The sequence below is a fragment of the Camelus ferus genome, chromosome 8 (assembly GCF_009834535.1).
Source record: "Camelus ferus isolate YT-003-E chromosome 8, BCGSAC_Cfer_1.0, whole genome shotgun sequence".
In the NCBI taxonomy this organism is placed as follows: Eukaryota; Metazoa; Chordata; class Mammalia; order Artiodactyla; family Camelidae; genus Camelus; species Camelus ferus.
In genome coordinates, this window is record NC_045703.1 from 66,169,164 (window position 1) to 66,415,357 (window position 246,194).

The following is a 246,194-nucleotide window of genomic DNA, read 5'->3' on the forward strand; positions in this document are numbered from 1 at the left end:
TTCATTCTCATTGCTGTACAGTAGGCATTCCATTATTTGCCTTAATCATTCTAGAGATATTTTGGTTACTAAGTAAGTCCTAAAAATTAATAAATAATTATACGTGCATTAAACCTCAGTTTGAACTTGATAAACATCAAGAAATTTTACCACTGTCAACCTGTCATTACTAATAAATTTTTTCTCCAGTGGCAGAATGCATACAACTCTCTTTGTTTGAGAGAAGAAATGGAAGTATAGAATCTAATTGCCAAATATACTGGCATTAATGACACTGATATTTTATGGTTATAACAGCTTCTTCATTCAGTTCTTCACTTATTCATTTTAAAAAAAAATGTGTACTATGTCCTAGATGCGGAGGATGGCTATAGTTGGTTAAAAAAAAAAAAAAGATGAGGCACCCATATCAATTGGGAATGTTTTTTTTTAAACTTTTTTAAAAATTGAAGTATAGTTAATTCACAACGTTTTGTTAGTTTCAGGTGTACAGCAGAGTGATTCAGTTGTATATACATATTTTTTCAGATTACTTTCCATTACAGGTTATCACAAGATATTGAATATAGTTCCCTGTACTATACAATAGGTCCTTATTGTTTATCTGTTTCATACATAGTAGTGTGTATATGTTAACCCCAAACTCCTAATTTATCCTGCACCTGTATCAGTCGGGAATGCTTTTGACTCTCAAGTAACAGAACACCAACTAAGAGTGGCATGAACAATAAAGAAGTTCAGTTGTCCCTTATAACAAGAAGTCTGGAGGCAGATAATTTCAAGGGGTTCAGCCCTCTGCTCTGCCATCCTAATAACATTGGCTTTTCATCCCTGGTTTGTTGCCTCGTGGTCACAAGATAGTCGCTGCCACTCCAAGGGTTACAGGCTCACAGCAACAGTCCAAACAAGGAAAGGAAGGCTCTACTTGCCTGCAGAGAAAGTAAGGAAAAGCTTCCTCCTAGTATGTGTGTTTCTTTTTCTCAGGGAGAAAAATCTTTACTAGAATCTTCCCACATGTCCATCCCTGGACCACACTGGCAAAGAGGACTAGAATAATCAGAATGGGCTTAGATCAGTGATTCTCAATTTTAAAATCACCTGGGGTCCTTCTTACAGAAGAATTCCAAATTTATTTAGGTACTGTCCAGGTGGAGCTGAGTCCACTATCATGAGTGTAGCTTGCTTAGTGACTTGCTTCCAAAGAACAGATTTGGACAGGGTGAAAAAGTAACTGTACAGTGGTTAAACCTGGAGAATACTGCCTTCCCCGGGTAATCAGCATTAAGAGAAATAAATCAATTTGAGACCATGTACCCCTATGTGTGATGAGAAGGGCACTTCACCTCTGTGGTTTTCTTCCTTAAAGACAATAACAACAATCTTACCATGAGAAAAGCATCAGACAAACACAAATTTAAGGAAGTTCTGCAAAATACCCAACCAGCACTCCTCAAAACCATCAAAGCCAAGAAAAACGAAGTGAGACTGAGAAACTTACAGACCAGAAGAGACTAAGGAGACACTATTACAAAATGTGAAGCAATATCCCAGATGGGATCTGAAAAGAAGAGAGAGACATTAGGTAAAAACTAAGAAAAACTGTGTGAAGCCTGCAGTTTAGTTAATAAAATGTACCAGTCTTGATTTTTCAGTTGTGACAAATGGACAATGTTAACATAAGACTGTAAGATGTTAACCATAGTTAGAAAGTGGGGGTGGGGTAGGTGAGCCAAGACTGGCAAAATGTTGATAAATGTTGAAGCCGGGCCATGGGTCAGTGGGCTAATTACACTGTTCTGTCTACTTTGGTATATTCTTGAAGATTTCCATTAAAAGTTTTTAAATGTGAATATTTTGTTCTAGTACATAATATGCCTATATTTGTTTCAATAAAGTAGAGCATAATGGTTATTAGCCTAGATCTTTGTATCAGGAATTCTGTGTTTGAATCTCAGCTTTGCCATTTAATAGTTGGTGATTTGGGGCAAATGACTAAACTCTTCTAAATCTTGGGGGTGGTTGGTTATCCATAAAATGCAGGTAGAATAATCACGATAATACCTCCCTCATGGGGTTGTGTTAAGGATTAAATAAGATAAAGCATGCGTTGCTGCAGGGCATGACACATACTAAACACTGAACAGCTTGAAAGCTTCCTCACCAGCATATAAATTTAGTCTCTGTTCTCATTAACAGAAATACACTTCAGTTAGATTAAGCAAAAAAAGGAATTTGTTATCAAGGTGAGTCTCACAAAGATCAAGGTGAGTCTCACAAAAATCAAGGTGAGTCTCACAAAGATCAAGCAGCTGAGCTTCACAAATAAGCTAAAACCAGAGGCCTTCCAGCCCTTCTCCAAGCACATCTTCCTTCCAGGTGAGGACCGACTTCCTCCGCTTCTGACTCTTGAATTCAAAAGGGAACGTGGTTCCATGACTATAAGATTCCTATCTGTCCATTCAAGATTCTTGCTAGATGATGTAAAGAGCTCTTTGTTGCACTGCCTAATTCCCTAGGAAGGGCCCAGTGATCCAGCCAGCTGTGGCCAGGAAGACAGTCGCATTGTACAAGCATAACTGGGGCAACCATGTGGATGGACACAGCCAATAGAAGAGGTATTCACTAAAACCAATTAATTTACAATCACAGGCTTTGAAAGCAGAATATCTTCATCAAATTCTTTATATAAAAATATTAGAAAGCAATAAAATCTTATAATATCCACGCTTTTTTCATAGACTCATTCAACAAATATTTATTGCATACCTACGGAATGCCAGACACTGCAAAACAGGCTCAGAGTACATAGAACAAGGTCCTCTTTGACAACACAGAGGTGCCAAATTCAAACATTTACTTGCATGTGCAAACCTTCAAAACTCTATTCTAAACTTTTGAGAAAAATTCATGCTTTAAGGAAGATGTGCTTTGTTCCTCTTGTGACTTCCACGTATTCTCTAGCATCTTACAGTGTACTTCCAGGGGGGCATGTGCCCTAATTTCAGAATCATAGAGTCAGGCTATGAGTATAAAAATAAAGTGAAGGCCATCATATTGCTGTCTTCCTGTAGAGGTTCCTTGGGAGCATTCACTTACTCTGTTCTAATCGTGTTCTGGTCAGGCAACCCTCTGACGTGGGATTTGGTCACCTTGAGACCAGTCTCTGCACCTGTTTGTCGTGATTGTTGTTCGTGGTCGTCCTCTTGTCAGCCGTATGCTACAGCCAGAGAACATATGCTTGGGCACTGTGGGTAGTATATAATGAGAAAAATTCATGCTCTTAAGTTTTGAAGATTTCTGTGTCTTTAAATAGATTTATAAATGTCTAATTTCTGGGGAAAGTACAGCCTCACATCTTTTTTGAATGAAAAATAACTACCAAGTTGTATCATTCCATGATCATACCCTGTTTTATGTGTCACATCACAGCTCACATTCACTTGACATTTTGTGACTGAGAAGCCCATGGAGTCTGGTATCAGAGTGTGGTGGCGTCAGCATCCATGGTAGTGTCCTATCAGGCAAGGTGCTTAAACTTTGTTAAAATTTTAGACAAATTTTCAATGGCATGCAATCCATTTCAGTGGCGTGCAATCAAATATATTGAAATGACTTCTCTCACTCAAAGTCTCATTTCCCTGTATTGTCAGACTGATCAGTTAAATCTAAGGAAAACTGCAGGTTCCCAGTTCTTGATTACAAGAGTGATTAACATTCCATTAAGACAAATACTTTTGACTCAGACCAAAGAGTTTGAATATACATATGTAATGTAAAGAAAACGTGGAGTTATAAACAATGGAACCAAAATCCTACCTGGATGAGGTTACAGGTGATTTATTGTTTATCTGTATTTCCAACAATTAACATATCTAACTAGTATAATGGAGAAATAATAAAAATTAAAGGAAAAAGGACTGTGACCATGTGGATAGTTTATGAATATCATATATTTGCTATATGTATTTGTCCTCAACATTGAAATGGAACAAAACTGCAGTTTCCTTTTCAAAGATAAAAATTCATTATCATCTTTCTCATCATTATAAAGTATTCTATTCTTATGTTTCTTGAATTGATTTCTTTATGGCATGTATATACCCTCTCCAAACCCAAAACAGTTTTTTTTTTCAATTGTATTATAGACTATGCATAATTATACTAATTGACCTATCATTTGATCATTTGATTGTTTGGCGTTAGTCAGGAAGAAAATCTAATATATTCTCTTGGCATGCTTGTTCCTGCAAGAGTCATAAGTATTAAGTCTTAAAGTCACAAAAACTTGAATTTACTCCCCAAATTTAATTTAATCCCCAGTATTTGGCAAAATTAACTGTCCTTAATAAAGAACAAATATTTACACAGTTTATTTTAGAACTTTATATTTAATAAAAAATATTCTAACATTCTATGAGCAAGACCAGATACTACAAAATTCCTAGAAGAAAACATAGGCAGAACACTCTTTGACATAAATTACAGTAATATTTTTTTGGATATGTCTCTGAAAGTAAAGGAAACAAAAGCAAAAATAAACACACGGTACCTAAATAAACTTAAAAGCTTTTGCACAGCAAAGGAAACCATCCACAAAATGAAAAGACAACCTACTGAATGGGAGAAGATATTTGCAAATGATATGACCAGTAAAAGGTTAAAATCCAGCATAAATATACAGTTCATACAACTCAATATCAAAAAAAAAAAAAAAAAGATTTAAAAATGGGCAGAAAAACTAAACATTTTTCCAAAGAGGATATGCAGGTGGCCAACAGGCATATGAAAAGATGCTCAACATTGCTAATCATGAGGGAAATGCAAATTAAAACCACAATGAGATGTCACCTCATACCTGTCAGAATGGATATGGAGAAAAGGGAACCTTTGTTGGTGTTGACGGGAATGTAAATTGATACAGCCACTGTGGAAAACAGTATGGAGATGTTTCAAAAAAGTAAAAAGAGAACTACCATATGACCCAGCAATTCCACTTCTGAGTAAAAATCAAAAAAAAAAAAAACCAGTAATGCTAATTGGGAAAGATAAATGCACCCCAATGTTTATAGCAGCATTATTTATAATTGCCAAGGTAGGGAAGTAACCTAAGTATCCATCAACAGATGAATGGATAAAAATGTAGTATATAGATACAATGGAATATACTCAGCCATAAAAAAGAATGAAATTTTGCCATTTTCAACAACATGGATGGATTTGGAGGGTGTTATGCTAAGTGAAATAAGTCAGAGAAAGACAAATACTATATGATATCACATATGTGGAATCTAAATACAACAAATAGTGATTAAAACAATAAAGAAGCAGACTCACAGATACAGAAAAAAAACTTGTGGTTACCAGTGGGGAGAGCGCTGAAGGGAGGGGCAAAATGGGGAAGGCGGGAAAGGATTATTACAGGATTATATGAAATCATGTGCATGAAACTTTTGAAAATTATAAAACACTATGGAATTTAAAGACTCATTCAATTTCAAAAAATCAATTAAGTGAGGGGTACTCACTCTTCCTCTGTTAAAATTGATATTTTGGTTTATATATCAGTACTGGAAATTCTAAAATGAAAATAGGGGGAGGGTATAGTTCAGTGGTAGAGAGTGAGCTTAGCATGCATGAGGTCCTGGGTTCAATCCCCAGTACCTCCGTTAATAAACAGATAAATAAATAAACCTAATTACCTCTCCCCAACCAAAATAATAATAATAATAATAATAATAATAATAATAATAATAATAATAATAATAATAATAATAATAAGCAGCTTATCTTTAAAAAAGAATTAAATCAATGAAATGAAATGAAAATAGAAGGCTGGCAGAAAGGAACAATATTCAATGATGATTAAAGAGGTCTAGCCAAAAATATTAACACAACAAAGTAAACAGTTTTAGGATTCTAATTCTGATGAAATGAACAGGTCAGATTTTCTAAACTGTATCCTCGATAAAGGAAAATGGGGCAAGAGAGGATGGTCACGTCCCAGGTCTCAGACGAGTCCCTGGGATGTACCCACCAAGCGAGGGTCTTTGGCTTTATACAGAAAATAATTCAAGAGCAAGCCATAGTTGAATAAAAGTAGATTTATTCAGAGATGCACACTCCACAGACAGAGTGTGGGCCGTCTCAGAAGGTCAGAGAGGGCGACCACGAGGTGCAGAGTGGTTAGTTTTCATAGTCTTAGTAACTTCATATGCTAACAAGTGGGAGGCTTATTCCAACTACTTTGAGGAAGGGGCAGGGATTCTCAGGAACTGGGCCACTGCCCACTTTTTGGCCTTTTATGGTCAGCCTCGGAACTGTCATGGCACCTGTGGGAGTGCCATTTACCATGCTCATATGTTACAGTGAGCAGATAATGAAGCTCAAGGTGTACTGGAAGTCAAATCTCCTGCCATCTGGGGCCTCAAGGTCTACCAGGAGTCAAATGTTCAACTGCTGTATCATTCTTTTGATGGTTGTGTCCTGCCCCCTTCTCTCCTGCTTCATTCTTAGGAAGGATTAATGCAGAGAGAATGATATAAGGAAGGGGGAATGTAGGAAAATGACTCCTTCGTAGATCTTAATGATTTTTTTTCTTAAACCCAGATTAGGTCCAATTAGGTACTTAACAAATTTGGTTAAAAAAACAAAAGTTTATTCTGTTTGGTGATTTTTTAATCCTGCCATCCCAAAATAATAGAGTGTGTTATTTATTCATATGACACTTCTATTTGGGAAGAACAAAAACAGCTTAACACATTAGCTCTTCAAACAAGCTTAACATTAATTCTAGCAGCTGATCTTGAGATGCACACACTGTCAGGGTGGAAAGCCCTGTAGAAGGGCTTCCAAATGCACAAGAAGTTAGGCAGTTGGGGTTATTTTTAAATCATTCTTCCTCAGGGACAGGAAGCAAGTATTGGGTCTTTTTCTCTCTTGTGGTCTCCAGGCAGGCAAGCACCCCTTCTTAGGAATGCTCAGTGCTTCCAAAGCCCCCAAGCCCCATGGCCTCCATCTGGTGAGCAGACTGCTTTCTCTCCCCCTCCCCTTCTGCACCTTCCTCCCTCCCTGTGAAGCCAGGAGCCTCAGATTCACCACAGCAGAGGCCTCTTCCTCCCTAGAAAGACAAGTTTGGGTGGCTACTGGTAACACTAGTGTTCTTGGATGCGTCAAACATGAGTCCACACTCCACTCTGATACAGACGCCCCCATGGAGGAAGTAACCAGAGTTTGGGGAGCCCCGAGTGCCTTTCCAGTGCCACAAGCATGTAGACGGCCCCAGAGTCTCGATAAACCACGGTGGTGCGCAGACCAGCTGCATCGACCTCACCTGGGAACCCTCTCCAAACCTGCTGAATCAGAGTCACACTTTAATGAGTTTCCCAGATGATTCTTATGCACATTCAAGATGGAGAAGAACCGCCAGGAAGAAGCCACCCTGGGGCCAGGGAGAGAGGATTTGAACACCGCCTTGGGGAGCCAGAGGGGTAACAGATTAAGGGGTCAGAGGAGGGTCTTCCCAGCGCTCATTATGTGGCCGTGAACCAAGCCTGGCGCCTTACAAGCTGCGGCCTGACGCTCTCCCTTCTGCTCCCCTTCTAGTTCCGGGGAGAAAGCTGGGGATTAGAGTCAAGGGATATGGCTATGGTTATTGTGAAGGAGCTTCGTAATCTCACCCAGTCCAGAAAGGGGCAGAGACACCTTCACCAAACTAAAACCAGGCTCTTTACTTCACAAGAAGCAGAGTCAAATTTCTGTGAGTAAATGAAATACAAATTCTAAGACATCCCACCTTGCCAACAGGAGGCACAGAGCCGCCCCGTCCAGTGCTTTTGTGCGGTTCAGAAGAAGGTGGCAGGTACCTGGCTTTGCTGCTGGTCAGGGTGAAGAAAAAGACGCCTCTCCTTCCACAGGGCTCCGGCCCTTGCTCACCCTGTCAGCAGGATGCCCTTACATACGACAGGAAGCAGTGACTGGGATGATGAGACAGGTGGCGGGGCGCTGCGTCCTGCCCACCAGATCACTCGAGTTCCCGCAGCCCGTGCCAGTCAAGTAAACTGCTTCGTTTGCTGATCTTACGCTAGCCTGTGACAGGATTTAGCCTGGTACTGCATCTAGGATCGTTAGATGTCCAGTTCTTACGTTTAAATGTTAATTTTGTCCTTTTAGAAGCTACATATCATACCGCAGAACAATTTTAAAAAGTATCAGCCACCACCTCACCATCCTCACCCAACCAAAATGAGCATTTTGGTGTATTTTGGGCAAACCTTCTCTGGTGTGCTCTATGGCTCTGTGGACATCCCCTGCCCCAGAGAAACATCCCAGGCGGTCACCAATGTAGGCTCCTGTCCCAGTTGGTGACTCCCTCTCCCCCACCTCCTGGTTGCCAACTTGCTCCCCCGTAGCCCAGCGCCTCTTCAGGCAGTTAAGCTGGAGAGAGCTGCTTATCACTTGGCCCAATCCAGAACTCAGCTCACCACGAACTCTGCTTTCTCTAAATGGTATAGTCCAAGACCATTCCCTCCCTGCCTTGAACCCAGAGGGTAAACTTTGGGTCCCTTTGCCCTTATGCGTGCATTACCTTACTTGATTGTTTGCTTTGACTCTGTGCTTTAAGTCATTTCAACTTGGGGGCCTCAGAAGACTTGACAGTGTTCACAGCAAGTGCCCGAACTCTCCTTTCTGTTTTTTCCCACTCTGCCTTCATTGCAGTCACTGATCCTCTTCTTCAAGGTTGCACTGTGGCCTTTTGAACTTGGCAATTGTGCCTGGGTCTCTAGCTTCCGACTTGCAGCTCCCTTTGAAGGATTTTGTTTGGACTCAAGTACTCAGGTGCTAGTTCTGCCTATTGCAGACAGTCCCAGAAGTCTCAGCTCGGTCCTGGGGCAACTGTAACTGTAGTACCCAGTAGTCTTGTAATACAAGTAGTTTGTATGCTGCCCAGTATCTCCTTAAACATCGCAAATTTTAATGACTGCAGGGTATCTTAATATCATGTCATAATTTACTTAGCCATTTTCCTACTGCTGGAATTTAGGTAGTTTCCAGTATCTTGAGTGTCTAATTCAGTATGAATAACTTCTGCAAAAAATGTTGGATTATTTCCTTAAGAAAGATTCCTAGATGTAGAGTCACTGGGTTAAAGAATATCAATATTTTTATAGTCCTTGCTATATGTTTCTAAAATTGCTTTCTAATGGTGGTACCAACTGAATGTGCCACAGCAATGGTCCAGTGTACCGGTTCCACAGTACATGGACCAGAATGTCTTCATTTCATTATTCCACAAACAGGTACTGTATTAGGCACTGGCTAGGGTTTGGGGAGATAAAAACAAAATCCTTGCCATAGGGCTCAGATTCCAGTGCAGGAAAGAGATGTCAACGTAATGAATACCATAAACCTAAGTATTTATAGCATGTTATATGAAAGAGGTGGGGAAAATCTAATTCTGCCTGAAACTTCACAGAGGAAGTGACATTCATACTGAAACTTAAGGATGAGTAGTTTACCAGGCAACAGGGATTTCAAGCAGAAACGACAACATGGGCAAACCAATGAGGTGTGTCACAGTGCCACATTTGAAGAGCTGCAAGTGTCACAGGGTGTGTTTGGGAGAGTGGCAGGAGAGGAGATCCTGTAGGACCTTGTAGTTTTGTGATGATGTATCTGAATTTCACCCTAAAGGCAACGGAAAGCCACAGAAAAGTTTTAAACAAGATCATTTCATGATTTGCCTTCATTTATTCTGATCAATGAATATCTGGTATCTATTTAGAAGGCTCAAAGGGGCTGTTGGCAGGAGTTTGAACTGGAGTCGGGGTGGACCAAAGGCAGAGGATCTGGGTAAGATGTTATATCAACATACCAGGTGAAAAATCAGGGGGGAGGTCTCAACAATTTTTTACCTTTGGTTTCAGCATTTTGACTATATTGTGAATAAGTATGACTTTTTTTGCACTTATCCTGCTTGGAGTTCTATGAACTTCTTAGATCTGTTGAGCTGATGTCTCTCAACAATGTTTGAAAATTCTCAGCCATTGTGTCTTCAAATATTTCCCCCTCCTCTCCTTCTCACTTCTCCTTTACACATCTGATAAACCATTTGATAATGTTTTGCAGCTCTTATGCGACTCTGTTCCTTTTTTAATTCCTTTTCTCTTCATATTTCAACCTAGAAACATTCTATTAACCTATATTCATGTTAACTGATCTTTTCCTCTCTTGTATTCAGTTTTCTGTTAAACCCATTGAATTTTACAATATTTTTTAAAATTTATTTTTAGCATTTCCACTTTTGTAGTTACCATCTCTTTACTGAATATCCTCATTTGCTCATGCACTTTGTCTACCTTTTTTAACCTGCTCTTTTAACATATTTATGATATGTTTCTCTATCTGATAATTCTAATATTCAGGCATCTCTATGTCTACTTCTATTAATCACCTCCTCTCTTGACAATGAGCCGCATTTTCTTGCTTCTTTACATATGTCATAACCTGTGTCATATTATCATTTACATGTGTCATACTGTCATTGCTTATTCTAGAGTTGGAGCAGAGAAAGTATAAGATGAGTAAGGCTATAAAAGATTTGAATAACACTCTCAATCTGTTTGATATTTACAGAACACTTCACCCAATAAGAGCAAAATATAAATTCTTTTCAAGTGCATTCAACATTCACCAAGATAGAGCATATTCTGGCTCATAAAACAAGTCTTAATAAATTTCAAAGGATAAAAAAAAAGAAAACAAATCAGAAATATCAGGAATGAAAGAGAGAAAATCACTACAGATCCCACAAACACTAAAAGCCTAATAAAGAAAATTACAAAGAACATTATGCCAATCGATTTGAAAACTTAGGTGAAAGGCACAAACTCCTTGAAAAAAATACGTGTCAAAACCAACACAAAATGTGAAAGCTAAACCACTCTATACTATTAAAGAAATTGAATGTTTAATGAAAAGTCATCCCACGAGTAAAACTCTAGGTCCAGTTAAAGTTCTATTAAACATTTAGGGAAGAAATAATACCCTTCTAACACAAACTCTTTGAGAAAATAGTAGAGGAGAGAACATTTCCCAGTGCATTTTATGAGGCCAACATAACCCGGACACCCAACCTGGACAAATATTACAAGAAAAATCATCCACTAAAATCTCTTACGAGAATAGACACAAAAATTCTTTAAAAATATTACCCAATGGAATCTAGCAATATATAACAAGGATATATATATGACATAATATAAAATAAATGTATATATTAAATCAGTAATATATAACAAGGATAATGCATCATGACCAACTGACCAAGGTTAGTTTAACATTTGAAAACTGATCAACGTAACTCATAGCTCACTACATCTACAGAATACAGGAGAAAAACCGTGTGATCATCAAATATATGCCAAAAAAGTATTTGACAAAATTAAACACTCATTTTTTTTTCAGGATGTTCACAGTTTTTTTTTTTTAATTTTTTAATTGAAGTATAGTTGATTTACAATATTACGTTAGTTTCAGGTGTACAGCATAGTGATTCAATATTTTTAAAGATTATACTCCATTTAAAGTTATTATACAATATTGGCTATATTCCCTGTGCTGTATAATATATCCTTGTAACATTTATTTTATACATAATATACATAATAGTACCTCTTAATCCCTTACCTCTATCTTGCCCCTCCCATCTTCGCTTTCCCCACTGGTAACCACTAGTTTGTTTTTCATATCTGTGAGTCTGTTTCTTTTTTGTCATATTCATTTGTTTGTTTTATTTTTTAGATTGCACATATAAGTGATAACAAACAGTATTTGTCTTTCTCTGTCTGACTTATTTCACTAAGCTTAACATCTTCCAGGTTCATTCATATTGTTGCTTGTTAACAATCATTATTGATAAAAACTATCCACAAATTAGGAAAATATGGGAACATCCTCAATCTGATAAATGCATCTATTGAAATGACTACAATTAACAACATATAAGAGCAAAAGACTGAATGATTCCCCCCGAAAACCTGGGAACAATCAAGACTATCCACTTTTATCATTTCTACTCAACATTAGAAAGGAAGTCCTAGCCTGTGCAATTAGTCAAGAAAAAGAAAACAGTCATGTAGATTGTAAAGGAAGAAGTAAACCTGTTATATTTACAGACTACATGATTGTGTGTGCTGAAAACCTTAGGAAATCTTAAAAAAGAAAACAACTAATAATTTGATTTAGCAAAGTCATAGAATGCTAGATCAATAAACAAAAAAACTTTTCTACATACTAGCAATGAAAAATTGAGAAATGAAATGTCAGAAATATCATTTCCAATAGCGTGGGAAAATATGACATACCTAGGAAATAGCTCCATACAGGTATCCCAGTTTCCTGACCTGTGAAATGAAGATGACAGTGGCCCCTCCTTCATATAGTTGTTGTGATGGTTAAATGAATAGCTATAGTTAAGCGCTTAGAATACTGCCAGACAGGTCATAAATCCTTTGTAAATGTTAAGCAAATCTCAGTGTAAACATTAATTATAAGGTAAATGGAAGTTGTGATATGGACTTTTTAAATCAGCACTTAATGAGAAATCTTTATTTTGCCATGAAAAAGGAATTTTTGACTTACTGAATGTGCGACACTGTTATATTTGTTAGAAATGGAATCTTGACCGGGAGTCCGATATCATGGTACCAAATAAGTTATTCCAGTAGGAGGAGCCCTGACCAAGAGTTTTAAAAGCATAGAGACAAACTATTGCCTCTGCTTTGGGGAGCCAGGCCTTCCATTACCTGGAATTTGTCCTTCTTTGCTCCCTGTGTCATGTTAATGAAATAAAATGCTGCTACAAGCTGTATTTTTCTTCTCCTTAGAAGCAGTACATTGGAATAAATGAAATTGATTTGGATTTCAGATTTAATTTCTACCAGAGAAATAATGCAATTAACTTGTATTGGCAAAAAGCACACTTTTCTACTTTAATAAACATCCACATTTGGGGATTACAAATAGTATCTTTACACATATATTTTTCCTGCTTTTGAGACCACTATATAGAAGGCTTTACAAAGGCTTTCTTGGCCTCAGACCTCAACTTTACCCTTGTGCTTCCACACTCCCTTTACTATTAAAAAAAATAATAAAAGCCCCACACAGAGACTCTAGACAGCCATGTCTTCATCAGCAAGAGCTATTTTTTGTTGTTGTTGTGTTTTAACTTTTATTAAATTAAAAATAGTTTTCCTATTTTTATTTTGACTTGCTTTTAATCTTTGTAGTCTTTAGCAGTGTGATATTTTTGTTTTTATTGAGCTATGTTTGACAATTAAGAATTATATATATTTAAGGTCTACAATTTGATGATTTGATATACATATACACTGAGAAATAATCAACACATTTGAGCTAATTAACAAATCCAACTCTTCAGATAGTTACCACTTTAGCAAGAGCCATTTTTTTATGAGCCAATTTACAACGTTGTGTCAATTGCAAGAGCTATTTTAAACAAGTGTAATCACTACAGGGAAAAGATTGAGTATTCCAGACTAAAATTAATATTTTCCAAACTAACCTCAATATCCTAATATGTGGACAACATATGTAGCTTTGTTCTGAGAGCTCACTGCATGGTGCTAGCATTATGAGTCCTTACATTTTTGTCATTTATCTCATAGTTGTCCTTGGAGAGCTGGATTTAAAATCAAGTCAAGGAAAGGGGATATGTCTCACTAATTTCAGGTTGCTAGGCAACTAGTCTACTTCACCACAGCATTTCTTCTTTTGTTCAGGAGATGCTGGAAGGTTAGCAGAAAGTATGTACCATTTAAAACAAATATACATTTGTCTATATATAATACTGAGTTATGATAATTATCATATTGAATGTATATTATATTGATTATATTTATATATCACAAATATATATGTGTATATTAGTAGAATAATTTCTAGGAAAACTATACAATCTGTGGACTTTATGTTGTCTTTTTATATATGTATCTATTTTTTTCTTTATGTTCTCTTATTTCTCCAAGCCAACTACCTATTCCATCTTTCAATCTTATTAAGACAAATAGAATTAATATTTAGAATTCTTCTTTGGAGAAATGAGTGAGTGTCAAGGTATATATTTTCTCTCATCCTCTGATTTTCATATAAGATTTAAGTTTTTCTTAAAACTAACATCAAAACAACTATTTTTCTTACTGTTATGTTAATTGATACTCATTATTATCATTGTATGCGTTGACGGTTGAAAGGTCAGAACTCCAGAATCATTTCCTGTAGGGTAACTTGCCTATACTTAGTTTATAATGATTACTTCGGTATATGATTTGAAAGCCATTTAAAGCTATGGATTTCTCATCTCGTATACTTTTACTTCTGAAAAGAATAATTAAAAGACCTAAAATAGTACTCATTATTAAAATAGGTAAATATAGAACACTTAACTAGTATACTAGTCACTTATTTAAACATTTAAATATCAAAACAAAACCAGTCCAACCACCTTTCCAAGCTGAACCCTGTTTATTACATCTCACACCCCTGCTATGTAGTTGCTCAGTCTATTTATTCTTTAAAACCTCCAGTTAATCCCTTACTTAAAGTATACAGAAATAAATACTAGTTAACATGGGAACCCTTCCCACAAATACGTAGTGTCATTTTATTCCAAACTATTATAGCTTTCACATGAACACCTAATTTATTCATGCGTCATCCATCCCTCCATTGATTTGTTTATCTATTCATGCATGCAATTAGTCATCACATATTTAATCATTACCTGCCACTGTTCTAGGCACTGGAGATGGGGATACAATAGTGAACATGAAACTTGCTCTTTTTTTCTCCTAAAGTAAAAACCTTTTCTGCTGCCTGCTTAGAGCTTCGACACTTCAAGATAGCCTGACATCTATTTTAACATTAGCTGCAGTTTTTACAGGCTTACCAAAATGAAATTTATTTTGTACTCCTTTGGCAGTTCCATGTAGGTGTTTCTTGTTGGTGGTCAGCCCTCCATCATGAGTGAGTCAGAAATCCAGGCCCTTTCCATCTGCTGGCTTTGTTCCCTGTATTTTGGGAGAATAGGTGCTTGCCTCACACAGGAAAGAATTCAAGGGCAAGGCATGGTAAAGTGAAAACAAGTTTATTTAGAGAGACACACTACACAGAGAGTGGCGATCTGTCTCACTCAGAAGGGAAAATGGCTTAGGAGATAACACACTCCAGAAGCAGAATGTGGGCCGTCTCAGAAAGGTGACAGGAAGAGAAGCTGAGAGGTGTGGGGTGTTTAGTTTGAAGTAAAAGTAGATACACACTCCGTAGACAGAGTGCAGGCCATCTCAGAAGGCAAGAGAGAGAGCGACCACAAGATGTGGAATTGTTAGGTTTTATGGGCTCAGTAATTTTATATGCTAATAAGTAGGAGGATTATTCCAACTACTTTGGGGCAGGGGCGAGGATTTCCAGGGAATGCCTCCTCCCACCTACTTTTTGACTTTTTATGGTCAGCCTAGGAACTGTCATGGTGCCTGTGGGTGAGCTATGAGGCTCAAGGTCTACTGGAAGTCGAATTGTCTGCCATCTTGGTTCTAGCTAGTTTGTCCTGTCCTCAGTTGCTGTCATTCCTTCAATGGTTGTGCCCTGCCCCCTTTCCTCCCTCTTCACACCAGGCTTCAAGTTCTTTGCCTCAAGCTGGCAGCCAGGGAAAGAAATAGGGTGAAGAAACACACCCATTTCTTAACTGCCTTGGCCAGAAGTGACACGTGACTTCTTCTCACATTCCATTGGCGAGCATCAGTTACATGATCCCACTTAGGGAGAGCGGGTGCTCGGCAGAGACTTCCTAGTTACAGCCCTTTTATATGGAAAGGCTTTTGAGGGACAACTAGTCATCTCTGCTATAACATCCCAAACTCCTGCATTATTTTGCAGGTGTGCGCAAGGTTACTTTAATGTAATCATTAGGTGTCACTTGCCTATTTCAATATAATGTAATGTAATGCTTGGACACATCTCTTCTGTAGTCTGGTACTTAAACAGTACTTAAATCATTCAGAAATTATCTTTCTCTATCTAGTTTTTTAAAGAATGAAGGTTATTGAGTATCCAATAAATGATTCTCTTTGGAGAAATGCTTAATTATATAGGTATGACTCAACATTTGTATTCATTGGTCCTATTGGTAAACAACACTGTCATCAGTCTGATTCTCAGAATTTGTAGTTACAAAATCTAAGCTTTTTACTGGCTACCATTTACATAAAAGTTAACGCTTTTCCAAAATAGAGATTATAATGGTCCAAGTCCATTGTCAATCAGGAGGTCTACTTTCTAAGTGTGTGTAAGCTCTAGCATATTTTCACTATGCTTTGCTGCTTTTTGACATCTGCTTTTTTAAAATGCTGATGATTTCTGTTAACTTCATAAATGACAACTTTATCACATTTTATTCTCTATTCCTTTTTAAGTTTTCTCTTGGGGCTTCAGTGTCTTCATTTGATAAATAATGTCACTGATCTTGTGTATAGAAACATAAGCAAAATGGATGTAAAAATCATTGACATCCTCAGAACTGAATGTAAATGACAATGGTTGGGAAGATTTTGCAGCTAGTAAGAGGAAACCCAACCTAAAACTGCTTAAGCAAGAGGGGATTTATCATCTCAGAGAATAAGAAGTTCAAGATAGTGAAAGTCTGTAGAATACATACTGGGATTGGATCTTCAGAAGGTCAATGCAGCCTCACATACCAGTTCTCTCAGCTCTGCCATCCTAGCTGTTGTGGGATGACTCCTTTTGTGGTCACAAGATGGCAGCAGCCGCCCCAGTCACTGCATCCTTACCCCAAGGAGCAGTCCTCAGACTTTCTAAGGACTTCATCCCTTTACATTCTTAAAAATGAAGAAACTCGAGATTTTTTTTAAAGTTGATTATGTCTATTGATATTTACCATTTTACAAATTAAAACTGAGAATTTTTAACATTCATTTCCTAATTAATGTTTAACAATAATGCATCTTTGTATGTTAATATAAATCACACATTTTGATTAAAAAAAAACAAAACTATGTTTTCCAAGACAACAAAATCTAGTGGAAAGAGAGTCACTGTTTTATGTTTGTTTCAAATCTCTGTGATGTCTTTCTTAATAGGGAACAAGTGGGTTCTCATATTTTGCTTCTGCACCCAATCTGTTGTGATATCACACATCATATAACCTCTGGACAAAACTGGTGTGCATTCATGAGAGAATGAGAGTGAAAATACTTCTTAGTATTACTATGAAAACAGACCCATAAATTCCCTAGAAAGAATGTCCTTATATTTCTTTTTAAGAGTTAAGAAGCTGTTTCTAAAAGGCTTCCCTCGCAGACTACTGCTCAGGTTTAATTGACCAGAACGGGATCACTTGCCTATTTCTAAGGAAAGAGAATAGAATTGTCAAGATTGACTTGTACCAGTGATTACTCTGTGTGCATCAGAATCACCCGTGGAGTGTGTTAAAACACAGATTGCTCAGCCCCCAAAGCCAGGGCCTCTGTAAGGAAGTTTGAGGTGGAGCCCAAGAATGTGCATTTCTAACAATTCTCAGGTGTTGCTGCTGCTGCCTGGGGGTCCACTGTTTAGTACCAGTGGCTGGGACCCAGGCAGGGGGTGGGCAGTGGCCAGGCTTCTGGGGGCACACTGGTCAGCGGAGGACAAGGACAGCTTAACACACTGGGTAGGGTTCACTAGTAAGCAAGAGGGGAGAATGGCGGTTGGTCCAACTGTGATTGCTGTACTTATATCTTCAGAAAATTGATGGTAGATGCCTGCAAAATAAAGAAATACTTGAACATTGGTCCTGTTGGTGACTTTACTGGTGACCAAGTATGTTTTGGATTTATGGTCACGGGGAGAAAAAGGGTGAGGGAGGAGGAACAGAAGAGGAAAGGATGGCATCGAGACAGAAATTTAATTTTAAAATGCTCTTTCTTCTCTATAGCCCTCCTGTTGCTGAAACTCGGCCTCCATACCCCGCTTACTGAATTGAGACTCTAGGTCAGAGTTTTGGATGAAGTAGAAAAGGCAGCTTCACTTCTTTGCCAGGCAAAGGAGATCACAGTGGGCTAATGCCTCCAAGACTGTGAGCCTGTCTGGGAGAGAAGGCAGAGGGTTTTATAGTAAAAGTTCAAGAGTTCAAGGCGGGGAGCTAGTTTCCATAGAGATCACATACAGGGTAACAAGTTATTGCAAAGCTGTTCTTGTTTTTGCAGATGCAGAGGTCGGTCCCCTTCCGTCCGCTGGATATGAAGTTCACTTCTGGCTTTGGGACCCTTCTAATGTTATTGTACCTAGAACAAAGGATGTATAGGAAGGGGGTCGGTGGAAAAAAGCTCTAGAGAAAAACTTGTGCAGTTTAAAATCAGGCTGATAAATGCTTTTAGCCTTTTAAGCAGGCTGAGGCCTGGGAACTCCTGCTACAGGCTGAGGCCTGCAGCTCAAATAACAGAAGAGAAGGAAACCACAAGGGGTCAAAAACAACTGCAGACGTGTGCAGCTAGGCCAAGTTATGAACAAAAAGATGCACATGCACCCGAGAGCCCTTTCTGAGGTGTCAGGGTCAAGAGCAGGGCAGTGAGCATGATCCCTGCACACAGCACCGTGACGGGGCTGGGCCGAGCACCCAAGCCTCCCTCTTCTCCAGCCCAACCCTAGTCAGCAAGAGCATGAGAAAAACCCTTTAAGCCGTTATACAGTTAAGCAGTTACAAACACCACTACAGATATCAGATGGTCATGGATGACAATAGGGTCCTGCTTGGTTACATCTCTAGCTTATGAAACTGTAAATCAGGTGAATTTGATGTGGAGAAACTAAATGTAGCTGGGAGATCTACCCTTTGCAAACTCACTGGGGCACTTTATACTTTAGCAAGTCCACTGAGGTCTCAAACTGCATGCAGCCAAGCCCCCGCCCCTTGCAGCTCACCTTGTCCTTCACTTTCACACAGCCTAGTCAAATGAAATATTCCTGACGGTAGGTTGGTATGAATATTCCAAACTGTAGAGAAGCCACGGGTTAGGAAAGGGCCCCATTTATTTCTATCCATTTACAAATCTCACTGAAAGAGCTGCAGAATTTTAGAGTTCAAAACGATCAGGGACCAACACTCCCTCCGCCTTTTACAGCCTGAGGAATGAAGGCCGGAGAGCTGGAGGGTGTGTCCAAGCTCACCCAGTCCCCATGTGCTGGTACAGATGATACACCTGTGACCTTGGCCTTGTGACCATGTCTGTTCTTCACAAGTTCTGACTAGTCCTTCCATGTGGTGGCTAAAGCAGAAACAAAACCAAGATATAACAAACAGAGCAATAGTGAAGACCCACGGCTTTAAGGTATTTGATACTTGAGTCAAGTCATTCCTACTGTATTATGTTTTGGCTACAAGTTTTACACCCTGATCAGCTTCAGTCCCAGCTCCCAGCTCCACAGCTGTCACCCCCAGAAGCTTCCCAGAGGGCAGCCAGCATCCTGAGGTTTGAGCCAAAACTGGCTCCAGCACCACCCTGGACGTCCAAGCGGCTGCCCTGCCCAGCCCAGGTGTGGCCATGAGTCCATCTTCTTTGCTCTCTCAGCGCCTTCACTTCAGAGGCCTCCCAGCCTTGAAGCTGAGCCTCTAAGGAAGTTGTCAGGGTCACTGATCTCAAATCACTCTTCCTCCTTCCCAGAGACCAAGTCTGCACATCAAGAGGTGAGGCAGTTTGAGGACATTGCCAGAAAAAAAAAAAAAGAAAAGTTTGCTCGAAACAACGACGCCTGCCTACCTTAACAATTCCTTAACTGAGGCTACTTTGGTGCCTTTTGGAAGACTGTTGACTACTCTGCTTAATGAAAAAAACTGTACCCAACTCTGCTCAGCTACTCAGACAGGGTCTGGTCAGAATTCAGGGCTGTATGGATTGGGAGGGAGAGAATGAAGCGTCAACCGCAGGTACAGTACCTCAGCCTGCTCACCTCCTCTCTTGGAGGCTGGGAAGGAGGTGATGATAAAAATTCTTTTTTTAAAGCCATTTTCTCCTGTTTCCCATCTTTTTCCTTTCCAGAGTGAGCTGAGCAGTACTGTTGGTCCTGGACATCAGGTCAGGCGTGACCTTTGCTCCGGGGCCCTCCGCAGGATGCGGAGAGGAAGTGGCCAGGCAGAGGCTCCAGGCTGTTTGGCTCAGAGAGGAGGATCTGGCAGGGGCGCCTGCAGTGTCCAGCCCAGCTGGCCAGAGTGAAAGGAGAGGCGTGGGCAGGCTCAGGGCTACCTGACCTGGCTGCTACTTCTCTCGTGGACCACCCTACTAGAAGGCTCCTCCGGCCCCCATAAACCCACACACACTGGGTCTTGATCTTGAAGATCAAAGAAGCTAGCTTGGTCCAAAGAAGCTAGCTCCTCAATACATGATGAAAAAAGGAATAGTCCTCCCACGTGAGCATATTCACCAGCATGGTCTTTGTTTCTTTTCGGGTTAAACACTCCTGTTTTCCTCAACAGCTACTTATAAAACTATAACATTGTAATACAGCTTCTAGAGCCTTTATCACCCCGGCCACCCTTCATAGGTGATGCTGCAGCTTATCAATGTGCTTCTCTAAACGTGACACATAGGATCCAGAACTAAGGGAAACAGTCTGGACGGGGCTGGTTACACAGAATACCACGTACCACGGGAATAGCCTCCCTTCTTCTAAATGCTGTATTTCCGTAGTGAAGCCTAAGCTGGCACTGGCATCTTTGGCTCTGAGGATGTACTGAACAATAAAAAGCTTTCATCTTACTCTCCCAGAGCACCAGCTCCTTTGCCGTGAACATTTTCTGTCTCCCTCTATCCAGGATCCAGTTTCCCATTCCTTGTGCTGAATGTCTTGGTGGCTGAAGATCTGGAGTCAGCAGAAACTTTAGGCTCTGAATTACGTTGTGGCCAGGAGAGAGAGGAGATGTGACTAGGCACGCTGGGTGATAGGGAGGCAGGAGAGGTACCGAGAGAAGAGCTTCTGGGTCTTCAGTTTCTGGATGTCTAAGAGTGATGTGATGGGGAGGGAGGGGTGTAGAAAAGTGAGAGAGAAGAGCACAGAGGCCAACCAAGGCACCCAGCTGTGATTTCTGATCCTTGTGTCTTCAGGCCCTGCCTTGAAGTAGCACAGTGCTGCTGGCCCCACCTCCTTCATGGGTGCACAGCCCAATACTGATGGTGTGAAGTATTGATGTCACCACATAGTTGTTATAGTGGTACCAAGATGCCTATCAGATTCAGTTTGAGCTCTGAGCTCATTGTGTGACCCAAGGCAGGTATAAAGATAGTATAACTTTCAAAGAAAGGTCACCTATCTGTCAGAACTTTGGGGAACTTGGTCCAGGTAGTAAAAAGTTTGTCTCAAACTTAAACCTAGAGCTAAAGGACAGCCAGTTAATAGAGCCACAATCATGAATGTCACATGAGAGAGACTCTCTTCTAGTAATTATCATTCAATAATAACTGAGGATTGCTTTCATTTCTTCAAATGTGTTGCCAAATTTTCTAATATTTAGAAGTATTTTAAACACACCAAAATGAGAATTGTTGGACCAGTGAGATTTCGAAGGCCAGTAGTAGAGTCCCTATTGCCAAATACCCCCTCGACGGTCCCCCAGTTGCTTCAGATTTCTAAATAATAGGCAATCATCTTTATCTCATAATTAGACTTTTTTAAAGCTTAAAATGCCAATTCATAACTGACTTGATTTCTGTAAGTGAGCCTTCAAGTTACACTGTCTTAAGGAAAATATTTTCATCCTGAAAAGGCAGAGAGAGGGAACAGATCCCTAAAGGTGTGGGATCCCTATCACTTGCTGTAAGAGGTAGAAGCAGGACTTCAGTGAAGATGCTGGCTTGGAAGACCATTCACAGCACCACCAACACTGTGGGAAAGCACAGAGGTGGAAGACAAACTCGAGAGCCTTTGCGGTTCTGCTGAGGTTTGGTTGTATGTGTGCCCAACAGCGTTCGAGAAAAAAAGAGAATTTGTGCATGGGAGCCATGAGGAAAACTATGGTATTAGCAGAAGAGTGGTTTCAGGGTTAGTAGTTTTTCATTTTGCAGAAGAAAAACACCTATGTTGATCAGTCTCGATGGTATTTGTTAAATCATTTTTATGCTTTTATAGCCATTGCATTTGTTAGGTCAAGCAAGTTCTTCACCTGCATACTTGCATCTTTCATCCTTTTATGAACTCTTTGTTTTTCTTTTACTAACTCTTTAAGGTCTAACAGCTCAGGGTCAGATTTTTCAAAATTTGCTCCAGATCCCGATTGCTGATCCCAGTTATTATGTGTGTGTGTGTGAGAAAGAGAGACTTTAAAAAAATGTTATGTATATATTTTAAAGTAATTCTGTTTAGAGGTTGTACATTTTGAAGGCAAGGGCCATACTGTATACTTCCTTTGGTTCTTCACAGTCTTTAGCAAAATATTGAGCCCTTAGTTGAAGCATAATACTCATTACATTGAACTGAGTGTGGATTACCATTGAGGTTTAAGGCACTCTAATACTTAAATGTAGTTGTACTTCTGAAAATTTTCAAAATTAATTTTAGGGATGTTATTAAATATTGTTATCAAATAAGGCTCATATTAATATTTCTATCAAACACATTATACTTATGTGCATATGTGCAAGGGACAAATATCATCGTTTAAAAATTAACTTTTTAAAAATTAAAAAATCTAGGCAGCACTTGCCAACATTTGTGAAATCGTAGGCATGGCATTTCAGAATTTAGACTCTAGTCCAACTCTTTTATTTTTTTCCCAACAACTAGAAATGCACAGAAGCAGGAATTATATATGAAGCTGAAGCTGATTTGAAAAATTTGGCAAACAGGCAAAATGGAAAAAAGTGTGGGACGCTTGCAAAGAGTGGCTGCTTTACTTTATATAGGGCACGTTATGCCTCAAATCAAGGAAAGAAAGGATGCTGCTCTTGCCTACTTTAAAAAAACTACACATCTATGAACAGTGTCACAGAATCAGCAATGCTATTTCTGTGTACATGATGGAAAATGAAGGACGGATGAAGTTTCCGCTCCTAGCAGGACATCAATTTAATAGGTGGAAAAAGGCTGTGAATGCTTTTCTCTCCCGCGTGAGTTAAAATGACGCTCTCCGGTCTTTCCCCATTAGACCAACTGAAAAAGAGATACTATATCTGAGATCATACCATCAAAGACACTTCCATGACTGTCCTCATGGAGAGAAACGGTGGTTCATAGCACAAGCAAACATGTGCTTTCTTGTGGCTTTCAACTTAGCACACTATTGTGATTTCCACTTCCGGCTCAAATTAAGTTTGGACCGCATACAAATCGTTACATTACCGGGTGGGGAGGATTCCTCAAGGGAGCGGGGTTCAAACTGGACTAGTTACTAATTGTTTTCATTGTTGTCCACTGTGTATCTGCCCCGAGGCACGAGGACTGCCGGGTGTGCGTCTGGGCACACGTGTGTGAGAGTGCGTGAGCGCTTCTGTGAGTGTGTGCGCGTGCGAGTGTGTTCGTGGGTGCGAGTGTGCGGTGAGTGTGTGCTCGTGAGTGTGCAGGGACTGGAGGGTCTGCTGAGTTGGGGGTTGCGCGCGTGGAAGCAGGCAGGTGGCGAGCTGGGCAGCAACTCCGGCCGGGGCCGAGCGCGAGCTGAGGGCGGCGGGGCCGCGACTCCAGCCCAGAGCCGGTGGGCGTCAACGGCCGGGGCGCGGGTCCCCGGGGGCGCGAGGGCGCGAGGCCGGCCGGGGAGGCGCCTGCCAGCCGCGCCGGGTCACGTGGCGCGGTCACGTGGCGCGGAGCCGGGCCCAGCGGCGGCGGCGGCGGCGGCTGAGGGAGGCGGAGACTCGGCCGAGACGCGGGGGGAGGCGGCGGCGGCGGCGGGGGCTGCTGGAGGCGGAGGCGGAGAGGCGCGGAGAGGCGCGGAGGAGCGCGGGGCCGCCGCCACCGGCGCCCGGAGGTGAGACGGGCGCTGGGCCGTTGTCACCGCCGCCCTGGCCAGGGCGCTGCCGTCCTCCCGCGGGAGGAGGCGGCGGGCCCAAACGCCGCCCGGAGCGCCCCCCGGAGCCGGGCCGGGAGCCTGTCCCTCGGGGCGGGCGCTCGGCCCCCAGCCCCGGCCGGGCCCCTCTGCGGGGCGCTGGCGGGGACGCGTCGGGCGGCCCCGGCCCGGGACGGGGGGCGTGCGCCGCGGGCCAGGCGGGAGGGCCGGTGCTCGGGCGGGGGGCGGCGGGCGGGCCGCCTGGGTGGGCTCTCCCAAGGGCGCGGTGGGAAGACGGTGGCCGACACCCGGGCTCCGGGCGGCGCTTGCTGCCGTTCAGCTGCTTTAGCCTTTTGTTTCAATGTCTAAGAAAATGGGGCGAAAGAGGAGCTCGGTGTGCGTGTGTGTGTAGATCAGGAGGCGTTTGGCTTGGAGCCATTTTTTCCCCTTAATTGTGGAGACAGAAAATCCCTTAAAACGGTTTCCCCAGAGAGACTGTGCTCCTCCTCTTCCTCCCCGGCGTCTGGACGGAGTGGATTTCCCTCCCGGCCTCTGCCCACCTTCTCGTCCTCCAGTCTGTCCCCCGCCCTCCTTCCCTTTCCTGCTGCCCCACCTCCGTGAAGCCCCCGAGCGAGCGGGGTGTCTGCAAAGCGGCCCGGTCACCTGTCGTGGCAGCTGCATGGAAATGCTGGCGCTTCTGCTGTCTGGTCTGAGCTGTTTCCTTGGGCAAATCACGGAGATTCCGCTCAGATTACCAGCCCTTCCTATTTTCTCTGAGCTTAAAAACAAAAGTGCATGATGCTGGTTCTAAAGTTTGACCTGCTCGGGCAATTAGTAGGGAGAGGGTCTACTTTTTCCTGTCACACCACTTCAAGGTTGGAAGGGTGAGGGCCATCTGGCTTTGTGGGAGGAAATGAGGGTGACACAGTCCAATCGGGGATGGATGTGACTTACCTGCTGAATTGCCATGGTGATCGAAAAGTCTTCTAACACTTTTCTGCTTGTGGACAGTCAGCTCCCCTTACAGGGAGCTGTCCCCTGGATTTCTCTGTTTGGGGGCTCTCCTCCTCTTTGTATTTTGCAGTGGTTCAGCAGCACCTTAAGGATACCCAGTAGGCAGGTTCTTAAAAAAGCACAGAGAACATCGTTTGTAAGGTTTTGAAGAATGTAAAAATTCATTTGGGGGTCCCTTTCTTTGTGCCTTTCCGTCTGTGTCCCAGGTTTCCATTTCTTGGAGTTTAGTTCTTGCAGGCAAGGCCACTAGGAATGGTGCTGTGGTCCCCAGGCCCCGCAGCAGCCGTGGCTGGGGTTTGGGCTTGTGATGGATGTGAAGTGACAGGGCATCTCGCACATAGCCACGCTGCAATCCAGAGACAGCCACCAAGAGTCCAGGTGGTCTGGTGGGGCAGTTTGGAAGCTCATCTCAAACTGCACAGTGATAGCTGCACTCAGTCTGGGAGGACCTCAGGCACCTTCCTTTATTTCTGGATAGTTTACTTTTGTGGAAATGAGTATATGAATAAATTGTGAATAGCTAAATCTAGTGTTTAGCTCCTCAATTTAAAGCATAATAATTTGTATGAGAGTTGTTAGAGGATGTGAATTTCCTTTGAGAATTTTAAGTGCTCTATTTTAGGAAGGGCTGTGAAAGTAGCAGTGTTGATTGGGGAGGTGGTGTTGACCTCTAGACTTAGAGGTATGTAGTACTGAGTTAGAGGGATCATATAGGGGAGATTTTTTTTTTTTAATAACACGGTGGAACTTTCTTTCTTTTATCGAGCATTTTATTTTATTTGGGTTTTTTTTTTTCCGTTTCTTTTTGGTGTGTCTGTGGGGAGGTAATTAAGTTTATTTATTTTTAGAGGCGGTACTGGGAATTGAACTGAGGACCCTGTGCGTGCTAAGCATGCACTCTACCTCTTGAGCTATACCCTCTCCCCCACAGTGGAGCTTTCTGACGTGGGAGAAGAGTAGAAAGCCAGGATTACTTACTGTGCCTGAGAAATAGTAACGTACTTACTACTGTATATTTTAAAACTGACTTGTTCATTTAGAAAAGATGTGCGTATCATATTGAACTTTCTAGTTTTCATATGGAGCTATGAGAATGGCAGGTTGATTATTCATACTTTTTCCCACCAAAACTCTGAATGGTAAAACATTTTTTTTTAACCCATAAAAGGATACGTGGTACATGAAACCTATTTTACATTGAACCACCACACGTTGCTGCAGAGATCCCCAGTAATGAAAGAACAATAAAGAGACAGCAGCCTTCCTTCAGGCTGTGTTTCAGCCCTCTTGCTGGAGAGTGTGGAGGACAGAATGTAAGCCCAGGTTGTCTTTGGTCTTACTGCAGATTCACTGAGTATCTCAATTTCAGAAATGTTTGTTGAGTGCCTTCTATGCGCAGGGCTCAGTGAGGACATTGTTCTTCATCTGTTTCACTGCATTTACAGTATCAATTACAGTCTCTTTCCTGTTCTTTTTTGTGGGTGGAGAAAGATTGAAGATAGATTAAGTGGACCAACTATGCATGTGATTCATCAGATGCATTAAAAAACTGAGTAAAACTTTTGCTATGAAATGCTTTGATTTCGTTATTGCGTTGGTTCCTGTTCAGCACTCTATGAAGTGTTTTCAGTATTACCAAAAGGCTTCCCCAAATTGTACATTTGCCCTTAGACTGCTGAGATTGCAGGGAATATGTGAGTGAAATTTCAAATTTCTTTTAATTTGTCTGGGATGTTAATTTAGTTGAGTAAATTTTAACATATTAAACATACTAAGTTTTTTATGATAAAATATACATAACAAAATGTACCGTATTAACCATTTTAAACTGTATAGTTCAGTGACGTTAAGTACATTCACATTGTTATGCAACTGTCACCACTGTCCATCTCCACAACTTTTTCATCTTCCTAAACTGAAACTTTGCATTTTATTTTATTAAACAGGAGCTTCTTATCCGCCCCCCCAATCTCTATGAGTTTAACTACTTTAGGTCCCTCATATAAGTGGAATCATATAGTATTTGTCCTATTTTGACTAGTTTATTTCACTTAGCGTAATGTTTTCAACGTTCATCCATATTGTAGCATGTATCAGAATTTTCTTTTTAAGGCTGAATAATATTCCATGTATGTACATACTACGTTTTGTTTATAAACCTTCTAAATTTTTACATACTAGTAGTGTTACCAGCTGAGGTAACTTCATGATGATCAAGTTCTGTCACTGGAAATCATAGATACCTTTATTTAATTAAAGTAGAAAATCAAATTAGTTATTATTTAATGCATAGTACCTTTTAAAAATATAGGACCCATGGGGGATAAAACTAATATGTATGTTATATCCTTAACTGTGTCCTGTAATTTCCTTTTCACATGGATGGTACATCTTTCTGAAATTTGCAGCTGATGATGTTTTTGTTCCCCAGCTAATGTTACAGTGGTGGTGTATTTTGCTCTATGAAAGAGCATACAGGGCTCACCCTGATAGAGGAATGTTTGATTATTTCCCTTTATTTTCTACTTTCCAAAACATGAGTTGGCTAGTCAGCATTCTCTAGTGGTGATGGAGAAGGGGTCTTTTCTTTCCTTTTTTTCTTTTGAGTATCTTTATGAACTCCTCTATTTTAGCATATATGATGTGTTTTAGTCCATTTCAATATTGCCCTTTTGTTGCTTAAGTTGTTCTATCTCACACAGATAGAAGGTTGGCTCCAAGTCCTTATATGACATGCCTCTAGTTATCTATAGTAGCTTCCTCCCTTTCTGGTGTGACAAGATGTTCCGGGATCATCCTGTACCCTTCCTGTTCCAGGTTTGGAATCAGGGCAGATCATTTTTAAAAGGAAAAAAAAAGGAAAAATAAATGACCGATAAACAAAAACAAAATACTCAGTTTTACTAGTAATTAAACAAATGAAGTTAAAAGCAAAAATAAGATAACCATTTGCTATGAACTGAATGTTTCTCCCCCAAATTCTTATGTTGAAGCCCCAACCCCCAATGTGATGGGGTTTGGAGATCAAGTCTGTAGGAGGTAATTAGGGTTAGGGTGCAGCCCTCATGAAGGGATTGGTACCCTTATAAGAAGAGGCACCAGAGAACTTACCCACTTTCTTCTGCAGCACCCCATCCCCTGCCATGCACAAGGAAGAGGTCATGTGAGCACACAGTCAGATGGCAGCCCCTTATAAGTGAAGAGGAGAGGTCTCAAATGAAACCTACCTTGTTGGCATCTTAATCTTGGAGTTCTCAGCCTCCAGCACTGTGAGAAATAAATTCTTTTGTTTAAGTCACCACAGTTCATGATATTTTTATTGTGGCAGCCTGAGCCAAGACAATGGTGTCAGCCAACTAAGACACCATGTTTCAATTATTATATTGGCAATATAATTTAGACTCATTTCAGACCTTACTGGATGTGAAATACTTTGGTAAAGTTTAATATAAAGTATCATATTATTATGTTTACTTCTGGTATTCCTTCTCTTGGTAGTCTTAATATTTGGACATTTCCCAGTTTGGAATAGGAATAAGGATGGTGGTAATTCCAATGCTGGTGAGGATGAAGGGGAATGTGTACTCTTGGTCTTTGTAGAGGTATGAATTGGTGCACTTATTCTAAATAGCTACTATTAGTATCAAATGTAAAATTTGTGTAGCCTTTAACCCAGCATGTCCACATTTAGGAATTTATCCTAAAGAAATAATAGGAAAAATTAGCAAAAATACGTGTACATAGAAAAGAACTAGTTCCTGCATGCAATTGTAAAGTAAATAACCTTAAGTAAGAAATTGGTTAAATAGATTATGGTACCTTCATTGCATGCGGCCACTGAAAATAATGACATGGATCTATATTAAACCACCTGTATAGATGCCCATTATACATTACTGAGTGAAAAAGAGAGATTTCGGAACTGTAGGCATAGCACTTAACATAAGCATAGAAAACGCTGAACACCTAGGCTTTGGAGGCCAAGAATCAGACCTTTGAGTATCTGGGCTTCAGGAACCACCTATCGGGTAGTCTGTTTCGGTGGTCTCAGAGAGCACGAACTGATTTCATTCTCATGTCATTAGATTCGGTTTTCCTGGAGAGAGAAGATGACTGGCCTCGTTAGGTAATTTGTCCACCCTTTGGTTGTGTGTGTGTGTGGTGTGTGTGTGTAGGATTGCCCTCATATGGAATGGAGGAATCACGAGGTGAATTGGGGTGCTTTTAGCTAAAGAAAGGGAAGTCATTCCATGAAGACAAAGAGATAGTTGCCTGCTATACATTCAGTTAAAATTAAATAAATTTTTTGCTCAAAAACATTGAATTAACTACTGCACCTCTAATAAATTACTGAAAACTCTGATAACTGATAAACTTGGGTTTTCTTTTCCCTTTAACTTCTGTTTTTGGCATGTTAGCACCTACACCAGTGAATCAACTTTATTTGATTTCTTACTTTCATAGAAAATGATGGGACAAAACTAAAATTTTGGGTTATTCATGGATTTAAAAATTAAGCTATTTTCCCTTTAAATGTGGTTAATTCAGAATCAAATATATTTCTCTGATGTGAGTGAGTAGAAATAGAAGTCTTTGTACTTATGTCAAGGATACCCTCCTTTGAGAGAAAGTATTTTAAGAATAGAATTAAAAAGTAGTGTTTATGGAAAGCCTCCAATAGTAATGGTGTCGTAGGTTGTAGAATGTAGAAGTGATTCCATAGGTATGCAGAGGTACAGGCTTGTTTGAACATCTTTCTCCCTGTTATTATTTTTAATCAAAAGCACAATTAGAGTCAAAATGGATGTGAAAGAGCTTTGAGAAAGGTAACACACATTACAATTTAAAATGGATGCTCATTTCTCAACTTTTTAAAGATTAAAGACTCAATTTAGACCTTAATGAATGTGAAGGATTTGGAAATGCATAGTGTAAGGTATTATGTTGTTATGATTACTTCTGCTATTCTTCTTTTTTGGGGTAGTCTTAATACTTGGACTTTTTCTCCTAGTTTGGAATGGGCAGGGTAGAGCCGTGGAGTTACAATTTTTGTTGTATCTGATCTGTTTGTGTCTGGTTAAGGCTAAAAAGGCCTTTTTAATGAATAATTTTTATGACAGAGTCTCAACCTTTACTTTTAAGTCTTAGCTGTTGATCCAACTAGTTACTGGTTAGGACACTAGGTTCTAAAGTCTCTTTGTATCTGCTTTCTAAGACTGTTGCTCAGTGTTTTCAAATTCCACTTAGATATAGACATGCCACTGGGTTCAGAATTTTTTCATCCAAACGACTTTTTCTTTGACCAGTTTCTTGCAAACAACAAAAGGAAGATTAGTTTAAACTTCTGAGGCAGTTACATCTGGTGTGTGTGTGTATGTGTAAGTAATTTTCAGGCAAGGGAAATTGTCTTTGTGTAGAACATATTTGTCCCCCTGCATAGCTTTCCTTCATCCTTGGCTGTTAGGAGTATATGGTACCATCCTGGGGAAACACATGGCATTGTTAATGACCGCTGTGATAAAATAGTGTCAGAGGTCCTCCATGAGAACAGGCTGGTTAGTACTGGGGCAGTTTTAACATTTAATACAAAAGTTGATCAGTAGTGATGTGCCATGTGCTGAGAATATACAGGATTATCTTCACACATAATCAGTTTCTCAAGCTTCAGACAACCCTCTTAGCCATAAGACCAGATGGGCAAATTCAGCTCCAGTGGTTAGAATATCAAAAGGTGCATCATAAGAAGTTAGGCTTATGCTGTGTATGAAAACGCTGGACAGCCGAAGCTGACATTTCAGGTGGCCATGGTTACTGTACAGAATTGTTAAATCATCAGAAAGTTATGTGTTAGCATCTGTCATGCTAGAGAAGGATGCCTTCAGAAAGTTGTATCTGGATTTAACTGTTCTGAGAGGGAGAAGTTTGAGGAGGTTGGATCATGGGAACAACCAGGTGGATGGCTGGTTAAACTCAGGTCACGTTTTCCAGCGCCTGCATGAGTTTGAACCCTTTTCGTTTTTGTGCTTTTTGTGCTTGCTGTCTTTTTACATTAAATGAGAAACCCGGTCTGTGTTTCCTCATAGGAAGTTAACTTTTCAGAATTTTCTGATACCTGAATGATGAAATAAATTCTTTATTATTTGAAATGCTTGGAATAAAACATAGAACTCTTAGTAAGACACAGAAAGCTCGCAGTCTGCTTGTTCCAGTAGTAATAACTTTTAATACCGTGACAGAGTGAGACTGAAAGTGGCACTCACACTGTTTTGCCTTTTTACCCAGCTTTGATTCTAAGGGACTCGGGAATAAACTAAGCAGTGTGGGATTGGGGTGCTGCCCAGAATCTATCCATTATAGCTTACTAGAGCAGCAGTTCTCAACCTTTTTGGATTTATGGCATCCTGTTTGTGTTTGATTTTGCATCTCCCTCCTCCTGACCATTCTTACGGCTGTGAGAGCCAGGTGTCTGTTATCAGTGGAGAGCAAAGTGCTGATATATGAAGTCCACAAATTATCACCATAATTCAGTTTTATCTAATTTTGTCAACCTTTAATTTTAACTAATCACTACCAAGCTTTTCTGGACCATTAACAGGCTGCATGATTACATTGCTGCATAGAATAGATTTATTTATGTTTTTGATCAATTAAATTAATGTTATTTTGAAAATTTTTGTGACACAGTACAGTGAATAGGATTTGTATCTTATGTGTATTTATGAGCAAGAAATGTGATAGAAAAACATTAAGTGCCATCAGAGGTCCCTCCTAGGCTAAAAATACTTTTCTTTACAGAGGCATATATAGAAGTAATAATGTTTATAAGGTACTCTGAAATCAGCCTTGTGTGAATTTAATGTAATAAGTTTATTGTAAATAAGTAGGGCAGCCCCAAGATTGACCCACGGCTCATAAATGGTGTGTTGTCTTTAGTTCTCAGAGCCTTGGGATATCACGTTGTCTTCTTCCCTTCCTTGGTTTTCTGTGATTTGCAAGTGTCATTGATCTCCTTCGCTGATTAACGATCATGGAAATGGAATCTCCTTGGCGGTTCACCCGTGTTCAGATGGTGAAGTTTTTCTCTTATGCTTGATGCAGAAAAATGTGTAGATGCTTGGGTGTGGGTAATTGACCTGTTTCTCTGGTATATGCAAGACAGCCAAACTTTTTGTGGGAGTACTGTCATGTGAAAGATAACATTGATCACTGGAAGTCAATTTAAGCCAATTACTTCACTCTTAATTTCAGCTATCCTCAAACCTTTCACTAGATGGTTAATGACTAGCACAGTTGGTTCAGTTGAATATCCTTTGGTGCTAATGAGCAGTAAAGTGGACCCAAGGTGAGATATTTGAAGAAGGAGGTGTGCTGGGGAGTCTGGACTCATTCACAAATTAGATCATGAATGAGCTTTGAGAAGTTAAGACTCGATTTAATTCTTCTCTTCATTTTGTCTTTACCTGGCCTTAAGTACTGTCTTAAGTAGTTAATGTTATTTTGAGAAGTGAACTATCTTACAGCATAGGAAACTCCAGGTAAGCAGGGCAGCAGAAATCTGCCTGAGGTTTTTGGAAGAAGATAATCTACTGAGATGCAAACTTTTAGCTCCTGAATTTTCAGTCCCATGGTTTTAATCATGGTCACACTACTCTGTGAAAAATATTTTGTTTCTTGACCTCTAGGTATTGTTCTATGTATGGAACTTGAATGTTCTTTTTGCTTCTTAATTTTAATATGATAGCATGACCAATATTAATTCTTGATGTGATTCTAACTCTGATATAATATAAACTGTATGTTTTGATATGTATGTGCTTGAAGTATATTCTCTTCAGATTCTCTGGTCCTCTTCTAAATTTAAAAGCACAGAAATAACAACCAAAAAATTACTAAGATAGGTTAGTTCTAATATAAACTGCTGAATTAGTTGTAATTGTAATTTATTTTAAGAAGATGCTTTTTTTTGAATTTGAGAGTCTTTCTAGAAATCAGGTAAGTGGGGCTCCAGGTGGGAGGTGACTGCCCACCTGTGGAATGCTTTTCTGCTTCCTTTTTTTCTGATTGGCTGGTGCTAAAATTTGAGTCTGGTTTTTACCTGCAAGGTCTTTGACACTCTAGTCGTTTCTCAGGACTCCCACTTCTGGTTATGGTTTGACCCGTTTTCACTATGGTGGGCACCAAGTAGGTAAGCTTGACATGCTGGGCTCATAAAGAAGAAGAGTCCTGGATTCTAGAAGGAGATTTTGGCTAGGAGTAGCCCAGCAAATTAAACAGAAGTTAGCTCCTTGTGGAGAAGGCTGCACTGAAGCTCTGCTTTCTCTAGCAGAGCCCCCGGTGTGGGGGATCAGAGGCAGTGGCTGAAATGAGAAAAAAACATGTGGTTCAAGAAGACTGAATTCAGGTTTGGACCTACTGATTTGAAATGTATGAAAACAGTTGTAGCAGATGAAGCACTTAGGCATGTGGAAACTTTTTAAATTTCAAAACTATAAAAAATTTACTGTGTTATGTATATCAAACCCTTTTCTTGTGTGTATGGTATAAATATTTTCCCAGTTTGTGGGTTGCTGGTCAACTCCAGCTCTGTTCATGACGTATTTTGAAGTATAAGGTTTAAATTTTCTGAGTCAAGTCTATCAATCTTTTTTCCATAGTTTCTACTTTGATGGTTTGCTCAGAAAGTCTTTTCACATGAAGTGCTTTTTTTTCTTTTCTTTTTCTCTTTTTTTAAGCAGACAAGTGTTTTAAACTTTTTAAAATAAGCTTTTATCTTGGGATAATTTTGAATTTACAGAAAAGGTATGAAGATAACTTTGTACAGAGAGTTCCCATAGACCCTTCACCCAGCTTCCTCTAATGTTAACATTCTAGTAACTAGAACATTTGTCAAAACTTAAAAGCTAACATTGGTGCCTTGTTATTAACTAAACTCTAGACTTCCTTCTGATTGCACCAGTTTTTTCAGTAATTTCCTTTCCCAGGGCACTGCACTGCATTAAATGGGTTTGGTTTTGAAGAGAGAGGACCATGCGTGGCAGCGTGCCCTGTAGAGTACCCTGCTTGAAACCTCGCACTTGTGTGGAATGTGGCAGCTTTGTGGTTTACAGAATCCTTTTACACACGTGTAATTTAGATGGAAAATATTCTTGCGCATCGGTCTCATTAGGCACACCTGCCCCTAGGAAGCATGTGTCTCAGCAGTGGCACTGTTCCACGTACGTGTGACCACAAGGAGCTTGGGCACAGAAGTGCCTCCCACATTGTCCAGCTGCCAGTTGCTGCCTCTGTTTTTCCTGCGTTGTGATTACTTAAGATGTCCTTACTCTTGCAGTGTTGCCTCCTTCTTCTTTTGCCTGGACCGGAGTGGAAAATCATATGTTGTTGATTTTTAAGTCTTGGAGGGAAGGGCACCCTCACTGTGAGGAAGCGTTTTAAGTTCCTCGACTTCAGAGTAAGCACAGCATATGACTGCTTTCTCCCTCCAGAATCTTGGTGTTAGGCACGGGCAGTCTTCTAACTTGATTGCCCAAATGAAGCATGTTGTATCTAATAAGAGAAAATGTGGTTGGCGTAGATAAGTGCGTGTCCTACTCTTTGGGTGGGTTTGAGAATCTCTGTGGCACGTTCCCCATCTCCACCCCCACCTCCACTGTAAGCAGAGACAGATGAATGAAGAAAGAAGTGGGGAAGGCAGACAGGAGATTAGGTAGAACACAAGCCATTTTGAGTGTCTTCAAGGCCACATTGCCAATAAAAACAGCACCAGCAGGGAGGCCGAAGATGCCTCTGCATAGACTGTCTACGGGCGTCGCGACGCACATGTGTTCGTTGGGCTGAGCGTTCTCACAAGGAACCACTAGCTTTTACTTGTGCATTTAAATCAGTCTTCCCTCTCCTCACTGAAAACACTTACATTTTCTTAACCTTTTCTGACTTGTAAAGCACCACCATCCTGCCTTTCGGGAGAGCAGTGAGATTGTGATAGCTGTGCCTGCCCGAGGGTGCGGGAGCAGCGGACGAGCCAGGACCCTGGGTTTGGTGTTGGGCCGGCCCGCAAGGCAGCGTCTGTAGGGTTGTTGCACCCACCGCAGCTCTCAGAGTCGGTAGGTCATATGGGAAAGCCGCCCACCAGGTCACAAGGAAATCAATAGAAATACAATTTTAAAAGCAGATGCCCATTAGTAGATTATACGTGCTTCATTTTGGCCAAACAGGAGTCATCCTTTTTCTTTTTTTGGAGATGTCTTTCTCAGTGGCTTTTTCCACTGCAAGTTGCAGCTGTGATCATTACTTTTACAAAGCCTCTTTCCGCATCTGCCGTTTTATTAATGGTCTTCACAGCAACCTTGCACATTATGTCAAGCATATTTTTTTTTGTTTTATGAAAAAACTGAGGTCAAGGGTTTGTACATAGTCACATAACTGAGCAGAAGCTTTGGGATTTGAGTCCACACCTGCTGATTGAGAGTCCCGCATTCCTTCTCTTACCCCCTTGTTTGCGTTGTAGCCTCCCCTGCGGGCTGGGGCTGCCAGTTTTATAGATGCACCATAGGCAAGGCTAGTGGAGGTTTGTTCTTATACGGTGTTGACAACCAGAGCATATACCCCAGATTGGTAACCATCTGACCCTATTGAGTGCATATCTAACATCTAACATATCTAACATCCTTTCTTCCCTTCTTAATGGAATTCGGGCTTTGTTTAGGTATCTTCCCCTTCTCCATGTACTGTGGGAAGGTGATCCAAGCCCAGCACAGGCTAAGTCCTGATTTGTCTCTGCCAGTCATACTGGTGCCGCTCACCATCGTGACTGTTAGTAGTAAGCAGGTGACCTAGTTCTGGTCTGCCAAGAGGTTCTGGAAAACTTCTCAACCTTAAAATCACAATACTAGGAAAGAGAATCCTTTTCCTCAAGTATTGCCATGTTGGATGTGCTGTCTGGAACTGTTAACAGCTGCATTGCTACAGTCTGAACATGAAGCCCATGCAGGGAAGAGGACAGAGCCAGGAAAATAGCAGAAAAAACTCCTCAGAGCCTAGCACTCATCAAAGCCTTTGGACTTGTGGTGTGAAATAAATTTCCTTATTGTTTAAGGCGACCTGAGTTGAGATTATCTGTTACTTGCACCCAAAGACATGCTGATTCATTCATTCATTCATTCATTCATTCATTCCAGGAGGGAGCAGTACAGGGTATAAAGGTGGGATCTGAGGGTCAGAGATGGCACCCTGAGGGACTGCAAAGGCCTTAGTGAAAGAGGCTCTTTTTGTTCTGGGCCTTGTGTCTCATGTTTAAGGATTTTGGTCTTTATTGCAAGAGCAGGGCCATTGAAGTGTTCATTGCTGGACAGTGGCAGGAGCACAGTGAGCTGTAGTTAATTTAAGCTGCCCCTGCTAAAGAAAACTTTGGCTTTACATTCCAGAGAGTCACATTTGATCTGCTGAGCAGGCAAGGAGCAGTCAGTGGTTAAGGCCCTGGTGGTTAGCAGGCATGTCCACAGAGCACAAAGGAGCATCTCTGCTTGGAATCTGATGAAATAAAAAATCTATTTTTCCTTTTCTTCCTTCTTGACAGTATATAAATATGTGTGTGTGTGTGTGAACATATATACACACATACATATACTCATACATACACGCTCACAGAGGCAGCTTTCAGGTTTTCTGATTTAGGCATAATTTGTGAACAGTCATTTTCTTAGTGTTTGATCATTTAACTTAAAAACTGCAGCAAAGAAATCTGTGTTGGGGTTGTAAAGACAGGATAGAAGGCTTCAGTATAAATAAAGTTTTAAGGATGCTTTAATGTATCGGAAATTGAACTTTTAGCATCTCCAGAGGTTTTTCGCCAGGTTTGATGTAATAAGATCTGCTCTGATTCTCATACATATGGATGTATTAGAAAACTGGATTACATCCCAGTGTAATCAGGCGGGGAACCAGCCTGAACTGCAGAGTGGAGCTGCAACGAAAGCTGCAGTGTTCCTGTAATCATATTAGGATACGATGTGGTCCCTCCCTATGTTTATTAATTAGTGGAGTTGTAATGAGACTTCCCCCCCATGCTTTTAAGGATGACGATCAGTGGGCATCTGGGCGGGATTTTAGTTGTGTTTGGGAGCCTTCTGCGTGCAGGTGGGAGGGATCAGTGTTTCAGGTGGTGGCAGGTGAGTCTCCCGCCAAGTTGGCATAATGGGAACAGGACTCTTCTGGGCTGCCATCTGTTTGTGGCTGATAGGAAACCAGCAGTGAGTTCTGAGGAGTTTATGTTGAAATACTTAGGAATTAGTAATGTTAAGACCGTGCTGATCCGGTATTAGGAGGTGGGGGAAAATGGACTGTGTGGACTGAGCTTTCGTCACTACTAATTTTAGGAGATGACTGCCTGGGTTCAGCAGTCCCCACTCCCACCTCCTCAAAACCACAGCTCTTTTCTGCCCACTGAAACTTCCACTCAAGTCACGCAGTTCTGTACTGAGTTGCCTATGGCAAGGGGACATGTTATTTACAGGACTGTCACAGGTAACACCGTGCATGGTGTTTGTCATTGAGTGAGGGGGTTTAGTTTGTCTCTGTGACTCTTGATTCATAATTTTTTTTGTTGTTTTACATTGCGGTAAAATATACATAACAAAATTTATCATTGTAGCTGTTTATAAAGTGTGTAGTTCAGTAGCATTAAGTACATTGATGTGTGACTATCATGATGGGTCATATTTTAACCAGGTACTTTGGCATACTTAATAGTGGTTGCTTCTTATCTCTTTACCATATATATATATATATATATATATATATAAATAAAATGAGCATGCTCTGTCTAACTGATGTCCTTTTGCTTTTTAAGCTGGGATTTACTTCCCTTTTGTACGGGAGTTGACTCGGTGGAGGTGCTGCGCCCCTCCTTCTCTGGGTCTGGTTTGTTGTTCTTGCACCTGGGAAGCTCTGCTCTCCAGGCACCATGCTTTTTGATGGTATCCTGAAAACTGTTCTGCCTTTCCTGTATTATACTTTAAAGCAAGGATGTGGAATAGAAAATAGCTCACTTCCCTTTTAACCTACCATTAGTTGGTAGGTTAACTAGAGGAGTTGACCTCTGGTGGCCTGGTGAGATGCATGAGGTTGGAGTTACCCCGCTGAACCCCTGCCACTGAAGCAGGTTCTCTTTCTGACTTGCAGACCGTGCTGGGTTCCATCTACCACCTGCAGGCTTCTGTCTTGCCTCTTTCAAGACAATCAACAGAAAAGACTGTAGAGCCCTCTTTTAGTTAGGGGACTCTGGATTACAAGTAAAAGAGACCTAACTGAACTCACTTACACACAAAAGGCACTTTATTGGAAGGATTCTAGGCTCCCTCCTGGAATCTCTGCTGGGACATAGCTGAGCTTCAGGCTGGGACCCAGACACGGAAACACTCTAAGGATTGGCCTGGGAAGCTGTTTTCTCTCTATGTCCTGTCTCTTAGCTTCCGTCAGTGCTTCTGAGTTCTTCTTCTCTGTTTTGGACCAGCACCCTCTACTCCTCGATCCAGGTGGCAGAACATGGCTGCCAACACCCTTGTTTTTCAGGTTATGATCTGAGTGTCCAGAGACTTATTTTCTCCATTCCAGAATATTCTGGGAAGGACTGATGAGCAGTCGTAGATGATGGTGACTCCATGGTAGCTGAGGGGAGGATGGAGCAGTTAAAGAGGTCTGTTGAGATTGAGCAGAATGGACATCTCTGCTACCGGGACACCCCTAATTGTTAACAGTTATGCACGGATCCAGGCTGTGAAAGCACCTAATAGACTTTGCATTAGAATTTAAATCAAAACAATAAAACCCAAAACGAAACCAAAACCAAATGCTTCCACTCAACAGAATACCTAGCAAAAAATCCAGTAAGTTGAGGAGATGAACCTGCTAAACAAATTCTGGAATTACCTTTTTTAAGATTAAATTTCCTTTTTAGTGAAATAAATTATAGCCTATTTTTATGTCAGCATTGTTTGAACTCAGAGAAATTTTTGCCGAAGTTTAATTAAGCAGGGTAGCTTGCTGTGGGAGATATATTCCTGAAAACCTGAGTATAAATAAAATATTTAAAATTATATTTTAAATGCACAGGGAGAGCTTGCTATCATAAGGAATCCTTCTGTAAATGTTTTTCTAAAATCCAGTCATTCAGCTTTGTAAATTTGAATCTTCCTGTGTCATATTCACCCAAATCAGGGTGTACCAGGGGCTTGTCTTTCCTTGCTGTTATTATCTCTTCAGGGTCACTGGTTTACTGGCACATTGCACACTCCACTCATTTCTGAGGTTGTGAACAATAGCATTTCCTCTTTTAGTTGTTTGGTTACTCACATAGATCCTCTGTATGAATTTGAGAGCCCTCTATGAATTGGAATTAAATTGGGATTGAATGCTCTCTCTGAATTGTGAAGCTATATGCAGTAATCCAGGGAGATTTGAAAGCATCACTTAGAGATTGCAAGATTAAGATAGAACAAGTCTGATAATTCTGGGAATTAGTGCCATTTGAGAACTTGGGAATTTGTCATTTTCTCAAATGCACAGGATCTATTGTGTTTGCCCATCAGTTGTAAAGGTGATTTATTACCCATTTGACTTATTACTGCATTAAAATTAAGTCTCAAACTGGTTTCCCTCTTCAGAAAGTGTGGACTGTGTCGAGGTATGAGACATTACTGGCCTTAGGGGAGGGGAGGAATCTTGCCCCAATGGAAGACACACTCTGGAAGGCTGCTCTACCTAAGATGCTCCTCACTCTGCTAAGTTTCCTGCCTTCAGAAGGACAGGAAGCATTTATTACTGCTTTAAAGGATGTAAGAGCCACTGGTATTCTAAGATAGTGCTGAAGAGCCCTGCTGGTGAGTGAATGAAAATGGAGGGGGTGCTGCGTGTAGGTTATGGGAAACCTTTTGTTCCCTGTGATCTTTCTCCTCTTCTCGGGCCTCTTTCCACACACCACGGGGATGCCCTGAAATGTCATGCCTTAAATAGAATGCCTCGAACCGTACCTTTCTCTCAAAAATGCAGATCTGGGGAGCTCTGAGGACTGAGGAGACTTGGTGCCTTCAAAGTGACAAGTTAGAAGTAATAGTGTAAAATCAGAAAAGCATATATGAGGGGGCTAATTTCATGTGGTGCCTTATGACAGCCCAGAAAAAAATCGAATTAGTATTGTAAATTTGACAAGGCAAAACCTTTTAGTTTATAAAGTACGTTACATTCTTCAGAGCATATTTATAAACGTCACCTTGGGTCTTTCTATTGTTGTCAGTAAAGGTGACAAAGACTGGGGCAGTAGTGTCCCCGTTTCTAGATGGGAAGCATTCTGGGAGAAGCTGTGCCCCCTGCTGTCTCCCCACCACCAGCCGGAAGGGACCACAGGAGCTTTCTTCTGAGTCCTGGTCAGACTCTTTCCCTAGTTCACTTTTTCTGACCCTCCTTTTAAAAAAAACTATTTGATGATAACTTTATTTAGAGCCCAGGCTTCCCCCACAAGAGTTGAGGTGGCTTAAAAGTAACAACTGAGAAGGATTATGTTGACAGAAAATTTTGGCTCAAGTAAGGCAAATACTTGTTTTCTTCTTATACTTTGAAAATAAGGATAAGAGGAAAACTGAGTAAAATTAAATCCACTCTGTGAGCTCCCCACCAGTTGTTAGGTGACTGCACAGCCCTCAACCGTTAAGCATATAAAAACCTTTTCCTTGCCCCAAATTTAGGCTTGTACGAATGGAGAAAGGAGTAACACATGAGGGAGCTCTGCGGTACAGACACCTTAGCTTTGCTCTTTTGGTATCATACTTAGTGTGTCAATTTTTGATGTCTTTATAAGTTTAAGCACATAAAACAGCAGTGTGTTACAATACATTGATAAAACGGTAGAAAATCACCTTTGGTCTCCACCATTATGGTAACTCTTAAGCATAGCATTCTTTTGAATTCTTTTCTCAGATACAGTTTTTTCATAGTTACAATCAAGACTACAAACACCTTTGTATATTTTTGAAAATTTAACATAGCATAAGCATTTTTCATGTTTCTATAAGGTCTTTATAATTATACTTTTTTATTGCAACAAAATATATATAACATATAATTTACTGTTTTAACCATTTTAAAGTGTATAATTGAGTGGCATTAAGGACAGTCACCTTATTGTGCAACCATTACCACCATCCATCTCTAGAACTTTCTGTCTTCCTGGACTGAAACTCTGCACCCAGTAGACAATAATTCCCTGTTCCCTGCCCCGGCAGCTACGCTTTTTCTTTCTATTTCTGAGTTTGACCACTCAAAGTACCTCATTATATTCACTTATAGTGAGCAAATCATATAGTGATATAAGTGGATATAAGAGGTACCTTCAGTAGTCAAACTCACAGAGATTTTGTCAAGCTATAGCATTTGTCCTTTTGTGACTGGTTTATTTCATTTAGTGTGATGTCTTCAAGGTTCATCCATGTTGTAGCATGAGTTAGAATTTCTTTCCTTTCTTAGGTGAGTAATGTCCCATTGCATGTATATGCCACATTTTCTTTATCCGTTCGTCTGTCAATGGACACATGGGTAATTATATTTTTTGGAGATTGTATAATATTCCATCAGGTAGATGAGTCATAATTTTTTTTGTGTTTGACTTTTACTGGGCCTTTGGGTTGCTTCTGTTTAAGGGCTATTTTAAGATAAAGATGTAATAAATATTGTTTTTGGCTTTAAAAATCTTTTTATTTATTTTTACTATTTTTGGGGGAGGTAATTAGGTTTGTTTATTTATGTTTAGAGGGAGTACTGGGGACTGAACCCAGGACCTCGTACATGCTAAGCATGTGCTGTACCACTTGAGCTATACCCTCCCCCTTCTTTTTTTTTTAATCCTTCTGGGTTATTTCTTTTGAATGGATTATACAAATACTGATGTTCAGTTTTGTTTGCTATTTACTGCGTTAGGATTTAGGCTGAACTTTTGGGTGAAAATAATTGAGATGTATGCTAAAAACAAAAAGCATTGCTCTGTGTTTTGAGTATGACTTAATTGTAATGAGAAAGGGCCAGCTAAAGTATTCTTACTCCCTCATCAGCAGAGTGCCTCCTCGTGAGAGAGCACGGTGCAGTGGTTTACAGATGTCAGAAGTGACTGATGTTTCAGCAGTTGAAGAACTGATTTCAGGACAGTATTCAAGAAGAGTCTGTAGGCTGATTAAAAGAGTATCACATCTTCAAAAATTAGTCCAATGCTGAGACTATGATCTTTACAAGACCTAGTGGCCACACTGGGGGAAAATTGGTATTTCTGTTCCTGTGTTAATTATTATGGATCGTTGGTAGTCTATAAATACAGAGCTGGAGTGAAACATGTGATTTGTGCCCTCAGAGATGTTGCATCCAAGTTGTCATGCCAACATGTCCAACAAAACCAAAAGAACTCAGTGATAAGAGAAGTCGGCCTGGGATCCTACAGAGTAAGCAGGGGCAGACTTCACTTGCTTTTTAAATAGTTGTCAGACTGAGAGGAGGGCAGGCCTTATGAGGATTCCAGAAGAGGGTGTTCAGTTTGATTTTCTGCCCTCGCTCCTGCTTCTGCTGTTCTGTCAGGCCTCTGTGTGCAGTTCGTGGCCATCTAACAGTAAGTCTTTCGGTCGCTGGGCAGCTTCACTCCTTTGCCAGGCTCATCTGCACCCATTTCCAGGCAGCTCATTGCTCCGGCATCCCGCGTGGACTAGAGTGTTGTTCCCCTGCCCATGGATGCGTGCATGGAGGCCACTGTGGTCTCACTGCCCCAGTGTAGATGGCTGTTCTTTGGCCGGACGTTACCTAAAGCCCTACAGTTGAGGGTTATGTGCTTGCCTTTGCCAGGCTGAATTTAAGGCTCTTTGGTACTTTTCTATCAGTCTAACCCCATCTGCTTTATGTCTTTTACAAATTCCTCACGGCCCTGTCAGTGGTGCCCACTGTCTGCTTTCTGCAGTTTTTTTTTAATGTTACTTTAACTATTTGATCATTTTTAGGGAGCTTGGAAGAGGGATTAGGTAAACACATAAGCTTATTCATCATCTTGAATTTATTCTTGTGTATTTTGTTTTCCCATTTTGCTGAACTCTCGTAGTACTAATTTCCTTCAATTCTGTTGTTTTCCAGGTGGAAAATTATATTATTTATAAATAAGGATGATTTTTGACTCTTTCCATTTTATATGACTTTTTTTTCCCTGTCATAATGTACTTCCTGGAATTTTTAGAGTGATGTTGAATAACACTGATGGTGGGAATCTTTGGCTTAATCCTCACGTTAGTCAAGCTGCCTTTAGTACTGTTGGTTTTGGTCGCTTTTTGCATATTGCCCAATTGCTGTCTGGAAAGATAGGCTGGTCTTGAAGTGTGCATGTCAACTACATGCTCACCAATGATGTGACCACAGTCTTGACAAGGCTCTTCCTAATCTATGGTTCTGTCATTTTAACATTAAATTTGGGTTTGGTCATTGGTTATTTCCTCCAGAAATACTGGAATCCATGAGGATGGTCAGAGTTGGCCTAGATTCATACATCGTTTTGTTCTCGTAAGTACTTACACACAGCTTTCCCTCCCTATTCCAAAGCAGCGTGGGTGTGGAGTGGAAATTGCTGTTGTTAATCCTGGCATCACAGTTTGGTGAAAGAAGTTATGGGCCTTGGAGTCAGATATCAAATCTTAGCCCTATCACTAATAAACTAGCCTGGTGATTTTTGATAAGCTTAACTTAAACTCTTTGAGCCTTGGTTTAATCATATGTGAAGTATGGATTTTGCTATATCACAGGGAGACTGTGGGTGTGGAATAAGATGCAAAGGGAGCCCTGAGTGCAGGAATCATTATTTCTTGCTCCTTGCCTCATCTCTCTAGTGAGTTATTAACATACTAAGGCCATTCAGCAAGAATTGTCCAGGATTTTGGTAGACTTTAATTTTAATCAGAGATACTTTTCCCCTCTGTGATTTTGTCCCTAATTTTCCAGTTGAATCAGGTTGAATGATTCTTGTTTTTACATATCTTTTCAATAATTTATTTCAGATTTTTAAATTGCTTAATGGGTGTAATATGAATAAAATTACAGCAATGTCTAGCATTTATTGAGCAATTATAACTATGTGGCAGGCAGGTAATTAAAGTACTTCACATATATTTATTTAATCTTCCCAGCAGTCGTACTTCATAGGAAACTGAGGCTCAGAAAGGTCACCCATCTTGGGAGTGTGACCCAGGCTGCGCATCCTGGCAGTCTGACTCTGGAGCTGCTGCCAGCTGCTGCCACCACAGGACTGCCATCCTGGTCTTGAAGGGTTTGTTCCTTTATTCTGTGTTTCCAAAGCCCATTCTAGTGTTTGTATGTATACATAATATAGAAAAAAATCTTAGTTTTTGAAAAGGCTGATTATTATGAAGTTAGATAGCAAGTGTGAAATATAGAGCATTCATATATATTGAATATGTTAATTAAAATCTGTGACGTTAAGACTTTTTCCTTACCTAGGCAGTATAATTTGCTTTATCTCCCTGGAAATTGCCACTCAGAACTGAACCCCTCTACTATATCTCTAGAACCTTGGTTTAATTTTGTCCTAAATTATTAAAAAATAAAGTCTTCAATATTGGGATATTCTTAATTTTTTATTATAAAATATACATAACATAAAATTTATCATCTTAACCATTTTTAAGTTGCAGTTCAGTGGTGTTAAATACATTTATAATGTTGTGTAACTGTGACCACCATCCATCTTTATAACTTTTCATTTTGTAAAGTTGAAACTCTGTACCCATTAAACAGTACCCTCTGCCAAGCTTCTGTCAACCACCGTTCTACTTTCTCTCTCTTGATTAAACTAAATAGCTCATATATGTGGAGTCATTGAGTGTTTGTCTTGTTGAGACTGGCTTACGTCACTTAGCACAGTGTCCTTGAGGCTCATCCATGTCATAGTGTGTGTCAGAATTTCCTCCCTTTTTTAAGACTGAATAACATTCCATCATGTGTACATACCACATTTTGCTTATCCATTTATCTGTTGATAGGCACTTGGTTTGCTTCCCTGTCATTATTTGGACAGTTTTTTTTTTTTTTTTACAATGATGAGTATTTAATATCGTTGTTTATAAATCGTGGAATGTAGATCATTCACATCATTAAATTTAAAATAAACCTACATATATATGTATGTATATATGTCATTATATGCATGAATTGTGTGTTTACACATTTCTCCCCTAGAGACCTGTTGTTAAACATTTACCAGCCTTACTCTGCACCGGCCTCCCACCACAGCAGGTATAATTCTCAGCACTTTTCCGTATGTTCCCTGATCTCTCTCACTTCCTTGCTATTTTATTTGGACAAGTATAGCACTTGTCAGTATAGTGCTTGACAGTAAATTCTCCTTCCTTTGGCTATGGTTTAGCTCTCTTAGTTTTGCTCTGCTATTGCACCATTTTCGTAGGATCCTGAACTGGCTTTACATTGCCAGGGATCAGTCATTCAATTAAGATTCTCTCAGCCCTGCCCCAGTATACTTTGTTGGCCCTTGGTAATAGCATATATCTTGTTATGTTGAAGTTTCTCTGTTTGGCCCATCTTCTCCCACTATGCAGGGAGCTCCTCAGGGCAGGGACTGGATTTCACTGAACTCAGTGCTAGCCCCCAGCTGAATGCCTAGGCCTGGGTGCTGGGTAGCCAGTGGACATTTCTTATTTGAGTGTCCATTGGCTGCTTTCCTCTTTTCATATCTCACTTTAGACTCTTGCAGCTAAAATTAACACACATCATCTATTGATTTGATGCTTACCTTTTTTTAAGCCTTCCTAAGCTTTCAAAATTTCTTCCTGAAATTCTGGATTCTTCATGGATGAATTAGAGGTAATTTTTTACCCCAGTCTCCATTCTGCTTAAATGTGGCATCTTTTGAATTTGCCTTCACTTTTGTCTTAGAGTTTGTATGCCAGCCTGTTGTAAACATAAATGTAATTGATTTATTTAATAAAAGCAGTAGTCTCTGCTCTGTCTTAGTTTCTTTATTTTTGTATTCAGTTGTTGTTTTTCATGTAATCAAGAAAAAATTTGAATCCTCATCAGGTGGGTAGCTATTTTGGTCCAGCTTCCTCAGGGTGGTGTCACAAGGTATTGATGAGGAAGGAAGGGCAGAGAAACATGTCACTCACATATACTTTGTCTCTTTTAGCTCAGAGAGATTTTTTAAAATTGTATTGCCCTTTAGAAATTTTGAAGGGGTAGCTTTGATCCAGGTAACTATCCTCCCAAAGTAAAATAAAATGTTCTGAAAACTTGGATTTGAAAGTTAGAAAGCACTGAGAATGAATCTGTGCTCAGGAAAACTTACTGGAAGGCTGCATTTGGGAATCTGTAGGATTGTGCTGAAGGCGAGACAGGGTGTGTATAAAGGACTGGTTGAGGGGAAGGTCCTTGAAAAGATTTATTGGGGCACCTGAGCAGTGGAGACTTTAAATTATTTGCAGAAGAAATGTTAGAATCCTTAATTTTTAAACTGGAAACTTAGGAGTGGAATTTAAAGGGGTTACTGACTCACCATTTTTTGTAGTTAATTTGCCTTGGTATGGATGACTCTTAAGTTAATACCTCTGGTCCAGACTTCCCCTCTGAGTTTCAGATTCATATTTCCAGCTACTTACTTGAACTTGACATTTGGATGTTTCACAGACACTGCAAACTTAACATGCCAGATGAACCTCTTCATAGGCCTTCTGGACCTATTCACAGCAACCCTCTCCCCCACATCCTGCTCTTCACTTTGGTTATTGCCACCATCAACTGGGAATCATCCATGATGATAACCATAAGAGCTGACATTTATTGAGAATTTATTATGTGCCAAGCACTTTCTTAAAGACATTCCATGAATTAACTCAAATCTATTTCTAACAACAGGACCATGAGGTAGGTGATAATAGTAATAGTAATGAGAATAGATTATTTAGCTCCTAGTATGTATCAGGCACTGTGTTAAGCATGTTATAAATACTGACTCATTGGAGTCTAACAACAAATCGTAATGTTAGAAACTGACACACAGGAGATTACGTAACTTCCCATGGTACTGCAGGTCCCCCGGCTGGTGAGTGGTGGAGCTGGGAATACAGTCCCCCAGAGACCGAGTGTGTGCACAGTGCCAGTACTGCCTACTGTGATTATCCCCATTTCACAGACGGAGAGGCACTTCCTCCATGTTCTCTCCTGCGTCCAGTTCATCAGAAGTTCTGTTGGTTCTGACTTTGCACGTCTCCAGGCTGTGCTCCTTCTGTCTCGTGTGCGTTTTAGTGCAGCCACTGTGGGCTTGCCCTGTTCCACTGCCCCGGCCACTGTGGGCTCACCCTGTTCCACCGCCCCAGCCTCCTGCCCCTGCCGTTTGCTTTCACTCTGTCCCCTCGCACAGCAGCAGCACTGGGCCTGAACTGAGAACCGGCACATTTCAGTCCACCGTGTGAAGCTCTTCAGTGGCCCCCGCTACACTCAGAATTAGATGTGAGCTCCTTTCTGTGGCCTCCACGGCCCCTCCTACACCTTATGTGCATCCTTGTTCTCCACTCTGCCCCCCTCCCCGGTCTTTCTCATGTCCTCAGTGTGCCAGTCTTTCCTGCCTCCTGGCCCTGGCACAGCCATCCCCCTGGCTGGGCAGCCCCCACCTGGCTGTTTGCCCTTCTCTGGCCTTGGTTGCCGTCCCTTCCCACAGGCCCTCCCTCGCCACCCTCAGCACAGCACTCATCATCAGTGGCAGTAACTTAATTATCGCTTCCCTTTTGCTGTCGTTCCCCCGTTAGGATGTAAGCTTCCTGATGACCTAGGGCTCAGTAAGTATTTGTTGAAAGAAAGAAATTCAGGTTAAACTTCGGCTGCTTTAGAATCCTGACTTTTTCCGCTTGAAAGTGTGTCCTGAGTTCCAGCAGGGCTGAATCTCACGTCGCCGGGGGGCCCAGCCCGCCTCTGAGCTGCAGCTGCCTGTGTGCTTCCGCCTCCATGGCAGCCACAGGCCACTGGGTTCGACATTCACACTGGCGGTGTTCAGGGCTCTGCTCGTCATCCACCCATCTCACCTACGTGCCACAGGATTCGGACCTTGTAGGACCACTGCTGCCAAACCACAGAAATGCTGGCATTTTTGTGGATGGTGGAAGGAAGCTGGGCAGGGGCTTCCACCTATGATGTGAAGGCCAAGGGCGTGGCCCGGCCCCAGTCTGACTCTCAGCAGCTTGGGTTTACAGATCAACTACCGAATGCAGGCATCTGGGCGGGCACCGTCACTACCGACCTCCTTTCGCTCTGTCTGGATGCCCGTTCTGTTCCTCTGCAGCTCTGTGTCACTGCCGTGTCCCTGGGGTTCTTCTGGAACCACCTTAGAAGTGCATGTAATGTTAATGCTAAGTTCTTTGACTTTCTTTTGTACCTAATTCTCCCAGGATGGGGTCCAATGAAATGTACTTTATGAGAATTCTGATCGTAAACAAAAAGATGGAATTCGGGCTAATTTTAGGAAGCAGGCAATAAATAACTTAGTGAATTAACTAATATCTTGCTTGTAGTTCTGTTGTGGAGGACAATAAATTATCAGCTTACTAAAGACTCCATGACTTCCAGAGAACCGTGATTGTGTAAATATCGAATGAGGTGAGCCCCTGCCTTGAGAGGTAGGAGTGTGCATTCATGTAGCCTTCCCGGATTGGAGCACTTATCTCTTTCCAAGCAGGACAGTGACTGTAATGAACTAGGGAGACCTTTCTTCTAAAGCCACAAAAACAGCATGTTCTTAGTTGCCGGTGGAAGGGTAGACATGACCCTGATTAATGACTGCTTCAGCTGTTGTCTGGTCCTGAGCTCACAAGTCTGCATGGGTAGCAGCCAGTGTAGGTGGTTCCGACTTGAGACACTCATGCTGTAGGATCGCTCCCCACTGCACTCTCTTGTTTTTAATCTACACTAACTGGGAAGTTATGTGGGTGAAGCAGCACTTTCTCTGCAGAAGTAGCAAGGTGCATCCTTTGTGCAAATAGAGGTGGCCTGCGTTATTAGAATCTGCACACGTTCTTCTGCCTGGCTCTCTCTGGTCCTGAGTGTCGCCTTTATCAGTCCCTCTGCCAGAGAGGTCAGGGAAATGAGATTACTTTGTAGACATTGAAGAGTGTTAGGGGGAGCACTGGTGTTTGCCTGAGGACACTGTGGGGTAGACAACGTTTATGGACCAGCCTGTGTGGCAGTGATGATGCTTGACATCATTTCATTATAATATTTGCTCAGTTTGCAACAACCCATTTACTAAGACTTCAACCACACAGTCAGTGTGTGGATTAATGGGGAAGTTTGTAGTAGGGCCACCAGGTGCAGGGACTGGTCTTGACCACAGTGGCAAGAGCAGCTCCTCCTCCTCCCTGTCCTCTGTTGCCTTTCTGGCTGCAGGAAAGCTCAGGGTGGGCTGTGTAGGACCTCGTTTCTAGTGTCACACTAGGCTTGGTGACTCTTGATTTTCTGGTCTGTGGAAGCTATTGCTCTACACCTTGAACGTTAGATCTGATACCAGGACACCTGGGGGTGAGTCTCAGCTGGAGAGTTCACATCAGTGATAGAGATATTCTGAAACCACTCACTCCCTTCTGCAAGTCCCAGGTGTGTGGGTACCAGAAACATCCCTCTTTTCTTTGTCTGGCAGCAGTAATCTCTGTGCACTTTCCAGGCCATCTCAGGCTAGGCTTGAGGCAGCTCTGCTTTCTTCACGCAGAGACCATCCACTCAGCCCCTGTCATCTCATTGTTGCCAGTCTCTCCACTTCCTTTGATACTGGGCCCCAGTTTTATGCTGGGTCTTCTCAGCAAGAGGCTGAGGCAGGTGTGGCTCCCTCCCTCTCGTGCTGGATTCATCATGACAGGCGTGGAGTGACAGAACTTCAGGGGGTCTCACATCTGTTGATTGTCAGTCGAGTGCACCGCACTGTGAAGTACTGGGGAGGGGGTAGGTCTGTTTTCGCAGCGCCTTGGAGACTCTTCAAGGCGTCCGGTCCTGGTGGGGAGTAGAGTGGTTGTATTGACAGTGCAGCTTCCTAAAGAAAGAGCCAAGTCCAGCAGCCGCTCTCTGCCTCCAGTTGTTTTGATGTGGTGTATTTTGGAGTGTTTAGAGGGGAAGTGTAGAATAAAGTATTAGTTCTTTTTTTTGGCCTCTTGCTTTAGATATAAAATGATCCAGCACTTTCCAACGTATGTTTTTATTATTAGAGCGAAGAGGTGGTGTTTATATTTGTGTTGATTGAATTGATTGAAATGCTTGATTTTAAGGATATGCTTTCCTAGGATGTTACTTTGATAGTAGTTTTTGTCTGATTGGAGAAAATTTTTATATCAAGGATTTAGAAGAACAGTTGCTCTGACAGGAGTGAAAACTTTTTCTTGATCATTTCACACATTTTATTACTTTATTTTTTTTAATAGATTCTAGCAACTATTTATTCGATCCTGATTTTTTTCCCTTTAAACATCTAATTGAACAAATACTTCTGGAGGGTCTACTCTCTGCAGGGCACTGTTAGGTGGTACAGAGCTGAGTCACAGCCTCTGTGTTAGGGAGTCTGGTGGGTGAGGTTAGCCTGCCTTTACACAGACTCTGGTGGCGGGAGGGGGCAGAAGACTGGGCATAGTGTGTAATAATGACTAGCAGTTAATAGTTGTTCAGAATTTCTCTTGTATATGTTTCCTGCCATCTTGTTAAGACTTTTTAAGATACTTTTAAATTTACACATAAACTGCTTTAGTATTTATCCATGATTTAGCTCAGGTGTGATAGAAAGATGTGTTCTTTTCCTTTCGATCTTAATGTCATGGGAAGATAATAATACAGAGTTTGGTACTAATGTGTTTGGAAAATACTTCCTAGCCTAAGTATATGATACGCTGTATGCCTCTGTGAGGAAAGGCTTTAGTTCACACATGACTTAACTATGCAAAAATTAGTTTCAAATGCCTTCACCAGTGTTTAACTTCAGATGACTATGTTAAAAAAGGAAAGAAACCACGAGTGTCCCTCTCCTAGCCTTGTCATTTGATACCAGCATAACTGGGGCAGTATCCTTGGCCTGTCTCCTTCCCCCGAAGTAGAATGGTAGGGGTACCCTTGTGTCCTTACTGAGTCAGACCTCTTCATTCGCTTCCAAAAGGTTCTCGGATGCGGCAGGCAGCTGTGAACACTGGATGCTTGCTTGGCTCGGAATTCAGAGTGTAAACATCTCCACCTAGAAGTCATCCCCTAGACCATAGGGCTGTTATTTCATAACGGCGTTGTGAAATTAGGTGATGCCTCCTTATGACCAGGTGAAATGTGAGGCATTAACCGTATGGATAGACAGGAGGTGCATCATGGTAGATGTCAGGATTTGGCTTTCTCAGTAACTGGGGAGTCAGAATTGACACTTCAGTAAGTGAGAAATGGCATCTTTTTCTTATATATTCTCTCTTCATTTCCTTTTATTGATCAACTTGAATATTTGTTGTTAAGAGGTAGATCTCGGTGTGAATTTTAATTAGAACTGTGGTACAGCACAAATCTTGTGGTAATATGATATGTAATGTAATATGAATGCATTTAAAGAAAGGAATCCTTATACACTGTAAAACAAGTAAGTGACACTGTGCCCAGTGCACCGTTCTGTGCTTTTATGCCACTGTATCTTTTTTCTTTTTTGTATTGCTTTTTCTGTTTTTGATACTTTCCATTGGTCACTTATTACCTTATCCTCCCTGGTTATTTAAAATCACTTTTGCTCTTTTTTTTTTTTCACCAGGAATCCATTTTCTTAGCTTTTTGGAATAGTGGCTGCCTGAATGTAGATCTTATTTTTATTGTGAAGATTAGTTTCTTATAGAAATTTTTCAGTGAAATTAAAAACTGCTTCATACCAAAGGATAAAACCAGTCAAGAGTCCTTGTATGATTTGATTTCCTCCTTAAATGGCTGCCTCAGTGCCTCTTAGCTACAAAATCTGTTGGCACAGTCCCTGCTGGCTGTGGGGACAGAGCTGAAAGCCCATCTGTCCTTAGGGAGGTGGCCACAGTTGGGTAGTTAAGTGAAGATATGATTTTGTATTTGAGGCCCTGAGCCATCATTGGGTTTACAGGAGACAATCTTACATTCTAATTTTTTTTTAAATTGAAGTATCAATTTCTGGTGTACAGCACAATGTCCCAGTCATGCATATACATATATATATATATTCATTTTCATATTTTTTATTAAAGGTTATTGTAAGATATTGAACATAGTTCCCTGTGCTATACAGCAGAAACTTTAAAAAAAATCTATTTTTATATATATAGTGGCTAACATTTGTAAATCTAAAACTCCCAAATTTATCCCTTCCCACCCCCTTTCCCTGGTAGCCATAGATTGTTTACCATGTCTGCAAGTCTGTTTTATAGGTAAGTTTATAGTTTCCTTTTTTTTCTTTTTTTTTAGATTTTACATATGAGTGATATATGGTATTTTTCTTTCTCTTTCTGGCTTACTTCACTTAGAATGATGATCTCTAGGTCCATCCATGTTGCTGCAAATTGTATTAATTATTCTTTTTTATGGCAGAGTAGTATTCCATTGTATAAATATACCACAACTTATTTATCCAGTCATCTGTTGATGGGCAGTTAGGCTGTTTCAATGTATTGGCTGTTGTAAATAGTGCTGCTGTGAACATTGATGTGCATGTATCTTTTCGAATTAGAGTTCCCTCTGGCTATATGCTCAGAAGTGGGATTGGTGGATCATAAGGTAAGTCTATTTTTAGTCTTTTTGAGGAATCTCCACACTGTTTTCCATAATGGCTGCACCGAACTACATTCTCACCAGCAGTGTAGGAGGGTTCCCTTTTCTCCACAGCCTCTCCAGCATTTATCGTTCATGGATTTTTGAATGATGGCCATTTCAACTGGTGTGAGGTGGTACCTCATTATAGTTTTGATTTGCATTTCTCTGATAATTAGTGATATTGAGCATTTTTCCTGTGCCTATTGGCCATTTGTATATCTTCATTGGAACATTGCTTGGGAAATGGAAAGATATCCTTTGCTCTTGGATTGGAAGAATCAATATCGTTAAAATGACCATACTGCCCAAGGCAATCTACAGATTTAATGCGATCCCTATCAAATTACCCAGGACATTTTTTGCAGAACTAGAACGACAATCCTAAAATTCATATGAAATCACAAAAGACCCAGAATTGCCAATGCAATACTGAAGAAAAAGAAGGAAGCTGGAGGAATAACCCTCACAGACTTCAGACAATACTACAGTGCTACAGTAATCAAAACAGGGTGTTATCGGCATGAAAACAGACATATGGATCAATGGAGCAGAATAGAGAGCCCAGAAATAAACCCACAGACCTGTGGTCGATTAATCTTCAATAAAGAAGGCAAGAATATACAGTAGAGAAAAGACAGTATCTTTAGCAAGTGGTGTTGGGAAAACTGGATAGCAGCATGTAAATCAATGAAGTTAGAATACTTCCTTACTCCATACACAAAAATAAACTCAAAATGGCTTAAAGACTTAAAAGATAAGACATGATAAATCTCCTAGAAGAGAACATAGGCAAAATATTCTCTGACATAAATTTTAGCAATATTCAACTAGGGCAGAACACCCAGGCAACAGAAATAAGAGCAAAAATAAACAAATGGGACCTAATTAAACTTAGAAGCTTTTGTACAACAAAAGAAACCATAAGCAGAGGAAAACAACAACTTATGGAATGGGAGAAAATGTTTGCAAATGGTGCCACTGACAAAGGTTTAATTTCCAGAATATATAAACAGCTCATACAACTTAATAATAATAATAAAAAACCCCCAACCCAATCCAAAAATAGGCAGAAAACCTAAACATTCTAATGGTTTTTGGAAGTTTGAAAGGTACATTCATAAGGTGTGGTACACATTTTAACCGTTTAAATTGAGAGAGGGAAACTGTCATTTGTCACCTAAATTAGAAAGTCAAAGGTAGGTTTTATTCATAGTTTCTTCACTGCTTATCATACAGGCTGGGACGTAAGGCACTCAAGTGTTTGTTCAGAGAACTACTAGGGGCACAGATGTATGGATAAATGATTTAGTTCGTTCTTTTAAAAAAATTTATTTATAAAGAAACAGCAGATATGTTAAATCTGAGAAAAAATAGCCACTTTGAATCCTTTGTGCTCCCAGTTGTTCGAGTAAGTGCCTGGGAGGGAATGGGTCATCACATGGGGCCAGGTAGAGCTGCGTCAGCTTGGGGGTGGTCTGGGAAGGGTATTCAAAAAGGCCGAAGGAGAAAGAGGCGGAATCTCATTTGTTTTCATGCATTTTATTGGTATCTCAGAGCATTAATTCAGACCTTGGATGCCCTAGGTTGAAGTCCCTGCCTTAATTTCCTTATTTACAGAACCAGCCTAAATAGTGAGGTCTTTTTCCCCCACCCTGGTTTTTATCCTCCCATCCGCCCAAGAGGATGGCAGGATCTGGTGGCAACACTGCACAGGTAAACAGAGGGCAGTGGGGGAGATGGAGAGATGGAGCCCTGCCTCGGGGCCCTTTGTTGATTTGTTAACCAGTCTCATTGGGAGTCATGCTATTTAGGAAGAATGAGAAGGACACGTTTGTTCAATTCATAGCTCATTTTAGACCACATTACTCCAGCCCTCAAAAAATTGCTTTTACCGAATTACCCATTAATGTTAAACTTTTATTCTTGTTTTACTGTGGGAAGTAATTGTAAATCCTCTTATGCATTTGTGTGAAATCATTACAGGCATTATCTTTTCCATCGTCTGATGGCCCTGCTGTAGTGCTTCAATATTAAAATTTTTTCAGAATTCAGTAATAGGGAAAATGTTTCTTTCCTTGGTAATAGTTTTCCTCACTTCTGATAATGAGATTGACATAAGCCATCCTGAGTCTCCTTTTGCCCTGGTTGTAGGCATACTTAAGACCAAGTTTTGTGTGCTTAGGGTTGACATTTTTGCTATCTTTTTCTTAACTGATTTTCCTTTTAAAACAGTGTTTTATAAGTTGATATATAATCTTATTTTATTTTGTATGCACTTTATATAAAGTGCTTTAAATTCTTTCTGGAGAGTCATGCTTTTTTAATGATTCATTAAGCATCAGTGTGTATTCATTATTCATTAAGTACTTGTTTTGAGTTTATGCTTGTTGTACTACAGCCTCCTTTTCCTGCTAACTCCAGTTGATCTTTCTTTCTTGTTTAGTCCTGGGCCAGCCTGAATATCTCCACACATGGGTATACAAATACTATTTTATTTAAGATCTTGAGGTTGTGGTATAAGAACTTGGAGGAGGGGGTGGGGGTATAGCTCAGTGGTAGAGTGCATGCTTAGCACGTGCGAGGCCCTGGGTTCAATCCCTAGTATCTCCAAAAAAAAAAAAAAAAGAACTTGGAGGAAATAGAACTGATCTGTTTCTTCCAAAAGCTAAGTTTCTGATAAATGACTATGAGTCCCTTCTGAGAACCTGGGTGATACAAATCATTGCCTGAACCCAAGACTTATGTTCATAATCTCCAGCTATGATTATTGCCCTTAATTGAAATGTGGTTTAAGGGAAGATTTGGATCATTATCCTTTTTCCTGCTATGCACTGTCTTCTCTTTTATTTGCAGTAATGCTGTTTTCTGGGAAGAAGGGTTACTCCACTGATCTGAGAGAATCATAGTAGAGATTTAAATTCTGCACTTCATTTTCTCATGTTTTATTTGTACCCTTCCCAACAGTACTATCAATTAACTGAGTATTCCCTGACTTTTCATTCTTGTTAGTGTTACTGACTAATGGAAGCGGATATCTGGATCCAGTAGGGACACAGTCGCCTTCCTTGATGAACCCCATTTCATGTTAACCTTTTCTCAGTTTTGAATTGTTTCAGCTGTTTCATATACAGAACGTTGTATTATGTGAGAATCTGCGGAGAGGTGTGCCTTGAAGTGCTGAGATGCAGTGTTGTGACTCAGGGTCCTTGCCCAGCTTCTTTGAGCTTCCTTTTGCTAATTATAACAACTCTCTCCCACATATGGTTATTGTTATATTGTTATAAATTTATTTATTGTTATAAAAAGAAATAATAAAAAATCTTGAAGCATTATGTTTGGCTACATTCAGTTACAATTGATGAAGAATAATAAGCGTTTCCAAGCCCTTGGTGATGGTCCACCTGTTCCCCCACCTGTAAAACCAAATTCTGTGTGAAGCGGCTCCTTGCTGTAGAGTGTGACAGGGCTTGCCTTGTGCTCTGAATCTTACGATTTCACTGGAGCGTCACACAACTGATAATTTGTTTTCGTTGGTGGAACATCCACTTCATTTGTCTCACTTCCTGGACGTGGGGTTTCCTGTGCTGTATCTCCTGCTTGAATTTGATTTAACACTGGATCTGTGTGCTTGTCTCGAATTGTTTTTGTAAGTTATATACACAAGTGATAGTTTTGTACCCCGTGATGTTCTTTAATAGGGAGAAGCACCAGTGAAGATAAGCATTGTGTTCTTTTCCTTCCCGTCATCCTTCAGAACTAATTTCTGAAGTTCACATTGGTGTCCTTATCGTTATGAAGTAAACTCCTGCCTTGTCTTCTGCCCTACAAGTCTTTCCTCGCCACGCCCCGGGGCCTGCTCTCCCCGGGCCAGCCCTCTGCCCCTCCTGTGCGCTGGGGTGGTTCCCTTGCCTGCTCTGGGTGTTTCTCCTGCTTTGCTCCCCTGGTTTCAGCTCTTGCTCACCTTAGGGATGATTTTTAAAGCCACACTGGAAGGGGGCAGGTGGTAGAGCATGGACCCCTCCTGGAAATGAAGCTGACCAGAAATTCTGGAAACCCCCTGCCATAAACACTTCCAGTAGGAATATTGGAGAAAATAAACACCAGTTTATAATTTTTATTGCAAGAAAGTGAGAAACTCACAGGTGGGCAAAAAGATAAATAGGAGTGAACATTCCTGAGAGAGACAGACAGAGACAGAGAGTGCGCACGCGCGCGAGGCCAAAACCAGACCGTGATGTGACGCCAAGGGGGCTTCTGCAGGCTACAGGGACCTAGATTTCGGGGAGCGGGTTTCACTGGAACCTCTGAAGGGCTAGGCTGGGGGTTGGGTGGGGTGGGAGCGTCCATTAGCAAAGTGGGGAGACTTCTTAGCTCTAAAAATATAATCTCTTTTGAATCTGTTGGGTTTGGGATTTGAATCTTGCCATCTGCATGGTCTGGGAAACCCCAGGCTCAGAAGCTCATCTCAGTGCTTCCGGGCTGGAAGCACCCAAGGGCTTGGCAAAAATAAACACAAATCCCCTGTGGAAAGATGGCACCCTCAACCCACTGATTAAGAGCTCTGAAATATGAACAAACAACAAAAAACTAGACATACAAGGAAGTGAGCCACCATGAAGGAGAGCCACCTGAGAGCTCACTGTGGTGTGCGTTTGTTCATCCATTCATTCCTCACAGTTTTCTCTCTCATTCATTACATACTAGGTACTCTTCTCAGTGCTGAGGTTACAATAGCAGAATATTCTGTGGGGAAGTGGGTATTGCTGTTGACCAGAGGACTTGGTACATTTGGCCTGCAGCCCTGTCTTACTTCAGGTTTCTGAGTCACAGCCAGGAAACTCTGGAGCTTTTCCGGCCCCGGTTTGAAAACTTTTATTTTACAAATGGAAAAACTGAAACCAACATGGTTAAGTAACCTGCCTAAGATATGAGCCTCAGTTTCCTTGTCTGTAGAATGGGGGTAATACCCACCTCACAGGGGTGCTATGTTGGTGAAAGGTTAACCCACACGTGTTTGCCCCAAATATGCCTGTTCTGTGCTCTCTGTGCCCCTCAGAGTCACAGATTGCACAGTACAGGGACTTGGTTCTCCTCTAATTTTCAGGCTAAATGCTTTTCTTTTTTTCAATTTTCCTTATACATCTATCTTTTTTTTTAAGTACCCTCAGTTACAGTGTGTCAATTTCTGATGTACAGCACAATGTCCCCGTCATACATATACATACCCATATTTGTTTTCATATTTAAATGCTTTTCTACTACTGGTTTGACTCTGTGAAATCTTTGTTCAAGCACCCACAGAATCCCACACTTTCTTAATTATTCCCGATTATTTCATGTTTGTGGATTTAACTCCCAGTAGCTAGACTGTGAACTGTTTAAGATCAGGGACCAGATCTTTTATTTTTATATTAATTTTGTATTAGGTAGACTTAGGCTGGTTGCTTGGTAGATGTTTTATATTTCTTTATTGTTGCTTGATTGAGCATGGGTGTAGTGCCATTATTATGAGGAAATGAGAATATTTCTGTCCAAAAAAGTCATTATGGTCATTACATGAGAGTTTTGGCAAAGTAAAAAAACGCTTTTGCTGGCTGGCTATGAAGTAGACTTTTTGCATTCTGCTCTGTCCTCCCTGGCTGATAAGATGATTTCCACCTGACTTCCTCCTGCGGGTTCCTTTATAGTTCAGGACCACTCATCCAATCAGTTTGTAAGTGCTGCTCACTGAACTGGGACTCTCTGTGTGTTGGAAATTATTGAATACCCCACAGCCACTTCTATGTGGCCCTAAGCACAAGTTTAGGATTGGAAATGGTCCACCAGTATGGGCACTGGGCCATCAGTCAGCTCTGGTCCCCTGCCTTCCTGCCCTCCCCCCGCCTCAGGGCATGGCCTCGGTGGACAGTCGGGCACGCTCTCTGTGTCTGCCCTGTCCATCCTTTGACTGAGAGTCAGGCATTCCTGCTCATCACTGGAACTGAGAGGAATCACTTGGAAGTTTTCCTTCCCTTAGAACCCAGCTGAGGCTGTGCCGTGGCCGAGACTTGGCTCTCTTTCAGTTGCTGGCTGCATTTCAGCAATACGTTTGAGCCCTTTCTATATGAAAAACATGAAAATGCCAGGGGATTGTTTTTGCAAACAAAAACGATGGCAGCAGATGTGAAGACAGATTTACTCACCATGATGTAAATTGGTGTTTTGTTTTCATTTTAATTTAACAATATATAGATATTTATGAAAATATTTGGCTGTAAAAAATTAAGAAAAATAAACTGCTATTATCTATTACAATCCAATTCAGTTTAGTTCTTTGGAAAGAACTTACAAGTTGTAAGTTAAATTACTAAAATTTATGTTAGTATTAAAATAAGCTTAAAAAGTTTTAAGTAATCCAAAAGATGTATTAAAATTCAGGTTTACTATAATCACTTGTACCTTTTGAGCAGATATACTAGTTTTCAGGAGGATGGAAAGTGGGAGTAGAACTAATGCCACATCCTTCATTTTTCTCTGACAGTTAGTTCTGTTTCTTCTTTTTTGTAAAGGAAACTGTTTATATTTTGTATTTTCTCTTAGCCATGACCAAGAGGGTAATTTCTTCTCTAAACTTGTTTTTTCTTGGGTATGTACTAGACCGTGTGTCTGAAAGGACTATGTGTTATTGGTGTTTCCCGTGAACTTCAGCATGGTGACATCACCTGAACACTGCAAAAGGGACGTTGACAGGAGCTTGGGGGGTGCTTTTAGCTACTTGGAACTCTGTATTGTCATGGTATTTTTTAGTATTTCAAGGTAAATTTTATTATGCAATTATATTTGACATGTTTACTGTTATCTAAGACTAGTGTTTTAGATGACTGGAGCTTAGTCTTTTAAGAGCCCTCAGTTTTCAGCTCTTTTAATGGAAAAATATCAGAAATAACTGATTCCCTTCTTAGAGGATAGTGAGTATGATAGAACCTGTAACTTACCATTCAGGGTCGTCTCTTTAGTTTTTTGTAAGGACACACAGTGATGCTTTGGGAAGAAGCTTGCATGTTGAACTTCCTATGTTTCATCCTAATTCATTCAGCACATGCTGAGTCCTTCCCTAGGCCTGGAGTAATTAAGGCATACTTCCTGCTCTCAGGAGGTTTACAGTGTAATGGGAAAGGTAGATCAGGACAAGAAGTCTTAGGGAAAGGAGGCTGGGCCATACAGATCTGGGATCCAGACAGATGTGGATTTAAACTGCAGGATGCATGAAGTTGTATTAAACTCTGTCTAGCATTTTTGTGACCAGAGTTATGTGCACACAAGTTTTTATCTCTGCCTATGGCAGTGGAGAGATGTCTTGCAGTTTACTGGCCTATAAAAGAATATAATTTATAACATAATTGGGGAAACATTTTCATTCCTACATGAGATCATTTGTTCTTAGGGAAAAGATTTTTAACACCGTGCACAAATAAAAGCACTTTTATTCAACTGAACATACATTTATTGAATACCTAATGTATACACTGTGTAAGATGTCCTGATGAACAGGCATTTAAAAGTCATTACCCTGAAGTAACTCCCAACCTAGCAGGGAGTATAGGGGCTCAGGTACCTGTAATATGGTAGAGAATTGAATGAGCTCCTTAAGACAGAAGAATATACCACGATGATTGAAGAAAAGAACTCCACACCCAGTAGGGAGAAGCTGGTGGGGACGTGTGGAGTGGGTAGTTTTGAAGATGCATCAGGGAAAATGGCTAAAAACTGAGGGATTTGGGATGAGGTTTGTTGTCAGTGAGATAAGCTTGGGGCTTGATATACAAGCAGAAAGTGTACTTTAAAAGGCACATTATTTTTACAGAGGATAGCAGTAGAAGACAGGCTACAATGGCAGGAGTGGGGCCGTTCTCTGAAGGGCCCTGACTGCCAGGCTGAGGAGAGGGTCCATAGGCAGTGAATGAGGTCAAGTGACTGTGGTGACTGTCATTCCGCGGGTGAACCCAATTTGATCACCATCTGGTATTTTCTGTATATGATACTGGATTTGCTAATGTACTGTTTAGGATTTTTGTATCTTATTCATACGTAATATTGCCTTTAATTTTTTCCTTTTTTTTTTAAAAGGGGGTTCACTTATTGTCACTGTTCCAAATGTACAAAAAAATTAGAAAATAACCCCACAGCTCAATTCCCCCCACCCCTGCCACATTCCCCCCAACACAAGTGATTTTTCCCCAAACCACAAACATAAACTAGTTCTGGTATTTTCATAAACAGGGCAGCAAAAAACAGTTTAGAGGAAATTTAACAGGATTCAGATTACATCCTTTCTGTCCTCTCACCCCTGAGAGGTAATAATCCCGTGTGTGTCCCTGTCGCCCCAGTGATTTTCCCGTCTCTGGTGAAGAATCCTTTTGTTTGTTTGTTTGTTTGTATATTTCAAGGTTATTTCATTATGTTTTTATCCGGTTAGAGTTGTGATATGCTCCAGGTGAACAGGACTATTTATTACTGTGGGGCTAGCTCTCTTCTTGGTTCCATGTTAACTACTTTTGCATTAAAATGTTTTCTGTTTGATATTATTAGAGTGGCCCTGCTTTCTTTTGGTTTTTGTATACATAGCATATCTTCTTTTAAAAATCCTTTTATTTCCATTCTTAACTTGAGCTTAGTTTTAGGTATGTTTTTGTGAAAGCATGTTTTTTTCTTTCTTTAGTGTAATCTGATACTCTTTTAACTGGCAAACATAGGTCTTTTGATCATTGGTGTGTTGTGATGACTGATACATTTGCACTTAACTTCCATCCCTTGTTTTCATTTATTCTGCCTTTTATTTCTTTTCCCTCTTTTCAGGGCAGTGATTTGATTTGAGTCTACCCTCATCCTCTCCATTTTTTCTGTCCTGTGGTTGGGATATAATTCACCATGCTTACCTAAGCTAATCAAGTGTAAAATTAACCACTGTTTTACCCTTTCTGAGCAATATAAGGGCCTTAGAGTACTTTAGCTCTGATCATTCTTTTCACCAAATTGTTTTCTATTCCCCCCTCAAGTAGACACAGCTCAGTGCTTAAGCACAGGGACTAGACTAGATAGAAACTGACAGCCTGGTTTGAATCCCAGCTCTGCCTCCTACCAGATCGGTAACGTTGGGCAAGTGCTTAACTCCCTGTGCCTCAGTTTCCTCCTCTGTTAAGTATTAATGGTAAAAGGACGTTTCTCCTAAGGCTAGGGCTTTTGAATGAGTAATGTAGTGTCTATAAAGCATTTAAAACAGTACTTAGTGGTTAGCAAGTGCTGTATAAGTGTTTGCTTTTATTGTTCTTTTTTGAAAAGCCATTTTAAATTTTACCTATGTGTTTAACAGTTTCTTTTTTCATCATTTTTTCTTCTATCTTAGACTTTCCTTCTGAGTCATTCTTCTCATACCTGAAGAGTATTCTTTAGAAGTTATTTTGTGAAGTCTGTTGGTTTTAGCATTTAGCTTTTGTTCTTTTTAAAATGTCTTATTAACTCTTAATTTTTAAGGGACAGTTTTTCTGGGTATATAATTCTGTGTTCGTTGATTCCTGACTGCCATTGTTCTGTTGAGATGTCTGCTCTCAGTCTATTTGTCATTCTTATGTAAGCATCTGCCTTTTATTTTTGGCTATTTTTCAGTTCTTCCTGTGTTTTCTTAAATAGGCCCAGGCGTGGATTTCTTCTTTATTTATCCTGCTTGGGGTGTGTGTGTGTGTGTGTGTGTGTGTGTAGTGCTTCTTGTATCTGTGAATCTTTCATCAGTTCTGGCAAATTCTATTATTATGTCTTAAGATACTTTTCCATTTTCTCTGTTCTGTCCTTTTGGAATTCCACTTAGATTTGTCCTCCTTTTCTCTTAGCCTCTCCTTTATAGTTGTATCTCCTTGTCCTTCTGTGCTACAAGAGCTTTCAGAGATTTCTTGAGCTTTTAGACCCAGTTATTAATTCTTTTTGGCTGATGCCTTGCGTAGTGCATTGTGTGTTAGTGATTGGGCTTTCCTTTTCTGAGACTTTTACTTGGCTTTCTCTGGCCATTTTAGTTTCTTGTTGCTTGCTTTTTTTTTTTCAGTTCCTTTAAACATTTAACTAATTATTTTATCTCTTCCTTCCTAATCTGTTGAGTTCAACTATATCCTTCCTGATTTCTGCCTGCTGGGTCTGTCCATTTCTGATAGATGGGGTGTTGAAGTCTCCAGCTTTAATAGTGGATTCATCTCGTTTTCCTTGCTGTGTTGTCACTCTTTGCCTCACGTAATTTGATGCTCTGTTGTTAGGTACATACAGATTAAGGAATATTATGTCGTCTTGGGGGAATTGATCGCTTTATTGTCATGTAATGAATGCCCTTCTTTATCCCTGATATCTTTCCTTGTTCTGAAGTCTGCTCTTTCTGAAATTAATATAGGTACTCCCACTTTCTTTCTATTTGTGTTATCATGGTATATCTTTCTCAATCCATTTAGCTTTTATTCTATATGTCTTTCTGTTTAAAGTGGGTTTCTTGTAGACATCATATACTTGGGTCTTGTTTGATCCACCTGAGAATCTCTGTCTTTTAATTGGTGCTTTTAGACCGTTGATAGAGTCACAGTAGTTAGTTAGTTGATATTGTCGGGTTAAAATCTGCCGTATTTATTATAGTTTTCTATTTGTTGCCCATGTTGTTTGATCCTGCTTTTTTGCCTTCCACTCTTTTTGTGCTTTCTGTGGTTTTAATCATGCATTTTATATGATTCCACTTTCTCTCCCCTCTTAGCATATCAAGTATACTTCTTTTATTACTTTTTTTAGTGGTTGCCCTAGAGTTTGCCATGTATGTTTAGGACTAATCTAAATCCACTTTAAAATAATGTACTGCTTCACAGATAATATAAGTACCTTATAATAACAAAACAATCCTAATTCCTCTCATATGTCCCTTATATTATTGCTGTCATTCATTTCACTTATAAAAAGCATACAAAAGCCTGCATGTATATGAGTGTGTACACACACACTCACACAACACACGTATACAGGATTGATTACATCCTTGGTATTATTATTTTGAACAAACTGTTATCTGTTCGATCAGTTAAGAATAAGAAAAAAGTTTTTATTTTACTTCCATTTTTTCCTTCCTTAATGCTCTTTCTTTCTCCTTGTAGATCTGCGTTTTGAATTGTATTGTTTTCTTTCTCTAAAGAACTTCTTTTAACATTTCTTTTGACGTATGTTTGCTGTCAGCAAATTTTTAAAATTTTTGTTTGGGAAAGTTTTTATTTGTCTTTTTTATTTATTTAATTTTTTTACACGGTACAGAATTCTAGGTTGGTGGTTCTTTTCCTCAACAGTTAAAACATTTCACTCCATTCTCTTCTTGCTTATATAGTTTCTGATGAGAAGTCAGGCGTAATTCTTAATCTTACTCTTTACACTGTTGGTGGAAGTGTAGTTTGGTGCAGCTATTATGGAAAACAGTGTGGAGATTCCTTAAAAAACTAGAAGTAGACTTGCCCTACGATCCACCAATCCCACTCCTGGGAATATATCCAGAGGGAATGCTAATTCGAAAAGATTCATGCACCCCAATGTTCAGCATTATTTACAATAGCCAAGACATGGAAACAACCTAAATGTCCATTGACAAGATTGGATAAAGAAGCTGTGGTATATTTATACAGTGGAATACTACTCAGCCATAAAAAAGAATAAAATAATGCAATTTGCTGCAACATGAATGGATCTGGAGATTGTCATTCTAAGTGAAGTAAGCCAGAAAGAGAAAGAAAAATACCATATGATAACAATTACATGTGGAATCTAAAAAAGAGACACAAATGAACAAAACAGAAACAAACTCACAGACATAGAAAACAAACTTATGGTTACTAGAGGGGGAAGAGGGTGGGAAGGGATAAACAGGGAGTTCACGATTTGCAGATACTAGCTACTGTATTATAAAATAGATAAACAGCAGATTTATACTGCATAGCACAGGGAACTATGTTCAATACCTTGTAGTAACCTGTAATGAAAAAATATGAAAATATATATGTATGACTGAAACTTTATGCTGTACACAAGAAATTAACACAGTAAACTGACTATACTTCAATTAAAAAAAAATCCTACTTTCAGTTCTTTTGGTGATATATCCAGAAGTGGAGTTGCTAGATCATGTGGTGGTTGTATTTTTATTTTTTGAAGAAACTTACTGTTTTCCATAGCAGCTATACCATTTTGCAGTCCTGTCAACACAGTACATAAGGATTCCAATTTCTTCACATCCTTGCCAACATTTTTTTATACCACTCATTCTGATGAGTGTGAGGTGATATCTCGTGGTTTTGTGTGTAAGCAGTTCTCATCCTAGTGTTCTCCTAAACTTCTCCAAAACACTGTGCTTTCTTCTGCCATGGTCTTAGCGCACGCTCTTTCATTTGCTTGGAATCCTCCCTTTGCCTCCACTGTCCGTTCATCGTGGATTTAACATCTACTCTTCCTCCTTTGTGGCCTTTGTCATCACCTTAATCATTTGATGAATACCTTATCTTCACCACTAGACTGTAGGCTCCTTGAAGGTAGGACCATATCTCTATTTGCTTATCACTGTCTTTTTAGCACCCAACTTAGTGCCTGGTATATAACAATAACAACAGCATTAATAATAACCACTAACACTGTGTAGCATTTATTATGCACCAGACACTGTTTTTAAAAATTAAGATATGATTTACATGCAGTAAATTCACCCCTTTCAGTGGACAGTTCTATGCATTCTGAGAAATGTAAGCAGTTGTGTGACCATCACCATATCAAAATATGGAGCATTGCCATCGCTTCCAGAAGTGTCCCTGGGCCCCTTCTCCCCGCCTTTTTTCTGAGTTTACTTTTTCTTCTAACAGTATTGAAATATAATTGACATATGACATTGTGTAGGTTCAAGGTGTTCAGCAGTGATTTGATACATATTGATTACATATTGCAAAATGACTACCACAGTAACAGAAGGGTTACTTAACACCTCTGTCTCCTCTCATAATTAGCATTTACTTTTTGCGGTGAGAACGTTTAAGATTTACTCTCTTAGCAGCTGTCAAGTATATAATAGAGTGTCGTTTGGCATAATCACCACGCTGCAGCTGACACCCCCGGAACTCTGGCTTTCAGTCTTGTGGTGGGCCTTTGCCTCTGGACTGTCATCACATATTTTTCTGTGACGTTTCCCCTACCCCTTCTCAGGTGGGACAGGTTGGCCAGAGTGGCTACAGTGGGTATTTCTCTTCTCCTAGGTCCTTTGGCCTCTGATCAAATTCTGACTGGTTAGGCCCTGGGTTAATAGTTTTTCCTGAGGACAGACCTTGTTAAGAAGCAGAATGCCCTGGTGTATTTTAGAATGATTCCTTTTCCCATTCCCCTGCCAGAATCAAGGGAATTTTTCTCTGATATTTACTGCGAGGACCTGCTGAGCTCCTGGAGGTAAAACTCACCAAAATCTAGGGGCCCCGATGGCTGGGTCCCCCTGAGGCTTTTACCTCTCAGACTTGCCCACACTGAGCCTCCGACAGTTCATCACTTACAGTTCAGGTTTCCCTGGGTAAGTTGGGCATGTTTTCATGCAGACAAGGTTTGCATTTGCTCCAACCTGGCCACCTGGGGTGCTGGAAGTTTGGGACAACCTCAGCCTCCTTTGTGGGCCCTGCTGAATGTGTGTGATTTAGGTTCAATCTCTCCACTCTGAGGTTGGACCAAAGTTTGAGTATCTGGTATTATGACCAGCTGTCTGGTTTGTTCAGGAGTGAGGGGTTTCCTGGGAAGTTTGGCACTTTCAGTGCTAAAACAGACACAGTTCTGGGGAAACTGGGACAGTTAGGCACCCTGTTTCTTTTTCCAGATAATTCTGGACAAATGTGTATCTTCCACCTGCATTTGCCAGTAACTCCAGCTTTCTCCTGTGTTCATTTGTGTGTATGTGCCTCCCTCGGAGACTTCTCACACTTTCCTGCAAGACCAGCACAAATTATGTTAATTGTAATTTACTCAAGATCCAGTTATATGGTAATGGGCAGGCCTTTCAGAACATTCTCGAAGTGTAACCTGTAGTTTCACATTTTACTTCAGTTGCTGAGAACACGTTCCCATGTCACTCCCTAGTCTTCTAAAAGATAAATTCCTAGTGGTTGTATAGTATTCTGCTTTACATTTGTACTAACATTTACTGAACCAACATGCCATTTTGGATGTAAAGGTTATTTCAGACTTTTCCCTTATAAAAGTGCTATGGTGGAATCCCTTATATATAGCTAAATCTTTGCACAATCCGAGATTATTTCCTTATGATACATTTCCAGAAGTAGAATTGCTGGATCAGACAGTTCGCAATATTTTAAGTCTTTTGAATTATATCACCACATTGCTCTCACGTTTCTCTGCACCCTGCATGACATTAGGAATTATCATTTCTTTCGGTCCTTGTCACCTGGTAAATGAAATGCTCTCCCTTTTTAGTTAAAGCGCATGACTACTGATACCGGTGACTCCTGTATCTGGTACCGCAGTATTTTTTACCACGTGATTTGCCGGTGTAGATGCATTCTGAAGAGTATCTAGCTCCCGGTCTCTTAAACTTGGGATCAGTCTACTTGTCTTGCATCCTCCATGCCCTCCTCTCTGCACAGATAATTATCTGTTCGTGTCCTTAGGACTAGCTGCTGAAATCACAGAGAACAAATAGGGAGTAGCCTTCCCTGAAAACGTACCTCTCTGCTGTTCTCTGAACACAGCAGCAGACCGCAGCCCCCTCCCTGAATTCTTTGCTCGCATGGGCTGCAGTCGGCCTTCGGCTTTCAGAAGACCCAGATCTGAATGGTTGGTGTTAACCCCAGGTTTGTGAGGAGAATCTCATTCAGTCAGCATTTGTTTCCCTTTTCCTTAGAAGACCTTTTGGGGCTCTGAACCATGTTTGATACCTAATTGAACACTTCATTAAATGTGATTCTGGTGAGTTCTGCAGGTGAGATAAAAATTGGAGTTCAGGTGTTTGTGGTTTAGGAGGTAGGATGGACTACACCAGCAAATGGCTCTGCCACCAGCAGACAAGACCCTTGCCACACGAGTCTGTGGTGCTTCCCTGTGCGTGTGCATGTGAAGGAGCTGGTGCTGTTCTTAGTAAGACAATTTTTCTGTGGAATGCATCTCTGAAATTTACAGTCAACGGAAAAATGATGTGACACGAACACAGTTGTAGTAAGATTGCACGTTTTGAATACACCTGGGCATAAACATGTATACATGTCTTTAGTTGTCATCTCACTAGTGTGTTTTGAGAATTCAGAGCTAGAGAATAACACAATAAAATATATCAAATCGTTGATTAAACTCCACTGTCTTTGCAGTGGTGGTGTAAGTTTTTCAAGTATGTGGTTGTTCCCTTACATATGTAGGTAGTAGCCACGTGACAAGTGATTGCTGAGAATGTGCCTAACTTACCCCTGCCCCAGGCTGTTTGACTTTGATTTCTTTTTTTAAAATGAAGTATAGTTGTTGTGCAATATTATGTTAGTTTCAGATGTACCTCATAGTGATTCATTATTTTGATAGATTATATTCCATTTAAAGTTATTATAGAATAATGGTTATAGTTCCCTGCGCTGTACAATATATCCTTATGGCTTATCTGCTTTATACACAGTAGTTTATACCTCTTAATCCTCTCGCCCATCTTGCCACCCTTTACCTCTCCCCATGGTAACCACTGGTTTGTTCTCTTTGTTCATGAGTCTGCTTCTGTTTTGTTGCATACATTCATTCATTTTAGTTTTTAGATTCCACATATAAGTGATAACTTACAGTATCTGCCTTTCTCTGCTGCCTGACTTCAGTAAGCATGATCCTGTAAAAGGTCATCTGAGAGTATCCCTACCTTTAAAGGCAGTCTTGGAAGGCCATTTGAGCCTCTAGGCGGCTATTGAAGCTAATTAGGAACCAGTTAGAATTGCCTTGGGTTCCCTTGATATTTGTGGGTTGTGGAAAATTCCCCAGGGAAAGGAGTAACTGTAATTAGAGGTAGGTCATTGTAGTCACTTTAGTTAAAAAGAAATGTAAAGTTTAGGATCTGTTGCCATGTGTGGAAAAGGGGCAGCAGGGCGGCCTGGGTACTGAGAGGGCCACCCTCCCTCCGTGCCGCCCTGGAGCTGAAGCAAGACTACAGACAGCCCAGGCTGCGGACTCACTGTCCCGGGAGCAGACACTGGGGTGTGTCTGATTTACATCGCCAATCAGGAAAACTCGTTTTTCTTTCTTTTTCATCTCTCCAACTCCGAAACAAGTCTATAATCAAAAGCTTAAACTGTAGAATGTTTGGAATATTTTCTTCAAAAGTTTCTACTTTGTTTTTCCTCCTGGTTTGCTTTCATCTGACATCTATACATTTTTTTCCTTAGTCTACTTTTTACTTCTCATCTTAGTCTTCTGTTTAACTACTGTCTTAAATTTTTATCCTTTAGAAATAGAATTTTATTCTGAAATTTTCTCTTATCTCCATTTGTCATTGTTAATACATATTTTCTTTGTAGACACTTTCTTAGCTCGAGAACTGAAATAGCATTTTTGATACTGTATTGTGATTTTCCAGACTTCAATAGTACTAGCTAATACCAACTGTTTTCCAGAGTGGTTGCATTCTTAAAACTTTTAGTAGTATATTTCTGTCAAAACTGAGTAAATACATCTTACAAGTTTATTGACTCCTAGACCACTGTTCAGGTTGTTAATTCAATCCAGCACATGTATTACTTGCTGTAAGATTGTAATCTTCTAAAAGCAGGAATGGACTTTTCAGTGATTTACTATAGGAACAGTCTAAAAATGAGCTGCAGTTAACAGAAGCAAGTTTGGGCCAGAATTCAGAGGTTAGTGTTTATTTCTAATGAGTTTCCAGGGATGGCTCGTGGGCCTGTATTACAGGTTTAGAGTAAAAAGCATCATAATGCCAAATTGAGTATTTACTTTCAATCTGTTATTGAAAGACTTTTCTCCCCTGATTTAAAATATACATAACAAAATTTACCATTTTTATCATTTTAAGTGTATTCAGTGGCTTTAATATAAGTATGTTCACATTATTTTGCAACCATTACCACTATCCATCTCTAAAAGTTTTTCATCATACCAAACTGAAGCCCTGTACCCTTAGATAGTAAGTCTCCCATCTCCCCACCCTCAGCCCCTCGCAGCCACTGTTCTATTCTCTCTCTCTACGAAGCCGACTATTCTAGATACTTCATATAACTAGAGTCATACTTAAATGTATTTGTCCTTGTGTATCTGGTTTATTTCACTTAGCACGTCTTCAAGGTTCACCCGTGTTGTACACGTGTCGGTCAGAATTTTATTTCTTTTTAAGGCTGAGTAATACTATTGTATGTATATACAATACGTTTATCCATTCATCTGTCTGAGGACAGTTGGGTTGCTTCCACCTTTTGACTATTGTGAATAGTGCTGCTTTGAACATGGGTGTACGTAAATCTGTTTGAGCCCCTCCTTTCATTTGAACAGTTACTTTTTAGTCATTTTATGCCAAACCCCTTTACTAGTGTTTCTTTGACAGTCAGCTTCCCTCAGAAACAAATCAGTTACATCCTTATTTTCCCATGAGAAAGTAAGACAGAAAGAAGGGAAGTGTCCGACATTTCCCATTTCTGTTAATGGTAGCATTAAGATAGGCACCAGCCTTTCAGTGATTAGGAGACTGTGGTTGTGGTTTTTTTGTTGTTGTTTGTATCCATTATCCATTTGAGAAATAATAACGTAGCTCGTCATTTTTCCTTAAAATATTTGCCTTATTTGTCTAGCATGTTTGGTGCTTTGCAGTTTTAAAAGTTTGAGTGAAAACCATAGCAGCATATATAATAAAATGAAACAGTTTTGTCTGTTTTTATTATGGAAATTTATCCTACATACTTCTGTTTAGTAGTTACTTAAGGCTTACATTTTAGAGAGTTAGCGTATATATCAATGATTTTCAACCTTTTTTGTTTTAGGGCCACTTTATATTCTCAAAAATTATTGAAGACCTCCAAAGAGCTTTTGTTTATGTGAGTGTTAGCTATTGATATCTACCATGTTAGAAATTAAAACTGAGACTTTAAAAAAAATTACTAATTTATTTAAAAATAATAGACCTACTAAATATTATAAACTTTTTTTTAATGAAAAATAACTATTTTCTAACTGAAAACTTTATCAAGAAGAATGTCATTATTTTACATTTAGGCAAAATATCTTTAATATCTGACTTTACGAAAAGTAACTGAATTCTCATGTCTGCTTCTGCATCCAGTCTGTTGAAATACGCTGTTTTTGTCGAAATGTATGAAGAAAATCTGACCTCACACAGCTGTGTAGTTGGAAAAGAGGAGTATTTTAATAGTCTTTTCAGATAGTCATGTATATCTTTCTTTGATACCATACCAAAACCCAAGAAGTGGTAGTTTCTTAAAGGTTAGTAGCAGTGTGTGGAATTTTAAATGTATGAGTAAATTTTTCATACTTGGTTATATTAAAATCATTTGTCTTTCTTGTACATTGAATGGCTCTGTCAAGCGTAATTTGTATCATCATATGTTAGTCACTTGAAAAATAATTGGTTCGACAAATTATGTGAATCTTCCAAATATTGACATACTGTGAAATATGAAATAGAATATTAAAAATTCACATGTATTAATATCCCTTTCAGTCGCATGCAGAATGTCTTTAACCCTTGAGGGCTATCAGGCTTGTAGTGATAGGTGCTGGCTTTCCCACAGTTCTGATTTTAACTTGAAAGCTCTACTTTTATTATCAGCAACAAATACCATCGGTTGTTTTCTTTAAAGTGACAGCTCACTTTGCTCGTGTTCGAGAAACTGTCTGCCAAAGACCCAAGGCTGAATGACTATAATTTGTCGTTCATTCTTTCCAGTAAATATGGCATTTCATGAAAAAAAAAAAAAAGCAATTTTCTCAGCCTGCAACTTAAACTATAACACAAGCACTTTTTCTTAGGATTACTGTAGTGCAGTGGTCAGCAGAAATGCTGTATGTGTACTTACTGTTTGAAACACAGAATGTTAAACAGCCATGTACTCAAGGGATGAGATTTAATGAAATTAAAAATTTTTACTGCAGCATAAAGAACATTTCTTTTATTACTTTTTTATTGAAGTATAGTTGATTTACAACACTATATTAGTTTCTTTTGGATATCTTCTTTAAGTTTGTTTTTGGCATCTTGGTCTGTAAGCAGTCAAGTAGCAGAGAGATACCGTCCCAAAGAGAAATGTCTGTAGGAATCAGAGTGTTGAGTCCAACTAAGAACATTCTTAAGTGAAGTTAGCATTTAAAAAAAATCTGTTGAGTACTGGTACGGGTTGGCGCCAGGGCCTTGATTCATGTCACAGAGCTGGCAGTTTGACCCACTGTTGCTTTTGCACCATTGATACAATTGTCAACACAGTGAAGAAGGCAAATAATGCCTTAGAATTGTGTTGAAAATTATTTTGATGTTTTGGATCCCTCTGGGAGGGTGTCAGGGAACTGTTTCCGTTGTCATGGTTAGTGTGGATGCTTTCATAATTGTGGATTATGCTCTTAAATAGTTTAAACCCTGTGTATATATTGCTGGGTCGTGAGAGGTTGCTTCTGTATTTCCCTTCTGTGGCACTGTCCCCAAGCCAGGGTAGAGACTAAAGTAGTATTAGTGGCATTAGAATTTTAGGAGGAAGAGCATAGCATTAATTTGAATTTTATAGCATTTGTTTTTACTTTTTTCCCAGGTACAAGTGCTTCCTGAGAGAATTTGTTTTGATTTTAGACACATTTGAAGTATATATACTGTGACTTGTTTGAATTGGGATCTCAGGGAAATTATGTGTAACTGCTACCTTGCCCCGCCTGCCTCCTCCCTACAAACTTTTATTGGGTTTTTAATCATTTGTGCTAAGCTCTGTGCCAGGGATGAGAATAACAGGCCCCCGGCCTAGAGGAGCACAGAGAAGAGTGTTAGGATGCAGTGTGATGAACGCTGGTACCCAGGTTAGTACAGGGTCTCTGGGCAGCTTCACAGGAGGTGTGCTGCTGTAGGTGGGTTTTAAAGGAAGTGTTGGGCCTGGCCTGGTAAAGGAGCAGCAGGTGTGGAGATGTGTGAAGGATTTGGAGAACACAGTATTTGGGGACCGGGAGTGGCCAGATGGTGACGGTGGCAACACAGGCTGGATGTGGAGGCTGTGGCACAAGAGGACAAATTGAAGTCAGATCGTGAAGGGTCTTGCTGGGACTTGATCTCATAGGCAGTGGTTCTCAAAGCTGGTCCCAGACTAGCAACGTTGGCATCTCTTGGGAACTGGATAGAAATGCAGATTCCTGGGCCCAGCCCTAGACTTTCAGTGTCAGGTATTTGGGGGCGGGGCTCAGCTGTTTGTTTCAGGCAGTTCTCTAGGGGACTGCCTGGGTAGGATGAGAACAATCCAGGCTCTTCAAGCAGCTTTGCATTTTAGAAAGGTCATTTTGAGGGTCCTCTGGAAGGTGGGATGGTGTCGGGAAGTTAGGGATCAAGTCACCCAGTGTTTTTGTGGAGGTGATGTGGGCCTGGACTGAAGACAGTAGGAAGGAAGAGAGCAGAGATTCTCTATCCTCTTTATTGCCAATAGACTTAAAAGCCGAGAAGATAGCTGTGCCCTGCTCTGTGACCTGCCAGCAACCTGGGATGGAGAGCTTTAAAATCCTTGCTGCTTTGTGTCTTCAGGGAGTATCTTTTACCGACAGTAAAAACATCAATTCAAATAACTTGCTTGAGCCTCTTCCGTCTCCTTTCTGAGGATGCCTGCTTAACTTAGGATGATCACATCTGGAGGGTAAAGGAGCACCTTCAGGGCCCACAGTCTTAGAAAGGACAACATGGTGTTATTTCATTCAGCGTGCCAAGCTGCCGGCAGACTTACTGAATGGTGCGTGGCATTCAGCCCCTTCTGTTGCACGTTGTCTGTAAGTTGGCGAGGAGTACCCTTTTACTATTTAAATTTTACCAATCAGGGGCTCCATTTGATGTATTTAAGTCCAGGTGGGTCTCTGATTTCAATTACTAGGTTCGTATGTTTATGAATAAAGGTGTATTAGAACCTTTATTCTTCAATATTTTAAAGTTTTTTTCTTTATATCCTGTTTTGTTTTACAGATTTGTAAGACTCCAGGGCCTTCAAGCTGTGATTAATCCCATGGTTCCTGAAATGACTGGGAAAACAGACATTTTGTGCACCAATTGAAGAGTGTATGTCTATGTATGTTTAAAACCTTTCTATACGTACACAGTTACACGAGAAGACAGACTCATTCTTGTGCATACTTGAAGAGTTTTACAACTGATGAAAATTCATTTAAGAATCAGATGGAGCAACTTGACACCACTGGGCTTGGGAGCCCGGGGAGAGAAATACATCACTGATGGCCAGTTTTCCGTATGGTCTTCACGGGTAAAGAAAGTTTGCAAAAAGAAGAAAAAAAAACTTGCACAGATCAAGCCTCAAAAATACCTCTTCAGTGTAGAGAAGGAATTAAGTGAGGAGGAAACTGAGGGAGACGTGTGATTTCAAGCATCACAGGTGGGAGCGTGCAGTGTTTTTTGCACTTTATTTTTCAGTGGGTTTGGTGATCTGGACAGATGTTCAAATTCTGGACTGAAAAGTAACTCCTACTGTGTGGTTATGACTGGAGGAAAGCAAGTTAGGGTATGATGAGACAGATTTGAAAAATGAACTAATTCCTTTGCCTTTTTTGGTTTTTGAGAAATTTTAATTTATTATTTCCCCTTTCCTTTCCCGTATCTACAGGATAATAGCTTAAGGTAGCAATTGAAACTGATAATTGCAAAATAATTGTCAAAGAGCATCCGAGTAAAGCTTCTTTCCTTGGACTGTACACATGATGTTTGGAGACAGTCTCTGAGGTTAACAGGAAAGCGCCCATCAGCCAAACGTGCTCAGCCTTTAGGGAGAAAGTGGGGAAGAGCCCATCTCTCGCCCACGTTTTTGCTTTAAGGGATTCTCTTCCCTGTTGAGTCCAAGAAGATTTGCATATAAGAGGAGGATTACTTGATGGACTTAATTCTGAGATTAGTTCTTGTTCTTCAAGATGGAAAAGTTTGTAATCTTTAGAAGCAGAAAGGGGAGAAGTGACTAGGGGAGGGCGGAAGGAGGCGACATTCTGCAGCTCAGCTTGGCTCCTGCGTGTCGGCAAGAGGGTTTAGGATTCCCTGGAGGCAGACACTCAGACTCCTGCGAGAGCTTTAGAACCTTGTGACTCTGCTGAGGGAAGGGGCTTTCTCCCTGGCCCCTATGGCATTGCGGGGTGGGTCAGCCTGCAGAGAGGGCCTCCCTGGGGACACAGCCACCTGCTGGGGAGCCAGGCTGGGCTCTGAAGTTGGAGGTTTCTGGTTCTGAACAGCAGGGAAAGAGTCTTTTTTTCTGCCAAAATTTGGACTGCTGTCTGCACAAACTCTGGTCTGTTTTGCACAGTTTGTGTGCCTTTTTTCCCCTTTATGCAATCTTTTTCAGCTTTAGCAGCAGAAATTTGTCTAGTTCAGAAGACAAGCCAGAGGGTGGCTTCAGAAGGAAGGTGATTCCCTGTGTTCTGTCTCTGCATCTGAACTTTTGAAGAGAAAATTCCAGCTTGAGGGATTCTTAAAGCCTTAAGTTACTTGAAATCTATGTATTTGCAACCCTTTTGTCTCTGGAATCACATTTCACTAAACTGGAATCTCAGGCTGAATGCGAATAACCAAGTTGAGTAAAAAGAAGAACACTCAGTTTCTTTATCACCACTTGTTAACAATGCTCTTTCTCCAAAGGGTCAGCCCGCTCTTCCTCTGAGGACTTGAAAATAAAAATGGACCCCACTTTTTTTTAAGTATTGTCTTTTCTTAGCCGACTGCCATCATCTTTTATAGAGGAATTTTTTCACTATGCATTTGGTGGATCTTTATAAAATACTGACCTTCCAAATAGAACCAGGTCAGTCTTAATTAAAGGGGGTCAGGGAAACCAACACAAGCCAACCACAGAAATAAAACAAACAAATCAATGAAAGGAATTGGTTTACATTTTTCGGCCTTCAGCGTTACTTTTTAAGTCAAACGGTTCTTCAAAAAAAAGTATGTATGCAGCGGTGGAACATGGGCCTGTCCTCTGCAGCGACTCCAACATCCTCTGCCTGTCCTGGAAGGGGCGCGTCCCCAAGAGTGAGAAGGAGAAGCCGGTGTGCAGGCGGCGCTACTACGAGGAGGGCTGGCTGGCCACGGGCAACGGGCGGGGCGTCGTGGGGGTGACTTTCACCGCCAGCCACTGCCGCCGGGACAGGAACACTCCGCAGAGAATAAACTTCAACCTGCGCGGCCACAATAGCGAGGTGAGCTGGGGTCCTGTTTCACTTTTTGTTGGCTCATTTTTGACCCCCTCCTCCCCAAAATGGACTCAGAACTTGCTTTGCTTCAGTTTCTCAGATTTGCTGCCCAGTGAACTCTGTCTCCTGTGTTCCAGTGGGAGACACAGTTCCCGGTGGCCTGTGTCCCTCTCCGAGTGTGTCCTCCCAATGGCCTGTGTCCCCCTCCAAGTGTGTCAACTCTCCAGCATCCCTTGTGCTCATTTCCCAGCGCTGGGTGGCAGGGACACCAGGGCTGCTTTTTGACCAGGTGTGAGGTTGAATGAGATGATCCTAACCTCACTGTCCTGCCTCTGAGCCTTTATGGTCGCCCCACCTCAGTGGCAGAGATGCTGCCCCAGTGTTGGACGGGCAGAGTGAACCATGAAAGGGGTGCCGTCCCTGCCGCGCACAGTTCACGTGTGTATGCTGGGTGACGGTTTAACACCTAGCTTGTATTTCTTGTACTTGGAGGTAAACCAAGGAATTAATTGGGCATAGGTGAAAGAAGTAATTAATTGAACAAGTGCCATGGTTTTTCACATCTGTTGGGTATATTATATTGAGGATATTATGCTGTGTATACATGCATATAGATTCCTCTGGGCTTCTGAAACATAAACATGGTTGTTATCTTTGAAATTCATTCAACCCAGATATATAGTGAGCAGTGTGTTTAAAAGAAGAGGTGTGCCTGGATAGCATGTTAATGGTGTTCATGCTTCACTGTTCACTTATTTCTTTTGAGAAGTCCATCTTAACCTGTCATAGGATGGTTTTTGAATAGTTGTTGTGAAGGAGAAGTGTGTTTCTGAAGGGTGGCATATGCTAAAGTGCATTCACCTTAAGCCTGCGTCTCAGTGATCACTTACATACACAGCCACTCACGTAAGTAACCACCAACCAGGTGAGAATGTGGAACATTTCCAGAACCCCTCACAGGTATCTGCTACCCCCGACCCCCGGCCCTGCACCTCACTGAGAGGTGGCCCGGACTCTGGCGTCTGTCACCACAGATAATTTGTGTCTGCACTTGAACTTTGTGTAAGTGGGATTGTTCATTTTATCCTCTTTCTGTCTGTCTTCTTTCACTCAGCGTTGTTACCTGTGAGATTCATCCCTGTTGTGTGTGCTGTTAGTTTGCTCTTTTTAATTGATGCTCGTTTTCCACTGAAGCAGGACGCCGCGGTTTTCCCACTCTTCTGTTGGTGGGCTGTTGGGTTGTTTCCAGTTTCTGCTGTTCTGGTGACACCTGCTCTGAACACCCACGTGCATGTCTTCTCATGGGTCCGTGCACTCAGGACGGGGCATCCAGTTGTAGAGCTGGCATGCGTGTAGGTTTGGTAGGAATTGTCAAAAAGTTTTCCAAAGTGATTTTTTTGTGCCATTTTATACCCCTGCCATCAATGTATGAAAAGTTCAGTTGGGTAAGAATCTTCTTTTGGATTTGAAGTTTTCATATAAAAAAAAATAGTTCTATGCAAGGAATTAACGGTTTATAAATACTTCTATCCTGAATACACACACACACACACATCAATATATATCTGTAATTTTGAACTGGATGCTCTGTTTTTAAATTTTTTTTATTGAAGTATGGTTGATTTACAATGTTGTGTTAGTTTCAGGTGTACAGCAAAGTGATTATACATATCATATATGTATTTATATATATTCTTTTTCAGATTCTTTTCCATTATAGGTTATTATAAGATATTGAATATAGTTCCCTGTGTGGATGCTCTCTTAAGAGATATATTTTTCTAAGCTGTGTAATAAATTACCATGGACTTAGTGCTTCACAGCACCCATTTATCTCACAGTTCTATAGATCTGAAGTCCTGGCTTGGTGTAACTGGGTCCTCTGTGTGGGGTCTCACAAGGCTGGGAAGCATGGTGCCAGCAGAGCCTCATCTGAGGCTTGGGGTATTCCTGCAGACTTGTTCAGATTGCTGGCAGAAATCAGTTCCTTGCAGCTGTAGGACTGAGGCCCTCAGCTCCTAGAGGCTGCCTGCTGTACCCTGCCATGTGGCCGTCTCCACGAAATGGCAGTTTGAAGGCCTGGCTTCTTAAAGGCGAGCAGGAGGGCATCTGCTGTAACTTTGAATCTCTGTGACTTTCCATCTCTGAAAAAGGCCAGACCCGCCCACACTCCATGGGAGGGGACCACATCAGGGGGTGCTGTTACAGAATTCTGCCTACCACAAAAGGGGTGATTATAATTCCCAGTGGCATAGATGTTTCACTGTTTAAACTATTTCATGTGATTTTTCCATTTTGTATTTTTTTTGCCTTTAATTTCTATTCTTAATATTAGAATAGTTCTTATTTACTGAGCCCCTGCCAAGTAGGGTGACCAGCCATCCTGGTTTCCCAGCCTGTGGGACTGTCAGTGCTAAAACTGGAAGGGTCCCAGGCAGACTGGGGTGGTTAGTCATCCTACTGCCAAGTGCCAGGCATCATGCCAATTACCTTCCAACCTTCCCACCTAATTGCCTCATGTGGTTTTCACAGCAGACTAAGGGGTGAATATCATTATTTCCATTTTACAGGTCAGAAAGCTAAGGCTTGTGGACGTTAAACAGCTTGCCAAGGTTCCTACAGCTCGTATGGAGGACGACTGGAATTTGAACCCAGGGCTCTGACATTCTCCTTCAGTGTATCTTTATTTTCTTGAAACTTGTGTTATGTGTAAGTCCTCTGTCCCTTCCTTGTCCACAGTTGTGAAATCTAAGGGCTCTGAACATGGAAGGTTTTTGCATAACTAATTTAATGGCAAGACCTGAACTGATGTGAGGCTATTGTCATCATCCTGTCACTTTAGCTGCAGAAATCTATGTGTTTGATTGTGGTTCCTGCCGAGACTCTGCTTTTTTCAGAACCTAAAATTTCAAAAATTCTGAATTTCAGAACTTATCTTGTCCCAAGGATTTTGAATAAATGATTATGAACCCATATCTTCCTTTAAGGGAATTGTGAAAAGCAATCTCTGAAGAGTTTTATCTTTTTTCATTTCCAGGAAGAATGGCATTTAACTCAGCCCTGTCCATTGCTTTAGTTACCTTATCTTCACTGCCCTTCCACCACAAGGAGCGAAATCCCCTTGCCTCGACCCTGACACACACTGAAAACTCTAGGCAAGAACTGTTGCAAGATTCTGGCTCTATTTCTGGCCTTGGGACACCCAAACTGCAGATGTCAGATCTAGTAGTCTGCAGATTTCACAGCTGAAAAACTTGGGAATTTGTTTTTCTAGAAAACAGTTTCTTACAGATATTACTCATGTCATGCAGGTTAGTCGCGGTGAGCACTGGTTCTTCGTTTAGCAAGACTTTCTTCACTCAAGAGCAGACGGGCCCTTATTTGTGTTTGGTGGGATTAGTTTCATTACAGGGACACATCGCTATAGGGCCAGTCTCACCTGGAGTTTTGGACCTGGTTACTCCGTCTCCTGCTGATCCCTGTCCACCACACTCCCCACTCCCCACCGCGGGCCTGCCTCTGCTGTAAACTGGGCAGACGTCTGTGCTTACACGGCAATGCTTTACTGTAGTTATCTACTTGTGTGGGCTGGTAAAACTTGCCGGAAGATTGTCCATTCTTGTGGTCTTAATTTCCTTACCTCCTGCTATTTAAAATGTCATTTGTTTATTTAAATTTCCTTTAAACTTGTTAGCTCACTTCAGTGGGGCTCCTTTCCCCACCACTCTGCTGAAGTGGTCACGTTGCCAGTGACCTCACATTGCTAAACCTGGAGGTCACTTTCTGGCACTTGGTGTCTTGGTAGCATTAGTGGCGTTGTAATGTTATTTTCTCTTGCTTTCCAGGACACCACACTCTCCTGGTTTCCCTCTTAACCTTTCTGGCCTCTACTTTGCAGCCTTCTTTGCTGGCTCTGTCGATCTTCACCTCATCTTTGAATGCTGGGGAGGCCCCAGGTGTGTATCCTTTACTAGATGGTCTCTCCAAGCTGGCTCTAAATCCACCTGGGGGCTGATGACGCCCAAATTTATATCTTCCACCTGACATCTCCTTCTAGTTCCAGACTCCATTCCTCGACTTGATGTATGAGGCACAAAATTGGACATCAATCACCAGGCTTCTCAAGCTGTAGGTCATCTAAGAGAGCACTTGTTTTCCAACTGCCTCTTCAGCCACCAAACCTGTTTCACTGTCTTCTCCATCTCAGTAGATGGCCCCACAACCAGCCAGTGAGTCACGCCTACAGTGCAGAAATCCCCCTGCCCTTTCCTTGTTCCCAAATCCAGGTATTCGCAGGGCCTCCCACTGTCTTCTGAAACGTGCCTTCTCTCCGTCACCACCATGCTGTACAAGCCTCCTCACAGATCTTTTGACTTAGGAAAAGACACTGTAAACCTCTTAGAAGAAAGCATGGGCAGCATGTTATCTGACATAAATCTTAGCAGTGTTCTCCTAGGGCAGTCTACCCAGGCAGTAGAAATAAAAGCAAAAATAAACAAATGGGACTTAATTAAACTTATAAGCTTTCGCATAGCAAAGGAAAGTGTAAGTAAAACGAGGAGACAACCTACGGAATGGGAGAAAATATTTGCAAAAGATGAGACTGACAAGGGCTTAATTTCCAGAATATATGAATAGCTCATACAACTTAATAATAAAAAAACAAACAACCCAATCCAAAAAATGGGCAGAATAAGCTAAGGGTGTGTGTGGGTGCGTTGGTGTGTGAGTGCGTGTGCTGGGGGTCGTGGTGGTAGAAGGGGCAGGAGGAGGGGTGCTTGCCTTGTGCTGAGTACTGTTCTAAAAGCTTTAACTCGTTCACTCCTGGCATCCAGTGTGGGACTTTGAACCTATTACTATCATCATCTTATAGATGAGGTGCAGAGACATTAAGGAGGTTGCTTAAGATAACATCTGTGTTAACTGACAGAGCTGAGACGGAGTCAGGAACATCTCAGATTCCACACTCTTAACCTCTCGGAAAATCACCCCAGTTTTCCGTCCTCGTTATTGTCTTCTCTGTGCCCAGTGTCCCCAAGACTGACTTTTGTGGTTCGCTTTGCCAGGGAAGTAAGCCAGCAGCGTCTGATGCTGTGGGTGAAAACTGCCTGGTTACATCTCTGAGCCTGAGGAGGGGAGCTTTGCTGGCTGCATGGGTACCTGGGCTAACCTGCTCTGCACGTGGCTTTTCACCCTGGCCCTCTGGTTTCAGCTCAGCCTACCCCTCACAGGACCTGGAATCTCATCCCTGAGCCTTTCCAGGCTCCCTCTCCCAGGCACCTCTCTGCAGCACCCCTCTTTTCTCCGAAGCCAGTGAGCACACTCCTTTATCCATTTTCTGTCTTTGCACCCTGTGGTCTGGGCACCCTTGAAGATGGCTTTTGTCTGTTTTCATGCTCCTTGTTTTGAGGTGATTTCTAGGAGAAGGCTTAGGATCATCTTTCTTTTGACATCTTAAATCAGAAATCTCCTGTTAAGATATTTTAAAAGATTCTTAATGGCATTAAATGTAGATTTATTTTCCCTAAACAAAAAACCAGAATGTAATAGAATTATATTTTATTAAGAAAATAGAATTTGTCAAAATAATGGCATTGTTCATTTCCTTCCTTTAGCAATTTGGTTTGTCTATATTTTTTTCCTCGTGATAGGAATAAGTGATTATGTCTGAAAGTAATTTAGACGCATGGAAAACATTATTTTTTTGGTGTTATTCTTGCTAGAGAGAATGACAGAGGGATGTGGGTACAAGGCAATAATTTTTTTGGTAATATCCTCCTAGGGAAGTAGCTTCAAGCTTCATCATGTCAAAATGAGAGTGAATGAGATGATTACTGAAGTCCTGGGCAGAGAAGTATTTCTTTAACTATAGCATCTGTATTCATGATTTATTACAAAGTGGACCTATAGCTTCTTGAGCCAGACTGCTTGGGGTTGAATTGAGCCCCTTCCTGTGCAATTTAGGACAAGTACTATCTTCTCTGTGCTGTGATTGTGTTATTTCTAAGGGAACATAACACCTGCCACTAAAGTGGTTGTGGTGACCATCAGATGTGACTCACAGACAGTGCACATAGAAGAGCTCATTAAGCATTAGTTCTTGTTTATTATCAAACTGTCATCTTTGGGGTTTACCCACCTGTATTTCCTAGAACGGAACAGTGGAGCCATGGCCTCTTAGCTGAGACTGCTTGTGTTAGCCTCATGATTGCAAAATATGGGGATGGAATGTGAAGTGGGAGGCAGGTGAGGGGTTAGGAGCAGGATGGGAGGTATCCCAGCTGGGAGGGAGGCTGGGCTAGTGCCACTACTTTCATTATAGGTTTGGGATTTCTGGGATGTTGGGCACCTCATCTGTGTTGGTTCCTTATCTACAAAACATTCTTGACTGTCATAAGCACACTCATTCGTGCTGCCTGCTTCTCTCCAAGCCCAGGGAACTTGACTCGTGGTCCTGGGTATGCCTGGAGCCTCTGCCAATCCCTCAACGGGGGGCTGTTAACGTACCATAGAAACGGATTCGTAGTGCACTGCGCAGTGGGTATCATATTCTAATAGGAGGTTTTGTCTAGTGTTAATTGAAGTCATCTCTCTGGGATATGGTCTGGGATGGGTGGGGAGGGTACAGGATGAGGAAAGAGGGCCCAGGAACCTGTGCTGTGCCTCAGTTTGCTGTTTCTTATTGGCTCCGCCCACATGCTTGACTCCAGCCTCTGAAATCCAGCATGCCTATGCGTTTTGCTGAAGACTGTACTGCTCTGTGTTTTTGTCATACCTTCTGGCAAACTGCATTTAGTTTCTCTCCTTCATTGTTGCTGTTTTATGGAATTCTTACTGACATTTGTTGTTTTTTCCACTTGGCCTAGTTAGATTTCTTCTACTAAAACACAGGAAATTGTCTCTGTCCCAGGGACCTTTCGTTACCCTGAAATATCCTGTTCAAGCTCATGTCCAACCTTCCTTTCTCCTCCCTATATATAATCCCTATAACAGCAAAACCCAGTTTTGTCTGTCTTAGTTCTGTTCTTCTCATTCTTTCCTTCTTAAATTTTTAGAATTTAAGGAAAAGTTTGTTAATCAGAGCCTTAAAATAGAAAAATAAATAACTTTGGAAATAACATTGTTGTCAGTCAAGTTTATTTTGTAAACTCCTTGGTAGCAGAAGTAAATGTTTAATGGCTTTGTTTATAAGATACTGTAAGTTAATGTTTAGGGCTTGGGAAGTTGATTTTATTCATACAGAGTTTAAAACCAGAAGTATAAAAACCATCTATTATTGTCTTTCCATTCACTTGACATTTTCACAATTTTAGATTTTACTTTTTCCCCTCTTCAGGAAATTTCCTGCAGATGGGAATGGTGGCTAAATAGGGAATTATTTGAACAACATGACCAGAGAACTCTTTCTTGTCTCCTAAGCCTAAAATTTTTCTTTTACCTTAATTATGCCTTTTAAAAAACATAATTATGTACTTTATTTCCAAGACCGAAATCACCTTAGAGGAGTCAGAATCTGTAATGTTAATTGACATTTTCTTCTAGTATGAAATACTTGTTTAAGAGATCAGCACTTCTTTTTAAAAAAAAAAAGGTATTATTGTATTTTAGATCAGCACTGTAAGAGAAATATGAGCCATGTGCGTAATTTAAAATTCTAGTAGCTACAGTATAAAATAAAAGGAAACAGGTGAAATTTTAACAATATATTTTATGTAATCTGTCTAAAATACCATTTCAATATGTAATCAATATAAAAACCATGAGTGGGATAATTTATATTCTTTTTCATATTAAGTCTTTGAAATTTGGCACATCTCAATTCGAATTGGGCACATCTCAAGTGCTCAGTTGCCACTTGTGGCTAGTGGCTACCATATTGAACTGCATCATTTTGGATGGTTCCTTTTTTTGAGGATTATGGCAGAGCTGCATGCTTACCCCAGAGAACTCTGTAATGTATGACTTAGATCCTGGATACAAGGCATTTTAAAACCTTATCTATTTGGAAATAATTTCAAACATGCATAAAAGTTGCAAGAAAGTTAAACTCTTAAGTTGTTACATAAATTGACCGATTGTTAACTTGTGCTTGCTTGTGCACATAATATCTTTACATGTGTGTTTGTATTTTCCCTCCCAAACCACTTGAGAATATATTTCTTGATCTTTTACCCTGATGTACTTCAGTGTATAGGTCCTAAGAATAAGGACATCCTTTCACATAACCACAGTAGTACAGTTATCCCCTTCAGGAGATTTAGCATTGATTCAGTGCTTCAGTGTACTGTCTATATTCCGCTTTTGTCAAATTTTTTCCTCTAGTACAGAATTGAGTTTAGGCCCACAAATGGCATTTAGTTGTTACGTATGTTTAGAGCCCTTTAATCTGGAACAGTTCTTCAGTTTTTCTTTTCTTTCATGACATTGACATTTTAGAAGAATACCCTTCTCCTCTTTAATAGAATAGTCTGCATTTGTCTGATTTTTATTATAATTATTATTATTAAATTCAGGTTACTTGTGCGCAGCCAAATATCCCATCAGTGATACTGGATGTTGTGTTCCATGTGGAGGCTCAGAGTATCTGTCTGCCCCTGTTGTTAATTTTGCTCACCTGGCCAGTGTGGTCCAGTTACCCTGCTGTGTAGGTACTGTGTTTCTGCCTTGTATTTGACAAGCGTTTCACAGGAGGACACTTTGAAACCATGCAAAAAAGCCTCTTCCTTATCGAAATTTTCTTCCTAGGTTTATCATCCACTAATGATTGTTGCTTGAACTAGTTTTTATTATGATGTTTGCATGATGGTGATTTTCAGCGGCAGTACTCCCTCCACAGAATGTTGCCAGTGGGCATTCTGTGTAAGCCTGAGCTCCGCTTTCTCCCATTCATCCAGTCGTACATCCATTTACATAATGGGTCCATAATGGATTTCAGTTTTTTTCTTCAGTGCTCATTGTCCTTAATTGTTTAGACCCAGTTTTGCTCAAATTGTTCCATATTTGGCCAGTGGAAGCCCCTTCAAGCTGGTGTCCTCTTCATACATTCCAGTCTTTGGGGCACCTCTTTACTCTCTGACACAACAGCTTCCAGCCTCATCTTGTATTCACCCTACTCCAGGTCTGGAAACAGTCTGAGGAGTGCTATTTGCTCTAGTGTGTGGTTTTAGAAAACAAGATCTGGCCTCTAGATGTGTTCATTGCTCCTGGGGTGTCCTAGTCACTAGGCCCTCTCAGTGGACACATACATACGTACCTACAGATGTACATACACATAGTGTAGATGTCTGGGTCCAGTCAGGAGAAGAAACCTCACAGGTTAAAACCAGGGAAAGTTTAATATAAGGAGCCAGTAACTGATCAAAGAATAACTGTTAAGATATAAGGGAATTCTCTACGGTCCCCTCTGGCTGAGGGAGAGGACCCAGGAAAGGACAAGCTTGGAAGGATTTCAGATCTTACTGGAGAAGGTTTGGTCTACCCAGCAGATAGCAGGGAAGTTTGTTGGCTAAGCCAGACTGGAGCTGATGAAGGAAGTAGTAAACAACCCTCTGGAGTGTAGGCAGGGGAGCAGGTGAGCACCAGCTGCTGGTGTGGTGTGCAGGGGGAGTTTGGGGGCAAAATGCTATGTGGGGGCCAGGAGAAGGGGGACTGGCAGAAGGAATGACTACTCGGAGTGTGACCCTCCGTGCAGCTGGTAGTACAGACAGGTGGCAGGGGCTCTGGTTTCTGATGTCAGGGGAACTTCAGTAAGGTTGTCACTAGGGCAAGGCTGTGAGGTCACAAGAGGGACTGTGTCCTGGGCCAGTGGCTGGGTCAAGTTTTACTGGATTTTCTCACACCTACACAGCAGCCATGCCCACACTCCACGATCTCTGGGAACTTCAGGAAGCCTCTTCCTCCTGTAGTGTCCCTCCATTGCCCTCTACTGAGAAAGCTTAACATCATAGTCACATGAAAGGAGAAATGCTTAACAGAATTCCACTGTTTGTCACAGAGCAGACATGGAAGGGTGCATTTGGAGCTGAGAGGTGATAAACTGACACACATATACATAGACCTATACATACACATATACATACACACGTGCATATACACATATACACATGCATATACACATATATACTTATGTGTGTATTTTAGAAATAATGAGTTTACACTAGTATTTCCAATTCTAAACCACCCCCATGGCTTCCCCCATTTCATATTTGTATTTTTTTCTTCCATAGTTTGCTCAGTCTCACAGTACACCTAAAATAGTTTCATAATTTGTTATTTCGTACTAATACAAAAAAAAAAAAACCCACTAAAAGGATGCTATGGACTGAATGTTTGTGTCTCTTCAAAATCCCTAACTTCCAATGTAGTGGTCTTGGAGATGGGGCCCATGTGAGGTAACTATGGTTTGATGAGATCATGAGAGTGGGGCCCTCCTGATGGGATGAGTATCTCACTGTCCCCTCAGTGCACAAAATAAGGGGTCATCTGAGCACGCAGTGGGACGTTGGCCTCCCACAAGCCGACAGAAGAGGCCTCAGTATGAAACTTACATTGCTGGCACCCAGGTCTTGGATTAGGAAATCCAAATCCACAACTGTGAGAAATAAAATTTGGACTATTTAAGTTGGTTAGCCCATGGTGTTTTGTCACGGCAGCCCAGCAAACTAGGACAAAAGAGCTCAGAACTTGCAGGTCGCACCCCCCTACCCCCCAGTGCTGCCCTCCCACACCAAGTGTGCATAGTTCAGTGTTGATGTTCCTAAGTGCTTGGATTAATTCCTCTCTCCCCACCTTCAGTGTGAGCGAGTAATTCGTTTGAAACACAGTTGGGTTTGTTTCAGTTTCATTTTAGTTTTTTGAAGTTTTTCCTCTTTCCATTCTTGTTGGTTTTATTTTCTGTTTTGAATATGTAGAATATTAACTTGTGTTCAGAAGCAAAAAGTACATAAAAACGTATACCCAGAGAACTGCCTCCTTCCCTTATCCTTTCTGCTCCCTCCACCTACCTTACAGATACTTCAGTATTTGACTTATTTTTTCTACTACCTTGTGTAAAAATAAGCAAGTGTATGTTTGTGTGTATTTCTCTCTATGTAATGTTTTCTTATTATCTCTTCTTTCTTTGACAAAAGAGCATAATAAATATTTGTTTTTTCCCCTGTTTTACTGAGATAAAACCGGCAACGTTGTGTTAGTGTTAGGCATGTATGTATATATGCTTCTTTGTACTTTTGCTTTTCCCCTTAACATCTGGAAGTGGCTCCCTGTCAGCTCATGCAAACTGTCCTCATCCTTTTTGTTTATAGCCCGAGGTGCTAAGAGATGTCCTTTTGTTTAAGGTCGTTTCTCCTGACTTCACAGAGCATTTCTCCTAGTCTTGTCGACGTCTTAGTGCTCTGTCTGTCTTACCAGAGGAGCAGGGTTATCTGGAGAACGGTTGTCTGGAGGGTGGTTACAGGCCATGACATTTCTTAGCTGCTCTGCGTGACCCCCACTGAGGAGAGGCTTAGGGTAGTGATTACCTCTGTGTGTGGAGTGGAAGATGCTGAAGTCAGTCCTCAGCTGCCTTTCTCTGTAGAGCCTTGTGTGAAAGGCCCCCTCAGAGAGTGAGCTCACAGCAGAGGCTGGAAGAGAGTAGGTTCCCTTTGTTACGGAATCCTTGAGAATAAAGTTGTGGTGATTCATTGTCTTAGCAGAGCAGAACGACAATGGGGCCCGGGAGCAGCAATGCTGAACCCTGGTGTCTCTAAAGCCCCCATATGATCCACGATGGACTGGAACCAGTGGGTGGGAACCGTGGGTTCTGCTCCGGCTCTGATGCTCACTGGATGCGTGGCTGTCGGCCAGCTACTTTCTGACCTTTAATTTTCTTTATCTTAAAAATCAGGTGGTCTCTAAGAACTTTCCCAGCTCCAGGGTTCTTAATTCTTCTAGATTCTTTTATTCCCTAGTTGTTCCTTTTATTTCCTAAGTACTTTTGGGTTTTTGTCTTTTTTTGTTTTAAACCATTCACCTCCCTCTAAAATTTTTTATTTGAACTTCTTGGTCTTGAGTGTATTGGTCAGAAAAGTTGATTGGTACTTGACAGTTTGGCATTTCTATTTGAGTGTAAGCTCCATGGGAACAGGGACTTGGCTTTGGCACCGTAAAGTGAAAGGTAAATAGAGTATTTCTTCCTGATGTGGCTTAGTTTTACAAGGGCAATCAATTCTAGGGGCTTAGTAACATTGGGGCAGGCCTCGATGTTTCAGGTTTATTACCAAGTAGATCAGTAACATGACTTTGTGTCGTTGTCCTGCATTGTATCCTTTCATAACTGTGGCCAGAGGTCATGAAAATTCATTGTTCGGTGCGGAAGGGGTAGGTGGAAGTGTTGCTTGACCCTTGCAGACCCATCCTTTGCAGTGCCTTGAAAAACAACTCAGAATATGGTCAGGATTAGTGACCATGGTCGGGATTAATTCCCCCTGTCCCCCTGCCCCAGCTTACATTGTGCTGTTTCACTTGTATAATGGGATTTCCTTCATGTCTGAAGAATGGAGAATTTAATTATTAAAAACAAAATCCATTCCCAGTTTGTATGCCATTTATTAAGAACATTTGGCCCTGTTGTTGAGCAGCTATCTTATTTTTCTTACATGGAAAAAAAAAAGGACAATTGAATTTTCAAAGATGTGACCAGAGCCAAATGTTCTCTTGAGGTAGCCCATGTCCTTTCTGTAAAAATGATCAAAAGTACAAAACAATTCATGTTGCCACATAACAGGCAGTGATTATAGATTTAGCTTAATCTGGAAGGAAATGCCAAGACTTCTGTGTAGTATAAAATTCATTTAAGTTCCGTGGATTTATAATAATTACTATAAATGGAAGGCTTCTTTTCCAGTATAGATTTATGTCTGAAAAGTCAACTTATGTATTTTTTTCCTAGCGAAGATGATTTGTGATTTGTTTCACTGTTGACACTTTTAAAAATAAAAACACCTATGTAAAAGATTTTAACCCTAAGTTTTTATGCAACTCATTTGAAAAAATACTAAGCATCTTCTATGTGCTAGCTGCCATGCTAAGTGCTATGATTTAGTGGTGAACAAGATGAGCGTAGATTTTATTAATTATGATATGTTTGGTTGCAAACACAGAATACCGACTCGTTTTGGGTTAAGCAGTTAGTAAAAGGAAAGTATTGGGTCTTGGAACTGAAAGCATCTGAGTGATATCAGGTTTGAATAGTGGTTTGACCCCCTGGACCTGGTGACTCTCCATCTCTCTGCTTCTGTCCACGTTGGTTTCATAGGCAGGCTCATGTCACACGGTTGCTCTTGGCAACCTAGGCTAATAGTCTCCTATGTCTCATTCCAGTGAAAAAGAGAGACTGCTCCTCCCCAATGAAAGTGTTGGGTTTGACTCTTACTAATGTGGACTTAGTTATGCCCGAACCTGAACCAGTCACTGTGGCCAAGGGGAGGCAGTGCTCTGACTGGCCAGGCCTGAGCCAAGTGGAGGGAGTCATCCCTTTTCTAGCACGAAGGCTCAGAGTAGGGAATGGTGGTCCCAGGGGAAAATCAAGGCTCTGCCCTAGATGCAGGGAGCAAGTGGAGTCAGCATTGACCACTGCAGTGAAGACAGTAAAGGGTGGTGGTGCTCTGATAGAGGCAACTCGGGCTGCTGTGGGAGCACCCAGCAGGAGCACTTCAGAGCAAATCTTTCCTTAAAGTGTAATGAGTAGCAGCTGTCAGAGATAGACTCTTAAACTGCATGTTTGAAAGAAACATAATTTGGTGAAGGAACCTGGCAATTAACCTTATTTTGGACCTTCTTGGGCAGCAGACCTGTTCAGTCAGTACCTGTCAGCTCTTTCTGGGCCAGGTCTCCACTGGAAGGCTGACTGAGCTGTGCACTGCTCCTGGGCCACTGGGGCGGAGACCTCTCATCCCGTATGCCCTGCATCATTGAACATCCTACATTTCCATTTACTAAGGGCTGGTTTAGTGTTGTGACAGGAGTCAGCCGCCTTTGTTGCACCTTCAGTGTGAGGGAGGTGAGTGGGCGTCAAGGTGAGGTCTGCACGGGGACCTGAGTCATTGCCTCAGACATGGAAGGAAGGGACATGGGGTGGAGGAGGGGTGATCACAGAACATTTCATGGACAGTGCAGCTTTGAGAGGGGCCTTGATTATGGCGAAGGTTCCTCCTGACTATGGGAGCCCTGCCTCACCTCGTCTGCCGTCTCCTCTTGGGAGCCCTGAGGACTGCTCTTCTCATGCAGGTATGAGCGCTCCTGGATGGGCAAGTCCTCATGCTCACCTGGGAGGACTTCCGGGGGGGCTGCAGAGTTCAGGGAACATCATCAGTGCAGGGGCCAGGTGAGTGCATTTGAGGTTGGTCTGCTGCTGGGCACTGAATGGAGCTCACTGTGAGGACGGAAGTAGGAATGTGGTCTGACTTGGCGCTTGGGGGCTACCGCTGGTCCTCTGCTGGTGACCCCCCAACAAAGCTGTTGAAACTGCAGTGGCCACTTGCAGGCATACCCAGAGATCTATAATTTTGTTTGGGGGAGTGCACTTTAACCTTGGTAATTTGGTGACTAGTGAAAATGCATTTTTCTGGGAAAGATGTTAATAGGAATTGTTTTGTATTTATTGTAGCCATGGTAGTCAGCAAACCTCAAACAGCAGTGTAGACGTTCAACTGCAGAGCCACTCGTAACTGTTGAGTACAAGTCACGTTTACTGAACTTAGCCTCTGTTAATTTAGTTTATTTTCTAAACTTTGTCCCTGAGTTGCTGTGTCCTTCCCCACACCCTCCACTGCGTTTGTGCATGTGTGTGGTGGGGGCAGGAGGGCAGGGTTGGGCGCACACACAGCATCAGGTAGGAAGGGCTTTGCTGGTGCTGTCCCTCTTAGCCTGGACTCATTCCCCAGACCATCCACCACAACAGCATTGGCCCCGCACTTCCTCTGATCGTGCTGTCAGGGTCCCATCTCCATCCTTCCCACTGCGTTTCTCCTCAGGCCCCTCCTTCTCTCTTACATCTCCAGGATACTGTGGTGTCAGTTCTCAGCACTCCCTGCAGTCCTGCCTTTCCCCTGAAGCATTTGGAGGACGATCTCAGAGGGAGGGCCCTCTCTTTGGCGCTCAGTGATGCTGTGATCGCTAGTTGCTAATTGTTTGTACCACTTGCTGGGTGCAGAACTCATTGCCTTCTATTGTTTCTAGGGGTACAAGCGCATCATGCTTCTCTGGTTTATGTTGTTTGACTTAGAGCCTCTGAGGGACCGCTGAGCTGCAAGGGATGGCACCAATGAGGTGAGACGGGAGAGTTAGTGAATTCTAAGGCTACCTCTGTTTTGAAAGCATGCTTAAGAAACTGCTGCACTTTCAAAAGATTAATTTACATACGCCTGTAGTATTTATCAACATGAGTCACATATTAACTTTGTTGTTCATTTGCACACACTTTAGATCTGAATCCTGAAAGCTAGTGTTTTGTTTATATAGCCTGGGTTGTCTGTGGAGGAAAATATCTCCATATGGCTGATTCATTCAGGAAGTAATTGCATAGCCAACTGGTGTATTAAACATGTAGGGTTCTACAATAATGAAGCAACTAGTTATACAATATGTGTTTTAGATTTTATATTGGATACTTCTAAGGGAAAGTGCAAGTTTATGTGCTTAGTTGCCCATAATGCTGACGTTTTGAAAGGTTGGATTAAAAACACTGGTATAAAGAACGTAGGATTTGGTGTCAGAGGGACCTTGCAGTAACTCATGGTTCTATCACACACTAGCTGTACAGTCTCAATACGGTTCCTTAGCTATGAAGCAGGGATTATAAAAGCATATTGGGCTGTTGTGCAGATTGAATAGGATAATGTGTATTTATCTCATATATAAAGTCTCTGGTATAGCGTTTTGACCCTGAGAAGATGCTCAGATGGTAACTGCTAGGCTTCTTGGAGTGAAAATGAGATTAAAAATAAACAATATGTCTTGGGGGCAAAACTTAAATTTGGGGTACTTCTTCATGGTTGTTATCTGATAAAATCATCGGAATAGTGGTTTGCTGTGCAAACGCGTGGAACTGTGTGTCTGCTGCCAGGCCCTCTTCCTCCACGACTGCTTCTCCAGACCAGCCTCCTGGGGGGTGGTGGGGGGAAGAGGGACCCGCTGCGGCAGAGGAAGCGAGGGACAGGGAGTGTCTCTGTGATGGCCGGAGGCTCACACACCGCTGACCCAGGAGTAGGAGTTGTGCATAGACTGTGCTCACACAGCTTTCCTTGGAGCTGCTTGGTAGTGACTTTGGGCTTTGTGCTTCATCTATGAAAGGAAGGAGCTCTGACTCCAAAGGTGAAGTTTGCTCTGTTTCCTATCAAAGGGCTGAGCTAGATTAGAACTCAGATTCTGATTGAAACTGGGTCCACTAGAGATTGTCATTCTAAGTGAAGTAAGCCAGAAAGAGAGAGGAAAATATCATATGATATCACTTATATGTGGAATCTAACAGAAGTGACACAGATGAACTTATTTACAAAACAGAAACAGACTCACAGACATAGAAAACAAACTTATGGTTATTGGGAGGGGAAGAGGGGGTAGAGGAATAAAGTAGGAGTTCAGGATTTGCAGATACAAACTACTATATATAAAAGAGATAAACAACAAGGTTCTATTGTATAGCACAGGGAACTATATATTCGATATTTTATCATAGCTTTTAATGAAAAAGAATATATATATGTATAACTGAATCTATACATACATGTATAACTATCTTATACACAAGAAATTAACACAACATTGTAAACTGACTATACTTCAATTGAAAAAGAAAGAAAGAAAGAAGGAAACTGAGTCCAAAATGATGATGTGATTTAATTTCTCTAAACCTTGGCATTAAATTGTTAGTATGCTTTTTCTTTTTTGTGTGTGATTCTAACCAAACAGAACAGAAGTCATGTCAATGCTGAGAAGGGAGCATGATGAGAAAAAGACTAAAGGCTCTGCACTGGCTTTTTTTTTTTTTTTAAATCTGTCAGGACAGACAGTTTGACTTACAATGAAAATAGTAATAAAAAAGAGGTACATGGAGAAACATTAATAAAATTAAGTATGTGAATTGTTCCTGTCAGTTTTGTTTAGCTTACCGAATGTAAAAAGGATCTCTAATTTCACACTTGGGCTTCTTTTAGTACTAAAAGATCCAATATTTGGGCTTCTAAAGTTTCATTTAGGCAGAGGATTTAATTTAATGATTCAAGATTGGTGTAGACTTTGAGCTTTTGCTAAAGCAAAACCCCTTCAGCCACTCCCTTCCTTCCTTCTTTCCTAAAATATAATTGGGCTTACACTTTGGCCCTTTCCTCATGACTGGAATAATTATGATTTGTAATTCTCTCATCTTTCCTATGTGCTAACTTGGTATTGAACTTTAAATTTAATGTATGCATAACAAAATTTGGATGTAAAATATGACCACAGCTGTAGCAAACATGTAAGATAAAGTTCATTCTGAAATTCCAGAATGTAGAAATGTTAAGTAGTTTTTTTTTTCTTCTGGCAAGTAATTTTTTGTTTTACTTTTTTTCTGAAATAAGTCATTACAATAAAATATAGTTTATATAGCTTTCAACAAATTGGAAATCCTATTTTTTTTAACATTTTTTATTGATTTATAATCATTTTACAATGTTGTGTCAAATTCCAGTGTTCAGCGCAATTTTTCAGTCGTTCATGGACATATACACACTCATTGTCACATTTTTTTCTCTGTGAGTTATCATAACATTTTGTGTATATTTCCCTGTGCTATACAGTGTAATCTTGTTTATCTAGTCTACAATTTTGAAATCCCAGTCTTTCCCTTCCCACCCTCCACCCCCCTGGTAACCACAAGTCTGTATTCTCTGTGAGTCTATTTCTGTCCTGTATTTATGCTTTGTTTTTGTTTGTTTGTTTGTTTTGGTTTTTATTTGTTTAGATTCCACATATGAGTGATCTCATATGGTATTTTTCTTTCTCTTTCTGGCTTACTTCACTTAGAATGACATTCTCCAGGAGCATCCATGTTGCTGCAAATGGCATTATGTTGTCGGTTTTTATGGCTGAGTAGTATTCCATTGTATAAATATACCACATCATCTTTATCCAGTCACCTGTTGATGGACATTTAGGCTGTTTCCATGTTTTGGCTATTGTAAATAGTGCTGCTATGAACATTGGGGTGCAGGTGTCATCCTGAAGTAGATTTCCTTCTGAATACAAGCCCAGGAGTGGGATTCCTGGGTCATACGGTAAGTCTATTCCTAGTGTTTTGAGGAATCTCCACACTGTTTTCCATAGTGGCTGCACCAAACTGCATTCCCACCAGCAGTGTAGGAGGGTTCCCCTTTCTCCACAGCCTCTCCAGCATTTGTCATTTGTGGATTTTTGAATGACGGCCTTTCTGACTGGTGTGAGGTGATACCTCATTGTAGTTTTGATTTGCATTTCTCTGATAATTAGTGATATTGAGCATTTTTTCATGTGCCTTTTGATCATTTGTATGTCTTCCTTGGAGAATTGTTTGTTTAGGTCTTCTGCCCATTTTTGGATTGGGTTGTTTATTTTTTTCTTATTGAGTCGTATGAGCTGCTTATATATTCTGGAGATCAAGCCTTTGTCGGTTTCACTTGCAAAAATTTTCTCCCATTCCGTAGGTTTTCTTCTTGTTTTACTTCTGGTTTCCTTTGCTGTGCAGACGCTTGTAAGTTTCATTAGGTCCCATTTGTTTATTCTTGCTTTTATTTCTTCTAGGAGAAAATTTTTGAAATGTATGTCAGATAATGTTTTGCCTATGTTTTCCTCTAGGAGGTTTATTGTATCTTGTCTTATGTTTAAGTCTTTGATCCATTTTGAGTTGATTTTTGTATATGGTGTAAGGGAGTGTTGTAGCTTCATTGTTTTACATGCTGCTGTCCAGTTTTCCCAACACCATTTGCTGAAGAGACTGTCTTTATTCCATTGTATATTCTTGCCTCCTTTGTCGAAGATGAGTTGACCAAAAGTTTGTGGGTTCATTTCTGGGCTCTCTATTCTGTTCCATTGGTCTATATGTCTGTTTTGGTACCAATACCATGCTGTCTTGATGACTGTAGCTCTATAGTATTGTCTGAAGTCTGGGAGAGTTATTCCTCCAGCCTCTTTCTTTCTCTTCAGTAATGCTTTGGCAATTCTAGGTCTTTGATGGTTCCATATAAATTTTATTATGATTTGTTCTAGTTCTGTGAAGTATGTCCTGGGTAATTGGATAGGGATTGCATTAAATCTGTAGATTGCCTTGGGCAGTGTGACCATTTTAACAATATTGATTCTTCCAATCCAAGAGCATGGAATATCTTTCCATTTTTTAAAGTCTTCTTTAATTTCCTTCATCAATGGTTTATAGTTTTCTGTGTATAATTCTTTCACCTCCTTGGTTAGATTTATTCCCAGATATTTTATTACTTTGGGTGCTATTTTAAAGGGGATTGTTTCTTTACTTTCTTCTTCTGTTGATTTATCGTTAGTGTAAAGAAATGCAACTGATTTTTGAACGTTAATTTTGTAAGCTGCTACCTTGCTGAATTCTTCAATCAGCTCTAGTAGCTTTTGTGTGGACCTTTTAGGGTTTTCTATATATAGTAACATGTCATCAGCATATAATGACACTTTTACCTCTTCTTTTCCAATTTGGATCCCTTTTATTTCTTTCTCTTGCCTGACTGCTGTGGCTAGGACTTCCAGGACTAGGAAATCCTATTTTTCTGCACTGCAAGGGTAATTGACATTAATAATGTGATCCTAAGGCATTACAGGATTCCAAAGTGTCTTCTGAGTCATTAAGGAAAAATTATCTTCAGCATAGTTTTTTAGTTCATTGCACTTTATTGCATTATAATTAATTCAGAAATAGAGATCTGAATATTTCATATATATGAGAACTTTCTCCTTTAAAAAGTAATCATAATCTGTTCACATATACATGTAACTGTAAATATAGAAATAAGAAATAATGTGCACACATAGTTCAATCACTTCTTCCCATTCTGCTGCCAACACTGATCTGAGCCACTGTCGTCTCTGTTCCCAGTTAGTGCACTGATCTAACTGGTTACCTGCTTCTCCTCTGTACTTCCCTTTAGTCCACACAGTGGCCAGAATCGTATTTCCAAGCATTAGGAGATCCCCTCACCCCTCTGACTTGATTAGCTCAGACTTGCTCCTGCCTCCCCGAGGTGCAGTCCATCAGTTCGCTGACCTCCCTCTGCAGCCTTAGGTCCTGTCTGAGCCCAGTGGGACCCTGCCCTGTTCGTACCGTCTTGCACTTAGATTCCACCTTATTCAAGGTTGCTTGCTCAGAGAGGCCTTTCCTGACCACCAACTCATGAGTTATCCCTTCTCTAGCTTTCTTGCCTATCATGATTAGGTTTTTCTGAAATAACATTTGTATTATATTACCTCTCTGATTAAGAACCTAGAAGCGTTTTCTTAAGTGTTTATTTCATCAGATGCAAACTCTCCTACCAGGATGTTTTTCTTCATTTTCTTTCTTATTCAAACATTTATGTTTTATATAGTGAACTTGGGGTCCCTTTGCTTGCTGAGATGCTGTTTCTAACAATTGGTCACCTGAACAGCATAACCCTGAGTATAACTGTCATAAATCTCAGACACCGACTGTATGCATGACTATGTTGTAGTCTTTCTCCATGTCTGCATGCCTTCACAGAATGCAGGGAGAGGTGAACGGACCCTCTGGTACTGAGCCACACGCTCGCGCTTAGGAAGAACGAGAGTGAGGTGAAGCATGGATGCTTGGTTTGACCTGTGCTCTCACTGCCCTGGCCGGCTGTGCAGCCCCCTGGACCTGGATGCGCGGTGCCCGTGCTGAGTTGGCACTTGCTTCTTCAGCACCCGTCAGGTCTGTTCTGGGGGCCCAGGTGAGCAGGACTTAGCGAGTTTCAGCTCCTGAGTAGAGGAGCCTCAGCCGTGAGAGTAACGTTTGCCACTAACTTAAAACTGTATTGTTTCATTTACAACTTACGGTCACATGTGTTGTGTTCTTAGGAGACGAGGAAACACTGGTGGCATTTCCTGGGAAGAGCTCTTGGCAGATGTGCTCCCTTTTATAGCCGTGACCTAGTGTGGTATTTATGGACTCAGAGACTTAGCCACCCTGTGTAATCCAGAAATTGTTTGCATTGGCAAAGCTGAATTTGTCATTTGTCATGATTAAGGAGCAGATTTTAATATGGCTGTACCATGATTTGTTTAATCATTCACTCATTGGGGGGCATTTAAAAAATATTTTCAGGTTTTCCTTAGAGTAAATATTGTTAACACACTCATTGTAGAAATTCTTTTGGGACTATTTTTTGGAGCTGTGGTCTCAAAAGTGGGATTAATAAGACTAATGACTTGAGTAATTTAGAATTTTTGTTGTATATTTCCAGATTTCTTTCCAGAAGGATTGGCAAAATGATGAACACCAGATTTTTTGGAAGGCTTCTGGAGTCTAGAAGTTATAGATCATATAGAGTCTTTTTTTTTTTTTTTGGCTAATGAATATAAAGTAGTATATTACAGTTTTATGTTTTATTTCTTTATTTAATAATTAGGTTAAAATTTTAAAGTAATATCAGTTTGTCATTTATCTGGACTAACGTTGATTCTTCAACTTTTGAGGTATAGTACATTTTTTTTATATGTTGTATTTATCGTTTTTCTCCACTCACTAAAATAATGGGTTTTTTAAATTAAAAAAAATCTGCTTTATCTCTAATCTCACCCTCCATATCTCTAACAATCACATTGAGCTTTATTTTACAGTTAAAATAAACATATAAACCCCTTTATTCTAAACTTTTATTATGATTTAAATAACAAAGGAAAGGCAAAGATTTTTTCCTTTCAAAATATTCTTAGATATTTGTGCTTACTTAATTTTTCTGGTAAACTTTTCTGTGTTTTTTCCATAATTCCCAGGGCTGCAGAGAGTAGGTTTTAGCCATGAAAAAAAACTGGACCCCCAAATCCCAAATAAGGGTGAGCCAGCCAGAAATCTTTATATGGGATTGATGCTGATCCACGGCGTGTGGTCCGTCTGCCTCCCAGACTGCTCGGCTCTGGTAACAGTCTGCTTCTCTCATCCCCACCCCTCGTGGCTCTGCCAGTAGTTTTTCATCAAGTTTGATAATGCTTCAAACCTACATATTAACTGGGGACATGTCTCCATTGCTATATTTAGAATTCCAGATAGAATCCTCCTGTATCTCTCCTTTTGTTTTTCTTTATCTCCCATTAGGGTTTTATAATTTTTTTTAAATAGATGACTTATGTCCTACTTTAATTCCCCCAAATTACTCTTATTGCCAATAATATTGCTTTACACTTTCATTTCGGTCCTATCACTATGTATAATTTCTCAGAATTTTAAAGTTGCAGAACAATAAACAGATTCAATATGTGTGTATATTTTAGTGTGTGCTCTTTGTAAATTGAAAGCAGTCTGCTTAGTAAAATTTGCAGTGTGTTCTCTTTTTTTATTCTATCTGAAATGCCTTTCTAACTTCCAGCTATAAGTTTACATCTTCTTTAATTAGTTCAGGCATCTCTTTATTGAGTGCTGTTTGTGGAGAGACAGGTAACAAGAGTGTTAAAATGCTGAACTACTTGTTAGTTGATATGCTCAAATACAGTGGTACTTGTGTTTTCTGCCTCTAAATTTTAGCTCTCTCAGGATAGATCATTGTTAAAAGTCTCTATAACCACTAAAATTTCTTTTTTTCCTAGAGATGATACAATGTGAATTCTCTAACAATAATTTCCAAGTAAAGCCTTCTCTGAGATTCTCTAAAGTGTGTTTTTTCCTAAAAAAAATTAATTTTTAATAAGGGTACTTGTTAAGGATGTCGGAGGACAACATCCTCTCTGAATGAGGATGCTGCATCCTCACCTTGCAGGTCCACCAGGGTTCTCCATCACCACTGTTGGCTAAGGCGCACCTTGGGGATTTTTAGGGTGATTATAAACAACTGTACCTTAGTGGTTTTATTAGAGGATTAGTATGTCTTCATTTTTCCCAGTATTTGCACTTCTTCTTGGAAAAAAGTATTTAATAATTGTTATTTGTCAGAAAGAGTGAGTGAGCTGGTGAGGTCAGAAGCTAAAGTGTGAGTAATTTTTATGTGTTTTAACTTGTTTTAGTTCATCTCTAGGCATCTGGAGAATTTCCAGCTGCATGACAGCATCACTGCGCGAGTGAGGCTGTGGGTGCACATTCTGATGCCAACATTTTCTCTTCGGCTACCATGCTGGCCGACCAGCACCCCCGTGAACAGATACAAAACTGTCCTCTGACAGACTTGGAGTGTGTCTAGCAAGCAGGCTGATTAGTGTCAGTTTTCTCTGTTTCACTGCTTTAAAAAAAAATCAAAATAGTTATTGAGGCCATTTGTCGACAGATGTGAAGAAAGGATAAAATATTTGCCTTCCAGTTGCTCATCATCAAGCATAGGCAAACTTCCATGCCATGGACTCGCTGGGTAGAGGTATGTACAAGGTGTGGGCAGCAGTGAGGAGAATGTGAGGGAATCCTTCAGCGATGGCTCAGACCAGATGAACTATACGCAATTTCAAAGGGTATGTTGAAGTTTGTGAGGAGACTCATTTGTGCAAGAGTCGGTGTAGCAGGGGAGGAGGCCGATGAGGCAGGACCTTGTGTGCTGAGTGAGGGATGTTGTTCTGTTGGTGGTGCGATGCAGCTGAAGGAGTGAAAGTAGGAGAAGACCCGGATATATTTGCATTTACAGAAGCTCTGTTGTGCTGTGTAGGCTCCACATTGAAGGAGAGGCGGGACCGTGAGCAGGGACTGGGCTTTTGCAGGAATCTAGGCTCAAAGGGTGTGTGCTCAGGCCATGCCAGTGGGAACTCAGAGGGCAAATTTGAAAGAATGGGGGAAGTCAAGTTACGGGGTTGCTGACAACCTGTGGATGTTGGTGTGGGTGGCTAGTAAGGTGGAACACAGATTGACTCCCAAATTTACAACTGGGTGCTATTGGCTGAGATAAACAATGCAAACTTCATTTTGGGACATGATGCATTTGAGGATTAGGGGGGCTATGTATTAAAAATTCAGATTCAAATTTATACACATCACAACATGGATAAATCTCAAGAACATTATACTAAATGAAAGAAGCCAGACACAGATGACCACATGTCTAGGGCATTATTCCATTCATGTGAAACGCTCAAAAAGACAAATCAATCTATAGTGTCAGAAGGCAGATCAGTGGCTCTCTGGGGGTTGAGTGGTTGGGGTTACATTAGGACATTTGAGGTGATGGAATCTTGATTGTGGTCAGAGTTCACTGGAAGGTACATGTTAATCTATACATTTATTGCATGCAAATTATAACCTCAGTAAGGTTGATTTTTAAAAATTCAGGTTCAAGAGGGAGGTCAAGGCCAGAGATAAGTACATGTTTGGGAGTTAGTAGGTTTAGGTCAAGGTTGAAATCCCGCTAGTGGATGACATTGTCTAAGCCAAGCATTGATGATGAGAGAGCTAAAGAAAGAAACCCAGGGCACATCTTGGAGGACGGGAAGGAAGGTAAGCCTTTGGAGGAAAGGCTAGTGGTTAGGGCTGGAGATGATCCAAGGACAGTGACATAATCCAGGAGAAGAATCCCATGGGTGTGGGAGGGGCAGAGGTTTCAGTCACTGCGAAGATAGGGACCATGGGGTTTAGCAGTTCGGGGGCTGCTTGCAGTGACAATGTGTTTGACTGCAGACGCTGAGCACAAGGGCACTGCCAGGATGGAGAGGGCAAATGGGCTATTCTCTCAAGGAATGTGGGCTATGAACGGAGCAGGAAAACGGGACAGGTGGGTTATGGGGGCACTCAGGGTCCTTTATCTTTCATAGGTTGAGGGGCTCTAGCAGGAAAGGCCAGAGTTTAGGTAGAGGTGCCTGATGGGCAGGTCCTTGGCGGAGGCCCAGGTTGGACTGTGATATGGGAGACGCCCCCTTTCTCTGAAGGCAGCCAGATCAGTTTACCAGGGGGAGCAGGTGGAGAAGCTGCCTAAAGGATTGCGGTGAATCTTTGAAGTGGCTCCTTAGAAGCAGGAACGGGGCCTGGCCAGGGCTGAGTAGAGGGCTGCTGAGGGGAGTGAAACCTGGAGGCTCGAAACCCAAAACCCCACACATTCTGGCTGGAGAGGCTGTCGCATTTCTCCAGTGGTGCCCCACCCTTCTGTCCCTGAGACACAGGTGACTAGATAACCAGGTGAACGTTTTCCTTAATCTGGTTCCTATGAGGCATTGCTTTCTGTGCTGTGGGAGGTAGAGGCCACCTGCAGCCCTGGGCCCCTTGCCCCTCCCCACCTGTGACCCACATGGGCTGGTCGTGAAGTTGACCTGCCTTATATGGTTGTGTTTGTAACTGATTTTGTGGTTCTCTCAGTAAAGGCTTTGTTTGGCTAGAAATAGAGTGTTTTGCCTGAGAAGTAAATGCTGTCTTCCTCCCACTCCCGCTTTATTGAGGTATAATAGACCTACATATTGTGGAAATTTAAGGTAAATTTAAGTGTAATGGTTTTATATATGTATATTTTGTGAAATGATTACCAGAGTAAGATTAGTGAACACATCCATCATCTCACATAGTTACTGTTTGTTTGTTTTGTGATAAGAACTTTTAAGATCTACCTCTTAACAACTTTAAAATATACAATACACTAAAAATAATTTTTTTTTATATACAATACACTTTTAACTATAGTTGCCATGCTACCCATCAAATCTCCAGAACTTTCTCTTATAACTAAAAGTTCACTTAACCACCTTCAGTGCCATCTTGGGTTGTGTATGAAAATACGCAGAGATGAGCAGTTGGTGTTACCTGGCAGAGCTGGCGGAGGGCTTAGGTCAGGCTTAACTGTGAGCCATCAGGTGAGCATCACCTGTGCTTAGTGTTCTAACAGGCATTTGAAATGGAAAGCCTCTGGTCAGAGGATGACCCTGAGAACATTCTTTTTCCCAGGACCCGTAGTGGCACAGAGCGCCTCTGGGATCCTGTGTAACAGTGACCACAATAAGCTCCCAGGACCCCAGATGCCAGCAGTTCCATCAGCTTAGTGGAGAAAGCGCTGTGGTTTCTGCTGCAGTTGTTACTGCCCAGGAGGGCTCCACCGTTCTCTGTGATCCTCTGCCCAGAAAGGGAGCTGTCCTCTGGAACCTAAAACGTCTCTCTGGTTTGAGGCCTGGCCCTGCGTTGCAATGAGTGTGGCATGACCCAGCTTTACCAGGGACTCCCACGTGCCTGGCCTTTCCCAGTTGCTGGGTTTGTTGGGTGAAGCAAGGTGGAGAGCTTTCACGTCCATCTTTGCTCCTTACTGGACTCTGAATTTGCTTCTTTGTGAAGCTTAGGACCTCAGTTACATGCTAAGTTCTAAAAGCATGCATGGGTTTCTAAAGATCTGTTGGGGTTGGAGTCCCACTTACACCACTTACTATTAACTTAGTAAGTAAGGAGGTAAGGTTGGCCGTATCATGTAACCTTGGCACCTAGTGTTTACTCCTGGGAGCTAGATCATTATTCTGTCCTGCCCACCACGTTGGAATACCCCAGCATTACATAAGAGAGTTTAAGCAAAACGCTTAGAAAATTTGAAAGCACCACATAAATGTTAGTTTTCAATGTTGTTGTAAGTCCAGAGAAGACCTTGGTTTTCAGCCTTTCAGCCTTTCCTGTGCCACCCAAAGATCTGTTACTCAGAATCTTCTCTTTAAAATCACTAAGGGGTAGGAGTAGGGGAGGGAAGAGTGGTTGGCCTGAGAGGCTTCGATAAGTTTTTAAACTAGAGACTTTGTTTCATGAAGGTAATGATACAGCCATATGAACTCTTCTTAAAGACAAAGGGGTTCTGTGTATAAATTTTAAGTGTGCTTTGTGATTATTGTGTCAGAATTGTGCTCAGAATGCTCTACCTTTGTCCTGCAAAGGTATTTATTTAAACAAATCCAAATCTATCTGTCATGATGCTATTACTTTATGTAACTGAATTGGTCCATCTGGGAAGACTTATTGAATCACACGGATTTATGCCTTGCTTAGGCAGGTAGCACCTGTTTTGCAGAGAGCTTCAGAGTGAAGCATTTCTCGGTGTCATTCTAACAAGGGATAACAAATGAATTTATTGGTTCTTGCAGTAAAACAGGTGTCCTCTATAGGCTGGTCAAAATCTCCTTAGCATGTGTATAAAGACCTGTGGGAAATAGTTCGGTGCTCACAGGGCTCTTACCTGAGGGCAGGAGACGAGCTTGTAGGGCAGAAATGTACAAATCATGAAAAATTCTAGAGTAAATGAACAACCCAAGCGCCGTGATAACTTGGGCATCAGCCCTGATGAGGTCAGAGGACACCCTGAAAAGCAGTGCACTAGGGCTGGGTCTTCATAGGACATGAGGAGTTCCCCAGTCGAAGAATGGAAAACAAGTGATGCCAGCCCATGGCCCTTGTTGGAGCTGTGAGGCGACAAGCAGCTGGTGGCAGGTGGGGCCTGGGGAGGGCCTGGGGAGGGCCAAGGCTGGGGGCAGGCTGGCCGGGCGAGGAGTGGGCGCTGGACTAAGCTGCTGGAGCTGCGCTCGGACACGCACGTTTCTCTTCAGTGTGTGTTCTTGGATGCTAAATGAGGAGTCAGATGTGGTGTGCTTTCATTCTGCTCCTGAATTACTGTTTTTATTTGTGTAGGTTTTGTGCCATCCACCTTCCCCTACACTGTACCAAGAACTAAACTGTGAGAAAAAGGGCACCTCACTGTTGACAGAGTAGCTGCTTGCCCACGGTACTTGGGGGACACATTCCCTCTTTTTTTAAAAAAGAAAAAACATCTTTGGTAATTATTGCTCTGTTCCTTCTTAAGTATATCAAAGGCAGATAATATCATCTCTAACTTGTAAATTGAAAACTTTAAATGCCCAGAATTTATCCTCTCTTCTTAAATAGACTTTGGCACGGGAGGTTTACATTTTTCTCTGATTATGTGATGAACTTCTCTGTGGGCTGGGCCCCTACAGATTATCTTCTGGTTTCTGTTCAGGTCTTGTCCTTTGGCTTGTTCATTTCATCCAGCCTTGGGAACTCAGTGACTGTTGGGCCCCACTGAACTGAGGGTGAAAATTAATGTTTTGATTTTGGTAAAATAAAGCAATTGAAGCTTTTGTGCACCCTTCTCCCACTCTTCCTCCAAAGTGTGAGGTTAGAGTAATCATACATAACAGGAATTACAGCACAAGGTGCCTGTCAGCTGGGGAGCAGCTCTGCTGCTTTCTGCTTCTGTGCACCCGTCTCCCGATGTCACACCCTGCGCTCTGGGGGTCCATTCGTCCATCATGGAGTGCTTGGCAGGGTCCAAGGGAAACAGAAACCTGCAAGAACTGACAGACCCTCAGCTGGCCTTCTTCTGGATTTGCGGTCTCTAATGAGATGATCAGTGTCTACCCCAGAGGATTATTATTATGAATCATGTGCCTTGAGAATCATCCTTCCAAGTTGATGCTGTTTTTTCCGAGTGATGTAGAAGACTGAGTTAAAAAGAATATTGTTGGTGTGCAATGGCAGCATCGAGGATGTGGCATTTATGAAGAGTTGGATTCTGTTACAAAATGATTGAGCAGCAGTACCCAGAACATTAGGTAGAAGGGGAAGAAAGAAATCCACTAACGTTCATGTGGCAGGTACTTGTTGTTCGTACTTTTACTGAATGCTGGAAGATGGGGGATGATAAGAATATGATCTCACAGACCCTGAGCAGGTCATGTAGGCTTTGAGCAAGTGACTCCCTCCTCAGTAGAAAGTCCAGCAAAAGATGCAGCTCTTGTTGTCCTTTCTCCATCAGGAATTATCTTTTTAATGTATTTTTGCTGCAGAATTACATTTAATGTAATTATTGGTACGACTGGTTTTAGGTCTGCCATTTTGCTTTTTTCTATTTGTCTTGCCTCTTTTTTTTCCCTTCTTTTTCAGTTCTTTTGATCCTCCTTTCCTGCCTTCTTTTGTGTTAACCAAAAATTTTTTCATATATCTTTTTAACTTTTTAAATTGGTTTTCAGTTCTGTTTCCTTGCTGTATTTTTTTTTTTTTTTAGCAGTTGCTCTAAGGATTATTACATTCATCTTCAGATTTATCGCAGTTACACATGGAATCACCTGTGGTGAGCAGTGTCATTCCGTTTCCCCTCTCCCAGTCCTTGGTGCTGCCCTGTGGGGTCTTACCTGTTGCTCTGAGTGAGGTTGAGACTCTTGGAGCATTTCGAGCAGAAGAGTATCAAGGGGACCTATTGCTGTTAACAGTACATCCAGATCCACTGATTATTTTAAAAGAGTGGTATTTAATTGTAGTTCTCATAAAGTTTAAAAAAGTTTAAAAATGGTGATGTTGCCCCTTAGCATTGAGAGAGATGGGCCATAGGTCACTGAAGGAGAACCTTAAAAGCCTGTTTTAATCAATGTGCCAGATTGCCTTGACTTTTCATTAGTTTTTCCATAATTGGTGGATTAGTGTTATATTTCATTTAATTAAAAGTGAATCCCTATCTTACAGCTTGTTCCTCAAGTCACTTAGCTTTTTAAGTGTTTTCCTCTTTTAGAGGGGCAAGCTGTATCTTTTCTTTTTGAAATAAATACATGTACATTCTCATAGTAAAGACCCGAACGCTATGGAAACATATGGAGTAAAATGTGAGGGAAACATGTCAGGAAAGTCTCTTACTACTTCCTCGTTTACTGCATCTTTCCTGTCTAACGGAGAGTGTACTCCTCCAAATGAATGATGCCAGCTCCCTTTTAGAGGTTAGCTCATAGGTGAGTCTGTCCATTCCATCTATGTCTCCTTACAACTTAGAACACTTCCTAGTCATCAACATGAACGTTCTAGGCAGCTTATTCATTGTGCCCCAAGAATATTAAAACTGCAGCTTTGAAAGTTTCTCTGGTAGTTGAAAGAGTGGTTTAAGATTACTTTTATTGGATTCTATACTGAAGGTCCCATAGCATCAGTTGAAATAGCACTGTTGCATAACTGTCCTGTGTCTAAAAATAACATTGAGTCGCATGAGCTCTTGCCCAGGGATATGAACCCACACTCTTTTTGGTTATTTGTACTGACTCTGACCGCAGACTGGCTTCCAGTGTGTCCTGCCAAGTAATCCTTTATAGAAAACACCAGGCTTGTTCCCGTGAAGTCCGATACGGTTGTAGTCACCGACAGCACAGCAGACAGACTGTGCTTGGTGTCTGTCCAGGGCTGACCTGCCAACACTGAGGGATTTTCATAGTGTATTTATACTTCTCTGAGGTCTTTGGTGCCTGGGGTTGTGGATTGTCTATACTGCACTGAACCCGTTACAGAAACCCGTGAGTCTGACTTGAAGAAAGTCATAGTCTCTGTTAGGGGCAGGGTGTGTTTTCCAGCTACACACTGTTTGAAATTAATACTCCCTTTATTGCCTGTTTTATCACATGGAGAACTATAGACCCCCCTCTTGCTGGATGTATGTGCAGGTTACAAATAATCTACAGAGCCTAAAAGTGGGTGGATACTTCCTCTGGGATCCAGAGGTGGCGCTTCTGAGATGACTTCATTAGGGGATGTGTGAATGCACTGAAGACTGTGCACAGGAATCAGCGTTTATGTGTGCAGTGCTGTCCTGTCTTTGAGGGCACATATTTTTTTATTCTCTTAGAGTACCTTCTAGATTTTTATCTGCTATTATTTCAACTCCTATTTCCATTTGAATTAAGGACCTGATAGTCACATGTTTTGTTTTCATTAAGTCAGTACACAATTTGTATTTGCAAAACCTACTTTAATAAATGCATATTAAAATGGTGAAATAGCAAATGTCATATCAAAAGAAACGTGCAGCTTTGTTTAGAGATGCATGATTTCTCTTCATTTGTGTGCAAAGACAATTATGAATTACTTCACCTTTTAAAATAGGTAAAAAAACCACATGATTTTGTGTTAAATATTGAGGAAGTGGAACACGTTGCTGAGGGCCAGGTAACTTGACCAAAGAAATGCACAATAAGTTACATGGCTAATAAATAACTTCTTTTGGAATTCCTTCTCGTCATAATAAGTCTTTAAATTTAGAAAGGAGAAATAATCTGAATGTTGTGAAAAACATTTTGCTAATACTTAGGAGCTGTCATCTTGTGGTTTTATATCTAACTGGAAATTAAAATATAAAAATGTACAATTGACAAATTAAGAGGCAGAGAGTTAGTTTAGAGGAAAGAATACTAAACTGACCGTCAACATACCAGGGTTCTTATTTGTCTTAGCCATTGATTAGTTATGAAACCTGAAATAAGTCTTTTGTTTTCTCTCTTAGCTTCTTGTATCACCTTTTGGTTTTTAAAATTATTTTTGTTGAAGTATGTATTCTTTAGTACTTCCTGTAGTAATTGTCTGTAGAAGGTAAGCCCAGTCTTTGTATTTCAGGAAAAAAAAGTATTTCATCTTCACTCTGTATGAATTCTAGGTTAATAATGGTTTTTGCTCAGAACTTTGAAAATATGAATTTATTGCTTTGTGGTATTTATTGTTGCTGTTGAAAAGTCTGCTACTGGTCTAATTATCATTCCCTTTTAACTCTTTTTTCCCCACTGTTTTTTAAATCTGTTTTTCAAGATTTTCTTTTTCTCCTTGATGTTTTTCAGTCTCACTACAGTTCTTTTAGGAGGAGATTTATTTTTATCCAGTCTCCTTGGCACTCACTGTGGGCTTTCAGTATCAAGATTCATGTCTTCATTCTGGAAAACTTTCAGCGTTGGTTCTGATACTGCTTCCCACCATTCCTTCTACCTTCATTTCTGGAAGTACTGTTAGATGTGTTTCTCTGTCCACCTGTTATTTTACTTAACTTCTCTCTATATATTTTGTCTCTTTTCCTGCACTCTGAGCAAGCTTCAATTTACTAATTTTCTCTTTGTGCCTGGTGTTGTTTCTCCCACCTATTGAATTTTTAATCAAGACCATATTTTTTTCATTTCCAGGATTTCAAATAGACATTTGTTTTCAGATCTACCTCTTGATTCGTTATCTGACTGATTTTTGTTTCCAAAAATTTGGGGTGGTTATTTCTTTCATGTCTCTTTGAAGGTCTTAATACATTTATATTCGAATCCTTTTCAGTTTGCCATGTTCTCATTTTGTCAGGAGTATCTTTGTCTGATTATTGAGTATTAGTCAGTCTTTCTTGAAGTTACTTTCCCTCCCCAGTGTTGGGCTTTCGGCATGGAAGCCTATCTTAAGTGGGAATCTTTGGTCCTCTCTCTGTCCTCCCCTCTCCCTGCGTAGTGGTTTCGCTGTGGTGCCAACCCCACCCCAGGGCCCTCGCTTAGAACTGGATCTTAGCTGGAGATTCAGGCTCCTGTCCTTGTTGATACTGAGGATGGAGATTTAGGCTTCTGTCCTTGTTGATACGGAGGAAGGAGACTCAGGCTCCTGTCCTTGCTGATACGGAGGGTGAGGCAGGTCTGTTCCCTTGGCTGGGGTGTTCTCTGTGCTTCTCCTGCTGCTCCGGGGAACCCCCAGCTGTGGTCACAGAAGCCTTTTCAGTTTCTTCCCACAGGCAAGGTGTGCTTCATGCAGCCCTTGTGGTTTAATGCCGTGAGTCTTGCCCCGAACCGCTCCCTCCACCCGCACGCCGCCCGCCGTCAGCGCGTGCGCTGCGCTGCCGCTTCCGCTCCAGGCCTCTCCGTGTTTCCGAATGGTGGACCTGTGGCTTCAGGGCTTATTGCCGTCCCATTTTGTTCCTTGTTTCTTATTTCTCTTGTTTGTAAACATGACTGACGTACTTCCTCCCTCTGTATTCCTTCCCTTCCTTCCTCCCTAAAAGTATTTTATCTGTCACTGCTGTCATTTGGAGTAGTGAGTGGTGTTTAAAACTTGAACTCATCTTGCCCCGAAATTCTGTCTTAGTTTCTTCATCTTTACTAAGTAATCTTGAAGGTTCCTTTGAGCTCGGGAAACCCTCACTTCCCCACACACACCAGGCAGCAAGAGGGCTTATCTGTGGAGTCGGGTGTCTGACGCCTCATAATCAGCCCAGTCACCTCCCTGTCTATGTGGAGCTGGGCCAGACTCATGAATTACTGCTCTCAAAAGACATCAGAAATATTGTGGCCTCTGTGGAAGCTTTTCCAGTCATTATTCCCGCATTGGAGTTTGCTTCTGTAGGAAAAGCAAAAACAAACCTCCCTGAACCATAGGAGTAATGCCTTGGTTCTTATTGGCCCAAAGACCACGTAGCTGTGGCTGTGGCGTTGGCCGCTGTTTCCTCGTCTCTCCCCACACACATCTCCTTTCCCTTGGCGAGACTTGCACGCTTCCAAAGGCAACTTCATAAGAAACTGCCGATTTTTTAAAAATTTTCTACTAGGAAGTAATAACAGATCGTTCAGCAAACTGACTAGTTCAGCATTTCCCAAGGGGGACTTGGGAAGGGACGGAGGGGGTCATTGTTAGTCGGAAGGAGGTGGAATTTACTTTAGTACAAGCTTCCAAAGTCTCTTAATGGATGTTTGGTAGAGCTGTGTGTTTATGTTGTACGAATAATGTTTAATGAAGAACTGCCAAAATTGCAGTTAACATTTTTTTTTAAATAAATAACTTAACAAGGAAGCAGCCATATGGTATCTGTCTAAAACCAGAGGTGCAGAATCTATTTTAAAGACTAGACCTACAAAAAGACCAAACACAAACCAAAACCCTCCTCCACTTTAATAAAAATATTTAACCACTTATGGTTAAATTTAAAAATTAGATCTAAGAATTTAAATAGCGTATTAGATCTGGCAGGCAGAAGTTCTGAGGAAATGTATATTTGATTTCAGTCCAGTGGTTCTCGGTGATTCTCTTATTGCTAATCTTCTGAGTACAAGAAAGAATTGCAGATGACTACATCTTTTAGGGAACCAGGTGCTATTAGAGAAGAGTGGAGTGAAGGCCTGCCATTATTAGGAAGGGGGCAGAGCCGAGGGGAGAGATGGGCTGCTCAATGGAGCCCAGGAGGAAAGGATGGGGCTGAGGATGATGATCTGATGCCCAGGCCGCTCTGACATGGCCCCAGCCTTTCTGTCACACACAGGTGCTACCTGATCTTCAGAACATCGGGGCCTCAAAACCAGTGTCAGAAGTGATGTATTAAATCTCAAGTGGAAGTTTGAGCTGTTTGTGACTTTCCTTTGATGAGTCTGTTTCCTCTTGATTAATTTGTCTGTAAAATAAAAGACTATAAAATGAATAGAATTTTAACATGAAAAGTTATGATCATTAATGCTAAAATGATTTATAACAGAATTGGGTTGTACTCTTCAATTTAACTACTTGATTCAGTGCAATGTTCTTAGCCCTTTTGAACAGCATCTGATATGCCTTTTGTCTTACGTTTAAAGCCTGTCGGGAACCCATCCCGAATAGTGTTTGATGGCATTTGTGAATTGGGCTGATAATTAGCCCAGTTGGTTAAGACACTCTGTTGGAGAGAGCAGAGTACTGCTTAAGCCCCAGGGTTGTCCAGTTAATTTCTTTCAGTTTTCTGAGTACAGAGCCTTGGTCCCAAAGAGGAATGGATCCTCACATCACTGTTATAAAAACAACCAAGTGTGCACAACTAGGGCGTGGTGTGTATGTCAGTACAATTTTCATTAAAACATACACACAAGGTCTCTCTTTTTTTCCAAGTATATAAATATTATGTTGTTGCCTCTTGTGGGACAAGCAAAGAGTTAAATTTTAAATACCTTTTTTTATCTTTGCAGTATTTGTATGGTATTTAGCAGATTACTTGTTCGTTCAGTATGGTACAAAGAATCCTTATCATGTGGTTGTTGGTCTCTGTGTAACCATAATCTTGAAGGAAAATGTACTGTGATGTAGTTTTTATCTGTTTTGAAGGTACTTGTTAGAATTATTTTATAGTGCCAAAGAGTAGGAAATATGGTAGCAGATTACAAGAAGTGTCTCCCTTTATATCATATTAGAATCAATTTTAAGAATACAAATAGATTTGTATTGAAAGACCATGATTTTAACCTCGGGATAGCCCTTATTTTGTGTAGCTTTTATTTTGTTTTAATGGCTTGTGATGAACGTCATTTTACAAGGGAGAAAAGTTGAGTGTTACGAGGCTCTGACTTAGCCTCTGTTGTAGGAGGCCAAGGGCAGGAATGGTCTGGGTCCATGTGGGTGGGTGACTTTGTTGCACCTTGCATTGAGACTTCCAAAGGTGGGAGCTGAGTGAGTTTCTGGTATGGTTTTAAAAGCAAAGTACAGAACAGAGGATGCTGTAATTTAGTTCTGGAAAACCACACATTTATACTTCTATACACATGGACTATCTTCAGAAGATATTATGCAAGAAACTGGTAACTGTGGCCTCTGGTTGTGGTAAATTGTGCTTGGTGACAAGACTTGGTGGAGTCAGATAATAGCTCTGACCTTTGGGCATTTATTTATCTTCACGGCTCAGTTTTCTCTTCTAGAAAATGGGGAATGTAGTAGACATCTGTTGTTTTTGACGCCCAGTATCCATCCATCCTTCGTGGCAGCCCTGCCCTTCCCTGCTGGGGCTCCTGCTAGGGTTCCAGTGCAGCCGCGGGTGGTCCCATGACTTAGAGCCAAGCTTTATGGTTCCCTGATCAACAGTGATTGGCTCAGGAATGGGGTCATGACCTTGACTTAGTCAGCGAGAGGCAGAGAGACTTTTGTTAGCACATCCAAGGTTGAAATTCTTTTTCCTTCCCACTGGATTTGAATGAGAAGAAGGTATGAGGTTTGGAGTAGCAATGATCCACATCTGACCCTCGGAACCAGAGGAAAAGCCAACGAGGAAGAAAGCATGGAGCCTGGAGCAGCACAATGGGACCTGGATTCAGGCTACACCCGCAGCTCATTCCGCCCCAGCTGGTGACTAGACTCCTCACATGCTCCCACCAGTAAATTCACTTTTTAGCTGTAGTTAGTTTCTTGTCGTGTGTGAGAAAACAAAATCCCGACCAGTACAGGGGAATAGCATTTAATTTTAAAATGACTGGTTGATTAAATGCCACACATCTATAAAGTGTGGTGCTTGGCATCTTGGTAATTTTTAGAGCATTCAGTCAGGAGTCCATCTCACATTTTACTAGTAACTTGCTCTGAGGTGGAGTAGAGGCTACAAGAGAGCTTGTACCGGTGTGTTCAGCTCCTGAGCCTGGCGCAGTATACTTTTACTCAAGGCCGAAGACTTTGTTAAGATAAAATACACATCTCTTTGTTGTATCACAGTCGAGAAGCAGCACCTCTGCTCAGGTTTCAGAGTTGATTTGAATTCCTTATTGTTTTCTAATTTAAAAAGATACAGTTCCATTCTATCTGCTACTTAAAGAAAAAAAAGCAAGAAAATAAAAGTGTTGGGTGACTTAAAAAATAAAAAGCAGGAACAGTGTGGAGATTTCTCAAAAGACTAGAAACAGATTTATCATATGACCCAGGAATCCCACTCCTGGGCATATATCCAGAGGGAACCCTACTTCAAAAAGACACCTGCACCCCTGTGTTCATAGCAGCACTATTTACAATAGCCAAGGCATGGAAACAGACTAAATGTCCATTAACAGATGACTGGATAAAGAAGATGTGGTATATTTATACAGTGGAATACTATTCAGCCATAAAAAACAATAACATAACGCCATTTGCAGCAACATGGATGTCCTGGAGAATGTCATTCAAAGTGAAATAAGCCAGAAAGAGAAAGGAACATACCATACGAGATTGCTCATATGTGGAATCTTAAAAAAAAAAAAAAAAAAAAAAGATCATAAATACAAAACAGAAACAGACTCATAGACATAGAATACAAACTTGTGGTTGCCAGGAGGAAGGGGAGTGGGAAGGGACAGACTGGGAGTTCAAAATGTGTAGATACTGCCAGGCATATGCAGAATAGATAAACAAGATTATAGCGTATAGCACAGGGAAATATATACAAGATCTTGTGGTAGCTCACAGCGAAAAAAATGTGACAATGAATGAATATATGTATGTTTATGTATAACTGAAAAATCATGCTCTACACTGGAATCTGACACAACATTGTATAATGACTATAACTCAATTAAAAGATGTTAAAAAGAAGGGAAAAAAAAGCTGTGTTGGGTGACTTAAAAAAAAACAGGAACTCAGCAATAATAAAACAGTCAAGGACTGATCAGACACTCTGAAGACAACACCTCATAACTGCATGGTGATTTTGACTGCCAGGTCTTCCAAGGCAGACAAATCACAACAAGAAACTATAAGATGGAAATGGTTTTTTTCTTAAGTTGTTAACATTGAACCACAAAACCCATTGGATTACATAATAGCAGAAATATCATTGTTGGTTTTCTGACATCTCAACACTCTCCTAAAAGTGCAGTGTGGCATATTTTTAAAAGATTAAAGTGAATTAAAAATCAATTCCTATTTTGAGAATTTGAGCAGAGTGAGGTAATTGGAAAGGCCCTGGAGTGCTTCCGTAATGATTGAGAATCATTGTTCTTAATAATAGGAATGAACCTTGAAATGACAAGCATTTTATACACTCCAGCTAACCTGATTTTTAAAATAAAAATGTTTCTAATGCATATGGAGCTCATGGCCCCTATCTGCAGTAATCCTGACATTTTCCCCTTGGGACTTTTATATGATTATCTCATCCCAGACACTGTATTTCTAAAGTGTCATCTTTTATGTTAGCGGCAAGTGTAATATTACAACATATGGTTTTGTTTTTGCTGCTTCATTACTTTCACATTCTGAAAAAGTAGCATACACCATAGCAAATTAGCCAGAAAGCATTAGGCATAAATGTAAAGAACCAGGAAATCAAGAGGATACTTAGATCATTTCCATGCAGTAATGAAACTGTTGCCAGCGCTCTGCATCAGCGTGCACTACTCATAGTGAACAAGGTCTGGTCAGCTTGGCGCTGCTCTGAGAGGGAGGTCCTGAAGGTTAAAATAGGTCATGAGTAGAGTAGGGTGCAGCTTAACTGTAACTGTAAATAAATGGTTAAGTCAGGTTCTCACAGACAGGGCTCTTCTGTCGAAAATGTGGAGTCTGTTCATGGAGTAAGAGGAATGACAACAGCAGTGACAGTTCGTCCTTACACAGCTCTCTGTGTTCCAGGCCTTGTGCCAAGCACTCTGCACCTGCTAAGCCACCGAGTCCTCTTGGCAGCCCCGAGGCAGGTGCCGTGACCACACCCTTCGTGCAGGGGGAAGCAGGGAACAGGGTGGTGAGGTGACCTGCTGCTCCAGGCACCCAGTTAGCAGGTGTGGAGCGAGGGTGCTGACGCTGTTCACCACCTCCTGTCTGGTCTCCCAGATGGACAGGCCCTCTGATGAGTGACAGGTTGAGAAAGTCAAGGTGAGCTCTGAATAAACAGTTCATCTTCCTGATGGCTTTGCACTTGAGCCAGACTTGAGTGCCTCACCAGGCTTGACAACAGGGGAAGTTCTTGGAAAACTCCACTTAGAGTTATGAAGTTCATCTCCACATGGTAATACTGTCTTAATGAAATTCATGCTTTTCAAGGACAGGACATGTGAAATAAACAGGTAATGGCAGCCCCTCATCTCTGGTTAACTCCTCCACAAAGCTGCCTTTAACTTCCTCTGTCTACATGGAATTTTCCTTAGGATTTACCCATAATACTTGTTTACCAACCGCCGTGTCCTGTGGCATGTTCTTTTAAGTTATCGTTCCTTTAATGCGTTCAGCAGATGTTTACTGAGCCCCTGCTGTGCTCTAGGCATTGGGGATAGGGACTGAGGACCAAATGGGCCTTGAAGACGAGGTGGGTTCCACATGGGCAGAAAGATCTGGAGATCTTACTAGATGAGAACAGCATGTGCAGTTGTTCATGGGGGAGCATGAGGCAGGCTTATTTTCCTTTATTTTGTAAGATACGTCAGACTAGGAAACTGTGAATCTCTGGGTTGACACGGCCTGCTATTTGGGGATCTTGATTGCACAGACTGTTTCTGGACTTGTTTTGCTAGTGCCATCAGGATACTATTAATAACATAACAATGCACAGGCCTGCTTAGATGCACATGCTGATTAGAAGTAAATAGCAGACATTTTCCAGGAGTGAATTGGTAGTGTGGATGTATTGCAAGTATGAGTGGTATTTTGTGGTTTACGTTGATTTTCCAAAAATGGAAAGAAATGGGGGGAGAATTATGAAATTCAGAGAAGGTACTGCTTTGTTAGTCTTTTGGAATCTGCTTTTGAATTCTCTATTGGAGCTCTGTCAGGTGGCGAGTTGTCCCATGGACCAAGGAGTGGGTCAGGAGTTTGGCTTTCAGCCTGCTGCTGCCTTAGGTGGCATGTTCTATCCCTTAGTTCTCCATATAATTCCAAATATTCACGGTTTCACTCTTAATTTCTTAGAAATGGTCACAGTTGTTTATAGGCACATTGTCCTTCCCAGTAATACTGACGTGAACGGAGGAAACATTGTCCTGTCTCGGCTGTCGTTTTGTAAGGGTTCTAGGTTTTAGCGCTTCACAGTGAGTTTATTCATGAGCCTCCTAGGACTCATTATACTTTTGTCTTAAAATAGATCTGAAATGTAACATTTTCCCAAAGTAGCTTATTAAAGATACTTTTTGGTGTGTTTTTAGAGTTATCAGGGTGTTGTTTCTGTCTTTAAAGTTGTGGCTTTGCTATACTTACCTGAAGTAAGTGTTAAAGAAGTCAGGTTCTCAGTCATAATTTAAGCAATTAAATGGGAGTCCTGCCCCCGCCCCCTCCCCGAATTTAAGATCTTCCTTTTTGTTAGTTGTTGGCAATTCAGTATGTGTTCTTTTTTTTCCTTCACTCATCAAACATTTGTTGAATACCTACCGCGTATCAGCATTCAGGGCTGAGAATAAATAGCTGAACAAAATATGGTCCTTCACTTAGTTACAAAGTGGCTTAAGGAGGAGACAAGCCCACACAATTCCAAGATAATGGGACAGCTGGAAGATGCTGAGGAGCATGGAGAAGTGAGGTGGGAGAAGTTCATCAGCGAAGAAGCCACAGAGAAAGACTGCATCTGAGATTTGCAGAAGACACAGACCATCACTGAGTGGTAAAGAGAAGGCTAGCTTTATGGTGAAGAAGGGGCTTTTAAGAGATACTGACTGTAGCTTGAAACACAGGATGCTCAATTTCATTCAGCATGAACTTATTGAACTTCTCCTTACCTGGTAGGGAGTAAACTAATAGACACAGTGCAGTTATATGTTGAGATATCCATGGGCAAGAATTAGATCATATTAGATCTAAGAAGCCAGAATAATGGGGGAAAAGAATGTGACTGAATGTCATTAAATTTTAAAATGTCTGTTATGGGCAGAGATGAGAGAGATCACAGTGGCCTAATGGAAATGTGAGGCTGGACAAAAACCATATGATCATCTCAACAGATGCAGAAAAAGCATTTGATAAAATTCAACACCCGTTTATGATAAAAACTCACCAAAGTGGGTATAGAGGGAACATATCTCAACATAATAAAAGCTGTGTATGACAAACCTACAGCCAGCATAGCACTCAACGGTGAAAGACTCAAAAGCTTCCCACTAAAATCTGGGACAAGACAAGGCTGCCCACTGTCACCGCTCCTATTCATACATAGTCTTGAAAGTCCTAGCCACAGCAATCAGGCAAGAGAGAGAAATAAAAGGGATCCAAATTGGAAAAAAAGAGGTAAAAGTGTCACCGTATGCAGATGACATGATACTATATATATATATAGAAAACCCTTAAAGATCCACACAAAAACTACTACAAGTAATTGAAGAATTCAGCAAGGTAGCAGGTTACAAGATTAACATTCAAAAATCAATTGCATTTCTTTACACTAATGGTGAATCAACAGAAAAAGAAAGTAAAGGAAATGTGAGGCTGGGCCACAGTTCCAGGGGAGGCAAGAACAGAGGCACGGGGCCCGAAGCAGGGTGAGGGGTCCAGGGGAAGTGAGGACGGCAGCTGGAAGGACAGCGCCCTTTTCCTGGCCCCTTCTCTCTTGCCTGCCCACCACGGTTTTAGTTGTCTGCATTGCTGCATAACAAACCACCCCAAAACTCCGTGGCTTCACACAATAGTAATCACTTATAATCAATCTCTCACAGTTTCTGCGAATCTGATCCCTGGGAGCAGCCCCGTCAGGGAGTTCTGGCTCAGGATCTGATGTGGGGCTGCAGTGCGGTGGTGAGGGGCGTGGGCTGGGGTCATCTGGAAGGCTCTTTACTCACGTGTCTGATCCTGGGCTGGGAAGGCCTCCTCAGGCCCGCCCCAGTCTCTGGTCTCGTCTGGGGTCTCCTCAGGGAGACTTTTCACTTGGAGCCTCCAGGCTCCAGAGGCGGATGTCCAAAGGAAAGAGCAGTACAGGTGGAGGCTGTACCCACTCCTCTCCCAGCCCGGACAGCCCCACGGTGTCAGCCGCTCAGTCATTCAAGAGGAAGGAACTTAGATCCTGCATCTCAGTGGGAGAGTTTCAGTGTCTGTGTAAGAAGAGCATGTGGAACAAGATGTATCAGTGTGCTCATCTTTGGGAAACACCACCTGTCACAACCATAGAGTGTGGAAATGCTGGCTGTTTGCACTTTCTCAGCCTTTCTCATGGGATGTCAGTGAGACATAAGAAGGAATTGGCTGGCAGCCCTGGGAAAACTTTTGTTTTCCATGAAACAGGAGCAGACATGGCTGCCACTGCTTCATGCTTACCCATCTGAACATGACTGTTATGCCAGGAGCTGTGGCAGCCGTCTTGTGGCCATGAGGAAAAGGTCAAGGGAATCAGAGTGGTTGTCTCTAGCACTGTCTATGGGTTCAGGCTGCTATAACAAAGCACCATAGACTTGGGTGGTTTATAAACAACAGAAATTCTTTTATCATGGTTCGAAAGGCTGGAGATGTGAGATCAGGGTGCCAGCATGGTTGGGTTCTGGTCATCTTCCTCTTCCAAGTTGTAGACTGCCGATTTCTTGTTGTAATCCCACATGAAGGAAAGTGTGTGATATTCTCTGGGGTAAGTGTCTTTGAGTTCCTTATTGTAAGGGCAGGAATCCCATTCATGAGGTTCTACCCTCAAGGCCTAATCAGCTCCCAAAGGCCCCACCTCCTAATACCATCACTTTGGGGGGTAGGATTCCAGCTTACGAGTTTTGGGGGTACACATTCAGTCCATTGGAGAAACTTTAAACGATTCCAGACAAATGACAGCACCTGCTTGCCTCCAGGTTTCTGTTTCATGGGAGAGAAAAACCCCTATTTGTCTGAGACACTTTCTCAGGTTTCTGTTGCTTATACTTGAAAGCCTTTCTAATGAGATAATATGTGATATTACATAATATGGGATGAGTGAGGTAGTATGACTTTTTAATTGCTGCTGCATGAGTAGTTGAAATTTTAGCGAGCAGCGGGAAGCCATTTGAGCTTCTTATGCAGAGTTTGGAATCAGTCTGTTGATGGAGAATTTGTCAATGTCTACTCCATGCTCAGCACTGTCTTGTGCACATGGGGGATAAAAACACCGAGTAACGTCACTGTTGCTAAGTAGATTATAGTTCACTTGAAAAGAGAAAAGCAGGTGGGTAATAATAATACACATATATGTGATTTTTTGTGTGCCAGGTATTATGTATGCTAAGGATGTGGCATGGAGTATTGAATTTAAACTCAGAAATATTATATGAGAAATGTAGTCCTGTCTCCTTTTTTTAATAGATGAGGAAGAAGATGCTTAGAAAAGTTAAGTGACTTGCCTATGTTTAATTGTAAGGTTTTCTATTGTTTTAAATGTAAAAGGAATTTTCCCTGAAAGTGCAAATTTCTCACATCTTCACTTGACATTCTTTAGCGTACATTTTGAGCCCCTGCACTTGTGCTGACGCTGTGCGGGGTGCTGAGATGGTGGAGATAGACGAAAACAATGGGACCTGCGCCTCTGAAGGGCCAACTCAAGTGGGGAGGCCGGCTTCTACTGACCCTGCTTGGTTGGGACAGATGTTTATCAAGGGCCTTCTGTGAGCCAGGGCATTTCAATGCATCAAATTAAGTTCTGTAGTGGGGTTCTTTATTATAGCATACCAAACCATTTCAGACCCAATGTTTAAAACAACAGCTGTTTATTGAGATCAAGATTCTGTGGGTGAGCAGATGGCTGGGCTGAGTAAGGTGGTTCTTCTGATCTTTACCAGACTAACCATACTAGTCATGTATCTGCAGTCGCTGCCAGTTGGCGAAGCAGCTCTGAGGATTGGCGGGCTGGCCATTGAAATGATGGGCAGTTGGGCCACACGTCCTTCTTTATCCAGCAACATCCAGGCTGGCCTGGGCGTTTTTTCACGCAGCTGGGGAAGATTCCAAGAAAGAGAAAGCAGAAGTATGCAGGGTCTCTTACGGCCTAGGCTAGGATTCTCACATCCTCTCTCCTGCAGCCTTCTGTTGGCAAAACTCATGGCAAAGGATGAAGACATAGGCTTTGCCCCTTGCTGGGTGGAGTAGCTGCAGAGTCCTATTGCAAAGGGGAGAGAGGATGAACTGTGGCCATTTTTATAATCTGCCCCAAGTGTTATGATGGAGATATGTTTTGAGGCATTGAGACTTGAATAACTTTAGGTTTTCTATCTTGGGAGTTTGGTGATCTCATGTATAAAAATTGAATGATTGGGATTGGGGAGCCAGTTTTAGGGGGAAAGATAAGTTCAGTTTGGAAACATCGAATTAGAGATGATAGTGGGTTACCCAAGTACGAGTGAACTTGTGTTTAACTGACAGTGTGGACCCGGAGAATTCAGGCTCATGAGAGAGCTTTTTGGGATCATCTTCCCAGGGTGGTAGGAGGCGTCATGAGAATGATTTTGCTCGGAGAGGGAGGAGGGCAGGAATCAGAGTGCTGTCTGGAAAGCAGACTGGCCTGAGGAGGACCTGTGTGGAACAGGAGGGCTGCTGGACTCTTCTAGGGGGCAGAGCAGGCTGGTGGCGTACGTTATGTGGTGACAGTGGATTCTGCATGTATGTTTAAGGCAGAGGTGACAGGGTGTACCAGTGAATCACATTTGAGGTGTGAGCGAAATAGGGAACTCAAAGCTCTCCGGCCTGATCAGGTGGAAGGTCAGGGTTGCCATTTACTGAGGCATAAAGATTCAGTACCACGTCTGGGGCAAGAATTCAGGACTTCTGCTTGAGATGCCTTGGATGTGAATCCAAGTGGTGCTGTCAGGTGGGCAGGTTCATAAAGGAGTCTGGAGTCCAGGGAGGAGATTCAGCCTGGAGGTAGGACTTTGGGATCATCTGTGTTTAACTGGTATTTAAAACCATTGAGGAAAAAAAAAACAACTAGATTTGATGAGATCACCTAGGGGGTCTGTAATAGATGGTTAGGGACTGGGATAGGGTGGTGGCAGTAGGAATAGAGCAGGAGATTCAAGAGTTAATTAAAAGTGAACAGGACTTGGTAATAGATATGATTTAAGATGTTAAAGATAGGAGGAATTACGGATACCTCCTAGATTTTAAGAGGAATTTAAAGATAAAAATGGACACACTTGCTGTTTCATTTACCTTGAGGTCCTGTCAGCAGACAGTTTTTAATTTTAATCTTTATTATATATTAAAACTGTGATCCGATGAGATTTGAACGTACTTTGAGACCCTCCGCAGAGATTCAGCAAGCTTTCTGAACAGTCCCTCTGGTATCTGAACCACACTGCCCCCTTGCTTTGGCAGTAACATGGAATTAGGAAACAATTATGCCCAAGAAATGTTTCTCAGCCCTTAAATGGCCTTTCTGTGTTTAGCAGCCAAAACTTAAATAGCTCAGTTTTTGGTTTTATCGCACAGCTTTCAAGCAAAACAGTACGCCCGCAGAAGCGCACTGACCCGGGTTGTGTTGAGTGATGCTTGGAGGGCGGGGCAGTTCAGTCAGGGTGGTTTGTATCTCAGGTTGGGATGACTGAGAAGGACTTGGGGGCTACACAGAGGATTTTGTGTCTGTGAGAGCCCAGGCACGCTGCCGGGCTCCAGGTAGGAAGACAGAGGCGACAGCTGTACTTGCCCTGGGGGCTCCTGACTGGTGCGGAGGACGTGGCCGAGGCGGCAGAGGTCGGCTGTGCCGGGCGGAGAGGCTGTGCAGTGTGACTCGTTTGTACAGTTTGCTCTGCTGCTTGGTGATTTGGGGGAATGACTGCAGGTAGGAAGATAGGTGCTTCCTACTCAACAGTAGAAAGTAGTGTTTCTTTGATTTCTGACGTCCTCTAAGCTTTCAAAGGCAAACACAGCACCATAATTTTATGTGAGACTGTGTTCTTCAGTTCTGAATATTTTGGATTTTAGAAGGCATAGGATGCACATACCATAGGGTGTGAGAGATTCCTTGCAGGGCTGGGGTATCACTCTGTATAATCTAACATCATATTTCAGTGGAGCTCATGAAATGGGGTGAATAAAGGCCTAACTGAGCCATGTGCTACTTCAGAACATATTTTGTAGCCAAGCAGTAAGTTAGCTCAGATTTTATCATCAGATGAGTTAGTGAAAAAACATTAAATTTTTCTAAGTTTTGAAATTAATCTTATTTCAGAGATTTCTACAGTTCAGAATTATGGTTAATTGATTGTTGACCCATATTCCAAATGTAGGGCCCTGCTTTTTATTTTCTTCTCCTTTGATGGACTCGATGTTCGTGAGAGGTATGGGGCATATTTTAGAAGTGGGGGTGAAATGACTGAATTTGTGACTTGCTGGGTAGGATGAATTCTGCATTCTCAGCTGAAGAAGTAAAATGCTACCAAGAAGGCCAATTCAGGTGTATTTGCTCTTTAATAACAACAATAGCATAGTTTCATTTACCTTTCTAAAAGCGCAACTTAGGAATATTTAACTTTGCTTCATGAAACTCCAAGTAGAATGAGTTATCACTTAATAATTTGTGTTTACTTGGATTTGGCACCACCACCTTTCCTCATGTGCAGTGCCACTGTTTGTTTACATGTATGTCTCCCTCCCTAGACACTAAGCGCTTTTCAATAAGGGAAACTAGCATTTTCTTTTTTATCTCTGGCATCTGGCATAGTGGACACTCACGTCTGTGTGTGTCTGGAGGAGGAGGAGAGGAGGAAGAGGCAGTGGGGTACATTGCTCCCACTGGATGTGTTCTTCAGAGACCTCCAGAGGTGTCTTTGTGCTCTGGTATTGAACTGTTATGAGCAAAACTTTAGGAAACAGATTTCTGGGAATTCATGTGACTGGCTGACTACTCTGGGGCTGGGGGAAATTTATCTATACCTGTATCTGTCTACTTATTTTGGGGCTCTGTTCATGGTCTTCTGTACCCACTAATCCTTGAGAAATGGAAGGTAAGGAATTGGTTTCAGTGCCCTATGAAGTTTGGGGACTTTCCCTCATAGCTGAATGGGAAAACAAGTCTACTGAAGCTGTAGACCTCTCCCTCCAAGAGGATGCAGAACACCTCCTCTCTTCTTCTCCATTTGGCATATTCCTCCAGGCGGCAGTGTAGGCGAGAAGGAGCTCTGGAGCCCAGCAAACTGGGGATTGAATCCTTGGTCTGCCATTCTTTACTTTTTTTTTTTTTTTTTTTTTTTTTTTGTGGTGAAATTGCCGTAAATCTCTGAGCCAAAGTGAATGAAATGATGATGATGAGTAGAGCAGCTCTACCTTGCAGGCCTGCAGTAAGGATGAAATGAGATACTTTCAGTGATGTGGTGCAGCGCACGCCACTGAGTAATCCTGGATGAGTGGTGTTCCTTCTGAATGCTAGGAGACTTGTGCATAGTTAACTCTGGCATTTATTTGAGAAGTTGAGATGTCATTACAGCAGAGGTTGACACGTTAATTAAAACAATGTCCTCTTCATATAAGTGAGTCAAATACCATCATATGCCATTAATCTTGGAAAGTCAAAAAGGAGATCCTGAGAGGCGAAGGGGGCAGTGCTGAAAACATAATGAGAACTTGGGTTCAGGAATCAAGGTCACAGCGATTTAGCCACTAGTCGGTCACTAGAAGCATTCTGTGGAGCGGTTTGACATATTTTTTTTGAATCTGGAACTAAATTCAACCCAGCTTGTCCTGGACCATTCTGCCCAGTACACACCTCAAAGCCCCAGGACCATTAAGGTGTAAAAGCTAGACTCAAACCCAGTCTTGTGACTGGGAACGGCTTCTCAGGGCAAGTGTTCCGTGGGTGTGATGGGAGAGTGGTGTGGCTACGTCAGACCATCAGAGGATTTGTGTTTGATCTGCAGGTTTAAATGATGACTTTCAGCAGGGCTGATTAGAGAGTAAAAGAAATAGCTGTATTTGGCAGGGAGTTAATGGATGAGGATTCACACTGCAGAACCAAACATTATCAGGAGACTGCGGAGAGAGGAGGTGGGTCTAGCAGTGACCGCTAAGTCTGGTGGGTGGGATGGAGGGGAGACTTTGGTGAAGGTCTGTGAGTTTTGTCTTAACTTTCTGAATTACAGTGTTGTTTCTGTAAAATAAATTACCTCAAATATTCTGGACATAATTTTTCTTCTAGCATATAAAGCCAATTCTTTCATTCCCTGAGTGCAGTACACATTATGACAAGGTAATTTAATTTTGAAAATTTGACTTTGAGTATAAGAACTATATGCTTGTATAGCTTTTACTTTTATATCTTATTAGTTGGCAGTGGTTGATCCTTTCTTCAGGCCAAGCATTTTAATTGTTTGACAGGTTATTAGCCAGATGTCTAAAGTGGGTTGAGGTGACATTATCACCCCATTGAGGATGAGCATTTGACTCTGTGGCCATCTGAGGCAGGGACCCAAACGTGCCCTTGTTGGCTGCGGCTGAAGGACTGGGGGTGAGACGGTCTGGGGCTTGCTGGTTTGGAGCGAAGTCAAGAGCTCGCTTTATGAATGTTCAGGGAGTGTTTCACATGAAGGGGCTGCAAAATCAAACGATCTGCTTGGAAAACTTCCCAGTGGTAGCTTCAGAAATTCTGAAATTAATTCCAGATTATATGTCCCGGCCCCGACCCCCAAAGTCAGTCTTTTAATTGCGTTAAGAGTTGGTTGACTAAAATAAACAAACAGATGGTTTCATCTAGAAAGCGGTTGCCCTCACCTGCCTCAGTAGGCACTGCTGTGAATACAGGGTCGATCAGAATGTGTCACTGACTTATTACCAAGAAAAACAGAAAAGTGCACTATCACCTACTGGCCTTCTGACCTCCACTGCCCGCTAAAACAACCACCTTGATAAAAATATCAGGGGCTTAGGATGAGCAGACATCACAGGCGCGCGTTCCAGTGCTGTTCTTGTGGACTTTCTGGTGCCTCTGGCTGCTGTTGTTTATCTCTGCAGTCAGGGCTTCCAGGTGACTGCTCCCTTGGATTAGGTTGTGTCATAGCTGATCCCCCCAGGCGGTGATTTTGGTCAAAACAGGAAACACCTTGTGGCAGAAGGAGCATGAGTTCTGGTGTCAGCTGACTCTGGCTTCATATCCTGCCTTTGCATTTAATAAACATGTCACCTGAGCAAGCTTTGAACCTCAGATTCTTCTGTGAAATGGTGATACCACCTGCCTCAATGAGTTGAGGATTAAACTAATGTGCATATATGTGTAATATATACATATATAGTACATACATGTATGCAGACATGTTATTATACATGTACTATGTAAATATACATTTTATATTTATACATTGTAATTTGTACATTGTATGTATCATTGACTTTAGTGCTTGGTACATAACGTTCCTTATCTAATGTTAACTTTTGTTCTTTCTTCCCCACAGTAGTCTTGCCATCAAATATGGTACCATTTAGCTCTGCTTATGTTCATAGGGAAAAACTCACGTATACATTGTATAATATCTTGATTATAAAGAGTACAGTTGACTAGATGAAATATTCACCTCAAACATTATTTTTACTTAATCCTAACCCTAGCCACAGCTGTCAGATTGATCGCTACCCCTATAAATTTGGAACTTCAGTGTTCAAACCTTAATAAAACAGAGACTCCTCAAAATTTAACAACGTAAAACCATATTAATTAGAAATAATTTGGAGGACATTCAATCTTTATGGTGACAAAGTGAAATTTACTAATAGATTTGTACTCTAGCCCTATTTTAAGAAAATGACACTTGCATAAGGTGTTCATAGGTGCTAATAGAGACAATGTAGTAAATCTTCTTTTTTACTAATTTAATGTATACATAAATTCCTTTTTAAAAACAAAATATTACAAATGTAACTTGTTTCATGCATAAGAAGGAACCTTTAATTCCTTGACTGCAGCTTAATATAGCTACAAAGTTCCGATAGGACATTTCCTTATTCAGAAAGGCAGTGTCAGTAGTGGTTAAGCACACAGATATAATAAACCAGACTGCCTGGATTAGAAGTCTGACTTAACCACTTATTAGCTGAATGACCTTTGGCAAATTCCTAAATCTCTCTGTTTTCTGTATCCTTACTTGCAAAATGCGGACAGTAATCATTCCTGTCTGGTAGGGTTGTTGAGGGGACTAAATGAGTTAAAGCCTGGAAAGTGCTTAGAACAAAGTGCTAAAGTGCTGAAAAGTGCTAAAACAGTGCTAGCTGTTTTTAAACCTTTGAAAACTTGGGAAGAATTAGTTTATTTTCTGTTTATTTCTCTCATCTCAAAGCAATTACAGAAATAAACAGGTTAGGGAAACTTTGGAGAAAGCAGTCAAAATGGAAAATTTTTGTAAAAGCAGAGGGTAAAGTCAGGAAGAAACATCATGCAGTCGTTGGGGGGGGTGGGTGGAGCACGTCGGGGTAAAGCAGAGAGGGACTCGTGCTGCCGCATAATAAATGTGGAGCTGTTTTTATAGTTCTGTCAATTAAAGCTTTTAGTGCAAGTTTATTGTATTACATCTACAACATCAAAATTGCTACATGCCTTATGTGTTAAATGATAGCCTGCCAGTCACATATATATCTTAAAGCTTCAAGATGTTCTCCAACACAGCATACCATGGTAGATGTCCTTATTTAGAGGGATGGAGACTGACAGGAGGTTGATTAATCCAAAAGAGAGAGAGAGAAAGGAGAAGTTGGGTCAAATTGGGAATCATTACAAAATGATTCATGAAACTTTAAGCATTTTACTCTAACTTAAAGCATAATTTCTAAGTAGCAGATTAACCAGTAAATAGTTTTTCCATGTGTTCACTACATGGATACCATGGTGTTTTTTTCAGCTTGTGCTACTTGCTGTGAAATACCACACTGCCAGTATTTTACTCACGATTCTGATGGGATTTCATATGGTCTTTCTTAGACTCGTACCCCCATACACCCTGCCATAAACCAAAACACACACTTCCCACACACCCTGACTCACACCTCGGTTTCTTTGCCTCCCCTCCCGTCCCCTCCCCACCTTCCCTTTACTGAGATATAATTTACATACCATGCAGTTCACCTATTTAAAGTCTTTGTGTGCAGGGTTAATGGTTACAGCTGTTGATTATGAGCAGAGCTCTAAAGCCACTTGGAAGGGAAAGCTCACAGCGTGCATTGTCTCTCCAGATTATTCTCTCTGATTTTTGACAGTCGTGTCACCCTCACTTAATTCAACTGAAATCTTTTTTAGTGACCTGCCTTTATTGAATCTTTGCAAATTCAGCTTAGTTTTCATAGTTAAATTCATATTCATGAGTGTGCATGAGAGCAGCTCAAACCCATCCCCCCCAAAAGTAGATTCTATAGTTAATCAGTTCTGCTGTCTTATTTTAGTACATAGTTACTTGGAGAAAATTGCTGCTTTAAGAGATTCAAATATCTAAAATGGTTTAACTAGAGTAAATATAAATAATCACATCTTTCCTGTTTTCAATTATAGCAAATTGCTGAATTCCATCTAATTCATACCGTATAGGACTTAGTAATTTATATGCTTAACTAGAAAATAATTAGCCTTGAAATTTTGTTTATATAGAAGATTGGTAATGAAATTGGTTTCATCTATCATAAAAGATTCTTAGAGAAAATTAATAATATATTCATTTTCTAATGAATCAAATAGAGCCCTCATCACAATATAGGTATAGTTTTTCTTTACAGGTGTAGTTATGTTACTGTTTAACAGAACAATCACCTGGAAAATAAAAATTTTTTAAATAAAAAATAGCCTTCTGAAGTTACCAAAGTAAATAAACTGTGAATGATGGTCTGTTAGTATCACAGCTGAAATCTCACTCAGCTCCGTAAAGCACGAGGAGACTAGACTGGATCACAGTTTATCCGAGGCCTGTGGCGACAGCAGAGGAGACACTTCCTGCCCCGGGGCAGCTACATGGTGGCTGCCAGTGTTTACCCAGGAGAACACAGGCCTGTTGTCGCTCTGTCCAGCGTTAAGCATCTCTGGTCCCTCATCTGACGTTTGAGAAGGAATGCCCCAACTCAGGATGATGTGGTTTGCTGGTTCACGTTTCAAAGAGATACAGGAGATCGAAATCAACAGGTTTAGAGTTGTGCTAGCTGTGGTACGTTGTGCTGAAGGTATCCTACTCAGCAGGCAAAGGATTTAGTTCTCACTAAATCCTACTACAAAAATCAGTGAAGACAACTTTTCCTTGAGATAAAAGTGAGACAGCATTTTTTTTCTTGCACTTCTTATATACATAAAAAGGCACGTTTTGAATGGAGATCAATCAGTAGAAGTAGATTTGGGGATTTTTTGTTGTACAAATTATTTCTGGGTTTTAATTAGTATAATTCATTGCAAAATGTTGTAAAGGGGCATATGAATCCTGAGGTAGCCCTCTTTCCTTGGAGTTGGCAGGCAGTGCTTTTGATGAGATTCCTGTTTGTCAGTACGGATTTGGCCAGAAGATGGCCGGAGCCCAGTGGTACCCTGTTGTATAGACAGCAGAGCCCAGCTTCTTTCTTCCCTTCTGTCTTGCTCTCATGCTGACTTCATCACTTGCCTGTTCTTGGCAAAAATTATCCTTACTTCTAGGCAGTTCAGTCAGATGATTAAGAAACATTTACAGAAAGCTTATTAAGTATGCCTTCTTTGAGACAGAGGCCCATTTTTAAAAATCAAGTACATACTATGATGATCAACTTCTGCTTTTTTTATAAGTGTAATACTTTAGAAAGATAATGTCAAGTAATGTATACAAAAAGAGTTCGTTCTTATGGAATAGATCCTTTGAAAATATACTAAAGGGATCAAACCTATATAGCTTTTCTAATTTTTATGTAATCTTTTGTATGTAAATTTTTATAAATAATGCATTTATTTTGTAAAAAATATACAGGAGGAAGAATATAAAAATCTTTTGTAATCCCATCTCCTACAGATACCTAGGGGTATCTCCCTGCAGACTGCTTCTTTATGCGCACATACATATATACATTGCAACGTGACTTAAGATGTTTCACTTAAATAGTCATAAGTAGGAGAGGGTTTTTTTTTTCCTTTAAACTTATTTGTTTTACCTTCCCCCCAAAAAAGTAAGTGCCTTTTTCTTAAGCACAGGCAGCCAGGATCCTGGAGGAATTGGCCGACCTGCTTTCTGCCTGTAATCTGACGGGAGCGCAGCTGGAGGCAGTGTGGCTTCAGCTGCGTTATCCTTACATGGCTCTGACTAGGATCGAGGAGCTGGGATCATGATAGGATTAACTGATGTAATTATGAAAAGAGAATGTGTGCTCTGCAAGGGAGATTTTCAACAATAAGATGCATTTTAGGTGTTAACTGACAACCACGGGGAGAGCACCTGGAGGGAACTTGTCAAAGGTGCTGTCGTTTGACAGCCTGTGTGGAAACCGCCTTGAGTGTGGGCAGTTGCATCACAGAGTAACCCTGGGGGGCAGGGGGCAGCTGAGGCCGGAGGCCGCAGTGCCTCCAGGAATCTGGGTGTGGTCACCACGCTGGTGCCCTGGCTTCTCCAGTTCTCCTCCTTCCAGGGACATGCAGGGTCACCCTTCTTGTTCCCTTCAAGTTTGATGTTTCCAGTTAACTCACCTTGACTGAAATATGTGCAAAACCTTGAACAGCTCTGCCTGATGCTCCACGCCCCCTCTCCCTGCACTGCGGTTGATGATGTTACTGGAATTAGAGGCCCCATCAGCCCATGTCCCCAAGTGAAGATAGTGTGGAGCAGAGCTCCCCACTCACCCGCGTGGGTATGAAGCCTAATCAAGGAATAAACCTGTGCTGTTTTAAGCCTGTGAGATTCGAGGCATTGTTATTGCAGTGAAATGTAGCCCCCCCTCTTGGTGGATTAGTGGTATCAGCCCCTGCCCTCAGCTGCGGAACCAGTTCACCTGTTCCTGAGCCCAGACGGGACTCTAATATGGCTGCTAGGTTGGCAAGCCTATCCTCCTGGCTTACTGAGAATAGGTTTGTTTGGTGTATAAAATATACTGATGACCTCCTGCTTTTTCATGTATCATGAAAATTTGAAAGTCAAAATAGTCAGAAAGATAATACATGTTTTGCAGGATGGTGAGGGTAGATCCCGTCCCAGAAAACTATCAAGTTTTAGGTTTGTGCTGGGCCCTTACTCCCTCAGGAGTCTTAAGTTCTCAGCTGGATCTCTTAACAAAAGACAGATTAACAAGAGCAAAGCTTACAAATTTAATACAAGTGTTACATGAGACCTGAAGGCGCGGTTAAACCTGAGTTGAGTGTTTTACGCTGGGTTTAATGAGGAGTGGAAAGTGGGGGGAACGTGATTGGACAGAAGGGCCACAGCTGAGGGTCGTGAACCGGGGCAACCTACGTCCCTCTCTACTGGGTGCAGGGAAGCTGCCGCTCACGTGAGGGTCTAGTGACCTGCTTTAGGGTAGAAGGAAGAGGGGCAGGTTGGAGTCCTCCCTGCACCTGCCGATTCTCAGATTCCTTCAGTTTAAATGTCCAGTATGCAAGCACATGCCGTATGTTGGGGTGGTGTGTCCTGAGTCCCATCACGGTGATGACTTCACAGGTACCTGGTGCCCTGCCACACAACCAGAGGCTCTCCACCTTCTTCACCGGGTCCCTGGGTGACACTTGTGGCACCAGTTTTAAGTCCACCTGTGCCGTCAACCAGTTACTCCTGGTAAATACCACGTGTGGGGAGGTTCCCCCACTTCTCCAAACCAGGCTCACGGCAGGCGGGCTCCTCTCCTGGAGGGAGCTCCGTGTGTCCCTTGCCCCTCCGTCACTCAGAGCGGCCGCCTGGCGAGGGCCCGCCTCCCCAGCTCCCAGTGCGCGTCCCCTGATGGATATGAGGGCTGCCCCTGCCCCACGAGGCCACTGGTGCTGCTCCCATCCTGTGTGTCCTGCGTGAGAAGAGGGCATCTCATGAGGGGCAGCGGTAGCCCAGCTCACTGTGCTCCCCCGAACAAAACACTCCTCACTTGTGAGGCCACCTGCATAGACGCTGCCGTTTTCCTTTAGTACACACCCGATACCAAGCTTTCTTGTTTTAAATACCTTAACAAAATCACAAAGCCGGTGAGACCACTCAGTGACTGGCACGCTTTGTTTTGGTAACACTAGTCACTGCTGTGGCTGCGCCCTCAGTGGCACCAGCATGGTGACCACACGCAAATTCCTGGAAACACAGCTGTCGTCCAGCCAGTTGTCAGTCAGGGTTTTCCAAGCAGAGGACACCTTCGATGCACACACACAGGTGTGCGGGCTGGTGTGCACAGGTGTGGCTCCGTGCCTTTGCCAGCACCTTCCTCTCAGAGGCCTGATGCTCAGTTTTGGAAGAGACGTCTTTCTCTGCCTCAGTTTGGGAGCTGTACAGAGATGTCTCCAGTTTGCTGGGAATCTGAAATGCTGGCAGTTTGCCCTAGGACTTCTGATGTAACAGGAGAAAGGAGGAGAGACGGGAAGGGCTGACTGGCAGGGAGCGACCTTAGGGGCTTAAATGCGTTCCCTTAGCAGCTTTCACCTGGTGGTCTTTCCAGACGCTGAGTAGGTGGCACAGCGACCACGGAAGGAAGCCCTGCCTTCCCTCCTCACGGAATGTCCCAGCATTTTATGTGACCTCACAGCAGCGATGAGCAGTGTGGATGGCGAGTTCTTCTGTAGGGCACACTCGCAGATTTAAACACACGTGTGGAATACCTGTTGACATGCAGATGCTAGTTCCCTGGGTCTGGGGTGGGCTCGTGTTCTGCATTTTACAAGCTCTTAGTGACGCCCGTGGCGCTGGTCCAAGGCCACGCTTCGTCGTCTGGAGCCGGTGCAGTGTCCTGCTGTGAACTCGGGGGTGGTGGGTGCTCAGAGCACACTGCCTGGGGACGGCAGCCTCTCTCCTCTACTGGGGAGGCCAGGCGCCTCGCGAGCAAGAGAGTCAAACGTTACATTTATTCAGACCTTTCTGTGTGCCAGGTCTCTTTTGTTTTTTTAAAAAAAATTATTACTCACAACCTCTCTGTGGATAGGACTTCCTTAAAGCCACAAATTACACGTTCTGCAGCCAGAACGCACACACATTTGCCTGACCTCAGAGCCTGGGACTGCTGTCTGTCCTCAGAGCTCTTCACACACGTGCATTTTGCCAAAAGGACAATCCAAGAGGGGCTGAGTTTTTATTTGTCTCCAGCTTGCTGGTCACCCATCAGCTTGGGGTAATTCTGACGGGCTTTTCGATTCCCACCCTCAGGCGTGAGGAGGTGCTAGCGTTGCATAGTAGCTGCTGCTTAACGGTCTGTGCGCCTCAGAGTTGTAGGATACAACTCCCGTTTAACAAGATGAAGTGTTTACTGATAAACATGAAGTGTATGTTACCAATTTACTGAGCTACCATTTTGATAAAGTTTATCAAATGAAAGAATTCTGTCTACAAACCTTTTTAAGTTCACTGAAGCAAAGAAGTGTAAAGCCTTGGCATGATCTACAAACTTCCCTTGAACAAGCACCCCATCGCTAAAAAAATTGATCATGCACCCCAATAGATGACATAGTTACTTACATGTTATATGCTACTGTATCAATAAAAATATGTAAGTTAGAAAATAAACACAAAACACAGCATGAGACATCACTGAACTAAGTAATATTTTTAAATGTCTTGCCAGCAAATCTGATGTATTCATTCTGTCATTAACACCTAAGGTATAGTGCTTAGAAGACCCTTTGTTAATTCAGTTTTCCTTGTAAATCCGTATCTAAGTCAGTCATCTTGGTAATTTCTTTCTTGATAATTGGAAATATATATATTTATACATATATAATTATATACACACAGGCCAGGTCTTGTCAGTTCTGCCATTTTCTTGTTTTCGCTTGTGCTTGCATAATTAGTTTTATCTTCACCTTCAGTTTCTTGGCAGTGTCCTTTTAAAGCTGGTTGTCTGCTTTGTGAGGTTGGTTTGGTTAAATTAAGCTAGGCATGCACTCAGAGCCCCACCCCAGGCGTGCATGCACGTGGGTGTGCGGGCTGCAGGAATTCCGCTCCTCCTCTGGTGCCTGGTCCGTCGTACCTGACTTTTTTTGGGGGGAAGGAAAATGGATTTGTTTTTTCATTGAAGTATAGTCATTTACAATGTGTCAATCTCGTGTACAGCATAATGTCCAAGCCACACATATACATACATATATTCCTTTTATGTTTTTTTCATAAAGGTTATTACAAGATATTAAATATATTTTCCTGTGCTATACAGAAGAAATTTGTTAATTATCTACTTTTATATGTAGTAGTTAATATTTGCAAGTCTTGAACTCCCAAGTTTATCCCTTCCCACCTCCTTTCTTCCCAGTAACCATAAGATTGTTTACTATGTCTGTGAGTGTGTTTCTATCCTGTAGGTAAGTTCATTAGCATGTTCTTTCTTTTTTTAGATTCCACATATGAGTGATACCGTATGCTGTTTTTCTTTCTCTTTCTGTCTTACTTAGAATGGCATTCTCCAGGTCCATCCATGTTGCTGCAAATGGCATTATTTCATTCTTTTTTATGGCTGAGTAGTATTCCATTGTATAAATATACCACAGCTTCTTTATCCAGTTATCTGCTGATGGACATTTAGGTTGTTTCCATGTCTTGGTTATTGTATATAGTGCTGCTGTGAACATTGGGGTGCATGTGTCTTTTCGAATTAGAGTTCTCTCTGGATATATGCCCAGGAGTAGGATTGCTAGATCATATGGTAAGTCTGTTGAGGACTCTCCATACTGTTTTCCACAGTGGCAAACTTCTATTTCCTGGGTAGACTGCCCTAGGAGAACATTGCTGAGATTGATGTCAGAGAGTGTTATGTTCTTTTCTAGGAGGTTTATAATGTCTTGTCTTGTATTTAAGTCTTTAAGCCATTTTTGAGTTTATTTTTGTGTATGGTGTGAGGGAGTGTTCTAACTTTATTGATTTACGTGCTGCTGTCCAGTTTTCCCAACATCATTTGCTGAAGAGACTGCCTTTTCTCAGTCTCGTTTTTCCAAAGTTACAGAGCATCTTTGGTGAGGTACCCTTGAAGCAGAGCCTGAGATGGGGACTCTTGTTTGAACTGTTGCCTGAAGGAGGCTCTCAGGAGAGAGGGAGGAGGCAGCATGGGGCAAGCTGGGCCAGACTCAGGGTGGGGTCCAGCTTCACGCCTGCAGCAGAAGGAAGCTGGGCCAAGGGTGCAGATCACCTCCCAGAGTTGTGAGTTTTCTCCCTGAGGAAAGCGAGGCAGGGGAGAATCTCGGGACACACCTTGTGGGGATTGTGGGGATTGTGGGGACTGTCTAGCGGAGCTGATGGGAGGGACTGCAGGTGACGTGATTCACATGGGGGCATGTGTGGGTTTGGGGGCTCGAAAAGAAGGGAACAAATGGGTTTTGTCTGATCACGAGGACACAGGGTCGGGTATGATGGCCTGGCTGCTCTCCTGGTCGAGGATTTCTCGTGAACATTAGAAGCGATGTGCTGCTTAATAACAGCCACTAGTGTGGGTGTCTTTTCCAGGGCTTGCTCTGTCTAGGAACTGGCCCTGGGCTTGCACTTGGATCGTCTCAGAGAGGAAGGGGAGCAGTTCAGAGTTTAAGATGGGCTTTGGGCTCTGACTGGCCAGGGTCAGTGTCCCTGGCTCTGTCCTCATGTGCCGAGGGATTTGGGGCCGATCGATGAACACTTCTAAACCTCATTTTCCTCCTCTTTGCCATGGGCGTGGTCCTGATTACCCCATAGAGGTTTTGCATGAGGATTAAATGAGATGGTATGAGATGATATGTGTGAAGAACCCAGCGGATGATGAGTCCAGAATGAGTGGTAATTATTGTTTTCTTTAGCAGTTTTACATTTGCAGCAGTCCTGTTGGTTAGGTGCTGCTGCCTGGGTTTAGGGATGAGCAGACTGAGGCCCAGGGAGGTCGTGTAACTCCCCCAGGGGCTGGCACGTCATGTGATAGAACAGAATTGACTCTTGTTTTCACAATTCAGAGGTGGCTGAATTCTTTGACCATCTAAGTTGCCTTTGATAATTCCCTTCACAGAGGCTGTTATGTTTGCACCTGCTGGCAGGTTCCAGAAATGTGTGGAATAATGGGTCAGTCAGCAAAATGGAAAAAAGTTGAGCTTTAATAAATAGAAATATAGAACTAAATGCAAATACAGAGTTGCTACAGTAGAATTTAGGTTAAAAAAGAATTCAAAGTACATTTCAGGTAATTCAGGTTATTGACTGAAAGCCAGTGTTAAATTATACTGCAGAAGCACATATGCACAGAAAATTAAACACTAAGAAATACTTTGAAGGGTAAATCTGAAATGCTAAATATGTTAGGGAATATATAATGATAACTTTTTATTTGCAGCTCTGAAAAAGCCCACCCCGATTTTCATTCTAAGGGGGACTGCTGGGCAGGAGGGAAGTCTCTTGCCACTGAAAGCATTCTAGGTAATTAGTGTTTTAGCAGGGAGAGCTAAAGCTCCCTGGCCCTGGAGGTTTGGAGGCTTCTGAAAACGCCTTTCCTGCAGAGACCTCCCCACGCGTTCTCTCTGCACGTAGTATTTCTAGCACTTGCTGAGCCCATGGTTGTACAGTTCCCTACCTGCCTGTCTCCCCATCCTGAGTGCTTTTCGGACGTGCGAGCCAAGTGGCAGGCCCGGCTGCCTCTCAGGCTCCAGCGTGGTGTCTGGCACAGGGCAGATGCTCAGTAAATGTAAGAAGTGTCTCAGGCTTCTCCAGATGTCTTATACATTTTAACTGGGGTGTAAGCCCAGTGTCATTTGCCTATTAGTTCTGTAGTCTAGCCAGCCCAGTACTTTTTATAAATAATTGTATTGTTGGAAATGACTTAAGCCATCCTAGTAATAGTTTTAGAAATGCAGAATTTCATTTCTAGCCTTTCAAAGTGTGAAAGAGTAGTAATTGAATTTGTTAAGAAACACAGCTGGGTTCCCCCCTCATAATTTTATTTATTTTGTGTATTTTCATGTATTGTGTAACTTAAAAGAATGATGACGTTTCAGTTGTTAACCTGGAACCATTGATTGGACAACGTGGTGTTCTAGGCTGTGTATTGAAGTAAGCAAGCAGAAAATCAGGTCTCAATAAGAACTCTTGATTGAGAAGAGAAAACCTGCAGGTAGTTCAGGCTGACCAGTTGTTTGCATCAAACCAAGTGAATGTGTGCCTGCACTGCTTGCTTTTATTCTGGGCCGTAAATGCAAAGTGTCCCACAACGGAAGAAGTAAACAGAAAATGTCAAAGACAGTGGTGAGTGCCAGAGAAGGAGCTGTGCTGGGCTCTTCCATTTGGAGGTGGTCGGGGGACCATGTCAGGTGGAGCCTTGGGCCAAGGGTGTGGGCGAGGCCTTCCCAGCACTGGGCAGACAGCTCTCCACGACTTGGAGACTCATCGTCCAGGCTGTAGCTTCTCTGAGCCTGGCCTTCTCACTCACCTCATTTCAAGCGCTGTCTTCTAACTTTTACTGTGCATTGGAGTCACGGTGCAGCGTCGGGCTCAGTGTTGGTCTCTGCTGCTGGCAGATTGGGCGGCCCAGTGGTGGTCGTAGCCAGGTCGGCCCTGCCGAGTGAGGTCCGTGTTGTCCAGCCCACATATCACCTCCACGCCTGCCACCATGGCCCCTTTGCTCATGCATTGGGTGGTGATGGGTGGCTGGGGAAAGAGGCTGGCTGGTGTCCATAGAATAGGTCATTCTCTCCACTTGATGATTAAGCTCCTCTGCTGCTGAGGTCGCCCTGTGGTGAGCGTTCACATGGGACACAAACAGCTTCACTGTTTTGCCCATTCATAGAGGTCGGTCCACGAACCTCTTCCCTAGATTTCTTTATAACAGTATTCCAATCATGTTCCTTCTGAGTATCTGACCATCAAGCAAACCACTGACCACAGCCCAAAAACTGGTAAATAATCGCACTTCCGACCATTTCTCCCTTTAAGCAAAGGGAACAGCCAGGTGCACTGCTCGAAGTTCTGCCCACTGGGAGGATGTCCCTCCACCATGTCCTCGAGGGGTGTCCCGGAAGGGGTGTAGTGCTGCAGCTGTCCACTTGGGGGCGGTGTCTGCATATCGTGCAGAACCGTCTGTAACCCAGGCCCAGTCTGCTCTTCCTCTGCCAGCTTAATGTGGGGGAGCTTCCTGTGAGGCCACAGGTGCAGGCTGGGAGGAGAAGGCAGTGGAGCAGGAGTGGGGACCTGGCATTTGGGCCACTTCCTCGTGTAACGTGAGCCTTCAGGGTCTGCTTGGGCCAGATCACGTACGTACCGCTTCCACGTGTTGACAGAGCGCTGCTGTGCATGCCTCACTTGGCGGCTGATGGGTCAGATGACACCCAGTTCATGATGGCAGCTCAGGTCACAGGGTGACTTGTTGGTCATGGGTACACGTTCAGCCTCTCCCGAGGCCTGGTAGCAGGGCAAGAGCTGTTTCTCGAAAGGAGAGTAGTTGTCTGGAGAGGGTGGCAGGCTTTGCTCCAAACCCTAAGGGCCTGCCCTGAGATCCACCTGTGGGGTCAGGCAGCACCCCTTCCCGCCTTGATGCTTCAGGCACCACTGGATCTGCTGGACCACGTGAGCCGAGCGGCGGAGCAGCTCCCGCGGCAGCCTGACCTGTGGGCAGCCTTCTCTTGTTCTGGGCCCCACTCACAACCAGCAGCTTTTTGGGTCACTAGGTAAATAGGCCACTGTGTCACACCCGAATTAGGAACAGGTTGCCTCCAAAGTCCAAAGAGGCCCAATTTGACCCATAAAATTAACCGTCACTAAATATAGAGACTCAATTTCTCTGTAACTCTTGAACTAATTATTTTAAAAGTAACATCTCTCATGTTTTTTGAATTATAAATGCTTAGGAGGAAACTTGTGTATTCAGCTCTTAACTCTGAATTGAATTATTTCGAGTTCACTCAGCATTCCCTCCCCCATCATCTCCCCCCCTCCTACCAGGTAGTACGTCATGATCCAGGTGCCAGATTTCTTTTCTTGGGTGGCAAATACATTTACATTTTACAGGATATTGCACTTAGAAGTGGGCCTGCTGTGTTTGCTCTGTACTTAACCAAATAGAATCCAATGTGTCAACATATTAGAACTGGAGGGATCTTTAGAAACAACCTAGTTGCCAAGTTGCTTTTGCAGACAAAATGAAGACGCAGGGTGTTGGACCCAGATTGGAACTCGGTTTTCTGTCATCAGTGAGACTGGCTTCCCAGTTCTGGCTCTGCTCTGCTCCCTCAGGAGCCAGGTGGTCAGTGGATGGATGAGCTTAGGTTCTGTCTTCAGTTGGTTGCCAGGCCGACCTGGCTACAGATCAAAGGTGGCAGCAGTGCGTTTGGAGCAGTGCCATGTCCTGACCAAATGCTGGATGTGCTGGGCTGAGAGACAGGGATTTTAAAGAGCAGGATGTTGAGAATCCTGCTGTCTTAACTGCTCTAAGAACTGAGGAGAAACATCTTGAAAATTAATCTAGTAGATTAAATGTAAATGACTAAAGTACACACCTGGTCGACAAGATTAGTATAATATTTAATGTATAAATTTTTAATTCAGATAACCGTGTTAACTACTTTAATAATTGAATTTTCTTTTAGAAAATTTAGTGGCAATTTATCACTAGGTAGATGCTTAAGAGCTTAAGATCAGTTAGTTGTTTTTTTGTTTTTTTGTTTTGTTTTGTTTTGTTTTTGAGGCCATAACATCTCTGATGCCGAGAGCACATTTAATTTTAATTTGTCATCATGGAGTTGGATGGATGGTAATCTGAAGGTCCTCTAGTTCTAATCCAGAACCCGTCCCATTAGATGAATTGCTTCCAGATACAGCTGGCAGTTGGCTATCAGGCCTCTTTTTTTTTTTTTAACACTTTCCAGTGTCCAGGTTCCTTTGAAGACAATGTTTTCCATTGATAGTAAGTGATCGTTGTTAGAAAGTTCTCTTTTACAGTAAACCTCAGACTTCTTATAATTTGTGCTTATGACTCCTGGTTCTTGTCCCAAGATTTTTTCTCAGCATTTTTCTTAACTCATTTTGGAAGGTCAAAAATTCTAGACTGGAGATTTCAGTATTCTAAACACTAAAAAAAAAATTGAACTGGAGGGATCTTTAGAAACAATCTAGTTGCCAAGTTGCTTTTGCAGACAAAACGAAGATGCAGGGTGTTGGAGACCAGACTGGAACTCACAAATACAGTAGTTTTCCCAAGATGAATACGTATTCCCCTAAAATAAGATTGTGAAATGATTCTGCCTTAGTTGATTTTTTAAGTAGGAAAACACACTGGCCTAGGAATATAAGTACCTGGTTCCTGGCCTCTGCTCTGCCTCTTGCCAGTTGGGTGCTTTGGGCCAGTTAACCTCTCTGGACCTTAGTTTCCTTTTTTGTAAAGTGCTGGTGCCTTCTCCAGGTACCGAGCTTTGGGGTCCTTTTGAGAATCAGATGCTTTTGTGGTCTCTCCATTTCCTCATAGATGTAGGAGGTTAACTCCCTAGTTAGAATGGAACATTTTGTGGTCAACTAATCTTCGACAAAGGAGGCAAGAATATACAATGGAATAAAGACAGTCACTTCAGCAAACGGTGTTGGGAAAACTGGACAGCAGCATGTAAAACAGTGAAGCTAGAACACTCCCTTACACCATACACAAAAATCAACTCAAAATGGATCAAAGACTTAAACATAAGACAAGATACAATAAACCTCCTAGAGGAAAACATAGGCAAAACATTATCTGACATACATCTCAAAAATTTTCTCCTAGTAGAAATAAAAGCAAGAATAAACAAATGGGACCTAATGAAACTTACAAGCTTCTGCACAGCAAAGGAAACCGTAAGTAAAACCAAACGACAACCTATGGAATGAGAAAACTTTTGCAAATGAAACCAACAAAGGCTTGATCTCCAGAATATATAAGCAGCTCATACGACTCAATAAGAAAAAAATAAACAACCCCATCCAAAAATGGGCAGAAGACCTAAACAAGCAATTCTCCAAGGAAGACGTGCAAATGATCAAAAGGCACATGAAAAAATGCTCAATATCACTAATTATCAGAGAAATGCAAATCAAAACTACAATGAGGTATCACCTCACACCAGTCAGAAAGGCCGTCATTCAAAAATCCACAAATGACAAATGCTGGAGAGGCTGTGGTGAAAGGGGAACCCTCCTACACTGCTGGTGGGAATGCAGTTTGGTGCAGCCACTGTGGAAAACAGTGTGGAGATTCCTCAAAAGACTAGGAATAGACTTACTATATGACCCAGGAATCCCACTCCTGGGCATACATCCAGAGGGAACCCTACTTCAGGTTGACACCTGCACCCCAATGTTCATAGCAGCACTATTTACAATAGCCAAAACATGGAAACAGCCTAAATGTCCATCAACAGGTGACTGGATAAAGAAGATGTGGTATATATTTATACAATGGAATACTACTCAGCCATAAAAACTGACAACATAATGCCATTTGCAGCAACATGGATGCTCCTGGAGAATGTCATTCTAAGTGAAGTAAGCCAGAAAGAGAAAGAAAAATACCATATGAGATCACTCATATGTGGAATCTAAACAAATAAAAACCAAAACAAACAAACAAACAAAAACAAAGCATAAATACAGGACAGAAATAGACTCAGAGAGAATACAGACTTGTGGTTGCCAGGGTGGTGGAGGGTGGGAAGGGAAAGACTGGGATTTCAAAATTGTAGACTAGATAAACAAGATTATACTGTATAGCACAGGGAACTATACACAAAATGCTATGGTAGCTCACAGAGAAAAAAATGTGACAGTGTGTATATGTCCATGTATGACTGAAAAATTGTGCTGAACACTGGAATTTGACACAACATTGTAAAATGATTATAAATCAATAAAAAATGTTAAAAAAAAAAAAAGAATGGAACATTTTGAATCCTAAACATGTTGGTTTAGCCGGAGCTTAGGTAACAAGGTATGATGATGAAAACAGAGAGATGATGCTTGCTTTCTCGCAGGCCTTGAAACCTCATGAATACAGTGGGTTGACAATTTAGTTTATGCTTCTCTGTTTTTATCACAGGGACTGGAAAGAAACTCAAAAAGTAAAATGTATGAGTTATATTGTGAAAGCTAACATATTTGTTGGCTTAAATTAACACTGTGTACTAGTGTGGGTCCATGTGAAGACCTTGATGTGAGCTGAGATCCCTGCTACATGTTAGAATCAAATCTAAATCCAGGGGGGGAAGTATCATTTGTTAATAGACAAAAATGATGTTAAAAAGTAACGACCTTTTTTGCTCATTATTTATGGGGTTAATACTTTTTATTCAGCATATTTTATTTTCTAATTTGATGCTGCTTTTTTGGTACTTCAGGTAATCTGCATTATTGGCAGCTATTGGCATCCAAGTTCTCTTGTTTACTTTGTTTTCTGAGGATTCCTTTCCAAATCTGGAAATACTCTTCCTGATCCAGGAACCAACCCTTCAGCAGTGGGTGGGCCTCAGATGAGTGCGAGCGCGACATCTCAACCCAGAGCAGTGCTCGGGGATACTGAAGAGAGACTGGCTGCATCCTGGCTGGGTCGGTTTATGGGGGAGCCGCGCTAGATGAGAAAACTGAACAACACAAAGATGGACCTGCTCTTCCTACTGTGAAGAAAGTGGACATGCTGCCGCTTCCTTTCTTTTCCCTTCCCTTTCCTTTATAAAGTCAAGCCCTGAGACCATTTTTTTAAACATATCCTTCTTCTCTCTTGCCAACTGGAAACATATTACTTATTGAGAAATTAATTTCAAGATGTACAATGGAATTGTATCACAATCATGGTTTTTCAGGGAAGAAATAAATATGCCTAAGAGGAAATAATAATACAGTGTTTTAATTGAAATTTGTCCATTGACACCGGTTTTAAGCTTTTTTTGTGTGTGAATCATGTTTTACAAGAAATATTTAGTTCCGTATCATAGTAATAAAACTCTTACATCCTCCTCTGATGTTTGAAATTTCAAAGGAAATGACAAAATCAGTTAAAACTTTTGTATTATACTTTAATAACAAGTCCTTAAAAAGTAAATCAAAGCAACCATACTTAATGTGCTTTCTCAGATTTCACCTATTCCACCCCTCGCAAACTGTGTCCCCAGATCTGATATGTTCTCCTGTCCTTCTTTGAGATACACTGCCTGGTGCAGTGTTAGGATTGAATGGATACTAATGAAAATATAACTTTAAGCCTCAAAAAGAATGCTCTTAATACTCTGTGTATAATGTGTATGACAGTATCTGATATCTATATAAAGTATACATATTTTTAAAAGAACAACCACCTTAAGTGGCTTTCCATTACTAAAAGCATAAATTCCAAGTCCCTTTAACCTTTCTATTGAAAGACATTGTTGGACCTGACTTAATATTTAAGAAATTTACACCATGGAACAGGTAATATATTTCCTCTGTTTATATCAGAGGAGTACAAGGATCAGTTAAGAAAAGCTGATACTTGAACACACAAGTGCTAAGGATTCTCAGAAGTTGATTTTAGCCGTTCTGGTATGTGTAGCGTTGTCCCCTGTGCTTCTGTCAGCGTTTCCTGATGGCTGCTGGTGGTATGCTTCTCTTCATGTGCTCACTTGTCATTGGTGTATCTTCTTTGGTGAAGAATCTATTCAGATGGTTTGCCTTTTAGAAAAAAATTGGTTTGTTTTTGTTTTTGAGTTCAAGGAGTCAGATCCAAACAAGGTCCATTACGTGAATTGCATTAGGTTGATACGCCTCCTAAATCTTTTTTTTTTAACATTTTTTTTAGTGAGTTATAGTCATTTACAATGTGTCAAATTCCAGTGTAGAGCACAATTTTTCAGTTATACGTGAACATACATATATTCATTGTCACATTTTTTTTCACCGTGAGCTACCACAAGATCTTGTATATATTTCCCTGTGCTGTACAGTATAATCTTGTTTATCTATTCTGCATATGCCTGTCAGTATCTACAAATTTTGAAATCCTAGTCTGTCCCTTCCCACCCTCACCCCCTTGGCAACCACAAGTTTGTATTCAATGTCTATGAGTCTGCTTCTGTTTTGTATTTTAATCTATAGGTTCCTCATCTGTTTTCCTTGCATTAGGAAAACCCAGAACATGAGAAATTCCATAGGAAAAGTGGATTTTCCTAATTACATCCCCAAGATGTTCTTTAGTATGTTTTTCTGTCTTCTGTATTTCTTGTAAACTAGTTGTTGAGGTCTAGAGACTTCAGGTTTGATTTTTGGGGTTTTTTTTTTGGAATTGCTCCATGGATGGCATCATGCACTTCTACGAGGAGGTATATAATACGTGGTTGTCTGCCTTTTTGTGATGTTAAATTGGGGAGTTAGTGAGGGCTTCTCAGTTTGATCCATTCCTACTGCTGTCCCATCAGCCTTTCACCTGCAGCCGTTGTTTTGTTAGTAGTTGCAAAATGATGATCTCCTAATTCTGTCATTCCTCCTGTATTTATTAACTGGAATACTTACACCAGGAAAAACTTTGCCTCATCAACTAGTTGTTTGTTATGGAGTAGTGTTTGTAAATAGTGGCAGGATAAATGTGCGTTTTGTTTTTTTCCCTTTGTCTACCAGGTTTTAGAGCAGGAAGTTCTATACCATTCTTTACAGGTTAACAGTGAGGGTTTTATTTTTCAGGATTATCATGAGGTCCTGGATTTTAGCATATATGAGTTTTAGTGTATTTGTCTCAGTTTCCTGTACTCTCTGATGCTCAGATTGTTCTATCCTTGTAGAAGCCCCTTTAAGTTGGGTCTAGAGGTCTTTTGATAACTGCTTTGCCTTCTGAGATAGTAAGATGTCCCAGGCTCATCTTATAACTGGCTGATTTTTTTATTTTTAATGTCAAAAACCATTTACTCACCCCAGTAGCATGAACACACTTAGATCTTGGTTTCCTGGATCTGGACTCAGACCTTAGTTTTTAGTGCCATTTTCTAAGAAAAGGAAGCAGGGTTCCATGGAGAAACATCTGATTCAAGGACTGGAGCAGGGAATATGCATAATAACTTTGGATCACATTGTAGTGTGGGAAAATAAGGTAGTACTCTAAAAACAAAATTATGCACACACAGTGTTGGGAGTGTGTCAGAGGACGTAAGAACAACTGGAAGAGCTCTCAGTGGCCAAACTTGGAACAATCCGAGCAGCAAAATAAATGAAGTGGAATTGGACTATAACCCTAAACATAAACATCCATTCATTTTATTAGTGTCCCTACTGTGACAAAATTAATGGAGAACAGGCAAGTCTCCCTGGGAGAAGAGCTGTCAGTAATTTATGTAGATGCCCCTCCCTCAAGGAGGTGGAGCGTAATTCACCACTCCTTAAGTGTGGGCTGCCCGTGGTCACTGCTTCCAGAGAGTACACTGTGGAAAGGGCGAAGAAAGAGTCGCCTGACAGTGAAGAAACCTGGCGATGACAGCTTCACTGGCGATCCGAGTTAGTGTGGACAGTGGCGGTCATGGTGACAACACTCACCGCTGACGGGATGTGACGAGAGGGCACTGCATGTCTGTGGTCCTCCTGCCCAAGCTCATGACTCCAGCCTGTCCTGAGGGAAACATCAGACAAATCCCAGTTGGAGGTATTACCTCATGAGTTCTCAAAGTGGTCAAACTCACCAAAAACAAGGAAAGTTTGAGAAACTATTGTAGTCAAGAGGAGCCTAAGGAGACATGACGACTAAATGTGGTATTTGAAGTGGGATCCTGAAACAAAAAAAGGATGCTACTTTGAAACCAAGGAAATTTGAATAAGAATGGGCTTTGGTCAATAATAATACATTTATTAATCGTGGCAGTATACCAAAGCATACAATGTAAGGTCTTACTAATAGGGGAAACTAGGTCTGGGACCTATGGGACCTCTGTTCTACTTTTGCAATTTTCCTGTAAATCTTAAACTATTCTAAAATGTAAAGTTTCTTAGAAATTTAAAAAGTTGCTTACCTTTGGCAATAACCCCAAGAGCTGCTATCTGTGTAGGGCATCGTTGTCTTCAGACATGGCCTCAGTTCCTTTGAGTTTCTCCTCTAGTCTCCAGTTAAGCAGGGGAGTAGTGTTTTTTATGAGCATTAAGCTCATATCTAAAAAACATGTCGGAGCTGGCACCACGGTGAAATCAGAATTGGGCTGGTAGACATCAAGCAAAGAGTAGTCTCTTCTCCACTGGCTGAGTTTCTAATCTCTTAACAACCAGAGGGGACACCACCCGCACTGCTTGAAGCCCTGCCTTTGCCTGGAAGGGCAGCACTGAGTCTCTGCCCAGACAGGCCCCCTACACAGCAGTGGGCCTGAGACGCAGGGAGGGAAGTGGGCTCCGCTGTCCATGACTCACGCTGAACAGATGGTGTCATTAACGTGGGTGGGGAGCACTGGGGAGGGGCTGCCTTAGGGGGGAATAGATCCGGAGCTGTCAGGGGTGTGCTCAGTGTGCCGGTCTGTCAGGCATCCAAGCAGAGATGTTGGAAGGACAGAGAGTAAGGGATTGAAGACAAGAATTTGGAAGTCATCAAATTAGATGGTTAAACCATGGATTTATATATGAGACTAGATCAGATTACTAGGAAACCAGAGTAGACCGAAGAGGGAAGGGTCACGACTGAGCCCTGGAGCTTTGCGCCTCTCCCAGGATGGAAGAGGGAAGGCCAGCAGAGGGCAGGCTGGGGAGCATCGAAGGGTACGTGCACAGGACGCTGTGTGAGCACTGTCCCCCAGCCTCCGTGCGTGTGGGCTGCTAAGACTCTCAGCTGCCAGTTGGTCCCCTTTCCAACTCCCACCTTATTCCTGCCATGCAGCCAGTGACCGATGTGCAGGGGCACACTGCCCCTGCCTCAAAGTGGGGCCAGTGGTGATGTGTTCAAATGCTCAGGCCGCCGGTGGGAGCAGACTGAGTAAGCTGGTCTCCAGCTGACACACGTCCTTCCTTTATTCCCCAGACCTGTCCCACTTCCTTTATTACCTCTCTCCTGAGAGCAAGCACTTGGGAGAAACAGCAGTAAAACACCCAAGTGCGCGGGAATTGCTGTCTCAGGCCCTGCTTTTAGGGGCCCTAGCCAAAGAGACTGAGAAGACAATTTATCAAGGAGTGAGGGAAGTGCCTTAGGCAGTGTTAGCTGCCCTTCTTCCTCTGCCTGGAATAAAACCTCCCCTGCTGTGGTTGCTCTTCCTCCACCTAGAGTGCACTCTGACCCCCGACTCGGTCCATAACCCTTACTGCCTTGGTCACCGCGTGAGAAAGGAGGAGGCCACGTGACATCGTGAGGCTGGAGCAGCCAAGGGCAGGATTGGAAGGCCAGGCCTCGGGGGCGTGGCGAGGAAGCAGTCAGTCCTGCCTGAGAGGGGGAGGCAGTTCCCCAGAGGAAGTGACATCTGGGCAGCGCATTGAAGGAAATCCTGCACCAATGTCAAGGCTTAACTCGAGACCCATGCTGGAGCGTCCCCAGACCCCTCTATCGCCTCTGTCGGGTTCAGCCTCCCATTTCGGGGGCTGTCCAGCTCCCCGTCCCTGCAGAATTCACTTTCCAAGCCATTAGCAAGTTGGGGAAAAGGAGCGAAGAGGAAGACATCAGGAATTATGTGACTGTCTGCTGAGTTGGCCGGATCTTTGAGCCCTGCCCAGAATCCACCACATTCCTGATCGGCCCGTTCTTCTGGGACCCCGACTGCAGCCCCTGCTCCTCAAGGGCACGACCACACCTTCCGGGCATCTTACCCACGGAGCGCCTCGTGCTGCCTGTTACAGGTGCCTCGTACTGACTGTTGGATTCAGAAGACTCTGATTTCTTCTTGGAGGAGGCCGTGAAGGGAGGCTTAGGTGGTGGACGCACAGCTGGGAACTGAGGACCCATTTTCCTTAAGCACAGTCGAGGGAAACAGAAGGAAAAACCTCAGCGCATCTCCACAGAGCGTGTAACTAAGACATTCCAAATAGAATAGAATATGGAGATAAATAAAAATTAGAAGCGAAATATGAAATAATTTCACACCTGTCAGATTGGAAAAAATGTAAAAGTCTGGCAGGGTCAAGGATAATTAGGATATAAGACAGAGGTGAACTGCTGATGGGATGTAAACTGTTTGGGTCACTCCGGAAAATAACCTGGCAAAGTCTGGTGAAGGCAGAGCTGCACGTGCCTCCAGCCCAGTTGTTCCTAAACGCGGACTCCGGAGGAGCCGCTACACTTGTGCACGGGGAGGCTGGTAGCAGGATGTGCATGAGCTGCCTTGTTCGTAAAAGCAGGAAAGAAAGGGGCGATAACCTAAATGATTATCAGCAAGAGGATGAACAGGTAAACTGGTGTCATCAGTGACTACAGTGCAGCAGTGGGAATAGAGAAGTGAGAGCCACACTTGTCAGCAAGGATGAACTCCACAACATCATGCTGAGTTAAACAAATGCATAGAGGTTTTTACAGGTTGAAAACACTCAGAAAGGTTGGTGATGTTTAAGTTGGTTGACTGGTACATGGAAGGTTATTATCCCAGTTGCTCTTTGGTGTATGTTGCAATTTTTTCTGTAATATGAATTTTTTTTAAAAGCACAAAATAATGAAGTTAGAAAACATACATAGGTATAAAAATGCATGTGAATTAAAAACATGAAATGTCCAGGAAGCATTTTTTTCTCAAGGGAGGGAAGACAGGTGTGGAAAGAGCTCACAAGGGCTTTCAGTGGTCCTGGTGGTATTTTCTTAAGCTGAATAAGGAGAATTCTGCAGGCGAATTTTTCTTTAAGCTTTTATATGTGCCATAAATATTGTGAAAACCTTTTTTGAAGGCTATGGAAATATTTCCACCTTCTCTCAGCTCCACTTTTTTAACCTGTAAAGTGGGAGGTCATGATAATGGGATACCTCCCCCCTAAGATATTTGTGAAGATAAAATAAGCTAGTGTATGTGAAAATGACTTGCAAACTATTTAATTATTATTATTGCTAAAAGAAAGTGTTAAAATTCCTTGCCAAAGAAGTAGGCGAAGCTGAAATATGTTCATTGTGGGAAAATCAGAAAGTGTAGAAAAATTCTGATGAAAATCACTCTAATCCACCACCACTGAGACTTTATTTTTTTAAATATGATTTTTGTTTTCTTCTGTCAGAACTAGAATTTGTTGATAAAGCCGGTTTTCAGAACATTCTGCATTGCAGAAGTCTGACAGCAAGAACACATGCTTGTTAAGAAGGAAGAAGTGAGGTGTCTTCTCCAAGCTACGCTGGGCGCTCCTTGAGGGCTGGGCATCTGTTCCATCTGTGTGCGTCCTGTACGCAGCATCCTGGTGGTGCTGAGTGATTGATGGCCACAAGCCAGTTTGGTTGACCTTGGTCATGGGGACAAGTGCTCTGAACAGGAGCAGGGGGCCTGGGGCTGGGGCCTGGGGCTCGTGCCTGGAGCCTGACCCACCTTGAGCCTGCTGTGTGTCCTCAGGCAGGCTCCCTTCCTCCATGAGACTGAGTGGTCATGTCAGCTCTAAATTGGCTAAAGCCAGTAACTATTGTCTGCACTACGAGTATTTACATGAGAGTAAGTGGGAAGTGACGACGGAAAACGCGTGCTTTGTCACGATGAGGTACTCTGTAACCTCAGGGAATAGTATTTGTGACTGAACATACTTTCCAATGAAATTTCTACTCAGGAGATGGCAGCTGGGATTGAATGGAGAAGGATGGAAGTTGGAGTCACAGAGAATGTTATTTCACTGGATTCTGAGGTGTGCACAAATCAGTGACTGAAAATGGTCAGGAGATGAAGGTACCAACTGTTGGATTTCCTGCAGACTGCACTTTTGGATATACCTGTTCAAGGCATTTTTTTCCGTTGCTTTAGTGGAAGACTTGCTGCCACTGACCAGATGAGAAGACCAGGAATGGCAATTTTGCATTTGCATCAGGAGACTTGGTAGAGTTCTTTTTTCCTAACTTAGGCCTGCCTGATAATATAAGCTCTCTTCAGGAAGAAGATGTGTTATTTTCCAACAAGGAGGTTTAAAAAACATCAGGAAGTTGTAGCTGTGTGGTTCCTGGGAAGTGTTTTGGGAAGCCAGGGCTGAGCGAGTCCCCCCGTAACATATTCAGATTCAGGTTCAGAACCATTCAGAGGCACCTTGGTCCCTGGACTCCAGGGCTTAGAAAACCCTAGACCCATATTTTCTGAATTCCTTCCTTGTCTCTTGACCATTTTCTTCATGGAGTTCTTATCAGCAAATTGAATTGAATGGATAAATGAAGACTGGATCAGTGAACATTTTAGTGAGAGAAATAAATTGGATTATGTGGAAGTGAAAGCTAAAGTTTTCCTCAAATGTAGTCAGTGTTTCAGAAGACTTAAGAAGAGACACTCTGACAACTCAGTAATAGAAAAGATAACCCAAGTAAAAAGGGGCAAAGGATCTGAATAGACACTTCTTCAAAAAAGAAAGCAGATGCCCAGTAAGCACTTGAAAAGATGCTCAACACCATTAGCCGTCAGGGATGTGCACGTCAGAAGCACGCCATGCCCCCTAGGATGGCTGTAGTTAAAAAAAAACAACGCAATAGCAAGTGTTGGGGAGAATGAAGAATTTGGAACCTTGTACATTGTTGCTGAGAAATTGGTGCAGCCACTTTAGAAGATAATCTGGCAATTCCTCAAGAAGTTAAACATAGAATTGTCATTTGACTCAGCAACTCCACTCCTAGGCATAGACCCAGGAAAATAAAAACATGTGTACATACAAAAACTTACACACAAGTGTTCATAGCAGTATTATTTATAATAGCCAAAAGATGGAAACAACCCAAATGTCTGTCAACAGAATGGATAAACAAAATGTAGTGTATCCGTACAGTGGAATAGTATTTGGCCATATAAAGGAAGTAAGCACTAACACATGCTACAAGGTAGGTAAACCTCGAAAACATGATGCTGGATGAAAGAAGCGAGACACAAAAGGCTGCATATTGTATGATTTCATTTATATGAAATGTCCCGAATAGGCAGATATGAAGAGACAGAAGACTAGTGATTGTCCAGGGCTGGAGGGAGTACTAGGGGTTGACGAAAGTGTTCTTAAATTTACTGTGATGGTTGCACAACTCTAAAAATACAAAAACCTGTTGAATGTTACATTCTTAATAGATTGTGTGGTTTGTCAGTTTTGTCTCAATAAAACTGTTATCAAAACAAAACAAAACAAAAACAAAAACCAAGCCCGCAAACTCACTTTAACTGGTTTTAACATCTTACTGTTGAGAAAGAGGTTAGTATAAAATTCTGAAGAAATACGGTTAATTGTCCTTCAGGAGTATTTTAATTTGGAAAGATTTGTAGATTGCCACTGTGTGCCTCGCACAATACTGGGCTTCAGGGACACAAACGCAGAGAAATGGCAGGCTGGTGAGAACCAGAGACGGTCCGGGGGAAGTGCACGAGGGAGTATCTGGGACGTCGGGAAGGCTTCACCACCAGGTGACAAGGTGCAGAAGTTTACTCCAGGCCAGAGGTGGCAGGAGATGTGTGCTGGTGTGGGGTTTTAAGCTGCAGAGTTGGGTGGGGAGTACAGTTGGCAGGAGGTGAGTTTAGAAAGAGGGACTATCTTTCAAACCTACGGTCTTACATTAAAGAAGAGGAAACTAGATGCATAAATCCTGTGCTGAAGCAGTCTTCATGCCCTGGAAGTCTTAGCTCACACATTAACAATACAGGGCGCTCACTGAACGCTTGCTGTGTGCCTGGCGCTGTTCCAGGGTCCTTTCACATCACACTTTCCACAGCACCTCTAGAAGAAGTGCTGCTGTCATCCCCGTTGCAGACAGAGAAAGGGGCCCAGCAGGTCAGCAGAGGGGTCTGAGGTGCACTCGCCACCGCACTTCACAGACCCTCGTGCTGGTGGGCGCCCAGCTGGAGCCCCTGTTCACGGTGAGTTTCTTCCAGACTCTGTTTCAAGATGCTTTTGGTTCTTTGTTTAAAAATGACTAAAGTATCTAAAATTAAGTTGGCTCTCATTTTGTTTTTCTTGTACAATTGAAGTCATTATTATTTCACTTAATAAATTACAAAGTAAGAAGAACCAGCTGCTACGAATCACTTACAGGCTCTATCACTTGAGCTGTTTGCATTTAGCATTTGTTCAAATTACAGTCTTTTGGGGTTGAGGGAAATATTTTTGAATGTTGGTGATCCTCCTTCACTGAGATATTTTCCTGTATATTTCTATCAAATATAAATTATATTTATCAATACCATTTGAAGGGTTCCAAAGATGAACATTCCTGAGATGGCTTAACTGGCACTGGTGTTTAATTCTACCTAAAAATAGTTCTAGGAATAGGAAGTGAGGTGACTTATTTAGGACATTACATTACAGCCCAAACAGGCTTTCAGTAGACCTACCCTATATCCTTAGTGTAGATTTCTCTACCTTTAATATTCCTCAGTAAGTATTTATCGACAAGAATAAGTATAAAATGATAGGACATCTTACATTGGAGAGGGTGACAGGCTGGCATTTTGGGGGAATAATCAAAGACCTAGGTGAAAACTTGGCCTAGCCTCTGTCTTTTTAGTAGAAGAAAACAGACTTCTCTAACATCTTAATGCTGAAGTTCTTTCGTGCCCAAAGCAAACAGGAGCCCCGTTTTCCTTGAAAAGGGAAGGAAAGCTCTGCCTTAGAATGCCTGGGCAGCTGCTTAGCACCCCACCACGTAATCTGGGCGCCTGAGAGCCCAGCTGGCCCCCTCCTGGTAATTCCTCAACACTCTGGTATGTCCCAGCATTGCCAAGTAGACTGGAGGGATCCAGAGAACAGGAAATAAGCTGCCGGGAGATAAGACAGGCAGCTCTGAATCGCAGACAAGAGAGGAAATGAGAAAACTAAGCCAAGGAAACAACATTGCAATTTAACTGTATTTTTAAACCAAGAATCACTGGAAAGATTTCTTTCTCTAATTTAGGGGCGCAACCCACCTATGTTCAGTTATTCTCACAGCAAAGAGGTGCGTGGATGCCTGCTGCATCTCAACCGATCAAGAATTGCAAAAAGATGAAATTGAGTCTGTGAACTTTCTGTTTATCCCAAAACTACTACTGTGTTGTCATAAGACCAAGGCATTTTTTGCCTCTGCTCTTCTGTGTTTGTGTCCTGCTGTGACTGTGCAGGCTGTTTTCATGAAGAAGAGAGGTTTTGTTATTGATATTTACTAAATATGCAATCAGACACAGCAATGGATGTTAAAGGGAAAAGGCAGAAGTAATAGAAAATGTGACTAACCTCTATTCTCTGAACTATGACACATTGTCATCAAGTATCATTTTATAAGGAAGGTCATAGTAGGTGAATGTTTACTGTGTTTAATTTAAGGAAATAATTTAAAAACTAATCAGTTGTGACTATCACATTCTTGTTCGTCGTATTCTGTCCTGCAGCCATCCTGAAGTGCGTCAGTGATGGTGGGCGGAGACGGTGAAGGTGTCCTAGCGATGCAGCACGTTGTGGGCTGCACTGCTCAGGCCAGTCATCGTTGGGTCTGAAAGAAGTTTATAAAGTCAGCTTTTACTGACACTTGGAAATTCTAAATTTTATGACACATTCAGTGCATTCAAAGACTTTTGTTGTATTAGTTTTACTGTTTTAAAAAATTAGATCAGTAATTTAAATAGAGAATTTGTAAAACTAGTCTTTAAAAAATGAATCTAGAACCTGAAAATGAATATGTGTATATTCAGGTATGACTGAAACATTGTGCTGTACACCAGACATTGACACAACATTGTAAACTGACTATAACTGAATAAAAAATAAATAATGAATCTGGATTGTTGCCCCTCCCCACCTGTGTTGAGCCCCCTCCTGTGTATGTTCACAACTCTCTACTTGCATATAAAGCAGGACATTGTGTCTGTTCAGTGAGCTGAACTCCACAGGGACAAAGATTTCTTAACTTCTAGCCTCAGATCCTGAAAGTTTGTAATAGGCAGTCAGTCTACTCTGTGTTGGCTGTTGTTAAAATGGGAGTTGAAAATAATTTACTTGAAATAGTTTTCAATAGCCGTTCAAAGATATGACTGAATAAGAAACCATAACTTGTTATATGTTACTGTTTGACACGGCACATTCGGCATTTCTGTGTGTCAGTATTCAGAGTGAGTGAGCCTCAGCCCCCTTCCTCAGGTGGGACGGGGGTGCATGTAAACCGATGGTTACAGTGGGTGGTGTGAGCGCTGCGCGAGCAGAGCTGTGACCAGGGCGAGGGCAGGTCCCAGCAGAGGGATGAAGCTAGATGGCCCTGCTGGGAGTTGTAGCGTCCACATCCATGGAACTTGCTTCTGTTTGGCCTGGGGGCTGTTGACTGGGTTAGACTTGACAAGTGATTGCTGGGTCTTGAAAGATTGCAGCCTTAGAGCTCTTTTTGACTTTTGCAGCATTTTAAAAAGGAGCTACAGTATCCTTATATTTTAAGTGGGTAGTAATTTCCTTTTGGACAGTTTGAGGATTTTATTACGCATCTTGCAACAAATGCTGATAACCACCAAGTGTGGTGGACCAAGGCTGGGGGCCTCTCCTAGCCCCCTGGTGCCCTGGAAATAAACTCAAAGACCTAGAATCAGGTGTGCTCATGGTACAAGTCTGAGAAGTGACAGGGCTTCTGCGTTGGTCTGAAATTTGGGACACAGATGGGTGTGAGGAGGGCTCTGTGCATTTTGGAGATCCTTGACAATCAGTCCTTGGCCTCACTTGCTCACATTTCGTATATTTGAATATAAGTGGAATCTGGTGACCATTTGCACCAGTACCGCATATTCACGAGGGCAATTGGTTTATTAGGCACGGAGTCCTGGAAGGAGACAGGATTCAAATCTTTCTTACAAGAAGCTGGCATGCTTTTGCTGATTAATAGCAGTCCTCATTTGACTGACACACATCAGCATATGTCCACGTGTCCATGCACATTCTGGCTTCCAGCTGGACTTTGAACTTCCTGAGCTCAGGCCTCGTCTTCTCCAACTCCATGTTAGTCTCGTGGCAGTACGTGACATGGATCTGATGAGTATGAGCCAAATGAATGAATTTGCCAGGATCACCAGCACTGGCGGGTTAGGCGACACCTGGGAACATTCCCCTCAGTGAATGCTGTTGGGCTCTGTAGCTCCGGGGACCACTTCCTGGCCCTGCGTCCTTACAGGTTTCCCTGGGCTCAGTGAGGGCTGCCCTCAGGTTCCATGGGTGTTTACTGGATCCCACAGACCACCTCCCAGCGCCCACCTTTTAGATGAGGAAGCGATAGTTAAAAAGATGAATGATTTGTCCAGGTTCAGAGTTTTTCAAATTTAACAATTAAGTTCTTGTACTCATCAGTTTCAAAGCTTATAATTTCTTCATATTTCTTCTGTGATAAATCCTAAACAGCTTCGATATTTCCCCTATATATTTTTTCCAAATTGTCATGTTTAGATGCTGAACTATTTGAAAATAAGGTAGTCTGGAAAAGATACAAAAAATTTCACTTTGGAAGGAATATGAAATTCAATAATCCCCATCCTTTCTTCTTCCCGTACTAAATAATTGGTATCTGAAGCAAATACACAGTAGCTTTGAGAAAATCATTTTCCCACTACCCAGGACCATCAGAAGAGCGATTGTTGCCCTGAGAGGGCGGGTGGGTACAGGTGGGCCCTGGGCCCCCTCTCTGTTTTCATGGTGATGGGCATTTTCATGCTGTGGTTTGTTTGCTCAAGTGACTGCTGCTTGTCAGGGAGCCGTGTCACCCAGGTCTGGTTCCACAAGGCTCTGCCTAGGGTGGGCTATGCCCTGTCCCCTCCACTGACCCACCAGTTCTCCCCAAGTCCCTGCCTTGGACTACACCTCCTCTCTAGTTCAAGTCTGACTTCGTCCACATGACCCTGGCCTGCGGTGAACGCCTCTGGCATGTCTTCCAGGTGGTGCTGGTGAGGTGGAACGAGCCGTACCAGAAGCTGGCCACGTGCGACGCGGACGGTGGGATATTTGTGTGGATTCAGTACGAGGGGCGCTGGTCCGTGGAGCTGGTCAACGACCGAGGGGCGCAGGTGAGCGGGCAGGAAGCTCTTTCCTGAAGGGCTAGGGCACGGGGCACGGACCGCTGATTCCAATTCCGGGACCACAGTCTCCCCAGGGTCGGCAGGTGCAGGAAAATGACACCCAAGCCCCGCTTCCACTCGCTGTGTTCCCCTGGAGTGCACCCCTGGATGGAGAGGCACGGGTCATCCCGCCTCCCCTCGGCTGTGCTGTGGAGCTAGGAACTCTCCCGGTGTGAGGCTTTAATTAAATCTGTGAAATCGTCTTTACCCTTCAGCATTGTGATTGCACGTTCAGTTGGGATGCTCTGAAGTGCTTCTGGCGTGTGGCTCCTTTGCTCCCTCTGGAAGGTGTGCTCCCCATGCTGTGGTCCCCATGGTGGTCTCGCAGGGAGCGGGCCCCAGGCCCATCCGTCAGGTGTCAGTCAGCGTGGCCACCTGTCATGTCCCTCTGATCTTCCTTCCTGGCAAGGCACCTTTGTGTCTCTGCTCAGAGGAAGACAGTTGCTCCAGGGACGCCCTGCTGAGCAGTGCTATTTTTCCAGCCACTTCGTGGGTCCTCGCAGCTCCGCGCTCCCTCCCCCAGTTGGGCTGCCCAGGGCTCCTGCCTGGAGGGTTAAGGACACGACCCCCTCCCCCCACCCGCAGACCTTGACTGAACTGAGTCCTGGGGAACCTTTAATGATGAGGGTTTTCTCAGACTGCTTTACTCTCCAGGGATGGTTTCCCTGCGACTGCCTTTCTATGCATTTCTAAGAAAGTGAATTCTCACCCTCTCTTCTCCCATCTGTTGCTTAAATAAGTTGCTAGATCGTCAAGTGTGAACAATACAGACCAGTGAAATGACATAAAATTGCAAAGAATGAATCTATTATTAGTAGTTACTGTTCGACTGAAGATCTTTGTAAGATGTCATCACTGAAGGCAGACCTATCTCTGGGTAAAAAGAGAACATTCTTTCTTGTGAGTTATTTGGTAGGGTAAATGTAAAAATTTTGGCTGATTCTGAAAAGGCCTTACCACTTTCCTTTATACCTCCGTGAGTGAAGAAAGGAAGAGGTGGCGTCTACTCTGTGACTGCTCACTAACCTTGACGTAGAGCTGTTGTGGAGATCTCTGTGACCATGAGAAGTTCGTGTCACCAAGAAGGAGGACACTGTGGTCAAGAGTGTGAGCTCTGGAGTCAGACCACACCATCCAGGCATCTTACTCCATGGGATACGCACCTCGGCTGTGCCTCAGTTTCCTGCTCTGCACACATGGGGACTCCAGTGGTACCTGCCTCCAAGGATCACTAGGAGGATTCAATGAGACTAAATATGGGAAGTGCTGTGACACTGTCTGCACGTGATGGTTGTCACCGCATGTGGCAGTGCCTGTAGTACTGTGAGGTGCTAGCACTCATAGCCCCAACCACAGAGCTTCCCTGCTCTTCAGTAGTAGCCGTACTGTCATCACCAAAGACCAGCTTCAGGCTGCAAGGCAGCACCTCTTCATGGCTTTCTGGGTAGCGGAGACTCTCTGAATTTGCCCTTATATAAGGGTCTCTAAAGTGCTGCTCTTCTCCCACCCACTGAAGCGTGAGCTCTTCCCAAGAAAGGCCCAGTGACTGGGCGAGACGTGTCTTCGGACTTTGCTGGTAAGAGGTCTTTAAAGCATTACTCCGAGAAAGACAGTGAGGGGGGGCCTCAGAGCGCCACTTGGGGCCTGCCTCGCCCACGTGTTCTCTCTTGGCCTCCACAGGAACCCTGTGCAGAAGGTATTGTTACTCTCAGTTAATGGAAGAAAAAACTCAGGTCAGGAAGCTGAGTGACTCATTCAAGTAGGTTAGTTCCTGGGTGGTAAAGCCAGAATTTGAACCCAGGTTTGAGTCCAAAACTCTCTGTCTTGTTCCCAGACAATAAAACATTTTCTCTTTCAGCAGAAATGCATGTATTCATACTATATCCAGAGACCTCAGCCTTCAGTACCATTACAGATCCAGGCCCTGCAAGCCCGCTGGTGCTGCTACACTGTTTTCTCCTGACCACAGCCTCTCTGAGGAGGGAACCTCCTGTCATCTCCATGTCGCAGACATGTGGTCTCTGCCACCACCTTAGCCCTCAGCCTTTCTTTGCATTGAAAGTTGGGTGCAATGAAAACATGTTAAAAACAGGAAAGGATGAATTCAGACCTGGAGGTGAATGAGCTTACATGGACCGTGGAACATCAGGAAGCAACCAGAATCTCACAAAAGCCTGTGCCTGCCAAGTTTGGCCAAAGTAATCACTGTGTCTTGTGATCTGGTCCAGATTTTTATATAAGTTTTGCTGTTTGGAACTCTGATTCTGCAAACCTCAGGACCCACTGATCATTAAACACTTGCGTTTGGTTGACTTTAATTGTGTTGGAGTCGCATCTTATCTGAGTTTAAAACAAAAAAGCATCATCATGCACTGGGAAGGATGACTCACTGGTAGGGGGAGTGCTGGTCTGTGCATCTGACGCCGTGTCAGCTGGAAGGAGGTGCATCCTTGAAATCTGCTCAGAGAAAAGCAATGCTTTTTAGAAGAAATGACAGGTGATCTTTGTTATGTAGCATGGCTCTTGTCACAAAGTGATCAAGCATTTGGCAGAAGCTAAATGATGCCTTAACAATTTCTTTTTCAGGAAAGGATGATTATGAGTCCTTTATTTTAAAAATGAGTCTGGAACAGCACCTGCATTATTTTATAGTATTAGTCACTGAGGATGACTGTGCCAGGCATGGGCATCGGACAGTCGGAGGAAAGGTTGCTTTGGGCTAAGGTTGTCCAGGCTTCTCCTCAGCTTCAGGTGATGGTGTCTGGGAAGATTCCCAACGGAGCAGCAGCGCTGCCGCCCCTGCAGTGGAGAGACGGCCCGAGGGGGCGCTCTGCTTATCTCCTTATAGCGCAGGGGGCTCCATTCCCCTGGTTTTGTTTTTACAGTTGTGATATATTCTTATCACTCTATGCTGACCTGCTTTAACAAACCCAATGAGTTCATGTAAATGTCTTGTATTACCTTTTTTTGTGACTGTAAGATTGATGGTGTCTCTCAGAAGCTTCTTGTCACTGGCTATACACTTTAGCCCTCTGATACTAGAGATGTTTTTCTTGAGTACAAAGATAAATGAGTTGAAGTGCATGGAAATAAGTAGCATTATCTTTGCAAAATGAAAGGACTTTTAAATTTTATTGAAGAATTAAGGTGTTGTATCTAAAAATATCTTTTTAAGTTCTTAGGAAAAACTAGACGGTGCAATTTGTTGAAACATAAGGTCAGTGAAACCAGGATTCTGAGTTTACCTAAGCAAACAACTTTTTTCACTGATTTCAGACCAGCTGTTGAAGAGCTGTCTCTCACATCCATGCCATCTGTGGTCGTGGTGGAGACGTGCTGATCACTGACAGCCCGTAGCCCCAGCTGGGAAAGCAACAACAAGTTCATGTCCTTTTGGTGTTTGTTCATTCATTTTAGTATTATCTGAACTGTGATAAATCCAGTAATGTCACAAATTTTTAAAGAAAGTTGAGCATTTCCAATTATAAGCAACAGTGAAGATTATAGATACCAATTTTTTTAAGTTAGAAAAGATATAAAAGGCAGTACCAACTGAAAAAGTGAATCAAGGTGATAGAAATGGGACCAAATGTAACAATAATTAGATTAAATGTAAATGGACTTCACCAATTAAGAGATAATATTTGACAGATTATATTTTTTAAAACATAGACATGCTGTTAAGAGTCACACCTAAAACTTAAGGACATATACAAGTTTAAAGTAAAAGAATGAAAAAGATGTATCGAGCAAATATCCAGGAAAAAAAAAAGTTGGGGCAGTTAATATAACTTTCAGATAAAATAGACTTAAAGATAGAAAGTAATGTTCAGTTTTTAGGGTGCTGCCACATATTGATAAAAGCTGTAGTTCACCAAGATGATATTTTAAATTTGTATGTGCTTATTAATAATAGCTTCAAAATATATGAAGGAAATTGATAGAACTGAAAGGAAAAAATGATAACTTCATTGACATACTGAGAGGTTTCAACAACAAAAAATCAGCAAAGATACGGAAGACCTGAGAAACACATTTAACAAGCTTGACCTAATGGACATTTATAGTTTCTGAATCTACCAGTTAGCACACATTTTTCTCAAACACACATAGAATGTTTACAAAAATTAATCATGTTCTAAGGTTTCACAAACTTTTTCTGTGAAGGGGCGGATGGTACATATTTTAGGCTTTGTGGACTAGAAGTCAAAATTGAGGATATCATGTAAGTACTGTGTAACAACAAAGAAAAGAAATTTTCAGAAAACTTTATTGATAAAATTAAAAACTATTTGTAGATGTTAAAATTTGAATTTTACATAATCCTATATATAACAAAATATTCTTCTATTAATTTTGTTCTAATCATTTAAAACCATTCTTAGTTTTGGACTATACAAAAACAGGTGGCAGGACAGATTTGGCTCACTGGCCATAGTTTGCCAGTCTGTATTTTTTTTTTAACATTTTTTATTGATTTATAATCATTTTACAATGTTGTGTCAAATTCCAGTGTTCAGCACAATTTTTCAGTCATTCATGGACATATACACACTCATTGTCACATTTTTTTCTCTGTGAGCTACCATAACATTTTGTGTATATTTCCCGGTGCTATACAGTATAATCTTATTTATCTAGTCTTCAATTTTGAAATCCCATCTATCCCTTCCCACCCTCCGCCCCTCTGGCAACCACAAGTCTGTATTCTATATCTATGAGTCTATTTCTGTCCTGTATTTACGCTTTGTTTTTGTTTGTTTGTTTTTGTTTTTGTTTTTTAGATTCCACATATGAGTGATCTCATATGGTATTTTTCTTTCTCTTTCTGGCTTACTTCACTTAGAATGACATTCTCCAGGATCATCCATGTTGCTGCAAATGGCATTATGTTGTCGGTTTTTATGGCTGAGTAGTATTCCATTGTATAAATATACCACATCTTCTTTATCCAGTCACCTGTTGATAGACATTTAGGCTGTTTCCATGTTTTGGCTATTGTAAATAGTGCTGCTATGAACATTGGGGTGCAGGTGTCATTTTGAAGTAGGGTTCCTTCTGGTTGTATGCCCAGGAGTGGGATTCCTGGGTCATACGGTAAGTCTATTCCTAGTCTTTTGAGGAATCTCCACACTGTTTTGCCAGTCTGTATTTTACGGCATTAATAAAACCTGAACAAATTTCCATTGGTAGATGTCATGATTATGGACCATGACTTCTGAATATGTTAGAAGTTATTAACAAAAAGATAAATTTAAGAAATCAAAGCATGTTTGGTAATTTTTAATTGTATTGTTAAATAGTTCATGAGGTAAGGAATAAATTTAATGAGACCTAGACCTGAATGATAATGAAATCACTACATATCAAAATTAGTGCTACATGATTAAAGTGGCAATATGAGAAAAACATTTATCATTAATTATGTATATGAGAAAGGAATAAAACTATAGTCAAATGAACAACAGTAAATCCAGTGAAAGGAGAAAGGAAACATAATTAAAATAAAAGTGGAAACTAATGCAGGAGAAAAAATACAGTAGAGGAGATCAACAGATTCAAAAATTTGTTTTTTGGAAACAAATTAACAAAGTAGACAAACTGTTGACAAGACTGATTAAGAGAAGAAAAATAAAACCTACATTTTATGAATGAAAAATTGAGCATATAACTATAGATAAGATAGAGGTTACAGGTAATCCAAGATTCCTAGGTAATAAGATGTCTAGGTAATTCAGTGGGGACAGAATAGTCTTTTTCTAAAAAATTAAGATATGATTTATGTAAAACATTATATTGGTTTCAGGAATACAACATAATGATTCAATATTTGTATCTATTGCAAAATGATCACCACAGTAAGCCTAGTTAACACCCAAGGAATAGTCTTTTTGACAAATAATGTGTAAACAACTGAATACCTGTATTTAAAACTTGAGAAGTAGAGCCTTGATTCTTAACTTACACCCTGCGCAGTTTAACTCTAAATGAATCATAGACATAAATATAAACATCGTAAACTTCTTCTGGAAACTTTGGGTTTGCAACCTCGAGCTAGGTAAAAATTTCTTGGATTGGATACAAAAAGCATGAACCATAAGAGAAAAAAAGTTGATATTGGACTTCAAAAGTTAAAACTTTCACTTTTCAAAAGATATCATTAAGAAAATGAAAAGTCAAGACACAGAGTGGGAGAAATTATTTGCAGCACACTTATCTGATAAAGAACTGTATCTAGAATTTTTACAACACAATAAAGTCATAAACATGTATGCGTATATCTGTATGAATATGTGTGTATTTATGTATGTGTATTTACATATGTGTGTACATGATGAATATGGATATACAAATAGATATATGGCAAGTGATTTGAACAGACATGTCCCAAAAGATGATGTGCAATGACCAATAAGCACATGAAATGGTGCTCAGCATTATTAGGCAAATTAAAAGCACAAATGTCCCACCACTGCACACCTACTAGAATAGCTAAAATAAAAAAGATTGACAACACCAAGTGCTGGTAAGGTGTGGACCTACTCACACATTGCTGATGGGAGTGTGAAATGGCTTAGTCACTTTGGAAAACAGTTTGGTTATTTCTTAAGCAGTTAAACATACACTTACCATATGACCCAGCAATTAATTCCATTCCTAGATATTTACTCAAGAAAAACGAAACCATGTGTCTGCAAAAAGTCTTGCACATGAATATTCATAGCAGTTTTATAATAACCAAATACTGGAAAGAACCCAAATGCCCAGCAATTTGGTAAGATGAATAAATTGTGATACATTTATGCAGTGGAATATTACTCATCTATAAAAAGGCATGAACTGCTGATGTACGTAAGAATTCGGAATACTCTCAAGACCATTATACCGAGTAAAAGCAGCCATAAACAAAAGTGAACATACTATGTGGTTCCATTCATGTGAAATTCTAGAATAATCAACTAGTGACAGAAATTACATCACCGGTTGCCTTGACCAAGGGTTGGGGTAGGGGACTGACTGCCAAGGGGAACTTTATTTTATTGTATGTAAATTATACTGCAATAAAGTTGGTTTTTTAAAGGATAATATATACTGTCAACAACTACTTGCCAATAATTTTGAAAATTTACATGAACTGGCCAAATTCCTAATAAAATTATTAAATAGAACTGACTGAAGAGGAAATAAAAAGCTTGAAAGCTTGACTGGTACTAAAACTATTAAATAAATTGAAGCAATGGTTAAAAATCTTCCCACATAAAAGTGTAGAGCCAGATGGTTTTACAGGCATGTTCCACCAAACTTTTAAGCAACAGGTCAGCCCAGTTTATACAAATTCTTCTCTGCCATGGTAGAAAAGGGACCACTCTCCAACTCATTCTGAGAAGGCAGCATAACCCTGATGTGTCCAAACAAAAACACTATAAAAAAGGAAATCGTAAGTTTGTTTCACTCGGAGAAGTTCTAAACACATAAGCTTGTCAACTTCAGTAGTGCATGTAAAGGACAGTACTTTACCTCCAAGCTGGGCTTCTTCTAGGTATGCAAAGATGACAAAAGCTGGGAAATCCACGGAAGTAATTTGCTGCAGTAATAAATTAAAAGAGAAAAAAATGTGGTCATTTGAATAAATGCAATAAATACATTTGCTAAAACTCGACACCCAAGTATAAGTAGTGTTTTCCAGTTAGACTGTTTTTCATTTTGATTAAAATTTGATCAAAATTTTCATTTTGATTTCATTTCTCAGCAAGGCTGAGAAAGGTATATAATCAGAAATGGAGAGGCTTCACTGTTCTGGTAAGTGACCAAGAGACACTGATGGAGAACCCGAGGGAGGCCGTAGAACAGTGTCTATAAAAGCAGGGATGCTGGAGCCACACAACCCTGGACCATTCATGGCTCTGCCATTCGCCAGCTCTGTGTGACCAAGGATAAGTTACTTGTCTGTCTCCTCTGGGGGAGGTGTCATCCTGGGCTTAACGAGTTAACATGTGTGACGCGCTTAGCACCACACTGTCATATGCTTTTCAAATACTGTCTTTTATATATTACTGTTAAAACACACGCAATAATATACTGTTCTCTTTAAACTCATCTCCATCTTAGCCAAAGGCTACATTAATGACTACATCTTGTCTTTGATAAAAGTGCGTCCCACTCAGATCACACATTGACTCCCTTTGTCTGTGTCCCAAGGTGAGTGATTTCACGTGGAGCCACGATGGGACTCAAGCACTTATTTCGTATCGAGATGGGTTTGTCCTGGTTGGTTCTGTCAGTGGACAAAGACACTGGTCATCTGAGATCAACTTGGAAAGTCAGATCACGTGTGGCATATGGACTCCTGATGACCAACAGGTAAGACCTCTTGAACGTGGTGTGTGATGTTAGACTATGTGAGCTGAGGGGGAAATGCGTTCGGTACTAACACAGGAAAGAAGCCGTGGGGAGGCGGAGCTGGCCCCAAAGGCTCTTTGAGAAGCACAAAGGAAAAGAACCCAGAACGTGTCCAGGTGAAAATGAACGCAAAAATTTTAAATGAACCATAGATTGGGGAAATACTTCCCACCAATATTCTGAACACTGAGTTAACAATTTAATTACAGAAAACATTCATACAAATTTACTCTTAAATCTACATAGATAGCCAATTGATAAATGGATAATAGACATGAATTACTCACAAAAGAAGTTCAGCTAGTAAGTAATCATGGAAAGTATGTATTCTCAGGGAGAAATGCAAAATACCACAGTGAGGGTATATTTTTACTTATTAACAAAAAATAAAATGATACAGATGATTTTACTGATTATTCATAAGAGTTTAATCAAATAAGTATTCTCATTCATTGCTGGTGGTAATGTGTATTAGACCTTTAGGAAAGCAAAGTTTTAATCTGCTTTGGCCTGGTAATATACTTGAGGCATTTATCTAAAAGAAACAAAAAGGGAAGAAAGTAAAAGCTATAGTCATTAAAGCATTATTTGCGATAGTGAAAATTTGGCAGCAGCCTACTAGTATGAAAGTAGGAGGCTGCTTAAATAAACTGTGGTACAGCCGCTTAAAGGATCATACGGTAGTTCAGTAAGTTAGGGGTTGTGGTTACAGAGATGATGTAATGATCTAGAAGAGCTCCTACGGTGTGATGTTAAGGAAAACAAGCCAGGATACGAAATGGTATGTGATTACCACATCGTAAAGCAACCAGAAGAAACTGCCCACATGGTGAAAAGAACTGAAAGGAAATTAATCAAAATGCTGTAAGTAGGTGGTTACTGAATGGTGAAGAGCCTCTGGGTCATTTTTTTGAAACCTAATTTCAAATTTTTCTTTAATATGCCTCTTTTGCTGCCATGATAATATAATAACCTAATAAAATTAATGTAAGGTTTGACTAGTTAAAACCTTTGTAAGCATATAACTTGTGTTGTCTAAGTACAGAAAAATCCATAAAACATGTCAGAACATTTCATACCCGAGACTTCAGTTTAGTTTTGGTAAAATCAAGCAGTACATAATGAAACCATAACTTATTTTTTAATCTTTTTTTTTTTTTACTGAATTGCTTCCATCTAGTCACTATATATTTCATGTTTCCATTTTTTCAAGTAAAATTAGCCAGTAAATTTTCCTCTTTCTTCCCAAACTATTATGAGAATTATGGAGTCTCAACTCTGTTTCTTGCCTTGCCTTCCTCCAAAGGCATCTCGTTATTATATGCGTGCTTGTGTGTTCCTTTGTGAAGCACTTGGATTTATTTATTACAACGTTTTATTTTTGTAGGGTTTTACTGCCCCTGCAGTCTGCTCAGAGACACATGCTGTGGCCCATTGTGACCTTGCAGGCACTTAACTTCTCCCTGCTTTAGTTTCCTCCTCTGTGACAAAGGGTGTGAATTATTTCCTGCCTAATTCCCAGGACCTTTCAATGATCAGATGAGGGAGCAGATGTGAAAACACTTGAGAATATGTAAGTGGGAGTCTTGGCTTCACATCACTTCCTCACCTAGAGTGATGGAACCACAAGGCCCACATCACAGTTCCCCATGATTTGAGCCACCCAGTGTTCCCAACCGACTGCACACCTGGAGTGTGACAGGCGCAGGCCCAGAGATGCTGGGGACACAGTGGATGAGACACCTGCCTTTGAGAGGCTTGGGCTGGTTGAGGAGGCAGGCCCACAGGCATCCTGCCTGCTTCTGACACAGTCGCCGAGGTGGCAAACAGCATGGTGTTGTGAGCGGGACAGAGAGGGATGGGCTGCTGCTTCAGAGCTAGGCTGAGGCCCTTGGACTTGGTTCCCTAGGCCTGTCAGCGGGACCTGAGAGCAGCCTTGGTAGTAGCTGGGTAGCTGGGCTCCTGGCCCACGACCTCTGTCTGGATGACTGGTTTTTTTCTGCTGCTTTATTTAGCACTAACTGGTGAAATTTAATTTGAGGAAAATGCTCCATTGCCTTTTAAAAAAGATTGTGGACCTTGGAGGAATTTAACACAGAGAAGAGATGTGTAGGACACTTTATGGGGCATGTTTGAACTGAGACTTGGAAAAACAATGTTCCTTCCTCCATCTGTCATTTTTCCATCTCTCTTTCTTGGTTTGAAAATTATTCATGAAAAGAGTATGTCATGTTGTAATGTAATGCCCTGAGCTCTTACACTGGGACGGCCTCAGGTGTGGACTGCGAGGAGCTGGCTGCATCTCTTCTCCTTTCCCGGTGGACCTCCTGCCCTTGGTGCAGAGTGAAACAGCCCCCAGGAGGCCTCCTCACATCTTGAGTCACTTCTGATCATGATGGAATTTTAGGCTACTTCCTGTTAACTCTTTAAAGTACAAACAGTGCTATTTTACAACAGTGAGTTTGAAATCTAGTCGTTTTCTTACTTGTCATGTATTTTCTTCATCTTTGGGTGGTGATTTATGTACTATTTTGGGATTTATAGACTACTTCAAATATCAGCTAGAAACTGGGAACATTTTCCCCAGAAAATTGTGCACCTGTACATACATGATCATACATACCATTTGGCATAGAATTTTGGGAACTCATAGGATTCTCCCCCGTTCAAATCCTGATCTAGATTGTTTAAAGGTGACATTTGGGATAACCTTCCCCAAATTTCTATTACGCAGATATTCAAACATTACAGAAAAGTTGAAAGAACATCCCCTCCTTTGGTTCAGCTGCTCACGTTTTGTCATATTTGTCTTCTGCCTGTTCCTCTTCCCCTGCCTCCCTCCAGCCTTCGCTCCCTCTCCACACACACACACACACACACACACACACACACACACACACACACACTCACACACTTTCTTCTAATACTATTTTGAAGTAAGTTGTAGCTGTCATGGCATGTGTCATGGCACTCCTAAATACCGTAACTTGTATGTTCTAAGAATCAGGTCATTCTCCCACATTATCACACCTAAGAAAACAGCAGTGATATTATTTGCTATTCAGGCTGTCTTCCTATTTCCCTAATTGTTACAAGAATGTGTTTTATAGACTTCACTGCCCCCCACCCCCATATTTAGAACCAGAAACCAGTTCAAAATGTGCAGCAATTGGTTGGTATGTCTTTAGTCTGGAACAGTTTCCTCTCTCTCTCTTTTTTTTTTAAAATGACATTGTCTTTCTAATGCATTCAGTGTGGTTACCTCATGGAGTGTCCCCTACTCTGGGTTTATCTGGTTGTTTATGTATGATATCATTTAACTTCTTCTGCTTGGCCCTTTATTTTCTATAAACTGGAAGTTAGGTCTAGATGAGAGTTGGATTAAACAGTTTTGGTAAGAATATTTTAGAGGTGACATTATATTCTTCATACTGAGCCGCATTAACCACAGGTGTATAATGTCATATGTTATCCCACAGTGAAGGTTGCTGAGTTCAATGGAACCTCTGTAAAAACAAAATTATCTTTCACAGTGTGTTCTTAATTTCATCTACACTTATAGCTACTTTTTTCAAGTGATGTGTTTCATTTCAAGCTGAAGTTTGTCTTCTGTTAAATGTCAGGAAAGGAATGTGATCCTCCCTGGACTGTATATAGTAGGTGAGGACTCTCAGTCTGCATGGGCTGCTGTCACAGAATTCCACAGCCTGGGGGCTCACACAACAGACAGTTATTTCTCACAGTACTGGAGGCCGGAAGTTCAAGGTCAGACGCTGGCAGGTTTGGTTTCCCCTGAGGCCTCTCTCCTTGGCTTGCAGACGGCCGCCTTCTTGCCGTGTCCTCATGTGGCCCTTTCTCTGTGCTCTCATCCCTGGTGTCTCTTTCTCTTATAAGGACACACATTCCTGATCCCTGTGGCCACTGCTTCTGACTCTTTGCTTGTGTTTGCCTCCACATTTCTGAATTATGGGCTTATTTGCCAAATCTGACGGGGCCTTGACTGTCTCAGAACGCTCCCTTCCACGGCCACCCTCCTTCCCCCTGCCTCCCACCCTCCCAGTGTGCTCAGTCTTCACGTCTTCCTTGTACAGTAGTTTGCTTTTTCCAGAATTAGTAAAATTACCTAATTTATTTGCTTAGTTGTCTATATACCAATCACAAATTAATCCCTATGCTCTCCAAAAAATGGAAAATCTCTGAATTGTTCTACCACTCCAAGTGGTGTGTCCGATTCACTTATCTCCCTCCCAGGGCCCTCGGCCACCTGCTCCGGCCTCAGCCGGTGGCCCTTGGCCCTGCAGCACACCGGCGTGCTGCGCACCCATTCCCTCACCTCCCCCTGCCTTAGGATCCCTGATTTGTGAGATCACACCCTTATTTTTGTGGTTTGTCCCCTCATTTTGATGGAACACATCTTCAGAGTGTTTTAAATTTCAAGATGACGTACTTTGTCTGTTCAGCCCCTTCAGAGAGTAGGATGTGCACCTGCCTGTGTGGCTGGGAGAGAGGATGCGGAGGGCTAACAGTTCCCTTTCAAGACTTCCAGCCAGTCCTATCTCCCCCCCCCCCCGTCCCTCACCTCCACCTGGGAAGGAGATACAAATCGGTTTGCTCCTGCCTTCCCTGCCGTAGGTGGGGCTCTGGCCCACTCTCACTTACATGTGCCCATCTGTATCCAATTTCTGGATGTTGACTTCTCTGCCTGCTGACCTCCTCTCTCCAGTTCTCTGTTAGAGTTTCAGGCCCATTACTGTCATTGACTGGGGTTTAGGAAGGTGTCCGCCCATTTGCCGCCCCTCATACCTTTCTAGCCTTCTTCCTGCCCCGCTCCCCCTCCACACTCGCCGGAGTGGACTAGTTTGGTGTCCTAAACTCTCATTGTTTTCCTGCCTTTGCACATGCTGTTCCTTCTGCTCTTGCCCCTTGTCTGTCCAGTCAGTTTCCACTCATCCTTGATAGGTCAACTCAAACATCGCCTCGTCTGTGCAGTCTGCCCCCGCCACCTTTTTTCTACTCCAGCCGATGCAGAGTTAGACTCTCTCTCAGTGTTCCAGCAGCACCTCCTGTATACCAAGAGCACATTTTGTAACATTTTCCACATTGCGCTGTAACTGTTGGTTGCATGTCTTCTTTCTTACCAGATGTGAGGGAAGGGGACCACGCCTTGCTGTTCCTGCAGCCCAGGACTGGGTGCAGCACTGGAGCAGGCTGCAGTGAGTGTGCGAAGGATGCTTTCTCTAGAAGCGCCAGCTTCCCTCTCCTCTCTGCCTGGTGCTGATTAAGTCCATGGCCTTGCCTAAGGGATTGTCACATTTCCTCCCACCCCCAGGTACCACAGAGACATGAAAGGGATTCTTGGTTCACCCCACACGTCCTGCCCTGGGAGGACCCAGCGTTAGTTTTTCGTTCGTAACTGTTTATACAGAAAAGTCTGATTTTTTGGTTTTTCACATCTGCTGATACTGGTGTGGAGTCTTACATCAGTTAAGGCTGGTTAGATTTAGGTTTTTTGTTTGTTTTGTTTTTAAATTTTTCAGACTGTGTGGTTGTCCCTCCTTTAGAAAGCAGTTTGAATGAGGATTCTAATAACTGATTTCTTCTTCCTACTCAAATCCAAAAACAGTTTCTGAATATGAATCATTGTTGGTTTAATCTTGATCCATGATATAGAAAATTCAACCTAGTGAGAATTACTAGATATTAGGATATCCTACCAAGAAAATCTACGTGATTTCCTTGGATGAAATCCTTTTCTAGATGACATGGTCTTGTCTCCTGGCATGGTGTCCCTGCGCTGCTGCCTGAGGACGGCAGGATAGGACTGATGCCATCTTCACAGACCCCAAACTTTTTTTCATCTTTTCTTCCTATGTCATATTGGCCCTTCTCTTTCTCTCTCTTCCATCTCTTTACAGTAATGAGGATTCTTTCTTATCCTGAGCCAACAGATTTTTCAGTGTAATATTCTGAAATTCTCCTCTTTACCCAGTGTGCCTATGACATATATTCATTTTTTTTTCACTTTTACACTAGAGTTGTAAGTGGATTATGCACCACCATCACCACAGTGCAGACTTGGTCTTTGTTGTTCGGGGGGTGCTCCTCCTCACCCCTGTGTTCTGGGATTCTCTCAATGGCATTGTGTCCTTGAATAGATGTTAGTTGTTGTTTTTGTATAGGGGAGCGAAGTCAGGAACAACTATTACACCATCTTGGTGACATCACTCCCAGTACAAATTCATGATGAGAAGCCAGAAAGAGAAAGAAAAATACCATAAGATATCACTTATATGTGGAATCTAAAAAAATAAAAAAGACAAACGAACTTATTTACGGGGCAGAGACAGACTCATGGACATAGAAAACAAACTTGTGGTTGCTGGGGGTGGGCCGCGGTAGATTTGCAGATACTAGCTGATGTATATAAAGTGGATAAACTAACAAGTTTCTACTGTATAGCACAGGGAACTACATTTAATATCTCATAGTAGCCTATAATGAAAAAGAATATGAAAATGAATATAGGTATGACTGCAACATTATGCTGTACACCAGAAAATCAACACAACATTGTAAACCGACTATACTTCAATAAAAATATATTAAAAAAAATTCATGATGAACATCCTGGAGTTACATTTAGGAAGTTTATAGCCACAGAAAAGAAACTTTAAGACTCATTTCTTTTAATGAGGACACAAGTAGATATTCTTTTAAAATTATGAAGGCAAATATTCTTAATAAAATTTAGAAGTACTGATAATTACTCTGTAGAGTTTATCCAGGCGATGACAGGTATAAACTATGATTAAATCACATGGCAGAGGATATTGTGTGGTGGTGATGAACTTAGAAAACAGGAGAACAATCCTATACAATAGAAGAGAGAGAAGTAGAGCTATAAAAACAAATTTTCTACTCCAAAAGATTTATACCCCCAATCTTACAAGTGAAACCTATGATTTCAGTAGACACATATTATGCTTGACCTTCAATTATAATAAAATAACCAGTGGTTTCTCCTTTGGAATGTTCTGTTAGGAAAGAAGCATTTGTCACATAGCTGGAATGTTAAAGTGTTTGCTGCTGATGTTAACAGCCCTAATGAAACACAGGTATTCTTCACTTTATATATGAGATTTTAAAGTTTCGGGAACTGAGTTTTTTTCATCATAATTTTACTTTAAATATTCCTGTAAGGGAATCTTTTCTATTTGAAAGAATATTCTGTAGAAATTGTCCTTGTTCAGAAGGCAGTTTGGTGTGAAATGAGAATTCTTTACCCAAAACATCTTTTTGCTAAATGTCCAGGCTTTCGTTTTCCATCAGTAGAGATAATGTTTGTTTGTAAATACTAGAACTTTCTTTAAAAGGAGGACTTAAGTACTTAAATAGACCTAATATTTTCTTAGGTACTTTAAACCATGATTGCAAATAAACTAGAAAGAGTCTTGGTTGGTACATCTTAAATAGCCCCAAGACACGACTTTCCATTTCTCAGATCTTAGCACATGCAGGTGTGAGTGGGGTGAAATCTTCTTCTCTGGCCTCCATCCTGGTGTGTTATTTTGTTGTTTTTGTTGTTTTTAACTTAGGAAGAGAGAAGGTTTATTCTTTTTGATCTGGGATACAAATGGTGGGTCCCAGGCTGCCTCTCATCAGCTGAAAGGAGGTTTTTCACAAAACGTGGACCCTCCTGATCAGTGTCTGGTGTCTGCCGATGTGATCAGTGATCCTGAGACCACCAGTATTTGTACAACAACTCTAAATGCATTCAGTACCACGACACGGACAACAATGAGAAAAATCACTAAAAGCACCCTTTGTGCCTGTGTGAAATGAAAGCCATTTTTATGTACACACTTTGCAAGAAATACGACCTTACTTGCCTTTGGGAATAGATTGGAGTCAGAACTCAAGTGATGTAGCAGAATCGGTAAAGGGGATATTTTCAGTGCAGGATTAATTCATTTAGTCCTAATAATTAAAAAGTAAAAAATTTAAATTATTATTATACAAATCTTTTCTGAGATATTAATTGATGAAAAAGGAACTATTAGAGATAGTAATATACACTTAATGTTTTTAACACATTATAGTAGTCAGTTGCAAAGAATAATTATTCATTTTATTTTGAAATATAAGGTTATGTTTAAGGTACCAATATAGAATTGAAGTAGATTGCTAACTCCCTGAAAGTATTGTAAGTGATAAATGATTCTTGGGGTTTTTAAATTATATAATTTTTAAAACTTTATTAAAAATTCAGTAACACATCAAAAATAAATAGAATAAAGAACCCACATATTTTACCACATATGCTGTTTTATCCCTTTATTCTTTTTTTCCCCTGTGCTATGTTTAAAGCAGATCCCAGATAGCATGTCCTTTCACCCATACTTACTTCATTATAAATCTCTTCAAAATATGAGGTTTCCTTCCGTAACCACAATGCTGTTATCACACTGCCTCTTTTCTTTACTTTGAAGGAGGTTCTTGCAGATTAAAATGAGTAATTTGTCTGGAGCTTGGATTAGCCATGGCTTTAAAGGAGGACATCTGTTGCACCAGAAGAGATGGGTGGTCATTCTGAAGTTTTTCTTTGTCTTGCACTGTCAGAGAGGAAACGGTTTATAAAGGAAACTTTAAAAAGCAATGTAAGGCTTAGTTTTCTCAGCTAAAAGTGTGATGTTGCCACCACAGTTTTATAAATGAAAAGTAATTTACTGATATTTGACATACAGGTAATGACTGCCTCTTAGATAGAGGCCCACTCTTTGATATTAAAAAAAGTCAAACTTAACAAAACAAAAATGAAAAGAATCACAATTTATTATTCGCAAGGAGTGTTCTGTTCCCTGTAAGGAGACATTTTCCTCTGCTGGCTGTGTAGTGCTGGCTTCGCAGAGACTCAGCCGACTGCCCCTGCAGTGCCGCTCTCACTTCCCCCAGAGAGCCCACGCCTCGTCCTTTCAGGTGGTAATTGTAGGAACTGCATGGGTCTTAGCACCCCTGGGAAGACGTGAAAGCCATTGTGCTAACACAGCAGGGAAAAAAACATAGAAATCTCTCTCACACAAGCTCTTGTACTGAAATTATTTATTATTACTATTTTTGTAATCCACAAACTTACTGGAGTCAACAACTCAGTGAACCATTCTAATTCTGAAGACCTCAATGGTGAATGAACTGTAAGTAGGTTAAAGGACCTGCACAGTAGAGTTCCTACCTAGTGGCTTGTGGGAACACAGCTTTGAAATTAGACTTACTCTAAACCAGTGGGAAGAGTGACTCTTTTCCCTCCCTCCCCATTAGATTTTCCCATGACTTTTTAGTGGTGCACATAGTTTAAAAACTACAGTAAAAGGGAAGCCCATCTCTATTTTAAGTCTTGAACTGAATGTAATGTAGAAATGATTCTTGCCAAAATAGGCAAAGAGGATGTGAGTAACAAAGAAAATAATGGAAACATATTCAGAAAAGGAAGTCAGGAGATGGCCTCCACCCTTTATGGCTGTCTATAGAATTATTAACAACGTTTAAAATTTTTTTAGATTTTATTTGTATGTATTCTGGATATTCTGTTGAGCTCTTCACAGGAGAATATACATTTATTTAGCAAAAATGGGTGAAACTATTGTGTTTGTACTGTTTTGTGCTATTTTGGTTGAGTAACAGTGGCAATTAAGATGTTTAAAAATTAAATTGCTCTGTTATCTCTAGACTGAGATCATTGATGAATCACTATATAAAACTCTCAATATATATAAATTATAAAATATTCTAAATAAAAAAGCTTTCTTGAAATTTACATTTAATGATTTAGGTTAAGAATGAAAGATAGGAGGCAATTATTCATGTTCACTGGCTGTTATTAAGTACACCTTCTAAAGAATATGTTGAGCAGGACTGACATTAGCAAGATGGCAGAATAGCAAGCCCTGTAGCCTCCTTTCTTCAACAGACACACCAAATCAACAATACACAGACTAATTCCCTTTGTGAGAAATCCAGAAACTAGTTGAGAGCCTTCTGCACCACAGGTGTGTGTGAAACCAGCCACATTCGAGCTGGTAGGAAAATTTGAGGTACCCTCTTGTCAAGCTTTGCGCAGTGGCAGTATCATAGCCAATGAGGTTTATCCAAGGTGTGATTATTGCTAATTGAAAACTTTCCCCCAAATCACTACCCCTGGCAAAGTGCCATGTGATTAGGCACTAGCTCTCAGCTTCTCCTTGGGAAGAGATGGGAAGAACTGGACCGTACATCTGATGTTCTGATTTTATTCTGGGTGTGGCCTAAGCCACTGGCTTCTGTCTCACCTTTCTCAAAGGGCTGGTAGGACACCTGGGGGCCACTGAGAACAAAGATGGCAGTTTGAACTAGAACTCATTACAGCCCCTCCTCCTGGCCCAGTGCAGCATGAGCTGGTGAAAAACCACAGATTCCAGCACCTACCTTGGGAGGGAAGGAGTTGGACCATATATCCAATGTTCCAGATTTTCTCAGGGCTGCTCAAGGGACTGGCTTCTGTCCTGGAGCACTGACAGGACCAGCATACCCTAGATGTCTTGGGGCCACTAAGAACAAAGACGGTGGTTTGGACCAGCATGATGGCTTGAGAGACCACTAGAGTCTCTGAAAGGGCTGATTGTGAGGGTCTTCTTTTTTTATAGTCCTAGTCCATGAAGATTGGGAAAGGTGGCTGTTTTTGTCTCATGCACAGGCACCAACACAGAGAGTCAAGAAAAATGAAGAAACAGGGAAATAAGTCCCAAACAAAGGTACAAGATAAATCTCCAGCCCCTGACCCCAGTGAAACGAAAATATATAATTTACCTGACAGAGAACTCAGAATAGCAGTCACAAAGATGCTCAGAGGTCAAGAGCACAGTGTGTAAACAAAGTGAGGTTTTCAACAAAGAGTTTTTAAGTGTTTTTTTTAAATTAGAGATTACGGCACTAAAGAGTACAATAAATGAAATGAAAAAGACACTGCGCAGTTATCAGCAGCAGATTAGGTGAAGCAGTAGAAAGAATCAGCAAACTTGAAGATGGGTCATTGGAAGTTATCTAGTCAGAGAGAAAAAAAAGTGAGATACAATATCACTGATTATCAGAGAGATGCAAATCGAAACCACAATGTGGTATCACCTCACACCAGTCAGAATGACCATCATTAAAAAGTCCACAAACGGTAAATGTTGGAGAAGGTGTGGAGAAAAGGGAACCCTCCTACACTGTTGTTGGGAATGTAGTTTAGTGTAACCATTATGGAAAACAGAGTGGAGATTCCTCAAAAAACTAAAAATAGACTTATCCTATGATCCAGCAATCCCACTTCTGGGTATATATCCAGAGGGAACTAGTTCGAAAAGATACATGCACCCTAGTGTTCATAGCAGCACTGTATACAATAGCCAAGACATGGAATCAACCTAAATGTACATTGACAGAGGACTGGATAAAGAAGTTGTGGTATATTAATACAATGCCGTACTACTCAGCCATAAGAAAAAATTAAATAATGCTGTTCGCATCAACTTGGATCGTCGTTCTAAATGAAGTAAGCCAGAAAGAAAAACACCATGCTATCACTCATATGTGGAATCTAAAAAAAGAAAAAAGACACTAATGAACTCATCTACAAAACAGAAACAGACTTCCAGACACAGTAAACAATCTTATGGTTACTAGGGGGAAAAAAGGGTGGGAAGGGATAAATTTGGGAGTTCAAGATTTGCAAATATTAACTACTATAGATAAAAATAGATTAAAAAAACAAATTTCTTCTGTATAGCACAGGGAACTATAATCAATATATTGTAATGACCTTTAATGAAAAAGAATATGAAAACAAATATATGTATGCATATGTATGACTGGGACATTATACTGTACACCAGAGACTGACATATTGTAACTGATTATACTTCAATAAATAAATAAATAAAAATTTAAAAAATAAAATAATAGGACAGAGGTTAAAAAAAAGTGACATGGAGTGAAGAAAGCTTGAGAGACTTGTGAGACACTGTCAGGTGAACCAACATATGTATCATGGGAGTCTCAGAAGAAAAGAGAGAGAAAGGGGCAGAATACTTATTCAAAGAAATAATGACTGAAAACTTCCCAAATCTGCAGAAGGAAATAGACATCCAGTTTCGGGGTCCCTCATGGATCCCAAATAAGATGAACTCAAAGAAATCCACATTGTCAGAAATCCAAAGGCAAAGAGAACTTTGAAATCAGCAAGAGAAAAGCAACTTGTCTCATAGAAGGAAACTCCCATAACACTGTAAGTGAATTTTTCAGCAGAAACCTTGCAGTCCAGAAGGAGATATGACTATGTATTCAAAGTGCCAAATGGAAAAAAAAAAAAGCAAAAAACAAAACTGCAAGTTGAGGATGCTATATCTGGCAACACTGTCCTTCAGAAATGATGGAGAGATAAAGGCTTTCCCAGATATATAAAAGTCGGTGTAGTTTGTCACCACTAGACCTACCTTACAAGAAATGCTAAAGGGAGTTCTTTAAGTTGAAATGAAAGGATGATAAACAACATGAAAGCATATGAAGGTACAAAACTCTAATGAAGATATAGATAAATAGGGAATATTTTGTCATTGTAATGGTGGTGGGTAAATCGCCTTTAATTCTAATAAAAGTTAATGGACAACTACTAAAAATAACTACAATTATACAAATATGTCAGAGGATGTACAATATAAAAATAAAAATAAATATATAAAATATATAAATTACGACATCAGTAACAAAATGCAGTAGGAGGGAAGAAATAAAAGAGTAGAATTTTTTTATGAAACTGAAGTTGTTATGAGTTTAAAATAGACTGACATGACTGTAATTTCTTTTATGTAAGCTCCATGGTGAGCACAAAGGAAGTATCTATAGAGATATGCAAAAGAAAAAAGAGACAGGACTGAAAGCATATGGATATAGAAAATCTGAAACACAAAGGAAGACAGCCAGAGAGGAAAAGATGGATGAAAGAACTGTAAGACTGACAGAAAACAGTTAACAGAATGGCAATAATAAGTCCTCCCCTGGCAGTAATTAACATTAAATGTAAAGTGGATTAAACTCCCTAAGAAAAAGACACAAAATAGCTAAATGGATGAAAAAAACAACATCCAACTATATGCTGCCTGTAGGAGACTGACTTTAGATTTAAGATTGTATACAGGCAGAGAGTGAAGGATGGAAAAAGTTATTCCATGTAAACGATAACCAAAAGAGAACAAGGGTGACTATGTATCAGACAAAATAGATGTTAACTTAAAAACTGTCACAAGATTACCATAATACTAAGTGAAGAAGGTCAGACAGAGAAAGACAAATATTATATGATATTACTTATATGTGGAATCTTAAAAGAAAAAGGATACAAATAAACTTATTTTCAAAACAGAAACAGACTCACAGACATAGAAACCAACTTATGGTTACCAAAGGGGAAAGGGGCAGGGGAGGGATAAATTAGGAGCTTGTAATTAACATACACACTACTTTATATAAAATAGATAAACAGCAATGTCCTACTATATAGCAGAAGGAATATCTTGTAACAACCTATAATGGAAAAGAATAGGAAAAAGAATATATATATATATATATACACACACACACACACACACACACACACACATATATAACGGAATCATTTTGCTGTACATCAGAAACTAACACAACATTGTAAATCAACTGTACTTCAATTTTAAAAAGGTGCAACAATGAAAAACAATAACAAAGAATTGAAAGGTTAATAAAATACGTCTATAGATTTGAATTAAAAATTGTACCCAAATTCAAAAAAAAAAAAAGCTGCTACAAGAGATAAGGAAAGACGTTATATAAAGGCAAAAGGATCAATTCATCAGTGAAGTATAATAATTATAAGTATATATTCATGCAACATTAGAGTTTCTAAATATATTAAACACTGTTAGTATATAAAGCAAATATGGACAGAACTGAAAGGAAAGATAGCAATATAGTAATGGTAGGAGACCTCACTACTCCACTCTCAATACTAGATAGAACATCCAGATGGAATCCATGAAGAAGCAGTGAACTTTAACAGCACTATAAACCAAGTAGACCTAACAGACAGATGTAGAACATGTCAACAAAAGCAGAATATATATTCTTCTCAAACACACAAGGAATATTCTCCAAGGATAGATCACTTGTTAGGTTACAAAAGAATCTCAACAAATTTAAGAAATTTGAAATTGTATCACATTATGTTTTTGATCACAGAGGATTGAAACTAGAAATGAATAGCAGAAGTTCTACTGGAAAGTTCACAAATATGTGGAAGTTAAAGAACACATTCTTGATTAACCAGTGGACCGAAGAAGAAATCAAAAGGGAAATTAGAAAATACCTTGAGACAAATGAAAATGAAATCACAACATGCCAAAACTTATGGAATGCTGCAAAGGCAGTCCTAAGAGGGATGTTTATAGCAATAAATACCTACAATAAAAAAGGAGGAAAGATCTCAAATAAACAATCTAACTTATACCTCAAAGAAGTAGAAAAAACAATTTAGCCCAACGTTAGCAGAAGGAAGGAAATAATAAAGATTAGAGCAGAAATAAAATGCAATGGAAGAAAGAAAGAATTTAAAAATCAATGAAACTGAAGAGTTGATTTTCTGAAAGAAATTAACAAAAATGATAAACATTTAGCTAGATTAACTAAAAAGATAGATGACTCAAATCAAATCGTAAATGAAAGAGGAGACATTACAGCTGATGTCACAGAAAAAGGATCATTAGCAACTACTACGAACAGTTACATACCAACAAATTGGATAACCTAGAAGAAATGGGCAAGTTCCTAGAAGCATTTAACCTGCCGAGACTGAATTATGAAGAAATAGAAAATATGAACAGACCTGCAACTAGTAAGGAGGTGGAGTCAGTGATCAGAAACAACAAGGAAAATGCCAGGACCAGGTGGCTCAGCTGCCTGACGTTTAAAGAAGAATTAACGCTATTCCTTTCTAATCTCTTCCAAAAACTTGAAAAGGAGGGGATACTTCCAAACTCGTTTACGAGGCTAGCATTACCCTGATACCAAAGCTAGACAAAGAGGCTATAAGAAAATTACAGACCAATATCTCTGCTGAACATAGATTCAAAAATCCTCAACAAAACACTAGCAAGCCAAATTAAACAGCACATTAAAAGGATCTTACACAACAATCAAGTGGAATGTATCCTTAGGATGCAAGGATGTTCATAGAAACATATAAAAATCAAAGTAATACACCACATTAGCAGAATATATGATAAGAACCACATGATCATCTCAATAGATGTCGCAAAAGCATTTGACAAAATTCAACATCATTTAATGATAAGAAAACTTTAAACAAACAAGGAATAGAAGGAAATTACTCCAACATAATGAAGGCCATGTATGAAAATTCCACAGCTAATACCATACTCAGTGGTGAAGAACTGAAACCTTTTATTTTGTGATCAAGAACAAGATGATACGTACTCACTTTACTTTTATTCAGCAAGTCTTAGAGCACTTTGGCAAGAAAAGGAAATAAAGGGCATTCAAATAGAAAAGGAAGAAGTAATAGCATAATCTTATATGTAGAAAACCATGAAAGACTATACACAAAAAACTGGTAGAATAAATAAATTCAGTAAAATTTCAGGATTCAAAACCAGTATACAAAAGTTAGTTGCATTTTTATACACTACCAGTGGGCTATCTAAAAAAGAAATGAAGGAAACAGTCCCATTTACAAATGCACCAAAAGGAATGAAATACTTCAGAAAAAACTTAATCAAGGAGATGAAAGGCTTGTACAAACTATCAAACACTCAGGAAAGAAATTAAAGAAGACACCAGTAAGTGGAAAGACATTCTGTGTTCATAGACTGAAAGACCTGATATCATTAAAATGTCTGTCCTACTCAAAGTCATCTACAGATTCAATGTAATCCATATCAAAATACCAATGACGTTTTTTAGAGATAAGAAATCCTAAAATTCAAATGAAATCACAAAAGTCCTAGAATAACCAAAACAGTGTTGTGAAAAAGAACAAAACTGATGGAATCACACGTCCTGATTACAAAATATATTACAATGCAGGACACAAAATAAAACAGTGTGGTATTGGCATAAATACCAATGGTGTAGAATCCAACGGAACAGAAATTAACTGTATACAGTCAACTGATCTTCAACAGGGGTGCCAAGAATATACAATGAGGAAGGTAGTCTCTTCAATAAATAGTTCTAGGTAAACTGGATATCGTATTCACATCACAAATGATTTCATACAGATCCCCCCCACCAAATGATTTCATACAGATTCATATTCTCTCTCCCCCCCTCCCCCTCCCCCCCCCCCCCCCCAGACATGAGCAAACACTAGCATAGTTTCTCTCTGCACAGGGCCGTTTAGTTAAGGATGACAACTCAAGCCTCCTGATGTTCTTGCCTGGGAAAGCTCAAGGCTGCCAAAAATGTCCTGTTTGTTCCAGACAACACCTGAAAGTAGGGCCCTTGTCTCCCAGTCTCTGGACCTTCCATAAGCACCAGTCAGCAGAACCCAGATGGCTTAATCCCACTGACACACCCTGCCTCCCACTTCTGTAAAGTCCCACTTCCCTGACTCCGTGGTAGCCCCCACCTCCCTCCTCGCTACACTATCATCTCCCTTTAAGATGCCCAGTCATGTCTGCCCAAGTGGGAGTTGCGTTCAGCTCTTCCTGACTGCACAGTGACTCCTGGTTAAAATCTGCCCTTGCCTCCTTGACTTGTGTCCAGCTTTGCTGATCCTTGACACCAGTCACAAGGGCTGCTGTGTCTGCTGCCTTCACCACGTGCCCTGACAGCTGCTGCTGAGTCAGAAGACTTTTATTTCCTCAGACCAGGAAGTCATTTCCTCTTAGCCCTTTTCTTGAGGAAGGTTAAAGATTTGGAGCATTTTGAAACAGGAAAGGATTTGAGAGCTCATCTGATGTAACTTTTTTAGGTGACAGAAGAAAACAGTACTCAGAAAGGTAAATGATCAGTTCAAAGTTACAGGAGTAGTTACAAGTCAAAATAGAATCAGACCCCCAGCCAGCTGACTCCTCGTCCTGCGTCCTTTGCAAAGGAAAAGATGTTCCCCCAGTAGTTTTCAGCTGTCCACCCCAAACAGGCTAATTCCAGCGTAACTTAGCATTTCCTTCCCAAATTAAAGGTGGACATTCACCCCCGAAGACCACGTGGTAAGTGGCTACTCCGGGCGTTTTCACCTGCTCCCAAAGATCTGATAGAGAGCCGTATTCCTGAAACATTTCTCTCTGCCTCATTCGGTGTATACTTAAATATATTTTAATTGTTTATTAACACATTGTATAAAATTCTAAATGTTCAAAGGGATATATGATGAAAAATTCCGTTTCCTGCAATATCCCCAAGCCTCTGATCCCCAGAGGTAATTGGTGTTTCCAGTTACCTGTGTATCCTTCTGGAGATACCCTAGTTAAATGTGTTTTTTAGTTAGTCCTGTTGTCAGACTCCTCCACCCGCCATCCCCAGGAATCATGTTTGGGTGTCTTAAAGAGGTGAATAAACATAAAAATGGAGCCTGAAAGATTTGGGGAAGAATGTTTTAGTAATGGGAATTATTTAACAGATTCAGTGCCTGAGGCAGATAGAATATCTCCTTCTATTTAAAAGTCTTTAAATGTAGAATAGTAGTCTGTCATCTTTATGGGGGTTAGTTTATAAGCAGTTATTCTGCAGTGAAGAGGTGAAATGACTTGAAAATTACATTTAGCCCAAAGATACAAATTTTTATTTTACATATTTTGGTTGAGATTTCTTTCCCATATGTATCAGAATTAGTCTTAAAATGTCTGTTTTTAGAAATGATTGTTATAGTCAATTGTAAAATTACATTTCATCTTTTTTTTGAATCAGATAATATTCTGTTAATCAATTGAACAGTTCTGTTTTTCACAACTGTCTGATTTCAGTGACTATTTCCTTAGTTGCAAAATAGTCAAATCTGGCCTTGAAACATACTTGAAAACTAGCATTCTGAAACCTAACAGGGGATCTTTCAAAAAAAAGTTTTACTTTGGCAGCATCTCAGAACAGAAGTTTCTTTCTAAAGAGCAAAGGGACATCACAGCTTGTCCCTTCATAGCTCCCTCCCAGTGGCCCATTTAGACGTTTGCCACCAATGGGGCTGAAGTGACCACAGGCATATCTCAGAGATACTGTGGGCTGGGTTTCAGACCCCTGCCATAAAGCGAACACACAAAGTTTTTGGTTTCCCACTGCATATAAAAGTTACGTTTATACGATTCCCTAGTCTATTAAGTGTGCTATATATAGCATTATGTCTAAAAGAATTATATACATACCTTAATTTGAAAATATGTTATTGCTGAAAAAGGCTAACCATCATCTGATCCTTTAGCAAGTCGTAATCTTTTTGCTGGTGCAAATAAATGGAGAAAAGTCAACTCCTTTTATAACTAGTTCCAATGCTACTAGTTAAAGTCTACACAAAAAACGTGAACATTTATAGAAGGATGTATTTTTATAGTTGGAATTTCCAAATACGGTCTTTATTCAAGAATTTTGAGTACCAGTCTCTAAAAATAATGCTCCTGGTGGTATATCATCACTGGTTCCAAAATAGAAATATTTTGAAAGATTTGCTATCCTCTTCTACCTCTTTTGATTTGTGGCTTGGTTCATCTTAAATTACTAGTGATAATTACATTTTTAAATAATTAGCTCTAAAGATAGTTTACAAAGGAGTACATTTAAATGAGATTATATGTGGATACCATAATTATTTAAAAATTGCATTGGTATTAAACACTACCCTGCAGTGAGGGGCGGCCACTGAACTGGCACAGCCTAAGGATGGGCATGTTTCTACCAGTTTCTTTGGTTCTTGGTATACACCATATGAAGGGAACATTGTCCCTGCCCCTGTGTGAAGCCTGCAGTCCAGCAGAGAAAACAGCAGGAGAAATATGCAACACACTTATATCATTCATAACTAAAAATGTTTTGGAGGCCAATTTTATGGAGAAGATTTGAGCATTAGTTTAGTTTAAAGAAGAAAGGAAAGAAATTGTTGCTTCATTTGTAAGAAAACTTGGGCAGAGACCAAGGCTGTGGGCAGAAATTTATTTACTAATAGTCACTGAGCACCTACTCCTGATAGGGAGCATATGAGAAGCTGGGGGTGCAGACCTGCCCTCAGGAAGTTCATTGTTTAATGGGAAAAACAGACATGTGAAAACAAAGCAAAGTTCAAAGTGCTGTGGGGGCCGTGGTTTGTGAGACGAACTCTTGTGTGGTGCATCCCAGAAGCCTTGACATGTGATATCTCAGCACCTGTTGTGTACCAGACACTTTGCTGGATGTTGGAGACAAAACACAAGCCACAGGCTTTGCTGGCAGAGGACCTGGCTATGTATGTTGTTGGTCAGGGGGCGTGGGGATGAGATCACGTGTTTCATTTGGGACAGGTTGACTCAGGCCTGTCCTTGGCACATCCATGGGTAGGTGGCAGGTAGGTAGTTGGATGTGTGAGTCTGGAGCTTAGGGGAGAGACCCAGGCAGGGATCCAGCCCTGAATGGGGTTCTTGAGGTCATGGACATGACTGTGACTTGTGACCTCTTAGAGAGAGAAGACGGCCTAGGGCCAAGCCCAAAAAAGAGCCTGGGAGAGAGAAGCCGGCACCATCCATCCAGAGCACAAAAATCAGGGTAGACACCACAGAGATTGATGCATTTGCCCATATGTGTATTCATTATTAGACTTTTCTGTCTTGTTCTGTTGAAGTCTAAGCTTTATCTCATTGGAAGTGATTAGGCATGAAAAGAACTTGTAATAGAGGAGATGTTTAAAATCTGATTTTATGTTGTATCAGTGTTCTTCACTTATCTGACATGCTTGTTCCAAAACAGAGTAACTTCCTCCGTCATTGCTTGACGGCTAGACTTAATGCTGCCTTTTCTCTCTCTCTCTGATCTTAATGTGCATTATCTTCCAAGAGACCTGTAGTTGGAATTGATTAATGATAGGGAATTTGGAAGCTGTTCTTTTTTTTTTTTTTTCTTTGTCCTGTTTTGCTTTAGTGTGATGTTGAACACTGAAAGCTCATTAAAACACCAGTCCTTTATTCAGGAGTTAGATGGTATCTGTTGTTCTCCAAAATGGAAAAATATGAGTGTTACTCAAAAGATGCTTCAGTGCAGAGGCATTTCCTCCCTCCCTCCACAGACACTACCATTGCCATGTGTCATCTAATATGACAGGCCCTGGGGAGGTCATAGGGAGCAGAGCAGACATGGTCCACGTCCTCGGAAGCTAGCAGTCTAGCACAGGAGTCAGACAAATCAGCTAATCACGTAGTTAAGATGTGAGTGATGACTGTGCCAATGGACTGTAGGGTAACGTGGGAACCCATTACGGGAGGGGTCAGGGAACTTGTTTGGAGTTGATACATATTAATCCTGAGTACTTGAGAAGAATAATTGTTTGCTGTTGCCTGCTAATGAGCTGTGTGTATTAGAAACAAAGTCGTAAGTGATGAAATAACCCCTTCACCTGCACAAAGGCACGTGGCTACTCTTTAAAACGTGCTTGAACAAATGAGAATGTGGTCAGGGAAGAAGAGAAGCCAGCTTCCTGGAATGTCGCCTGGCACAGGGGTTCCCACACATCTTTACTTTGAAGTTACAAGAAGACGCATTCCGTATTTGTCTTCACTCAGAACTGCTTAATCAGCACGTGCAGTGCCTGCCTCTCCCAGAGCTTCCACAGGTCTGACCCACTGCTCCGGTGTCCCCATCCCTTTGCCTTTGTCACATGAGGTCTTTATAGCTATGCCAGTGAATACTTACTTTCTCTGTTGGCAACCAAAAAATTCGTTTTTTTCTAAAATGATTTTTACTGTGTTCCTAGTTAGTTTTGTCTCTTTTTCGTTTAAGCAGCATTTAATAGTGATTCATCACTGGCCCTGGGGGAAAACTGTTTTAACTTTTTTTTTTCCTTTTGGTTTTTCAGTAGTTAAAATGTAGATCATGCTTAAAGGAATATTTGATGGACAATTAGTTTATCTAAAAGAGCTCTGTAAATTCCATGAGCTTATTACTACTTAAATGAAATGTATCTTCCCTTGCAAGTAACCAGCCTGGCCTCATCATCAGGATTTATGTCCTCAGATTGACTTTTGATTGTCAGTGACTTTAATTCACTTAAGTAACAGCAAATGCTCACTGAGTGACTGCTGTACCCAAGCTCTGTTTGATGCTGCGGGTACCCCTGTGGACAGTCTTTGCCCTCAAGGAGCTTAATGTCAAAGTTAAAAGCAAAAAGAGGTATGGACCTAAAAAATCTTAAGTAACTTTCCTTTTGTGACAATCCTGATCTTTCTAGTTAGAAAGCCCTGGCTTGACCACTTAGTGACTCTGTCAACTTACTTGACCTCTGTCAAGTTGTTTCTGAATCTATAAAATGGAAATAATTTGCTTGGTTCTCACAGTGAGTTGCAGACAGATAGCCCAGTCTCATTAGACACAGAAGATACAAAGATTTTAGTGCCAACAGACACAGAAGCTGCAGAGCACCCAGCACCCAGAGCAGAGGGTAATGTGGTGTGCCGTCCATGGGGGTCCTGCTTCCTGGGCCCCCAGTGTCCCCCCGGTGATGTGAGCGGGATGACACCTCCTGTCAGGGAGGCTTCCAGCAACTATGAGCTGCTCCTTGGCTGCTCTGATGGAGGGGGTTCACCCTGTCCAGCCTTCTTCTGCCGTGCTTGTGCGGTGGCCCCAGCTGTGTGCCTGCCGACCTCCCACCTATGCTGAGGGTGGACCCCCAGGAGCTGCCCCCAGCACACGGGGCGGCGGACCATCTAAGCTCCATGCCAGCAGTGCTGCTACTGATCTCCCAGGGTGACTTTGACCATTAACAAGGTAGACTTGTTAGAATAGTGCTTGGCACAAAGTCAGCACTCAGTGAATGTATTAATACCGTTAATTCATTAGAACACTGTTAATTAAATATGTCAACACCATTATTATTCTCAGTAAAATAAAACATGAGACAAACATGCTTACATACACCTAACATTCTTCCAAATTTAAGAAAATGTTAATAATGGACTTCTGCTGCTGCTTCTTTGTCAAGAAAAATAAGTAAATATTATCCTCTTCCTAACCCTCCTCCTCCAACCCAAAAACAAAACAAAAGCAACCCACAAAAAATGACTTTGCTGGTATTTGGAAACATTCACACAACATAATGAATATATTTATTATAGTATTGGTCACATTTCAGTAATAGAGGACAAAAATTCTTGCAGTAATAGCTGCTAAGTTTCTGTTACTTAATGTTTTGTGTATTTCCTCTGTTGCTTAACTGGTCTCTTTTTTCAGTTCTAAATATATTTTGTCCTGGTAAACAAGTTGGAAGATGATGCTTGCCAGAAACTGCAGTCCTTTCTCCCCATCCATCATGGGTGCTGGTCCTTGGTTGCAGGTGCTGTTTGGCACGGCCGATGGGCAGGTGATCGTCATGGACTGTCACGGCAGGATGCTGGCCCACCTCCTCCTGCACGAGTCGGAGGGCATCCTCAGCATGTCCTGGAACTACCCTGCCTTCCTGGTGGAGGACAGCAGCGAGAGCGACACCGACTCCGACGACTACTCCCCGCCCCAAGGTAGCTCGCTGGCTCCAAGGGATGAAAGAACACAGAAGGAGAATGACCCACCTGCAGGAGGGAGGGAGGAGGGCCGCCGTGTGCACAGCACCCTAACATCCCAGGAAGTGTTCTCAGTGAAAGACAAGGTGGGGCCAGCCTGATCTGGGTTCTTGCCTTGACTATCTTCTGTCTGCCCTCCCTTCTCGCAGGGTCCCTGGTCAGGTTGATGAAGCTCCTGCGGCCTAGGTTCTCCTAGACGTACAAGGAGACTTGTGACCGTTTCCACATCCCTGGGGTGTTGTGGGGCTTAGCTGCTCAGTGAGAGTCAAGAGAGCGGGAGCTGAGATGTGCTGTGCTGTTACTGTACCTTCACGTGTGATGCTCCAAGTCCCTGCTGGTAGTAAAGCCCATAGCTCTAGCTGCGTGAGAAAAGGATTAGTTCTGCCTGTGTTGAAGGCCAGTCCGTGGGGCTGATATCCGTGTCCCCATCTTTTTTATTTCAGGCGGAAGGTCTTCCATTTCTCAGTTCAGAAGAACCTCCCTCCCTCACCCCCTGCCCCCAAGCCTCACAGTGATGTCCGATTAGAGTGGGTGACATCTGAGTTTGTTAACATTTGGGCCGTAATGAAAGATTGTTTCAGATCCCTGGGGATAGTTTCAGACTCCAGCTTCCCTCACCCCTTGCTATGTGCCTTACTCCCCAAAGCAGAAGCGTTTGGTGTCAATGCCGGCCGTCACCAACGTCAGCCTTCAGCACTGGCCAGCCCAGGGCTTTGGCTCTTCCCCAGGGTCCCTATCCCCTGCTCCAGCCTCTTTCTTTAGAAGGAAAAGATGTTATGAATAATGGAAGGGAAAGTCTCCCTGATAAGATGTCACACTGCTCAGGACTTCTGTCCTCAGCCTGGGCAGCTGTGCTCACGCCGCTTGCTGAGTGCCCTCAATGGGCAAAGGGCACATGCCGGACAGTTTCTCCCCTTCCCTGTGACTGTTGGTGTGTTTGTCCTGTGAAAGGCTGGTCCAGGGAAAGTATTTAATTTTCTCCCCCATGACTGGCTGCCGACATTGGTACTCGGAGTGCTTTTGTTTTGTCTTCTCCCTCCTGTGATAAAATGTGCTTCCCAGAGACGGGTACATACACATATTCATTCACTCATTTAGGGAGAAGGCAATGTTCATACGTGAAAAAAAAATTTAGATGGTGGTAGTGTTTCAGGGTTGATGGGTCTTGGAAGGGAGTGTGTTCTCAGCTCCTAAGTTCATTTCCTAGTAGGGCCCCGGCCTTGAGGGGAGTGTTGGTCCTTTCTCTGCCTCAGTGATAGAGTCAATGTCTTTCAACATTGGATTCAGCAGACTTTTAAGACAGAGCTTTACTAGACTGAATGCATATTTACTTATCCCCACTTACTAGGGAAAGAAACAAGATCCAGAGACCCAAGTTTATAAAGCAAGTCCAGAGTAAGTCTAAGAGTAGAATTCAGTTCCTGCTGCCACTCTAACCAGGTACCCTTTTCAGAAGCAATGGGGCCATTTGGAAGATGACTGGGATTTGCCTTTTAGATAGAGCAGGGTGTCCTTGGTGGCCCAGGGAGCTGGAGCACAGAGGTAGGTACCTGCAGCATCTTAAGGTGGAGCGAAGGAGAGTGATTACTGGGAATCCTCTTCAGGCGGGGCTGAGCAGGGGTGAGGGGTGGGTGTCAGGCTGACCCAGACCTACGGCTGCCAGAGACGAGCTCAGCATGGAGGGAAGCCCACGGGGCCTCCTGAAAGGGCCCTGATTCACCCTGGCCACGGAGGACTGACTCTTACTTTCTGAAGCAACACGTGGAAGAAGGCAGAGCCTGACCCCTCGTGGCTCCTTCCTTAACACTCATGAGTCTCCTCACCCGCACACAGCAGGGCTTCCTTCCTGGGGCTGTGCTCTGTGCAAGTAGCAGAAGTCCTTCTGAGCCACATCCAACCTCGGCCTTCTCTCCAGATTTGGGGTCTCTTACGGTAAAAGCAGAGCTCCTGGTGGCCACTATGGCTGCTTATTTCCTATAATCTTCAGTGAAATGCATTCAGTGTTGAAAAGTAACTTTTCTCTGTATGTTGGACGAAGATTAAGAAAACCTTTTCATCTCTCTTCCCACCATCTTTATACAGTATGTAATATTAAAATGATTTATGTTTACACGTGTAACACGTGACCACACAGGTTAATCAGCTTTTCACACATATGCTCAGCACTGCCCAACCGGGCCCAGGGAGATCCGCTCGGTGGCTCAGGGCTGGCTGTCCCCGCTGCCTCTCATTGCAGAGTTCTTGGGAAGCACCCTGATGCTTTGGTGTAGATCCTGAATGCTGCATGACGTTGCCCTACTTGGTAACATCCCAGTCCGGAGTCTACATCAGTAGGCAGTTTTTAGGCCCTCTGTGGGATCGCAGCGTGTGGGCCTGGATCTGGGTCACGTGCTCACTGCCTCTTTTTCACTCGGCCCTTCTGTCCCTGCAGACGGCCCAGCAGCGTACCCCATCCCAGTGCAGAACATCAAGCCGCTGCTCACCGTCAGCTTCACCTCGGGAGACATCAGCTTGATGAACAGCTACGACGACCTGTCTCCCACTGTCATCCGATCCGGGCTGAAAGGTACAGAGGGCTGCGCCTGGCCCCGGCCGCTGAGCGGCCCCGCCGCGCTTTGCCTTGCGAGCTGGCTGTCGTCCACCTGATCCTGTTGATTCTGTCCCCTGCGGTGACCTCTTCTGGGCTTACTGCAGTCTGTTCATAATGATCTTGCCTTTCACTCCTCTGCTTATGTGACAAGTCAATACCTGTCTGGTCTCATCTTGAGGAGGGATTCCTGGCAGCCATCCTCATCTTCACCTGCCCTTTCCCCACCACGGAGGAGCAGTCTCTCGGGTGTTCCGGGACTCGCCTCCAGCCGGCGCTGTCTGACAGTGATGGACGGCACTGCCGGGCCTGCAGAGCAGACGACACACAAGACAGATGACTCAGAAGCCCCTGTAATTTTAACGCTTCATAAGGAACTGATCGTTGTGCAGTAAAGTTACCTTGGCAGGCTTGTGGGGGTTCCAGAACTGTCAGACGGGGACACGAAGGCAAAGGTCAACAGTCGGGGCTGATGCCTTTCTGAGAGGTGTAATGAAATGCCGTCTCACGAGGAAATTGGTGTCCATTGGCATTGCGGGTGTTCTGAATTTTGCAGTTCAGGAATACTGCAGATGTTGGGATGCTGGTGAGTTATTTGGAAAAACAGTGCTGTCTCTTCAGGGTTGAATGGTGCAGTGTAGAAATCCCAGGCTGCCTCTGGTCCTCAGCATTACAGGGAGTGGGAAGTGGGGGCCAAACTGGAACCTTCGGTTCAACTTGCTGTGGTCATTCAAAACTGGCTTTCGGACCAGAGAGTCATAGCCACGTGCTTCTTGTCTGAATTACTGAGGAATCCCAGGGATATGGAGAACCAAGCGTGTATACTTAACTGTTGATTGGCTGGGATGCATCACACCTGCCTACACACCCCACTGAGCACTTGTTAATGCTGTTTCAAAACTGTAGAATACTTTCAGAAGCAAATTAAACTCCCTCTCTTGGGTGTCCCATGTTGCTGTGTCATAACTATAACTGCAAGGAATCATGTAGCCTGTAAACTCCTGAAGGACATGTAGAAGCCTTTCTTTATATCACATATGGGCCCGTTAGGAGCTGAGTACTTTTTTTATGATGATGATGATGATCTTAAATTCCTTCAACTTTTCTGTAATTTCTTTTCTGAGTATTCTGTCTTTTGTGGAGTTAAAACAAAAAGATGGTCATCATCAATTTCCCCGTATATTTAGTACTCCAAGCTCTGCTTTTGTTCTTCTAAAATTCTATTCTTAAACCTCGTAACTAAGTTGGTTAATTCCATCAGAACCTGCATCTGGTTCTGCAGTCCTGAACTTTGCCCTCTGCTGAGTATCTGACTGGAACTGAAAATGCCACAATTACCACCCAGTTCCTTTGTATTTATAGGGTGAATTCTTCTAATTTTTCACCATCTTGCCTACATAGGGAAACTTTGTTTTTTATTCCTTGGGTATGTTGTTTTGTTCTCTGTCTGTCAGACTAATTTTTCTATTGAACAGCACTTCTAATACATCCCTACAGATGTGCAGCAGAGGATGAGGAGCACGAGGATGAGGTGACGCGGGGAGGCGACCCACAGTAGCCCCCCCCAATGGGAAAGTTCTTGACTTGAGATTTATGCTAAAATACAGGCAAAGTTAGCATTCTTGTTTAATTACCTGACTGTAAGTCTAAATCTAAGGTAGAATGTGTTCAGTCATCTACACTTTCATGGACGAGGTGCTCTTGCGCTAAGTCTTCCTAGTTTCAGAAAGTTGGGTGAAACTTCAGTAAATTGGTGTCATCCTGTAGGTGCTGCATGTAGCCAATTTCTCTTTTCTGTCTTGATTTCAGAATATTTTAAGGATTCAGTCTTACACGTGGCGTGATCAGCAGTAGTTTTTTGAAAATTTTTGTCTACTACTTCATGGGATATGTCAGTAAATACTGGGGAGAGGTCGCCAGGTGCTGTCAGAGATGACTCGTGGCAGCTGCTTCCGCCCACAGTAACCTGTCCTGTCTCAGGCTGATCGGTTGCTTGACTCATGAGGTACAGACAGTCCCTGACTTTCTATGGTTCGACTTGGTACAAAAGCAACGTGTGTTTGGTAGAAACTGTACTTTGAATTTTTTATCTGGCTCTTGTCTGGTTTAGCAGTGCATGGTCTGATCCTCTCCCGTGATGCCGGGCAGTGGCGGCGAGTGCAGTCCCGGTCAGGCCAGCGGTCCTGAGGGCCAGCAGCCCACACACTTCTAGCCGCTTTGCACCAGATGCTCTGTTTTTCACTTTCAGTGCAGTAGTCAATCACGTGAGATACTCAGCGCTTTATTGTAAGATAGGCTTTGTGTTAGATGGTGAGGCCAAGGTTGGTGTTCTGAGCACATTAAAGGTAGGCTTGGTAACCTAGGATGTCCCGTAGGTAGGGTGTATTCAGTGCCTTTTCAATTTACCATGGGTTTATCCAGACGTAACCCTATTGTAAGTTGAGGAAGATCTGTAGACTGAAAAGGTCTGGTATTTCTTGTTTACTGAAATACTTTTTATTTCAAAGAAATACCATCAGAAAACTTTTCCAGTGAAGAAATGTGACTCATGGTATTCTCCAGCTTTCACCAACACTGTGCTTTACGTCATGTGCGGAAGAGCTTAGAATGCCGGATTCCTTGTGGTCCCCGCCATCGGCCCTCTTCCCCACCACCTGTCAGACTTCATCGCAGATTCACAGAGGTGGGGGGGATTCTGCTTTGCAGATGTTTGCTGAGAAGGTTCTGCCTTGAAGAAAACTCTGCTGAGTATCCCAGCCTTCAGGGACTTCCGTTTATAATTAGAAATTGGTTCACCTTATTTGGACTATATTGTGACTTTTCTCCGTCTTGAGGATGTAATGGAAAAAGACTGTCTCCCTCTATTCATGATAGTCCCCGGACTTGGGGACCTGCAAATTAGACTAACGAAAGACTGATGGACGAGAGAAACACACAGAAGTGTGACGATGTGCACTGTGTTTACCTGTGGAAGCACGCGGAGATGAGTAACTCAGTGCCGCACAGCGAGCTCTTGTCAACATAAAAGAGCCAAAGTTTCTCACTGCTGACGAGGTACCAAATTTTGACCCTCCAGGCTTTTACCAGAAAAGATCCATAAAACTGTGTAGTGAAAGTAGGATAGTGTTATTCTGCTGGCTTTCTCTGTGTAGAATGCTTAAGAGACCAAAACTTCACACACACACACCTCAGAATGATCAAGAAGAATCAGTGCTTCGGGAAGATGGGCCTCTGTTGTGCTTTGGAACTCCCCACACCCTGGGAGACTGTGCTAAGCACTCCGGGAAAAGTGAGGAGCGGCTGCCTGGATAAGGCACTAGTCCTTTCCTTCTAGGTGATATTTTGAAATACATTTTTAGAGGCTAAAATAAATGAAATTTTTACTAAAACTTTGGGCAAAGATATTGGGAATCATTTTCTGGAATAAGATGAGCAAAGCTTACCAGAAGTGTTTGGGACAGTAAAGGCTCTGTCCTGGCCACATGCAGACGTTTCTGTCCCTGCTCCTTCCACATTGTGGCACCTAAAAATGCAATAAACACTTGATTCTTGTTTCATTCTGTACTAATGCAGGAGGATTTTAATCTCCCTAGGAGCTCAGCCCCTGGAGAGCACTGACACACCCCTGCCCTGGCTGGCACTAGGCTTTTCTTTCTTGGTCCCACTCTGGAGTTCTTCGGGCCAGGGTTTTGTAGAGGTAACCTGTTTCCCCAGTGACTGGTGTGCCTGTCATGGGCATCAGGACTGGTTTATGCCAAATATCAAGGGGCTCACACCTGTTTCTGCATCTTTTTAATGTTCTTGGTTGTATTATTACCAGAGCAAGAAAGAAATGACATCATTCCTATGAAACTTTGTTTTTGCAAAAGAATGACTTACCTTTGTAGATTACAGCTGTCTCAGTATAACATTATAACTATAGCGAAGAAACCCCTGAGCATTTATTTGCCTGTAAATATTTGGGCTCATTGTTACTCAGATAGCGCCATCTAGTAGAAGGGGTCGTGAGCACAAGGGATCCCTGGATTCATTTTTGAGCAACCTCTGAATGGCTTCTGTGCCTGGGTCCACCCTGCAGGGGCAACAGCCCACTTTTCTGTTGGGAAAAACCACCATGTCACAGAAACTTTTTAAAATAAATACATAACAGAAAGAATGGTGCAGGAGCTCACTCGCCTATGCTGAGCAAAGCGGGTCAGCCGAGGGCCGTGGGGACTGAGAGCTGTTGTCCTCACTTCCGTGATACTGCAGTGAGGTTTCTGTCCTAAACAAGGTAGATTCCCTCTCTTTGCTATCCTCACCCATCAATGTTAGTTGCACCTCCCTTTGACTTCCTTGTTTTTCCAAGGCTGCTGTCCAGAGATGGCCATTTCGGGTTCATTATCACCACCAGGCTTTTCACTGAAGCATCGAGCCATTTGCACGTCCAGAGCACATTCTGGTCCACACACAAATTCTCCAGCGCCCCCACCTCATCTGTCTTTAGATCTTATTCATCGTGATACTTACTTGATTCTTTTAAGTTATTTTTCATTTTCGGATTTGTACTTAACCTTATTGACTTCTTTCTATAGGAAAAAGAAAAAAAAAACCCTCTATTTACTAATGCTTTTACTATCTCAGATTGTTGAGTTTTCCTTGTTTTCTGTTTGTAACTGCTTCCTCTCAGCCCTCTGCTACTTCTGTCTCAAGATTTCTATCTGCAACTGACTTGACAAGCAATCTCTCAGTTCCCTGGGTCTGGAGAGCTGTCTTGTCCCAGGGACCACTGTCCAATCTTAAAGGGAAGTTAAGGAACTTCAGTGACCTCAGAATGTGCTGATGTTGACATCAGAATTGGTACTACACATGAGTAAGAGAGATGCTGTTATTACATGTGACCTGGGAGAGCTCAGGAACTGGCAAATTCCAGACCCAGCTCTGAAGCCCATCCCTGTCCTGGCGGTGCACCTTTAAATTCCAGCCTCTCTGCAGGACAGGCCATGGACTTTCGGATTTCAGTGATCTTTGGATAAGCCAGATATGGTTTTAGGGTCCTGAGGAAAAAAAACTATGCTATAAATCTTATTTACTAATAGCTGATTTTACCAGCAAGAATAAATTGCTCACATTGGAATTAGACAAACCATCTAATAGCCATTTCTTACAGATATTGAATGGCTTCTAGGTGAGCATCACATCTTCACTGTGAAAATTTCTCTGACAACACTACCACCCACAGAAGCTTTATCTTCTTTTCTGAGCCTCCAAAACATCCAAAAGCTGAGTGAAAGTCACGGCCTTCATCTGCAAACATGTCCTTTATCTGAGCGTTATCTGCCCGTTGGTGCACAGAAATCAAATGAATATAAATTTAGGCCCTGCTCTTGATCTGCATTTTCCTTTCAGCTTCTGTGAGCTCCCTGAGTCATCTCTGAGCGGGGCCCAGTCGCGGGAAGAGCACGTTGGGGTGTGCAGCATCGGGCTGTGCGGTCCCCCTCGCGCTCCCGGGTTCTTCCCATCTCCTGACGGAAGTGCTGGTTGGGAGGTGGACATTTGACACCCAGCTTCATCATATGTGGCTTCCTCCTGGTTTAGATATGTTTCAGGGGAATGCAGTCCCCATCCACATAATCAGACATCTGTGTTTAAGTAGAGTCTGTGTTGCCTTCAGGGAAATCGTAGCTGTCGTCTTCATGAGAGAAAGGGGACGAGCCACTGGTGTGTTTGCTCAGCGGTTCTGTTGTTTAAACTGCTTAAAGGAAAGTTCAGGAAGGGTACCCTCCTTGTACTCAACGTTTCTTCTCTGTGATTTCAGAGGTGGTGGCCCAGTGGTGCACGCAGGGAGACCTCCTGGCAGTCGCTGGTATGGAACGGCAGACCCAGCTCGGTGACCTTCCCAATGGCCCTCTTCTGAAGAGTGCCATGGTCAAGTTCTACAATGTTCGGGGGGAGCACATCTTTACCCTGGACACGCTTGTGCAGGTAAGGACGAGCGTCAGACACACTGACGCTGCGGCGCTAGCATGCCCCTGGCCTCCGCCGAATACACCTGAGTTGTTTCTACTCATTATATTGATCTGTCACAGAATTTAATCTTTTGTTGACCTAAATTAAATTATGGGGTATGAACCAAAAGAAATAAAGGGAAAATAAGTTTTCACCTTTCAACCAAAATACTTTATTCCATTCCCCAAATGAGTGAATGGTGAGTAAGCGGAGTGAGCTGGTGTTTATCGTCAGTCTCAGGTAGAAATCAGAAACTTGCAGAAGCGAATGCTGACCCTGATGTTGTTTGTTATGCCAGTAATGTGCCTTTACCTTTAAACTAAATTATTAAACAGTAAGTAAAAAAGCTTCAAAGTCTTTAAGAAAGTGTGGGCCCCTTGCTATTTGCTTTTATTTCCCCAAAATATTTAGACCGTTTCTGGTCTGGACCAGTTATCGTGGAGGCAAAATTCCTTCTGGTGGAGGTGCAGCAGAGACAGGTCTGAGAGTGAGTTGAGGGCTGATGGGGGTGAAAATAAACTAGGGGCTTATGTCCTAACCTTACCCAGCTCATCAGAGAGACAGGTACACCAGATTTGGGGAAATTTGTAATTAGATGCAGACAGTAATTATTTAAATATATTTTTATTGTAGCATAATACACATAACATAAAATTTACTATTTTAACCACTTTTAAGCATGTTACATTATTGTGTAACCGATTTGTAGAACTTCTTTATCTTGCAAAACTGAAACTGTATGTGTACCATCTTGTTTCTGTGAATTTGACTGTTCTTCATACCTCATGTAAGTGGCATCATCCAGTGTTTGTCTCTTTGTGTCTGGCTTGTTTCACTTAGCATGATGTCCTCGAGGTTCATCCACATTGTAGCGTGTGTCAGAATTTCCCTCCTTTGTAAGGCTGAATAATAGGCCATTATGCATATACGTCTATCTCGTTTATCCATTCATCCATCAGTGGACATTTGGTTTTCCTCCAGCTTTTGGCTGTTATGAATGACGCTGCTATAAACAGGGATATGCAAATATCTCTTTGAGCTGCTGCTTTCAGTTCTTTTAGATAAATACCCAGAAGTTGAATTGCTAGGTTATACAGTAATTCTAATTTTTTGAATTTCCACGGTGTTTGAATTTCCACGTGGCTGCACTATTTTACATCCCTGCCAGTGATGCACAGATACCAGCCTCTCTACATCCTCACCAGCACTTGTTATTTTTTGAGTTTTTGATAGGAACCATCCAAGTGGATGTGAGTGGTGTCTCATTGTGGTTTTGATTTGTATTTCCTTGGTGATTAGTTATGTTGAGCATCTTTTCAAGTACTTGACCATTTGTATATATTCCTTGGAAAAATGTCTGTTCAAGACCCTTGCCCATTTTTAAATTGAGTTATTAGTTTTTCTGTTGTTGAGTTGTAGGATTTAAATGTATCTTTTAGACAGTGTAATATCTTCCGTGAGCAGATAAGCATATTTGTTTGTTCATTTGTTCAAGCATCCAGCAAACATATTTTGAGGGGCTACTGTGCAGCTGGCCCTGAGCTCAGAGCTCTGAGCGCCAGTGTATAGGCATGTGATGCAGAAGCCACTCAAGATAACAACTGAAATCTTACATCCTGGCCAGAGTGGGCTAGTGTGTTTGAAGTGAGAGTCAGTGTTGCGCACACCTCCTCCACAAGCTTTGGAGGCAGAAGTGGTACAGGCTGCCTCAGATTAGGAATTGGAGAGATTAATGTAGCAGAAAGACAAAAAAATGGAAGGAGTTTAGGAAACTACTAAGGATGTTATAGAAATGAGCAGCCACGGAATCTGGATGGGTGGAAGCTCTGTGACCTGAGACTGTCGAGTGTAAAGTCATAATAAGGGATGTTCAGGAAGACGTGATAGCACAGGGTGGGGAGCTGTGGTTGGAAAGGAAAGTCAAATTTGTACTGTAGAAGCAAGGTAGTTGTGAGTGATGAGGCGAACCCAGGGAAGAGCCAAAGTAGCATACGTAGAGTTGAGGCCACGAGCATGAGGCTGAAGTGTGTGGCAGAATTACACAGATGTTGGAGTCCTGGTGGATTTGGGATTGAAGGAAAGATAACCTGTTTACACAGTGATTGTGACCCTGCTCCCGGTGCACTGCCCAGAGCACAGTGGGTGCTCAGTAAGTATTTGTTCAGCAGATGATGGATAGACAGTTGTCAACATGTGCTTTCTCTAGTTCTTTCCTTTGACTGTCTGAACCAGTAGGCTGTGTGCCCTCAATCAAATCTCATGCCAGCTTTCTGTCCCTAACCTAACGGAAAGACAAGTAGGAGAGGATGGGAATTGTCCGCTCTTTCTGAGTTAATCGGTCTTTCATGTCTATTAGAATGTTGGTGAAGTACAGTGCTGAAGCACACGCCACGTACATGCAGCATTGTCCACCGTTGTGTTGGATTCGGGGCACCCTTCCCACTGGCCTTCTCTTCCCCTACAGGGATTGTCCTTCCCTGCCATCTCCACTTGGGGAAGTCTGTCCTCTTAATGTCAGGGCAGTCACAGCCTTTTGCAACTCTGCCCGCAGACTGCGACCCCTCTTCTCTAAGAACCTTTAGAGTGCTTAATGCCTCTTGCGTTTATAACACCTTTCTGTTTACTGGTCTTATTTTCTTAAAGACCACATTTTCTTCATTTTTTTCATCTTCAGTATGATTAGAATATAGAAGAAGCTCGAGGGCCTTACCCATTGCAAAAGTTCTTATCAGCCATCACATGAAACTAACATAGGTCCTGAATTTAAACCGCTTGAGGTTCAGGGATCAGAGAGGGCTTTCCTTCAGAGAAAGATTTTTGCACAGTGTCTCAGCATTTTAATAAGTTGTTGATTCTTTTTTTTTCACTTGCGAGTCTTTTTCAACCATTGAAAAACTTGCCTCAATAATATAAAGTTAAATAATGATGCTACTAAAACTCAAGTACAATATTGATTCTGGGTAGCACCAGCTTAACTGTTGTCTGTAAGATTCTAAAATCACATGTTGTCTATGCTCTTCTATTCAAGTTGTCCAAAGGCAGGGACATTTTTATAGCAGGAAGGAAGTTAGGCAATTTATTGGGCTGTTTATAAGAAGAACTAAATGTGGTTTAGATTGGATGATTTATTTCCAAGTTAATGAGATTGTGGCGTATTGTATACAAAGCCGTTGCCCGGCACAAACTTGCGGCAGTCTCCCTTTAAAACGGATTCTCCTGATTTCCTCATAACAGTAGTGCCTGTGGCTGATGCTCTTGGAAGGAAGTACTATGATTTCTTTTTCTTTCCTTCCTACCTGTTGTTACTTAAAGTCTGTACTTTATCCCTCTAGCTGTTATCCGTGACCATCTATAAATACCTGCATATCTGATAACCTGACCACAAATGTGAGAGTGAGCACCACTGACTGAATGTCCACAGACCCTTTGGTTGGCTGGTTGGGTCTTGGGGGTTTGTTTGTTGTGTGTGTTTTCACTTTATGAACTTTTTTTGCATTAAAGGCAAGTTGGTGGAGTCACCTTATGTTCGATAAGGTTCAGGTGTTGATGTAAGATAGTTGGATAAAAAACTAAGAGAGGAAGAAGCTAAGTGTGGAAACTGAAAAATCAAGTAAGGGATTGCCTTTATGGGCATAGACTTCTATGCTCCGGAAGGAGACTCCTTTAGCAAAACTCTGCCTCCTTTTGTTGAGAATTAACTCTACGTGTTCTCACAAAGTGTGCTTTTCCTATTGTTTGCTGTAAATAGATAAGAAAGTCCTTTCTGGCTTGTCTGCTTACAAAATACAAGAATGGTGTGTTCTTCTTAAATGGAGGTTTGGGTGATTGAATCCTGAGCTAACTTTAATTACTGCAATTTGGGGGCCAAATCACTGTAACTTAATATTCAAAACTGTCCATGGCTCCAACCAGCACAGTTTAATGGTGACCAGTCACCAACTTGGTCTCTTTTAAAAGTGAACTCTTCTGGAAGGTTTTCTTTTTGTGTACGTGCTTATACAAATATGAAACACCCACTTCTACCAGGGGCTGTGAAACACTTGAAGTACATTTCTTATATCACAGAGACCCCCGCCTTCTTCTTAGGAGGGCAAGCGACTGGGGGGCAGGAGAGCCCTCTGACATTCACGGGGTCTGACTCCTCAGCAGATGGGTACCCATCCTGAGCCCGGAGCCCCATCAGCCAGAAACCGTGTGCCTGGATGGCCTCATTTTCCTGTCCTGGGCCAGTGTAGCTGGCTTGACCCCTTTGTTGTCTGTTGACTCTAATCCTGCTTGAACAGCTTATCTTTAACATGGAAAGGACACCCTGCGTTTTCCTCCCCTTCAATTTTTAGAGGACTCTATGCAACACACTGCTATATACAGAAATAGTGGTGTGGTGAGGAAGCGTTCAATGCCAGTTAAAAACATGATCAACTCCCTCATCTCAGGCCGCTGCTGAAACGTCCTCCTTGGAAGCCTTCTCCGCTCCCGTCTGTCTGAAACGACCGCCTTGCTCTTTCTCTAGCCCTTTATCCTTCTGTTTGTGCTTTGTAGTGATTTCACTGTCACGTAGCCCTGTCACGGAGGCTGAGACTTCTCTCTCCCCATCTCTCCTCAGAACGTCGGCTCCATGAAGGCAGGGAATTTATTTTATTCCGTGTCAGTCCCTAACACCCAGGATGTGTCTGGACCATTATAAACATTTAACAGATATGTACTGATATTTACTGATGCAGTGAGAGATGCTGACAGCTCAGCAGATGAATAAATGATTGGCTAGATGCGTGGTGGGTGTTGTGCAGGAGCACGAGGTGAGGTTGGGGGAACTTGGTGTGTCTTCACATGCCATGGGGGTTGAAGCTGGCTGTGGGCATTCCATAAAGCTGTATGTAGCGGGGGAAGACAAGTGAGCAGACTAACCTGCTCTCCTTTTAGGTGGCTCGGCATCTGACAGGACAGCCTGACCGCACTGACCCCTCCCTGAGCGCCATGTGAACGGCAGCCTCTCCCCTCAGGACACCTGTCATCACTCCATCACACTCACCAGAGCACCGGATTCCACCACACTGACACTCCATGAAATGCACTCATGTTCTTGCCCTTTTGCCTCAGATTTAAGTGGAAAATATGTGAATTTCCCTATACAAATTAAGATTTGAATGTTATCAACTTCACAATTCTAGCCATTGGTTCTTAAAATAGTCATTTTGTGTGATTTGAGAAGGCGATTAAGTCCACAGATTTACAGCTGAGTTTTCCCCTAGCAGACAGCAGCTGTTCAGACAAAAACATTAATCTGTGGGAGTTGCGCTGGTGTGGACCCTTGTGTGCTCCCAGGTTTGCAGGAAGAGAGCACCTGGCACGTTGCTCTTCTGCTGCAGCTAATCCCAGGGAGCGGCAAGTTCCCCGGGCAGGCGGCGCTCTGCTGGGGAGGGCCGTGGGCGGGCTGGCAGTGGATTCCTGTCCTGCTAGCGCCACAGACCCTAGAGGACCTGGCGGCAGAAATCGCTGATGGTGACGTGGCTAAATCAGGACGCCCCGCATCCATGTCTGTGAGCACCTCGACTCTTGCTCTTTCTGAAACAGCAGAACATTTGTAGTGAGGTCTTTGTAGGCTGGAGTGCAGGAAAATGAGCACCAGCAAGAAATGAGACTTAGGAAGTAAGATGAGATGTAAAAAAGTATTTAAAAAAAAAGGTAAAAAGAATTTTTGTGTGTGTTAATTTTCCTACTTATTTATTTCCATCTTTCTTAGGGTGTAATTGATATGAACATTTTAATATGAACTTAAGTATTTCAGTGTGGTTACCACTGTGAGGCTAGCTAACAGCTCAGTCTCGTAATTACCATCTCTTTTCTGTGGTGAGAACATTTAAGATCTCTCTTAGCAAATTTTAAGTATTAGTACAGTATTGTTAACTGTGATCGCCATGCTGTGCATTGGTTCCCAGGTAATAAGGACTTTCTATGGGCTCACAGGACTTATAGGGATCCTGAGAGCTCATGGCCCTACTGCCTGGCCTCAGACTCAGTGATAATCACGATAATCAATTTCCCGACGTCACTGATACCTCAGAATTTCAGACAAGAGGATCAGCGCTCACTGGTTGTAAATTCTTCCTTATTTTTCTAATACAGTCTTAAGATTTATTATGGCAAAGGTGCCAGTATTTATTTTGCTACTTTATTATCTTACATGGAATATATGTTGTGAAAATAAATTAAATGAGCATGATTTCCCCCTTTACTGAAATGAATAATCACTGACTTGGGCAAATAAGTGAATGCTGTACCCCAGGTTACTGTGCTGTAAATTCCTGGTGGTGGTTTCCTTGTCACCTTGCTCCAGGTAACAGTTACTCCTTTGAGACCCCTACAGGCATCACCTCTCCAGGCTAAATAATTTCAGCTCTGTTTTCCAGTTCTAGTTTTTAGTCCCTTCACTCCTCCTTGCTGAGAATTCTGTTTTCCTCCGTTTGCAACGCCCGGTGTGCTGCTGTTTCACACTCACCCAGCGGTGCTGCTTGGCTGGTTTATCCCAGTGCGCGGGTCTGGTGACCTGTGGGTTCTTTTCTGCTGTAATGACCATTCCAGTCATTGCCCACTTGCTGTTTATGCAGCTCGTTTCTCCTCTTGTCTGTTTGCCTTTTCTACACATATGTTGTTCTGTTTGTTTCTGAGTAAAATAGCCTTGGCCAAGTGGATTAAGGGAGAACCATGGGGAGAATTTGGGTCCATCACTGTATTTGTGATGGACAGAGAGGCAGCACATTGTAGTAAGATGAGCATGATCTGTGGGGTTGGGAGATGGGTGTGCTGTCCTGTGGATCAGCTGTAACTGAGTCAGGTAACTCTCTTAGCCTCAGTTTCCACATATGTTAAATGGGAATAATGATGCCTACGTGGCAGAGTTAAGAAGATTAAATGAGATAATATATGTGCCTATTAAGGTACTTAATGTGCTATTGGAATGTAGTAAGGTTTTTTTTTCCCTTGTTTTGTTTTTTTAATATATCTTTATTGAAGTATAGTCAGTTTACAATGTTGTGTCAATTTCTGGTGTACAGCACAATACTTCAGTCACATAGGAACATACATACGTTCGTTCTCATATTCTTCACCATAAGATTACTACAAGATACTGAATATAGTTCCCTGTGCTATACAGTATAAACTTGTTGTTTATGTATTATATATATATTAGTTAGTATCTGCAAATCTTGAACTCCTAATTTATCCCTTCCCACTCCCTTCCAGCCCTGGTAACCATAAGTTTCTTTTCTATGTCTGTGAGTCTGTTTCTGTTTTGTAAATAAGTTCATTTGTCTTTTTTTTTTATTCCACATATGAATGATATCATAGGTATTTTTCTTTCTCTTTCTGGCTTACTTCACTTAGAATGACAATCTCCAGTTTCATCCATGTCACTGCAAATGGCATTATTTTATTTTTTATGGCTGAATTCCATTGTACAAAGATACCACAACTTCTTTATCCGGTCATCTGTCAATGGACATTTAGGTTTCTTCCATGTCTTGGCTATTGTAAATAGTGCTGCTATGAACATTGGGGTGCAGGTGTCTTTTGAATTAAGGTTCCCTCTGGACATATGCCCAGGAGTGGGCTTGTGAAATGTAGTAAGTTTTTAAGACATGATTGTTACTTTTCTTACAATGGGTAGTGATTATACCTGTAAATAAATAGAGGATTTTTATCCAGTTTGAAAGTCTGTAAAGTGATTTAATTTCCTTTTTACAGAGATGTGAGATATCATAATGATCATTTTATAGAAGACCCTCCCAAAACATATCATCAGCTGTTATGCAGAGATAATTGCTATGAAAAGCACAACCAGGAGGAGGGAGGGGAAAGGAGGAGGAATATGTATATTCTTCCCTTGTGACCACTGGCATGTCAGGCAGATGGACTCAGAAGTCATGGAAATTAGAGGAAAATGCCTGATGTTTTTGCAGCCAGTTCCAACCAGTCAGATTGTACTAATTGGAAACTGTTTTTCATTGCTTGAGCTATAGGTTGTAAACATTATCTTAGGAGACTCGGGCATGGCAGGGTGATGGTACAGCTTTAAGACAGAGCATGATTTTGCTGCTAGTAGAACTTTTGTCCTAAACTGCGCTCACCGGCATTGATACAAAAGAAATATTTTTTGTATGTATTTTATGTGTTGTCTGCCTTGTCTTCAGCAGTGATTGTGTCTTGCTCTAAATGAACAGTTTCCTCTATGGGGTCTACATTCTCTGTGGGATCCTCTTTTAAGGAGGCCCATCTTGGAAGTCCTCTGGAAGCCCCCAGACTGAGCTCCTGGCTCCGGGGTCTGCCCCCAGGACGCTGTGGCTGTGGTCCTGCCCAGCGGCTGCCCGCCTCACTGTGATGGAAATGAAAGATGGATCATCTTCATCCTTGCATTTTGTTTTGAAGTTGAAACCAGGATTAGCTGACCCTGGAGGCTATTTTAAGCAAGTGTCTTCATGTGTTCCTTTTATCTTGATGTTTGTCGCTGAAGTGTTGTGAAAGTTCTGTTCCTGTCTGTCATTCATATAAAAGGTCTGGTATCCCCACTTCTGATCCTTGAAGCCCCTCAAGACTTCACTTCATTAAATTAGAATTCCATCTGTCTGGCTCAGAATCAGAGATTTTCTCACTGCTTTTCTGTCACAACCCTCCACCTCTTTCTTTCTTGGCTGGTCTTTCTTAGGTGGCACCTCTGAACTTTGGATTTTTTCCCCAGTACACCAGTTTCTAACTTGCATATTTGGATTTCAGCCTCTTTAAAAAGTAAAGCAAATGATGGCCACAAACACCTAGAGTGGCCACCACAGAAACTGTGTTCCTCTCTCTCCCCCTTTCAGATAGCTTTCCACCTTCTTTCTCTGCCTCATCAGCTCAAGGGTGGTTGAGAATAACAGTGACTGAGGGCCTGTGGGTTATAGCCTGTGATGGGTCCCAGAAGCACTTTGATATCTTTATCTCCTTTTAATCCCCCCAGCTCTCATTTTACTCATGAGAAAGTAAAAGACTTCCAGGGGTTATATAACATTCCCTGTGTCACAAGCTTGTGAACCCAAATCCAAAGTCAACTTCACTCTGAAATGCTCCTTGTCAGGATGAAAGGGGAGGGCCATCTAGTCTACCTCCTCACTACCTCTCCAAGCCTTGGGAACTACCACTGGTTACTTGGGGATCCAGGTAACCAGAGCTTCAGTAAGGAGTATGGGTTACTATACTGCGAGCTGTTTGCACCTCCTGGCAGAAACCTCATTATATGGACCTACATTGGGTTTTATGGTACCAAATTAAATGAGATAATACATATAAAAGAACATTTGTAACACTGTTGCCCTGCTTTGGGGTCTGGCCTGGGGATCTAACTATTTTTCAAGGAAAATACTGACTTTTTATAATATAGGACTTGACATTGTCTGTTGTGCTGTTTAAAACCAACATCCTGAAAATCTCTTAGACCATTTTATTTTGCTTGACATGATATGCATGGTCTTTCTTTGCTCACCACAAGAGCAGAAGCTTAAGCAGTCTCCCTTCACCTCCTGGCAGCGCCCCATCATCTCCATCTGTTGGGGACACCGGGACTCACGGCTGCTCATGGCATCAGGACCAGCCCTATACGTGGTACGTGTGGAGCACCGAGTATCCAGCCTGCAGCTGCTGTGCCAGCAGGCCATTGCCAGCGCCCTGCGAGAGGACAAGGACGTCAGCAAGCTGACCCTGCCCCCCCGCCTCTGCTCCTACCTCTCCACTGCCTTCATCCCCACCATTAAGGTAAAGCCTTCCCCTCTTCTGCTCCCTCCTCACCCCAGCTGCCTGCTCCCTCCTGAAGGGACTGCCAGGAGGAGAGCAGAGTCAGGGGAGACGGGCTAGAGTCCCAGACCAGGAGCACAGAAGTCACAAGGCTCCTGAGAGTTCCACCCTGGCCTCCCTGCGTGCCGCCTGTCCCTAGCGTTCGTGTCCACCAGGGATTCGCCTTGTGTGACGGCTTCCTCACGCAAAGGCAGTATTCTGGGCTTGATTGCCAGGTCATCCTGCTGATCAGTCTGCCCATTCAGTCCTGACTTGCTGGCAGGTGCTGCCATGAGTCCCCCTTGAGAAAGTGGGAAGCATGTTCCTAGAAGTCAAGTAACTCGCTCAATCGTAGGTACGGGAATGGTCAGGATTGAAACCAGTTTCCTCACCACTGTGCTGAGGAGGGGCGGCCCCCACCCAGCACTCCTGTCAGCGTCCTTCATACCGATCGTACCCTGGAAACCAGGCTGTTCTGCGTGGTGGTGTGTGGAACACAGCTGCCAATTGCTGTTCAAGGGTGGGCTTCCCCCTTAACCGTGGGCCCTCTGCACCTTATCTCCTTTTCTGTATTCTCCTTTTTGTTTTCTATCTTTGCTTCTAAGTATCACATTGGCTTGTTGGTTACTTTTTTCCTCAAACAGCAGAGTTTAGAATCTGTTATGATTTTTTTCAAGCTGGTTTACAGTCTTGCTTCTGCAGTAGTGATTCTCAACCCTGGCTGCATGGTACAGTCACCTGGAGAGTTTGCAGAAAATGCACATGCCCAGGCCCACCCCCAGCAAGTCCAGTTTCATTGTCTAAAGTGGAGTCTGGCTTAGGTACTTTTTAAAAGCTCCCAGGAGATTCTGACATGCACCCAGAGCGTGAATCACTGTTTACAGTATGTGGTTAACTCTCCCTGAGCTGCAGCCAGTGCTCTGTCAGAGTACCCAGTGATGCCCACACTCTTTTCCTCCCCCGCCCACCTCCAGCCCCCAATACCAGACCCCAACAACATGCGGGACTTTGTCAGCTACCCGTCGGCTGGCAACGAGCGTCTGCACTGCACCATGAAGCGCACAGAGGACGACCCGGAGGTGGGTGGCCCGTGCTACACGCTCTACCTGGAGTACCTGGGCGGGCTCGTGCCCATCCTCAAGGGCCGGCGCATCAGCAAGCTGCGGCCGGAGTTCGTCATCATGGACCCGCGGACCGATGGCAAATCAGGTGGGCCCCTTGCCAGAGGCACTGAAGACCTGTCGGGGGTGGTTGCGGAATAGCCTTCCTGACGACCCGTGCAAAGACAGTGCCTGTTTATGCAATGCGAGCCCATGTTGGCTGGCAAGGAGCATCCTTGAAGCTGCTCTTTTTCCAAAATCCTATTGATGTTAATGATTCTCTGAATGTACTTCATGACAAGTTTTTAACAGCATTTCATATGGCTTTGTGTGGTTGGGGCTGTGGGTAGCAGAAACATGGGCCCTCAGCCAAGGGGAAGCCAGCACAGGCCTTCTGGGGGTGATAGATTCCTGTGTCAGGTGCTCACCGAGGGTCTCTGTGTCCTGCGGAGCCTGTTGGAAAGTAGTGGTGAGGGGCTGTCTGCTCCCTGAGTGAACGATGGAGCTAATGTTTTCTAACCTTCAGCCTGCTCCTCCACCTCCCAGTAGAGTCTTGCTTCTGCTCCTCAATAGTCTACCATTAACTGCTTTTTAGCTGACTACCAAGAAGAATTTCTTGCTCATCCTTAGAGATTTTGGCATGAAGAACCACCCCTTCCTTCCAGAAACTCTCCTAGAGCCTCCAGAGGGAAGGAACTGTGTGCTTTTTGTTGGTACCGTGTGTGCTACCCCAGTGTCACCACTGGTGACCATTGTGGCCTCCATCCCCAGCCAGCACTACCTGCCCACCCAGACCTTCTGCCACCTCCCCGTGAAGTCTGGCACGCCACTCACAGCAGAGTGTGCCTGGTGCTGCTCAGTCGGCTGCTGGTAGCCCCCGGGGCACGTGGTAGTTGTCAGGCCAGGGCTCTGCCTGACCCCCTGAATGCTGAGGGCCTGGAGGGAGGGAACTGAGGCATCTTTGTGCCCCCAGTGCTGGCAGGTACCTGACCGTGACACAGCATGGGTTGAATTGGACTTGGCATTAGTGCACACTTGTTCTCTCCACCTCCCAGCTCCCGTTCATGCTCCGCCGACTAGACTGGCCTCTGCCCCTCATTACACCCCTGAAGCCACTGTGTCGTGTGGCACAACTGGGGTTACCGCGGTGTCACAGTGCAGGACAGCCTTGGCTGCCTTGCCCACGCTGAGTGCTCACGCAGTTGTTCCCTCCGTCTGCTTTTCTTTATTCATTCGGCTTCTGTGGCAGCATTCCGCTATCAGTGTTACTGTATGCAATTGAAAGCAGTAAAGCTGTGCTTTAAATTATTGGATATTAGTCAGGTTTGTTTTTTTTTTTTTTTTTTTTGACTCATGTGACGAACTCCTACCAAGAGCAGGGAGAGCGAGCAGAAGAATCGGAGCTGGTGAGAAGGAGGTGGGAAGGAGGGAGGCCAGGAGGCAGAGTGAGAAAAACGGGAGCCGTGGACGGAAAGCGCGGTTTCAGGGCTGGGAGAGAAGAGAGCCGCCGGCCGCGGGAGGGGAGGCGCGGGGCCGAGCCGGGACCCTGGCCCGTCTTCTCACCGGATGCCGCTGCCTCTAAGGTCCCTCCTGGGTATATAATTTCATAAAGCTGTGCTCAGATTACATCTTGAGGGGAACGTAGGTGAAGAGCTTGCTCTGTTCCCCGGGGCGTGTGAATTTCTCACTGAAGAACAGGGCAGCAGGAGCAGGGAGGGCGCCTGGGGCACCGGGACCGAGCCTCCAGAGGCCTCGCTTGCTCGGAGCCTGCCCTGACGGCCTCAGCACCTGCTTCTCCTCAACGCTCACGTTTATCAGCTCGCACCACACCAGGCTGACTCAGTCACTAACAGTCCTGCAGGGAAGGAGATGTTTTATTTTTATAATTAAAAGAATTTAAAAGTTGTAAAGCGAAGCGATTCAATAACATGTATTTGGTGCCTACTTTGCACGTGGTCCTTGAGTCTCCTGCAGTTATGAAGCAACACCAGGGTGTCTGTGTTTTCAAGGAGTTTATAATCCCTTTTGGCAGTAAGACAACACTTGAGAAATTCATTTAAAAAGTCAAGATTTAAATACCTTGAGACAAAAACAGAAAATGCATCACAAGGCAGAATATGACCAATTGCCAACTGAATGGTATATGTGAGTGGGTGCGGAGGAAGAAAGTCCTGACGTGGACAAGCCAGGAATTTCCCATCGTGAGAAGCTGACTCACTGTTTCAGGCCTGCATGTCGTGGTTTCTCAGGTGTGGCCCGTGGGCCGCCTCCCTGCAAGCCAGCTGGGATGCTTGGTTAGATACGGCCTCCGGGGCCTGCGCCTTGGATTGATTCAGCAGGTCTGGGGCGAGGCCTAGAAGTCTGCAACTTAATGGCTGCCCAGGTGATTGTTAAGTTTTGAAGTTTGTGATCCACTGTTGTAGATATTCTCAACTCAACAAATATGTTCCTTAAAATTACCAGTGTGTGTTTTTATAATAGAAAGCATGAGTCCCAGTAAATTTTTTTAGCAAAAATCAACCGGTTTGCAAAAGGAATCCTTAGAGCTTGCTATGGCCTCAATTGTGTCTCCCCGAATTCACAGTTTAAAGCCCTAACCCCTAGTGTCACTGTATTTGGAGATACGGTTTTTAGGGGGTAATTAATGTTGTCATAAGGGTGGGGTCCTAATCCAATAGGCTTGATAGCCTTAGAAGAAGATGAGGAGGGAGAGCTCGCTCTCTCCCCCGACACGCATGCACCAAGGAAAGGCCATAGAGCACATGGCAGGAAGGTGTGTGTCTGCAAGCCGAGGATCCATCCATGCTGATCTTGGGACTGCTTGGCCTCTGTTACCGCATGAGCCAATTCCTTATCCTCTCTCTCTCTCCACCTGTGTGTGTGTGTGTGTGTGTGTGTGTGTGTGTGTGTGTGTGTGTGTGAATCTCCTGTTGGTTCTTTTTCTCTGGAGAACATGAATAATACAGATTTTAATACTGAGAAGTGGGGTGCTGCTGAAACAGATACCTTAAAATGTGGAAGCACAAAACATTAAAAGATCATACACTATGATCAAGTGGGATTTATCCCAGGGATGCAAGGATTTTTCAATATGCACAAATCAGTCATTATGATACATCACATTAATAAATTGAAGAATAAAAACCATATGATCATCTCAATAGATGCAGAAAAAGCTTTTGATAAAACTCAGCATCCATTTGTGATAAAAAAAAAAAACTCTTCAGAAAGTGGGCGTAGAGAGAACATACCTCAACATGATAAAGGCCATGTATGACAAACCCACAGCGAACATTATACTCAGTAGTGAAAATCTGAAAGCTTTTCCTCTAAAATCAGGAACAAGAGAAGAGTGCCTCTCTTGCCACTTTTATTCAATATAGTTTTGAAAGTTCTAGCCACAGCTATCAGAGAAGAAAAAGGAATAAAAGGAATCTAAATTAGAAAAGAAGTGGTAACTGTCACTGTTTGCACTGACATGATACTATACATAGGAAAATCCTAAAGACACTACCAGAAAACTATTAGAGCTCTTCAATGAATTCAGTAAAGTTGCAGGATACAAAATTAATACGCAGAAATCTTTTGCATTTCTAGACCCTAGCAACACAATTCAGAAAAAGAAATAAAGGAAGCAATCCTATTTACCATCACATCAAAAAGAACAAAATACCTAGGAATAAACCTACCCAAGGAGGGAAAAGATTTTTCCTCCAAAAACTGTAAGACACTGGTTAAAGAAATTGAAGTCAACACAAACATGTGGAAAGATATACTGTGTTCTTGGATTGAAAGAATCAATATTGTTCAGATGACCGTACTACCCAAGGCAATCTACAGATTCAGTGCAATCCCTATCAGATTACCAATGACGTTTCTCACAGAGCTAGAACAAAAAAAAAAATTATAAATCTGTATGGAAACATAAAAGACCATGAATAGCCAAAACAATCTTGAGAAAGAAAAACAGAACTGGACTTCAGATTATACTGCAAAGCTACAATAATCAAAACAGTATGAAACTGGCACAAAAACAGACACATGGATCAATGGAACAGGATAGAAAGCCCAGAAATAAACCCATGCACTTATAGTTACTAAATCTACGACAAAGGAGGCAAAAATATAAAATGGAAAAAAGACAGTCTTTTCAATCAGTGGTGCTGGGAAAACTGGACAGCTACGTGTAAAAGAATAGTATTAGAACACTCTCTAACATTGTATACTAAAATACTTAAAATAGATTAAAGACCTAAATGTAAGACTAGATACTATAAAACTTCAAGAGGAAAACATAGGCAGAATCTGACATAAAAATCACAGCAATATTTTTTTGGATCTGTCTCCTAGGGTGATGGAAATAAAAACAAAAATAAATGGGACCTAATTAAACTTAAAAGCTTTTGCACTGTGAAGGAAACAAAACAAAAAGGCAACCTACGGACTGGGAGAAATTATTTGCAAATGATGCGACTGACAAGGGATTAATTTCCAAAGTATACAAATGGCTCATGCAGCTCAATATCAAAAAAACAAACAACTCAATCAAAAAATGGGCAGAAGACCTAAATAGATGTTTCTCCAAGAGGACATACAGATGGCCAGCAGGCACGTGAAAAGATGCTCAATATTGCTAATTACTAGAGAAATGCAAGTCAGAACTACAGTGAGGTATCCACACCAGTCAGAATGGCCATTGCTAAAAAAGTCTATAAATAATAAATGCTGGAGAGGGTGTGGAGAAAGGAGAACAGTATGGAAGTTTCTTTTTTATTTGTTTGTTTTTGTTTTTGTTTTGTTTTGTTTTGTTTTATTAACTTTTTTATCGAGTTATAGTCATTTTACAATGTTGTGTCAAATTCCAGTTATACATGAACATACGTATATTAACTGTCACATTTTTTTTGCTGTGAGCTACCACAGGATCTTATAGATATTTCCCTGTGCTGTACAGTATAATCTTGTTTATCTATTCTGCATATGCCTGTCAGGATCTACAAATTATGAAATCCTAGTCTGTCCCTTCCCACCCCCCACCCCCTTGGCAACCACAAGTTTGTATTCTATGTCTATGAGTCTGTTTCTGTTTTGTATTTATGTTCTTTTTTTTTTTTTTCTTAAAAAAATAAAAATAGAGTTACCATATGATCTAGTAACCCCACTCCTGGGCACATATTCGGAAGGAACTCTAATTTGAAAAGACATATGCACCCCAGTGTTCATAGCAGCACCATTTACAATAGCCAAGACATGGAAGCAACCTAAATGTCCATTGACAGATGACTGGATAAAGAAGATGTGGTACAAACAGACAATGGAATACTACTCAGCCATAAAAAAATAAAATAGTGCCATTTGCAGCAACATGAATGGACCTAGAGATTATCATATTAACTGAACTAAGTCAGACAGAGGAAGACAAATATCACATGATATCACTTATATGTGGAATCTTAAAAAAATGATACAAATGAACTTATTCACAAAACAGAAACAGACTCACAGACATAGAAAACAAACTCATGGGTACCAAAGGGGAAAGGGTTAGGAGAGGGATAAATTAGAAGCTTGGGATTAACATATGCACACTACTAGATATAAAATAGTAAACAACAAGGATTTACTGTATAGCACAGGAAACTATATTCAATATCTTGTAATAAACTAATGGAAAAGAGTCTGAAAAAGTATGTATGTGTGTGTGTGTATATGAATCACTTACAACTGAAACTAACACAACATTGTAAATTAACTATATTTCAGTTTAAAAAAATGGTTAAAAAATGTGGAAGCAACTTTGGCCCTGGGCCCTGGGTGGGGACTGGAAGAGGTCTGAGGTACATGTTAGAAGCATGGAAATTAGGGCAATTTCTGGTGAGGTCTCAAGGCAGAAGTGAGGAACATATTATCAGAAACTGGATCCTTTTTATAAAGAGGCAGAGAACTTGGCTGAACTGTGTTCTAGGTTTTGCGGAAGATAAAACTTGCAAGCCAGTGAAACATATTTCCCTGAGCAGATTTCTAAAGGGTTTTGAAGGAGTGGCTTGGTTCCTCCACACTGCTTAGAGTTAAGTCAGAAGGGAGAAGATGAATTGAAGAGGCAATTGTTAAGCACAAAATAATGAGAACTTGAAGATTTGAAAAATTCTCAGCCTATCCATACAGGATGAGATGAAGGAAAGCTGTTGGGCCTCTTGGATTTGACAGGGTGGGATGATAGATCTATTTGTAGGAACATACACTGTTCTTCAAGAGGGAAAAAACCCCAACGGCGATTCAGAAGTCATCAGGGTCACTGCCTCGGTTTCAACAGGCAAGACAGCCTCAGCCCAGAGCCTTGAAGACAAGCCCCCAGCCCAGCAGAACCATGGAGGTGACACCACTACCCCAGTGGGCGGAGTACTGAACCAAAGGGGTTATTCTTGAGCCTTAAGATCTAATGGAATCCCCCTTCCTAGGTTTTGGACTTGCTTAGGATCCATCACTCTTCCTTCTTTCCCATTTCTTCTCCCTCTTGGAATGGAAATATCCTGTGCCTGTCCCACAGCTATTTTGGAAACACAACCAAAGGGGTTATTCTTGAGCCTTAAGATCTAATGGAATCCCCCTTCTTAGGTTTTGGACTTGCTTAGGACCCATCACTCTTCCTTCTTTCCCATTTCTTCTCCCTCTTGGAATGGGAATATCCTGTGCCTGTCCCACAGTTATTTTGGAAACACATAACTTGTCTGGTTTCACTGGTTCACAGCTGGAAAGGAATTTTGCCTCAGTGTGACTTTACTTCAAGTTTCACTGGTGTCTGATTTAGATGATATTTACATGAGACCTTGGACTTCAGTGACTGTTGATGTTGGAATGAGTTTATAAAACTTCTGGGGCTGTTGGGATGGACTGAGTGTATTTTGCAGGGGAGATTGACATGAATCTGAGCGGGGAAGCAGGGCTGGGATGATATGGACTGTATTTGCAAATAGGGCTCAGAAACTTAGAGCCGAGTTTGGATTAACAAACTCATCCTTTCTAATGTAAATAGCCCTTTTGAATGATAAAATCATTCATATTCTCTAAATTATTTCGTTCAGCTTTTTGATTACCTGGCAAGGCTCCTGGAGCCTGGAGGGATGAGACTTTAGTCAGGAGAACGCAGCGTTTCTGACGAGTAATGTACTTCAGTGAGGGCAGAGCTGGGTTTTGAGTGATGAGGGAATTCGAGGGGTGAGGAAGGCAGCTGAGGAGAAGGATTTGGGGAGGGATGTCAAACACGAACTCCATCCACTGCAGTTTTGTGACGGCCTGCTCTATGCACATCACCTGCTGCCTTGGGGCCTTGCATCTTCTGCCTGATGGCCCCCTGGATCCCATACAGGCGCCCTTAGTGGAGCCCCCAGCTACCACTGCACGTCCTACTACTTGGGTCTTCCTTCCAGCCATTGCTCGAAGCTGAGGCGCCTGAGGTGGGAGAGCCAAGCTCCACGGGCAACACTGTGGCAATTCCAGGAAACCACGTGGACCACCTGGCATCCAGATGTAAACTTCCGGGAGTCCCTAAAACAGATCTGACGCAGAGCAGGCCTGGAATCAGCAGGGGTCTTTCCAGGTCCCTGGTCAGCAGCAGATCCTGGGAGGAGTCACTGAGTCAGCAGGCCCCTTGCTTGGCCCGGGTTCGGGGCAGCTGCCAGCCCCTGTGGCATCCGGACGGGTGCCTGGTGTGTCATGAGGCGCAACACCACAGCCATTTTGGCTCCAGCTTTCAGCGCAGTAAACAGGGCCAGATGGTTTTGTACATTCCAGAGGCATTCAAATCCATGCCCATTTTGATAGCAGTACAAATAATTGCCTACTTTTGCTTAGAAAATGTAATAGCATAAAAATGTAAAAGGAAAACAATGTTCTGCTCTTTTGTTTCATTCTCTAGACTGAAAATAATGGCCTGTAGAGTCAGTCGGGCCTCTGGTTTCTAGTAATGACCATTTTTAGGGTCTGATTGATGTCACTCCCCTAAATTTTGCTGGTTGGTGTCTTACCAGATGAAATCTATGGAAACAGCTTGATTTCTACCATGATTGACAGCTGCAACTGCTCAGACTCCAGTGACATCGAGCTGAGTGATGACTGGGCTGCCAAGAAATCTCCCAAAATCTCCCGAGCTAGCAAATCACCCAAACTCCCAAGGTAATCTCTGTCTTTAGGGGTGTGGAGTGCGCTTCCTTTTTTGTGTCTCGAGGTGTGTCTGTGTTGCGTCTGCAGCAAAATCCCATTGAAACCGACATCTGAGCACAGCCAGAGCATCCCTGCCTTTCATCTGGAAGAGCTGCCTGCAATGATCAGAGCCTCCTTCATCCTTTCCTCCAGGGTAGAAAAAGACATCCAGTAGGAAGTCTGCTAAACCTGCAGAATTTCTAGGGGTTGGCACTGATGGTGGGTGACATGGGGTGGCCATAGCCAGGAAGCTTGTTTTTTTCTTCCAGGTTGAGGAAAGTAAGAAAATGGTGTTACAGTGTATGTAATGTGTTGAAGAGAATGCCAAATTAAATGCCTATAATGCTGTAACAGGGAAAAAATAGTGAACTTTAAAAAACAAGTTAGTTCCTTAAGGTTTGTCCTAAGGAGTGGCAAAAAGCTGAGTAGATGGAAGGGCCTGTGGTGTTGTAGGTGAGAAACCCCACATTTCCCGTCCTGGCTCCCTGACCTGGATGCCAGTTTCCTTATTTATGGAAGTTAAAGGGTGAACCAGATCTTCACTAAGATCCCTCTAGCTCAAAAATTCTCTGACGCTGTGCAAAACTAAGGTAACTCACCTGCCCAGATCTTAAACATAATTCACTGAGCAGTTGATAAAGCAGTGTTTTCACCACCCAGCTGAAGATGAGATTTCCGTCACCCTGGGAAGTTCCCTGGGCCCTTCCCTTTCCATACCCACTCCCTAGAGTGATCACTGTTCCAACATCTATCCCCATAGATTAGTTTTACTTGTCCTTGGACTTCATGTAAATGGCATCAAACAGTACGTGCTCTTTTTTTATTTGGCATTTTTGTTCAACATAATGATTTTGATTCATTTATGTTGTTGTTGCATGTGTCAATGGTTTGTTTTTCTTTTTTGTTCTGTGGAATTCCTTTGTAATGATTATACTATGGTTTGTTTATTCCATTTACCAATTGATGGGTATTTGGTAGTTTCCAGTTTGGGGCAATTATGAATAAAAAACTGCTGTAGACATTCTTACACAAGACTTCCTGTGGACAAATGCACTTGTTTATCCCAGGTATGTTCTTACAAGGGGAGTTGCAGGACCACGGGCTGAACATGTGTTTAACTTCATTGGAAAGTGCCAGACAGTATTCCAAGGTGCCTGTACCATTTTAGATTCCTACCAGCAGTGTTTGAGAGTTCTTACTGCTTCCATTCTCACCTACAGTTGTATGTCATTTAAAAAATAATTTTATCCATTCTGGTGGGTGTGTAGTGGTATCTCATTGTAGTTAAACTCTGTTCTCTGCAGTAAGTGGTGATGCTAAGCAGCTTTCTATATATGTTGGCCAAATTTGGATCTCTTCTTTTGTGAAGTATCTGTTCAAGTCTTCTGCCCATTTTTTATTGAGTTGTTTTTCTCTTAATGAGCTGTGAGATTCTTCCTGTATTCTAACTGTGAGTCCTTTGGCAGATATATGGACTGTCATATAATCCAATATCTGAATTTCTTCTTTTATGCTTAGTGCTTTTGTACCCTGTTTAGGAAATCTTTATCTTCCCTAAGGTCATGAAGATAATTTCTTCTGTTCTAGATGCCTAAGTTTTAGCTTTCACACTTAGATGTCAGGTTAATTTTATACCTCAGATTAATTTTTGTGTATATATGAGTTAGGGGTAAGTGTTCGTTTTTTCCCATATGGATATCCATTTGCTTCAGGAATCTGATTGATTAATTTTTTTTATCTTCATTCTAAACTTGTTAAAATGACAAATAAAATAACAAACTTTCCTACACTTCTGCAGTGTTTCAGTTTTTCTCACTCCTTGAACAGAGAGGACTATTAATACATAAGCAACCAGATCCTCCACCTGTAGACATCCTCTGAAAGCTCTTGGGTGTTGGGGTCTCAGAGCTGGTCCTCCTTCCTCCCGCCTTTCTCGCATTGAGGTTCCCCCCCTCCACAGCAGCCTCGCTAATCGTCCTTGCCCAGAGCCTCCAGCTGGGTCCCTGTCAGCCCTCGATGGCTTATCAAGCTCTCAGGCAATATAGGGGAGGCTTCATGCTTTTCTTTCATCAAACACCATCAGCCTTACCACACTCATTTTTATAATGCTCTCTCTTGGGTAGATTGGCATTAAACACATGTGTCCCCATGTTATAAACAAAGGAACTGAGGACCAGAGATATAACATAGGATCAAAAGGCAGCAGAAAAACTTTAGATCCACTGATCAAATATTGCAGGTGGGGAAATGCTAAACAAGTCTGCTGAAATGCAAACATTGTGTTAGGAGTTGTTAAGTCATCGCGGCCTTAAGGTGAGGAAGAGCTCTCCCCACCTCCACTTTCCCTGGTACTAAGTTTGCAGAGCCCTGGCAGAAGGCATGAGGACGTTTCTGAACATGCTGTTAGTCAGCAGAAAGTGGAAGTTCGTTCTCAGGAGTTCCTTACAAATGAATGGCTTGATGTGATCTCAGAATGTTTTAAAATACATACTATTCGATATACAATTCTATCTTTCCTTCCTCATATTCATAAAGCAAAAGCCCGTGGGAGGGACTCGGTTACAGGAAGGGCCTGGCTCCTGAGAGTGTGACATCCACGGGGGCTGCCAGAAGTGAGCAGGGCCCAGGGGCGCGGGCCCCTTCCCCTCCGTGGGTGTCTGAGCCCCGGGCCTCGTCTCCACAGGATCAACATTGAGGCTCGGAAGTCCCCCAAGCTGTCACGGGCAGCTCAGGAGATATCCCGGTCCCCTCGCCTGCCGATGCGCAAGCCGTCCATCGGCTCGCCCAGCCTGGCGCGGAGGGAGTTTCCCTTTGAAGACATCACTCAGGTAGCGTATGACTCTGCTGCCGCGGGTCTGCTGTCGGGGGGCTGAACCCTTGGGCCCTGCCTCCTCGCCTGGGACTGCCCTAGCTAGAGCCCTGGTTGCCGCCACTGCCCTTGCCTTCAAGCCCTGCGCCCTCCTCATCTCACAGGACCTCCCTCCCACCTCGGGCATCCCCGCTGCTGCCCGAGAACCTTCTCACCAGCGGCTCTAGTACAGACATGTCCACAAGGCTACCTCCGCCCCCTCAAGCCACTCCTGACCCTTCAGTGACTCCCAGGGTCCACAGGAGCCAAGCCCTGGTCGCAGCCTCATGGTCTGGCCTGCCTCTCTCCCTCCTGGTCCTGTTCAACATCCCCTCCCCTCCTCCCCCCACCTCCCCTACCCCCACCCCCCACTCCCACAGCCTTGCTGGCCTCTTCCCAAGCGTTTGTGCCTTTGTCCTGCGTGGGTCACCAGGTGTATGAATCCACCCTCTTGTCTCCTCCCCTTTGTTTCTGCCTTCATGCTTCCAGGTGTAACTTCACCTTTGTCATGAAGGCTTCCTTCCCTGGCTCTACCACGGTAATCCCAAAGCATCTTGTTTGTAACTACCTTATAACATTCCTGTGACTGCCTTGTATGCAGATAATTACAAGCCTTATCTCCTCCATTAAACTGTCCTGAGTTTGTGTGTGCGTCTGTGTAGTTTTTAAAGTATAATTGCCTAGAACACTGCGTTAGTTTCAGGTGTACAACACAGTGATTCAATATTTCTGTACGTTTCAAAATGATCACCATGGTCTAGTTATGGTCTGTCACCATACAAAGTTACTACAATATTATTGACTAAATTCCCCATTCTGTACATTTTACCCCTAAGACTTATTTATTTTGTAACTGGAAGTTTGTAACTGGAAGTACAAACTTCATAATCTTCCTCATCTGCTTCACTTACACCCCCATCTGCCTCCCCTCTGGAAAACACTTGTTTGTTCTCTGTGAGTCTGTTTCTGTCTTGTTGTTTGTTTTGTTTTTTGGTCTTACAGTCCACATATAAGTGAAATCATACACTATTTATCTTTTTGTGTCTTACTTCACTTAGCATAATATCTTCTAGGTCTATCCATGTTGTTGCAAATGCCAAAACTTCATTTTTTTTTATGGCTGAGTAATACTCTATTTTGTGTATGTATACATTTACACACACAGACACACACACACACACACCACTACCACCACCACAGCTTCTTTATCCATTTATCTGTTGATGGGTAATTAGGTAGCCTCCATGTCTTGGCTACTGTAAATAATATTGCTGTGGACATTAGGGTGCACATATCTTTTCAAATTAATGGGGTTATTTTTTTCAGAAAAATACCCAGAAATGGAAATGTTGAATCCTATGTAATTATGTTTTTAGTTTTTTGAATTCCATCCTGTTCTCCATAGTGGCTACACCAATTTACATTCCTACCATTTCTTGAGCTAGATTTTATTCATCTTTATTATCACCCTTGTGTGCACACAAACCAAACACATACACACACACACACACCATGCATTATGTGTGGCTTGGCATAGTGATAACTTCTTAAATTTTTAAAAATTTAATTGAATGAAAAAACAGCTAATTGGGTAGTTTTAAGACATACTGGTATCAATGCAACTGACGTTTCCAGGAGAAATAAAAAGGATAAAATTGGAGTCAGAGCTTCACAAATCTTGCAGGTCAGTGACATGGCAAAAGGAGAGGTGAAGAGAAGTGTGCCCAAATCACTTTTGTGACCTTTCTAACCTACCACACATGGACACGCTGGAACACATGCACCCCTCACTCCCAACCTGAGAAACACAACCCAGTGAGCCACCATTGAGAAACGGTGGCTGCCATGCCGTAGTTAGTGCCTGATCTCGAAAATGGTAGAATGACAGAGAACGAAGACTCCTGTCAGTGCCCACCAGTTACTTTGTAAGCAAAAAGTGTTAACATTCTTACTTCTTCAGTGATTGATAGAAAATATGGAAACAGGTTGTGATTTTTCTTCTCTTTTTTTCCCCACAGCACAGCTATCTTGCTCAGGTCACGTCTAATATCTGGGGAACCAAATTTAAGATTGTGGGCTTGGCTGCTTTCCTGCCAACCAACCTCGGTGCAGGTAAGCACCACGTCCCGCTCTCTGCCCGCCATCCCAGGCGGAGCGCTGACTCAAAGGTCAATTTTGACCTCCAGTGGCTTCAGGTAGAAAATGAGCTCTTAGGACACCAAAAGATTAGCATGTATTTTACCTCTAAACTTTGACTCTAGCCACGATGACTTTGTAAAAATGAGAATTATTGCCCGTTTGTTTTTTTCTTTTTTGCCACTGGTACTTTTCATTTTTTTATATGAGCCCTGACTTAATAAAAATGACAGAAATAACCAAAATCTCTAATAGATTTCTGGTTATTTTGATTTGAGGCCTTTTACTGTGGGCATATTTTGCTACCAGTGTCTTTAGGTTCTTGAGTCAAAAGGAACTTCTGAAAAAAGCCGAGAAGAGAGCATTAGAGACTCGAATAAGTTGGCTGACTTATTAGTACAGTTCTTAGTGGTAAATATAAGTTTCATTTCTAAGTACCAGATAAATGTCCTGTGCAGGAAAATCTTGAGACATCGGGGAGAAGGGACCTGGGGGAGTACAGACCTGGGCGAGAACCCAGAATGTGCACCTCCTCTGTGCCCGCTCCAGGGAGTAGCACTAACTTGCCATGTTTACTCAGGGACACTGAAGGAGGGAAGTGACACAAGGTCCTTTTCAAGGCAGCTTTGCTCTGATGGCACATCCCTGTGTCGGCTGAGGAGCTGAGTTGTCCCCCAGTCTTGTGAGGTTGCCCCACCATTTAACATGCACACACCTCTCCAGAAGGACAGGTGGCCCCATCTTGAATGTGCTCTCTGTAACCTGCTAAAAATGCTTTTAAAAACAAAACAGAACAAAACAAAACAAAAAGCTCTGAATCTACCTATTAGCATTGTCCCAGACACAGATCCTTTAACATAAATAATTGTTGCAAAGCAGTTGTTAAGAAGATCTGTTGCTAGAGATGCATCTTCAGGGGCTTAGTAAGCGCTGCAGGTGGACTTTCCATTTCAAGGTTTCTCAGCTTGAAGAAAAGGAATAAAAGTAAAATATAAAACTGACTTAGGAAACCAAGAATAGACTATCCCTGTCCATAATGCAGAGAAATCTCTCAGAATATTTTCCACAACCCGGAAGCCCTCTGAAGACCACAAAAACCTGTTCTTGAGTAATTCAGCAGTGCCTGGCTGGTGTACACGGGATTCCTATGTGATCGTCCCCACGTGAGTGAGCTGAGAACCTAGCTGTCTGCCAGTGGTTAACGCTGAAAAAAGGAGTGGAAGTGAAAATGTACTTACTGGACCTTCTCATTCTGCCCTTATTTCTTGGGTGTTGAGTAGATCCCTGAGTAAGTTAGCCGGATCTTAAGATGGGAGGGTCTGGAAGTGCCTTTGAGCCACCTGCTGTTCCAGTAGGAGGAATTTGAGTGTCCAGGACCAAAGCATCCTGTATGACTGCAGTGCAGTCATTGTCCTAATCACTGACCTTTTAAAAAAGAGGGTTTTAGCTATTATTGTTTGTCAAGCTAAGAGAATTTTCCACTTGATTCTATTGTCAAGATAAGAGAATTTTCCACTTGATCCTACTAGAGAGAAGAAATTAGCTCTTGGATTTTAGAAGGTATGTTATATATGGGCACCCTGTTAAATCTGAGTGCTGTTAGATACTTTGTGTTGGACAATTGGATAATAATTTGTTTCCTTCTATTAGAATGATCTGGCCTATGAAAGTTTTTATTTTAAATGTTTTATATTTCTTAATTTTAAAAATACATAATAAATTCAAAAGATTTAAAGGTGTAAACTGTTAAAACCTCTCTCATCCTCACCCCCAGCCACGTAGTGTTTTTCCCCTAGAGGCAACGATGTTTTTTTTTTTTTAATCCCTCCTGAGATTTTTTCATTTTATTTCTCTTCATCCATCTAAATGACAAGGAATAACACTGAACACATTAATTCTTGAGCTATGTGGAACCAGATAGGGTTTTTAAGCTGAAACTCACATTCTCTTGTGTGGGCAAAGGAGATGAACACATGAAAAAGACCTGTAATGATATTGCATTGGAAAAGGTATCTTATCCCATGCCAGTCCAAGCACCAACCTTACAAAGGGGCTTCGGAAAAGAAAGTCTGCTGTGCCCTGGGGATGCTGGCCAGTCAGCCACCAGGCTGTTGGAGGTGACAGCTGTGGAGATAGAGTTTGGCTTATCTTAATACAAAGTTTAAAATAACAATAGTGAAAGAACCTTTACATACCTCACAGGAAAGAGTATTAAACCTAAAAGAAAGCTGATGGGGTAATTTCATCCTGATTTTAACCTGCTTTGAAACTTAAATTCAGATTCATTATTTTTTTTTAACTTACTTTGTCTCTATAAATATTTTAGTTGCCATCTAGGCCTTCTCTTAAATGTCCCTGTTAAACAAATTAAACCTTAGTATTTAAAGAAACCATGTGGAAGCTCCCTGTAAGTCTCCATCCTGAACTTGACATTGAAAGTCATAAGACAAGGATTAAGTGTGAATAAAAGCAGCATTTTATGCCTACCCGATTCATGTCACCCGTTATCTCATAGTTGCCTTCAAACAGCTCCCTAATTGCCCACGATTCCCCTGAGCTGGGCGCTCCGGTTATCACAACTACTTTCACTAAATTATCCTTCTGATTGCACTTGAGGTTATTTAAAAATATATTTATCATACTCAGCTCATGTAAATTTTAACATTTGAAAAATGTGTTTCTATGGACCAACCATTGGCCAAAAGTGGCTGGGCTCAACCGAGAATTTGTTGTTACTGCATCTACACTGTGTCGGGGTGGCAGGCCAGGTGCCAGGGAGAGAGGCAGAGCTGCCTTCTGAAGGCAGGGCCACTGCAGCCCCATTTCTCTTCCTGTGAGGGACTCTGCTGGCGCCTGGGCTCCCCTCTGCCTCATCTCTATTAACCGCACTTTCTTCCCGGTCCCCGCCAGTCATCTATAAAACCAGCCTCCTGCACCTCCAGCCGCGGCAGATGACCATCTATCTCCCGGAGGTTCGGAAGATCTCCATGGACTACGTTAATTTACCCGTCTTCAACCCGAACGTTTTCAGTGAAGACGAAGATGATTTACCAGGTGTGTTCATGCATGTCCGCTGGTTTGTCATGAGCCCCCTCTCGGTGGGTCGTGACGGGGGGCCAGAACGGTGAGTGGCTGGGGAGTGCAGCATGCCGGTCTGTGCCTGCTACTGCCTCAGTAAGGCCGGTAGGTGTGTGAGGTGTCTCGAGAAGGGTTATACAGTGTCACTGGCTTTGGGAGGAGGGGAAGCGACCAGAGCAAGGATAGTGTAGGCAGCTGGGACGCCTCGTGTTCACAGAGCATGTCGACTGTGACATTTCATCCGCAGGGTAACCTCCCAGTCGTGTGCCTGGAGAAAGAGAAATTAATGGAACTAATCAGGACTCAAAATCAGAACCGAAACCCAGTCTTGTTGGCCCTAGGCCAGCCCTCATCCTCTCAATCCCTGCTTAGAGGATGGTGTCACTCAAGTAATTCTCTGCCCACAAGGCTGGTTTCTCAAACCTGCCCCAGCTCCAGGGCAGAAAATCTATACTTTGAAACATCTCTCTCTGAAGTGCAGTGCAGGGCTCTGTGCATAAAAGCCTGTTAAAGGGAAAGTCTGGTACAAGGTTTTAAAATCCCAGTTTATAAATTTTGAAATATCTACATTTAATCTTAATTTTTAAGTGCTTTCTAATAAGGGATCCAATTTGGATTAATAGAGTAGAATGACTTCTAACTAGTCTGCCAGTTATTTGTCTTTAACTTTTCTCAAAAAAGTCTACCTGCAACTTTATAAATATAGAGATTCCTCTACTTATATCCAAGCAAGGTTCTGAAAGTCTCTGGTTTCTGAGCCGAAGGAATCCTTCCTGGGCTACTGACTTCTCCTGTACCTGGTCATTCTCCAACCCAGGGGCTCTGGTCCTTGCCGTGGGTGGCAGGGACACTCTTCCCAACTCAGGCCCCAGATGCAAGGAGTTGTTCCCCTTCTCTCAGGTCTTTACCTGTAAAATCAGTGTCTTTCTGAGAACCTCTGGTTCTCTGACGGTGTACCTCTCCTCATGGTGGGAGCAGAGGTTCCGGGCTCACGCAGTCCTGATGGGTGGGGTCTTGCAACCGCATTAACCTGTGTTTTGGAGAAGCTGCACACACTTGAGCTTATAGCCCGTGTCCTGCTAGTTCACAACCTCGGATCTAGGAGTCTCTTTTACACTTCGTCCTTATTGCCCTCCATGTTCTTCCAGAACGGTACTGATGGAGCTGTCTCTGATGCTCAGCTGCTGTTGGGACTGTGACTCCCAGTGAGAGGAGGGGACGTTTTGTCTCAGGGCTTAACACTTAATGCTGGTGACAAAGAGACTCTCCTTTAGCAGGAACGACACCTGCCATCAGTATTCCTACAGAGGAGAGAACATCTGGAAGTGAGATCTGAACAGGAACAGTAGAAGACTTGAGACAGGGCCAGGATTTGTGCAGCTGGGAGGCAGTTACATCTCACAGAGGCCCCCAGGGAAGGGGGAGAGTCTGTTGTGGGCACCAAGGGTAGGCTTAGCTTTTGATGAACATGCTGACTTCATTCTGCAGTTCTGGGAAAGCTCAGCCAGCCCCTGCAGTTAGCCTGTTAAATTCTGTTCCCTGCTCAGGTACGGGTTGCCGCACAGCGCTTAGGCCCGGGTGAGCCAGCTTGCCAGGGCTCGGTGGTCACATTAGACGGGGCAGTTCAAACAGTGGCCCTGAGTGCCTGCCTGTGGTCTACAGATCATCACTCAAGTGCATGCTCTATTAAATCCCTGCTATGTACAAACAGGATATATTTACAGAGTTTATTCAAGTGTGGCCTACCTTACATACCATTTAAATGCTAGAAAGCAGATAAATTAGAAAATAATCCTTTCATATGTAGATTTGATAGAGGATTCTTTTCTTTGTTTTCTCTGCTACATTTCACATGGTTCTATTTATAGAAATTTAATTTATGTACAGATTGTAGATACACATCTGCTGCATGACACTTCCCACACTAAGCAGTCCCAGACCCTGGATAAACTCAGAAACCTAGGCAATGAGTCCTTAGTGGAGTTTCATGCTGTACCATCGCCCTCTTCTTGTGTAAAAGGGTGGGCTGTTTTATGAACATGATGAGTAAAAAGCATCACTAAGCAATTTGCCATGTTGCCATCCAGGTACATGATAGCAAATTCAGAAGGTTCAGAGGTATTTATTTGAAAAGCCCTGGCAATGCCCATGGCTTATGGACAACTGCGGGCTGCCCTGAAGAACCCATCAGGATTGCCTGTGTGCCCTTCTAGAAACATTAGAGAAGTTTTGTATAACCTGTGTGAACTGTCCAGATTTCCCTAAACAAACATGTCTTCTTCTATGGCGACTGCCTTTTGTATGCAGAAGGTCTGGATGAGTTGTACTGAGTTGTGTTGTACTGCTTATTCTGATGCAGTTTCCTGGCACTGTTTTGTAAGCAGTTCATTTTTCTAATTTCCCTTCAGTGACAGGAGCATCTGGTGTGCCTGAGAACAACCCACCTTGTACTGTGAACATCCCTATCGCGCCCATCCACAGCTCGGCTCAAGCTATGTCTCCCACGCAGAGCATCGGACTGGTGCAGTCCCTGCTGGCCAACCAGAATGTGCAGCTGGACGTCCTGACCAATCAGACCACAGCCGTGGGGACAGCTGAGCACGGAAGTGACAGTGCTGCCCAATACCCAGTGTCCAACCGCTATTCCAACCCTGGACAGGTGATCTTTGGAGGTGTGGAGATGAGCCGCATCGTCCCGAACCCCCCTCCGCTGTCCCTGCCCCCGCCGACACAGGGGGCCATCCAGCTGTCCGTGGTGGACCATGGGGACCGAGACCACGAGCACATGCAGAAGCCAGCCAAGGCCCTGCGGCCGGTGCCACAGCTGGCCACCGAGGGAGACGCAGTGGTGTTCAGTGCTTCCCAGGAGGTCCAAGTGGCGAAGATGAACCCCCCACCCCCCTACCCAGGAACCATCCCCGCCGCCCCCACCACAGCCGCGCCGCCGCCCCCGCTGCCGCCTCCGCAGCCCCCGGTGGACGTGTGCTTGAAGAAGGGCGACTTCTCGCTATACCCCACTGCGGCGGCGCACTACCAGACGCCCCTGGGCTACGAGCGCATCACCACCTTCGACAGCAGCGGCAACGTGGAGGAGGTGTGCCGGCCTCGGACGCGGATGCTCTGCTCCCAGAACACCTACACGCTCCCCGGCCCCGGCAGCTCGGCCACCCTGAGGCTCACCGCCACCGAGAAGAAGGTCCCGCAGCCCTGCACCAGCGCGACCCTGAACCGCCTGACGGTCCCGCGCTACTCCATCCCCACGGGGGACCCGCCCCCCTACCCCGACCTGGCCGGCCCGTTGCTGCCCGGCCGGGGCTCGGGGCAGAGGCCCGACAGCAGCCTCATCCACGCCACGCTGCGCAGGAACAACCGCGAGGCGGCGCTCAAGGCGGCCCAGCTGGTCGAGGCCCCGCGGCCGCCGCCGCACCCGCCCAAGCCCAAGGGCGTGGCGCAGTTCCCGGCGCGGCCCCCGCCCGCCCTGTACACCTGCAGCCAGTGCAGCGGCGCGGGCGGTGTTGGGGGCGCGGCGGGGCGGCCCGACCTGGGCGCGGGGGCGCAGCCGGCCGCCGGCCTGGCGCACGCGGCCAGCACCTCCCCGCTAACCTCGCAGTCCTCCTACAGCCTCCTGAGCCCGGCCGACGGCGCCCGCGAGCGCGCCGACTACGTCAACTCGGCCTTCACGGAGGACGAGGCCCTGGCCCAGCACTGTCAGGTCGAGAAGCCCCTGAGGCACCCCGCGCTGACCGAAGCGGCGGTGGCCGTAAAACGGCCGCCCCCGTACCAGTGGGACCCCGTGCTCGGGGAGGACGTTTGGGTTCCTCAGGAAAGGACAGCACAGACTTCGGTGCCCAACCCCCTGAAACTGCCCCCTCTGATGGTTGGTCAGAGCCACCACCTGGACGTGTCCCGAGTGCCCTTCGTCTCCCCCAAGTCTCCCGCCAGCCCGACTGCCACTTTCCAAACAGGCTATGGGATGGGAGTGCCGTATCCCGGAGGCTATAACACCACCCCTTTGCCAGGAGTGCAGGCTCCCTGCTCCCCGAAAGATGCCCTGTCCCCAGCACAGTTTGCACAACAGGAGTCCGCCGTGGTTCTTCAGCCGGCCTACCCGCCCAGCCTCTCCTACTGCGCCTTGCCCCCCATGTATCCAGGAAGCAGCGCCTGCTCGAGTTTACAGCTGCCACCTATCGCCTTGCACCCCTGGAATTCCTACAGCACGTGCCCGCCCGTGCAGAACCCCCAGGGCACCCTCCCCACCAAGGCACACTTGGTGGTGGAGAAGCCCCTCGTGTCCCCACCGCCCACTGACCTCCAAAGCCACCTGGGTACAGAGGTGATGGTGGAGACCGCAGACAACTTCCAGGAAGTCCTCTCCCTGACAGAGAGCCCAGTCCCCCAGCGGACAGAGAAGTTTGGGAAGAAGAGTCGGAAGCGGCTGGACAGCCGAGCAGAGGAGGGAAATGTTCAGGCCATCACCGAGGGCAAAGTGAAGAAGGAGGCTCGGACTTTGAGTGATTTTAATTCCCTGATCTCCAGCCCCCGTCTGGGGAGAGAGAAGAAGAAAGTGAAGAGTCAGAAAGACCAGCTGAAGTCGAAGAAGTTGAATAAGACAAACGAGTTCCAGGACAGCTCAGAGAGCGAGCCGGAGCTGTTCATCAGCGGGGATGAGCTGATGAACCAGAGCCAGGGCAGCAGGAAAGGCTGGAAGAGCAAGAGGAGCCTGAGGGCGGCCAGCGAGCTGGAGGAGTTCAAGTGCAGGAAGGCCAGTGAGAAGGAGGACGGGCGGCTGGGCAGTCAGGGCTTCGTGTATGTCATGGCCAATAAGCAGCCGCTCTGGAACGAGGCCACCCAGGTGTACCAGCTGGACTTTGGGGGGCGGGTGACCCAGGAGTCAGCAAAGAACTTCCAGATTGAGCTGGAGGGACGGCAGGTAAGAATCCTTGTCCCAGGGCATGGCCAGGGTGCGACTTTCTCCCCCGACCCGTCTCTGTGCTTTAGCCTTTGAGGAACATTTTTCAAAAGCCCAGATAGGAAACGTGGGAAACAGCTGATGTCTTCTAGGTAGGGCCAGCGGGGCTTGTAATTTTCGGCGTGCCTGTGGCTCTCTTTTATTTCTCTCCAAAGTAACGCATGTGCTGATTTTTTTAAAGCCAGGTGGTTCTACATGATCCATGAGGAAAAAAGCAGGCACCTGCCCTCTCCCCAAACCTGCTCTCCCAGAGGTTCTCTCTTCCAAGTCTGTTTGCTTTTTTCTGGCATTTGCCACCATGTTTGTAAAGAACGTGTTCCTACTTGTATTTATTGATTTTCCAGTTTGGGGCGTCGTATACTGACTTCTTCCTGAGGAACGTGAGGGTTCATTTTCTTTACACTAATGCCCCCAGCACATGTGAACTGTCCCTTCCCCCTTTTCTTAGGTAAATCGACAGTCCTTCATTGTGCCACTAAATATGATCTACATCTGCATCACATATTGTGGTCTAATGACATTTCTTTTTTTATTGTATGGGTTTTTTACCCTAGACATAATAATTATCCAGCTTTTGTTTGCTTATTTCTCCGTATATCTATTACCAAGTCATTCCCTGAGTCTCTGGCAGAATGTAGACCTCTTGGTGCACTTAAGCACTCGGGGTAGTTTGTCAGTTCTTCCTGCCCCATCCTGGAATTGTCGCTGCAGTCCTGCTGCGTAACTGTTGTTCTGGGACCACCCGTCTCCACTGTCCTGGAAGTCCCTTCACTGCTCGTATTTAAGTCTCATGGTCATTAATTCACTCAACAAATATTTACTGAACAGCTGCTATATGCCTGGCAATCCTCTGGGCCAGGAGTTGGCAAATTATGGCCCACAGGTAGGCCCATCTGCCCCCTCTTTTGATAAATAAAGTTTTCTTGGAACACAGCCACACCCATCCACTTAAGTATCGTCTTTGCTGCTTTCGCCCTGCAGCAGCAGTTAAGTAATTATGGCAAAGTCCATGTGACCAACAAAGTCTAAAATGTTTATTAAGAGAGTTTGTGAACCGCCTGTTCTAAGTGCTGGAATTAAGAGCACTGAGGAAAACAGAGGAAGGTCCCTGTCCTCATGGAGTTTGCAAAAATGGAAGAAAGACCATAAACAATTAAGTATGCGTAACGTCATGAGAATAACATAACACAGTGTGGTCATTGTAGGCTCTGGGGTGACGGACAGAGGAGAGCAGCTCAGGAGGGGATGAGGGGAGCTCTGCAGGTCCCTTGCTGAGCAGTGATGTCTCACAATTACAAGTATGTCTCTCTCAGCCTGTGGATTCTTTTTTTTCTACCTTTTCTTTCTCGTTCATGGAGAAACCACTTCCTTTGACCTGTGGGGCCTTCTGTTTTCTCTGAACTTTGCCCATGGTCTCCTGACTGCATTATTTGACGCGTTCCTTATCTTGTTATTTCCAACAAACTCAGAGTTAGGTTGAGAAGCTCAGCAGAGTCACTGTTGTTGGCAAAAATCTCACAGACGGTGGTGCTGTCTGCTTCTGTCGGGAGCCCGAGGGAGTTCTCCTTTAATGTCTCTGCTTCCCCGCCCCACCTCCCGCCCCGCCCCAGGTGATGCAGTTCGGAAGGATCGATGGCAGCGCGTACATTCTGGACTTCCAGTACCCGTTCTCAGCCGTGCAGGCCTTCGCGGTGGCCCTGGCCAACGTGACGCAGCGCCTCAAGTGAAGAGACCGCCGTCGGGACAAGAAAGAGGCGCAGAGCCTTCCCAGGGAGGTCTGATCGCAGACGCGGGGGGAGCCCGCACGGCCTGGTCCTGGGGGGCCGGAAGACAAGGGCACAACTGGAACCGTCTGTCAGGCCCGGGCGAGGGCACTGACTCTCCATTGTTTGTTTGGGTTTTTATTATCCTTTATTGTCTTTATTCTTTTTTTTTTTTTTTTTTTTTTTTTTGAAGGAAGCAAAATACAGGAGAGTGGAATTTGGAAGCAAAGGGTGCGAGGCACCTGGCGTTGTTTAGGAAGCGTGATCGCTGGGGGGCCGGGGGCTGCTGGGTGTGCTGTGTCAGCTGCGGGACAGGGGCCCTTCCGAAGGAAGGCAGACTGCCGCAGAGACTGCTGCTTCTAGGCTGGGACTGCGCGTCGTTTGCACTCTCCGCGATGTCTAGCTTTTATTATTCCTCCAACGTCACCACTAGTCTAAAAAAAGAATTAAAAAAAGAAAGAAAGAAACACAACCAAAAAATCCTGAAGGTACAAGTTCTCTTGGAGGGACATTTAATTCATGCATACTATGTTCGTCCTCCAGAGGGGACCTGATTAATGAGGGGTATTTTGGCAAATGCACTGTGTTTGACTAAGAAAAGTAGGCTTTCTATGGGGGTGCTATTACCAGGTGTAAATACGGTTTGCTCACGAGGACGTAGGGGAAAGGACGACGGGGCAGGAAGGCGCTCCTGCGCGTGCACACGTGGGTGGCTCGCGTAGCATCGCTTGAAGCAGTACAAGGGCCACGCTCCTCTTCCGAGGATGTTTACATTGAAGACTCCGCTAGTTTTGTAATATGTCAGAATTCCATTGGCTCAGTGATCATCCAGTCTGACCAACTTCGAGGGGGAAGGACCCCCGCGTGTGCTGGGGGCGGCGGTTTTCAGCGGCAGGGGTGGGTCACTGGTCACCCCCTGCTGAGAAGCGGTCTTTAGTCCCTCTCCGCTCTCCTTGTTTGATCTGGGAAACGTGGTAGCAGACGTTACCTTTCCCGTTAGATAACACCATTCTACACTTTCTAAAATTGCTGCAGATACTAATTTGAAGGCACTCCTTTTCTCTTTTCGGCTATATTAAAAATCCAGTTGACTATAAATGTTTTCCAACAGATTAGAAGTGTAGGAAAAAAATGTTAGGCGTTTGCCAGGATATGAAAAGACAGAGTTATAATCAACTCTTTGACAAGAGCCCCACAAGCTTCTCTACCAAAAAAAGAAAATTGTTTATTAACTGTACAGACTGTTTACTGAGGAGACAGACCACTGGGAGAACATGGTTTAAGTTGTAGTACTTAATGTAGTTTGTTAACTACTCTTGTTAATTGCAAAAATCCGCTGAGATTATCTCTTCCCACCTCCCTCTGATCCCACCTCCCCTTCCTCAGGGGACACGCTGGGCAATATTCAGCCCTGATAACAAGACCCAGTTCGTAGTTTTCCATTACCAATTTCTGCGATGTTATTTAGGGCAGTGGCACAGGAGCTGTCTGCTGGTTTAGGGCCCTGAATTTGGGTTTTGTTTAAAAACAAACAAGTAGAAGATACTGCAGAAAAGTATTTTCCAAGAAAAAAATTTTTTTTTAATCCTCTGTTTTAGTTTAAAAATTAGAAAAGAAACAGGCCCGGAGCAGGATGACATCACTCACCATTTTCTCCAGATCCTGAAGAGACACAGGTGAGGTTTTAAATATGGTGAAGGACATCTCCTAGCTAATACCAGAGTTTCCCAATTTATATTTTGAAATATTGAACCTGGTTCTTTGGTGGGTAAATTTTTCCATAAAGAATTTATCTGTGTATTCAGAGTTATATAATTCTTTTATATGAGTTTCTGTAGCTTAATATGATGTTTCAGTGCTGATTATTAGCTGTGCAATAATGGTTAGCCTATTTCTAGATGATTTAAATGCCATTCCCCTGTTTTATTGTCCAAGAGTTAATTATTTATCTTGCTTTAATAGTGTTTGTAGAAATTATTTTGTTACTATGTTCTGGTGAGTTATGCCCATTTTATTATTTATTTAGGAAAATAGTGTGTTTGTGTAACGACTTATTTGGTGGCAGGATATTTTGCTGCAAGAAATAAAGAGGATATGATAGAAGGTTTTTTTGCTGGACAATTTGTAACTTTTTCTAATTGGGAAAAATTCCTATTAATCTTTTAAAAGTAATTTTTTTTTGCATTTTATGATCTCAATTATATACAAAGGAGAATATTTCTTTGAGATAACATATTCTAAAATAATATTTCCCCTTCTGAAAATTTTATTTTTAATTTAAAGTAAAAGGTGATATGAAATGAGACTTACGAGAATGAGAGTAGCAAGGAAAGGAATTATTGCTGGTAAGTTTCAGTTTTTAAAGTTCTGATTGGCTTTTAAGATATAAAGACCACAAAAGGGTACATTAACTTTCTTAGTACGATCAAACATAGAGGAAAATCCTGGGAGTGAAAACTACAAATACGTGTGAAGAAAAAGTGAGTATTTGTAGCAAATAATTAAACTCACTAAGTTCCTAGCTCAGTCCCCAAAAGACCTTTTCCCCACATGGGGGCAGAGGCCTCCATCTTGGGTGTTCTGCATACACGGGAGTCCACCTCTGAATGGGAGGCAGCTGCCCAGCTTTGCCGCCATGGGCTGAAGGAGGAGGTAATCCCATGTGCCAGTCGGTCAGAAACAGGTGTCTGCAGCAGTTGTGATGCAGTGTCTTTTCAGCTAATGGTGATTTTTTTCACTTACTGTAATAATTGTTTTCATTCAGTCAGTCTCAATTCATTAAATACCACTAAAGTCAGTACTTTGAGGAGCAGAGTTCTACATACTTAACATTTATTAATATCAGTTTATGAATATTAAGATACTTTATTGAACCTCTAAGGTTAAAAACATTAGCCCATTGGTCAACTACATAAAGAATACATGCCTTTTTGAGGGAAGCAGTATATTAGCAAACATAAAAACCAATGTTAAATTTGGTTTAACCTCATCAAACCAGAGGCACAGCTTTGAGTATGGTGTACCCATTGAATGTATATCCTAAGAAAATCTGGTACCAAGAAAGCAGGAAAATGGCAGCGCTCTCATGGCAGTCTAAGCCAAAGCATCTGCAGTGTTTCTCATCCATGGCCGTTGCTTCCTTGCGGAGTATCCCACAAGGGCATGTGAAAACGTGTGATCATAGCAGAAAGTCAGGAGACCCCAGGACTGAGCCAGCTCTGCCACACAGTTGGAGGATGACCTTGGGCCTCCATTTGTCCATCTGTAAAATGAAAGGCCAGCCTGGACAATCTTCTAAACACCCGTCATGCCTCTTGAATGGCCTGAGGGCCTGAATTGTAACAGGTTCATCATTCCACTTTATAAACTTGGATGGTAGGTTTTTAAAACATTGCCCTTTGTAGAGAAATATTTCTTTTCCTATATTAATGAGCTACCTACTGAATGTAAACCAGTGTTTAAGATAATGTCTTTGGAAAGTTCACCTCTAGAAACAGATGTGTTTGGAATCATATTTGTTCTTATAAAATTATGCAAAAGCACTGATTCCAGGAAAGACAGAGGAGCCTCCCCATGAGTGTGGACACGGCACCCTGGAGAGCAGACCTAAATAAACACCACCACTTGCCCTACAGGCTGTAGAGTGGGTTGAAGAGAGAATAAAGGCATCTCTGCCTCGGCTGGCCTGCGTTCTTGAGTGTGCTTTGCAGTGTCCCACTGGCATAGTGTTCGGATTTCTTGAGAAGGAACCCACTGTGTCCTCGTGTGGACCATCTATCTTTTGGCCAAGTCAGTGGTTGTGAACAAAGTTAGTTGAGACGAAATGTGTCCAAAATGCTGTTTGAGTTCCTGGGATTTTGGAATAGCACACAACTCAAACTCTTCAACATTTGTGTATCTCCTTACCTCTGGCCAATGAAACTCTGAAGGGTTGTGGTTTCCATTTCTTTGGCTTTGTGCAATTTTCTTGTAACTTTTCTTGTACCTATATTTTCTCTTTACAAGTTCTTTTACGGGGAAGGGTTCGGGTTCTAAGACCACGTTGTTGATTGTAGATAAAAATTTTTTTCGTGTTGTAGAAAAGCATGGGTTATGTGTTTGACTGAAAAAGGCACTGTGTTATTTACCAAAGGGGTATCGTTTTTATGTTTGTTTATAAATGCATTATTTTATTACTGTAAATTTGGACATAATTTCTGAGTTTATTACTACTGGCATTTTCTTTTTCCTTTTTTTTTTCCCCCAAACTGTAAGTGCGTGACGCAGGTGCACAGGTCCCAGACCAAACCAGACCACCAGCATGTTCTTGTCCCCGCCTTGGGAGTGGCGTGCTGCTTTGGGCGCCTGAATTCCTCTCTCACTGGTTTGTTTGTTAGTTTTTTAACTCAGCATCCTTTGTTTTACTTTCCAAGCAAGATCTGTTGAGACTCCCTATTTGCATTCTAATGCGCTTACCCTTATTTGCCTCTCTTATTATGTATTTTGTGTATTAGATTGTGCAGGAGGTTTTCTAGAAGGCATTAGTGGTTTGCATTCAAAATGACGTGATTTGTCCAAATTATTTTGTCTTTATTATTGAGATGGACTAATCTTATTTTTCCCTTGATGATTTGAAGTTGTAAGAGTTGTCCAGCTATTGCTTAATAAAATTTTGCAGTTCAAAAAAAAAATCAATTACTTGTGTGCAGAATTCAGACGTGGTCTTGAGTCCGTTAAGAAGAAATCACCGCTCCCCACTGGCATGACCCATTGTCCAGATGCTTCTCCAGTCCCTGGGTTACTGCCAACCATTGCTTGACACCTGAGATCTTTGTCATCATTGCTCTTTCTGAGAGGTCAGAGATTGTATTGTCTTCTTGATGGGTTGGTTTGAGTTTGTGTTTATTTTTTCCTTGCTTTTTAAAAGAGGATCCAATTCAGGATGCCTCTGTCATAGCACCTACAAGATCAGAGATGCTAAGTACATTGGCACCTTCTTTGTTAATCTGTACCAAACTCAATAAAATCACCTTTTGAGCAGTTCCACTACAAGTGCTGATATAACTGTTCATCGTTGTTATTACTAGTGAGCCTTAGTGCGCCTCCTTGCTCTGCCCTAGGATTCCCTCTGACCATGGGAGGGAGGCAGGGGCTGGGAGCCACAGGAGGCTCAGCTGTAAACACTAGTTCCTATGCGTGTTTATAGAACTACCTACCCATTTTTATTTTTTAGGGATAAAAATAGGCATGTAGTCACTCAGGCTTTAGGAGAAAGAACCAAAACCACTGTCAACTCTAACAAATTCTGATCATTAATTAAGTTTTAAAATAGTCATTGGACTATAAACCTGTGCTTTAAATAGTACTAATCATACAAAGGTAACTAATCTGAATTTTGTATGAGAATCAAAGTATGTCTCATTTTATTATGAAAGTTTGTGAACTTCAAGTTAACATTCCTTGTAGCTTCCCCACTTAAACCAGGTGGCAAGGAGGCCTGACTGAAAACAAACCTTCCCCTCCCCTCCCCTCCCCAGATCAAGAGACCAGGACCCTAACAGCCAGGCTCTGTTGGTCTGCGCTCAGGACCGTGTGTGGGAGCAAGACTGCCTTCCACCAGCCCTGCCCCGTGGGCAGCTTTGGGGCCGTTCAGTGTGGGTTGGAGTCTCCAGAAGTGATTTATTTTTAAAGTAAGAAAACTTGGCAAGTCTCTTTCCTTCTATAAACTTATTTTGAAAAGGATGCATTCTGGTTTTTTTCTGGTGCTCAGTGTTCTTTTTCTGGTAGTGTTCGGAGAATAGGGAGTGAGCTTCGCTCTCATACCCTGACCCTAAAAACTCATTGCAGAAGAGAAATGACTGCCTCTTGGAGACTGCAGTGCAAGTTGTCAGGAACGCACAGCTAAATCTCCAGACTGCATTACAAAGTGGATACCTTTTGCCTTTCTTTCCTTTCTGAAGGAAATTAAAGCATTGAGAGCTAGAAATGATTCCTGGATTCCACAGATGAAAAACCAGTCCTGAAATAGAATCAGAGATTTCTGGGTCACATTAATGAACAGACCTGGTTTATTCCCAGCTTCTCACTCTGGTGTTTCCTAACGATTTGCCTGTAATGAGTCCTGAGCTACTCACACTTAGTCATCTCCTGTGAAGAGAGGCTGTGTAGGTGGGCCACCCTCCCCCGTCAGCAGGGAAGCTCACCCTCTTGGCAGCTGAGAGTGAGCGCTCGTTCGTTCTTGAGCTGTCAGAAGATCGATCAGTTACTCACCCAGGCGTGGCAAAGGAGCAGGTCTGTGTGGATTTCTTTCTCTGCATATCTTAGAAACAGTTGCTTCATGCACTAAAGAATGTGAAACCCTCCATGGAAAGAAGGGGCTTGTTTCTTAAATCTGCTTAAAACTCCTGTTTGATGACTTCAAATAATAGAAGGTAGCCCAGCATAGAAGTCGGAGCGCGGCGGGAACCTGAGTCAGGGGTGAGGATACTCACTCCTCACCCCTCCTGCTTTCCCCTTTCTGGTCTCCTGCCTTCCACATCGCTGCCCTCTCTCTGTAGGGAGCGGGTTCTGCGTGGTAGATGACCTGAGAGCCCCTCTTTTGATGCTGCCCTTGAAAAGCGAGTGGAGCCTTCAGTGCAGTGTCAAAACTTGTTCCCTGAAGCCTTGCTGCTGAGGCAAAGTAAAAGGCTCTGTGGGAAATTATAAAACGATAGCACAGAAATTACTGAGTATATCTGAAGAAGAAGTGAATCTGAGGAATTTATTAAACTCCAGCCACCTTTCCGGACAGGGTGCCAACACTTTGCAGATCGTTTTTCTCTTTGCCGTATTAAATGTCTGTCTTCCTCCCAAGTTGATGAATCAGAAATTCAGATAGCGCGTTGCCATTTAGCTCCTGCTCTGTTCCGGGCACTTTCTGAGCCCAGGGATTACGCAGCATTTTCACTGCATGAGCAACAAAAGCTCCCTCCCCCGCCCCTCAAGAAGAAGACCGAGTGCCGGGTCCGGGAGCTTGGATGATAAAGGCTGGCGGCATAAAAGTATCTCAAACTACTCATCAAATTGCCTCCTCTTAGTCAAGCTGGTGATCTTAGTCATTTCCACCATCTTCAGCCATTAGTGAGCAGAGAGAACCTTGTGTTCCTCTCTTCTTCAAAGTAAAAGACAGCGGCCAGTCCTGACACCATTCCCCGTTGTGTGCTGGGGACCAGCGGTCACCGTGCATCCTTTTAGTTTGGCCTCCAGCTCATTCGTGGTTTCTCCTTCCACGTGAATTAACTCAGTGTTTCCTGCTTCCCCAGGTGTCACCTTGAGGGCCGCCCGTGAACCGCCTGGCAAAATCTTGAGCCAGTCGTGGGTACAGCCCCTGCTATTAAGAGGAGAAATCCTTAAATCCTGTTCTTTCGCTGTCTGGTATCACAGAAACCTGGGCTTTACTGGGGTTACTTTTTCTTCCTCTCCCTGGCAGAAAGGTGAGCGGCCCAGACAGCACACTACTTGAGACCCAAACGTGTGATGGACTCCACTGCTTTCTGTGTGTGAACCCTGGGCTGTGCGTTCCTCAAGTACCTGCACTGACTGCAGGAGGCCCTGACATCCCAGGATCGTGGTTTCTTACCAGTACTGAAGTCTGACCCCTTTTTTTAAGTCACGAGAGAATAGATTTCTCTGAGAGAAAGAGATGGTCTCCATTCATTCCATTAGAATAACCGGCCCCAGCCACAGCTTCCCGTCCAGCAGTGTGGGAGGAAAGTCCATCAGCGCCAAGAGGTTCATCTGATGACACTGGACCCCAGGCCAGTGGGGAAGGCAAATTACTCTAAAAGCTGCAGAATGTTGGGTTTACTGAACTCAGGATTTCTGCCCTGCTTCAGCCACTTGGAGTTGGCCTCTGTCCCCTGGCCCTTCTGTTTCCTTCTGTTCCCATCAGCTCCCTTGCTTCCAGGGCTCCCGTCCCGTGGGGTGAGCTTATGAACATCCTCTTCTCCAGCACCCACACTTCCTGGCAGGTGCTGAACTCCTGGGAGGCTGAGAGTGCATGCAACAGACTTTTGAGGGCATCAGCCAAGTTTCACCAGTGTCCCCAGGAAACCCTCAGACTAGATCACACCAGCCTCTTGAGAGTGTCCTGTTCCCAAACCCACTCGGTTCCTGGCATACAACTCACCAGGTAGATGCCACTGCCACCAGCGGCTAGAAGCAGTGATGGTGACACTTCATTCTCATGGGGTCCCTGCAGCGGCCCTGCCCTCCCTCCAGCAGGACTGTGCCCACGGCCCAGGGCACTCCAACCTGTCTCTTAATGTTGCGTTTTCATGATGTGGGTCTCCCAAGGTTGTGCTTGAAAAGTGTGATTTATCTATGCAATAAAGAACTGGTAAACTTGTGTTTCAAAACCCAATAATTTTTTAAAAACCAGCCAGAAACAAGTGCATCTGTACCAAGAAACTTGTATTTGGAGCCTCGTGCTTTTTTTTCATCCTCAGTACACTATAAAGACACAGCTAAAAATAATTTAACTAGTTAAAGTCTTCTATCTAACTAGCACTGTATACGTAGTCTCCAAAAATAAAGCAAAGGTAAAAATGACGCTGTTCAGAGATGGGGAAATCGGAGGTAGAAATTCCTAAGTGACTTTGCTCCAAGCCTGGCAGTGTTGAGAGAGAGCCAGGAGCAGATGTCAGAGCCCCCAAAGCACCGCTCCTCTTTGAAAAGGGCTCCCGTGAAGCTTCGTAAATGGCGGAGACGAAAGCACCGACTTCTTGGCGAATGGAAACCCGCCCTTGCGGGGGAGGGAGGCCCAGACCAGAGCCCCCTGGCGAGGCCAAGAGCTGGCCTGGACGGTTGCCTTCACTTCCTTTCTCCTTAACAGTCAGCTTCTCAGGAGGGATGTGGTGCTCCGAAGACCTTGTCCCAACCCCTGACCCGGACATCTCAGAAATAACAAGAAACTCAGTGAGTTCAGATTCAGAGGAGAGAAGCCACTCTCCAGGACAGCTGACTTCCCATCACAGAGCCTGCACTGCCTGCAGGAAAGACCCTCCTGCGCACGGTTGGAGGGCTGGGGAGACGGGGGCCAGGAGATCACCGACAGTGGTTGAAAGGAACTCTGGCCAAAGAGAGGAACTAGAAAAGACCATCTCCAGAATTTTCCACACCAGCTGCCCTCCTAAGGGAAGAAAAGAGTTGATCTTCAAACCTTTTATGTGGGCAGGGCAAAGAGCTTCGTGAGACAGAAGAGGCGGGCCTGACCCAACCCTTCCTGCACAGAGGTCTCCGTTAGGCCGCTTTATGCTGTGAAGTGTTCCAGCCTTCGTTCCCTGTCCTCATAGAAGCAGTAAAGTGCTCTGCGAGGGGCCCTGGCTCCTAAGTGCTTCAGCCCTGTGCAGACCTGGCGCCTGGCCTATACCCGGCCGTTTCCACTGGAAGATGCTCTGCGCCGCGCATCTTTGGAACTCCAAGGTTACAGGTAAGGAATGGGGGCAAATCAGCAGGATTTGGGCGTTAATACCCAGGCATTTTTCTTGGAAACAGTTTAGATTTTATTAAAACTTCTGAAGTATTTCCTTAACAAATACAGTGTTATACACACTTAATCTACCTATGTGCACCAGGGGATGACAGAGTTATAATTGAGACCAGACTTGAATGGAGAGTCCTTTGGAAAGGCTGCGTCACAGCACTCTCTTTCAGTGAGTAGTGACAAGACTGTATTAACTGTGAATGGCTTCTAGATCAGTGAGAATACCTGGCTGGATACGTCACAGGTCAGGGCCTCCTGGGGAGGCAATGTGGTGAAGTAGAAGAGGACTCAAAGTTGGAAGACGAGAGAGCTTCTCCTGGATGCGTCCCCGAAAGTGTGTAACCTGACTCAGATGCAGAGACTGGGCTGCTCAGTGTTTCCCAAGGCACATTCCATACTTCCCCAGTAATCCTGCACAGGCAGGATTTACTGTAGGATTTTCCAGAAACATCAATATGCTAATGGGTCTTGCATGGTGGACCAACAAGGGGAGGAAGTACAGTGCAGAGTTACCCAAACTTTTGCCCTCGGGGTCTTGTTTTAAGGGAGCATCTCATAGGACCCAAGAAATGAATGGGATTAGGGAAACGACTGGATGCTCTCCTAATTCTTCCTAACTTCGGAATTCTGTGCTGCTGTGAATTTTACTGAAAACCTAAGGCAGGTTTCTTCCCTCTCTCTTCTGCTAGAATTAAAGATCTGCTTTGCTTCTGCTTAAGTAGGCAAGAGACCCTTGCTCAAGTGCGAAGTATATTTGCTGGGCTGCAAATGTGTAGAGTTGTGTTGTTTTGATTTTACAGAGTACTTACCAAGCGGAGCTGATGGATACAGAAGTGAGCTCTTGACCATTACAGCCTATTAAGTTGCAATATTTAGCTTGTTGAATTTGCAGTTCGAACTCACGCCAATACAGTCTTTCCTAAGACAACTGGGACTAAGGACGCCAGACTCAGTCTGACCTAGCTCATCTTTGGTTCCTAATTAGTATTTTGAGATTTCTGTGTTCCGTTTCATTGGGGGCCCTTGACATCATCTTTCAGTCAATTTAGAGAAGAGAACCACTCAGTGTCAACCAGGCATTCATCTGAGTCGCAGCCAGTGGATTACACCAGGCGTCACGCCAGGGTCTGCCTCCTCCTGGGCTTAGGAGTTCATCCAGAAGTGTGGTCATAAACAGAACTTCAACTGGCTGGGGAGGTGATTTACCAAAGTAAATGTCTCTTCTGAACTCTTGCAAAAGAGTTGCTGTCATTTCAGTTGCCAAACTAAGCCAACAGCTGAGAATATTCATCTGACCTAGAAGTCAGATAGCAAATAATGTCCCCTAGGAGCCCCTGAAGTCTGGCATCCACCTGGGGATGACCTGGATGGGGGGGACGGGGCTCACTGTGTTCCTGGGAGGTTCCCAAGCCCCTGGAGAGGACCCCCCCTAGGAGAGGCCTGGCGCTCAGGACACCAGTAGGGCCAAAAACGATGCTGAATTGTGACTCCAGGGAGACAGCACAGGAGTCAGATTTGCCTCAAGATGATCTCAAAGTTCTTTTTTGTCTTACGGAAATAAAAACCAACCAAATGATGACAAGCAAAGCCTATGTATCCAGAACTTGCTGTAGCAAGGGAGTCAGCCACCATCACTGCGATTGGCAGAGACTCGAGGGCGGGCAGAGGAGCGCGCAGGCTTCTTGGTGAAGAGAGGAGCAGCCTCAGGTGTGCCCTGCAGGAGGCACGGGCACCGGGAAGCTGGAGGCGGCTAACCAGAAACGGCGTCCGTGTCATTGGTTGGGGGGAAGCATATTTCACCTTCTCTGATGGGTCCTAAATTGGAAGCAGGAACAAAAAGTAAGGGAACTGTCAGTTATTCATCAAGTTCTGACTATTTGGAGCCACTTGTTCCAGGGGTTGTTGTTGGGCTTCCAGGATTGTTGCTAGAGATGGCAGCGAGACTTCCTGTAAGTCTGACTTAGAGCAGATCGGCTTCTTGGGACCGTTACTGCGGATCTCGGGTCAGAGTTTTTAAATGTGGTCTTGCCATTGTCCATTTATATATTGTCTCTCAATTTAAATAAGCAACTTTCCAATTTTCCTAAATTTTATCATAAGAATGAAATCAACATAGCCCCAATGAACAGTAAATTAATCGACATTAGTAAGAATATCTTACAGTTGCACGGTTACATTTTAAATATGTAAGAAATGTTGTTCACAGAAAACATGCACCCTTTCAATGAAAAACAAACTTAAAAATAAAGAAAAAGGACTGATTTGAGACACATCTATTTTCTTGAGGAGGCACTAACCATCAGGGACAGGTCAAAAGAATAGAAGCCAATTTTAAAAGATGCTTTAGATGAATTTGTAAGGAAGAACACTTACAATAGTATGTAAAGTTAAGAAAAAATTACTGACAACTGTAGAGGACAAGTACACACATGACAGACAGAAAAATACTGGAGTAAATACACTAAAATATTAATAATACTCATTTCTAAATTGTATGGGATTAAGGATGTGCTTTTCTTAGTACTTAATCTGTATTTTATATGCTGTTAATAATAAAAATACATTATTAAAAAAAATGCACCTTGCTCAGTTCCTGATTAGATCTTGCAGAAGTGGGAAGGGCACGCTGAACCAGGCGTGTTCAGAAACAGTCATAAAGGGAGAAACATTTTAGGAGCCCCTAGAAGTTATGTGAGAAAGGTAATTACGAAACACTCTGTGTAGATCATATTCTAGTTAGAGTCACATTTTATCACAAACCTCATTTTTATTTTATTGCCTCAGTTCACCCCCAAGGAACACAGAAACAGTCCCCGCAGTGCTCACGGTGAGTTCTTGAAAGCTTTGCATTTTCTGTGGCAGAGTTGGAACAATGAATCTCTTCACCGATAGACATTCGTGCAGGGAAACTGAGCTCACCCGGAAACAGGGCTGTGCTGTTTGGCTCCAGGCCACTTGCTTCTGGAATGTTTAAACAAGAATTCTGCCACCTCTAAATAGTAAGACATCCTGAATCCCACTGGAGGGTGGTGGGCGGAGCGCAGCAACTTTGAGGGAGCTTAGCTGCTCACGAATGTTAAAGCCAGCGTGTTCTCAGAAATTCATGGAGCATCTAATTCTCTACTTTTTCACTCACCAGCCCTGCAAGCCTCTCAGTAGAAGGGGTGGTACGTATAAAGTGTCAGTGACAACTTTATCAGAAGTTTATCTGAAGTGTCTGACTCCTCTGTATCCCTTGTAAGTCATCCAGCCTGCCCGGGTCCTGCTGGGTAAGTGTGACTATTTCCCCTCGGCGCCTGCTGGTTCTCTGTTGCTTGGGCTTTGTCTCCTTCTGATACCCTCTCAGAGAACAATACTTTCAGCTCAGGGTTGAGCACAGGGACCTGCTGGTAAACGTTTAACAACTAGTTCTCCAGAAACAAAACCCTGAATGCATAAATATACTTACGTAAGCATTATAAATTGCAATGATACAAAGAATGCATAGCACACAATTACAAAAAATAAAATATACAATACTCTACTATAATTCCATATAGCCAGTTGAGTCTCACAGAATAACTGTCGATTTTTGCCAAATGATCGTATCCATAGCCAACCTATGGTTGCAACTGACAAATGAGTATAGTTCCGACGTGAATGTTGGTTGATATCCTCACTTGCATTTATGAGCAAGACAGTTGTGAAACAACAACGATGTATGTTCAGTGCAACGTCAGAACTTTACCTGGACGTTAATGACATGACCAGTTTCTGTGCTAAACTGGATAATAGCTTCCAAATACTGGGAGAAAATTTCCTCCACTTTCTGTGCTATTTACAGTGTAATGGCTACTGACATGATACTCTTTTCAAGTTAAAGCACATTATTAACTTCACTTCCCCATGACTTTAAGTCTAGAGCTTAGCCTTGAAGCAATAAAACCAAATTAACTCCTGATTTATGGCTTTTTACTGATTTTCGTGGTGTAAATATTCCCATCAGAGCCAATCTCAAGCAACCAACATGTCACTGAATGTGGAGTTAGAAAGAGAGGGTAGTAGTAACAACGTTTAACAGTGACTGTGTTTAACAAACCGTTCTCAGGATTCCTGACGGTTTACCCACGGCTGTCACGAGCCAGTACAAGCTGACTCCAGCGCATCGCTGGTGTGTGCATTGTTTTTCAGAATACAGAACTAGCCCGGCCTCAGGTTGGAGGGTGGTGTAGGCATTGTTGAGTCTAGGGAGGCTAAGTGCTTCACCCAAAGTTATTCAGCTGCTGGGTTCGAGGCACAGACTTTTTGTTCTTCCTTGAATTCATCAAATATTAACGAAGTACCTACTACGTGCCAATCACTATGATTTCCTGTTCAGATAGGTAATCCCCTGGCAAATAAAATAAACACAGCCCTGCCTCACAGAGTGAATGGTCCCAGCTAGTTCTGTCTGCTAGACTCTGCCGAATCCCTTCTCTCCCAGGTCAGCTCATCCTCCCACTCAATGCCTTAGTGTCCGGAATCCAGGGAGGAGCACCCAGCTGTACCAGGGAGGAACCAGCCTTGCCCCCCATTCCTCCTCTGCCCACAGCGATGCACCACCAAGTCCCATCCATTTCTCCTCCCAGGGCTCTCAAGCCCTCCCACCACTCCACCTCTACCGCCTTGACCCCGGTGCCCACCCTCTTGCTCTCCCACCGAGACTTCTTCAGCTGCCTCCTCACTGGTCTTCCCGCTCCCCCTTCTCCCAGTCCACTCTCCATTTGGTGACCAGGGGGGATTTTTTTAAAAATAAAAACCCTGTTTTTATATCATTTCTCAGCCTAAACCCCTCTAACGGCAGTTAGATTCAACCTGCTGGGGTGTGTTGCTCACTAGCTGGGCAACCTTGGGCAAAGTTACGCAGCGGCTCTGTCTGCTTCCCCACCTGCAGAAAGAGGATCACGTAGTGCCCGTTGGAGAGGGTAGTTTCGAGGACTATAAGAATTAGCAAAGTGAAGTGCTCAGAACGGTACATCATCATCCTTATCTTCAGGGTAAAGGCCAGGCCCTTACCTGATCCTGACTAGTCTTCCAGCCTCAGCTGTCGACACTCACCCACTGCTCTGTGTTCCAGAACCCAGTCTCTCTCCGCGAGCTTCTCCACACACTCTCCCTTGCCCAAGCACCTCTCACTGCCTGCCACACCTTCCCTCCACCCAGCTTCACCTTTAACTCAGCTCATCCTTCAGAGCTCTTTCAAGACCACATTTGCAGCAAAGCCTTCCCTTGCCCCGGTCTAGATGGAGGCTTTGTCACATTACTTCAGAGCACATGTCCCATTGCACTCACACACTGATGAATGTATGACAATTGATGTCCTGTCTACACTGTGGACTCCAGGAGAGTGCCCAGTGCCTCATAAATTCCTGGAACAGGGTGGGCTCTCAGGGTATATATAAAATCTCCATAATAAACAGGACTTATCTAAGACCCATCTGAGACACCACTCATCATGAGCAATGTCTCATTCAGCAAAATTCCAGGATGAATTAGAACGTTTGGCTGTAAACCTAGATTTGCCCAAAGGTAATATTTACCAGCAATCCTTTCACCCTCACACCCCCATTACCCCAAATTGCCAAGAACTCTGCTTAGCCTCTGCCTGCTTCCCTCAGCGTGACAGGAAGAGAGCAAGGGTACTATCAAGACTCTGGGGCCTTCCCAAAGTGTGTTACCCTGTGGGATTGCTAGCTGTTGAGCAAGCCTGACTTCCCAAGACCATTCCCCAAGATTTCAGGAGGTAAGTAGTTACCACAACTTACTGGGCACCCACTGGATACAGGGCATCATTGTAGCTACTTCACATACCTTGACTCTGTTCTGCCAGAAAAACTGAACTAGAGAGGGGGTCAGCTTCCCAAAGGAGAGCCTGAAAACCATGGAGAGTCATCAGTTCTTCCCTTGTGGGTGCCTCAACATGTTTTGTTTATATGTTTCACAGCCTTATCTATCAGAGAAAAATATTAAAGTAAAATGTTACAGTAGGAATTTGCTTTAAAATATCTCAACAACAGAATGGCAGGGGAAATAAATGAAACAAGAGTGGTACTGACAACCGAAGCCGTGTAAGGGACGACAGACACGTGGATGGAGGATGAGTAGCCGTTACACTAGACTCTTTTTGGGTATGTGTGAAAATTTCCACAATGAAGGTTTTTAAACAGCCTCGAAATATATAAAGCAAAAATTGTTAGAACTACAGGGATTCATTGACAAATCTACCATTGTGATGGGAACTTGCAACATAGGTTTTTATATTATAGATGGACCTAACACTCAAAAGCCTGATTTCATGGACATACATAAAACTTGACACCTAACCACTAGGGCATACGAAATCTTTAGAAACAAAAGTAGAGCATTTATAAAAATTGATCATATAAGCGACTATGAAGCAATCAACAAAGTTCAAAGAATCTGTACCATATAGTCTATGTTTCGGAAGCACAATGTACTTAACAATATAAATCAATAATGGAAAAAACCCAAAATTGCCTAAATATTTGAAATTTTGAAATGAATTCTACATAACCCAGAGGTCAAAGAGGAACTGTGTGTTAATAAATCAAAACTTGTGAAATTCCATGAAAACAGTACTTGGAGATGATTTTGTAATCTGAAATGCTTATTTTTACATAAATGTAAAAACTGAAAATTAACAAAATACACGTCTTCAGACATTGGAAAAATAACAACAGAATCTTTTTAAAAAGTCAAGGAGAAGAAAACAGAGAAAGGTAAGAACAGATTTTAATTAATGTAAAAGTCAAATATACCTTCAAGAAATGGAATAACAGCGCTCCCTGTGCCTCTCAGTGCTGCCCGCGTGCAGCTAGCATGCTGCCCTCTGAGCCAAAGCTGCTCCTGAGGCTGGGTGTTATTCTCTGAAGTCATGTCGATTCTCTACCATCATGGATTCACTGACCCAGAGGAAAATTCTATGAGCAGGATGTGCTGGTAATTCTCTTTACCCTCCTCCCCTGTGTCCCAGGAAGCTGACCTCTGGACTGCATCACCCAGCAACCTAGATTCCTGGCATCCTGTTAGGTTTGGTCAATGAGAGGCACTGGCATGAGACTGACAGATTAGAGGAATATATACGCATGAATACTACCATCTGCTCTAACTGTAATAAGACTCTAAATGTTTTAGCCTCACTTGTCCTTAAATACAGGGTGTATCTTCAGTGGGTTGTATGATGCTACATGAAATCAGGGAAACAGGGCTATTACTTAATGGCGCTGCAATCCCTCAATCTCCAAATACAATTGCTCTTCAATGGGATGCCATGCTTCATTAGGGGCTGTACCATGTATTGAGTAAAAGTGAAATCTATAAAGTCAGACACATCTGGGATCAAATACAACTCCTGTTACTTGCTCTGGAATTATGAGCACATACTCAACCCCTCTAAGCTTTGATTACTTCAAAACAGCAATAATAGTAGTAGCCGCCTAGAATGGTTAATTTTATGTGTCAACTTGACCAGATTAAACATTATTTCTGAGTGTGTCTGTGACAGTGTTTCTGGATGAGATTAGCATTTGAATTGATGGACTCAGGAACGTAATTTGCCCCCTCCCCGATGTGAGTGAGTATCATCCAACCCACTGAGGACCTGAAAAGTACGAAAATCAGAGGAGAAAGAATTTACCCCCCTTTTTTCTGCCTCACTGTTTGCTGGCAGAAGGCAGATCATGGGACTTGTCAGCCTCCATAATTACATGAGCCAATTCCTCATAATAAATATATATAAATGTGTGTGTGTGTGTGTGTGTGTGTGTGTGTGTGTTCTGTTGGTTCCTATTGGTTCTATTTCTTTGGAGAGCCTGACTAATACACCACCCCATAAAACTGCTGAGATATCTGAGTAAAGACAGTGCCATCAAGTGCTTATCACAATGTCTAGCACACAGTATGTGCTCAATAGAATGGCTCTATTATTATAGTTGTTGGTAATAAAACTACCATCAACCATATATCCAGGGAGTATCTCAACTAAGAGCCAGAAAAATAA

The 246,194-nt window shown here is 42.4% G+C and overlaps 2 protein-coding genes, 2 long non-coding RNA genes and 1 pseudogene across 4 annotated transcripts; 3 read left to right on the plus strand and 2 right to left on the minus strand.

Annotated features, from left to right (window-relative positions):
* Window positions 1-7,497: 7,497 nt before the first annotated feature.
* On the plus strand, window positions 7,498-18,764 carry LOC116665539. Its single transcript, XR_004322202.1, has 3 exons — window positions 7,498-7,513; window positions 9,135-9,141; window positions 18,624-18,764. It is a non-coding gene; the product is annotated as an uncharacterized LOC116665539 (long non-coding RNA).
* A 5,082-nt stretch (window positions 18,765-23,846) lies between these two features.
* On the minus strand, window positions 23,847-25,006 carry LOC116665395 (proline-rich protein HaeIII subfamily 1-like). The gene is made up of 3 exons (XM_032484887.1): window positions 24,992-25,006; window positions 24,598-24,758; window positions 23,847-24,387 (listed from the first exon to the last, which is right to left on the minus strand). The coding sequence occupies exons 1-3, from the start codon at window positions 25,004-25,006 to the stop codon at window positions 23,847-23,849; spliced, it is 717 nt and encodes a 238-aa protein (XP_032340778.1).
* TULP4 (TUB like protein 4) lies at window positions 23,873-233,328 on the plus strand. Its single transcript, XM_032485260.1, has 15 exons — window positions 23,873-24,019; window positions 74,109-76,333; window positions 154,822-154,950; window positions 163,201-163,362; window positions 185,963-186,143; window positions 188,617-188,751; window positions 194,570-194,736; window positions 204,319-204,543; window positions 205,536-205,770; window positions 213,689-213,833; window positions 216,544-216,688; window positions 218,727-218,820; window positions 221,755-221,898; window positions 224,331-226,852; window positions 228,502-233,328. The coding sequence occupies exons 2-15, from the start codon at window positions 76,082-76,084 to the stop codon at window positions 228,616-228,618; spliced, it is 4,653 nt and encodes a 1,550-aa protein (XP_032341151.1). The 5' UTR covers window positions 23,873-24,019; window positions 74,109-76,081; the 3' UTR covers window positions 228,619-233,328.
* On the minus strand, window positions 144,097-145,181 carry LOC116665458. The gene is made up of 2 exons (XR_004322090.1): window positions 144,859-145,181; window positions 144,097-144,461 (listed from the first exon to the last, which is right to left on the minus strand). It is a non-coding gene; the product is annotated as an uncharacterized LOC116665458 (long non-coding RNA).
* On the plus strand, window positions 173,504-173,678 carry LOC116665550 (annotated as a pseudogene).
* Window positions 233,329-246,194: the final 12,866 nt, after the last annotated feature.

Bases quoted from the DNA above. Each gene is read 5' to 3' on its own strand.
- TULP4 (XM_032485260.1), top strand. From the start codon at position 76,082: ATGTATGCAGCGGTGGAACATGGGCCTGTCCTCTGCAGCGACTCCAAC. The intron at 194,737-204,318 runs GTAAGGACGAGC...ACCTCCTGGCAG, and splicing joins CCCTGGACACGCTTGTGCAG to CGCCCCATCATCTCCATCTG. The intron at 226,853-228,501 runs GTAAGAATCCTT...GCCCCGCCCCAG, and splicing joins TTGAGCTGGAGGGACGGCAG to GTGATGCAGTTCGGAAGGAT.
- LOC116665395 (XM_032484887.1), bottom strand. The intron at 24,388-24,597 runs GTGGGCAGAGGC...TTGAAACAAAAG, and splicing joins ACAGACTGGAGGACGAGAAG to GCTAAAGCAGCTGAACGGCA.